This window comes from Macaca fascicularis, chromosome 12 (assembly GCF_037993035.2).
Source record: "Macaca fascicularis isolate 582-1 chromosome 12, T2T-MFA8v1.1".
Taxonomy (NCBI): Eukaryota; Metazoa; Chordata; class Mammalia; order Primates; family Cercopithecidae; genus Macaca; species Macaca fascicularis.
In genome coordinates, this window is record NC_088386.1 from 64,467,562 (window position 1) to 64,678,543 (window position 210,982).

Genomic DNA, 210,982 nt, shown 5'->3' on the forward strand with positions numbered 1-210,982 from the left:
TCCTCAAAGACCCAATGAAGTAGAGAGACACAGCCTATCTTAAATTAAAATGCAGCACTTTATGGGCTATTCTACATGCAATAATTATTTGCAAAGTCTTTTCAGCAAATATAGAAATTGCTAATGTCTGACTTTGGAGGAAATGAACTGTACAAAAAATTTCAAACAAACAAGATTCAACTGTTTAATTCAAAAGGGAGGTTGCATAAGAAATTCATTGTGTTTCTATCCGAATTTCCCCCTCAAATTGCCACAGATCAGCAGGTACTTCACTCTTTGCCACCAATTAAAATCATGAATAGATAAGCTTTTCAGCAGAGGAGGGCTGGTGTGCCCTCTCCACAGATGGTCAGCATCACATGTTGCAGTAATGGCTCAACATGCCACAAAGGCACGGTATAAAAACGGTGGGAATCAGAGCACTTCAGCTCCAAGTGCTCTATGTTTAGAATTGCCTCTTTTTCAAGATGGATTTCCTCACAGGAATGGAGTGCTCATAATTCAGCATTTGCAGAAGGACTACCGAGCTTACTACAATTTTCTAAATTTTATGTCCAATATTGGAGACCCCCAGAATATCTTTTTCATTTATTTTCCGCTTTGGTTTCAGCTTAATCAGACAGTTGGAACCAAGATGATATGGGTAGCAGTCATTGGGGATTGGTTCAATCTTATATTTAAATGGTAAGATTTCTGTTTTATTTCATTTTTCCTAAGATTTATCCTTATATTTGTGGCTTTGGCATAATGATCACATTTCAGATGTATATTGTTTCTCTTGCGAAATCTTTCAAACATACCAGTTAACTTGAAACACCAGATTCATAAGTAGAACTTTTAAAAAGCACAGAAATGTATACTTTTTTTGTTTTTTGTTTTGAGACGGAGTTTCACTCTTGTTGCTCAGGCTGGAGTGCAATGGCGCGATCTCAGCTCACCGCAACCTTTGCCTCCCAGGTTCAAGCAATTCTCCTGCCTCAGCCTCCTGAGTAGCTGAGATTACAGGCATGCGCCACCACATCAGGCTAATTTTGTCTTTTCAGTAGAGACAGGGTTTCTCCATGTTGGTCAGGCCGGTCTGTAACTCCCGACCTCAAGTAATCCACTGGCTTCGGCCTCCCAAAGTGCTGGGATTACAGGTGTGAGCCACTGCGCTGGGCCAGAAATGTATTCTTTAATGACTTATAAGTAATTCCCATGCCCCTGTAACACACATTCTGTTATTAAGAATTACTTACATGAGCAGCATGATAATGAACACATTGATAATTCCAGAGACCATTTTGATATCTCCAGTCTAAGTATCCAAAGCACCCATAAGACATTCCCTGCAAGGGAAAAAAGCCCCCATGTTAATGGGAAACCAGGGTGCCAAAATCCCAAATGACTACCACCTTTAATAATGTGTGAGAGACCAGGACCTAAGTATTTTCAAAGTCTCTTAATCATGAACTTTCACAATTAACCCTGTGCTTGAGTCATGTTTTATAGGAAAGAATTGCTAATCTCCAATTAAATAATAGCTGTGTATGTAAATATATATGCATGTTTATAATTCTTTAAATACAGGATATTATTTGGTCATCGACCTTACTGGTGGGTCCAAGAAACTCAGATTTACCCAAATCACTCAAGTCCATGCCTTGAACAGTTCCCTACTACATGTGAAACAGGTCCAGGTAAGCTATTACGGCAGCCTCCAGTTACTGAAGGTCTTCCAATAGAGAATCATTACACAGGGTTATCATCTAGTAACTGATATTATGTATGGTAGTAAAGAAAATCTCATGAGTGAGGATGCTAAAACTTCATAACAATCAAAATTACTAATGAGAAAGCAAAGCAAAAAAAAAAAAAAAAAAAAAGAGACACCTCAAATTCCATTTTGTTATTTATGAAAGGGTAGATTGGGAGAAAACTCCCCAAATGATTAAATATTTGGTGTTTACTTTTCAGAAGAATGTAATGGCTTGATACTAAAACAAGAAACAGTTAACTAGAACAAATTATCAAGGAACTAGACTAAGATCTTAGAAATGTTGGTTTATCTGCTGCTAAGCAACTTTCAAAGTTATTATAGGTCTTCTGAGAATCTCATGAATGAGGGAGGAATAGTCAAGTCTTTTGTAAGAAAGGTAAGGACTTCTCAATGTTACTATAGCCAGTAAAGACTATTTCTAACCCTAGAACAATCTCTTTAAAACGTATTTTTTTCTCTGTACACAAGTAGGCTTCTTGGGCCACTTCTTTTTTATTCTAATTAAGATTCTGTATGAGTATAAAGTCTTTATTGTGATAGTTGATTATAAGCCTGTTTTAAAAAGTTTTTTGAAACATATATTTAAAAAGTACATGTTTTAATTTATAGGAATGTGCTATATTGTACCTCATCATTTTACATAGCATAACATTCTTGCCAATTGACATCCTTCGAAACTAACTCTGAGTAGAGTTAAGGGTAGTAGAGAATGTGTAAATTCCTAATGAGTTTTCTGAATATGTCTTTTTTGTTCCCATAAAAGTATACATACATCTGTCATATCGCTTATTACACTAAATGATATAACTAATTATTTATATATCTGATCGCCTAGACTGGGCATTCCATCAGGGGAGGGATGATGCATATTTTATCTTTGTGAAACCGAAGTATGATAAATGGATGAATGGTTGGCTGGATAACATTTGAGACCACTGAAATGTTATCGTGGTCAATTCCAGCCCTTTCTGGCATGTGTTCCACCTTATAAGACATTTTCTGGAAAGAGAGAGAGAGGAAAGAAAGACTGCATCTCTCTGGGAGATGTCCAATTCATTTAGGCATAGTTTTTAAAAGGCTCTGAAATTTTCTGCAGATAAGAAATAGGTCTGTCTTTGTTTAACAAATAAGAGACAGATATTTAATTTGAGTGAACTACTAGGTGAAAAATCAGGGAGGACATTTAAGTAAAGTGATTAATAAAAAATTCAGTAGCATGGAAAAGACATTCTGGAAGTAGAAATGCTACTGTCTGCAGGCTTTTTCTGCTAGGATTAATGCCCTCTTTACAGCTTCTCCTCATCTTCTGTTTTAAAACAAAGATTCTCACTGCAGTGGCCACAAGATAGGCATAGAAGTAACTGCTAGTACACAGCAGTCATTTATAAATAAATCAGCAAATCACAGGCATAGCAATGATATCCTTTGGAGTTTGACTTCTCAGCCCAAGGAAAATAAGCCAATTGAAGATCGAATACAAGCATTAGGGTGGTGTAAAAGTAATTGTGGTTTTGCCATTACTTTCGATGGTAAAAACTGCAGTTACTTTCGCATTAACCTAATACTTTTTCTTGTCAATTAAAAAACAATTAAATATTGAAGAATTAGTAGGGCTGTGGCAGATTTGGGTGCAACAGACTGAGTTCTTAATGAGCCTTGAGTATATGATTTCTGGAATTGAATGAACCTGAAAATCTGGGAAAAAATTTTTTGAGACAGTGTTTCTCAGGCTCAATGTAACTCAATTTTTCTTATTTCTACCCACTTCTAAACATTATATTTAGCCTATGTCTTGTGATTTTTTTCTGAGTTACTCATAATTTTCATGGTGAATATGCTATTCTATTATTCATTTCTTATCTTGATAGTTAACCACTTTTCAAATGGACGGACATTTTGTTGTTGCAGGAAGTCCATCTGGCCATGCAATGGGTTCGTCCTGTGTCTGGTATGTCATGGTAACCGCTGCCCTGAGCCACACTGTCTGTGGGATGGATAAGTTCTCTATCACTCTGCACAGGTCAGCCTTGCTGCAGTTTCTGTAACACTGGAATACAACAGTTTTTAATACAGAAAGTCTCGTCTAAAAATTAATTTTAGTGCAGTTTTAGTCAATGAATAAAATGTGCTTATTCTATTCTTTCATAGACAAAATAACAAAATGAATAGAAAACTAATATTTTCCTTTAAGATAATAGCCTAATTAGCTCATAGCTATTTCCGCTTTTCAAGTTGGAAATGTTTAACTGATGAAAGACTTACTAAATGTGCCTCTGGGTTTCCAAAATGCAATAATTATCTTGATAACTCATAAATACGTCATCTAAAATTATACAGCGTGAGGAAACATTTTTGCATGCACATTCCCTTGCTTTAAAATTAACAGGAAGTTTTGAGAATCATCATTCTCCTTGACTGCATCAGTTTATTTAGTAAAATTATGCTTCCTTCTTTGAATAGCCAATGCTTTTGATTTCAGTAACATATATTCCAGCTTTAAAGAGTACACAAACTTTTTAATTAAAAACATTCTAGAAGCAAACTTAAATTTGAATGTTAGTAGATTTAATGTTAGTAGGTTTCTTAATGTTTAGAAAGGTCTAGAACTTGAAGGTTACTCACAGTTGTTTAGAAATTGGGTTGTTTCCTTCTCTTCTTTCCTGAAATACTTTGTCATTAAAACAATCGTGAGTACCAATTTAGCCATAAATTAGGCAACTTGAAATTAGATTTGCAAGTTAACCTTAAAAAAATACTATAACATATACCATGATTAAAAAGTTTTCTAAAATAAAAAAATTTCAAGATCTATCACATATTCCACTTTTTAGATTAGTATTGGATAATATAAAAAACAAACAACTAAAGGAATTTTGGTATCTTAAAAGTTTATTCTAATGAGACTGGGACCTGTATGCCTTAATGTATTTATTACCCAACCCAAAACAACAATAGTAAAAAGGTGTTATAATGTAAAAAAGTTAGCATTTTCTATTCACAGACAGTTTTCAAAGTAGGAATCTAGGTCAGTTTCACCTTTTATCTATACTGTATTCCTGCCTCCAATGACCAAACCTGAAAAAATATGTTTCTTCTAAGAAAAAAATTCTCATAACTCCTTTTTAATTTTTATAACTGCAGTATTTTCTTCATCTATAAAATTTTACTGAGTGTGTGCTTCTTACTTTTACATTGCCAAATTCTTATTTATTCTTCTTCCACACTGATATCCTGCTTACTTCTTTCAAAGCCTCATTTCTCTGTGTTCCTTAGCATTTATATAACCACATTTCAGTCTGATTATCAGGAACAAACCATTCAAGGATTCCTGGAACTCAATGCTGCTAACACTTTTTTTTTTTCAATACATGCATTGCTTGGATTTTAATATTTTTTATGTTTTTTGTGCATTGCTGTTTCTAATCCAAAGTATATAACCTATAGGTCAATTCCCCTGTTCTCTATTTTCTGTGTCTCAAAAACAAAACAAAACAAAACAAAACAACAAAAAACAAGAAACAAGGAGTTTTGAAAATCTGCGAAATTAAACCTCATGAAAATTGGCCTCAGATGGAATGCTCATGTGCTTTTCATCTGGATGGTAGCTGCTTTTCTACTGAGTTTTCCTCAAGCAAAGAAAGGTTGAGAGAGAAGGCATATAGGGCAGGGCATGAAAATATATATGGTTCATCCTTGATCAATCTGGATATTAGTAATTCCCCCAAACTTGAATTTCTCCTATTCCATTAAAACAATTATTCTTATTTCATAGAGGTCAAATTGACTTCCTTTTTAACATTTATTAAATCTCAGCATATAGCACTGGTTAAATTTAATGCATTGAGAAATGTAGAAATCTCTGTTAAAACTTTTCACATCCTATGGAGTATGTGGAAACAACGTTTTGAAAAAAAAATATTCTCAAATCATGATGCTATGTCACAGTTAGAAGATTCTTCTGAGAAGGATCATCTGATGTCATCCCCTCTAATTTTAGGAGTGATACAGTTTCTTTGCTTTTTACACTTGTATCTATTCTTCCATCGCAGACTGACCTGGTCATTTCTTTGGAGTGTTTTTTGGTTGATTCAAATCAGTGTCTGCATCTCCAGAGTATTCATAGCAACACATTTTCCTCATCAAGTTATTCCTGGAGTAATTGGTGGTAAATATGATCACTTACCCTTAGTTGTGTCCTTTGAAAGCTTTAGCTTCATTTGTTTAAGGGTATCAGATTCTCCCCGGTAATCAACTTTCCAATTTCAGAGGTTATTCTGTGAAGTCACTGATACTAAATGCTACCCTGGGAGCTGATGTGGTGCAACACACCTCTCATAGCCTCCATGTACAAAGTGGCACGGTCTCAGTGGCATAAATTCACAAATTGCTTCATGAGATGGGCTTTTCTGAAGTGAAATTAGAGCTAAGTCTAACTCCCAAACCATCACTTCAGACAGTGTGCTTGAGTCTTGCGTTGGGGAACTTAATGACTCTGAGACCTGCACACTGTGCTATTCTCTCTGAAACACGTGAAGTGACTATTACATGATTACGGATTTCATTTAGTAGCTGCTTTGTATTCCTGAAGCAGTGTTCACCACGACTCAGTTTCCACTGTTCAGCACCATGTTACCTTTCAAAGGCTAATTGGCTATGGCAATTGAAATGTTAATTGCAAGTACCTAGATCAGTGCTGTCTAAAAAGTGGGTTGTCAGTCAGTGCCACCAACTCCAGAACGATCCTTCTGGACTAGTATGAATAATGAAAACACCGTGGGCAAACCTGCATTTTTAGTTACTGCCTAAAAAAGGCTTTAGAAAATGAATAGAACCTCTGTGTCTAAAGTCCCTTGTCATTGAAAACGTGGCAAATTCTTTAATGCAGAGAGGAATGATCCTTGAGGGGCTCAAGGGCACACAGTCATCGTCAGTGTCTCTTTCCAATCCTCAGGCATGCTGGTGGCAGAGGCCTTTGAACACACTCCAGGCATCCAAACGGCCAGCCTGGGCACATACCTAAAGACCAATCTCTTCCTCTTCCTGTTTGCACTTGGTTTTTACCTGCTTCTTAGACTGCTCAACATTGACCTACTGTGGTCCGTGCCCATAGCCAAAAAGTGGTGTGCCAACCCCGACTGGATCCACATTGACACCACGCCTTTTGCTGGACTCGTGAGAAACCTCGGGGTCCTCTTCGGCTTGGGCTTTGCAGTCAACTCGGAGATGTTCCTCCTGAGCTGCCGAGGTGGATATAGCTACACACTGAGCTTCCGGTTGCTCTGTGCCTTGACCTCATTGACCACATTGCACCTCTACCATTTCCTCCAGATCCCGACTCAGGAAGTGCATTTATTTTATGTGCTGTCTTTTTGTAAAAGTGCATCCATTCCCCTAACTTTGGTTACTTTCATTCCCTACTATGTTCATATGTTAATGAAACAAAACGGAAAGAAGATTCAGTAGAGCGGTGCCTAGAGTTAGTGCTCAGTGTCACAGATCACCCTTCTCCATCCACCAGTAGAGCTACAGAGTAGGCACAGACCAGAAGCTTGTAGTCCGATGTCACAGAATAGCAGCAGAGGCCCCATTCCCCATAGAGATGTTTAGTTTGGCCTTTGCACTGGTCTTTTTTTTTTTTTTTTTTAGTTCTTCAGTTACCAATATTTAAAAACAAGAATATTTGACATAAAAATCAGAAGTTGTGTAGTTTTTTGAAAAATCTGATAGTATGACAACACAGAGCCTGCATTCCCAGCTGGAGACAACTGACCAAAGCTGCATACTAACAGTCCCCAGTAGGAGGCAAGGACTCTCCATTTTCTCACAGTCTTCAGCATCCCAGCAGGAACCCCAGTATGATTCCTTTATCTTCTTAAGGCCAGGCTGCATCTGATTCCTGTTGGCATTTTAGTGGGGAACACAGCCATATCCAATCTCAGTTTTCAGTTGAGGAAGTGGAAGCCTACTTAGGTAAAAGAACTTGCTGGAGTCACGTCACCTTCGGAGCAGGAATTAGAACCCAAGGCTTCTGACACATATCCCTATTGCACTGTGTGTTTGAGTGTGTGCACATGCACATGCTTTTTTTTGTTGTTGTTGTTGTTTTTCCTTTGTAGAGCCAGGGACTTGCTCTGTTGCCCAGGCTGGAGTGCAGTGGTGGATAATGGTTCACTGCAGCCTCACATTCCTAGCTCAAGTGATCCTCCCTCCTCAGCCTCCCAATTAGCTAAGACTACAGGTGTGCACCACCATGCCTGGCTAATTTTTGAGTATTTTTTTGAGAACCAGCGTCTAAATATTTGCCCAGCGTCCAAATATTTGCCCAGGCTGGTCTTGAACTCCTGGCCTCAAGTGATCTACCCATCTCAGCCTCCCACAATGCTGGGATTGCAGGCTTGAGCCATTGTATTAGTAGTTGGCCTACACTGTCTTTTGTTTCTTTATTTACAAAAGGTAAAAATCAGTAAGAATGAATGCTTTCATTTAGATTCTATGATGACTGCCATGTAAATCAGCTACCTTTTCAGAAATGACATTGAAAGACTGCATCCTCTTTGACTTATACCCCACACAGACATGCAGGGTCTAGGTGGGGCCAACGATGGCTGCAGATATATATACACATGGGTCCAGGGGTGATAGAACAGGCCAGGCTACTGTATGGATTTGAACCTCTACTTCACTTCTGGTCTCTGTTTTATAGTAGTGCTCACCAATACTTCAATAAATTCTGCTGAACTTACTCTAATAGAACATTATGCAACCCCCAAAGACTTAACTCTTCACTATGACATCTCCATACTTTATTTTTAGGAGCCAGTCTTTCAAAACCGGAGAAATTAGGTGCCTTCCTCAAAGTCGTGCTCCAACCCAGGCCAACTATTAAATGCTTGCATCTGTTAACTGGATTAGTCTGTATGTATCCTGAACTGTGATGAAAATCTATAGCTTTCTTTTAGAAAATTGTTATTGATGGACTATTAATATTATATTAACAATTTCTCAGTAAGGGTGTTTTTTCCTCATTGAATCTAGGAATGCTGGACTTTAAGTTGATAATTGTGTCATTTCAATCAAGTACAAGGATTTTGAGGCAGATTTTACTAGATATCTTAGTAATCCCCCACAATGTTTTATGTAACTCTTCTCAGAATATCAGTATATTAATTATTTTAGATGACATATTAAATATTCTATGAATATTAATGAAAATAAGACAGTTGAAGTGACTGTTGCTTAACAAGATAGTAGCTGAGTATAACAAACCTCAAAAAATCAAAGTATTAATTACCCCTTTCCAAGTATATGTATAGAGTATATGTCATTGCTTTTACAAAACACATTTAATAGCTTTCTTTATAAAAGGCAACTGAACTTTCTAAAAGGTAACTGAACTGAACTTGATATTAGTGGTTCAGTGATTCCAAAGCAAAAAGTTAAGGGATTAAGAAAGAATAGCTTAAGAATGAAATTTGTCTCATGTTGCTGGGACACTTGGGATGAAAGAAGTAGAGAAGAATGATTCTTCAGGTGATGACCCTTGTTCATTGGTTCAGTCCCACCCTATGCCCCACCATGTTGTGCCTTTAGATGCCTTCACGTTTCATGATGCATTTGTGTCATTACATCTTCCACACGTCAGAGATCTCATTCCTGTTTAAAAGCCCTTTGTCAAATTTCACATAAAATAATGTTAGTCTTGAAGGATTCTGGTACATCCCCTCCATCCTAGTACAATCTCAGCCTGCTTTCACCAAGGCCTGGGGAAACTGTGGCATTCATAGCCTGGGAATTCTGCTGCAATGATTGACTCTACCATAAATCCCTTCTGCATTTCCATGGAGAAGCTATCTTCAGCCACCCCACGGTGCTGTCCGTTGGGCAACACATTACCCTCAGAGGGGGCTGGGATGAGGTGTGGGCTTGTTTTCTATAATTAATCCCCAAGAACTCTGCCCCTAACTTCCATAAAGCCCCAGAGTCCCCATGTGAGTAGATTTCCCTCTTTATTCTAGTTGAAGTCTCCTGGAGGGATCCATATGGTGGTAAATTGCTTTTGCAATTGAAACTGCTTAGGCAGCAAGAGGAACCGTTTTTCATAGCCTTGGAGAAAATGCCTGCCCTTAATAATGATGGAAAAGGCACTTCTGTTTCCAATTTATTTGTCAGAAGTAAGCGGAATTGAGCTCATTAAACACTGTTGTTATAACCATATATTCAAAATGTCTACATATCTACATATTCAGGAGAAACATGTCAATACCATGAGCTTTTAGGATGAGAAAATCTAGACAAGTGATTCAAGAAACTGTCCAATCAAACCTACATTTGGAAAGAAATGCAAAATAATTTATTATTGCTGAAACTAGCTATCAGGAAGAATATTAGTGCCTTTCCTTTGACAACCTATTGATCGGACATCTGCCTAAAAAGGTTAAGTTGGTGCCTTCTTTAGACATATTTCATTACAAAACAGATGGTGATTAAAATAATTGTTATAAGATGTCCTTGATACTAAAAGTCATATCTCGAAATGCTTTACATTTTTTTAAATTTTTTAAATAAATTCAAGATCAAATTGGTACACACATACAAAAATCTTGGTGTAAGAGAAAGTCAAAAGACTTGGTTCTAAAAATGATATTCTTTTCTTAAGTATTTTAAAATTGTATATTCCAGCACTCTTCAGTTGAACTTTTTACAGTGCTGGAGATGTTCTCTGTGCTGTCCAATATAGTAGCCACTGGCCACAGATGTTTATTGAGCTCTTGAAATGTAGCTGATGCAACTGAGGAAATGCATTTTTTTTTTTTTGAGACGGAGTCTTGCTTTGTCGCCCAGGCTGGAGTTCAGTGGCTCAATCTCAGCTCACTGCAAGCTCCAACTCCTGGGTTCACGCCATTCTCCTGCCTCAGCCTCCCGAGTAGCTGGGACTACAGGCGCCTGCCACCACGCCCAGCTAAATTTTTTGTATTTTTAGTAGAGACGGGGTTTCTCCGTGTTTGCCAGGATAGTCTCGATCTCCTGACCTTGTGATCCACCCGCCTCGGCCTCCCAACGTGCTGGGATTACAGGTGTGAGCCACCGCAAAATGAAAAATGAAATGCATTTTTAACCTTCATTTACTTTTAATTAATTTACATTTAAGTGGCCATGTGTGTCTAGTGGCTACTGAATTGGACAGCACAAATCAAGTCTCACAGTGCTTTTCCTTGAAAATAAAACCCAAGTATTTTGCATATTGTCACTTGTGCCGTGTTCCTGTGAGACAACATGAATCAGCCTTAACGACTCTAAGAAGTTAACAGATATTGCTGCATTTTCCAAAGGGATCCTTTGCAGACCTGGATTCTCTCTCTGCAGCTTCCTTCTCTCTCACTCTGTTCTGTGAGCTCTAGCCGCCTTGGTGTCCCTGAACTCTCAGCTCTGCTGCCTGGAATCAGAGAGTCTGGGTTTGCCCTCCCTGAACCATGTTCCGGAAACCCTCTAAGGGCCACAATACTGGGGGGGAGCTTTACCCAGTCCATGACCACATTCTGGATGGCTGGATGGCTTTCTAACGAAGCCTCCCTGCTTTTCTGGGTCCAGCATACATGAATGCCCAACACCTGTACGTCTGTGGCTATTTAGAAACTCTTCCAAAAAGGACCACTTGTGTCCAGTTGCCCCTGAGGATTTTGCCCTCATTGATGGGCTGTCCTAGCCACTTTGGAAATGGCAAATAGCTTCTAGGATGAATTCCTAGATCTCAATATTACCAGGAAACTAAAATGGGAGTCTAGCTTTTCCCCTCCCCTTACTTCCAATGCTTTCAGATGGTGTTTCACTCTGAAGGTAATGTGGTGCCATTTGCCAATTGTTAAAAGTCTGTTTTTTTTAAAGTTAACAGTAGAAAAGATCTATAAGAAGCAACGACTCCAGAAACTTCTGCCAAATGACAGAAATTCATGAGAAGATTCTAAGACTTAGAAGTGCTTCCTTTTCAGCTCTGTAAAGTACAAATGCAGTTTATGTCCAATTTGAGCAGGTTTGGTGTGGAGTACTAATTACTGTCTGCTATCCTTTGAGGGAGAGCACAGTAATGACTCAGATGAAATCACTTCTCATTTCTTTTGGCAGCATAGAAGTAATTGCTCTAAAGGAGGGAAGAAGCTTCAAAGATTAAGGTTATAAAGGTTAGCATAAAACCGATTGTCTTCTGTTTTGAATTTTTTAATTTCTTAGAGTTTTTCTTTTTTCTAATGTTTTGCCGTTTGCTTTCTGAAGAGAATCTGTCCTCAGTTCAAAAACCATGGTATTTCCCCAAAGAACAATATGTTCTGAAGGAGCTGCCAGGACAGAGGCAGGTAAGGAGTGAAGGCAGCAGCTGCGGTCCCGCCGAGCGGGACTCCTGGCACACGCGGGAAGCGCGGGGAGGGAGGGAGGCGCTCGCAGCACAGCAGCCCATTTCCGGCGCTGGCCAAGTGGAAACTGAAGCGGCTTCCATGGGAGGATCTGGGTGCGCTGCAGGGGGAGCAGGTCATATGTGTGCCTGGAAAAGAAACCCAGCGCTACCAAGACAAAGAAGAGCTTCTCTCCTCTCGCACTCACCTAACCCTGTGCATCAACTAAGCCGATCACACTCTAATTCCTGTTCAAAGAGTTGGCTTTTTCCAGGATTCAGGCTTTGTCTGACGAACAGCATGGACCGGATTGTCCTCTGTGCTCATACATACATCCTGCTGTTAATGGAAGATGGGCATTATCTTCCACCCGCCCCCGCCCCTTGCCTCCAGGCTCAGTAATTCTGCATCAAAAACATTTCTATATAATCATTCCTTTCTTAACAGTTGTTCAAATAAAAAAAATGGTAGAGCTCTTGCAATATTTCTAGATGAAAACTGCATTGACTTAACAAAGGAAAAATAATGTTTCTGTCTGAGTTTTGGAGGGGTGTGTGTGTGTGTGTGTATGTGTGTATCTTATTCTCTTAGCTTTGGAATGCTGATGCCCTGCCCAACCTGGCCAAGCAAGAGGCTGCGCCACAGGTCCACATGTGGATCCCAGAGGAAGTCTGAATGCAGGTAGGCAGGTGCCAGGAAATTCAAAGGCAGATGGATGTACAAAGACCTGCGTGGAGTTTAGCAAGCAGCATCCTGGACTGGAATAATCAGAACTACATTCTAGTCTGGCCCTGCGTCTAACCACTAAAACTTCAGAAGGCCGTTTAGTGTTGGTGGCCTTAGTTTACCAAGTTCTCAACTGAGGAGTTTAGTATGGGGTTAAAATGGAAGGTTCATTCAGGGTGTGATATTCTGCAACTCTGAGGTTCTCATTCAGTCCAACATACTGTACTTTGGCTCTCCAACCAGCTCCTCTATTTTGTTTGCTTTTTGTGAAGCACTATTTCTGTGGAAGACTTTCAGATGTATTGTTAATTTTTCTGTGAAGTGGAGCAAGAAGGTGATAAAGAAGACCCTGGCTAATGTGTTTTGATACTGTTTTAATTTTAGTTACATGCAATGAACAAGGCTATAAACTCTACAAGGCACTCCATTTTGAAATGTGCTACTTTATTAAACAATTTTGGATTGATCAGTCTTTTAAACATTTGATTCCAATTATAATCTGAATTTTATAGCAATAAAAAAGTACATGGAGATATAATTTAACTGATGTTATGGGGCAAAATTATTAACATGAGAATAGCCATAGACTTCCTGCTATCCTGTCTTGCAAGAGACATCCCATAATTAAATTCCAACTCCAGTTCTCCTTTCTCAACATCCTAAAGAAGAAATTCTTGCTGGAAGAGATACTAAGCAGATCACATAATAATGGGCTGAGTGAGAAGAAAGGAAGGAGAGGGAAACTTGGCTTTGTGGGAGGTAAGGTTGGAGAGCTTACATGACTGAGCTGAGTGAGGAAAGTGACTAGAGTTTTGACATAGCATTTTAGTAAGTTTGTTGTGGAGTAATTACGGATCTCTCAAAGACATAAAGATCAAATTTACTTTTTAATTTTTTTATGGCTGTTGAAATGTGCTTCCTGAATGAAACGCAACTCTGACACCAAGTTATATGACGCCGAGCTTTTTGAGGATGACAAAATTAGAAATCCAGATCCAAAAAGCTTCTAAAATCTTCTCGGGCTTAACTAGGGCCCTTTCTGTCCATGCTTGTGTTTTTACTCGCCCACCCACCAGACCAGAATGTATTAAATGCCTTCAGCTGCTGGAGATGCAAGGGTGAGTTCAATATAGGCTCTTCCCTGGGGGAGGCCTCCATTGATTTTGGGCTCGCTTGCAACAGCTCTGGGTGAACTTGAGAGATACCTCTGGCCTGTGGGCTTGAAGAATTGGTTTGTGACTATTTCCAGCTATAAATTAACTGGTAACTTTACTCCCTATTTCTTCTAACCCATCCTTTTCCAAATTCATCCTCCTCTTGAACCACTTTTTTTCCCACCTCTGGCATATCCTGTCAATGGGGTCTAGATTGTTCCCAGTCTAACATCAATTTTATTCTGTGAAAGGATGAGAAAGCATACTCAAAAAACACTAAGTGCCTAAGTAAAAGCTTCCTTCATTTAAAGCAGGGCATGTGCAATGTTCCAGGAAAGAATGAGCTGCCAGGACACCCATCCAGTCATATCATCTTTCCATGGCAGTGATACCAGGTAAAAAAGACTGATTAATTCCTTCTTTCACTGAATATTTTTGGAATATCTCTAGATATAATGATCATATTTGAAGATCATTTAAGCATGTGTTAATACTTCAACACTGCATTATTTTCTTTATACTTACATTTCAGGATTTTTATTAATAAAGATCTAACTATCGACTAAGATTGTATTAATTTTTAATTAACAGCAACGACAACAACAAACACAATTACAAAAAACTACTTCAGTGGCTTAAACAAGTGAGAGGTGTCTTTTTCTCCTGTAACAAGATGTATGAAGGCAGGCAACCCAGGCTGGAGTAGCTGCACAAAGGATGTTCAGGAATCAGGCTGAGTATCTTCCTGCTCTGCCATCTGTGGTGTGTGGCTTTTGTTCAAGTGATCACAGCATGGCTGCTGTGCATTCAGGAAAGAAGAAAGGGGGATGAGATTCAGGTTTTATTTTACCCAGGCTTTATTCAGAAAGGGACAGCCTGCATAGGGCCTTGTGCCTATATTTCATTGACAAGACAATGTCACCTGGCCTTCATCTAGCTGCAAGGGAGTCTAGGAAGGTAACTATTTTGCTTTCCAGCCTCTGTAATAGAGGAAAGCAAAAGAAAAGGGTGTTGGATTGGGTGTCAAGAGAGACAACTCCTGCCATAGTGACTTATCACATACGTAACAATGAATGCAACACACAGCTGCATCTCTCCCTGCAGCCTGCCAAATTATTTTGCAGTAACATGCTAAAACCATGAAGGCAAAATGCTTTATGAACATTATCAGGAGATATATTTCAATGACTAAATTTTCTCCTTCCAAGAAATGTTATTGAAACACTGCTCATTTCTTACTTTGATTCTATTCTTGAGATATGAAAAAGAAACCAAATACCACAAAGGTTTTATCTTTTTTGGTAATCTTTTATAATAATCATAGGCACTTGTTCTCTGTCACCCTTAGCAAACATTTCCATTTCTATCTCCAGCTCTTCTGCTATCTCCAGCTCTTCTGTTCTCACATTTATTTTGTATTTGAGAGCAGGAGCTGTACCTGAATTACAGGAAGGAGGAAATTGCCAATTCACCAGCTGGCTCTGTATTTTTTCTTTTTATATAACACATTTTGTCCTAACTCCGATTTATTGGGTTGAGTAGTTGCATTCGGATAGCTGCATGCCAATCATGTGTATCCTGATTACTCATTATGAGCCTTAGGATGCCATACAACTCGCTAATGAGCACATTATAATGCTGGCCAGTGCTAATTAGATGATAATCATGTGCATTGCTTTATTTACAGTCTGCTATTTAAATTAATTGGGTATTTAATTGAACACAGTGTGAGAGAAATTGGAAATGGGTTTAGAGGTTCAGTGAAGTTACTTTCACCTGCCGTCTCATATGCAGGTGAGATTATTTACTTGATCTGTAAATTTAGAGCAAATCCAAGTGGACATAGTGCTCATTTTATGAGGGTACACATGCATATGTAAATTTCTCTCAAAGTGTGTTTGAAAACAACCAAATTCTTAATTTTGTATATCCTCTAACATCCTTTTGTGCCTTGATTAAAGGGAGATTTTGCATGCATAAGAAATATTTAATAAATCAAACCCTTAGTTGGAAATATGAGGTGGGATCCTAAACCAGCATGATGAAAATGTTCTGATATTTTCTTAGGATAGGAAACTTATATTTAATTATTGAATAAATATATGGCAAACTATTCCTAATTATAATCCTATGTATTTTACACTTTCAGGATATAGTATCAAAATATTCCAAGACCTACGTTTTAAAATGAGTGTATAATTGCCAAAAATTATAGGCTTGGGGGCAGCACCAAATTCAGAGCACCTTTTCATTGAAATAATTTCCTAAGGGCACAGGTAGAGTAGATCTAGAGTAACTACATAAAAAAGAGTTTTTGGACAAAAAAACTAGAGGCCAATTTTTCTACTTTTTTTTCTCAAACAGTAGCATTTCTAATATATGGGCATCTCATTCATGTGATTTTGAAATGGACCAAAATTCACTGAGAGTCTCTTTTCAAAATAAGTTGGAAAAATGTGCTGCTTCAACTTTTGCTAAGAATTGTTCATAGAAAAAAAAATCATAGATGGTTCTTATAGATCAACTGGAAGAAAACTTGTTTTGGGAAAAGGTCCTCAGGAAGCTTAGCTAATATGACCGTTTTTAATGTCATACTGTATTTTGTTACACTAAATCATCTTAGTTATTTCACTTTTGTCAACTCACATTGGTGAATCAAATAAAATGTATGATGTAAAGAATTTTAACCACTTCTGATACAGGCCAGTGTAGCTCTATGACTTCTGACATCAAAATGACTTGTTTGATTCCCCAAAGGTCTTTCTTTCATCCAAACTGACATCCTGCAAAACTGAAGTTTTGCAAAGTTTCTGAGTACAGTGTAAGGACACATTCCAATGGAGAAACTGGACTCATGTTTTTATAAGACTAGAATTACAGAGACAACTGAGATTCATTCAGACTAGAAAATTCGTGCACCTGATATTCTAATTCTGTGTTATCCAACATAGTAGCCACTAGTGGCTCTTGAGAACGGAAGTTGATAGAAGGTTGATTTGAGCTAAGATGTGCTGTAAATGTAAATGCACCTCAGATTCTGAATATTTAGTATGATAATGTAAAACTCTCAGGATATTTTTATTGATTATATGTTGTGAGAGCAATATTTTGGATATATTGGGTTGAATAAAATATACTATTAGCATAGATTTCACCTTTTTTTTTTATTTATGTGACTAGAAAATTTTAAATTTCCTATGTGGCTCACATTAGTGGCCCATATTATATTTCTGTTGAAAGGCACTGCTCTGACCCATGGAAAGAATGGGTGTTTCCCACTTTTATTCCTTATGTGGTAGCTGACAAGTTATAAGCTACCTGTGTGACTTTGAGAAGACTATTCAACATGATATATTGAGGTAGCGCTTTATGCCAAGTACCGAGTAAAGCACTGGGGACATTAAGATGAACTAGGAAGTCTCTGCCCTCAAAGACCATCAATAGACATTTTAGTATATGCAGGGAGCTCTGGTCACACAAAGGACAAATGGCTGGAAATAAAAGTTACCAAAATTTGGCAGAAATTCTTCCAGACATCTTTTTATACATACAAGTATGTACAAGCACATGCCAAACACACATAACAGATGTGTGTATGTATGAGTGTGTGTGCATAGATGATTAGATAGATAGATAGCATACCATCTTTGATGATCAGAAATCTTTTTTTTCTGCACAATATATCATGGGCATTGTTCCATAAAAAACAACAAATGTAAGTCAACATCATTATTTTGGCTTCATGATAAACGTCATTGTATATATGTACCAAAACTTATTTGACCTTTACCCCATTGTCTTATTTATAGATTTGAGATTTTTTTCCAAATGATTGTGAACAACGCAGGAAGAGAAAATTGCGCTCACTTTTTGTGATTAGAAGTTTAAAATAAACTCTGATAAATGGGCTCTCTGGTGAATCTATATCTGGACTCCCTTCTCTTCTGGTGATGTATCTTTCAAATCTATAATAGTTTCAGTATCTATTGTTCTAATTTTTGTGACTGTACTGCATTTCTATCCCCTTTTCATTTTAAACTTTAGTTTTTTCAATGAAAGATACACATGTACATAAGTCTTTTAGCAATTTCTTTCAGTATTCCCCTTCATCTTTTACAATAAGATGTTTTTATTGCTATTTGTTTAAATGTTTAACTGTTCAGTTTCCATTATGAAATATGAGGACCACAAGGATCCAGTTCTTTTTTTACCCATGTCCTATCCCATCCACAGCCTACCCCACACATTTTTCTTGTTCCTTTCATAGTCTATCCATAATTCTGGTTTAGATCAGTATTAAGCTTTTACATTGATGTGACTTTGTAAATAACATACTCAGTGTAATAAAATATATTTCCTTTTTGTGTAACTTTTCTTTCCCCCTAGAGCTAATAGCTAAAAATCTCCAATCTCACTCTGTCTTCTATTATGCATTGCTAATTTACCCTCAAACTCTAGCAGGGGGTTCTGTCTTCTCTCAGCGTTCAAACCCATCAGGCAGTCTAGCAGCTCCATGTTTTTCTGGGGGACATTCCTCTCAGAACCCATGTCCCTGCCTCAGTCTGGCTCCTTCCTATGGGAAAAGCACACCTGTAATCCTGTGAGCTCCTTCCTAATCCTCCTGGACATTCCCAGCACCTCATTCTCGAGTTAGGTCATCTGTTCTTACATCCCATATCTTCCTATTTCTTTGTCTGTGCCTGTATTTTTAAAAAGAGCCCCCTTTTGTGGCTTCCTGAGAAAAGATGGGGAGTAGAGGTGTTGAGACCTGCATGACTGAGAATGTCTTTAGACCTCTCTCATTCTTGAGAATAGCTTTGCTACATATAGAATGATTTCCCCTTAGAATTTTGAAGGCAAATCTTTATGAATTTTAGTTTCATTGTCAAAAGGTCCTATGTCATTAGAGCTCTTTTTTTGTTTGTTTTGTTTTGTTTTTTTGAGACAAGGTCTTGCTCTGTTGCCCAGGCTGGAGGGCAGTGGCGCGATGTTGGGTCACCAAAGCCTCAACCACCTGGACTCAAGCAATTGCCCCACCTCAGCTTCCCGAGTGGCTCATGCCACCATGCCTGGATAATTTTTGCTTTTCCTTTTTTGTTAGAAATGGGTTTTGCCAGGTTGCCCAGGCTGGTCTTGTACTCCTGGGCTCAAGCAATCCTCTTGCCTCAGCCTCCTAAAGTGCTGGGATTACAGGCATGAGCCACTGTGCCCGGTCACATCATTATAATTCTTTATCGATTATATGTCACACATTCCCCCTTCTCTCCTGGAAAATATTCTCCTTTTCCCTCGTTTTCTAAAATTTTATAATGTGCCCAAATAGGATTTTTATTTATTATATTCAGTGTTAGGTGAACTCTTTCAGCTTGGAAATTCATATTCTTCAATTATAGGAAATGTTCTTAGACTATTTTTAAAAATAATTTCTGCCCCTCAGTTTTCTCTGAACTCTCTGGAACTAGACTACTAATTATTGCACCACCTGAAAGGTTACCCTCAATTTTTTCTTTTCTTTTTTTCCCCCTACTTTTCATCTCTATCTTTCTGTTTTACTTTCAGAGAAATTTCCCCAACTTTATCTTCCAATCCGTCTATTTTTTTTTTCCTGTTAAGTTTTATTAACTGGGGTTATGAGGAGAGTCTGATTACAACACCAACACATTATGAAAACATTAGGAAATTACAGAAAGACTTGCAATAAGTTTAAACAGAACAAATTAAGCCAGCCCCTTGGTCTTCTGAGAAACAATGAGGTAAAATTGCAGAGACCAAATCTTTGTCAGCGATAGAGGATGCAGGTTAAAAATGTAGACATCATCGCCCCCTGGTGTTGTAAAATAACATGCAATGCTATCTATCTATTCATTTTTGAAGCTGTAATCTTCTACCTTGTCACTGAGCCTCAATTATTTCCTCAATTTCAAGCCCTCTTTAGTCAATCTTTTCCCTCATATAAATAACTTTCAAGTATCTTATTTGTAAATATAATTTGCCGGGCGCGGTGGCTCACGCCTGTAATCCTAGCACTTTGGGAGGCCGAGACGGGCGGATCACGAGCTCAGGAGATCCAGACCATCCTGGCTAACATGGTGAAACCCCGTCTCTACTAAAAGTACAAAAAAATTAGCCGGGTGTGGTGGTGGGCGCCTGTAGTCCCAGCTACTTGGGAGGCTGAGGCAGGAGAATGGCATAAACCCAGGAGGCAGAGCTTGCAGTGAGCCGAGATCGCGCCACTGCACTCCAGCCTGGGGGACAGAGCAAGACTCGTCTCAAAAAAAAAAAAAAAAAAAAAAAAAAAAAAAAAAATATATATATATATATATATATGTATATATATAATTTGTATTAATTCCTCTTTCAGACTCCATAAATTCCTTTCCAGGATACTGGCCACCTCCCAGCACAAGAGTCTATGCTCTTGCTCTTTTAAATGCAAGCCAAAACAATAGCTTTAGTCTTTTTAAATCAAAATTAGAGGATTAGCATGTATTTATTGCAAACTTTAATTTCCTCTAAAAGGCATCTTTACTCTGCAACTTGTCATTGCCATTTTTCATAACCAGAATGCATTCCTTCACCATCTGCCTCCTGACTTGGCAACCATCAAGAATTCTGGCCTGATCAGTTAACTTGCTAAACCATCTTTGCTGTTATATACCAGGAAACACTGGAAAAGAGACGTAAATAATAAACCTCCATATCCTAATGTCCCAGCTTTATTTATAGGCAGAATTTCATTTGTTGGCTAAGGGAAGAAAAACCATCTACGTAGAGTGAGCTTGGGAGGAAACTGGAGTAGGGAGAAAACATGATGGCAGGGTAGGTCTGTGGGAACCGTGGGTGCAGTGCTGCTCTCAAAGTTTTCATTTCTGTGACAAGAGCTCTTTTTCGTATGTTCATTTTTATTGATTCTTGTTTTTATTTAAATAGATGGAAATATCTTATCTTGACTCATTGAATACATTTATTACCACGTTTTGAGTGTTTTCCTAATCACTGCATTGGCTCTGTTAGTTCTACTTTCCTTTGTCCAGCTGTCCTATTGTTGCTTTTGCTTTATATGTTAAAATACTTCCTCAGTGTCTGGTGGTCCTTGGAAGTCAATTTCCATGCAAGAGGGAGACATTGAAAAGCCTGGGGAAGCTCTGATTGAGTGGGTGCTTGTTGACTGACAGGTGGGCTTCATAGGAGGGTAATATGGCTGGAAAATTTTCTTAGGATTCCAAGGATGGGGTCCTTGACTTCTTTTCTTTCTTTTTTTTTTTTTTTCGCTCTGTCGCCCAGGCTGGAGTGCAGTGACGTGATCTCGGCTCCCTGCAAGCTCTGATTCCTGGGTTCACGCCATTCTCCTGCTTCAGTCTCCCGAGTGGCTGGAACTACAGGCGCCTACCACTATGCCCGGCTAATTTTTTTATATTTTTAGTAGAGACGGGGTTTCACCGTATTAGCCAGGATGGTCTCGATCTCCTGACCTCGTGATCTGCCCGCCTCGGCCTCCCAAAGTGGTGGGATTACAGGCGTGAGCCACAGCACCTGGCCCAACCTCTTAGATTGGCCAGTTTCCCCAGAAAATCATTCTTCAATCTCCTGCCAGAGGAGAGGGGCTGGAAGTTCTTTTGTTCATACACAGCTTTACACTCAGTCCCCCTGTCTCTTGCATGTTAGCTGCCCCTTCAACTGCACCTTGTGTCTCAGTGCATACCTCCCTGTGAGCCTCCTCAGAGGGGGAGTATTCAGTCTCTTGCTGGAACTGGGGAAAGGCAGCCATCCTGCTGCAGGCAGGGCTCTGCAATTCTGTTTCCATACAGGCTTTTGGCCCATTCCTCTGTCTTCAGTCCCTCTGTGCCCTTGCCTCCTCCTTCCAGAAGGACCCAGTGTTTTTACATCTTGACCTTTCTAGGGGTCTGTGGTACAAAACAGGACGTTTCTAGGCTCCCCAACTAACAGGTTACATTTTTTTTTCTCTCATCTTGTAACTCTATTATCAGTTGTCCATTTGCTTTCTGGCTCCCAAGATTTTGCAGGTGGCATCACTGTGTTTTCTTCATTCTTCTAGATTCCTGCCACCTTTAGTTCTATGTCATTATGTGGTGTTTTGAGGGAGCAGGGGCAAACGAATGCTTTTCTGCCATATTTACTTGCTTTTTTGTATAACACCTTATGAAACTACAGTAAAGTAAAGTGCACTATTTTCATTTCATGAATAGAATTTTGCAGAAACTAAAAACAACGATCAGTATGCAGGGAGGTGCTGAGGAGTACAAGGCCTGGGAGAGAGTCCCCTGCTCCAGCCACACTGGCAGGTTCTCACAGTAATGGTAGCTTCGCCGCCCCTACACCCACTCTGAAGCTGAAGCATAAATCAACAGCCCTAACTGGAAGGCACATGCCAATGCTTTCCCTTTCTGCCTCCCTCAGCCTGAGAGCATCCACCCCTTCCCTATCCTCAGCCTTAGAGATAAAGGAAGCTGGTTTGACGTAAAAGACAACTTTAGTCAAGAAACACAGCTGGTCTTTAGTCCTTCTGTTCTTTTCAAATTTGACCTTGGTCAAGCTCAAGAAATGTTTGTTGAATGCCTGTTATAGACACGCCTCTGTGTACACTGAGGTTTCAAAAATGCAAGACAGTTCTCTGCCCTCGAGGAGTTCAAAGTCTCACTTACTCCCTGATGCCTCACTAAGTCCCACATATTAATCAGGACTGGCTCCTGCACAGAGAAGCACTGAGTGGTGGCTGAGCCGCCACTTGACATTGGGTTTTCCGTCACATGGACCCTAGTTTCTTTCATTTTCTGTATATACATCTAAAGCAGAATTATTATGGAAGGTCATTAGAAATTAGGTTGGATTCTGATGTATGACAATGACTGTAAAAGTAAAATATTAACATTCTTCTTTAAAGAAAAAACGATCCCAGCAGTCCCCTCCTGCTGGGATCGTTTTTTCTTTAAAAACAACCCCTGTAACTGGTGCGTCATGTGTGTCTGAGGTTCTTGCATTGGGTCAACTGATGGGGGATCCTGTGGTGACTAGTTTGTAGTAGGCTCCTTTTTGGGCCATCAGTTCTTCATGGGTTCCCTTTTCAATCACCACCCCCTGTGCCATGACAGCAATGATATCCGCGTTCTGGATGGTAGACAAGCGATGGGCAATGACAATGCAGGTCCGACCCTCTCTGGCTTTGTCTAGAGCAACCTGCACCGTCTGCAAAGAGAAGATGGAAAGTTGATGCAAAGATGCATGATTGCTCCCCAGCCCACCATCATGAGAGTTCAGTTAACATGACCTGAATAACAATTCTATACTTGAGGGCAAACCCGAAGGTTTGACATGAGAGAAGATTAAGTAAGTATTCTCTGAATGCAATGCATCAGTGATTTCAATGGCAGTGCACAGGCTGAAAAATTTCAGTGGAGCAAGAAGGAAGCAAACTATGAAGTCCTATGTAATTTTACGACATTTGATGGTCTAGCTTCCTGAAATGAAACCAAGAAAACAATGGAGGGTGGCAGTTAAGTGGCCGTTCCTGATACTGCTCTTCATTGAAGACATTTTAGCTCTCTCCAAAATGGAATCCCAATTGTTATGGCATTAATTATACATTTTAAATTTCATAATTGCGTTCTGCTCAATTGCATCTTCTTTCATGCAAACCACACATCAGATATTACCTCTTTCTTTGTGTTGTATGTGGCCTACCTTCTCTGTCACATACCTTTAGAACTATAAAATATTTATAACAGATCATCTAGATTATTTCACTTTATTCAAGAAAGGTGATCATTTGCCTTTGGAAAAAAATGTCACTTAGCCTAAAGAATCTTAAAAACAATTCTTATTTTAAAGGTAAAATATTTTATTTGAAGCAATCTTATAGTAAATCACTTGCTCTAGATAATTTTCTTTTGGTTCCATAAAGTATTGCCAAATTCTACTGTTAATAAATCAGAAAATTGAAAATAATGCCATTTTATAAGGACAAATTTTACAGCCAAAGACTCATTTGTAACGATATAAGACTTTAGAAAATCAGTACTTACCTTTTCACTTTCTGTGTCTAAGGCAGAAGTGGCTTCATCTAGTAGCAAGATTTTAGGGTCTCGTACAATGGCCCGAGCAATAGCAATGCGTTGTTTCTCCCCTCGAGAGAGTTGAGACCCCTGGGACCCAACGTTAGTTTCATATTTCTGAAAGAAGTATGGTAAGTTTGAGAAATAGGAACAGTTATTGCTCCTGTGCTGTACAGAACTCATGTCAAGTTCTCCTCTGTAATTTAAATTATTTATTTGTTGAACTAGGGAATAGTGAGTGAATCCTCCTATAGGATGAAGGATGTCAAATCCACTTAGGAATATAAGAAAAACATGGAATTTGTGACCTTTGATGTGGGAAGCAAGGGGACTTTATTCCTCATGTCTGCATTTCTTTTAGGTTTATATTTTCAATCTCCTCCCTGTGTCCAGGTAGAAGCCCATATATGAGATCCTCCTTGATTTGAGACTGTCTGATTCTACACTCTTATCTGGAAAAATCCTTCCAAGATGGACTAATCTCAAGAATGGAAATGTCTTTGTGATTTCTGTATTAGGGAGGTGACAACCTGGAACACAGGCCTTGGTTAGAAGCTCCACTCTGCTGCTTACTAGCTTGTGTTCATGAATAAATTATTTACATTTTTTTGAGCTGGCTAGTCATCTGAGGTGCAGTATTAACACTCACTTCACATATTTATTGTGAGTGTTAGATAAAATTAGGAAGAAAAATCACTCATGCCTGGGATGGCTACATAAAAATTAGTTAACATTCACAGTGCGTTTACCATAGAGGTATTGTGCTAACTATTCTAGCAAGGTTATCATTTAATACACACAGAAACCATACCCACCCTATTTTTTTTAGATTACAAAACTTAGGCACAGGGAGGTAAGAAAATGGTGTGAGGACAAGTAACAAGCAGTGAAAGTGAAATCTGAATCCAGGTGAAAGTGAATCTGTCTCTCCTTTGAGTCCCTTGACTACTGCTCTTCCTGCCTTCCACAACATGAGCTGTTTCCTTCCCCGGCTTCCCTTGCCTCCTGATGAAAGCTCCATCATGCCAGGTGAGACCCATGAAAATCTGCTTTGTCCTTGTGGAGACAAAGTGCTCAGAGAAGGGTACCATGGGGAAGTCTGTATGAGGACAATGTAGTAAACCAGCTCCATGCCAGCACCTCGCCCCAAATGAGTAGGTATTCAATAAGGGTTTGTGGGATAAATGAGTCTCCCAGGAGACACACAAGCTTTGCTTTTGAACTCTGGATTCAGCAAATAGTAATTTCCATGTGCTTATAGATTGGGCTAACAGGTAAGAACCGGGCCAAGAGCCTAACACTTAGGAGACTGTGAAAAGAGCAAACAAAAAGCCCTCCACAAACACCACAAAATTTATAAACATAATCACTTATAAAGAAAAATAATTTTCCCAGGGATATTTTTAAAAAGTAAGTAGAGAAGGTAAAAGGTAAAATTTGGCCCTACAATTTGGTTTCCATGTTTTAATTTTTCTTGTGATCCAAACTAAGAGGGACTTTTGGTGGATGGGAAAATGCAGAGACAATACTGTGTGAAATCTGGACTTGGCTCTGGCAAAGTAAGAGACACCAAGGCAGGTGCAACTTACCCACCACCCACGGTACACACTGCCAAGTAATGAAATAATGATGATGGCAGTAATACCAGCGGCAGCTTTCTTTGTGTACCTATTAAGTGTGTTTTCTTCATTTTAACGTTATTTTCTTGCACTTTGCAGATGGAATACACAATCTCAGAAAGGATAATTGTCCCAAAGCTATGAAGCTACTAAGTGGCAAAGCTTGGATGCAAGCCCAGGTCAGCTCCAAATCTCAGGCTTTTTCCCACTATGCTAAACTAAAGCTCAATGTGCAAAATAATTCTACAAAAATAGCATCCATTGCATTGGGCAATCCAATATTTTCCAAAATTAAAGAGTATGTTGATGAAGGATATTTCTTTTGCTTAAAAAACTAAGACAGTCCGGGGCCACTGTGAGATAAATTGTGTACCCTTTGACCTTCTAGAGCCACAATCATAATACAGATTGAATATTTCTTATCAGAAATGCTTGGAACCAGAAGTATTTCAGATTTTGGACTTTTTCAGATTTTGGAATATCTGCATATAATGAGATATCTTGGGGATAGGACTCAAGTCCAATCACAAAATTCATGTTTCTTATCTACTTTATACACATAGCCCAGAAGTAAATTCCTACAATATTTTTAATAATTTTGTGCATGAAACAAAGTTTTGACTGCATTTTGACTGTGGCCCATCATACGAGGTCAAGTATGAAATTTTCCACTTGTGGGATCATGTTGGCACTCAAACAGTTTTGAATTTTGGAAAATTTTGGATTTGGGATTTTCAGATTAGGGACGCTCAACCTGTACACTTTGGTCGTTCTACTTCTCCCCATCCTTGTCTCCCACAGGGAATGGCTCTGACTTCGTACTCACCTCTGGGAGTGACATGACAAAATCATGCAGCTGAGCCTGTTTTGCAGCTGCTATGACTCTTTCCACGGGAATTTCTTTGGTGTTGTCTCCATACTTGATATTGTCCATTATGCTACAGGCAAACAACACTGGTTCCTGGGAAACTATTCCAATGTTTGAGCGCAGGAACTGGATGTTTACTTTTTTGCTGTCATGCCCATCTATCATCTGCCAATAGAGGAGATGACAGGTCATTAAGTTTTCAGAATTTCAGCAGCGAGGGAAGTTCATATGTTAGCGTTAGGCGTTATGCAGGACATTTGGCTTGCTTAACAGACAGCAATCCCAAGGCTAAAATTACGGAATAAATTATGCTGCCTTTGACCTCTGTATGTAATGTCTATCAGGAGTGGCATCCATGTTAACACTAATCAGACTATAGTCCTATTTATTTCCTGAACTCTGGCTCTACAGGTGAAACAAATGAGAAAGATGCTCAGGTATTCAGGTAAGAAACAACTTCCCCTTACTTTGCTGCAGCACACTCTCTACAAATATACAGGGTTGCTCTATTTTGAGACTCATGAGTTACGGAAAGGATTTTTGTCTGGGAAGCTTTTGGTCAATATAAGGGTCAAACCTGTTTTCTTGATTTTACTAACGCCATTCTCTGAATAACTGAGGTAATAAAACCAAGTAAAAAAGGAATACATTTATTCACTTAGTCAATCAACAAACATATATTTGAATCACCTGCCACAAAGCACCATCCTAAGCAGTCTATGTCTGCTACGTAAAGAAAATATTATCTCTGTTTCCTTGGAACTCACAGTCTAGTTAGGCAGTGAAGTCCAGGTACTTGAATATCTACAACATGAGCTGGTTCACAAAAAAGTCCTAGAATATTAAAGGCACAGTATGCCTAACGTACTACTGTAAAGTATTTGGCCCTATTATTTCAGAAAAAATGGTGATAAATGGTATGAACAGATTATATTTAAGATAATTTCTAAGTAATGGAAAAAGCAAACACCATTAGAAAAAGTATAAAGCATTTCTCAACAACAATTAGCCCTGGCTTTGCTTTATGCAAGGAAATCTTTAGTTGCCTCTTTCAAGTTTTTCTCAGCATGTCTTTTCATAATGTTATCTGTCCTCATTACACTAAAGATTATACTATTCAGGGAAGTCAGAAAGGCCACTTTCAAAATATTAGCATTCAACAGTGAATCAAGTATGGAGCAAAATAAAACTTTTTCAGACCTATATCTATGAACGATTTCTTAGAAAATTGCTTGTGGATGAGCTCCAACAAAGGGGGGTGAAAACTATGAAAAGGGCATTTATGGGAACTATGAAATAATGGATCTAATCCAAGGAAATGTCACAGGGAACTCACAGGAAGACAACTATTCAACAGGCAAAGGTTGCAAGTGACAGAAATGAGGGAATAGATGGCCTGAGAGGGACATTGGAAGAACACAAAGGTTGTCATAAAGACAAAGAATACAAGGAAAAAAGAAACCTTTCAGAAAAACAATCAAGAAAAAATATAACACAAATGTAACTCACTATTTGACTAAGGGATGAACAATACTTACATAATCATTTAAAAAGCTGTCAATTGGTTTTCAACTTTTAGAATCAACTTAGAGTGAAAGCAGGAAAGATAATGTTGTAAACAGAATGTGCTCTGAATTCTTGATAATAGTGCAGTTAGAACTTAAGAGGTAAAAGAAGGGAGTAAGAGGTGAAAATAAAGGTAGGATTGCTAACATTTTTATTTTAGAAAGCGAGAATTCAAGAGGAACTATCTACAGGTGGTGGAAGAGCAACGGAAGCAGATCAGAAGTTTACAAATTTATAAATAGAAGGTCTAAAAAATGATATCACTACATTGGGAGGAGGTAGGAAAAAGAAGGGGGTGGTGAGGGTAAGTAGATTTTTATCTCTTGAGAATAAATCACAGAGAGTCTAAATTTGTTAAATCATGAAACAGCAGGAGCACATTATTTAAAGACATAAAAGTAATCATCGGCAGGTCAAAAAACATCAAGTGGTCAAAGATAGTTGCCTTTGGGCAGAGAAATGTGGAGTGGGAGTGTAAGCATAAAGCAGGGGGCGACTTTTCATTATAAATGTTTATTATTTGATTTTGTGACCTTCTGTATATATTACTTTTAAAGAAAGAAAAAAAGGACAGAAAAGAGAAAGAAATGTTATGAAAAATAAATAACAAAGCTATTCACCAAAATTTCAAATATCCTTGCCAAAGATTTACGGTACATGGCTCTCAATCTGAGTTCCTTGCCTTATTTAGATTTCAGCTTCTTGAACAAGGATTGTCTTAGATCTTTTCATGCTAAATCTCCTTTCTTGCTCATTTATCATTATTTCCCTTTTCACTCTACTTTTTTCATTCCTGGTCATTAGTTTCCTGATTAGTCTGCACTTTCTGCTCCATTTACGGGTAAATGAATGCTTCTATTAAATACACTCATCTCCAGGTTTGCAGTGTGCCCAGTTTTCTTTGCCTAACTGGTCAGCAGGCCATCTGGAACTGGGGAAAATCTGACATTAGAAATTGTGAGGGAGAATAAGGTGAAGCAGCAAATGACTGGGACTGGAAAATATGCATGGGGTAATGCCTAAGGCAAGCATTTTAAAGTGAGTCTGGCAAAGCAAAACCTTGAAGCCAAAAACTTGGAAATAGTCTGCAGAAGGCAAAATTCTCAAAAAGGTTGTGTGGCTTACCACTTTTCCTTGATCAGGATCATAGAAACGTTCCAACAGCTGAATGCTGGTGCTTTTGCCACATCCACTGCTCCCAACAAATGCCAGTGTCTGCCCTGGACTAATCGACACTGAGAGACCATTCAGAACTTGCGTGTCAGGTCGAGAAGGATATGTAAATTTACAATCAACAAAATCAATCTTCCCCTGGAAGTTGTTCTGTGGATGGGAGGATCAAAATTAGAGATGCTCTTACTGGAGCCTAGAATATTGAAAACACACCTAAATCTTGAGTTTAATCCCTACTTGAGATACCTTCAAACCACGCTGCCAAAATGCAAAGTATAGAGACAGTAACTTAATAAAAGGACATTCCATTTTCTATTCTGAAAGATGTAGTATAAAGAAAGGCTTGGGCAACACAATTAAAGACATTTGACTCCCCCATTCCCAGTCTAACCTAAGGGAATTTTCTTGCCATCCATTCCTGACATTCTGAATAGAAGAGAACAGCTGGAAGATATTATATCACAGAAGCCAGTAACTGTCCAAACCCTATAGCTTTGTTCCCCCAAAGACTAAAAATAATGTTACACTTAAAACGACCTAGAAAGAAAGTTACCTGAGGTCTGTACTGCAAAGGTGAATATTTTCTATTGTACTTTGGTGTGCTTAAAACTCTCTAGCCTATAAACTCTAGAAATGGATAGACATTTAACAAACACACAGAAACTTTACATTTACTGAACTGAAGGAGAAATTTTACAAATTTAGAAAGATAACGAATTTAGCTTAGCTTTACTAGTGTTTAGGTTTGCTTTGCTTTCTGGAACATACTAAAATTTTCAAAAATAGGTAGAGAAGATTTAAAAATACATATCTATCAATTAGAAGAAGATATTTTGTCAAGATTGAATTAATTTTCTGGACATCCACATAAGCTAAAACTTGAATCAAGATGAACATGAATTAAATCAACGTTATTGGACAGGAAGAATTGATTTTTCTACATTCCGTATCAGAACATCAATAGAAAACACAGTGGTTAGGTAGATCTCAGAGGACAACTGGCTTCATTCATTCAGGAACTAAGTGTATTTTATATTACACAGAATTTAGCATTCATTGAAAGTCATCGCCTTGTTCAAATGCCAGCTTTAGGAATAATTTTTGATGCTAATTTGCTTTATTCCTGTGTAGTTATAAATCTACTTTGTGTCCACTCCGAGTACGTATGAATGAACCCATACACAGCAGGAATTTAGAAGCCAAGTGGTATTGATGGCCATCCCTAATGGCTGTCCTGCACACACACACACACACACACACACACACACACGCACACGCACAACCTTACCCCTCATCAATACTTACACATTTTATTTATGTATTTTATTAGACTTTAACTTCTGGGGTAGATGTGCAGAATGTGCAGGTTTGTTACATAGGTATACATGTGCCATGGTGGTTTGCTGCACCCATCAACCTGTCATGTACATTAGGTATTTTTCCTAATGCTATCCCTCCCCTACCCCCAGCCATCCCCTGACAGGCCCCAGTGTGTGATGTTCCCTGCTCTGTGTCCATGTGTTCTCATTGTTCAACTCCCACTTATGAGTGAGAACATGCGGTGTTTGGTTTTCTGTTCTTGAGTTAGTTTGCTGAGAATTATGGTTTCCAGCTTCATCCCTATCCCTGCAAAGGACATGAACTTATCCCTTTTTATGGCTGCATAGTATTCCAACACTTACCCATTTTTCTCCTGCACTACTGTATACACTGATTGGGGGTTGTCGGTCCAGCAGTTCAAAAAAGCGTGCAGCTGATATTTTAGCTTTTGCATAACTTGGGGTGTAAGAGAAGGTTCTTCCAAGAGCTGTCGCACTCAGTACAACTGCAGAGATCACCCTGTAACCAGACAGACACACAGGCAGAGAGCAGGGAGGAGTAGTTGGTGTGGTGACCTGAGGGCAGAAGTTTGGGGATCTAGCCCTGGTTCTGCTAGGAAAGGACCAAATATCCTTAAGCAAGTCACTTTAGATTTGTCTGGGAATGAAGAGGGTGGTGTTTAAGAGATTAGCAGTTTTCAAACTGTGTTCTATGAAAAAGGGGTAAGAAGAGGACTGAACGAGCATGAAGGGGAGAGCTCAGACCTCCAAACCTTTATTTGACCACAATAGCTTCTTTTAAGAAAATTGTTGGAGGGGGAAAAAGACTTCTGAAGGTTTTTTTTTTTTTTTTTTTTTTTTTTTTTTTTTTTTTAAAGAAAAAGCAGGCTTGAAAGATCACCAGATTGAGTTGATTTTTCTAGAATTGTAACAGTTTTTTGAACCTATAATAGATATGTAAAAGATAATGATTGATGATGTAAGCTTCAATTCTGTACCAGGTATGTATATAATTTATGCTTCAGAGAGCAAGACAGATGAAATTGCCTGTCTCCTTCTTCTTGTGTTAGCCTCTAACTATATTCAACATGTACTTAATTAATGAGAGTGAGTGAATGAATGAATGAATGATAAATATAATGAGAGATAACTTTGTTGCTGTACAGACTGTGATGTGAGTAGTAGCCCCCAAAGCTGTTCACCTGCACTGTCATGCACAGAGGGTCTGCCTGGGATGGGGATAGGGATAAGGGATGTGTCTTTGTGTGTCACACTGCTCAGTTCATAAGCAGGAATTGTTTTAGGCCAGAATTGCAAATCCAAACATCTCCAGGAGCCCAATTTAAAGCCTAAGGGAATGAAAAGCACTTGAAATGAAATGGAAAATGGTGGAAGATGACCTTTCAATTTTTAAAGTGAAGCCTGAAATTCAGAGTTTTCCATAGTCCCAGAATTTTTTTTTTTTTTGAGATGGAGTCTCACCCTGTCACCCTGGCTGGAGTGCAGTGGCATGATCTCAGCTCACTGCAGCCTTCGCCTCCTGGGTTCAAGCGATTCTCCTGCCTCAGCCTCCCGAGTAGCTGGGATTACAGGTACACACCACGACACCCGGCTATTTTTTTGTATTTTTTGTAGAGACGGGATTTCGCCATGTTGGCCAGGCAAGTCTCAAACTCCTGACCTCAAGTGATCCACCCACCTTGGCCTCCCAAAGTGCTGAGATTACAGGCGTGAGCCACTGCGCCCAGCCTGTAGCCCCAGATTTTTACACGTTGGCAAAAAATTATTCTAAAACCTTAATATAAACTAAATAAAAATAAGCCAATGGTTTGCATTTTTTTCTAATTTAGATTAGTAGCTTTAAATATCAAAGATTTAGAAAAGAGAGACTTTCCTGGCTGGGTGGGTGTAGTGGAGCGGGAGAGAAGTGCTGAAAGAGAGACCATGTGAGAAGGCGGGACTCATGGCTAGAGAAGGAAACCCAAGAACAGATTCCTATAGGACCACTTTTCCTAATGCCCTCCAAACCTTTCTCAGACCATCTCCACCTTTATACCCGGCCCTCTCCGCCACCCATATACATGTGTACCTCATTCCCGAGTACCCTGACTCCCTTAGGCTTTCACCTCTGGAAGTGTGAGAAATTGCACTCAAAGCTAATCTGATTAGAAAAGCAGGCTTTGGCTATACGAATGGAACATCATCTACCTGTATGGCTTATGCTGTCTCTGCCTAGGAGGAGTCAGCTGGGAACATGCCCTCTTTGCAAGAGAGGAGTTCACATAAAACAGTACTTTATGAACCATCTTAGCCAAGGCCTCTAGATTTTCTCAGCATTAACATCTGTGGCAGATTGTTTATAAACAATGATCATATTAATTCACACTATCATGCATCCCTTTGCAACATGACTTTTTTACTCCTCTCATCAAAAAGTGGATTCTATTTTTTTCTATTCCTTAAACCTGGGCTTGATGGTATGACTTTCTTTGGCCAAACAGAAAATTAGAAAGTCTCTTTGCATGGAGAGACTTGAAAAGTACTTGCACAGTGGGGCTTGCCCTCTTTTGTGGCACTTGGAACTCTGAGGCCATAATATGAACAAAAGAAGCTCATCTGCTTGACAGGCCACGTGGAGACAGAAGAATACACAGAAGCCTGACTGAATCAGCCCAGGTCAGAAGAACCCCCCTGACGACCCACAGAATCTTGAAAAATAATTAATCCCACCTATTGTAAGACACCAAGCTTGGGATTGTTCGTTAAGCAGCAAAAAAGCTAACTGACAGAACCAGGCTATTCCTTCCTTGTGTGTTGATCTTTTCTCACCTTGGCTGGATATTCCTCACCTGAACACGTAGCTGAAATGGAGCCCCTCATTGGGGATTAAGTAACCTCCATATCTGTAGGAAGCAGAATTTGCAACAAACAGGATGCACTGGGAAAAGGCAAAGCAGAATCCATAAACGTTGGCTTTCTGAATGGCTGTCTTGAGGGGCTTCTCCAGCTCAGTCTCAAGTGTTTCAATGAACCGCCTCTCCTTTCCAATTCCAGCTACAGTGCGGATGTTACTGAGGGCTTCATTTGTAATCTGAAGATCGAGAAAGAGTCTTAGGAATACAAGGGCGGAAATAACTCCTTTCATGACATTTCAATGGCTGCGTGGATTAGATGGTGCAGATGGCAGAATGTGGTACAAATCAGAGAATGCATCATCTGGGAATACAAAGAAGTGGCTGGAGATCAACCCAACTGGACCACGAGACGATTTTTCAGTTAAATTCAAGTTTCCCTTAATTCTAACATGGCATGGCTTTGTTGCCTCCACTTGTGGTGGAAGAGAGAAGGAAAAATAAAGGTACACAGTTATCCTTGAAAGCTTTTTAGCTTCTTCGTTAATTCATTTGAAATGTATAAAATGGTATCTTTAAACATTTTCTGAGACAAAAGATTAAAAATATACATTTAAAATATTAGATTATATTTTCTTAAAAAATTAATCTGTCCAAATATTATATAACTTAAATTAGTTTTAGCAGTAAACAAAATTAATTAAATTTGTTTGCAAATGATGTTTTAGGAAAAATGAGTATTTATACCTCTAGTGGTAAAACAATACTTTTTTTCCATAGCATTAAAAAATGTTTAAGTTGTATATATTTAGGGGGTATGAGTGTAGATTTCTTGCAGGCATATATTGTATAGTGGTGATATCTGGGCTTTTAGTGTACCCATCACCTGAATAATTAATTTCATATACAATAGGTCATTTTTCAACCCTCACTCCCTCCCGCCCTCCCTCCTTTTGTGGTCTTTAATGTCCACATTAAAGATGTAGACATCTTCCACATCTTTATGTCCATCCATACCCACTAACATAACTTGAAATGAGTAGGAAATGTATCTTTTAGTCTATACTATGAATTTGTATTTGTTTTAACCCACACTCTAGGGCAAGTAATCACTGTTTCTGAATTAGGGTCTTACCCTAAAAAGGCAAAAAGGTAGGCCCCTTTGTTCCATCAACATATGAAGTCCTTTTGGCGTCTGCCTACTTGAGCAGAGTTCACGTTCCCTCTTTTAAAAGAGACAGAACCTAAGTTATTGTGAATTTGTTAAAAGAGTGTGTATATGTATGTGTGATTTCTTTCTTTTTTCTTTTCTTCCTTCTTCACTCCCTTCCTTCCTTCCTTCTTTCCTTTCCTTTTCTCTTTTTTCTTTCTTTTCTTTCTTTCTTTTGTTCTTTCGTTCTTTTGTTCTTTCCCTTCCTCCCTTCCTTCCTTTCTTTTTTTTTTTTTTTGATGGAGTTTTGTTCTTGTCACCTAGGCTGGAGTGCAGTGGCGTGATCTTGGCTCACTGCAGCCTGTGTCTCCTGGGTTCAAGTGATTCTCCTGCCTCAGCCTCCCGAGTAGCTGGGATTACAGGCACCTGCCACCATGCCCAGATAATTTTTGTCTTTTTAGTAGAGATGGGGTTTCACCTTGTGGGCCAGACTGGTCTTGAACACCTGACCTCAGGTGATCTGCCTACCTCGGCCTCCCAAAGTGTTGTAATTACAGGCGTAAGCCACTGGCCTCCCAAAGTGTTGGGATTATAGGCGTGAGCCACTGCCCCCGGCCTGTGTGATTTCTTATACTTGAGAAGTGTTTATGCCACCATCCCTCATTTACCCCCGAGGACAAGATATTAATTAGAACACACTTTAAAATGTGTAGCTAAAACCTAAGTGTATCCAAAACCTAAACTGCAGCTTGTAATTCTAGTTGGGAAAGACACTTGCCCCAAGCCTGGGGGACACTACAGTGTGAAGAGAAAAGGCATGTGCCATTAAAACCATCATAGCTCCTCTGTATATGGAAAGCATGGCTCAGGGAAACCATTAGATTGCAAAAGCCTCACAGCCAGAAAACTGAACTATCTACCCCTGCAAGTGAGAGTACACCAAATTGGAATGTGGAACGAATCACTATGCGAGAGGAAATTGAACAGGCAATCCTCTGTTCACCCCACTATTTCTCCACGCCGGCTCAAACTCAGAGCCTTGGAGCCTTATTGCCTCAGTCTTTGGGCCAAACATGCATGGAAAGGGTGGTGGAAGGTTCTTAAGTGTGCCTGTCTGTGGGCTGACAGCTTCCTTAAGTCTCTTCCTACTATTTGTTTTTAACAGTTTGTCTGATAGCCACTCAGCCATGAGGAATGGGAAAATTAGATGTGCAAGATTACCTGTCCCACCATCTCCAGGGCCCGCTTATCTCGAGAGGCAAAGCCTGTCAACATCCTGGTCTGTGTGGCTCCTGATAAAGCCAAGAAGGGGAAGAAGCACAAGATGACCAGGCTCAGCTTCCAGCTAAAGTAGAAGGCAATGATCATGGCCACAGTGACGTTAGTGAAGGAATTGACCATCATCCCAATCTGAGAGCCGGCAGCCTGCAAACCAAAAAGCAATCAACACATCTCAGACACACAGTCTCTTTTACCAACTACCATTATAAAAAAGGTCAGATCTTTTATAAAATTGCGATAAAATATACATAACAATATATATCATTTTAATCATTCTTAAGTGTACAATTCAGTGGCATTTCACAATGTTGTGTGACCATCACACATCTATACCTAAAGCTTTAAAAATCATGCCCAACAAAACTCTGTATCCATTAAACAATAACCTCCCTTTCTTCTCTCTCCCTCGCTCTTGGTGACTTCTATTCTAACTCTCTGTCTGTGTGAATTTGCCTACCCTAGGTACTTCTAGAAGTAGAATTATACAATATTTTTCCTTGTGTGTCTGGCTTATTTTGCTAAGCATAATGTTTTCAAGCTTCAGCCATGTTGTAGCAGGTATAAAAATTTCATTCCTTTTTATTTTTATTTTTTGTTTATTTTATTTATTTTGGGACAAGGTCTCTGTCACCCAGGCTGGAGGACAGTGTCATATTATGGCTCACTGTAGCCTTGACTTCCTGGGCTCAAGCACCCCTCCTGTCCCAGCATCCTAAGTAGCTGGGACCACAGATGCATGCCACTACACCTGCTAATTTTTTAATCTTAGTAGAGATGAGGTCTCACTATGTTGCCCAGGCTGGTCTTAAACTCCTAAGCTCAAGTGATCCTCCCACCTTCGCCTCCCATAGTGCTGGGATTGCAGGCATGAGCCACCACACCTAGCTTCATTCCCTTTTAAAACTGAATATTCCATTGTATGCATATATCACATTTTGTTTATCCATTCATCCATTGATGGACACTGGGGTTATTTCCAACTTTTGGCTATTGTGAATAATGCTGCTATGAACATTGGTGTATAAGCACCTTTCAAGTCCCTGCTTTCAATTCTTTTGGATATAGACCTAGGAGTGGAATTGCTGGGTCATATGGTAGTCCTCTGTTCAAAAAGTTTATTTCTTTTAAATGATTAAGTTCTTTTAAATGATGAGCTCCCATAATGTATCTGAAGGCTGAATTAATTAAAAGGTTCTTTATTCATAGCTTATCCAAAGTTCATTATTGACTAATCTCATTTTATGAGTGTCAGTGCAAGAGCAGTTTGTCTGAGATTAATGCAGCCCTAAACACGGGCTACACATGTGTCAGGTACTGATGCATTTGGCTTGTTTGACGATATCCAGTCATTGGGCTTGAGGTAGTATTACTTATTCAATGAAGATTAATGCTTGCTCTATAATTATGTTTTTGAAGTTGATACAAGACTGTTGCAAGATACCACTTTGATTCTCATTGAACTTAGCCTGCTCATTGGTACAAAGTTACATGCTGCTGTAATACACAGCTATGTAGTCAATGCAGATGGACAAAATGGATTCAGTCCCAATGTAGATGGATAATGGACCACTGTGGTAATTATATCTTACTAATCAGAGTATCCAGTGGTTCCAAATCTTCGTTTCAGTTGCAGCTAGGCAGGTATGACCAAAGTTTGGTACACTCTGCAGAAAATACTAGGGTGAGGACAATTACATCACTTCTTTTTAAAATTGTAGAAACACATTATTATTTAAGACAAAAAAATGTAAAACAACCACAGGTAAGGTTTTAGTCACCATTAGATGCTAAGGCAGTGTTATTCAGGAATAATTTGCATCTTTATATTGAATTGAAGACACAAATGGAATATAAAATTGTGTCCCAAAGCATTCTCATGTGTTAGTGCTAACTTCCTTGGAGACTAACAGGCTAAATCAAGAATTTCTCATTTGTACACCTATGTTCATAGCAGCACTATTCACAATAGCCGAACAACCTGAATGTCCACTGACAGATGAATGAATAAAGAAAACATGATATATCCATAAAATAAACATCCATAAAAATGTAGCTCTGATACATACTATCGCATAAACTTCGAAAACATCATGTTACATGAAATAAACCAGACATAAAAGGATAAATTCATATGATTCCACTTAGATGAGGTACATAGAGTAGTCAGATTCATAGACACAGAAAGTAGAATGGTGGTTGCCAGGGCTGAGGGGAGGGAGAGCAGGATGGGGAGTTACTGCTTCAAGGGTACAGAATTTCTGTTTGGAACGGTAAAACATTTCTAGAGATGAATAGTGGTGATGCTTGCACAACAATGTAAATGTACTTAATGCCACTCAGCTGTACACTTAAAGATGGTTAAAGTAGTAAATTTTATGTTACAAATGTTTTACTGCAATTTTTTTTAAAAAAGAATTTTTGGTTGGCAAGGACTGTCAGGCATTACAGAGTACTTGAAAAGCAACTTTGCAGTTCTTTGGGATGTCCTTGCTTCCTTTTACATTTTATTCAATTGGTATTTTTTTAAAAATTAAAAATAATACAGCCTAAGACACAAACAAAACATACATATTTAACAATATATGCATATATATTTATTTTTTTCTTTACAAAAAGGACTCATACTTTACATATTACTTTGTACTTTGACTTTTTTTCACTTATCAATGTTACTTAACTATCCTTCCAGATCAATATACTGGAACACTTTAAAAAATAGCTGTGTAATATTCCTCAGTATAAATGTATCCTAATTGATTCAGCTATTTTCCTGTTGCTGGATATTTGGGTAGTTTCCAGGGAATTTTATTAATTTTTTGGTTAATATAAAAATGATAAATATCCTTGAACACACATTCTTACACAACAGGAGGGAATTCACTCATGAGAATTCTGGTCAAAGAGTATATAATTAAAAAAAAAAAAGAATTTCTGGTTGGCAAGGACTGTCAGGCATTACAGAATACTTGAAAAGCAACTCTAAAGTTTTGGGGGGGATATCAACATTTACTATTATTCTCCAAAACATTTGCTTACTATTATTTACTATTACTCTCCAAAAAACATTGAAAAAGTTTGTACATTTTATGAGAGTGTCAGTTATTCCCCATTCTCACGAGTATCATTCATGATGGTTTTAGGAACACTACACATAATATGGTTATATGAGGGATATTACTATTCATTATAAATGTTTTTCTAGTTTATCATTTGTTTATATACAACTTTTGAGTTTATGAAGTCCAACATGTCTACTTTGTAGTTTTGAGTTTTTGTCTTGCTTGAGAGAATCCCCTCTACTACCACTCTTATTTCTCAATGAGCTCTAGCTAATATAATAAGAAAATAAAATAATATGAGTATAAACATGAAAAAAGAAAAAAGAGATAAAATGATCTTTTTTGCATTTTTTGCTTTGTGGTTATTGTGACTTTTACTAATTGAAGGCTTGTGGCAACCCTGCATATGCAGAGCAATTCTATTGGTGCCGTTTTTCCAATGGTATGTGCTCACTTTATGTTTCTGCATCACATTTTGGTAATTCTCACAATATTCAAACTTTTTCATTATCATATCTGTTATGGTGACCTGTAATCAGTGACCTTTGGCATTATCGTTGTATTTGTTTTAGAGCACCACGAACCACGCCCAAATAAGGCTGAAAACTTATTCAATAAATGTGTTTGTTCTGACTGCTCCACTGACTGGCCATTCTCTGTCTCTCTCTCTCTCTCTCCTCAGACCTCCCTATTATCTGAGACACAATAATATTGAAATTAGGCCAATTAATAACACTACCTTGGCCTCTAAATGTTCAAGTGAAATAAAGAGTCACACGTCTCTCACTTTAAATCAAAAGCTCAGTGAGGAAGGTGTGTCGAAGGCTGAGACGGGCAAAAAGTTAGGCCTCATGCACTGAACAGGTAGTCAAGCTGTGAATGCAAAAAAAAAAAAAAGTTCTTGAAGGAAATTAAAAGTGCTATTCCTATTCCAGTGAACACACAAATAATGAGCAAGTGAAGTGAACCAGATTTATTGCTGATATGAAGAAAGTTTGAGTGGTTTGGAGACAAGATCAAACCCACTACAACATTCCCTTAAGCCAAACCTAATTCAGAACAAGGTCATAACTCTCTTCAATTTTAGTAAGGCTGAGAGAAGTGAGGAACCTTCGGGACAAAAGTTGGTTCATGAGGTTTAAGGAAAAAAGCATTTCTACGATGTAAAAGTGCAAGGTGAAGCAGCAGTGCTAATGTAGAAGCTGCCACAAGTTCTCCAGAAGATCTAGCTAAGGTCATTGATGAAGGTGGCAATACCAAATAACAGATTTTCCATGTTGACAAAACAGCTTTCTATTGGAGGAAGATGCCATCTAGGACATTCATATCTAGAAAGGAAAAGTCAATGCCTGACTTCAAACTTACAAAAAACAGGCTGACTCTCTTGTTAGGGGTTAATGCAGATGATGACTTTAAGCTGAAACTTACCATTCCAAAAATTCTAGGCCCCTAAGAGGTATGCTAAATCTACTCTGCCTATGCTTTATAAATAGAATAATAAAGGCTGGATGACAGCACATCTGTTGAAAACACAGTTTTTTGAATATTTTAAGCCATTGTTGACAACTACTGCTCAGGAAAATATATAGCTTTCAAAAATATTAGTGCTCATTGACAATGCACGCAGTCACCCAAGTGCTCTGATGGAGATGTACAAGGAGATGAATGTTGTTATGCCTGTTAACCCAACATGAATTCTGCAGCCCATGGGTCAGTGAGTCATTTTCACTTTGAAGACTTTTTATTTAAGAAGTAACATTTTACAAGGCTACATCTGCCATAGTGATTTCTCTGAGGGAACTGGGCAAAGTAAATTGAAAACCTTCTAGAAAGGATTCACCATTCTAGATGCCATTAAACACATTTGTGATTCATGGGAGGAGGTCAGAATATCCACATAAATAGGTGCTTGAAAGAAGTTGATTCCAACCCTCACGGATGACTTTGAGGGTTCAAGACTTCAGAGGGAGTAACTGCAGATGTCATGAAAATAACAAGATAACTAGAATTAGAAGCGGGGTCTGAAGATGTGCTGCATTAAATTGCTGCAATCTCATGATAAAATTTGAATGGATAAGCAGTTGCTTCTTATGGATGAGCAAAGTGGTTTCTTGAGATGAAATCCACTCCTGGTGAAAATGCTATGAACATTATTGAAATGATTATAAAGGAGTTAGACTATTACATAAACTTAGTTGATAAAGTAGCAGCAGGGTTTAAGAGAACTCAATCCAATTTTGAAAGACATTCTACTGTGGGTAAAATACTATCAGTCAGCATTACATGCTACAAATAAATCTTTCATGAAAGGAAGAGTCAATTGATGAGGCGAACTTCACAGTTGTCTTATAAGATATTGCCACTGTAACCTTCAGCAACCACCACCATGATCAGTCAGTTGCTGTTAATAAATTAAGATCTGTACATTGTTTATTTTTATTTTTAGACATAATGCTATTGCATAGTTAGAAGAATACAGTATAGTGTAAAACACAACTTTTATATGCACTAGGAAGCCAAAAAATTAGTGTGACATGCTTTATTGCAATATTCTCTTTATTGTGGTGGTCTGAAACCAAACCTGTAATATCTCAGAACTATATCTGGCATTTTATTATATATCTAGAAAACCCAGTAGACTATATTAAATTTCTAAAATTAAAACTTACAAGAGAGCATGGAAAGTCCTTAAGATAAGTATACAAAAACTAACAGCTTTCATCTCAACTAATTTACAGATATAATTGAGAAAAACGTCTCATTCAAAATAGTGGAAAAAATACATGAGAAAAAGTGAGCAAGATAGTGGGACATATTAATGTAACTATGAATCTTGGTAAAAACTAAAGTCTTATTTGTATGTCTCTCAGGAAAATTTACTCCCACAATAGCAATCCTACTGTGTATGTATGTGTGTATATGAATGTGACCATAATAAAAACAAATTTTTAAGAAGAAATTAAAATGAGTGTAAAGTACATTAAAATAATTAACATCCAGGAATAGATAAGAGAATTTTGAAGAGGAAAAATTAGTGTGCAGGGATTTGCCTTACCAGATACTAAAATGTATCAAGTTATAAGAATTAAAACAATGAGTACAAAAAAAAGAAATAATGAATAAGACATACTATTTGATAGCACAATAGAATGACTATAGTAAATAACTTAATTATACATTTAAAAATAACTAAGAGTGTAATTGGATTGTTTGTAACACAAAGGATAAGTGCTTGAGGGAATGGATACCCCATTCTTCATAATCACTTGTTTCATGTTGCATGCTTGTATCAAAACCTCTCAGGTACCCCATAAATATATACACCTACTTGGTATCTATCTACAAAAATTCAAAAAAATTATGAATTAAAACAATAAGTTTTTAAATAGAATAAGTCAAATTGATCAATTCAGACTAGAGTATCTCCAAATAGTTCTAAGTATATATGGAAAGTTAATATTCACAATTGGAGGAAACATTTCAAACCAGTGGAAAACGTAATCTATATTTAAAAAATATTTTTGGAATATTTTCTATTCAGCTTCAAGAAAACAAAGCCAAATCTACCTCACACCAATCTTAAGATAAATTTGACCTGGGCTAGCAATCTTATTTTTTAAAAAACAACAAAAGTATTAGAAAAATTCTGAGAAAATCCTCTTTTTAAAAAGATAAGTGTTTGTAAGATAATTAGATGCTACTCTCTGAATTCTAGTGATAGTAAATAACCTTCAAAAGTTCCTTGCAGATTGAAGGACACAAAAATAGAAGAGATAAGATTATGACTTATTTATTTAGCCTAAATTTAAGAGTAAGGGGAGTAGACTACAATACTCCAATGATGAGAGTGAAATTGGAACGAACCTTCTTTAAGCAGTTATGCAATACATATCAAAATCTTCCAAAATGATTATACATCGATTCAGTGATTATATTTTGAGAACTAAGACAATAATCAAGGATGTGGCAAGCTCAATGTAAAATGATATAAATTGCTTATAAGGAGGAAAAAACCTGGGGGAAAAACGTAACTAGAGAATCCTTTAAGACATGACAGTAGATGAAAATGAAGTATTGTGCATTAATTAAAATCTATTGTAGAAGAATAATGACAAAAATATGTTCACCTTAGATTATTTTACGGGAAGAAAGAAAGACTGCAACACATATGTAGAGTGCAACCCTAAGTCTATGGGAAACACATGTGCTTACAGAAAAAGCCTAGATGAATTGAAAGTGAACTATTTATAGGGATTTCCCCCTGAATAAAAGGATTCCACGATCCACTGAAATTGTCCCATATAATTTTTGGTATTTTTGGTTAAACTGTCTAGGAGTTGAGACATGCTACAGTACTATCAATCCAGTGAGTTTTTTTCTTCCAAGAGCCTCACAGACCATAGTTCAGTTTTAAAATTGTACTTAAAAACTTTTTTCCTTTGTTTTTGTTTTTTAAAAAATTTATTAACATATTATTTCTTTTTTAAAAATAATTTTAAGTTCCGGGTTTAAAAAAAAAATTCATAGAAAGTGGGTGGAGATGTTGGAAGGGAAATTTGGCTCTCTTCACTTTAATCCAAACACCTGGTTTTATAAAAGTCTAGCCTCATCATGTGTGTAAGCCCTTTGAACAAGGCTGTGGGTTTTGGGGTTTACACACCACAGCTCTGCCTACCTTAATCAGAAAGTCAGCTCTTTGATACCTTCAAGATTCTAGATAAAAATCATTTCTTTCCCTCAGTTTCCTGACTGGGCTCCTGCTGAGGCTGCCCAGGACAGCTTCTCTGTTCATAAGGCTAAACCACACTCTGGGGTCCTGTGTGAGTAAGGAGACTTTTGCCCTGTTTCCCCACCCTCTGGGGGGTGGTGTTGAATCTTGTTGAAGCTGAGCCTCTGGGCCTGAAAACAATCTCAGAAATGAGTCTCAGGAAAGCTAGACTCAGAGGAAATCCAAAACCCTGACAGATTTTGGTGCATGCCACACACTGATTCTGGGCACTGCCTGGGAGACACTGTGCTTTAGCTGCTGTTTGTCAGTGGTAGGAGCAGTGGAAAATGTGGCTTTAGGATATCCCCATCCCACTAGTCCCTATTCCATAGGAAACATGCAGGTGATGTCAGAATGCTCTAACGAAAGAATGCCAATGCAGTTAATACATTTCTACTTCCCCTCCCATAGCTTACCCCTTGAACTTGGGAAGCATCTGTAGCAAGTCTTGTTGTCAATGCTCCAGGGCTATTTCTGAGGTCATCAAACCAGCCAATGTCTTGCCCCAACATTGCCCTGAAACCGAATTTACGTAGCCTTTTTGTTAGGAGCTCCCCGGATTTAGCAAAGGCATATCCCTAAAACATGAAGAAAGAGACTTTAGAGACATTTTAATGAGAAAAAAGGATATATAACTAAATCACTTACTGAAAAATAACATTTCTTACCTGTAGAAATTGGGTGAAAAGAGATACACAGCCCATTGCTACGAAAAGTAGGCACACACCATTGATCTGTGACCTTTGTTCATCTTTATCAGGAAGTGCAAAAGTCTTGGAAAGATAGTAAGCAAGGTAACTTTGTTATTATAAACAATAGAAAAATAAATATATTTATATGTTTAAAATGAATTTTTCTTACCATGTCATTATAATCTGTCCAAATTCATAAAATATACAACACCAAGAGTGAACCCTAATATAAGCTGTGGATCTGTGATAATGATGTGTCAATGTATGCTCATTAATTGTAGCAAACGTATCATTCTGGTGGGAGATGTTGATAATGGGGGAGGTTATGCATGTAGAGGGGTAGGGGGTATATGGGAAATCTCTGCATCTTCCTCTAATTTTGCTGTAAACCTAAAAGTGCTCTAAAAAATAAAGTCTTTTAAATCATGGTTCCACTTTAAACATGCTAGTAATTAAACGAAAGTTAGCTATGAATATGATGACAATGTACTACAGTCCTCTGTGGAATGGAAAACCTGGTGAATGAAAACCAATGGTGATGACTTACAGAATTGTTGTCTTGTTATTTTGCCTTTTTAGGCAATCGTGTTGGTTTTTCATTGACACAGATGAAAAGGATGATGAAATGACTTAAATCATTTAAGTAATAAAGCTGAGAAAGAAGGAAGAAAGGAGGGAAGGAAAGGAAGGAGAGACAGAAGAAGGAAGAGAGGAAGGAAGGGAAGAAGGAGGAAAGGAAGCAAACAGGGAGGGAATGAGAGAGGTAGTCATGAAGGAAAAAGGGAAAGAAGAAAGGAAGGAAGGAAGGAAGGAAGGAAGGAAGGGAGGGAGGGAGGGAGGGAGGGAGGGAATTGAGATCTGGAAATGTTATCTGTGACAAAACTCAAAGCAGTATTAATATTTTGACCCATGTCTTTCTCAATTACTAAATGAAACAAAATATGACTTTCACTCAGGTAATTTGCCGGTTAATTAGTTTTATAGAATATACATCATTAAAAAAGAAACTATCAAAGCATTGACTGGAATTACCTTAAGAGAGAAAAAAATTTCATTCATCTGATATTGAGGTTGTTGCCTCTAACTCACCAGAACCTGAAACATTTCCCCCACCCCCTAAAAAGCTATGGCCATTGTGAGGGGGAGTTTTTAGTGTATAATGCTTAGTAAACTACGCTCAAACATATTCTGAATTTACAGACATTTGTTCAAGTAACTGAGGATCTTGTTGCAATAAGAAAAATGAAAGAACACAATCCAACGACATTGCCTTGTTGTGAAATGGATTTTGTGCATAACAGAACTTTTTAAATTCAGGCCAGGTGAAGGAACTGGGAAGGTCAGAATAAGTATGCATTAGAGAGCTATACAATAGATCTTTATTCATTTTCCTGAATTAATTTGAGTCATTAAAACAGTTTCAACAAACAGTTGCTCAAAGGAAACCATTTATTCAAAAATATTACTAAGTACCTACTATTTGCCAAATAAATCTCCTTGCGAACAATATGTACTACTCCATTAACAAATCCTTTTTTTGTAAAGCAAAAGTAACCCATTCAAATTATGGCAAATTACAAAGTGGGTAGGAGGGGTTCTAAATTAATGAAATTTTACTGTTTGTAGGATAAAGTTTCTAGGGTCTTCGTGGTGCTCAATACTGGTAAAAGCGGGTTCAGAAAATAGCACAGTAATTCTTCCCAGCATAGCATGACTCATAAGTTTACAGAGTCTAAAATGTCAAGAATTTGAAGATAAAGATTTTTAAAATCACTACCCTGAAACCCCAAACTGCAATGCCACAATTCCCATTCCTCCTTAAAGTCACCTTTTATAATGATAATCTATAAAACCACAGATTTTCCCATTTAACTCTTACAGATGGAAAATAAAGCCCCAAACATCAAGTTGTTTGTTCAAGTTCATTAAGTTAGTGGTTATTACTGGATAAGGAGATGCCTGTTTTTTGGCTGCTGGTGCAGTGGTTTTCTTCTGGGTATGCTCTTTTAGCTTTTTGCATTTCTTACCTTCTCAGTGTTTAAAAAAAGAGCATTTAGCTAATGTTAAAATTCATACAACTGTCCAATTCAAGATTGGACATCTCTCTATCCATAATCTTTTTTCACAAAATTCTGCTCCACAATTTCTTTGTATGTTCTTGTTGTTGAAATGCAACTCCATAGGGCTATCCATCCGTAGATTCCTCTGTTCCTTGACTAGCTGTAGTTTGGGCACCCATCTTTGCTATTTTTGTAATGGTTAAGTTTGGTTAAGGAGAAAACTAACATTCATCAACCTTTTGCTATGTACCACATGTCAAATGTGTGGATTAACGTGCTCTAACTTAAATTAGGAATTATGATTCTCAAAACAACCCAGTGAGGTAGATTTTCTTGCTCCTTATACAGATGAGGAAATTAATCAAGGATAAATCACTCACCCAAATATATACAGATAGTACAGAGTAGAGACCTGCTACAAATCCAGAGCTGGCTGACTCTCACGTCTATTCTTTTTTTCCCTAGCATGCTACATCCCAATTGCTGTGCTTGGAACATTGGCACATTTTCCAAGTCAAATAGACACAGGGAAAGTGAAGCAGATAAATTACGCCTTACGTGTATATTGAGGCTTAGCTAGATTGGCAACTGGGCTCCTAATAAGGCCCAATCATTCCCACAGTGTGGTCTCAATACACCAAATGTGCATCTTGTACCCTTTAGGTATGTCAGAAGGAAAGTAGAGCAATTATAAACAGACTCACAATTATACGCTGTGAGTTTACTAATGAACACATGATAATTATGCAAAGAGACAACCTACTTTACCAGGGAGGAAAAATAGTGGTTTGTTCAGCATCGTTCTCTTAGCAAATATAACCCTGTGAGAACAAGAACGACGAGCAGACTTTGGATTTCATCAGCTAGATGCTGCCTACTCTGGTCCTATAGCCCTCAAGTCTCTAAGTCCATCTTAAGGTTTCTGGTTGTCACCAGAAGAAACACAGAGAACATTGTCACCACCAATGACCAAGCAGGTGCTCAAGAAGGACAGCAATTATAGTTGAATCTTCTTTTTTTTTTTTTAACTTAGCCATTTCATGGACCACTGGAGCTGGAAGATATCTTAGAGATCATCTTTGTAAATCCTTCATTTTACAGGAAATGGAGACCGGGAGAAGAGGTATGACATGATCCCAGGGCACACAGGATGTGGTAAGTAACTAGAAGAGCCAGTTTCAGAAGAAACATCTCCTGACAGGACAGTCAGAACTCTCCACAGGAGCTCATATGCACAGTTTGGGTGGAGTTGGGTGAGTATATTCTTTGCTCTGCTTTTATAAGAGAGAAAGAAATAATCAGCAAAGAAGCTGACATTTTGGATTTCTTTTAAAAAACAGACATCCAGGACATAGGCTTGGATTCTTTCCAATCCAATCCTATTCCCTACACCTTCTACACTCACATCGTTGCTCAATCCCTACACCTTTCTGATCCAACCCCATTCCCTACACCTTCTACACTAACATTATTGCCCAGTGAAATGCATTTCCCCAGCCTCTCCCTACTAGAATGCCAGCTTTGTGCAAGCAACACACAAACACACAATGATTTTCTTGTCCTCCACTCTATGCCCAACATTAGATACAATGCCTGGAAAACTATAGGTGGTAAATATTTGCTGAATGATGGGTGGGGTTTTTTTTGTTGTTGAATATTGTCTTCCCTACAGACTGAAAACTCCACTAGGGAAAGCATCATAACTGATATGCATTCCCCAGTCCCCAGCACCGTATCTGGGGAAGACAATACAGATCTGTTGAGGGAATAAAAGATGATTCATTTTATATTTGGATATTGCACCTACTAGGAAATCAAAAAATATAAATTATTTCAAAGATTTTCAACATAAAAGGTTATGGCACCATATAACTAGAAATTCAGTTAACCACAGTTGGGTGTTTCCGATTCTCTACCTTTCTGAAATTAATGTGATGTCTTCTCTTACCACAAGGGGGCAATGTGAAATCCACAGTGGTGGCTGGGGCCCTCCTTACCCAATGGACTTGATTTTGTTTGTGGATTTATCCAGGATTTTCTGTACAACTCATGCTTGGGGCGGGGAGGGGGGTCATTTTTATGGTCAGGAGAGGTGATGTGAGAGAAAGAAACGGAGGAGGGAACTAAAATGTAAGCTTTTATCATGTACTAAGCTCTGACAATGTGATATGTTGGCAAATTCTATAGACTAGGATTCGGTAAACCTGGACTCTAGTCCTGGCCCCATCACCTAATGGCAGTGTCATCTTGAACAAGTTAACAGTTCTAGGTTTCCTTCCTTGTGGACCTCAAAGGCTTTATGTGTGTATGTGTGTGTGAATTTCAGCTAAGAAAACGTGATCACATTTTTAAAAACTGCTTCTTTTATCTTTTAAACATTTTTGTATATTTAGGGGGTACAAGCACAGATTTCTTACATGCATATTGAAGTCTGGGTTTTTAGTACACCCATCACCTGAATAGTGAACATTGTATCCAATAGGTAATTTTTCAACCTTCATCTCCCTCTCATCCTCCCACCTTTTGGAGTCTTTAGTGTCTATTATTCCACCCTGTATGTCCATGTTTACCCATTGTTTAGCTCTCACTTATAAGTGAGAACATGTGGCATTTCATTTTCTGTTTCTGAATTATTTCACTTAGGGTAATGTCCTCCAGTTCTGTCCGTGTTGCTGCAAAAGACATGATTTTATCCTTTTTATGGCTGACTAGTATTCCATGGTATACCATATTTTCTTTATCCAATCCTCTTTTGATAAAAATTTAGATTGATTCTGTGTCTTTGCTATTGTGAATAGTGTGACAATAAACATATGAGTGCAGGTATATTTTTGAAATAATGACTTCTTTTCCTCTGTATATGCCTATGTGATGGTTAATACTGAGTGACAACTTGATTGAAGAATACGAAGTATTGATCCCCTGGGTGTGTCTGTGAGGGTGTTGGCAAAGGAGATTAACATTTGAATCAGTAGACTGGAGAAGGCAGACCTACCCTTAATCTGGTGGGCACAATTTAATCAGCTCTCAGCGAATATAAAGCAAGCAGAAAAAAAAAAATGTAAAGGAGGAGACTGGCCTAGGCTCCCAGCCTACATCTTTCTCTCCTGCTGGATTCTTCCTGCTCTCAAACATCGAACTCCCAAGTTCTTCAGTTTTGAGACTCAGACTGGCTCTCCTTGTTCCTCAAGCTTGCAGACAGCCTATTATGGGACCTTGTGATGATATAAGTTAATACTTAATAAACTCCTATATATATATATATATAAAATGATATATATCCTATTACTCCTATATATGTAAAAAATAGGATACATATCCTATAAACGCCTGTATAGCTAAACTCCTATATATGTATATATGTATGTATGTGTGTACATACATATATATATATAATAGGATATATATACTGTTAGATCTGTCCCTCTAGAGAACGCTGTCCCTAATACAGCCCCGTAGTGGGATTACTGGATGAAATGGTAGTTCTATTTTTAGTTCTTTGAGAAATCTCCATTCTGCTTCCACAAAGGTTGTACTAATTTACATTCTTGCCAGCAGTGTATAAGCATTCTTTTTTCTCCACATCTTTGCTAACATCTGTTGTTTTTATACTTTTTAATGATAGCTGTTCTGACTGGTGTAAAATGGTATCTCTTTGTGGTTTTAATTTACATGTCTATGATGATTAGTGATGTAGAGCATTTTTTCATGTTTGTTGGCTGCTTGTATGTCTTCTTTTGAAAAATATCTGCTCATATCCTTCACCCACCTTTTAATGAAATTATTTGGTTGTTGCTTGAGTTCCTTATAGATTCTGAATATTAGCTGTGTGCTGGATATAATGTTTGTAAATATTTTCTCCAATTGTATAAGTTGTTTATTCTGTTGACTGCTTCTTTTGCTGTGCAAAAGCTTTTTGGTTTAATTTAGTCCCATTTGTCTGTTTCTGTTTTAGTTGTGTTTGCTTTTGAGGACTTTGTCATAAATTCTTTGCAAATGTCCAGAAGAGTTTTTCCTAGGTTTTCTTCTAGTATTTTTATAGTTTCAGGTCTATGTTTAGGTGTTCTATCTATCTTGTGTTAAATTTGTAAATGGTGAGAGGTATGGGTCTAGTTTCTTTCTTCTGCATGCTGCTGTCCAATTTTTCCAGCACCTTTTATTGAGTAGGGTGTCACTTCTCCAAAGAATATTTTTGTTGACTTTTTCAAAGATAACTTGGTTTTAGGTATGTGGCTTTGTTTCTGGGTTCTCTATTCTGTTCCATTGATCTATGTGTCTATTTGCAAAGCTTGGTAGTATAATTTAGTCAGTCAAATAATATGATACCTTTAGCTTTGTTCTTTTTGCTTAGGATTGCTTTGGCTATTAGGGCTCTTTTTTTTGTTCCATGTGAATTTTAAAATTGTTTTTTTGTAATTCTGTGAAAAATGACATTAGTAATTCGATAGGGATTGCATTGAATCAGTCATTGCTTTGGGAAGTATGGTCATTTTAATATTATTAATTCTTCCAATCCATGAGCATGGGATATTCTTCCATTTGTTTGTGGCATCTATGATTTCTTTTATCAGTGTTTTGTGGTTCTCCTTAGAGAGATCTTTCACCTTCTTGATTAAATATATTCCTAAGTATTTTTTTGTAGCTATTGTAAATGGGATTACCTTCATGATTTGGTCCTCAACTACATCAATATTGGTGTATAGAAACACTACTGATTTCTGTAAATTAATTTTGTATCCTGAAAGTTTACTGAATTCACCTACTAAATTTAAGAGTTTTTGGTGAAGTCTTTAGGGTATTCTAGAAATAATATATCATCGGTAAACAGGGATAATTTCGCTTCCTCTTTTCTAATTTGCATGCCTTTTTTTTTTTTTTTTATCTTGCCTGATTGCTCTGTCAAGGACTTCCAGTACTATGTTAAATAACAGAGGTGAAAATTGGCATCCTTGTCTTGTCCCAGTTCTTGGAATTCTTTCAACTTTTCCCCATTATGTATGATGCTTGCTGTTGGTTTTTATGACTTTTATTATGTCAAAGTAAGTTCCTTCTATGCCTAGTTTATTGAGAATATTTATTAAGATGGGATGATGAATTTTGTTGAATGTTTTTTCTACATCTATCAAAATGATCGTTTTTTTCCCTTAATATTGTTTATGTGATATATCATGTTTATTGCTTTGCATATGTTGAACCATCCTTGCAGGCATGGTATAAATCCCACCTGACCATGGTGTGTTATCTTTTCGATGTGCTCTTGGATTCAGTTATTTTGTTAAGGATTTTTACATCTATGTTCATCAGAGATATTGGTCTGTAGTTTTCTGTTTTTGTGATGTCCTAGTCTGGTTTTGGTATCAGGTGATACTGGCCTTGCAGAATGAGTTAGGGAGAATTCCCTCCTCTTTGATTTCTAAAATAGTTTCAGGAGGATTGGTATTAGCTCTCTGCATGCTTGGTAGAATTCAGCTGTGAATTCTTCTGGTCCTGCGCTTTTATTTTTTGTTAGGAAATTTTTTATTACTGACTCAGTCTTGCTATTCGTTATTAATCTGTTCAGGTTTTCTATTTCTTCCTGATTTAATCTTGGTAGGTTGCATGTTTCCAGGAATTTATCTATTTCCTCTAAGTTTACCAGCGTAGTGTTCATAATAGTCTGTGATAATCTGTTGTATTTCTGTGGTATCTGTTATAACGTCTTCTTTTTCATTTTTGATTGTGTTTATTTGGATTTTCTCTATTCTTGATTAGTCTAGCTAGCAGTTTATCAGTTTTATCTTTTCAAAGAAACAATTTTTTGTTTCATTGGTCCTTTGTATTTTTTTGTTTCTATTTTGATTAGTTCTGCTTTGGTCTTTGTTATTTCTTTTATTAACTTTGGGTTTGATTTGTTCTTTTTCTAGTGTCTTGAAGTGCAGTGCTAGATTGTTAATTTGTGACCTTTCTACTTTTTTATGCAGGCATTTAATGCTATCAAGTTCCCTCTTAGCACTGTTTTTGCTGTATCCCACAGGTTTTGGTATGTTTTGTTTTCATTTTCATTCATTTCAAAACAATTTTCTAATTTCCATCTTAATTTCTTCATTGACCCAGTGATTGTTCAAGAGCGTGCTGTTTAGTTTACATGTATTTGCATAGTTTCCAAAGTTCTTCTTGGTATTGATTTCTAGTTTTATTTCACTGTGGCCTGAGAAGATACTTGATATGGCTTCAGTTTTTAAAAAATTCATTAAGACTTGTTTTGTGGCCTAATATCTGATCTATCTTGCAAAATGTTCCATATGCTGATGAAAAGAATGTACATTCTGTAGTTGTTGGGTAGAATGTTCTGTAAATGTCTGTTAAGTTTGGTATAAGGTCCAGTTTATGTTCAATGTTTGTTTGCTAATTTTCTGACATGATGATCTGTCTAGTGTGTATTTTCTAACATGATGATCTGTCTAGTGTGTGAGTGGGGTGTTCAGTTCCCCCAGTATTATTATATTGCCCTATCTTTCTTTAGTTTTGCTTATATTTGTTTTGTGAATTTGGGTGCTCTGATGTTGGGTTCATATATATTCAAAATTGTTACAATGTTTTGTTGAATTTTCATTATATAATTACCTTGTCTTTTTTTTTTTTTTTTTTTTTTTGCTATTTTTGATTTAAAGTCTGTTTTATCTGAGATAAGTATGGTTACTTTTGCTCAACTTTGGTTTCCATTTGCATGTGTCTTTTTATGTTCCATTATTCTCAGTCTATATGTGTCTTTGTGGGTAAGGTGAGTTTCTTATAGTCAGCATTTAGTTGGGTTATATTTTTTTATCCATTCTTCCAACATGTATTTAAAAGTGGACATTTAATCCATTTACATTTGTAGAAGGCAAATATGGGCCCCCAAAATCACTAAGCTAAAGAGAAAAGTCAAGCCGGGAACTGCTTAGGGCAAACCTGCCTCCCCATTCTATTCAAAGTCACCCCTCTGCTCACTGAGATAAATGGATACATGATTGCCTCCTTTGGAGAGGCTAATCAGAAGCTCAAAAGAATGCAACCATTTGCCTCTTATCTACCTATGACCTGGAAGACCCCTCCCTGCTTTGGCTTGTCCTGCCTTTCCAGAACAAACCAATGTTCACCTTACATATGTTGATTGATGTCTCATGTCTCCCTAAAATATATACAACCAAATTGTGCTCTGACTGCCTTGGGCACATGTCGTCGGGACCTTCAGAGACTGTGTCATGGGTGCACATCTTCAACCTTGGCAAAATAAACTTTCTAAATTAACTGGGACCTGTCTCAGATTTTCTGGAGTCACGCATTCAAGGTTAATATTGATATGTGAGGCTTTGTTCCTGTCATATTGCTGATTGTTTTCAAGTTGTTTTATAAATTATTTGTTTCTCTCTTTTTCTGCTTTTTTTTTTTTTTGTCTTTGTGGTTTGATGAAATTCTGTTATGCCATTTTATTTTTTTCTCTTTTTCCTTGTGTGATTATTTTATATGAACTGTGAGTTTTATATTTCAATGTGTTGTTGTGATGGTGAATAACGACCTTTTGTTTCCACGTTTAAGACCCCTTTGAGCATTTCCAGTAGGTCCACTCTAGTGGTGATAATTTTTCTAAGTGTTTGCTTATCTGGAAAGAGCTTTATCTCTCTTTCACTTATGAAGCCTATTCCGGCAGGATACAAAATTCTTGGCTGACAGTTTTTTGTTTTTTTTCTTTTCTTTTCAGCACTTTGAAAATGCCATCTCATTCTCTTCTGGCTTTTAAGGTTTCTGCCAAAAAGTCTGCTATTAGTCTGATGGGGTTTCCTTTATACATGAGTAGATGCTTTACTCTTGCTAATTTAAAAATTCTTTCTTTTACTTTGACTTTAGACATTCTGAACATAATATATAATGGTGAATTCCTTTTTATAATGTGTTTGCCTGGGGAATCAATGGACTTCCTGAACTGGGTGTCTAACAGTCTTGACAGACGTGGGAGGTTGTTACTGATAATTTCTTTAAATATGTTTTCTAAACTTTTTGATCTCTCTTCTCTTTCAGAAATACTGATAATTGATAAGTTCAGTTGCTTTATTTAGTCCAAGTTCAGTCACTTTACTTAGTCCAAGACATCTCAAAGGCTTTGTTCGATCTTTTTATTCTTTTTTCCTTATTTTTGTCTGACTGGATTATTTCAAAAGACATGTGTTCAAGTTCTGAAATTCTTATCTCTGCTTGGTCTAGTATATGATTTAAGCTTTAAAGTGTATTTTGTATTTCCTTCAATGAAATTTTTAGTTCCAGAATTTCTGCTTATTTTTTAAAAATGATATTTAGCTCCCTGGTAAATTTTTCATTCATATCCTGAATTGATTTTCTGATTTCTTTGTATTGGTTTTCAGATTTTCTTGCATTTTATTATCTTTAAAAATCAAGATTTTTAATTATTTACCAGGCATTTCAAGAAATTTTTTTGATTGGTTCTATATTAAACTGTTCTCACACTGTTATTCCTGAGACTGGGTAATTTATGAAGAAAAGAGGTTTAATTGACTCACAGTTCCACATGCCTGGGGAGATCTCGAAAAACTTACAATCATGGTGGAAAGAAAAGAGGAAGCAAGCACATCCTCATATGGCCAAAGCAGGAGGAAGAAAGCGTGAAGGGTAAGTGCTACACACTTTTATTAAAATTTGTGAGAACTTACTCACTATGATGAGAACAGCAAGGGGGAAGTCTCCTCCATGATCTAGTCACCTTCCACCAGTTCCCTTCTTCAACATGTGGGGATTACAATTTGACATGAGATTTGGGTGGGGACACAGAGCCAAACTATATCATTCTGCCCCTACCTCTCCAATAGCTCATGTCCTTCTTACATTTCAAAACACAATCATGCCTTCTCAATAGTCCCCCAAGTTTTAACTCATTTAAGCATTAACTCAAAAGTCTAAGTCAAAGTCTCATATGAGACAAGGCAAGTCCCTTACACCTATGAGCCTGTAAAATCAAAAATAAGTTTGTTACTTCCAAGATACTATGGGAGTACAAGCATTGGGTAAATGTTTCTGTTCCAAAAGGGAGAAATTGGCCAAAACAAAGGTATTCCAGGCCTCACCAGGTCCAAAACCCAGCATGGCAGTCATCAAATCTTAAAGCTCCAAAATAATATTTTTTGACTCCATATCTCACATCCAGGCCATGCTGATGCTGAGAGTGAGTAATTTATGAAGAAAAGAGGTTTAATGGGTTCACAGTTCCACATGGCTGAGGAGGTCTCAGGAAACTTACAATCAGGGCAGAAGGTGAAGGGGAAGCAAGGCATGTTTTCATATGGCCAAATCAGGAGGAAGAGAGAGCGAACGGGGAAGACTACAAAGTTTTAAACACCAGATCTCATGAGAACTCACTCACTATCACGAGAACAGCAAGGGGGAAATCCACCCACCCATGATCCAATTACCTCCCACCAGGTTCCTCCTTCAACATGTGGGGATTACAATTTGGCATGAGATTTGGGTGGGGACATAAAGCCAAACCATTATCGGTTGCTGGACACTTGTTGTGGTCCTTTGGTGGTGTCATATTTCCAGGCTTTTTCATGTTTCCTATGTCCTTCCATTGATATCTGTGTATCTGATGTATCAGTTGCTTGTTCCAATTTTTGAATTTGCTTTTGTAGGGGAGATTTTTAAAAAATACTTTGGCTTTGATTTTGGGTTAATGCCATAGTGTGATCTTTGTATGATACTACTCTGAGTCTGTTTATGACTCAGTCTCAACAGTAGACCACAGCAGGCTGGCAGGGATCCTCCCAGAGGTGATGGGAGTATCTAGTCTCCTCTCTCTCTCCTTGGAGCAGTGCAGAGGCAGTGCGTGTTTGTATATTCCTGGTATCTAGGCCCTCAGAATGATGCCTGACTGAGGCTGCTCCAGGATTGGATGCCTGTGTGATTCCGTGTGGGTTTCCCTTTTGGAGCAACATCTCTGTGGAATCTTTAGGCAGTTCTTCATGTCAGGGAAAAGGCCCTAGTGAGTCAAGAATTTATCCCATAGCCAAGATTGTAAAAGCCCATTTTGGAACCCAGGGGGGTTTGTCTCTTACTGTTTGCCCATATCCAAAAGCCTCTTGTGGCTCTCAGGCAGTCCCTAACTGGGTAAGCTGCCTCAGATCCTCTCCTTTCTTATTCCTGGTGCTTCCCCATCCCTTGTTTGGTGAATCCTAATGTTCTAGCCCTGGTAATCTGTTCTAAATGTAAGTATCTACTTATTATTCTGATTCCTCTTCATGGTGAAGGCACATACTACCTGCATCTAGTCAGCCATCTTTCAGTACTGTTTAAATGATCAAATTTTGATAACTAATCTTGCAATGACAAGATTTTACTAGAACCTGGCTCTACAGTTACACTGGCTGGATTTGAATGCCCACTCCACCACTTGCTAGCCTAAGCTCTCTGTGCCTTGGTTTGCTCCTTTGTAAAACAGAAATAATAAGAATACCTACCTTAGATGGTTGTTATTTATTTATTTATTTATTTATTTATTTATTTATTTTTTGGAGACGGAGTCTTGCTCTGTCGCCCAGGCTAGAGTGCAGTGGCCCAATCTCAGTTCACTGCAAGCTCCGCCTCCCGGGTTTACGCCATTCTCCTGCCTCAGCTGCCCGAGTAGCTGGGACTACAGGCGCCCGCCACCTCGCCTGGCTGGTTTTTTTTTTTTTTTTTTTGTATTTTTTAGTAGAGACAGGGTTTCACCGTGTTAGCCAGGATGGTCTTGATCTCCTGACCTCGTGATCCACCCGTCTCGGCCTCCCAAAGTGCTGGGATTACAGGCTTGAGCCACCGCGCCCAGCCAGATGGTTGTTAGTAAACTTAAATGAATTATTGTACATAAAGTGCTTATATATTGCCTAATACATGTTCATAGTTATTATTATAATGATTACAGCAATAAAGTCAGATAGAGAATAAAAGAAATTCTAGGAAGTAAAAAATTGGAATAAACTTAGTTTTCAACCATGCCTTATTTTACTTCTTTCTTTTTCTGCTTCCTATCCACATTCCTATTTCAATAGTGCAATCAATGGAAAATTATACATCAAACACTAACACCTGCTATATAAGTCAAACTTTGTACCTCTTCTGTTCAGCAAGATCAAAATTTCCCTAAAATCCTTTTGTATTATTCAGTGAATCCACTTTGCATTTTGATTAGGCTTGATATATATTACTAGAAAAATTGCCCTCTTCTAACACAAAATTTTCAGTGGCAGTACCATATATATATATATATATATATAGGCACAATGACTCTGTGAGTGTCCTGCCAGCCCAAATGAGAGTTCTCAGCTTTGCCTTCTTAGCTTCTGTGTGATGGAGGCTCAGGAAATTTTTCATTCTTTAGACATGAGAAAAATGAACTAACAGAAAAGAGCTAAATACATGAAAACAAAGAGCGGACTTATCAAAATAATAAAATAAAAGGTATGAGAAGAAAGCTAGTCCAGCTGTATACTTACCCCAAGAATCTGGCTGAATAAAAAGGCATACAAGGGTGTGACTGTCCCATTCACAGCTGCACCCACAGACCCTGCCAGCATGTAGGGCCATTCTGGAGCATTGAATTTCAGAATCCTCCTAACTGGGGCAGGTTCAACTTCTTCCCGCACAGGAATGTCCTTGTCCTTGAGCAGAGAGAGGGTTATATTAATCATCTAAATGTACTCACGACATTTTGCATGTGCTCAAGACATTTTGCAGCAGATCCTTTGGCATTCACAGATTTAAGGGTCATAGTTCGATTAGTTATGAGTGACCTCAAATGTCTATGAGATGTGGCGGTTTGTTATTTTTTGAGGAATAGTTTTGAACAAAACTGTTGCTGTGGCTGAATAAAAACTGAATTGAGCGAATACTCATTTGAAGGTGAGTTTATAGTTCTCATTTCATTATTACATGTGTATTAACTCTCAGAGAGTAATAAATATGTTGGATCTTGGAGAAAAATAACTCCCATTAAAAAAAGAAAACCTTTGCTATAGTTCTATTTATACCTGTGAGGACTTGTGAAATTTTCAATTTTTTAAAATAAATGTCAAGGTTCTATAATGTAGTAACTGGTTAAAGCTCTAAGGCAGGTCAGTATATCTGAAGTAAGAAAGACAAAATAATTTTAAAAATATATTAAGTGGTGTCAACAGTTATCATTGAGATGTTTTCAGTAAGGTTTTCCTTAATTAGTACCCAGAGGTAAGTAGTACTCCATTTGGATTTCTAAATTGCACATTTCTTCACACAGAGTGAACATTAATCAGCATTTCTCTTTAGTTACCATTGAAGTCAGAGCTAGCAAATTTTTATCTTCTCGAAGGCAAATATTATACATGGACCTCCGTTGTCTTTTTTGGCCATAATTTTTCTTTACTATGGATACTACTCATGTTTTGTCTTAAGGGTAATTAATTCATTAATTTGATAAATTTATTACCCACTTTGAAAAAGGATTTTAGGTAGCTTATATAGATTTGCATTGATTTTTAAAGGCTTTTCTATTAACATTTACTAAAAATATCTATAGCAAATTGACTATAAAGCTTAATTAGTGCTCTCTTTCATTAACACAGTAATTTATCTTTTAGGGAGCTGAATGGCAGGGATAGACAACAGCAAGGATCCTCAAAAATTTTCCCTTTGCTTACAAAGTCAAAGACCACATTCAATTTAAATGAAAGTCTGGTGTCATGTCCATTTCATTACAGTTGCAAGTCAAATAAAATGAGGGGAGGCAACTTGGGCTGTTGATGAATTTGGTACTGCCTCCACTTCAAGTTCTCTCTTGGCCTGCTCTCACCATTTGTACTTTGTCATTACTGCTCACTCATGCAACAGGTCCTTCTGTTCAATTATTTCACCTGTGACAGCTTACTAGCTCTAGGCAACCTATGCCAGAAAGGAAGAAGGGTACCTGGGAAAGTGTGAATGTAATAGGCATAGAAAAAATGGAGCTCTTGGACAAGCCCCATGTGGCCACCAGTAAAGTATATCACCAAGTGCTCTAGCTCTCTGGACCTCAGTTATTTCATCCTTAAAACGAGAGACCTGGACTAAGTTATTCTGGGGAAACAATCTCTCCGAGTCTCCCATGTTTTTGCACATCTTGTGAACAGAGGCATTGATTGCCTTCATTCACATTATTTTTTCAAGGGTATTTGTATAGCAAACAGTTTTGGAGGACAAAGAAGGCGTCTTCATCCTAAGTGCAGTGCAAACCTTACTGTCCCCATCTGCCCATTATGAAAGATTCAAGCTCCTCAAGCCCGGGATTCCTCTCGTTTAAAACACTCACTTCATTTGTTGGTATCATCTGGCCCTCTTTGCATTGCCTTGTGGGAACTAGGGGTTGGGTTGGGGAGCCAGTGCAAATGCTGAACACTGGCTACTGCTATTGCTATGAGTAATAAAGTCCTTTGTCTCTGGTTCAGGCTGCTTGTGTGACAGAGCAAGACTGCATCTCCAAAAAAAAGAATATGAACACTGTGATTCAGGATGCTCGTGTATACTGCCAGCATCATGAAACTGTGAGACTAATTGAATAGCTTGCAATTGAGCAAAATATTTCAACCCTTCACTGTTTTAGACAGTGGTTGGTATCCAGATCTGGATGCTCTCAGATTCATGTGGTTTGGTGATTAAAAAACCAGATTCCTGTATCCTGTCACCAGAATTCCAATTTAGTAGGCCTAACTGTGAATCTCTGTCTTTAAAAATACTCATCGGGTAATTCTGGTAACCAAAGTTCAGTTTGTGAGAACTCCAAGCCTCCTCTTACCACTAAATGGCAAGGATTCAATAATGTATGTTTGAGATGTGTCAGCTGTGCTGTATGTACCATCAAAGGGTACGCTTTGGAACTGGTGAAGACTGCTAGCACTCACTAAATTCTGCCAGCTTCCTTGTGACATTAAATACCAGCATTTCCTGGAACCACTGCCTCACAGGATGGTCCACCCACAGTTGGACATGATAGAAATTTTCCCAACTTTCTGATACCTGAAGGTATCCTTATCCCTAAACAACAACACTCAGGACATGTCAAAGCAATATAAAGTAATTCCTGTCTAGTGGTTTTCATTCCAAGAGACACTAACAAGAAACACAAATTAATTAATTTGAATACTTTTCTTTGGTTCCTCGATACTAAAAGTTTGACTTTAAAGTTTGACCCCCCACCCCGCTGAAAAAATGCAGCTGTCCAGCTTGAATGCTGCAAAAACTAGAAAATCTGTCCCTAAATATTGGATTTTTGATTGCATTTTATTTGCTATCTCTACTAAAAGAACAGGAGAGGAACAAAAGAAAACAATACAAAATATAATTAAAGTCGTTCTGTAAAGAAATATTTTTCTCTCTGATTTTGCAAAATTAAACATACAGAGGAGATTAATACATTAACAACAAATTGTAACTCACAGGCAAAATTATAAAATTTATATGTGTTTCCTTGTACCTCAATTGTAGCAGTGGCAGGTTGCATAGCACTTTTAAAAAATTACATACAGCCGGGTGCAGTGGCTCACGCCTGTAATCCCAGCACTTTGGGAGGCCGAGGTGGGCGGATCACAAGGTCAGGAGATTGAGACCACCGTGAAACCCCGTCTCTACTAAAAATACAAAAAATTAGCCGGGCGCGGTGGCGGGCGCCTGTAGTCCCATCTAGTCGGGAGGCTGAGGCAGGAGAGTGGCGTGAACCCGGTAGGCGGAGCTTGCAGTGAGTGGAGATCGCGCCACTGCACTCCAGCCTGGGGGACAGAGCGAGACTCCGTCTCAAAAAAAAAAAAAAAAAAAAAAATTATATATAAAGAAGTGCCTGTCAGCAGCTGCATAGCAGGGAGAGAAACAAAGCTCTTATTCATCTTTGCATCCCCAGTGGGATACCTGGCACTTCATAGTGTACAATCAATGTTTATGGGATAAAAGAATGAATGAAATTTTTATGTCCATGCTGCATACATGCAACAAGAGATTTATTTTAAATTGCTCATCTACTATGATGGATTCATAGTTCAATGCTAGACACTGGGCTTTTCTCAGTTTCCTTTCTTACATCTTCTGTGTAGGTCAGAGGAAAAAATAACCTCTGACTTAAATCTTAGGTCCTGCTTTCTATACTTTGTTACACTAATTTCTGCAATCCATTCAATAGAGGTCTCCTGCCCTAATAATAACTTTAAGATTTGATGATAAAAAGTGGTAACTATGACAAAGGAGCAGAGATTTTTCAAATGAACTAATACTGATAGCCATTTTTATGGGTCCCATCTCTGTCTTATCTTAACCAATGCCCAAATCCTATCTTATAAGTTATCTGTGATGCAGTTATGGGTGTCTAATATTTGATCCTGACTTGATCTCATACATATTCTGCCTTGTGTTTTAGTTTCACTGAAAGAGATGCCTAAATATTAGAGACTAAAACCTTTAGCCTGTGGTTTTCCCTAATCCTAAACTTAATGTTGTCAACATCGTAACTAACATCTGACCTCATTTACAGCTAAGAGTACTGCTTGGAGAGCAAGGATAAATGGGTATAGTCTCATCTCTGTCACCAACTAACCATGAGACCTTGGGTGAAAGCACAGACTTCTCAGGAAACGATTCTAAGTTTTAGAGTCAATACTCCACAAGACCACAAGGTGGAGATAACTCCTTTGTGTAAATTGACCTTTAACACCATAAGAGAGTATTTTCCAATCTATAGAAGGTAAGGTTAGGTCTTTTCCATCAACATGAGAAACAGAAAGGATTTCACCAATGCTTGGGCTTGTGGAATTTAGTTAAGTATTAAAATACTTTAAAATACCAAAACAGAGCAACATTTTACCCTATAATGTTACTTGAGATTAGAAATTTCATGTCACATTTTATTAACCCCTTTCCATTATATTCTTTTCAAAAATCATTAATTTTTTAAACCTGAAGTACTAATAAAATTATTGTACAAACCAGTGGTATTAATATGAGACCTTTTCCCATTGGAGCTTTAGTATAATCACACTGGCTCCCCTATCATTTTTCTCTCTCTTCTTCCTTTCTATCTCCCTTAACTAGAGAGAAAATAAAGTCACATCTTTTAAAACGTATGCTGGTCTACATATAATTGAGTTTAATTGTTCTATTCTAAATATATAATGCTGACTAGTAGAACATAATATGAAACATTTTAATCACTGTAAAACTAGCCCATATATTTGATTTAGATTTCCTTTTAGTTAAATAATTCCCTCCTGAATTGTTCCTGCATCAAGAGAACTCTATGGGAATCTGATCTCCAGATGTCCAGGGAATCTGATGATCCCCTACACCTATGCTAGGTCCTCTACCAGCTTGAAAAACAACAATGAAAAAGTCAGATTTTCCTTCCCTCCCTCCCTTCTTTCCATCCTTTTACTTTTACTTTTATTGTCAAGTATTTACCCAGAAACTAGAAAAAATTAAAAGGCAAAAATTAAATATGATTGGTATTGCTGTGGTTCAATAGAAATGTCAACGTAGTGTTTGGTTCTTTCTCCCCTGAAGCTCTATTAAACTCCTGTTCTTATATAATACATCTTATAGTTATTTGGGGCAGCACCATGGACTCAATGAAGTAGCTATTTCTAGAACTAGAAGAGCAGTTGAGTCTTTAGTGGCAGGATGCAGTAAGAAACTATGCTTGCTAAATGTGTGTTCTCTCACTGTGATTCATCCTGCTGCTCCTGAAAAAACGTGTTCTATGGAATTTATTTAAAGCGTCTGTTAGAAATTGAGACCCCTGTTCATTCAATATTAATACATTGAAAACAAAAGAGAACCTCATCACTCCCTTGTCATTTTCATAAGGTCATAAAGAGTATGCTACTTTATTCCAAATTTGTCCATTGTGAACCAATGTTTGTAATTACTGCCTAGCGGATTCATGTGTTGGAATTTTATTTAAGACAATTTGAAATTACATCATGCATAATGGATGTGCTTGTAATTTAAAAATTCTCTGACTTATTTGCTTTGATAAGTCTTGCAGTTGGGGTTTTATTTTACTGTGGACAATTTTTCATTCTAGTTTTTAAAATCTCCTGATGCCTTACTAAGTGCAAGGCACTGGGTTAGGTGACCAAGTTGATTCAGACACAAATAAGATGTATCACTAACTTTAAGAGGCTTATAATTTAGAAAGGGGATAAGTCAACATGACTTTGATTAAGGCTCAATAAGAAAATTGCCATGAAAATTTTCTAATGAAGGGTGGTAGGGGAATGAATGTGAGAGTATCAGGGCTGAAACATAATGTGCAGTAATGAAGAAAGGCTTGGAGGAGAATAGGTGGGCTCTTTATGTGAAAATTAGACAATGTCTACAAGAGCAGAACACTTGTATCCTTAGGAAGAAATTGTATATTGCTATACATGTTGTTTCCCCTCCTAGATCTTTAATTTTATGGTACTTTGAATTATGTTAAAATTGATAGCATTAATTTAAATGTATCTTAAAACCATTATAAAATTGTATGAAATCAACAAATGTCTGTGAAACCTAATTGGCCTCCATTAATTCAAATATTTTGATAACTTGTAATAAGGGCTAGCCTATTCAAATACCTTTGTTGATCAAGATAGTTTTGCCAAAATTATTGTAATTTAAGAAAGAAATTTTAAAATTTGAGAAAAAAAAGTTTTCAGGTATTCTTAACTTTTATAAAAGAATTTCTACATATGAGCAAATAATTTGCTAAGTACCTATAATTCACACATTCTGTGTTTGTTAGAATAGTTTGTCTAAGACTCTTAATTAACCCTTAGAAGTCCGTTTTCATTACCTTGTATTCTTAAAAGTAATCAATTAACTAATCTCCACTAAAAATATTGTCTAAAATTTGGAGTTTTCATTAGGTCTTAATGTTCCGTCTTTTCGTCTGACTTGAAACACTGCTAGGTATATACCTAGAAAATTCATATTCTCAGGCTTAAAGGGCATCCAACAGTCCCCAGGAGAGACTTTTTCCATTTCCCCCCAGGAGCAGTTGGTGCCTGACCTTTCTGTCTTCTTCATAAGTAGACTTATGATCTACAACAGCTAATGGAGGTTCGTGCACCAGGTAAGAAAGCTGAGACTTGGAGCGTTGCCGGATGGAAGCTCTGTAAACAAACAGAAAGATGAAACAGTGTAGACTGTGGCCAGATTGGAGCAGGATCAACTGGTGTCCAAGTTTACATCTCATATGTCAAATAAATAGAAATGTTTGGTAGGTCACATGGTAACCAGGAAAGGGAGCCTGCAGGTTAGGTTTGACAGAGCTGTTCTTATGGTAGAGCTAATCAGGTTGATTGCTCTGGGCCCTAATATCTTGCAAGCATTGGACCCAGATTCAGAGTGCAGGCAGGGAGGGAGAAAGAGAAACGGAGCAAAGTTGTCTTACCAGTTCATCAAAAAACCACCTAAAGCTCAAATACTTTCTAAACCCTGGTTCTGCTAATTGCTGCCTTTGCAACAGTCCATTTCCTTTACCTTCCTTCTGGCTTAGATTGTGGTCTTGATCTCTCTCTCTCTCATACCTGATGTGTTCACTTTAGCATGGTTACAAATGATATGAGGAAATAGGGCCTCTGAAGAGATTTTCTCCAGGCTATATACTACCCCTAGAGATGCATGAATGAGTATCTTGTTGAAATATAATTTAGCTCAATGTGTTCATTCATATATTCATTAATTCAACAGAAGCTTATTGGGCATCTACAACACACAAACCAAGGCCAGGTGATGTTGGAGACACAAAGACTAGCCAATGACAGATTTCTCCTTCAAAAAGTTTAAATCTTATAGAAGAGGGCTGTACCACACCCTGATGTAAAGAAGAATGTAGTAAGTGCTATTAGGCAGGTTTGAATAAAGAGTATGGAAAGTCAAATGAAAAAGAAATGTATGGCAGGTGTTACCAAGGCAAGATTCATGGATGAGATGGCTCAGGTAGGATTTGGTGATTTGTAGACTATAGAAAAGAGCATTTCTGATTGAGAGAACAGTACAAACAGAATCATGGAGACAGGGGAGGACAGACTTGCTTGCTGAATATACTGAGTACATGATAAGCATGGGAAGTGATTGGTTCAGGCTCCACCCTTCTCTTCCCTCCCCCAGACTCCTGGGAAGGAGGCCCCCCTTCTCCTCTAGGTTAACCGTAAAGTATTCAATGCTGGGAGTTGTTGACAATTATGTTGAGACCTTCAAAAAAAGAAGTTTCCTGAAAAATGAAGCCAGTGGTGAAATAGTAGAGCTGAGAAAGAAAGAGAGAGAAACTGCTATCTATCTTGGACATATCACTGAAGCTCTAGCCTTGCCTGAAGCCAAAGCATCTTTGGAATATTTAGTTATGTGAGCTGATTCTTTCTCTCTAAAGGTAAAGCCAGGTTGGGTTAGGTTTTCAGTCATTTGTAAACAGTCTTAATGGCTAAGAGGCAATGCTGAAGACTGTGTTTTAGAAAGAATCACCTGAAGTAAATGGTGTAAAGAGAGAGATGTGAGTGATAAGGAGACCTGCATCAACTGTTTTAGTGCCATGTAGATGAATCCATTCACATATCTTCCTCTAGCATTTTGTATCCAAGTGATATTAGACCAAAACAAATACCAAGGTGGTGCCTGCCTACTATATGCTCACCCAGCCTTCTAGAGAAGGCAGTAATACATCAACTGAGTTACTCCAATTTGTTCCCATTTTATGTTAACAGCACTGCCATCCTCTTAGTCACCCAGGTTCAACACCATGCAATTACCTCAAGCCCTCCCTCTTCCTTGCTCTTGCACATTCAGACTCTTGCCAAGTCTCATTATGACCAGGCATTAAACACTCCTCAACGCTACTTCCTGCCACCAAACTGGCTTCTGGGACACCTCCAGAGACTCCCTCCCACCTAGCCTGAAACTCCACAGCAATGAAGTTATTTGTCCCAGTTAGGTAGCAGAGGTCAGGATGTCTTCCTCAGAAGGTATGCAGCATAGGCTTACGTCAGCAGGTGAGAACAAGGTGCATGATAGGAGGAGACTTAAGGTCAAGGTCCTAAAAAGCAAACGCACAGCAATGGACTCCAAGGTAGGAGTTTGTGGAGGAGGAGAGGCCATCAACATATGACTGACTACCTTCCAGTTCTGAGTATGGGAAGACCTATATCCTTTACCCCTTGGATATCTACTTTATATTTCTTAAGTCTCTCTCTTTCACCATTCTCCAGATCATTCGTGCTGTCTAGCCTAGGCTGTCATGAGGCCATGGGCAGTGCATGTGCTAGGCAGGTTTACCTCTCTCATCTACCAGAAACACCATCCCTTTTGAGAAACTGACAACATCTGTCCCTCCCCTTCTCTGAAGCTGTGTACCACTTCTCACTGCAAATAAAAACAACTAACTTGGGGGAATACTCTTTCTCAACATTATTATTTAGGAAATTTGTGGCTGTTTTCTATTAAATTGTTCTTGAATCTAAAATATATTGCTGAAAAGGAACTTAGCCATCAGATAAAACTGGAACCAAAGAAACAAGATACATATTAGCACTTCATTTAGTCATCTTTTAACGACGACAAAAGAAATCTGTCAGCATATACAAGGAGATATTTTAACAGACTTTCATACTCAAATATACAAATCTTTCTCTGCAGAAGGTTAATAGCTACTTTCTGTGTGTACATTGTATTTCTGGATTTCTCATCCTAATCACCAAAATGTAGCATTTGTGAGAAATTATAGTCAAATTAATGTTCATATTTAAATGGTTATCTAGTCCTAATAATAAACTGCAAATAAACTACTTAGCATGGGTAGAATTTTGTTCATCTGAAGAGTTAAGAAAATATTTATTTTCTTGTTGGCCTGATCATAAGAAACATCTCCACTTTGCAACCTTTAACCTACCGACCGAAAGAGATGCCTTGTCATTCTCTGTGTTTAAGAAGTCAGTTGATATTTTCGGATTGTGATTATAATGACTTCAATTATTTAAATTTAGTATTCCAATCAGAAAAGCGTGACTAAACTTACTATCAGGTGCCTATAACATTGTTTTATACCTTTTACGTGACAGAGTAATGTGAAGCTATTGCTTTGTTGTTTGCCAAATTCAATAAATTCAATCAAACTAACATTTCTTAAAATTTGTTTGAATAAACTTGTTCTCAACAAGAAAGGAAAACCCAAGTCTGAAAATTCAAATTGATAAGGAAAAGATATACTAGGGCCTGAAGTATTTATCTACATCTGAAAATAAATACACTACTTTTTGTGAGCTATTCTTTGAATATTTAAATGAATAAATCTGTGTTTGAACTACTTGGAATTGTTAGCTGAATGTTTTATTTTAAGGCTTTTTAATGATTTTTTCAATAAATAATTATCCATCTTGAATGTGCAAGTCCTATCTCTGAGACTTTGCACAGCCTTGCATTAAATGTCCTAGAAATGGAAAGGGCAATTGTAGAGAGATTGCTGCCATCTCATTGCCTATTAAAAATCTTCTGACTTAAGAAAAAAAAAAAACAAAAAAAAAAAACCTTGAGTAACGGTTATAAATATAGACAAACACTCCTGGGCAGAATTCTTCTTAATACAGACTTTTAACATTAGAGGAACAGTTTTATTGAAACTCTTAAACCAGGATGAAAGGCTAAGGTGTATAGCCTCACTAATAGCATACTCCAAAAATATATTTTGAAAGTAAACAGCTTTATATTGATCCAGAGAAAAATAAATAGCTCTTATTTAGGAAAATTCTTTTTAAATGCTAAAAAATTACATTTCTTATTTCATCTTGTTAAGGAATGATTTGACTTCAGATGGGTTACTCTGGGAGCAGAAGTGTTTGTAATTCAATTGTCCCTCAGTAGATTAAAGAATGGAGTTAAAGGTATGAATTTGACCTTCATATAAGACAGTGTTTCATACCACAGTTAGCTTGGAGCTGAGAAACACTAAACACCGATTTTTTTTAAAAAAAAAGAAGTCCCCTTTCTAAGCTCAATACACAACATTTTAACCATAAAGCATCTCCATTGTAACCTTTATCCCCAATAAGATGAGAAGTTAAACAGAAAAAACCATGAATTGGTGACAGAAATGTCAACAGAGCAACCAAGGATCATTTGCATGTTTATATTTGACAAGACCTGGCAATCTACTCAGAGTTTCCTTGTTGTACCTGAGATATTCTCTGAGGATTATGACTACAGAGGACTCCTAAGAATATTTGGAAACCTTGAAATCTGCCCTGTGACTTGAACTTACCTTAAACTATCCTGGTAGCTCCCTCTGCTAAAGGTCCCCGCAAGCATGTCATCTTCAGTTGCATCTTTTCCTACTCAACACAGCATGAGCAATTCTTTAGTACATATAATGAACAGAACCATACCTAAGTAGAATTCTTTACTATGTTTGCTTAGAATATAATTACTATGTCTAATGCCAAAACATTCTGTTAACTTTTTGGCAATAAATAAAACTCGGGACTTGTCCTGCAGATTCTAACATAAAATTTCAAAATACTCAGCAAGACTGAGTCATTTAAACCATACAATAGCTTGTTACCTCTACAGAAATAGGTATTTTTTAGCATAAATCATAAAAAGTTTAAGAGAAGTTCATCAGAAGTAGCAAAAAAAAAATGATAGAAACACTGAACTTTTCAAAAGTCTGTTCAGAATAATCCTCATATGTTAAATGTATATAGTAGTTACACCTAATGGAGTGAAATGGTAGAGAAAGTTTAGAGTGGTTGGTTAATTTAGACTGCGGTAACCACCAAGTCTGAAAATTCAGACTGATAAAAAAGAACATGCACTAGAACCTGAAGTATCTATCTACATTTGAAAATAAGTATTACACTTTCTTGTCATTGATTAATTCACTCAGCCAATAAGCATGAAGCTTCTACTGTGTGCGGAACACACTCTAGGAAGCCTCTTCCATTTGCACAGGCTAAACAACAAAAAAAGAGGGGATAAAATTGAAAGTTAGAAGACCTTGGTTTTAGTGCTATAACTTGATTAGATAGCTTAGCTTCCTGAGCTTCAGTTGTTTCCTTTGCCATCTATATAATGCCTGCCAGGGTTGTTGGGAGAACAGTGTGCATTGAAATACATAGAAAACCATAAAGCACTATAGACATTAACTATTTAATATAACGTACAAGTATAGGGAAAAAGCACTTGCCCTTTATGTCCTCTTCATTAAGGGCTTGATTTCCCTGACTTTGCAAAGTCACTAGAGTGAAGTAAACACCTTTCCTTTCCAATAATTCTTCATGGGTGCCTCTTTCCACTGCAGCGCCATGTTCAAAACCAATGATAGTATCTGCAGCTTTGACCGTAGACAAGCGATGAGCCACTGAAATAATTGTGTGCCCATGCTGAATCTGTAAGAATGTGCAGTGCACCATTAAACAAAACTGTAAGACAGAGCTGACACTGACCTTCGGATCATTTCAGAATCCATAGGAAAGGTACATCCTTGGTTCCTGGGAATATTCTTAAACAGGCTGTGCAGACGTTAGAAAAGGCCAGCACATTTTCTTGCAGCCATAAACCCCAACACACACTGGCCCTGTTGCTGCCATTAATCAACAGCTAAAAATTTTTTTTTAGGTAATTTAAAAAATATCATAAGCTAATCTTCACAAGATTTAAACTTTTACATGTGTAGCTTTTGGAAACAAATTATGACTTTCTTCTGTTCAACTGTGAGGAAGATTGTAGTCAGCTAATATTTTCTAAACAATCAGACTAGATGCATGAACCCATGTAGTATCAACTACTCCCATCCCTCCCACCCCACAAGGAGCTGCCTTTCCTGCAGCAGCACAAGCATTTCCACATGGGCCTGTCAAATGGACTGAGACTTCCACAAACCTTACTCAGTGCTTCTTGCACCATGGCTTCACTCTCATTGTCCAGAGCTGAGGTGGCCATGTCCAATAGCAGAATCTTGGGATTTCGGATGAGGGCTCTGGCGATGGCTACCCTTTGTTTCTGGCCGCCACTCATCTGGCCTCCTCCTTCTCCAACAAGGGTGTCAAATTGCTAGGTGGAAGGTGACACCAGTCATGAAGGGAAAAGAATTTGATGGCTTCTGACAGTGATCCACTACAATGTCCTTTCTATTATAGCTTTCTTCTCAAGCACGAATTTTCACTGCTGCGACTTCCACTGAAAGAAATTTCCCTTTCCCAGACAGGTTATTGTCTAATCAATATTTATGTGTGAAATAAAAAAATTGATTTATGCTTTTATTCCAGGGTTTACTGGGCTATGTAAATGTTCCTCTTTAGTTCAACTTCAAATAAGATTTTTCAACCAAAATAAAAATTGGTCACGGTCCTAAATATCTATCTTAGAGGATTAAAGCACAGAGCAAATCCTTGTCTCTTTTCTCTTGCTAGACGACACAGCAAAACATAATGCAAAGGCTGTTTTTGTATTATGAATAAAAGGTCAAACTAGCTTTATAAGGATTATCATTGACAGAAGATGGTTACTGATTATCTCACAGGTCTAGCACAACATTGGAATCTAATAATTAGGTATTAACGGACAGACACTTATCTTGCTTATTACTAACCAACACGAGTTGAGCTCCTACCGTGAATAAAGCATGGTGCTGAGCTTTTTACACATAACATCTCTTTTAGTTCTCATAGATACCTTATGAGGCAGGTGCTGCTATTTGCAACTGATGAATAAGGAAACACTGGGCCCAAAGAATTAAAGTAACTTGAGAAAGTTCATGAAGTCTATAAATAGAGAAGCTGGGATTTGTATCAAGGCAGTCTGATTCTAAAGCTTTATACTCTTCAACTACTAGGCTGTATCATAGCCACAGCTGCAATCCTATTCATAAAGAGAATTTAGAAGGCTGAAAGGGAAGTGTTCAAGATCACTGACTCTGAAGGCAGACCACCTCAGTATGAACCTTGTCTTTCCACTTACATGCTGTGTAATCTTGAGCAAGCTCTTTGACCTCTTAGAACCTCAGTTTTCCATCTGTAGATGGAGATAATAATATTAGCTGCTTAACAGGGCTGTTGTGAGGATTTAATGAGTTAATAGATGTGAAGTGCTTAGAACAGTGCCTGGTGTGTAGTAAGAACCGTACACATGTTAACTCTTTACAATAACTCTTCTTTGACTTAGCAGACCATCGGTGGCGAAATCCATTTAAGTATAATGCTGAAGAGTTGGCTTTTGCAGTTGTTGTTGCTTAGAATGGAGATAGACAAAGAATAATTTTTGACACAATATTAGCTGCCTAAGCACAAGAAAATGATAAGAGTAGACATCATAAGATTATTGTGCAAGTTATTGCCACATGACGTTTAGCATCTGCTTAGACAAATGCTTAATAAAAGGAATAAGGACACTGTATCTATGTCAAAGGAGTTTTAAAAAAGATAGTTCCCCATTTTGGTAGATGTTTAATATATTACCAACAAAGGGAGCTTTTCAAAAGAAAACTTCCTTTTTTGATAGATTTGAACATATAAACAGTGTATTTTCAGATGAAAGGAAAAACTCATGGTACTTTTTCAGACATGAAGCTAAAACATGGCTTAAGAATTTAATTACTTGGGAATCATATGAAAAGAAATGTGTATAATTGTGCTACTTTTTTTCCTTCTATGACATCTTGGTTTCTCCCAGGAATGTACGGCTAGGGTACCTGTGGCAGGTCCATGATGAAGTTGTAGGCATTGGCCTCCTTGGCAGCTTGGACTATGTCTTCCATTGTTGCATCTTCTCTGCCGTAGCGAATATTTTCTGCAATGGTGGTAGAAAACAGAACTGGCTCTTGCTCCACGATCCCAATCTGATCTCTAAGCCACTGAATGTTAAGAGAGCGAATGTCATGGCCATCCACGGTCACCTAGAGAGCATGGGCACAACATCACAACTTTTGGAACCTTTCAGGGTTCTGAATCATAATATTATGTCATACTTGACCAATGGGCAGAAAAAATAGAGGCCAATAAGATTCTAATGGAAACAATTCCTCTTGAAATGTGGTTCTTTATGTAAGGATGATAATATATAATTGAAATCAAGTATAGCTGCAGAACAATTCATTGTAGAAACATAAATGATGTAAATAAAGGTCAGTTAATTTAACACGACTGGCCCAGGAATGGACACATTTTTAATTCCAGTAAAGGGTAGAGTCAGTTATTCACTATATTTTAAATATTTTTATATCTTTTGAGTTTTGATGAAAATGGACTCAAAAGATACAGTAAAAATAAACAGTGATCCCTATCTTGTATATATGGATTATAGTAAGTCTTATTTCTGGCCAGATTCATCAAATAACCGTTTGCTGTTAAAAAGCAAGTGAAACTATCAGTGGGAGCAAATAAAAATCACTATTAGTAAAAATGTAAAAATCTTACATCAAGAAACTATGATTTCTATATATTCAGAGTGCAGTTATGGTAGTATGTAGTGAAGACTACTCAATCAGAGATGAGATGTCTGTGAAAAACGAAAACTCTGTCATATTTGCCATGCCTGTGTAATATTATATGCATGATAGAGAACTCATTTTGTTGAAGCCATTAAATACACAGTTAAACGATTCCGTCTCAAGGCATCAAGGAGATGCTGACAAGAATGATTTTGAGACAGAATGAAAAGAGCATGGGCTTTGGAACCAAACACACCTGGATTCAATCCTGACTTGGTCATTTACATGCTGAATGACCCTAGACAAGTCTCCATCTCTCTGACTCTCTGCTTCCTTGTTTGTCAAATGGGCCTATGTACCTTTGGGGGTCATTGTGACAATAAGTAATTATTTTAATAAAGTATCTGACACATAATATGTGATAAATAAATGGCAATTACTAATACTCATTTTTCTTAGTTTCTTAGGACGGCTATCTCTTAATTTCAAGTCCTGTTATTGTTCCTATATTTAGTGTTTGGAGAACTTAAGGACACAATAACATTTTTGTTATAATACAAAGAAAAAAGTGGAATAGATAGTTCACTGAAGAGGCATCAATAGCATTTTAAATGTACAGTTATTTATAGTCAAGCGATGGGGATACATTCTGAGAAATGAGTCCTCAGGCGGTTTCATCATTGGCGAACATCACAGTGTAGTTACACAAATTTAGATGGTGTATATATATATATTTCCAAATGTCCTAGCACCATTACTAAAATCAATCATTTCTCTTAACTTGATCTGCAATGCCATGAAGTGACATATGTCAGATTTCCATATATGGTCCATCATAATCTTATGGAACCACCATCATATATGAAATCCATCACTGATTGAAATGTTGTTATGCCACACCTGACTGTATCTGCACATTCAGTTACATTACACAGTGAATGGAATTGACTGGTTATTCATTGAACACTGGTACCATGTAGGGAGCGTGTCCCATCAATTCAGTAACAAATCATTAACTATGCACGCCAGCACAGTCTCAATGTATGCCACGCCCTTCTGTTTGATCAATATGCTGCCATTTGCCCTTTACTGTCCCATGTATTGAGGAGTTTCTGGAAGACACTCACCATTCCTTCACAGGGATCATAGAGTCGCTGAATGAGCTGCAGTGCTGTACTTTTTCCAGCTCCACTGGGTCCTACCAGAGCTGTCATTTCCCCTGGTTTAATGACCATGTTGAGGTTATTTAGAATCTGGAGAAGAAAGAAAAGAGCAAAGTTCAGATTGTCACTGTTTACCAAATCAAACATTTGGGCTACAAGTGCAGATGCTTTTTGTGGATACTCGGTGTCTGTGTGTGTGTTTACGTACGCCCCCAAAGCAATGTCCACTGATATCCATCAATAACCAGCAAAAGAAAACATTGGCAAGGGTGAGGTTTTGGCATTTAGCACATTACTTAATTATTTCACTGAGAGCCATGACCAAGAAAAGAAATGATGTACATTAACACAGGTGAAGTAAATAAGACATGTTAACTTTCAAAATTATGTTCCAAAATCTAATTTAAAATATTCCTGACATACTAGGATAAGGAGACTATGCCAATTAGTTAAAGAAAAAAACCCATTAAGTTAGAAATATAGTACTAATTTACTGATCATGGATTAACAGTAAGATAATTTGCAGATTTTAAGCTACCCTTCCTGTGTATGGTGTATGAACATACCATTTGAATAAACTTACTTAATAAATAGTCATAGTGTGTTTGCTAGGTAGAGACTGAATGCTGGCTAGTAGGTCTTGCGAGGAAAGAATGAGAAGCTAATTCATAACTATCCATCAAATATTTTCACCAATTAAGAGGTGATTTTTGTACTGATTATGGAAAGTGTGGCTTGGGGTCCTCTGTGTCACAAAATCTCACACCTTTCATTTCACACTAGGAGTCAAACTTGCAAATACATTTTCACTTATTAGTCTGTATTGGACTGTAAGCTTCCAGGGCAAGCAGGCATCAAATGTGGTTGTTTATTATTACAGGCCAGTACAATCTGGCACACAGAGGGTTAAAAACATACTTGTACTATGAATAAATACATATAGGTTTAAGTAAGGAGATTTTATTTTGCTATTAAAAGTAATGGCAAAAACCATAATTACTTTCCACCAACTTAATATAAGTTTTAGCTATCCATTCAAAAATATTTACTGAGTGTGTACTACTTTGTAATTTATAGCTTACAAAGCACCTTACACACATTATAACATTTGATGTTTAGGTAGATATGTAATAGATAATAAAAATATACTTTAAGTATGGAATCAGAATATATATTTACTTATGTTTTATATATTTACGTATATAATGTAGGTAAATAGAGATATACACCTATATTTGTACATTTGTCATATATATTTATAGATATATTTATATTTACCTACATACCGATAATGTAGGTATGTATATATAAATATAAAACATAGGTAAATATATATTTACATATCATATATTTATGTATTATATACTATAAATATTATATAAATATTGACCTGCATTTTATGTATATGTTTACCTTCTTTCTGTATATATTCATATATTAAAAGAGAGAATTATATATATATATATATGATAGGTATGTAGTGTCAGAGTGAAGTTATGCTAACAAAATGGGATTTAGTTCTGTGCAGATAACAGAAATATTATTAAGAGAGAGTAGCTAGAGATACTCTGTTGAAAATGAGGAATAAGTCTAATTTCAAAGCCAATTTATTCAGGGGTAGTAGATCCTAATTTTCCTGTAGAGTAAATTGCCTTTGAAGATAATTTAAAGGTAGGAAATTAATTTTTTTTCACCATGTGCCCTGAACAAGACACGAGAGCATAATATCACAAGGATACCTTCCTATAAAGGCTGATGCAGTGGCCCTAGTGAATTTACAGATGGGAAGTAAAAACCTACATAATGGCAGCTTTCCTTTCCCTCTTCACACCGTATACTCAGTGTCCTCCACTTTCTGCAGTCTCTATGAAGGTTGGGAGGAACCTGTGCTTCTTGATTGTTCTAACTGCCTTGTCATTTATCTAGCACATGCATAGAAAGACAGGACCTGCCACTCATTTCAACAGAGTGTCCTATGGTTCTTTTAGCCTGAATGTGCTGCCAGACTGTGTCCCAACCAGGGGATTTGCACATTATGGTTATCACAAAGGAATGTGGTGTGTTGCCTGAGATGAGCCAACACTGGAGGATACTTCCAGAGAAATACACCTCTATTCCCTATTCCTAGGAACTGAGTCAGGCTTCAGAAAATGAGCAATTTGTGGTTATGCAAATAAATCATCAAAGAAGAAAACATCTATTGTTCTGGGGAAAAGACCAGCACTCACCTTGACCTCTGGTCTGGAAGGATAGTGGAAGGTCACATTATGGAATTCAATTTCACCCTTGATTCGATCCAACTTGTAACCATCTTCTGACATGCAGTCAATGATGGGTTTCTGGAGTGAAATACAAAAAGGACACAGTGTAAATTCAAACTAAGATGTACAACTCAATTCAAATTGTAAATTCAAACTAAGAAACATCTTTGGCATATCTCTGCAATGTTTTATCTGGTTGTTGCTCTGCTTTATGAGTAAATTCCAATGAAGATGTATATATTTATTGTGCCTCTTAGTTTGCATGTATCTTAATTTGAATTTACTTAGAGCAACAACCAGATAAAACATTGCAGAGATATGCCAAAGATATTTATACATTAAACATTTATTAATAATAGTGAGAATAATCACTACTTATTGAGATATTATATATTAACATAATACATATTTAATTAATTTATTTAATTGCTATTATTTATTGACTTATTACTGAGATATTATATGTGTACTATTATATAATAATACATATTATATTGTATTAATGTTGTATTAATATTATAAATGTATATGTTAACAATATTATAATATATTTTATATTACTATATTATTAAGATAATACAGGAGGCAATGTACAAGATGTTTTCATACTTTTATTTACATAATTGTCACCATGACCAAACTAGACAGGTGATATGCCCATTTTTCAGTTGAAGAAGCAGAGAAATTGAAGAGAGATTAAGTTTCTAGGACCATGCAACTAATCAACCAATCTGGGGTCCAAGGGTATTCTTTTGAGTATCCATGGTAGATGATGATCAAAACTGAGTGTTCCTAAATGATGTCTTCAAATGCTACCAACTTTCAATTCTTGTCCTGAATTTCACCTCTGTTGCTAAGCAACAAGCCCAATCTAGAATTTAACCACTCTGGTTAATCAGAGCAAAGTGAGGGCCTCCTCCTGCTACCAGAACACTCCAGCATCATCTTCTTCCCTTGTCCATAACTAGTGATGGAAATTCATCACTGTATTAGTCCATTTTCACACCGCTGTAAAGAATACCTGAGACTGGGTAATTTAGAAAGAAAAGAGTTTTAATTGATTCACAGTTCCAAATGGCTGGGGAGGCCTCAGGAAACTTACAACCACAGTTGAAGGCAAAGGGGAAGCAAAGCACGTATTACATGGTGGCAGGAGACAAAGCACGTAGGGGAAACTGCCACTTTTAAACCGTCAGATCTCATGAGAACTCCCTCACTATCACAAGAACAGCGTGGGGGAAAATGCTCTTATGATCCAATGACTTCCCACCAGGTCTGTCCCTCGACACATGGGGATTACAGTTCCAGAGAAGATTCGGGTGGGGACATAAAGCCAAACCATATCAGTCACTTTAGCTCTATTTAGGAGTATAATGTAATCTGCCTTCTTATTGGGTTGCTAATAAAGATAACAATTTTTAAATGCCTTAATTTTTTAGTTTCAGGGCACTTTTAGAGTCATCATCTTATTTGAGCATATAACAACCTTAAGAAAGAGGTAGAATTTGAATACATTGACATCAACTTTTTTTCTTTTTCAGAGACAGGGTTTCATTCTGTCACCCAGGCCAGAATGCAGTGGTGTGATCATAGCTCACTGCATCTTCAAATTCCTGGGCTTAGGCCATCCTGCCATGTCAACCTCCTGACTAGTTGGGACTATAGGCATGTGCCATGACACCCAGCTACTTTTAAAATTTTTTGTAGAGACAGGGTTGCCCAGGCTTGTCTCAAACTCCTGGACTCAAGCCATCCTCCTGACTTGGCCTCCCAAAGTGCTGGGATTACAGGTGTGAGCCACCATGAACATTTTTATGTGGTTTTCAACAATCTCTTTGTATATGAAACCCCAAATTATAAAAACAGATAAAGCAATGAGTCAGTTCCTTAGTAGGTTACAACTTCACTGTTTGGCGAAAAAGTATCAAACAGGGGACAGGGAACCAAACAGGTTCAGTGAACCCACAAATCACCTCTGGATTTCCAGGGCTTGCTTTGGACTCAGCTCAGGGCTTTTTTTTTTTTTTTTTTTTTTTTTTTTAAGAGAGAAAGAACAACAAATTACCAACTTCCCCTTCTGTTCTTGGCTTTCTGTTTGTTTGTTTTTTGAGACAGGTTCTCACTCTGTTGCCCAGGCTGGAGTGCAGTGGCGCAATCATGGCTCACTGTAGCCTCAGCCACCCTGGGCTCAGGTAATCCTCCCACCTTAACCTCTTAAATAGCTGGGACTACAGGCACATGCCACTGTGGCTGGCTAATTTTTGTGTTCTTAGTAGAGACAGGTTTTCACCATGTTTCCCAGGCTGGTCTTGAACTCCTGGGCTCAGGCGACCCGCAAACCTTGGCCTCCCAAAGTATTGGGATTACAGGCAAGAGCCACAATGCCTGGCGCGTTCTTGGATTTTGACTCCCTAGCTTGGCCTCCAGTGTGCTTCTATAGACTAACCAATAAAATAAATCCCTTTTTGCCAGATAAGCGAATTTTATGGACATGGCCTTGAAGTCCTGCATGGTATGGCCCTTCCCATGCCTCCAGCCTCTGCCCCTTGTTCACTCTATTCAGTTGCACTGGGCTTGTTTCAGCTTCTTTAAATCAGCAACCTTTCCCAACCTGGGGGCCTCTCTTCCATGAATGCCCTCCCTGTTCTTACTTCCCGTACCCCACCCCCTCGAATCCCCCTTTGCATGGCTGACTCTTCAGTTCTCTGCTCAAATGCTGCCTCCTCAGAGATAGCATTGGCTGTCACCACCAACCAATTTAAAGACTCCTTCTCCCACCCCAATCGCTGTCACATTGCCCTATTTCATTTCCTTCCTTTACTTACCACTCTCTGCTATTGTCTTATCTTTGAATGTGCATACTTCTTTACTGCCTGTCCTCTCCCAGCATGAGTAAAGAACAGGGTTCTTACTTGTTCTCTTGTTGCATTCACTCCCTTGAGGCAGGAGAATCGCTTGAACCCAGGAGGCGGAGGTTGCAGTGAGCGGAGATTGTGCCACTGCACTCCAGCCTGGGCAACAAGAGCGAAATTCCATCTCAAAAAAAAAAAAAAGAATTGGCACCAGCACATGATAGCATTTAATGTAATAAGTGTTGCTGAATTAAGGGCCTTGTGATAGCTTCTATTTTTAACATTAAGGTAAATTCTTAATGGGTGCTCTCTCCCCAGCCCCCAACCGTTAATGGACTTCACTTTTGGCTTTTACATACCCTGTCTATTGTCTCAAAAATGCTGGTGGCTGCTGCACGTCCAGTTGCAAAGGCTTCCAAACAAGGCGAGGCATTGCCAAGATTTAAAGCTCCTACTATGACACTGAGGAAAATCTGAAATGAAGAGAGAGAGAGATTTTTCATGTGTTTTTGTTAATGTATAAATAGTAATTACTATCATTTGGGTCACCCATGTTAACTCAGAGAGTTATCAGAAATTCTCTTCTGTGGGTTCGAAAGCTAGCTCTTTGGCTGTTTGGAAATACCCAAAATAGTTTTTGTTCTGTAAAGCATCTCCAATTTTTCCACTGTTATGATTTAGAAGACCACTTTATTTTTTACTGAATATTACTCTTCTGCAAAGTAGAACTGTTTTGAAATGAGTAAGAAGTCTAAGCAAGGTAGCATGTAGACCCAAAGTGGACTTGAATAGTGATTTGATCATTGAATTCATTATATAATCAACCTTATAGTGATTTTCTGGTTAAAGGGTTGCCAAAAACAATACAGACACTAAGATCAGCCTGACTATTCTAGAGGCTGGTACATGCAAAACCAACCTGCTACTGCTGTTACCGCTATACTAATGCTGCTATTATAGCAGTCACTGGGGTAACTACTGCAACCACTGTGAATAACAGCAATAATAACAATAATAACAGGTATGTTTCTAAGTGTTCTATCTGTATGATTTCATTTTATCCTTACAACAGAAGAGTGAACAGACAGGTACGGAGGCTCCTAATTTGCATTAGGTTACAACACGTCATAAGTAGTAGAGCAGAATTTGAATCCAGGCTTTTGACTACCATTCTACCTAGCTCCCAGACTCACCTGTTGCTGGCTACATGCAGGAGGAGTGATCAGGTTCCTGTGCAGACTTGGGGCAGCTGTTCTTTGACTTACCAATGCAGTCATCTCATTACCTTAGGGGAAGGCTACCTGATCATGCCCAGATGTTCCTACCAAATAGCACTCTGTTTTATTTATATCAGCACTGTTTATAAAGGTGAGGAAGAGGCAATGAGGCAAATCCTCAAGTTGGCCTCCAGAAGGAATACCAGTCTCCTCTCTACCCTGTCAGCCAAAGAATGGTCCTATTCTTGTGACTCGCATAGAGGATGTTTCATTGGCTACAGTCTGCTGCCAAGCCAAAGAGTGGCCCTGCATGAATGTAGTCTTTTTCAGGTAATCAAATGATCCTGGTCTGTGATGGTTTCCATAGGCCAGACCCCTCTCATTTGTTCTATCACACTGGGGCAAATTGCCCGAGTCTCTCCTGCTTCTCTTTCTTCCTTGTGGCTGGAGTGGCTGAACCATGGAAAGTCTCAGAGCCTCTCAGCCATGTCTCTCCCTCTTCAGTAACCTCTTCATTCACACATTAGGATGATTAACAGGGCCAGGGTTGCCCTGCGTGGGTGGTGGGTTAGCCCACTCACGCTTTCTCCCTAGAGTCCTAGCCTATGCATAGGCACAAAAATTATCTCTTCATCTCCTTTTCCTCAATTATGGCATGTGATTCCTCCCATAGGCAGATAATGTAATCTTTCAAGCCCCCATTTCTTCATCTGCAACACAGGGATAATGATAGCATATATTTCATAGGATTATTACAAGGATCAAATGAGATAATGTGTGTAAGGATGATTAATCCAGTGCTAGTCACTTCAATGGTAGTAACGATGTTGGTGATGATGATGCTGACAGTGAAGAAAGTATTGAGGTCCCACACTTAGGAGGTGGTAAAGGGACAGAGAGAACACTTCTTATGGTCTAATTTAGTTTAAGACCACACGCATCAGAGGTTTTCCTACCTCAGCAAAGAAACCTTCCATTTGCCCTAGATCCAGGGCCAGCAAACATTTTCTGCAAAAGGGCCAAATAAGTGTTTTAGGCTTTTCAGGTCATATGGGCTCTGAAGTAATTACTCAACTCTGCCATGTAGTATAAAAGCAGCCACAGACATATGTAAATAAATGACTGTGGCTCTGTCCCAGTAAAATGTTATTTATAAAAACAGGCGGTGAGCTGGATTTGGCCTGTTAGCCATAGTTTGCTGACTCCTGGCTGACTGGAGGCCTAAATTGAAGTTTGGGGTCCAAGTCTTTGAATGGCTCTCTGGAGGGGGAGGAGTGAGTGAGACGGGACAAAAGCACATTCCCAAACCATCACAGTAGCTAGCAACATCCCAATAAGCCATCACCTGTCACTCTGAACATCATATTCTTTAGCCCTGTGAACAGCAGAAGTAGTGTAGACAGAGAGATGGGAAGAGAGACTGCTGTGGAACAATCAAGCTATGGGTGTGCTGGAGAAAAACGGGTCCGTGGCCCCTGGGAAGACAGAGTCAGAGGCAGGAAAAAGTGGTTAATAGGTAGGCGCCAAAGTCAGGGAGACCTGAGTTCAAATCCCTCTTAACGTCACTTGGCACATATTTCTTGACCTCATGGCCTCAATTTCATTTTTAAGTGGTAGTATAATGACACCAATTACAGAATGAGATTGAGAGCATTTCATGCAGTAATTTTGTTACATAATACATCACTCAGTGCTTGACACTTTATATATACTGAATGAATGTCACTCTCCATTATGTGATTATTTTTATTAATGAATTCTAAAACTCAAGAGGGTCATGAAAGAACAACCTTCTGCACCATTCAGGTCCTCTTTGTCTTTCCCTACCAGACTACAGAGTGTATTTTTTCTCTGTGTACAAGTGATACTAATTATAGTCACTTATGTGAACTACTTACTATTTATGCCCAATTACCATGCAGCCAGTGATGATTTTGTGCATCACAAAATGTACTAGATTAATCAAATCGTTAATTAGTTTTGTGGATTAAAACACTCAACTCAGCCCATGCACACTCAGCCTTCATAGTTTGCTGCTCAGAAGTTTGGCCAAGACCTCACTGAAAGAGAGAGAGAGAGAGAGAGAGAGAGAGAGAGAGAGAGAGAGACACACACACAGAGAGAGAGAGAGAGAGAGAGAGAACAAGGAGTATAGTGTTAAAGAATGCATTTCATCTTCCCAAAGGAAATTTTCTCTTAAGATATAAGCAGACGCTTACAGAAAGATGTTGGGAGTAACAGGTTAATAATTAGTGATTAAAATGTTAGAGACCCATAGTATGCCATGCCTGCACATAGCAAGGACTCAAGAAATATCAGTTGAAAGAATAAATTATTTACAAAAGTTAAAGTAGCTCACTGTACAATGGGCAGAAAATTTAAAGATGAGAGCCATAAAATTGGATTCCTACTACAGACGGTTACCAAAGGGCTTTTTATTCAAGTGCTTCCAGTTGGAATTGTGTATTATTTGATTTTCAATTTACCAATTCACTTTTCCCTCTGAACCATTATTATTGTGTACCTCTATCCTCTCCTTGTAGGCATGGAAAAAGGGAAAAATAAGCATTCTCAATGCTTGTCTTCTTGCATAGTAACTATATATAAGCAGCTAGGACTAAGGCCAACTACTGATATCTCTAGTTTGGTAAATGTCAAAGTTCTTAGGAGGAATTGGATTAATAAAGACAAGGGACTATAGTTAAAATTTGGACCTGCAATACTTCATTGGCTTTTCCAATCTGCAAAAAATGTACCTAAGTTGTTAAGAAGTGATTAAATTATAAAATTGGTAACACTTCCCATCCATACTATCTCTTTAAACTTTACAAAACACATGAACCTGTATTATCATATTTATTTCCTTTAACAAAGTTCAAAAAATGTCAGCCATTCATGTTGCAAAGATAAACTGAATTGAAAAGGTTGTTCTTTGTGTATTATCATGTTTAATGAAATAAAGTCCGTGGCTTGGAATGATTATGGTTTGACCTCTGATAATCACTTCCATTTGCAAATCAAAATCCTACTCAATTTTCCCAGGCAATGTATTTATCCTAAAGCAGTAGATTATGAATTTTAAGCTTTCAACTAGCAAATTTCTGGTTTACAAGGTTTTGATATTTTTCATTGTTTGCTCTACCCAGAATCTGGAGCTAAAAAATTTTACTTAAGAATTTGATATAAAACTACTCATCAACTACTTGCAGGCCAAATGAAACAAATATTTCATTTTTTGTTTCCCTGACCTCATAGATCTTACTGTCTGAGGGTGGAAAGGGATGGGCACAAGTGTAAATAAATGCAAATATTCAATGTCACACAAGTGCTTTGAAAAAAAAGTACAGCAAATCACAAAAGAGAATAAAAAATGGGTGAGCGTAAAAGGCCTGACTGGGAAAGTGACATTTAGCTGAGAATTCAAACAATGATCAGAGTCCAACTGCAACAAGAGAGAACCATAAGCTAAGGAGGAAAGGCCTTGGGAGAGGGAGCAGGATAAGAAGGCTTCCTTGACCCCAGTCACACCTGGTTATCCTGCTATTCACTGTCAAGGTTCTCTGTCCTCTGTAGCACGTCTCTATTTGTCTGTATTCATTTACATGGTTACTTATTTACTGCTTGTCTTCTCCATTAAACTGTAAATTCCATCAAGGCAAAAAAGAAAACCCCACATTTCTGTTGCTCACTGTTGAATCCCCTGCATTTTCTAAGTGTCTGGCACATAGTAGATGCTGAATAATTACTTATTGAATGAATAACTGGAAGGACAATGAAAATTAAAGGCATTAGCTACTTTAGCACAAGTGAGCAATAAAGTACATTTGTAATACCTGTTCAGTTAAGGATGTTATTGACCTGGCATTTTAGTAACTCATTATGTTTCACAAATACCTTTATTAGTACATATCTTGGACTGTCATAAAGCTCAGTTATATGAGCTGTTAATTTTTAGCTGAGAGATCACTGACTTTCCATTTTCATGGTATATTTGCTTTTGGACTCAGAAAATCATTTCATAGCTATAAAGTCTTCAGTTAATCTGAAATTATTAAATTGTGGGTTTCATCAATTCAAATGTTTAGCATCTCTTTACTATAAAATGTATAAGTATTACTTGTTTCTCTATAAAATTTCTAGAAGATAACATTGGAAAAACCCTTCTAGACTTTGGCTTAGGCAAAGATTTCATGACCAAGAACCCAAAAGCAAATGCAATAAAACAAAGATAAATAGGTGAGACTTAAACTAAAGAGCTTTTTCACAGCATAAAGAACAGTCAGCGAGTAAACACACAACCCACATGATGCGAGAAAATCTTCACAATCTACACATCTGACAAAGGACTAATATCCAGAATCTACAACAAACTCAAAAAGTGGGCTAAGGACATGAATAGACAATTCTCAGAAGAAGATATACAACTGGCTAACAAACATATGAAAAAAATGCTCAACATTACTAATGATCAGGGAAATGCAAATCAAAACCACAATGTCTCTTGCAAGAATGGCTATACTAAAAATATCAAAACATAATAGATGTTGGCATGGATGCGGTGAAAAGGAACACCTCTACACTGCTGGTGGGAATGTAAACTAGTACAACAACTATGGAAAACAGTATGGAAATTCCTTAAATAACTGAATATAGAACTACCATTTGATCCAGCAATCCCACTCCTGGGTATCTACCCAGAGGAATAGAAGTCATTATATAAAAGAGATACTTGCACACACATGTTTATAGCAGCACAATTTACAATTGCAAAACTGTGGAACTAGCCCAAATGCCCATCAATCAACAAGTGGATAAAGAAACTGTGAGATGTGTATATATGATAGAATACTACTCGGCCAGAAAAGGAATGAATTAATGGCATTCACAGCAACCTGGATGGGATTGGAGACTGTTATTCTAAGTGAAGTAACTCAGGAATGGAAAACCAAACAGTGTATGTTCTCACTCATAAGTGGAAGCTAAGCTATGAGGATGCAAAGGCATAAGAATGATACAATAAACTCTGGGGACTCAGGGGAAAAGGATAGGAAGGCAGTGAAGGATAAAAGACTACAACTTGGGTTCAGTGTATACTGCTTGGGCGATGGGAGAACCAAAATCTCACAATCACCACTAAAGGACTTACTCATGTAACCAAATACCACCTGTTTCCCAAAAAACTTACGGAAATAAAAAAAAAAATTTGTTAAGGTATTACTAGTTTCCGCAGACAGACTCCATAAAATCATTGATGCTTTTTTCCTGAGGACACCAAAATAATAAACAAAACATCTAATCCATGGACTTTTCTGAGATACCAGAAGGAAATGTTATGTCTTGGTCAATAAGTCAAGGTACCTGGACGAGGGTTCCTGGTGTATATTCTCCTTCATCCAGGACAAGTGTGGAGCCATACCAGAAGGCCAGTGCATAACACAGAAAGATGAGACACCACACGAATCCCGTAAAGAATCCCATCACTATCCCTTTTCTAATTCCCCAACGCTGGGCAAACACAAGATTTTTCTCATACCTGTGAAGAGAAAACATTTGAGCCAATTTCAGCAGAAACAGCTCAAGTTATAATGTTTAAGACAGGCCATGATGCAGTGGTTTTACAAAATGATCATAAAATCATCCCAAACACAGCAACTTTAGGAAGAAAAATCTCCAACAACCTTTGTGTAGTTTTTTCAAGTTTGTTTTAACCTGACAATGAAACATGTTGAAAGGACGATACTTAACAAAGCTGCCTGATTGCTGCTTGGATTGCATAGTGAGGTAAGCTTGGCCCCAAGAGAAAAAGAATTTTCAACATAAATGTATGAACAAGAGAGATCTAGTATTACTTGTGTCTGAAGTGTTTCCTTGAGTCACATGACATGTCCCTATCAGAAAATAATGCAACGGGTTCCAAATAAGCAGACCAGACTATTTTGTTTCCAGCTCCCCAGGCTTGGAACTAGTGTTTGCACCAACTCATCTACAACTCACCCATCTTCCCTGTGGCTGAGATGCTGTGTTGTGACATACGGGTCAGGTTCACAGCCATGAGACATGGATAACTGAAACTATGTGGAAGTCCAATGCAAGGAATAGGTTTCAGTAATTCTATGATCTAGCCATTAACAATGGGCATTGTCTCATATATAGCTCAGGCATTCTGAAACCACCTTCCTACATCTCAAGAATTGAATTCATGGAGAACTTTTAACCTTTTGCAGGACACAAACTGAAGGTCTATCCTATGTTTTGACCATTTTTAAAACACTACACTGCCTCTTTTATTGACAATAAAAGATAATGTCTTTCATGGTGGAAGAAATATGCTACTGAAATTTTTTACAAGAAATAAAGAACCTCACTCCACAAACCAAAAGAAGTGGGGAAAAGAGGATAATAAGAGGTTGTAAATCCTATTAATCTTTTTTACTTGGTGGATTTGGTAGCAACTGAGAATAACACCATCTTACCAAATCTACAACACATAAAGTAAGATTTACTATTCAGTTGGTAGTTATTTTATAAAAATCAAAGCATGGCACATAGTAAGTACTCAATAAATACCAGATAAATTAAAGAACAAACAAAATTACATTTTAGACAACAGTATTATTTTGGCCATTTGGGTTTTTCTTTTCATTGAGAGTTAACCTCTAGAATAGTGATCTATAATTTATCAACACTAATTTGTTTTTTGAGACAGGGTCTCACTCTGTCATCCAGGCTGGAGTGCAGTAGCATGATCACAGCTCACTGCAACCTCAACCTCCCCAGAATCAGGTGATCCTCCCACCTCAGCCTCCAGAGTTGCTGCGACTACAGGTGCACACCACCATGTCTGGTTAATTTTTGTATTTTTTTGTAGAGATGAGGTTTCGCCATGTTGCCCATGCTGGTCTCAAACTCCTGGCCTCAAGCAACCCACCTGCCTTGGCCTTCCAAAGTGCTGGGATTACAGGTGTGAGCCACCGTGCCCAGTCTGTTTGACTAAATTGAAATCTTATCAGACTTTATAAAGAACATGTAGCATGGTACCTGAATAAAACGTGTTTAATTAAAAAGGTGTTCAATAAAAATGTGTGAAATAGCATTTTGAATCATGCTGGCATTTCGTTATTATTTTTTAATTGACAAAAGTTACATATATTTATGGTATACAACATGATGGTTTGAAGTATGTATAAATTGTGGAATGGCTAAATCAAGATAATTAACAAATGCATTACCGCACATACTTATATTGTGTGTGTGTGTATGTGGTGAGAACACTTACCTCTCACCTGCCCCCTTCCCCTCAAGGCCCGTGGTACTGTTCTGCTCTCTGCTTCTGTGAGTTCAACTCTGTCAGTGATATCATGGGGTATTTTTCTGTGTCTGGATTATTTCACTTAACGTAATGTCCTCCAGGTTCATCATGTTGCTGCAAATAACAGTATTTTCTTCTTTTTCAAGGCTGAATAGTATTTTATTGAACGTGGCATGTAAATTTACACACACCATATTTTCTTCATTCACTTGTCTGTTGATGGGTGCTTAGGCTGATTCCATATCTTGGCTATTACGAATAATGTTGCAGTGAACATAAGAGAACAGCTATCTCTTGACATACTGATTTCATTTCCTTTGGACATATACCCAATAGTGGGGATGCTGGATCATATGGTAGTTCTATTTTCCATTTTTTGAGGAATCTCCATACTCTTTGGCTGTGCTGATTTACTTTCTCACCAAAAGCGATCTGTGTAACAGGGTTTCATTTTCCCCATATACTTGCCAACACTTGATATCTTTCTTCTTTTTATAATGGCCATTCTTACAGATATAAGATGATATCCCATTGTGGTTTTGACTTTTGTTTCCTTGATGATTAGTGATGTGTGACATCTTTTCACATACCTGTTGTATGTTTCTTTTTGTATATTTCTATTTGTATTTTTTTTTTTTTTTGAGAAATGGCTATTCAGGTCTTTTGACCATTTTTAATCAGGGTGTTTTCTTGTCATTGAGTTGTTTGTGTTTCTTGTATGTATTGGATATTAATCCCTTATCAGATGTATGGTTTACCAATATTTTCTCTCATTCTGTAAATTGCCTCTTCACTCTGTTGATTGTTTCCTTTCTGAAGCTTTTTAGTTTGATGTAATCCCATCTGTCTATTTTTGCTTTTGTTACCTGCCCTTTTGTGGTTGTGCCAAAAAATCATTGCCTAGACCAATGTCATAGAGCTTCTTCCCTATGCTTTCTTTTAGTAGTTTTTCAGTTTTACATCCTACATTGAAGACTTTAATCCATTTTGAGTTGATGTTTGCATATAGTGTGAGATAAGGATCAAATTTCATTCTTCTGCATGTGGATATCCAGTTTCCCTAGCATCGTTTATTGAAGAGACTGCCCTTTCCTCATGGTGTGTTATTGGCCTCTTTATTGAAAATCAATTGACTATAAATGCATGGACTTCTTTCTGGGCTCTCTATTCTTTTTCACTGGTCTATGTGTCTGTTTCTGTGATAGTCCATGCTGTTTTGATTGCTATAGTAATCAAATAATCAAATAATCTAATAATAATCTACTACTTTCTAGTAGATTTTGAGATCAGGTAACATGATGCCGCCAGCTTTGTTCTTCTTGTTCAGAATTGCTTTTGCTATTCAATGTCTTTTGTGGTTGCATAAGAAATGGCAAGAATGGGTATTTTTGTCTTGTTCTTATCTTAGTAGGAAAAGCTTTCAAATTCTCACCCTTGAGTATGATTTAGCTGTGGGCTTGTCATGTGTGACCTTTATTGTATTGAGGTACATTCTTTTTATACCTAATTTGTTGAGTGTTTCTGTCAGGAAAGGATGTTGAATTTTGTTAAATGCTTTTTCAGCATCTATTGAGATAACCATATGGTTTTTGTCTTTCATTCTGTTAATGTGGTATATTACATTTATTGACATGCCTATGTTGAACCATCCTTACATCCTAGGGATAAATCCTAGGATCATGGTGAATGATACTTTTCATGTGCTATTCAATTTGGTTTACTAGTATTTTTGTTGAGCATTTTCACATCCATGTTTATCATGGATATTGGCCTTTGATTGTCTTGTAGTATCCTTTTCTGGCTTTGGTATCAAGGTAATATTGGCCTTGTAAAATGAGTGTGAAGTATTCCCTCCTCTTCAATTTTGTGGAAGAATTTGAGGAGGACTGGTACTAGTTTTTCTTTAAATGTCTGGTAAAATTCAGCAGTGAAGCTATCAGGTTCTGGGCTTTTCTTTCATGGAAGACTTTTTATTACTGATGCAATCTCCTTACTCATTATTGGTATGTTCAGATTTATTTCTCTTTATTTTTCCATGATTCAACCTTGGTAGGTTGTATTTTTCTAGGGATTTATCCATTTCTTCTAGGTCATCCAATTTGTTGGCGTTTGTTTTTAGTAGTCTCTTATGATCCTTTGTACTTCTGTGGTATCAGTTGTAATGTCTCATGTAGGCTTTTCTTTAATGACAGCAAACAGCATTATAGACTGATATGAGGTATAATATGTGTACATAAATACCATCAGATTTTGAAATAAATATCTACTCTAAGTTGGCTTTCTAAAAATTGCCAAGTGCAACATCTTTAAAAACATACTGCTAAAGGCTTGGGACTTCTTATAGTGCTTTGACCAACCTAAATTACTCTGCTTAGCTCCCTCTTGAACAAGTACTTCCTCTGGAGGCCGTAGACCAAGGTTGGTCTGCCACTTTGCACAGACTGAGAGATTCAGGGTACTACACTGATTGATTAAATTAGGGAAACAATCAGATCCCAATTAACCAACCTTTCAACCTCTCTTTTCTCACCACCAAAAGCAGCCACCGTTCTCATTGATGAAATGACTTCATCAGCCACCACCCCTGCTTTGGCATAGGCCTTCAGTTCATAGTCCGTAAACTTGGACACACTCTAAAAATCAAAAAGAAGGAAAGAAAATGTGAAGTCCAAGAAATTAGGTAAGTCAGTCTGTCATTTAGATTCATTTAGCATGTGGCATGGTTTAATACAATATCAGATTCTCACTGTAACATCACTGACAGGAGGAAGAAATCTGGTCCAGATTTGGTCTATGGTAAGCTTCATCCAGGGTTGTTTGTTGATATATCAAAATGACCCTACTAAAAGTAAGAACCTCCTCACAGAATAAATTCCAAATAGGACATTCTGTGAGACTAAAGTGTTTCCGTCATTATACTAATAAAGTGTTAAGTTAGACCATGTCATAGTTCATTGCTATTAGCCAATGGCCATTGCATAATTTATAGACAAACACCAGAGACACATGCAGATATCATGACTGGGTATAATATATGGCATATAACATATAGAGTATAGGCATGATGTTGAGAGATGATTCCAGATGATTCCAGAAAAGAAAGTTCATTTTCACTCAGTTGGAGACGCTCAACTATGCAGTTTTCATTTCTATAAAAGGAAATGAAAAGACATCTGTACTTAACAGTAGACACATTACTTTTTCTAAAATTGACTTGGATTGAGTCCTAGTCAAAACGAACCCCCAGAGAAATGCCTGGCACAGATAAATAAATAAGAAGAGGAAAAAACACATATTGCAGAAGATCAACTAGTTCAGAAATATAAAAAAATATATAACACCCAGATTAAGGGAGTTTATCTTCCAGTAGTTTTTCCAAACTTTTAGCAGCAAAACTCTTATCAAAATCTTAGATGGAATTCTAAGATGTAAGTTAAGTAAGTATTCATAGTAGTTTTAAAAAACAACATATTTATTTCATCAATGTACATTTGATAAAACATGTGAATTAAAAATGTAACAGTAAGGAAAGTGAGGCTCTTTTTTTTTTTTTTTTTTTTTTTAAAGAGCCAGGTTCTTGTTCTGTTGCCCAGGCTGGAGTGCAGCAGCACGATGCTAGCTCACTGCAGCCTCAAACGCCTGGACTCAAGCATTTCACTGGCCTCAGCCTCCTGGGTATCTGAGACTATAGGCACATGCCACCATGCCTGGCTATTTAGAAAGTTTTTTTTGTTGTTGTTGATATGGGATCTCACTGTGTTACCAAGACTTGAGGCTGTTTTTATTAACATTAAAGTTTACATTTGAGCCTAGTGAAGTTGCTCATATAGTTTGCTTTATAGTTGCTTGTAGAAGTTTGTTGTATAAGAACAAGCATACAGAGACTTGAAAGCAAGACAAGACATGTGCAGACCTACAACATTCCAAATCAGTGACATGTTTATGAGAAGCTGGAAATGGGTACTGAGATGACTAGAGAAGCTAAGCCTTAGATCTGTTTAAAACCAAGTGAACTGGGCTATGTTTTAACCTCCAACATGTTGAAATGTGGCCTATGATCCATGTGAGTGTGTATATTACTTTATCACAGGTTTGAAGAAAGAGATTAGTCTATTTGGAAAAAAAATGAACAAAATGTTTGCAAAACCCCTGAAGCTCTTCTGTGGAAGTTGAGGGTTCCCTGGAGTATAGCTGGGAAGTGGTTAGTAGGAAAGACTGCTTAAAGCTTGAATGATATAGTGGATTGAAAAACATATACATCTGTCTTTAGCAATTGATTCTGTGCCTGACACTGCTTAAATGCATATCGTGGATTATTCCCTGAATCATCATAATGTTTTTGGGAGGTATTATCCCTATTTTAAAGACAAAGAAACTGAGGTTTTCATGGGTTAAATGGATTTTTCCTGAGTCACATAACCTGTGATGACCTAGTGAAATGGAGTGAGCTCTTTGCTATTGTCACTTTAAACCATTTTCTATATTATCTGGCAAATGTCTGAGTTATTTAGTCAGTGGACTGTGAGAATGTTTTGCTATTGAGCAATAGGAAATTGGTACCTATTGCTCAATGATGTGTGAGTATGTATGCAGTTTTTCAGTTAAATTCTATTCTAATTTATAGCAAATTTTTAGTATGCCTGATCCCATAATGTGCTATCTAATGTGACTGATCTAATAATAATTTCTCAGTCCTTGGGAGTGTTTTTAGCTGATGTGCTCCAAAATTCCTATTCCTATATGTTGTCCAGGCCTCAATACCTGGGGAACCAAGACAGTGACTGGGATAACTCTTGGAATGGGTCAAATCACTTCTCTCTGAAAGAGGTTATCTGAAAGATAAGATGAAATGGAGAACACAGTTATGATTGCAGAAATCCTTCTTATGTGCTTGTTAATGCTCTGAGTCTGTTGTGCCATTTCAGGGAAGTGCCTGAGCTTGGCAGTACACGGGGAACAATAGGCATATTGGAGAGTGAGTGGGGTTTGGAGTCAGAACCCCTTAGACTTGAATCCTGCTCTGCCAGCGGTGAGTCCCAGACAAATCCCCTTACCTCTCTGAGCCTAGTTTCTTATATTTAAAATGATGCTAGTGCTCACTTTATAAGATTGTTGTAAGGATTAGAGATAATGACTATTAAGCTCCTAATAGTGCCTAGAGAAACAGTGAATGCTCAATAAATGTACTTGCTGTTAATAAAACAATACTTACCTTATTAAAACATCATTAATCCCTATTTGATGAAATGTCATTTGACATTGGGGAGTAATCTAACAAACTACATGAAAATAGTGATAATTATGTTGCTAACTATACTCAGGAAAATGGACTCAAGCTTCACATTTTTGGTTGTTTATGAGGGCAAATGTCTTCCCATGGAGAGATGCAAAAAGACATTCTTACCAGACCAATGGTGGCTGCTCCAATCCCAATGAGAGGGCTGACAGAAATAATAACCAAGGTCAATTTCCAACCCCTGAAAAATCCCAACAGGAACCCACAGATGGTCGAGGTCATGCGCTGAATGAAAAGGGCCATTTGGTCAGCTATGGCATCATTGATTTTATTAATATCACTAGAAACCAGAAAGATTTTGGTCACTAAAGCTGAATTTGATCATTCAAATGTCTTGCTGAAAGTCTCAGTCTTTCTCTTTTAAACATTCCCATCTCTCCATCCCCATCACCCTTGGGTAGCATTAACAGCCTCTCAAATCTTGGAAAATTTGCTGCACCTTGGGATGTTATCAAGCCTCTTTCCTCATTGCCAACCAACTTTGTCCTTAATCTAGGTCTCACAATGGGTACTAATTGCTGATAAAGGCTTTTGGCAACCATCTTATTTGCCTTTTTCTTTTACATGGCTAATATCCTTGCTCTGTCTTGAAAAGCCTTTCTTCATGTCTGCTGAATCCTTTCAGCCTCAAGGTTCTAGTCACATACCTCCTCGTTCATCAATCTTGTATAATCCCCCAAGAAGTTACACCTTTCTCCCTGTGTTCCCATAACACTGTAATTAATGCCTGTGCATGTGTATGTGTGTAGAATTACTGCATTCTGCTTAGAGGCAGTATAGAGTAGCGGTGAAGAGTACAGATTCTGGAGCCAGACTAAGAATTTGAATACAAACTCTTGTTGGGCAAGTTACTTAACCTTTTCTATGGCTCAATTTTCCTGTCTGTAAAATGAGAACAATAATAGAACCTACCCCAGTGGGTAGTAATGAGGATTGAAGTAGTGAATGTATGTAAAGCCTATAGAACAGCGCCTGTCATATAATAAACCATATATGCTAGTTCTGATTATTTGCTTGCACTTCTTATTTCCCCTACTAGGCTGTAAGTGCCTTAAGAGCACAAGTACAAGGTAATTGCTACAGAATATTGATTGAATATAATTATATTAAATTCATATTCCTGAGAACATTTCCTTAACCTCTTGTCCAGATGGAGTGAATAGAGCTTGGAACTAAATAGCAAGAAAGAACCTAAGACATCACCCAGATATTAGGCCATTGTTTCCAGCAAGGTTAGATAACTGTTCAAGGTCACAGTAAGGAGCAGAGTAAGTGCTGGATGAGCAGAGTAAGTGCTGGAAGCTAGGGGTCCTGACTTTCAGTATGCATTATCTACACTGTAGAGTGACTGTCTTTCAGGGGACCTCAAAATTCAGTTCAGTAGGGTTCAACCAATTCTAATTCCTCTCATTTAGAATTCCTGGGTGGCTGTTAATGACCTAAACCAGGTGTAAACTGGATTTAAATCCAGTTTACACCTGGACAGCTAAATAACCTTTTTAACTGTCTTCTATAATACTTCATTTCTAATATTTTAATTGAGGTCTACACACCAAATTGCAGTACCTTGGCTTTCAATTTTTAATGTCCATACTTGACAGTGTATTACCTATGAAAAAGTCATGCCACCTAGGAAAGCCCAATTTAAGAGATGAAACAGGAAAACTGAAAAATACTTTTAAATTGTTATTTAATTTAGAAAGAAGAGTTTTATTATCCAAAATCACACACTAACATACTGTTTTACAAGCTGCTTACTCAGAGAATCTTGTATTCAGCTCCCCCACTGAATTGCAGTCAAACCATCCTATTTCCATTCTCATTATTCTCCTAAAGTAAAATTTTCTCATTTTCTGTGTCTGACGAGCTGCGGCAATGACCCAAAAGCATATCTGGAAATGGACAAAGGAAGGTTTAACATTACAGTGTCTAAAATTTTGTTAATTTCTTCTTTTTTTCAGAAGAAAGTACTTTCAATACAACAGTTGAGAAAAGGGGGAAAATAATTCAGAAAATGCCTCTTCTTGGGAGCTAAGGTGTGAGCTCTGTCATCTGCCTGCTAAAAGTGGAGGTAAATAGAACTTTGGGCAGGGTAGCCTGAGATTTGGGTTTGAATCCAGCTCTGACCCTTAAGCAGGTCCGTGTCTTCTGGACTTTACCCTACAGAGCTTCACTTTCCTCATGTGTAAAAGAAGGCTCACAGAACCAAAAATAAGGCATTATTGTTCTTAAATAACTTTTTTTCCATGCTATTTCTGAGTGAATTTCCCTCCTGAAAGACCTGCCTGGAAGCATTCATGCATAGTTTTCAGGCAATAATTTTCAAGAAATGTAAGACAAAAATTATGACATCAGCATAAATCTAATCTGCTGATAGATTTTCCCAAACTATTTTTTTAAAAAGCCTGTTATTAAAATTCCCAATGCCTAAATGGGAAAAATTGATTCATTTCTCTTTACAAACACCACTGCCTGGAATTCTTGAATGAATGGGAAGGAATTCATTATTTTTCTACAAAAGAAAGCAAAAGATAAAATATTTTTCTTCTTAACAAGGGTTAAGTACCTCCAAGCCCTTCCATCACTTATCTAAAATATGCTCTAGATTCAGCTTTTCAGAATTTGGGTTGGAATGCAGTTTGGTGAGACTTTAGCAATGCGAGAAAAAGAAAGTAAATTTTGTTTTCCTCTATCTCTCCCTCCCCTACTTTCTTCAAGCTACTCAACTGCCCCCTACAAACACACCTGCAAATGTCCATTTCTGGATATAGAAGAGAGGATGAAGTAGGGAAAGGCAGGGGACGACAGGACATTACAACTACGAGTCTATTATTCATCTCTCTGGACAACCACTTGCATCCTCCTAAGTTGTACACCTGAGAGAAGAATCCCTACCCATTCTCTCATGTCCTCTGGAAACAGACTGTAGTTCTTAGGGCTTCTGATTAGCCTAAAGGGTGGCAACACGTTGCATCTCATTGTAATGTCTTTGAGGTCAGATATTGATCTATAAATTATATGGAGGAGATACTAACTTGAATATATCCTGTGATAAGTACTGCGACAGCAATTCCAGCATAGTAACTGGCAAATCTGATCATTTCACTCTCAATGTTCAGCAACCTTCAAAAGAGGGAAAAGAATGTTCATACTTGCAAGTAGGATCAAGCTAAGAGAGATTACATTTGTGGATATAGAGGGATTTAAAAAAATATATATTTTTTAAAATATATATTATATACTTTAAATATATATAATATGTAATATATAATAGATATACTGTATATAGTATATTTCTATTAAACATAATAAGACATTTTATCTATGCAAAATTATAATAAATCCAACCAAATTTCTAAATAGTACCAATCACAGAAAATATGCATATCCCCTTCATTTTTATAGGCAAAGATGCTGGGACCATGAAATAATTAATTAGCAGTGGTTGGAAGCCAGGATGCCCTAAATGGCAGCCCAGGGCTTGGTCCACTTTAGTCTCTTTCATGCATACTCATCATGCAGTGATACAGCAATCATAGGTAAGAAAGATTTTCAAAAGCCAGATAGGCTGTCTGAAAAGAAACTGATAGAATGATATGTGCTGTAAATCAGGAGGCTTACTATTACCTCTTCTAGGAATGCAAGCCAGCTTTTCAACTTCTCTATCTCAGAGTGACACTGAAAAATGTGCCTGTTATCTTCCCATGGGAGAGAAAAGTGTTTTATTAGCCCTGTCTTTTGCTGACTACAGCCTAATCTTCATTCACCAGGACAATTTCTAAGGTTGAAGCCAGACACTTGTGGGAAATAGCAAGAAGAAAAGTAGCAAAGAAAAATACTTCGGCATTTTTCCCAGCAGCACTACCATGTTGCTGCACAGGGCTTGGGATTGGCAGTGCCAGGGAGGGGAGGAAAAAATTCTGAAGTTGCTTTCAGGAATGAAGGCATTCCATAATTAGAAAATTAACATATTGGTTGATGACAGTTATGATCCTCAGGGACAAGTTACATGGTATAGAGTCTACTTTAGAAAATCAGAAAGCAGCCTGTTTAGCATGGGTTCTTCATCCCACACCCTTTTTGCTCTCTGTCAGGCCTTCATTTTGTGGCTTGAGCTTGAATTTTTTTCTCTCTCTATTGAACTCAGATCAAGCATTGCAATAGAATTCATTTAAAACAGAATAAACTGCACTATTAGTCAATATCTTTATTGACTATATTTATATTGAGTACATTTATGCTTGTCTTGCTAATAGATTGCAAGCTACTCAAGGTCAAGGGCTGGGCTTATACTGCTTGTTCACTCTTCCTGAAATCAATAAATGTTTCTGGATTTTGTTTTGACTTTCAAAATATGAATTAGGAAGGGAAATAACTGTTGTGGTCAACCCTTCTGACAACCTCAAAAGCAGCTAAGGTCTCTTGTGCTCACCACATTCCCAGTCTTTCATGATGACTAAGAAGAATGCTGAGATGAACAAGAACTAGAAAATCATAAACTTATCTATGAGGATCTACAATCAGAGGCTCTTATAAAAGCTAAATATCTCTGAATAGAGAGTATACTATACTATTATAAGTAAAAGCTTTCTAATGTATACATGAGTCAATTCTCTTCATTTTCAGTTTGTTTTGGGGTGTCTAAAACCAGAAAACTATAAGTATTTGTCCAAACATTTTACTTAGAGAATAGTAGTTAACAGAGGCTGGGAAGAGCAGTGGAGGGGGACGGATGGGGAGAGGTTGGTCAACAGGTACAAAGTTACTGTTCAGGAATAAGTTCTGGTACTACATTGCATAGTAGGTGACTATAGTTAACAATAATACATTGACTATTTCAAGAGAGCTAGAAGAGAGGATTTTGAATGTTCCTACCACAATGGCATGATAAATGTCTTAGGTGATGGAAATGGTAATTATTTGATTTGATCATTACACATTGTATACATGCATCAAAACATCACATTGTATCCCATAAATATGTATAGTTGTGTGGCAATTAAAATTATAAATAATAAATAACTTTACTTAAATTTCCTGTGGAGTCTTTATTCTATAAGCACTTTAAGCAGAAGTGATGAAGTGACTGTCATTAAAAATGCCAGTTTACAAACATATGTGGATTAAGGGTGTTGGGCACTGGCCCAGCTCTGGGATTTTCTGGTACAAAATTCAGGAGAATTCTATCACTGCTGGATGGTGCAGATAAAGATATTGCAGTTTATCACGCTTTTCAGCCCTGTCACTGAAATGAGTGGTTAACTCATTTTTATTTTATTCTGGGAAGAAGAGGTGATTAAGGCATTAGAGAACTTGATAATATTTCTGGAACAACAGAACAAACCTATCGGAAAAACTGACAGGAAGGAAAAGAGCAGGCCTGGCTTTGCTCCCTTGACTACACACCAAGGTATTTATTGTCTGAATGGTGGGAACACTTGTCATCATAAAACCCCAGGAAGGATTCTATAAAGTATGCAGGTGATTTGGACCACAGAATGGCATTTTTTTTAACAGCAAAAACTGACATGAATCTAATTGAACGAATTAAGATTCCCCATTTGTTGAATAACAAAGACTCATTTGTTGAATAGCAAAGAAGGGAGAGAGATGACAATTAGAGGAAAGGATAAGAGATGTTTTACAAATTATTATGATATGAGGACTTATTTTGCTTTTTTTTTTTTCTTTTTACCTTGTTTTGGAAACTTTTTATCTTTTCTTTTGTTTTACCTTGTTTTGTCATTCAATTTACACATCAAGCTTACAGATTAACTAAAGCCGTATCTTGCAAATACCTTGTAAAACTGTAGGACAATATCACACCCAAGATATTGACACTGATACAATCAAGATCAGGACGTTCTCATCATCTCAAGGCCCCCTCATATTGTCCTTTTACACCTCCACATGCTTCTCTCCAATCCCCACATCCTCCTTAGCCCCAGCTACAACCAATCTGTTCTCCTTTGCTGTAATTTTGTCATTTCAAGAATGTTATATAAATGGAATCATACAATGTAGAACCTTTTGGGGTTGGCTTTTTTCCACTCAGCATAATTCTTTCAAGTTTCATCATTAACAGCTCATTCCCATTTATTAAGGAGGATTCCATATAATATAGATGTCTCACAGTTTGTTTAACCACTCATCCTTTGGAGGATATCTGGGCTGTTTCCAATTTTTATCTATTAGAAATTAAGCAGCTATAAACATTTGTGTATAGGTTTTTATGTGAGCATAAGTTTTCATTTCTCTGGAATAAATCCCCAAGAGTAGAAATGCTGGGTCATATGGTAGTTGAGTGTTTAGATTTTTTTTTTAATTACCAAACTGTTTTCCAGGATAGCTATGACATGGTTTGAATGGCATGAGTGATTGTATGAGTGATCCAGTTCTTCCACATCCTCATCAACATTTAGGGTTATCACTATTTTTAATTTTAGCCATTCCGATAAATCTATGGTAATAGCTTATTTTGATTTAATTTGCATTTCTCTATTGATGCTGTTTAACAGATTTCATGTGCTCATTTGCTGTCTTATATCCTTACTTTTGGCTTTTTCCCATCTTTGAACTGAAATTTGCTATTATTTTAACACTGAGTTTTGAGAACTCTTTTTTTAAATTGTTTAATTCCTACAACTTTTATTTTTTCACAATTTGAAAAAGATTCACTTTTTCTTTCTATTTTATATGGCATGCATAAAACAATGAGTAATGTTCATATAATGCCTTAGAGCACCCTTCCCCACAGGTCCCAAGCCAACTAGGAAGGCCCAAAACAAATTCGTAAACTTTCTTTTTTTTTTTTAATTATACTTTAAGTTCTAGGGTACATGTGCACAATGTGCAGGTTTGTCACATATGTCTACATGTGCCATGTTGGTGTGCTGCACCCATTAACTCGTCATTTACATTAGGTATATCTCCTAATGCTATACTTCCCCTGTCCTCTCACTCCACAACAGGTCCCGGTGTGTGATGTTCCCCTTCCTGTGTCCAAGTGATCTCATTGTTCAGTTCCCACCTATGAGTGAGAACATGCAGTGTTTGGTTTTCTGTTCTTGTGATAGTTCCCTGAGAATGATGGTTTCCAGCTGCATCCATGTCCCTACAAAGGACACGAACTCATCCTTTTTTATGGCTGCATGGTATTCCATAGTGTATATGTGCCACATTTTCTTAATCCAGTCTGTCATTGATGGACATTTGGGTTGGTTCCGAGTCTTTGCTATTGTGAATAGTGCCGCAATAAACATACGTGTGCATGTGTCTTTGTAGCAGCATTTGTAATCCTTTGGGTATATACCCAGTAATGGGATGGCTAGGTCAAATGGTATTTCTAGTTCAAGATCCTTGAGGAATTGCCACACTGTCTTCCACAATGGTTGAACTAGTTTACAGTCCCACCAACAGTGTAAAAGTGTTCCTATTTCTCCACATCCTCTCTAGCACCTGTTGTTTCCTAACTTTTTAATGATTGCCATTCTAACTGGTGTGAGATAGTATCTCATTGTGGTTTTGATTTGCATTTCTCTGATGGCCAGTGATGATGAGCGTTTTTTCATATGCCTGCTGGTTGCATAACAGAATTCTTTAAATATTCTGGATCCCAGTCCTTTTTTGGATACATAAGTTGCAAATATGTTCTCCCAGTCAGTAGCTTGTCTTTTCTTTCTCTTAACAGGATCTTTTACAAAGTTTTTTAATTTTTTTGAAGTCTAATTTATCACATTTTCCCTTTATGAATTGTGCTTTTGGTGTAATTTACATGCTCTGTCCAACCCTAGAACAAGAAAATGGTCTCTTCCATATTTTTCTAAAAGTTTAGTTTTATTTGTTACATATAAGCCCATGATTCATTTGAGCTAACTTTTGTGTAATTTCATTTTTTTTTTTTTTTTTGCCTACGGATGTCCAATTGCTCCACAAACATTTGATTAAAAGCTTATCTTTCCCCCACTGAATTGTTTTTCCACTTTTGTCAAAAAATCAATTGGACATATTTGTGTGGGTCTGTTTCTGGGTTCTCCATTGTGTTCCATTGATCTATATATCTAACCTCTGTCAATGCCACACAGCCTTGACTGCATTAGCTATATAATATGTCTTGAAATTGGGTAGATTGATTCTTCTCACTTTATTATTCTTTTTCAAATTTGTTTTAGCTATTCCAGTTTTTTTTTACATTTTCATAAACATTTTAAGGTAATCTTTTCCATATCTACAAAAAAGTCTTCCTTAGGTTTTGATATATTAGGGCTTAAATATGTCATTTTATTTCTTGTTTTCTATTTGTTCTCTCTGTTATTTCCGTGTTTGTTTTCTCTTACCTTCTGATGGGCTGCTTGAGCATTTTCTTAGAATTCAATTTTGATTTATCTATAGTGTTTTTAAGTGTCTCTCTTTGTAAAGCTTTTTTAGTGGTTGCTCTAGGAGATACATTATAGATACATCACTTTTCACCGTCTACTAATGTTGTCATTTTACCAATTCAAGTGAAATATATAAAGATTACCTCCCATTACATACCTCTACTCTTCTTTGTTAATAATATAAGTGTCTTAACTATTTCCAGATTAAACACACATCAGACAGTGTCATAATAGGATCATATCAGTGTTAGAGTTTCTACCATAAAACATAATTTAGAAAGCTCAAGAGAAGGAAGGTCTATTGCATGTATTCATAGTTTTGTTACTACGCACTTCCTTCCTGATGTCTAGGACTTCTTTTATTTTTTCCTTTCTACTTAAAGAACTTTTCTTAGCCATTTTTTTGGGGTAAGTCAGCTGGCAACAAATTCTCTTGATTTATGTCATCTGAAAATGTCTTGATTTCCCCTTCCATGAGGGTAGTGGTAATGTTTTGACTCTGTCACCCCAACCCCAGCAGGTAAGAGGAGAGGTGCCTTATTATAGTGGGGATGATTCAGGCCTCCCACATATTCTCTATGGACACTGTGGGGGTGGGTGAGGGGGTGGCACAAGAGGGGCTCATTACCACCTAGCAAGTGTGGAAAAGTCTATGCTCCCAACTCAACATTTGCTGGCATGGGTGAGAGTGAGGCCACCATTTTCTTCTGTGGTGTTTGTCTGGAGTAGAGCAATTATTGCTTAAAAGTTTTCTACTAGGCTTTCTCTTTCTGACCCACTATCTAGAAAAAGCAGGATTTTGTTGGGTCTTTTTGGTCTGCACTCATTGGGGTTTCCAGTTTGCCAGCTTTTCCAACACTCAATCTAGTACACATTAGGCATAAGATACCCAGGGAACTAATCAACATGTTATTACTTGGTTCCTGAAGCTCTAGCCAGTTGACCTTTTTTCCTCCACTTTTCAGAATGTTATGTTTGTTTTATATGTAATGGATTAAACAATACAATCAAAAGACAGAGATTGTCAGATTGCATAAAAAAACAAGATCCAACTATGTGCTGTCTACAGGAGACACACTTTAGATCCAAAGATACTAACAGGTTGAAACAAAAAGATAGAAAGAAAAATCATTTCAAAAAGTAACCATAAGAAACCAAGAGTGGCTATACTAATATCAGACAAAATAGACTTTAAAAACTTGTTACTAGAGATACAAATCATTTTATAAAGATAAAAGGGTCAATCCATCATGAAAGATAACATTTATGAAGATATATGTACCAGAAAAAGAGCCCCCAAAACACATGAAGCAAAGTCTGACATTTGAAGGAAGATACAGATATTTCAGCAATAATAGTCAGAAATTTCAATTACACACTTTTAAATATTGGAGAGAACAAATAGGCAGAATATCAAGAGGAAGAGAAGACTTGAAATCAGTATAAACCAACTAGACCCAACAGAGATCTTTGGAATACTCCATCCAGTAGCAGCAGAATACACATTCCTCTCAAGTGCATATGAAACATTTTCCAAGGCAGACACATGCTAGGTCATAAAATAAACTTCAATAAGTTTAAAAGAATTAAAATCATATAAAATATATTCTCTGGCTATGATGGAGTGAAACTTGAAATTAATAATGAAAATACTTGGGAATTTCACAAACATATGGAATCAAAATAATACACTCAGAAATAACCAATGGGTCAAAAAAATCACAAGAGAAACTACAAAATACTTTGAGATAAATGAAAATGAAAACGCAACATTAAAATACTTACAGGATGCAGCTAAAGCAATTCTTAGAAGGAAATTTGTAGTTTTAATGGTCTGTGTTAAACAAAATCTTAAATCAATAACTCAACATCTCACTTTAAGACACTGGAGATAAAAGGACAAACTAAGACTAAAATAAGCAGAAGGAAAGAAATAGTAAAGATTAGAGTGGAAATAAATGAAGTAGAGATTAGAAAAACAATAGAGAAAATACAGAACAATAGAAAAACAATAGAGAAAATAAAAAGGACCAAATCTGGTTCTTCAAAAAGATAAACAAAAACAACAAATCTTTAGCTAGACTGACCAAAAAGAGAGTAGACTCAAATAACTAAAATCAGAAATGAAAAGAAACATTGCTATTGACCTTACAGTAATAAAAAAATAAACAAATACTTTGGACATTTATATGCCCATCTATTAGATAACTGAGATGAAATGGACAAATTTCTAAAAAGTACAAACTACTGAAACCAACTAAAAAAAAGAAATAGGAAAAAAATGGGCAAAAGACCTAAATAGAAATTTCTCAAAAGAAGACATACAAATGGCCAACAGGTATTTTAAAAGATGCTAAACACCACTGATTATCAGGGAAATGCAAATCAAAACCATGAGATATCTCCTCACACCTATTAGAATGGCTATTATGAAAAAAGAAGGACAATATCAAGTGCTGGCAAGAATGTGGAAAAAAGGGAACCCTTGTACACTGTTGGTGGGAATGTAAATTAGTACAGCCATTATGCAAAAATGTATGTAGCTTCCTCAAAAAGTTAGAAATAGAACTGCTATATAACCTAGCAATCCTATACTGGGTATATATCCAAGGAAAATGAAACCAATATATCAAAAAGATATCTACACTCCCATGCACACTGCAGCATTATTCACAATAGCCACCTATGGGTCCGTCAACAAATGAATTAAGAAAATGTGGTACATATAGACAATGGAATATTATTCAGCCTTTTAAAAAAATCCTGTCTTTTGCAACAGCACAGATGCACCTCGAGTATATCATGTTAACTGAAGTAAGCCAGGCACAGAAAGACAAATACAATGTAATCTCACTTAAATGTGACATCTGAAAAATTTGAATTCATAGAAGTAGAGAGTAATATGGTAGTTACCAAGGGCTAAAGGTGGGGAGATTGGGGAGATGGTTAAAAAATACAAAATTTCAATTAGGAGGAATAAGTTCAAGAAATCTACTGGGCTGACTATAGTTAGTAACAACGTTTTGTATGCTTGAAAATTACTGAAAGAGTAGATTTTTATTATTTTTTTATTTTATAATGTATTTTTTATTATTTTTAAAAATTTTTAATTTTTATTTCAGTAGGTTTTTTAGGAACAGGTGGTGTTGGGTTACATGAATAAGTTCTTTGGTGATGATTTCTGAGATTTTAGAATGATGCACCCATCATCCAAGCAGTGTACACTGCACCCAATGTGTAGTCTTTTATTCCTGTCCACCCACCCTTTCCTCCAAGTCCCCAAAGTCCAGTGTAACATTCTCATGCCTTTGTGTCCTCACAGCTTAGCTCCTGCATATGAGTGAGAACATACATCGTTTAGTTTTCCATTTCTGAGTTACTTCACTTAGAATAATACTCTCGGCCAGGCACGGTGGCTCACACCGGTAATCCCAACACTTTGGGAGGCCGAGGCGGGTGGATCACAAGGTCAGGAGATCGAGACCATCCTGGCTAACACGGTGAAACCCTGTCTCTACTAAAAATACAAAAAATTAGCTGAGTGTGGTGGCATGTGCCTGTAGTCCCAGCTACTTGGGAGGCTGAGGCAGGAGGATGGCATGAATCTGGGAGGCAGAGCTTGCAGTGAGCCGAAATCGTGCCACTGAGTTCCAGCCTGGGCAACAGAGCAAGACTCTATCTCAAAAAAAAAAAAAAAGAATAATAGTTTCCGATTCCATCCAGGCTGCTGTGAATGCCATTATTGCATTCCTTTTTATGGCTGAGTAGTATTCCATGGTGTGTGTATATAAATATATACGCATATATATGTGTGTGTGTATATGTGTGTGTGTGTGTATATATATGTGTGTATATGTGTGTGTGTGTGTGTATATATATATAAAACATTTTCCTTATCCATTCGTTGATTGATGGGCATTTGGTTGTACTACTTTACATTCCCACCGATGGTGTAAAAGTGTTCCTTTTTCACCACATCCATGCCAACATCTATTCTTTTTTGATTTTTTGATTGTAGCCATTGTTACAGGAGTGAGATGATAACACATTGTGGTTTTGATTTGCATTTCCCTGATTTGCTTGGTAGTGGCAAATTCCCTCAGCATTTGTTTGTCTGGAAAAGACTATATCTTTCCTTCATTTATGAAGTTAAGTTTCACTGGATACAAAATTCTTGGCTGATAACTATTTTGTTTAATGAGGCTAAAAATAGCACCCCAATCCCTTCTAGCTTGTAGGGTTTCTGCAGAGAAATCTGTCGTTATTCTGATAGGTTTTCCTTTATAGGTTACCTGGTGCTTTTGCCTCACAGCTCTTAAGATTCTTTCCTTCATCTTGACTTTAGATACTCTGATGACTACATGCCTAGGCAACGATCTTTTTGCAGTGAATTTCCCAGGTGTTCTTTGAGCTTCTTATATTTGGATGTCTACATCTCTAGACAAGAGATCTTCCTCCAGCAAGGCCAGGGAAGTTTTCCTTGATTATTCCTTCAGACATATTTTCCAAACTTTTAGATTTCTCTTCTTCCTCGACAACACCAATTATTCTTAGGTTTGGTCATTTAACACAGTCCCAAACTTCTTGGAAGCTTTGTTCATTGTTTAAATTCTTTTTTCTTTGTCTTTGATGGATTGAGATAATTTGAAACCTGTGTCTTCAAACTCTGAAGTTCTTTCTTCTGTTTATTCGATTCTATTGCTGAGACCTTCCAGTACATTTTGCATTTCTCTAAGTGTGTCCTTGACTTCCAGAAGTTGTGGTTGTTTTTTATTTATGCTATCTATTTAACTGAAGAATTTTCCTTTCATATCCTGTATCATGTTTTTTATTTCCTTCAGTTGGACTTAACTTTTCTCTGGTGCCTCCTTGATTAGCTTAATAATCAACCTTCTAAATTCTTTTTCTGGCAATTCAGAGATTTCATCTTGGTTTAGATCCATTGCTGGTAAGCTGGTATGATCTTTCGGGGGTGTTACAGAACCTTGTTTTGTCATATTACCAAAATTGCTTTTCTGGTTCTTTCTCATTTGGTTAGACTATGTCAGAGGGAAGATCTGGGATTCATAGGCTCTGTTCAGATTCCTTCATCTCATGGCGTGCTCCCTTGATGTGGTGTTCTCTCTCTTCCCCTATGAATGGGGCTTCCAGTGAGCCAAACTGTAGCGATTGTTTCTGCTCTTCTGGGTCTAGTCACCTAGCAGAGTTACCAGGCTCTGGGCTGGTACTGGCGAGTATCTGCAAAGAGTCCTGTGATGTGATCTGTCTTCAGTTCTTGGAGCTGTGGATACCAGCACCTGCTCCTGGTGGAGGCAGCAGGGGAGTGAAGTGGGCTCCGTGAGGGTCCTCTGTTGTGTTTTTGTTTAGTGCGTTGGTTTTGTGTTGGTTGGCCTCTAGCTAGGAGGTGGCACTTTCAAGAGTGCATCAGCTATAGTCCTATAGGGAGAATGCAAACTTGCCCTCAGGACACCTGGTTAAGTATTCAGGTTTCCCAAGCAGTGGGCAGGGCCACAGAGTTCCCAAGAGAATTGGGCCTTTGTCTTTGGCTACCAGGGCAGGTAGAGAAAGACCACTAGGTAGGGGCAGGGATAGGCGCGTCTGAGCTCAGCCCCTCCTTGGGCGGGGCTTGCTGCAGCTGCTGTGGGGAATGGGGGTGTGGTTCCCAGTTCAATGGAGTTATGTTCCCAGGAGGATTATGGCTGCCTCTGCTAAGTCATAGAGGTCACCAGGGAAGTGGGGGAAAGCTGGCAGTCACAGGCCTTACCCTGCTCCCACTCAGCCCACAGTACTAGAGGCTAGTCTCACACCCACCGTGCCCCCAACAACAGCACTGAATCTATTTCCAGGCAACCGGTGACCAGGGCTGAAAATTTGCCCCAGACCACAAGCCTTCCCATTGAGAAAGCAAGCAGACTCACAGTTTTTTTTGGCATCCCAGGAAGCCTAAAGCCAAGAGTAGATTTTTAGCGTCCTTGCAACAAAAAAAGATAAGTGTGTGAGGTAGTGAATATGTTAAATAGCTCAATTTAGCCACTCCACAATGTATACATATTTCAAAACATCATGCGGCACACCATAAATATATATAATTTTTATTTGCCAAATTAAAAAAAATTTAAAGAAATAGAAAATCTGAGTGGACCTATAACAACTAAAGAGATTGAATCAGCAATCAAAAACTTTCAACAACAAAAAGTCTAAGATGAGATGACTTCACTGAAGAATTCTACAAAACATTTAGAGAACTAATACCAATTCTTCACAAACTCTTCAAAAAATAGAATGGAAGGGAATACTGCCAAACTATCAGGTCAGAATTATCTGATACCAAAAGTAGACAAAGACATTATAAGAAAAGAAAACTGTTATATATTATATCTTTTATTAATATAGACACAAAAATCTTCACTAAATACAAACAAGTTGAATCCTGCAGCACAGTAAAATGATTACTCATTATTACCCGGTGGGATTTATTCAAGGAGTGCAAAGGTAATTCAACATATGAAAATACATTGATGTAACATACCGTATCAGTATTATAATGGGCAAAACTGCATGATCATCTTAATAGATGTAGATGAAGCACATGACTAAATTCATGACTTAATGGTTAGAACGTTCTACAAACTAGGATTAGAAGGGAACTTCCTCAACATAATAAAGGACGCTTACGAAAAAGTCATAGCTAATGTCATACTTAATGGTGAAAGACTAAACGCTTACCCCCTAAGATAGGAATAAGACAGGCATGTGTTCTCTCACCACTTGTACTCAACATTGTACTGGAGGTTTGGGCCAAAACAATTAGGCAATAAAATAAAATAAAAAAGGCAGCTAGATTGGAAAGGAAAATGTATAGTTATTTTTATTTGCAGATGATACGGTCTTGTATAAAAAATCCTAAAGAACCCACTAAAACCTATTGAACTCATAAGTAGTTCAGCTAGGTTTAGGATAAAAGATCAATATACAAAAAAAAAAAAAATTGTATTTTGCTATAGTAGCAATGGGCAAACTGAAAAGAAAATTAAGAAAAAAATTCCATTAATGATAACATCAAAAATAATAAAATACCTAGCAATCAGTTTAACAGAAAATTGCAAAATATTCTGAAAACTATAAAACCTTGCTGAAATAAATTAAAACAGACTCAAATAAGTGGATCATGAATCAGAAGACTTAATATTGTTAAGACGGAAATATTCCTTAAATTGATCTACAGATTCAATGTAATTCCTAGCATTCTAGCTGACTTCTTTGCAGAAGTTAAACAATTTATATGAAAATCCAAGAGACCCAGAATAGAGAATCCCTAGTAGCAGACTTACACTTCTTGATTTCAAAACTTACTATAAAGCTACAGTAATCAAAACAGTGTGTTACTGGCATGTGGATGTGTAGGTCAATGGAATAGCATTAAGAGTTCACAAATAAACCCTCTTAATTACAGTAAATTGATTTTGATAAGGATTCTGAGATTATTCAATAGGGAAAAAATAGTTTTTCCAACAAATGGTGCTGGAACAACTGGCTATTCATGCAGATAGGAATCAATTTGGACCCCTAATTCACCCTAATTTACTCAAAGTAGATCATAGACTAACCATAAGAGTGTATGAGTTTACTCTCACGCTGCTATAAAGAAATACTTCTGACTGGGTAACTTATAAAGAAAAGAGGTTTAATTGGGTCATAATTCTGCAGGCTGTACAGGAAGCATTAGAGCATCTGCTCAGTTTCTGGGAAGGCCTTAGGAATCTCACACTTATGGTGGAAGATGAAGGGGAAACTGGCACTTCGCATGGTCAGAGCCATTAAAAGAAAACAAGTGTAATGTTCATGACCTTGGCTTTGGCAATGGTTTCTTAGATATGACATCAATTCAGAAGCAACAAAAGAATAAACTAGACATCACCATAATTAAACACTTTAGTGGTTCAAAGATAATTATCAAGACTTTGGATTTGGCAATGGTTTCTTAGATATGACACCAATTCAGAAGCAACAAAAGAACAAACTAGACATCACCAAAATTAAACACCTTAGTGTTTCAAAGATAATTATCAAGAAGTTAGAAAGACACCCAAAGAATGAGAAAAATTGTTTGCAAATTGTATCTCTGATAAGGAACTTACATCTATAATATATAAAGAATTCCTACAACTCAATAATCAATAGACATATATCCCAGTTTTAAAAGGGGCTGAATACATATTTTGTTATATTATTTATTTCCAAATAAAAGATCTGAATAGATATTTTTCTGAAGAAGATGTGCAAATGGCCAAAAAGCACCTAAAAAGAAGCCAACATCACTAGTCCTCAGAGAAATGCAAATCAAAACCACAAAGAGATTCCACTTTGTGTTCCCTAGGATGGCTATTGTATTGGTTTCCTATGACTGCTGTAACAATTATCACAATTAAAACAAGAGAAATGGATCCCCTCACATGCCCAAAATCAGCTTCGCTGGGTGGAAATCAAGGTGCTGACTAGGCTGTGTTCCCTCCTAAGGCTCTAAGGGAGAAATTTCTCCTTGCTTCTTCCAGCTCTTGACAGCTGCTGGCACTCATCGGCTGTGGCAATGTCATTTCATTCTTTTTTTCTGTAGTCACCTTGCCTCTACTCTTCTCTCTACAGGCAAATCCCCCTCTGCCTTCTTCTTAGCAACTGTCCCTTTTAAGAACACACATGACTGCATTTAGGGCCCACCTGGATAATCCAGGATAGTCTCCCCCATCTCGATATCCTTTACTGAATCACATCTGCATAGACCCTTTTCCCATACAAGGTAACATTCACAGATTCTAGGGATAAGGACCGGGATATCTTTGGGGGTCATTATTCTGTCTAGGAGTGATATCATGGATACTAAATAACAAATGCTGTTGAGGATGTGGAGAAATTAGAACCCTCATACACTGTTAGCAGAAATGTAAATGGTGCAGTCACTGTGGAAAATAGTCTGGTAGTTCCTAGAATAGTTAAACATAGAGTTACCATGTGATACAACAATTCCACTCTTAGGCACGTACCCAAGAGAAATGGAAACATGTTCACACAAAAATCTGTATACAAATGTTCACAGCAGAATTATTTGTAATAGCTCAAAAGTGGGAACAATCCAAATGTCCATCAACTGATGAACAGATACATAACATGGATTATATCCATGTAATTAAATATTATTTAGCAATAAAAAGAAAATATTGATTCATGCTACAAGTGGATGAACTGCAAAAAACATATGCTTAAGTTAAAGAAGCCAATCTCAAAGGATCACATATTATATGATATTATTAATATACATGTCCAGAATAGGCAAATCTACAGTCAGAAAGCAGATTAGTGGTTGCCTAGGGATAGGGAGGAGGATGAGGTACTAGAAAGTGATGGCCGAGGGGCAAGGGGTTTCTTTTTTTAGTAATGAAAATGTTCTGAAATTGACAGTGGCAGTGAATGCACAACTCTGTAAATATAAATATACTAAAAAACATCTAATTGTACACTTCAAGTGGGTGAATTTTATGGTATGTGAATTGTATCTCAATAAAGCTGTTATAAAATTATATAGCCTAAACTGTCTAGCTTGAAAATAGTGCTTGCTTATACAAACTGAATATACATTTCAGTCTATATTCTTAGACTGAAATCCAAGTGAAAGGACAGGCCTAGATTTCTGCATTGATTTATCTGTATGAAAGGAAGCGAAAACTTGAGCTCCCCAATGCCCACAGTAGTAATCAGCCTCCAAAGGGCCCCTAAAATTCTCATCTCTCAGCATTCACACTTGTTTAGACTCCTCCCAAACTATACCAGGGTTGGTTTCTGTGACTCATAGAATATGGCAGAAATTATGGTATGTCTCTTTCATAATTAAGTTACATGAGACTTTGTGGCTTCCATTTGAGTGTTTAAACTTTAATTGGATAAACGAAAATAAAACGAAATTGCAATTGTGGTATTTTAACTTCCTATTCCTTCATCTGCTTTCATTTTTTTTATCTTATTATTTAACTGTTCTGACCAGAAATTCTGATAAGTTAATCAAGAGACCTGACGCTCTGTAATCCTTATCAGTGTAATTCACTGACAACCATCTGGAAGGCTTTAACTTAAAAATTCCATCCAATAGATTACAATTGACACATGGAAACCAATATAATAAAAGAGTAAAACCAGCTCCTGTCACTACACATACATGCTTTTGTTGCTAAAATTATTGGGTTGTCTTGTATATTCTAAGACTAATATATCTATTATAATAAAAGGAGAAACTGTACCTTTAATGATACACTTTTTCCATGAAAAAAACTTGCAAATAGTTTGGGTGACTTTGGAGGTATATAAACTACTTACAAGTAGGAAAATGTCCTCTCTCTTCTCCTCTGCCCCACCCAAGTCCATATTCACAGTGATCTTACCACATAACAGCTAAACAAACATGTTATTCAGAAGACAAATAGTATTCATGTCAATGATCATAATAACTCACAATGAAAGTATTTAACTCATCAAGGAGTTCCTAGTAAAGACATGCCTAGAAAGGTATAGTCCATACAATTTCAGCTATCTGTATGAATTTTTTTAAAAAAAGAAAAGGACAAATGTCCATTCACATTTGGTATCATGTGAATTCAGCCAAAGCCAATGGACTTCGGAAAGCTTCAGTTCATATTCTTTGCTGGCCTTCGGGTATGTGATCCAGTAACAATGAAGACAGTGAGTAATGAGTGGCCACTAGAGAATTCCTTTTTAATAGATGGCCAGGATGCAAATGTTGAAAGTAGATTCATTCTTTAATTCATTAGACAAATATTCATAAGCACCTAGTATCATGTATATGCCTCAAATTTTGACCCCTCCAACATTTATTTCCAAATTTTAAGGCATAATAAGATATACTTGAGGACTTTTTCCTCAAAACTTATCTTCATAAGTTTGGGTCAATTTACATCACACATAGGTCTGAATGCAGTTTTTTTCTCAAAGGGGAGAATGATTAATTTTATGTTTTGCGGTCAAACCCCTCTGTAAAAAGCAGTTCACTTCTGTCCTCCAACATAAATGAAGGATTTCAAAGACTTTCGTTGAACTCAGTCTCTCTTTTATACAAATTGCTCTGAGTTTTTCAAATGAAAAGAAACTTCCAATTTTAGAAAAGAAACGTACATATTTAGACATTAGGGAACTTATATAGAATGAGTAGACTTGTTGTTTATAAAGAATAATTCACATTGTATATTATCCTGTGTTTTCTATCAGGTACCTCCAAGTCTGTCACTACATATTTTTTAAATGATCATTAACTGAATGATGGCTTACTAGGCTTAAGCTTCACAAAGATAGGGATCATGACTCCTGGTTTTTCTGAGATGGGATCTCATTCTGTCACCCACGCGATCACAGGCAACTGCAGCCACAAACACCCAGGCCCAAATGATCTTCCCATCTCAGCTTCTCAAGTAGCTGGGATGACAGGTGCATACCACAAAGCCAAGCTATTTTTAAAAACTTTTTTTGTAGAGACAGGGTCTCACTATGTTGCCCAGGCTTGTCTCGAACTTCTGGGCTCAAACGATCCTCCTGTCTCACCCTCCCAAAGTGTCACAATTATAGGCATGAGCCACCATGCCTGGCTGGGACCATACTCTTAAGACAACTGTGTCCTTGATGCTTTCATGAGTTCCTGGTATGCAGTTGATGTTTAAAAAATTTTTGGTTGAATGAGTAAATGAATGAAAGACTCTAAGAGAGATAATATTATGGAAGAGTGTCAATGATTTTGAAGGACTCATTCATAGTCTGGAATCAAACCTATAGAAAATTTCAAAAATGAAGGTGAAAACTATAAATTCCTTTGAGGGAGCCATTCCTAGTGTCTTTCTAGCCAAGATGTGCCCCACCCTTCATTCTTGAACCTGAATATGTGGGTTCGTACGTGCAAATAAGCTTGTTCTGAACTTGAGGCAGCATGAGGCACACTGCAAAGTCCATGCTATGACAATGAGTCAGTCCTGAGTACATGATGGATTCACTGATTACAAGGTGGCCTGTCAGGCTTATCACAAAGAGAACAGTAGCATAGTGACTGTGTCTGTGTGAGTTCTGGCTACTTCTGCATGGTTGCCTCTGATCACAGCACTGCACCAGTTTTCTCACGCCTGTAATCTCAGCACTTTGGGAAGCCGAGGCAGGCAGATCACCTGAAGAGACTGAGACCAGCCTGGCCAAAATGGTGAAACCCCGTCTCTACTAAAAATACAAAACTTAGCTGGGCGTAGTGGCAAATGCCTGTAATACCAGCTACTCAGGAGGCTGAGACATGAGAATCGCTTGAACCCAGGAGGCGGAGGCTGCAGTGAGCCAAGATCACACTACTGTACTCCAGCCTGGGTGAAAGAGGAGACTCCATCAAAAAAAAAAAAAAAAAAAAAGAAGAAGAAGAAGAAGAAAACACACTCAACTATTGGTTAGACTAGTATCCCCTACTCCAAGTAATGCAGTATGTTCATGAAATTCCCATTACAAATGGAAGGGTTAGGATCAAGTGGATCACCAGCCACAGCCACAGCCACAAAGCTAAGGGGCAGAGGGGAGTTAGTGGGGCAGTAAAAAAAGAACTCTTAGAGATGATACTCAAGTAAAATTCATGGGTCACCTCCCTAGTGGCGTTAAGTATTGGTGTTATCAAGCTCAAGCCTATACTCAATGAAGTGGTTACAATTTACCGATGTATTTGATGAGTGACTTTCAATCCTGTTTCTGTTAAGATTTTAAAACATAGTAAGATAGAAGGAAACTTGAGGCAGTGTAATTTCTGGAAATATGGGTAAACTCATGTTTCTATTCTCTTTGTGTTAGATACCACTCCAGTTCAGTCAGTAAAATCCCCTCTATATATCTTGAATTACAATTTAAGATATGAGCAAAAAAAAGTGAAAAATAAAGAAAAAACAACCTACCCACAACGTGTTCCATTTGTCATGGTCTGGTTGAGGGAGCTGTTAGTCCATACGATGGTGTTATTCACACATGCTTTTCCTGGAATCTGGAGTTCTTGTAATTCAATGTCATAGTCAATAAAAACATCTGTCATTGTGCCAAAAATGAGCAGCACGCCTGGCTGGGCTATTCCATGGAGAAACGCACACAAACTTCCCACAAACATCAGCCAAATGTCAGTTGATGAAGAAAACCGAAACTTGAAAAACAAAGGGTTCAGAGATCATCTATGGGTGAAAAGCGGAAGAGGTAGGAGGACTATTTAATTTTAGTTACTAGATTCCGATGAATAGTACTCAACACCAAATTTCATGGGAATCATCTTAATTGAGCAGCAGGTTCGTACTAATTATATTGAAATAAATGGCATGGTACATCAATTATCTAAAACATTAGACTCTTAATTGTTAGATCATGTTATAAATTTCCTGGTCTCTGAATTCATTCTGTTTATTTCAGGAGCTGACTTTAGTTTTTAGCTACTCATCTACAACTCAAGGGGAAAATAATCACTATCAGTGATGCCACTGACAAGTAGATAAACTGTGTGGGGCATTCAGCAACAGTATAAATTGTTTTGTACAACTGATAGTGACAATGAAGAGTGCCGGTTTAAGCCTAGAAATGCCTCCATCCTGAGCAAATTTGGGGTAAATACCTATACTATGAAATTTCTAAAGATTTGTCATAAGAATAAATATATATAATGTGATTGTTGTGATGACTTTCCTTACAAATATGATAACCATGGGCTGAGTGATAATTTTCCAAGACATTTTTCTGATCTATTGGACAGGATTTGTATGTTTTATGAGCAACATATTTCTAATAGTTATTCAGCATGTTATCACATCGGCAAAGCCTATGACTGAAAAAGTGATCACTGAAGTTAAAAACCTACCAATATGACTAAAGATTTAACACTTCTTTCATGATCTAAACAATTTATAGTTGCACAGTCACTGCCATAAATCAACACAGTTTTATTACCAATTGAAAGAAGCCAACTCGAATGCCATCACCTTTCTTCTCATCTTGTAACCTGAGGAGAAAAACATAGGGATTTAAAGACCATCCTTTCCAACACAATGGGAAATTATCCCTAGGTGGTGATTTTATGAGTTATTCTTTAGTAAGAAAGAAAATCCTCACTGGCTGGGAAATTCTGGCCAAGCCTGATATCTTAAACACAAGCTTTATTCTTCTAGATTTACCTCTTCTAGAGATTTCAGTATAGCTCAATCTCAGGTTTACTAGCGATTCACAGAGAGGAACACCTGAGAGGTATGGAGAGAAAGTAAAAAGTCCTCTATACTCCCAGTTATACCAACAAATAACTTTTTGCCCTCAGTCATGACCCTCAATCTATTTGTGACTGCATTTCCTCATGGGGAAGCTGAAGTTGTTGGATTAGCTAATTTTAAAGTTTCCTCACACTCAAAAAGTTTACAACTACCTTAAATAATGTTGATATGATGAAAAATTCAAGAACATGCCCATACTTTTCATAGAATCATATTTCCTTAATATTTCTCATTCATTTCATTTCCCATAAGGCCATGTTTAACCTGTATTTGACCTCTTCAACTTCGGGGATCTTGACTTAACCTGAGTCACCCAGTCCATGAATACACCCTGGACCTTGCTGTCACCAGGAACTACTGTCTGACATGTGTAACTCCTTGGCATTCTGTGACTGCCCATGTATTTCATTTTCTCACTTCTTTCCTCCTTCCACACCTATTCATCAACCTCACTTGAGCCGTGCAGTCCCTTAAATCCTTCATTTCCTTCCATTGCTAAACCCCATTAAGATTTTTCTTCCTTCCCCATGCAGCCAAGGTCCCTCTGCCAGGCATTTGAACCACACTCTCACCATCATCGTCAATTATTATCTCTACATCATCCTTGTAAACTTCATCCTGCATCCATCCAGCTGTTTGCCCTCTTCTGCTTAAGCCAGGCTGCTGGGCCTGCTGAACACAACCTTACCACCTTGTGAATGGATACCAAGACAGGCAGAGTCTAGTACTCAGCTGCCCTAAGCTTCCCTTCTGGCCCAGAAAAGAATCCCAATTTTTTTCTGAGACTCCCCACGGTCTGGCCCTTAGCTCTCTGACCTCATCTCCTCCAACTATATTCTAGTTCTCAACACCCCACTCTCCTGGCCTCTTGCTGACCTTTGTCCATGCCCAGCTGTTCCCACCTCTGGGTGCGGGCACCTGCTAGTCCCTCTCCCCAGATGCATTTTCTTTAGGTAACCATAGGGACAGCTCCACTACCCCCGCTAGACCTTCCTTCAAAAGTCACCTACTCAACAGAGTCTTCCCTGGCCAAAGTCTTTAAAATTTCAACCCCACCCCCCACATACCATTTCATAGCTCCATTTCCATGTTTATTTTTCCTTCTCAGAAAGAAAGTGATAGATTATCACTAGCTACCATGCTATACATTTGATTTATTTACAGTGTTTATTATATCTCCCTCACTAAAAGGTAAACTCCTCAAGGGCAGACACTTTTGCCTATTTTGTTCTTTTCTGTACCTTCTGTACCCTCAGCACCTACAATAGTGTCTGATACCAAATAGACACTCAATTAATATTTGCAAAATGAATGAATTAATGGAGTGAATGTGTGCTCTCCAGCTCAACATGCAATGCACACTTCATTCCTCTACAGATCGCTCCCGTTCCTCTCAGCAGCTCTGGCAAACTTTTGCTGTGTTCTTCTCATTCCACGCTCACCTCCTCTAAAAACAAAACAACTCATTCAACTTCCTACTCATCCTCTCCTTGCCATTCATCTACATCCACACCCATTTTTAAAATTTCCCACCCAATAAGAAATATGTGGTTCTCAGAGGCCCAGGCTGACCTGACCACTACCAGCCCAAAGCTAATCTTACCACTCCCACTCCCTCCCTCTGCTGTGAATTACTTAAAATTTCTAAAATACCTTTAACCCTTCCCTTTCCACCACCTCCACTTCAGGAACTTACCTGATGTCTCACTTCTGTCTTCTAAATTAGACCTCATCTAATCCTGCCTTCATACCAGACTGTGATTAGCTTATATTTGTTCTATATGAGAATTCAAAATCTTTAGCTAAAGAGAAATATGCAATAATAACACTTTAGGTTTCTACTCTTTGCCTGTGGCAAGAATTTGGGGTTTAGGGACCTCCCCAATGCCCATGAAATTATACTTGTTGTTCAACTTTTCTTCTTCCCTCTTAGGTCAGGAGTTCTGTGCCATTCCTGAATACACGAGGGAGATTTGGACTCAATCCAGAAGCGATTTTCCAAAAGGTTTTAAAAATCAAGTTATAGTAATGTTTTAAAGAGAAAAAGAATGGATTATATATATAATTTTATATGAAGTGCAATGTGCATGAAAATATTCTCTGCTTTGTGCCGTTGATATGAATATTATGGAGTTATTCTAGAAAAGATGCTGCAGTCACTTACCTTGATTTCTTATCATTATTATCTGTCAGAAAAAAAATCAGTGCAAAAAAGCAGTTAATAATAATGACAAAATGCAATACAGTCATTAAGAAATTTGCTCTGGAAAAATATTCCTATAAATTACCTTTATTCATGGAATATTACCAAATGATTATTGGCCTTTTCTTTTTTCCTGCTCACGTTCTCTCTCTCTCTCTCTCTCTACATGCACACACACGCACACACACACGAAGACACTCATTAGGGTCCAGGAGTGCTGCTACGTTTACTCATTTACAGACTTTTCTTCAGGACATGAAATATTTGCACCATCTGAATATCAAACAGACAGCAACATTTCTAAATTAGCTGAAGAAGATCTGACTTTTTGAACTACAAAATAAAATTGATATTTATTTATTGTTTTATTGTTTGGTTCTTTAAAAGCGTCAGAATTTATCTGTTTAAAATATAGACCACAAATTAACAATAAGATGTTAATAACAAGATGTCATTGACACTTCTACACCAGTAGAAACCATAGGATTGAGACACATACTGTTTTCCCCAGTGTAGGTCAGAACAGATGCAGGGCAGGAGGTGAAAGTCGGGGGTTATAGCGAGGGGTGTAAGGAAGCCACTCGGGAGTTTTGTCATCCAACACTATCATGCCTCTTTACTCTTATTAAAGTAAAGAGGCATGATAATGTTGACAGATGGCAATATCCTGGGCTTGGTAATCAAACACAACAGTTTGATTAGAATTATGGTTCCATTAATTTTACTCATGTGACCCTTGCCAAGTTTCAAAAACATATCCGAGTCTCAATTTTGTCATCTGTAAAATATAAAATCATAGGGTTAGAAAACAACAGCTTAGAACCATCTGAGCCCAAGACATCCCAGGTGCTAGTGCTACAGGCCCCTCCACATGATCTCATTCTGGTCTGCAGAGTCTGGGCACAGCTCTTCCTAAGGAAGAGCACTTACTAAATTATGATTAATAATAACAATACAGGAATAAAGTTAGTCATAACAGCCACTGCTGGAACAACCTTACTCTACCTAGGAAAGGGGTTGGTGAGGGATGCTTTCATTTACCCACACTTGGTGTGTTCTTACCTAGTGCTTTCAGATAGTACGTTATGTGGCTTCTAGGGAGAGCCACAGAGTTGTGTGTAAGGATCACACCCAATGATAGTTCTACCTACTGTTGCTGAATATTTTCTGCTCCTTGAGACTTCACCAACTTGTCCCACCTTTGTTCTCGCCTCTCCTTGTACAAGATGCAGTGAGAGAAAAAAGTCACTTACATGATTTATCTGACTCAAAACCACCATTCTCCTCTCCAAATTTCTTTACACTTCGAAGAATTACTGGGTCAGACATGGTAATTGCAATCTGCAGGCAACAAACCTATAAAATAAAAGAATCATTGCAATTATTATCTTTTCTTTCTTCTTTAACCAAAGTAGCCAAATGAAAAAAACAATTTGGTTCAAGAAATAATCTTCACTAATCAATCTCAGACAAAAGCAGGTTTTTAAATTGGTTAATAACTCCCTGAAAGAACCTGATTATCAGGAAAGATAAGCTACAGCCATTGATGAAGGTTTTCTCTAGTTATTACATGGATGGTTGTTTTCTATAGCTTAATTATAGGAAAGATAAACCAAAACCATTGATCAATTTTCCTCTCGTTGTTGGATGGGTGGTTATACTTTATGCTTATCTGTGCTTTATTTATTTTTAATGAGAAAACGTGAAAACTATGAGAAAGGCAAACCAACTGGTGATATTCTTGAGTTGCTGTAGTTGATGAATAACACCCACATACTGTTGGGTAACCTTCAGTGTTCTTTTGTAAATGCAACCTCAAGATAAGGTGAGTCGAGCTTGGCTCAAAGGAACAGAAAGGAGACATTGTCTAAATAAAATGTAAATGTCAACAGAGTCATGGTTAGTCTTATTCACAGTGGAAAAATCAGTTTATAGAGGGCACAGGCAGAGAATTCCAGGATATAGACGCTAGATTCAGCATGAAGTTTATGCTTCACTAACTTTCTCTGCTTCAAATATATAGCAATGATGGATAACATGTTTTTAAAGAGATACAGTTGGACTCAAGCAAATAAAAATAAACATCTTCAGGAACCAGAAATGGCAGAGAAGCACCAAAGAGTAAACAGAGCACAGAAGCAGCTGGTATTTCCCCCTCAGGGTCTGGATGCAGACGAGTGTGAGAGTTTAGCTCCTGAGAGGACTGTAAGTGCCCCAAATCAAACAGGGAGCTAGAGACCATCTCTTTGCTTGGAGCCAGAGGAGCTAATGTGGGTCTCTTGCACTGCTGAGAAGACCCTGAGGAAACTCCTGCCCAGCATTGAAGCAGCTATTCCTTATGATGAAATGCAGACCCATGGAGGTTACAGGAGGAGACAGTGATATATATTATATACATATATACACACATGTACAAATAAGAGAGAGGAAGGGGGAATTGTGAAAAACTGAACTCACCTAATTGGAATCCCAGAAGCAGAGAGTGGAGAATGACAGAAGTGTAACAATTAAAGAGATAATTACTAAGAATTTTCCAGAAGCAATAACCTGATTCTTCAAATTAACAGTAGGCTCCAATAATTGATTGGAATAAACATCAGTCAAAACTTAAATACATTATCTAGAAATGTCCCTCAGTATATGCAGGAGATTGGTTCTAGCACTCTCACATATACCAAAATCTGCATATACCAAAATCCAGGTATACACGAGTCCCGCAGTTGGCTTGCAGAACTTGAGCACAGGAAAAGTTGGCTCTCCATATCCACTGGTTTTGCATCCTGAGAATACTGTATTTTTCACTGAGATTGGTTGGAAACAATCCCCATATAAGTGGACCTGCACAGTTCAAACCTGTGTTGTTCAAGAATCAAACTGTAGTAAAGCATCAAGAATAAACAAAATCCATCCTAAACACTGTAAAAGGGGAAAATGCATTATCCAAATATAAAGAACAGACTGACAGAAGTTTTCTCATCAGCAATAGAGGCTAGAAAACAGTGGAGTAAAGTCTTCAAAGTGATGAGGGAAAAAGTAATCTTTATCCTAGAATTTTATACTGAGCCAAAAAATCATTCAGCATCTTTCCAAACATTCAAAGTCAAGAGAGTTGCCACTTACGGACCTGCATAAAACAACAACTAGAGGATGTGCCTTAGCCAGAAGGAGTATCCAGAAGGGAGCCGTGAAAGAGAGAAACAAGGGTGAGCACAAGAGTTAACAAAATATGTCAGGACGGCCAATCAAATATTGATACCAAGTATAACCTTTTATATTTCAAAAGAGCATAATTAAAACTCTACACAATAGTGTAGATACGAGTGTATCTTGAACACAAGATAAGGTGTTCAATATGCAGATAAAGTATGTTAGGTTCATTGTCATGACAATCTAAGGACATTGTTTTACAATTATAATTGAATATATATTTATACTATTATAATTAAATATATATTTATACTATTATAATTAAATATATATTTGATTAAATGAAATGAAATTGCCAATATTTAACCATTTTTTAATTACAAGGTTCAACTAATATCTGAACAAAGTTCAACCAATATCTGCAAATTTTAAGAAAAAGCAATGAAAAAGTACCAGTAAAATCCATAGCTTCTAAATAAGCACGGATTGAAAACTGAGTATGTAGAAAACTTCATCAATCCAACAAAAGTTAAAAAAAACTAAAGAAACTTTAAAAAGCATAACAAACAGAAAATATAAACGAAGGTTATTGAAAATAGTACAAATGGTTCAGTAATTATGGTAAATGTATGTAGATTGAAGTACTGATACATACTACACAGATGAACCTCAAAATCATGCTACATGAAAGAAGACAGTCTCAAAAGATCACATACTGTATGATTCTATTTACATGAAATGTCCAAGATAGGCATATCTGTAGAGACAGAAAATAAATAAGTAGTTGCCTAATACGGGGGTAGGGGTAGGGGTGGGAGGGGAATGAGGAGTGACTGGTAACAGATTTCTTTTGGGGATGAAGAAAATGTTCTAAAGTTAGAATATGGTGATGGTCGCACAACTCTGTTAATATACTGAAAACCATTGAATACTTTAAATAAGTGAACTCTATGATATGTAAATTATACCCTCAAAAAGTTGTTTTTTTAAAAAAAGACAGGTCAGTTTATGGAATTTTTTAAAGTCCAAACATATACTTTTTTTTTTTCTTTTTGAAACGGAGTGTTGCTCTGTTGCCCAGGCTGGAGTACAGTGGCATGATCTCGGCTCACTGCAACCTCCACCTCCTGGGTTCATGTGATTCTCCTGCCTCAGCCTCCCAAGTAGCTGGGATTACAGGTGTGCACCACCATGCCTGGATAATTTTTGTATTTTTAGTAGAGATGGGGTTTCACCATATCGGCCAGGCTGGTCTCAAACTCCTGGCCTCAGATGATCCATCTGCCTCAGCCTCCCAAAATGCTGAGATTACAGGCGTGAGACATCACACCCAGCCAATCCAGACACATACTTATTATAAAAGAAATAATTTATAAAATCATAAAAATGGTCAAAAATTAAAGGATGAAAAGGATATGTCATACAAATACTGATTTCTCAAAGCTGTTATGTTAATGTCAGAAAAATAGAATTCATGCTCAAAACAATAATGGATATAATAAAGGACATGTAATAATTAAAAGTACAATCCAGCTAGAAGACAAATCAATTATTGGACTGTATATACCCAGCAACCTAACACAACATAACCTGCAATTGTAATGAAAAATTTAAACATACCTTTATTAGAAACTGATAAACAGACAAAAAATTAGAAAACATAAAAGCTTTTAAAATAAAAAATAAGTAATTTTATATAATTTACTATATAAAATCTGTTTTTCTTAAAATTTGGTTGGACATTGTTCACATATTAGTTGAACTTTCTAAGTAAAAAAAGATTAAATATTGGCAATTTCATTTGATTTAACAAAATATATATTTAATTATAATCGTAACACAATGTCCATAGATTTTCATGACAAATTTCATTACTATGGAACCTGTAACCAAGACATTTTTCAATTACATTTGGCACTTTTTAAAAACTTACCCATTAATAAGCCATCAAAAATGTCAACAAATAAAAAACTATGTATTTCTTTATAGTGTTGTTATTCTTAAGAGTGTATATTCTGACAATGCAATTAAATAAATACTAAAAAATTAAACACTAGTAAAACACACATATAATCAGTCAAATTGTGTGTGTGTTACAAACTTTAAAATACATATTCATATAACTATGGGTTAAGGATGAAATCACGACAGAAATAGAAAATATTTAAAACATAGTGATAAAAATATATAAAATCTTGTGGGCTACAGCTAAAGAGATACTTCAAGATTTATTTATAAAGATAAATGCATTTTGTTTTTTAAGAGATTAATAAATGAATTTGTTCTAATCAAGAACCCGTAAAAATGCAAGATTTATAAGATAGAAAACAATATAAAATGAAAAACAGTGGAAAGGATATATCAATTCAAAAGTTGTTTTTTGAAATAACTAAAAACACGCAAGTCAATAAGACTGTTGAAGAAAAGAGATATAAATCACAAATACTAATAGAAAATGGGAAAGATAAAATAAATAAAGTTTTAAATCATAAGCAAATACTATGAGTAATTTTATGGTAGTAAATTTGAAAACCAGGTTAAGATTAATTTTCTAGAAAAATATGAGTTATCAAAATTTGTTGACAAAGGAATAGAAAACTTAAAAAGTAATGGCTATTAAAATATTGGTTCAATATTCAAAAGTCTCCCACCTCAACAAACAACAGGGCTAGATAATGTTACAGGCAAATTTTACTACAACTTCAAACAGTAGATAATTCTAATCTTATGCAAATGGTTTTGGTGAAAATAAAAACAGGAAAAGCTATCCAAATCATTTTATAAAGCAAGTATAATCTTGACATCAAAACAAAAAGGGATAAAAATAGGCTTATAATTACTTCTGAAAACAGATTTTAAAATGATAAATAAAATATGTTAAATGTAATTCAGCAGTTTATGAAAAAAAATGAAATAATGTTGATCCCAGGAATGCAATGACTATTTAAGGTTAAAAAATAATCATTTTCATAGATGCAAAAAGTATTCAGTAAAAAATCATTATCCATTCCCGAGTTTTGAAAATCCATAAAATTTAAAAAATCATTATTTTGCAACCCTAATGAATAAATTTGGGTTAACGATCAGCAGTGAATACTAAAACTGTTCATTGAAATATTGGCAAAGATGAAATATCCAGTAGTACCAAGTGTTGTGAAGATGTGGAGGACGGAGTCCTTTCATGCACAGCTAATAAGAATAGAAATTGACTGAATGACTTTGGATAGCAATTTGGAAATATCTAGCAAGGCTAAAAATGTTAATACCCCAGGTCCCAGAATATCCTTCTCTGGTATTTTCCTTAATAATTTAAAAAACAGTTAACACTAATATGGCATTTAATACGTGCCAGGCACTGTTCTAAATGCTTGATACATGCTATGCCATAAAACCTCCCAACAGCCTCCTGAGATGGGTACTAGGACTATCCCCAATTTTCAGATAAGGGCACTAAAGTATGAAGGACTAAGTTATAAGCTCAAGAGGACAAGTTAGTAAGTGATACAGCCAAGGTTGAAACTCAGAAAATACATGCAGAGATATATGTAAGCTTGTTTATTGCAGTATTTCTTTGGAAACAAAAAGCTTGGAGAAAATATAAATGAACAAGGGATTGGATTCAATAATTTATAGAATTATTAATTATTCTATACACAATGGAATATCTAGCCATTAAAATCAGTGAATTCGCATGGATAAAGCTCAAGCAACGTAAGTTTAAACAAACAAGACAGAAAGTTTCAGAATGATACTGTATGATGTCATTTATGTAAAATGTGTTACCTGCAAATCGCTATTTGTAATGTTCATAGATATATAGACACTCAGTAGAAATATAAAGACTTGCCTGAAACTAATAAGCACTGAATTAATGATAGTGGTTACCTCTGAGGAAAAGAAGTGGAATGAGACTGGGGAGGGGCTCAGAGGGCCCCTGCGATAAAACAGGGTATCCGCATGTTTTAATTTCTTAAAACAAAAAAAGTTTCAGCAAGTATGGCATAATGTTTAAGATATGATAAAGTTGGAATGAGGTAACTTGGTGTTCATTAAATTTTTCTCTCTCTCTTTTTTTTTTTTCCTGTGGCTTTAAAATATTTCATGATACGGACACAGAGAGCACACGGAGGGGAACAACACACACTGGGGCCTATTGGGGGAGGGCAGTGGGGAGAGCATTAGGAAGAATAGCTAATAGATGCCGGGCTCAACACCTAGGTGATGGATTGATAGGTGCAGCAAACCACCGTGGCACACGTTTACCTAAGTAACAAACCTGCACATCCTGCACATGTACCCTGGAACTTAAAATAAAATAAAATAAAATTTAAAAAAGAACAAATGGAAAGCTGGATAATGCCACAAAAGGGTTAATGTTAGCAAGCTTGGGAGGGTAACATCATCATGTATTTTTCCATCTTAAGTAGCATAGCACTCCTAAATAAAACAAAATCATTTTGTAGAAAATAAAATACTTCATGATAGAAAATAATTTTTTTTCCTAACTCTGGGGAATCCCTTTAATTAAACAAATTTGAGCAGCTTTGATTTTATAGAAAAATTGTGAAGATGATACAAAATTCCCATGTACCCCACACCCAGTTATTAATGTCTTCCATTAGTATTAATGTACCAATGTACACTGTAAATATCTTACATTAGTATTAATGAACCAATATTGATACATTATTTTTAGCTAGGGTGCATAATTTATTCAAATTCCCTTATTTTTCACCTAATTGCTTTTTTGTTCCAGGGTTCCCTCTAGGATACCAAATTTACCATGTTACATTAAGTTGTCATATCTTGTTAAGCAACTCTTGGCTATGACAATTTCTCACACTTTCCTTGTTTTTGATGACCTTGGCAGTTTTGAGGAGCACTCATCACTTATTTTGTAGAATATCCCTTAATAGAATATTAAGAAGTAGAGTGAGAAATGTTATTTAATTAAGTAGTTTCTGAGGCTGCTTTAAAAAATACTAAAAGAACCAGATTCAAAATTCTTTTATTCAAGAACAAAATTTGTTCACTATAGCAGTATTACATTCAGAGACTGTAACATTTGCTGGTTAACAATATTTGAAGTTTTAACCAAAAACTTTTTTTCAAAAAACAAAGACACTCTTTAATAATGAGAAACTAATAAACAACATTTAACCACAGATGTACTATTGCATTTCCTAATTTTAAAATACAATATTAAAAAAATTTAGTCTCCAATTATTTTTTCCTCTGGCTTAGCTCTTCATTTAAAAAGGTTTCTTTCCACTGGTGTGCAAATACTTCACAGTGTTTAGAGGACAGTGGTCTAGTGTCTTGCCCACGAAATTTGGAGTCTCTCAGATCCTGATACTACCTGTTGCTTCACTCTACGTAGTTGGATTTATTTTTAAATCTCTCTTCACATCCTTATTTCTCCACCTTTCATGTCAGGAAGTGGTGGTGATGGTGGTAAAATCCACCTCGCAGGACCGGTGGGAAGATGAAATGAAACTGTATCTGTACAGCAGCTAGCATGAAGGGAGATAGCCGCTGAAGTTCCCTTTGCCCTTCAAGCTTAAAGACTGAGTCCCCCCTACCTGATCCTCCACCCCACCTGCCCTTCCAGGGTCATTTGTAGTAATCTGTCCTCCATTAAGCACAGGAATACTAATCCACCAACCTATTCTCTTTACTTTCCTTCTGTGTCCCCTTGTCAATTCCATACATTAGGTTTCAATTGCTTACATTTTGCTTCTTTCTGAATACCCCTACAAATCGTTTTTGTGGTTTCTAATTTACCTTTAAAAGTAACATTCTAGGCCGGGGGCGGTGGCTCAAGCCTGTAATCCCAGCACTTTGGGAGGCTGAGACGGGCAGATCACGAGGTCAGGAGATCGAGACCATCCTGGCTAACATTGTGAAACCCCGTCTCTACTAAAAAATACAAAAAAAAAAAAAAAACTAGCCAGGCGCGGTGGTGGGCGCCTGTAGTCCCAGCTACTCAGGAGGCTGAGGCAAGAGAATGGTGTAAACCCCGGAGGCAGAGCTTGCAGTGAGTTGAGATCCGGCCACTGCACTCCAGCCCGGGCGACAGAGCGAGACTCCGTCTCAAAAAAAAAAAAAAAAAAAAAAGTAACATTCTAAAAGGCAAAAATTCATCCAAGCATGGATCTCTATGCCCACAGCATTGTCAATGCCCCTCAGTCAGTGAGCACCAAGAACACACCTGTAGTGAAACAAGCTGTGTTTGCTACTCATTGCACCGAGGGTGAGCACACTGTCAGGGGCTGTGGGTACCTCAGTAAAACGGTGTTGAAAGAACCTATTATAGAACTTGGGCTTTAATCAGGTGATTTGGGGAAGGATCTAACGTAGTGGGTATTTGTTCTAGATTGGATGCTGTTAAAAAGCTGGGACTATGTATGACTAGATAAAGAAATAGCAGTCATTCATTTAGCAAGATGTTCGGTATTTTGTGAGTTGGACAGCGACCTTGATTTTGCCTTTGCTGAGAACAAAGTACGAACTGACCTTGCATTGACTCAGGGTGACTTTGCGGTTGGTATTCTGTGAGATTGTTTATGTCTAATAAGAGAATAACGTGACTTAAGTGTGAGTACCAGGCCAGCTACAAAATGGAACAGGGTGTTCTTTTGTTTGTTTATTTTTCTCAGCATCAGTGCATCACTCTGAACTTTGGTAGTCCACTGTTCTTTTCTGACATGCCAAGGAGCTATACTTCAAAAGATGTGTACTCTGTAGGGCTGAAGGCATGCACTGGTTGTTCAGTCAGAAATGGAAGCTAGTCCCTTTACCTTTGGGCAGCTTAGAAATGGCAGTGAAGACTTTTGAAGGCCATTGTGCTGAAAATCTTAATTATTTGCAAGTACCTACAAAAACACTGGGAATTTTATAACAGTAAGTTTGGGAAAGTACACTGAAAAACCAAAATTACTAGAAAGAATAAATGAAAGCCTTGCCTGTGATATTTGCCACAAAAGACAATGTTTTCAGAATTGAATATTAGACAAATTGCCTTGTATCATTATGAATGTAGAATAATATATACCTCGCATATATTATTAGACCATGTTTTCTCCCACTGGCGAATTCTTTTTTTTTTTTTTTTTAATTAGATGAGATGGTGGGAAACTCGTACAGCAGATGCTGGAGGACATGGCTGCCAGTCTCGGAAACTCTGGAAATGCAGTGGGAATCTGGTTTTTGGTGATAAACACATTTGTTTTGCAGGTTCTTGAGAGCGTAGCTCCTCCTCATTTGGTACTTTCTATGATTTAAGAGTACCATAGTATTTTGCCACATTATTTTTCCTCACTGATTACAAGCAGATATAATGTCATCTAAATCTACTCTCTCAGCCATTAGCTGCAACACTTTTTTAGCACCTAACCTAATAACTTGATTTGAGTTTCATACATTGCAGGAGGCTTTAATTAGTGTTTCTTAACAAATTTTCAATAATGAAATTTTACTTAAACTAACACAAGAAAACTCATAGTTGAAAATAAGATTCAATGTTATTTCATTTTTGCTGTGCAATTTAATATATTAAATTATTTTAACCTCCCCAAAATCTCTTCAGAAACAGACTGAGAATTTTCAAGGCATTCCAGAAAAATGTATCTTCCAATAAACTTAAGGGAATCTAGGAGTAAAAAGTAGCAAATCGAGATGTCTAAGCACTAGTTGGCAGACTTTGGCCACCTAATCATAGAATCCCCCAATAATTCTTAATTGTTCACACCAACTCCAGTGTTCCTCTCTGCTAAGTCTATAACCTTCACACTACATGTGCTTCTGTTTAACTATTCAGGGTTGAAGTTTTCTCTTGATAAAATATGTAATCTTATCAACACAGATACACACATTAGAGGACAGTCTCCTGACCATTGCTGGTAAAAATATATCAAAGATTTTTCTACCTTAGACTCTAACAACAGCATTCTGAAAGACCTCACTGCTGGAGAGGAGTGGATGGGGAAGAGAAACCATCAGCTAGATGGTCATTTGAGAGAACCTAGTACTTTGACCTTAAAAATGGGCCCGACAACCTACAGGATGGGAGAAAATTTTTACAATCTACTCATCTGACAAAGGGTTAATATCCAGAATCTACAAAGAACTCAAACAAATTTACAAGAAAAAAACAACCGCATCAAAAAGTAGGCGAAGAATATGAACAGACACTTCTCAAAAGAAGACATTTATGCAGCCAACAGACACATGAAAAAATGCTCATCATCACTGGCCATCAGAGAAATGCAAATCAAAACCACAGTGAGATACCATCTCACACCAGTTAGAATGGCAATCATTAAAAAGTCAGGAAACAGCAGGTGCTGGAGAGGATGTGGAGAAATAGGAACACTTTAACACTGTTGGTGGGACTGTAAACTAGTTCAACCATTGTGGAAGACAGTGTGGCGATTCCTCAAGGATCTAGAACTAGAAATATCATTTGACCTAGCCATCCCATTACTGGGTATATACCCAAAGGATTACAAATGCTGCTGCTATAAAGACACATGCACACGTATGTTTATTGCGGCACTATTCACAATAGCAAAGACTTGGAACCAACCCAAATGTCCATCAATGACAGACTAGATTAAGAAAGTGTGGCACATATACACCATAGAATACTATGCAGCTGTAAAAAAGGATGAGTTCATGTCCTTTGTAGGGACATGGATGAAGCTGGAAACCATCATTCTCAGCAAACTATTGCAAGGACAAAAAAACCCAACACCACATGTTCTCACTCATAGGTGGAAACTGAACAATGAGAACACTTGGACACAGGAAGGGGAACATCACACACTGGGGCCTGTTGTGGGGTGGCGGGGGGGAAGGGATAGCATTAGGAGATATACCTAATGTAAATGTCGAGTTAATGGGTGCAGCACACCAACATGGCAAATGTATATATGTAACAAACCTGCACGTTGTGCACATGTAGTCTATAACTTAAGGTACAATAAAAAATAAATAAATAAATAAAAATGGGCCCAAATGAGCAGTACCACAAAGGTCCTGAGGCTGCCAAAATTGGAGGAGATACAGGGTTCTACAAGCCATGCCAGGAAGAAATCAAAGATCCTGAGAGCGTAAAATATCAGTGCCCACTACTGGCCACTACAGCAAGGCTGCTAGTGTGAACTGGTGGGGATGTCAGCCTGGAGCAACAGATGGACAGGCTGACGTTCACCAGTGGCTGGGATCAATGCTAGCAACTGGCTATTGTTATTGTAGAAGTTTTGAAAAAAAAAAGGGGGGGTCAGGGCTGAGAAAAGGTGTCTCCAGAGCTGAATTCTTCTGGGCTGAAAGATACTATTACCATCCTATTTTGTAAATACAGTTTTATGGGAATACAGTCACACCCATTCATTTTCTATCGTCTTTGGCTGCTTCTGTGCTCCAATGACAGACTGTATGACCCTTTCTGTCTCCCGTACCTAAAATATTCACTATATAGCTCTTTGCAGAAAATGTCAACCCTGTACTGTGAGATCAGTTCAGGGCAGCCTGAGGCTCAGGAAGAAATCTCTGAGGTCCTGATTTACCTACCCTAAAAATTGTGTGAGGCACCAGCCCTCCAACCAGCCCTACCCTCATGGAACTTACAATGTGGCAGGGAAGACAGACAATATCTGGGAAATTAGGCATCAAGCAGGATGGCAGTGAGGAAAGGGGAAATACAGGCATCTCCTGGGTCCTCGTGCAGAAGAGCTGCCTTGTCTAGAGAGCTATAGAAGGCTCTGGAGCAAGTGCTTAGCATGAGACATTGAAGATGAGAGCAAGTTTGCCATGGGAAGAGGAGAGGGAAGAGCAGTCCAGGCAGGGAAGGACACATGCAAAGGCCCAGATGCAAGAGACAGGGCAGCCGGGTCCAAGGCTGAAGGAGCCCAGTGAATCTTGGGGAGGCGGATGGGCAACTCGGGAGGATGTGGCTGGTTGATCCTTCGGGGCCTCATGATCCTTACCACTGAGAACTTGGGACCTTATCCAAAAGGCCATGGGAAGCTAATGAAGTCTTTAGGTAAGAAAAGATTATGATCAAACTTATATTTTAAAAAAGTTCCCCTGATAAGGCTTGGGACTTGGAGCCCACACCCAGAGAGGTTAGGAAATTGGTTTGAGAAGAATAGAAATCCCACCAGACCAAGAGGCAGAGGTGGCTCTGTCTGTGTTCTAGGGTTTTTCATTTTCTCTGCAGAGATTTGTTCCACTTTCCATTTAATTTTCACCCAAATGCTATTTTTTGAAACATGTTTACCTTTTCTAGGCTTAATTAAGGAGGAAGAGTTTTTTTCACATTCAGGTCAAGATGGTAGGAAGAATCTGAATGCCCTCAAAGCCATCGAGGAGCTGAGGACAGTGAGGGGAACCAGGCCAGGCCCGGGAGTGGAGAGCACCTCCCCCCACCATGCCCCACATCACACTAAATATTCTGATCATGCGAGGGTCCCTCTGTGGCTTTTCTCTTGTGAAGCCTTGCCCTCTGTAAAGCCTTTCAAGACTCCAGCCCCACAAACCCTCCCTTCACAGAGCTGCTCTGAGAGAACAGAATTGCCCCTGCTCCTCTTCAATTTGGATGTCTTTTCTAAGCTACAGTTTTCTTTTCTTTTTTTTTTTAAACCCTTAAAACATCTTTCACTGCTGACATTTAAAAATGTAGGTAGGACACCTTTGTTATTATCAGCTCAGCAAACGATTTCTTTATCTGAAAGATCATTAGAGGAGGAAAGAAACATTAATATATGCTAAGAAACAAGGAAAATAGAAAAGCATTATTTTCCAGATAAGCTCACTGTGGGTTAATGCTGTGTGTCAACACTGTGGGACACCCTGTCTGGGGATAGACTAAAATGAGGCCCTTCCAGCCCTGAGGGCTATGGCTGATAGAGAAGGGAAATAAATACACGTGATCCCATTGGCCACATAAGTCCTTTTTTCAGAAGCACCACTGAGGTAGAGGACTAAAGAATTGCTTAGGAAAAAAATAGATGTAACAACAAAGTTAACTGCCACAGCGATTCTTTGTCTCTAAATGTACAGTTCTTTCCTCTTGACCAAGCAAAACATAACTCCAGTATTTTATTTCTGCAATGAAACTTGGGCATTTTATGGCAATTGTAGCATTTCAAAACCACAAAATGGGCATTTTTCCCCCTAAATAGCTTCTTAATCAATTTTTGGGAGTCATCCACTAATATTTGTCACCATTATTCTTGGTACTAGGAAACGAAAATTATTCAAGGGGCTTGCAATCTAGAGTGGGGAGGAGTGTAAACAGAAGCTCCTAGACAGGGAAACAGAGGCTTCAATCAGAGGCAATCACAGTGTTCCAGAGCACAGCAGGGAGAACCAAGGTGAGGGGGTAAGCAGTGAGGGGACGTGGTTGCCCATAGAAAAGAACTTCTGTTAAACAAGAGCTCGTAAATAAGTTATCACTTCAAATATTTAATAATAACCACTACTAGATCAGAATATTAAAGTTTTAGGTTATAACCACTATAATTTGTCTCTAATATCTCTAAAAAGCTATTCCCCCTCAAAAATGTTGACAAATACTGTCTTTTATTCTGAGTGTGAAGTGTAAATAATATTTGATCTCTGTGCTCAAGTCATTAGCGATATGTGATTCCCACTGGCTTGGGTAACCTAAAAACTGAAATTAAGTCCTAGAAACCAACTTTCTCCCCTCTAAACATGCATCCACAGCTAATTTTTTTTTAGTGTTTATATTTTTGAAAACCGGGAGAATGAAGAAATGAGTACGGTGTTGGAGAAAAGATAAAGTCGGTGTCGTTCTGTATCAAACCAGCTTTCAAGGGTAGAATTTGTGATCATTGAATTTGTGATTATTAGAGCAAACAGAATTGTGCTTTCATAACGCCAAGTTAAAAAAGAAGCCCACTGGTATTTTTACTTTGAGCAGATTATTCAATCTATTTGGTCATTTGTACCACACACCCATGTACACCACACACACACTCTCTCTCACACACACACACACTCTCTCTCTCTCTCAAGAGATTGATGCATGAACTAGCATTACTATAAAGAATACAGCAACCAAGAGTCCTCTGTATTGTGTACAATGTTATGAAATAATTAATGCATCCTGAAAGTTTCTATCCAAGTATTGTAGCGTTATTTACACAGGACGAGAGACCAATCTTTAATAAATCAGAAACACTACACCCCACAAAGTGAGAGTTAAAGGGAAGAGGGAATGAATTTGCAGAGACAAGTATAAGTTACTTACCTGTGAACGTGAATTGGAGGAAGCCAGAGGAAATAATGGACTCCACTGTGGAGAGTCAAAAGGTTTCACAACCTTTTCCAACCTCAGTTTTCATCATTCTAAAGCACTGAACAGAATTCAAGCCTTTTCGAGAACATTATCTATTTGCCTAAGGGTCAATGTCCCTGAGGGCAGCCTAAGCACAGTTCAGTGACATATGAGAAACATACTCAGAGCAATAACCCCAAACACAGAGTGTGCTTGGGAAACCCTCTGAGGGTGTCAACAGACCTTGGAAAGTGCTGATTCACCTTTGAAGGAGAGGCAAATTGAGCAGAGTGGGCCCAGCAAGAAGCCTGGAATTCGGGCTATCCCAACCCTTATTTTTTACAGGCCTGTAGTTGTGAAAACTTACTTAAAAACATAACAAGACAAAAAAAAAATACCTTTAAACTTTCCCCCTCAATATAAAAGATTATTCTTGGAAAAATCCCTGGTTGCAGGCTCCAGATGCTCCTGGCCCAGCCATAGAGTTTTGTGGAGACAAATACCCTAAAAGAACATCTGAAACAGCCTTGCACAAAAGTCTGAGTGCATAGACAACTCTTGCACCCTGGCATGAACGGTCATTAACCTCACGCTTGGCACACCAGACGAAGCTCTGTATAAGCAAAGATGAACGATTTTTTAAAGGTTCAAATGAACAGAATCTCAAGTCAAATAAGCACATGGAGCTCCTCCAATATATTTGTGCTGCCTCTTCCTCTCCCTTCTTGTGACTCTTTCCATTTTTCCTACAATGTTCTTATTTTTTCTCCTTTGCCTGAACCTACTCTTTCCTAAATGTATCTCACTCCAGCCTTCAGCAATGAATAATAATAGGCAACATTGGTCAAGACTCTTGGTTGGGTGCCTGGCCCACTTCAAAAATGTTATTTGTATCACCTCACTTGGGTAGCCCTAGGAGTTGGGTGCTATCATGTCATTTCTATTTTATAGTTGCACAGAGAGGTTAAATAATCCACCCAAGGTGTAATAACTAGTAGATGTGAAGCCACAAGCCAGTCTGTGCTAACCTTCTTCCACTCTGTGCTCTGAAATGCAACTGATGGACCAGTGCTTCTCAATTAGCAGAAATTAAACTGTAAGATCAAATTTTCTCAATTTTAGATTTCTCTGTCATAAATTTTTCATTAAAATTCAGCATCCACCATTTTTTTCTCTACTGGAATTTATGTATAAGACGGTTTATGACTTAGCCCATAAACCTGCATGGTTTATGACTTAGCCCACAAAACCCAAAATTATGACATATAATTTTATATGTTATTATATTTATATGTTCAAATCTCAATATATCAAGGTCAGCAAAGAGAAGCAAGATTTCTAGATGTTTCCTCTATCCAAACTGGATGGGTTGCCTTCTGAGGTGACGCAAATGTAGTAATACAGGATTTGGCACCAATTAGGACCCAGGAAAAAGAATTTTGCTTCACACAAACCCAAAAAGGCAAGACAGCTATGTGGCTGTAGCTTTGATTGGGAAAAGATTCATGATATAGTTTTGCTACCTTTGCTGTGCTGAAGTTATTGACAACAGTCAAAGGGTAAAAATGCCAACAAGAGAAAACTGTCAACTCAGGACCAGAGCTGATCTGCTCACAGGTCCGAGGGTCCTAAGACTTTCCTTCTGGTGGCATGAAGATCCAAGGGAAGACAAAAGCAGAGAGTTTTAGAGCTAGAAACAACATTGTATATATTGCTATATCATCCAACAACCTCATCTTCTAGATGAGAAAAGTGAAGACAGAGTGGCCATCTGTCCAGGGCCCTGGAGAGTTTAGGGTGTCTTCCTCTGCACCCTCATGCTGGCCCCTAGACACATCTGGGCAGTGTGAGTACTGAGCTGATCGTGCTTAATTCACTTCAGCTGTAGGCTTGTCTTCTTTATGCTTCATGGTCTGAAAATAGGTAGGGTTGTGGTCCCTACAGTCATCCAATTAAAATACCAGCTCTTTTTGAATGTTTATGTGCCAAACACGGTTCTCAGTTCTGGGATTCAGGAATGAATGAAACAGACGAGAATCCCTGCCTTAGGAATCTTATATTCTGGGGGCGGGGAGGGGGCAGTATAGACAGGAGACAAAGAAGTAACACACACAATACATCAGATAGTGTAAATGGTATGGAGAAAAGCATTGCAGGAAAGGGATATGATAGGGAGTGTGTGTGTGTGTGTGTGTGTGTGAAAGAGAGAGAGAGAGAGAGTGTGTGTGTGTATATGTATATGTGTCAGTAAGAGTGTGAGGGGAGAAGGATGTTGCCATTTTTAACTGGGTGTTATGGAGGCCCACTGAGATGGTGACATATGAGGAATGACCTGAGGGCAGTAAAGGAACAAGTACGTGGGTATCTGGGGAAACCGCATGGGCAAAGCTCTATGCAGGAGCATGCCTGGTGTGTGTAAGGAAGCTGAACCTGGAGTGGAGTAAGCAAGACTGAAGTCAGTTGGGGATTATGTCAGAGTGGTGGGAATCAGGGAGTGCCATGAGCTCACAGGGCAGTGGCTCTGAAAGCGTGACAACTGGCCCAGCAGCAGCCTCCTCATTACCCAGTAGGAATGTATGTTCTTGGTCCTTTCCTGAGACCTACTGAATCAGAAACTCTGGGAGTGGGGCCCGATGAGCTGAAGCTTGAGAACCACTCCTGTAGAGCCTTGGAGGTCACTATGGACCAATTTGGAACCTGCTTCAAAACCATAGCAAAAATGTCTCAGAGAAAGCTCTAAACCACAATGGTAGAATTCAGCCAATAGCTGTTTAAAAAATATATTGAGGATTGCACTATGGAAGAGATAAAAGAAGTTGCCATCACTTTACTCCTTGAATCATTCAAAAACTAATGATTGAGGATCTTCTTTTTATAAGACACTATGTCAAATGTTATGCTGGCTACCAAGTTGTACACATTACAGCTAGTGTCCTTGAGAAAGTTTAAACCTTAAAAGGATAATAAAGCTTAGCATATAAAACAAGTAAGAATAAAAAAGAACAACAGCAACTGTTATAATGTTTGATGCAGACCTTAAGTATTTAAAAAGTGACCCATCAATATGGATTCTCAAAGAAAGAAGGACTTGAGTTATATCTCAAAGTATGAGAGGCACCAGGTCATAAATACAGCATGAGTGCACACAGGCAACATTGAAAGGACCAAGATGGCTGCTGAGAGAAGAGGCGAACAGTGGCTTGTAAATTTGATTAAGTAGGTGAAGACAGACAAAGAAGGGCTTTCAATGCCAGTAGGATGAGTCGCATGCAGTCTAAGATAAGAACTTCTGTTCACGGCCAGTCAGGGCCAGTGTTTACAAAGCTGAGCCACAAGAAGGATTGGTTAGGCAGGAAGTCTTGCACACCAATCACAGAAGCTGGTTATTACCACCCTGAAAATCAATATAAATTGTGTAAAGTCAGCATGAGTCAGTTAACAATATAATTGGCTATTTTTTTGTGTGTGTGTGGCATAGAGACTAGCAGAGAGAAAAATGTCTAGATTAGAGCTTTCTTAGGTAGTTTATGTGTTTTTAAAGCAAGCTGTGTGGAAGAACACAATTTCTGTAGTTTAGTTGACTGCAGAGGGAGGCAGAATGGTATAGTGAAAAGAGCACAGGCTTATGAAGTCACAAAGCACTGGTTTTAGATCCTGGTTTTGCCACTTGCTTGTTGGGTGATTTGGTTAAGGTAGTGATACTTGCTAATTATGTCTCCTCATGTGAAGTCCAGTAGGCCTTGAATAAGGAGAAATTGGTGTTGAGCAAAGGTGCTCTGCTCCATGCAGTCATTCAGAGACCCAGGCTGACAGAAGCTCTACCATCCTCAACATGTGGCTTTTAAGGTCTCCTTGGACATGGACATCTATCCATCACACAGGGAAGAGAAAATATGGAGCATTTTGTATGGACAGTTCCTATGGGCCAATCCTGGAAGTGGCATCCGTTACTTCTACTCAGATTCCATTGGAGAGGACAGTGCCACATAGCCATACCTAACTGCAAGACAGACTGGAAGATAAGGTCAGGCTGTGTGTCTAGGAGGATTAGTTAAAAGTTAACCAATCTTAAGAGATGGTCTTTGAAATCACAAAGGTTTGTGTTCACTTATTAGCTATCTAACTTTGGACAAGTTACTTAATTTCCACTAGCCTCAGTTTCTTCATCTGTAAAATGGGAGTGAGAATACCACCTGCACAGGGTGATGAGGACTGCCTGAACTTCCCTGTGCCATAGATTCCGGGCAAGTATGCTGCTGGTGGAAAAGCGTTTTAGAAGTGGAGGCAATGCAGATTCTCCTCCAGCATGAATGCCACCGACTGGTTGATCTGACTCCCAGGGATTATGCTGTAAGATTAGAATATTTTAGTTTTGATTCTGAGATTTCAGTCTATCTGGAAGGCATGTGGATGTGCATCCCAGACCTAACATCCCCCCAAACACAGATTAGGCCCTCCTTAATCACATCCCACAGTCATGAGTCTGGCTGAATCTGCCCTGAAAATAGAAACATGTTTAAGATTTGTAAAATAAACTTTCTCAATCTCATTCTTTAGGTCAAGGAGTCCCCATGATGCTGGATAAGGCATCAATAGTCCTGAAGTAGAAGCCTATCCCAATAAGTCAATCATATTCCAAAAAAATATTTAGTTCATGGTTGTGCAGGGATGTTCTATATTAGTGTAGTAGGATAACACTGTGAACCAATTACCCACGCATTTTTCCTCTTCTACTTTCTTTTATCCTGGGGCTCCTCCCCCAAGTAGCCATGTAATTGAATTGTGCACATTTTTTTACCTACCAAAATCAGTATATTCCTAATTTTGTCATGTAGACATGTAAAAAAGGACTGGAAGAAGTACAATATAAAAGTGATTATCTGTAGGTTATGCAAATGTGAACGACGGTGGTTTTCATTTTCTTCCTCATGCTTTTCTGCATCTTTTAAATTATATACAATAAGGGTAAACTATTTTTTAAATATATGTTATTAAATAAAAATAATGAATATGACAAAGGAAATAATGACACATAATAAAATTTTATTAATGATTTTTAAAAATACATAGAGAGTCTAGCTATGTGGGTGTCCTCCAAATATTAGTTGTAGTTCAGTCATTGCTTTTTTTCTGGGAAAACTCTGACTTCTGCAGAAGGGATGGCGCCCTCATCTGGACATCACAAGCAAAGTTTCTGTGGATTCAAAGCCCATTAAGAACTTGGTTTATCCTAACACAGACCAGCCCCGTGTCGTGGTACCTGAAGCTCCTGTTCAGTGGTGTGCCCTGAATGTCCTGAACCTGGAGGTAGATCTACCCTATCCCAGCTCTCTGCCTCATTTGGCTCTCCCAAAAGCTGGCTCTCACTGATCGCCTTTGGCTCAGTGCCTAGTCTGCCCCACCTCCACATCAAGTCTGGGTGGGGCTCCTGGAATTCCTTCAGGCCTCACTTGTGGGCTATTTAGAGTAAAATACTGGGCACATACAACACTTCATTATGGTCTTCAAACCATGCTTCCTTTAAGATGATCTTAAGGACAAAAGTCAGAAATAGTGAGTTGAGTAAGTCCAATGTATTAGTAGATGTTTTATGCTCCCTCTGTAGAATTAATAACACCACATAAGACTAATTACAATCCTAGCATGTTGTCATTTACAGTTATCTAAATGAAATACATTGATCTCCACAGCACTCAGTACTTGGTTAGAATTTATATTTTTGTTTCTCGCTCTAATGAGGAAAACCAGCACAAAAATATGGACTTCATTCATAAGCAAATCTTTTCTGATGTTTTTGAGTGTGGTAGTTCTTGTCTTTCCCTGAAGGCTCATTATTGTGCATAAAGTTATAAAAATTATAAGGGTACATTTGTAATGGCCGAATGAAAAGAAATAGGTGAAATAAACAAAGAGGAGGAATCAGAGAGAATTCTGCTACAGAACAAAAGTCAATTATAAGTAATTGTGCCTGCAGTGTTGAATATTCATTTGAACTGTAGAATTTATCACTGGCAAGGGGCAAGTCTGCCTGGGGATATGGGTACCTTGGGTTTTCATGTCTTGGCTTATCCAGGACACCTCCCTTCTTAAAGTCATGTCTCAGTCTTGGAAGCTATTCCTTTGTTGAGGTGGAAGAGGAGGTGATAAGAAGTGGGTGCTTGTTAATAGTCAAGCATAGATCACAGTGATCTATGCCAAGTGGTTATAAATAAGCTGTGGGTGGTGCCTACTACTCCCTAGCTTAAAGCAAGGCAATTCATACTCAATGCAACATGCTTAGGTAATAAGAAACTAGTTTTACCAAATTAGTCAACACATCTTTGGACAGCAATCCAGTTGCCTCATGAAATCAAGATTCAGTTCTCTATATTAGCTTTTCAATCTAGAAAAATGTTGTTATAAACATTGTTAAACTAATATTTTTATCTTTGAAGGGGAAAAAAGGAAGGCAGACATATTATTTTTATTGTTATGTTTCATATGGCTGTTCAGAGCTTTCCAGTTCCACCCTTACTGACCCTGGGTGACTCCTTACGACTCCAGGAAACTTAGGTTGTGAAATGCTGCTCTGAAGCCATAAGCTATCTAGAACTGAGTCACTAATTCATTGCTTCTCACTGACTAGACACACATTTGGGGGTCACAATTTTAAAAAGCAATAATTAAGAGCAGTTAACTACAAGGACCCTGAGCTTGGGCACCAAACCTCAAACTGAAGTAGGACAAAATGAAGGACTTGCATCCAAGTCTAACCTGCATCTAACTGCTGGAAAGGTTGACGTGGCTGCCATAACACTAGGGACCCTCTCCCAATTCAGCCCAGGGGTTTCAGCAGACCCTGTGTCAGAGTCCACACTTACCTCTCCCAGGATGCAGCCAGGCATCTTTACCTTTAGACCACAGCCCTCTCCACAGTAGTTAATTTGCCACATACTCTCAGGACTCTTTATTGGATGTGGAAGGGTGGTTGCCTGCATTCTCAGGCATTCATTTCAGCACCCCGCATGTGACTTAGGAACACGTGCTAATGGCAGTCACTAGATTATTTTTCTTCTTGAGTGTTGTACATGTCTTTATTTTGAGTATGCCTCATAGTAGTGTGTGTGTGGATTATAGGTATAGATATAGATAGATATGCCAAGAAAAAGCAAAACTCACAATGTTATCATATTCTAAGTACTAGTAGTTTCCTTCAAGTCAGATCTCAAGGAATTTTATCTGAAGCCATGAGCTATCTAGACCTGGGTCACTAATTCATTGCTTGTCACTGACACTTGTTTAGGCAAACATTTGGGGGTCACAATTTTAAAAAACAATGATTAAGAGCAGTTAACTACAGGGACCTTGAGCTTGAGCACCAAACCTCAAACTGACATAGGACAAAATGGCTCTAGGTTAGTGCTTTATACATAGTAACTTATTTATTCTCTTCAAGATAATAACTCATCTCTCCAGTTAATGAGAAAACTGAGATTCAGAGGTTAAATAATTTACTTGTCCAAAGATGCACGTGTGATAAGTAGGATTTAAGCCCAAGTCCACAGGGCTCCAAACATATACCAAGTTGTTTGGAGTTGCCAAGTTGCTCCTTAAAGACCTTTGCCAATTGCCTAACTCTATCTTGTCTTGCAGTCACTATTTGATGTTAGTACTTTCTTCCTTACTAACAAAACCCTAAGTTTGGAAAGAAACACATTCAGGGAAGGTGAGCTCCAGGCCTAGCCCCAGCTCCAAAGTCTAAATCAGTCATGGTCATTCTATTTCCCTACTCCTTTGATAGAATGGAGTTAGACATGTGACCCAGTTCTGTTCAGTGAAATATAAGGAGAAAATCTGCTAAGGGCTTTCTGGGAAATTTTTTTTCTGACGAAAAGATGGGAGTTTTAACAAGAGAAGTTATTTTGCCCTTAGATTTTTTTTTTTCTGTTTTCAACACTCATGTATGAAAATGTGATATCAAGAGATGCAGCAGTCATTTGGTGACCATGAAGTGATGTACCAATAATGAAGAGCCACATGCTGAGAATGGAAGGATGGAGAGAAAGAACCTGAGCCTTGGTGGTATGACTGAACCACTGAACAAACCCTCTAACCAAAGACCTCCAGGTTTTATGTAATGCAAAATCATTAAGTCATCATTACTGAGATGCTCTTTTATATGCCAATTGATATCTCTTACATTTCTAGATAGCTTCAGAAATTAAATTGCATCATTACTTTGCAAAGAGTTATAGGCAAACACACATATACACACAATTTCATATATTCTGAAGATTTTATTATAGGGAATTGAGAAAATGACACAAGAAAGAAAAAAAAAGGAAGTACTGCTAAGAAAACTGAGAAAACGAAAGAAGAGTACAACTAAGTGATTCTTCAATGACTCATCTCAAATCTTCATTCCAATGACTTCTCAAGGCTTCTCTGAGTGATCCCTCACCCAAGTGATTATTGACTTCCCACTCCTCCCTCACCCCGGATTTCTCATGTGTCACTGCCAACTCAAATTCATGGCTAAAGCACTAATCTCTTTCCACACCTCTGCTTCCTGGAACCCTTTGTTATTATCAGCCTTATATCTATGCCCAATTCAGCCAGCCATTGGAGTGATGAACTTTCCATCCTAGAACCACAGTCCAATTTGCCTGTCACCTCACTGAAAAGGCTCTGGTGCTCTGGCAAACACTGCTGTGAGTTTCCTGAAACCTACTTTGTTTTTTTTTTTTAATTTTTATTTTAGGCTCAGGAGTACATGTGCAGGCTTGTTATATAGGTAAACTCCTGGCACAAGGGTTTGATTTACAGATTATTTCATGACCCAGGTACTAAGCCTAGTAACTCAGTTAATTTTTCTGCTCCTCTCCCTCCTCCCATCCTCTACCCTCCAATAGGCCCCCAGTGTCTGTTGTTCCCCTCTTTGTGTACATGCATTCTCATAATTTAGTTCACACTTATTGGAAACCTCCTTTGGCCACACTTTGACACTGTCAGGATAGGTGGGATCCTCCAATTCCTGCTGAGATCACTCCAGATACTTAGAGCCCAAATAAGATAATCAATAGTGCTTTCAATAGCTTATAGTTTAAAAAGCTGTGCTGAATGTTTTGCAGGCCACTGAGGTGTGGACATGTTTTATATCAGTGAGATCACAGGTGAGCAAGCTGTTATTGGCTATACTGTTCGAAAATCAGCCTTTAACATCTGATTATATTTGGTTTCTTATTTGAGTGTCCTTGGACCATGTGTGACCAGACTGCTATGGGAGTAAAATACGATAATGTATAATTTTTCTATACCTTCTTCATGCATAAAATCCCATTAGCATTGCTGATTTTTCCCACTATACCCGAAATCCCCAAACATTCAACTTTAAATTTTTGACTTTAAAATACTGGTAAAATTCACAGCAATAGAAGTTTCACATCCTTCCTCATAATTTCCAAAGCTGCTTCTTTTTTTCTTTTCTTTTCTTTTTTTTTTTTTTGTTTTTGAGACAAGAGTCTCACTCTGTCACCCAGGCTGGAGTGCAGTGGCCCAATCTCTGCTCACTGCAGCCTTGACCTCCAAGGCTCAACCGATCCTCCCACCTCAGTCTCCCAGGTAGCTGGGACTACAGGCATGCACCACCACACCTGGCTAATTTTTATATTTTTTTGTAGAGATGGGGTTTTGCCATGTTGCCCAGGCTAGCCTCAAACTCCTGGGCTCAAGCAATCCACCCACCCTGGCCTTCCAAAGAACTGGGATTACAGGAGTGAGCCACTGTGTCTGACGCAATGTTGGTTCTTAATTATCATCTTTTAAGTCTCTAAGCCCCTAAACTCCTTACAGCTTTCAACTCTTGAGACTCACTTCCTCTTTTCTTTCACACTTCCACTGTCTTGACATTTTTTATTTCTACTTGCAAGGGCCTGCAGCTGTGTTTTTTAATTTTTTTTTAAATCAGTAAGTCTGGTGATAATGAGGAATGGGGAATCAAGGATGACCCCAAAATTCCCACAGAAGCACTGGATGGGTAGAAGTGTTATTTAGTAAGATAGGAAAGAACTAAGAAAAAAAATTGCAAAAGTAAAACTAAGTGTTCAGTTTTAAAATTTGTTTATTTTAAGATAGTATGAGATATCTAAGCAGAAATGTAGTATAGCAATTGGGTCTGGAACTCAACAAGTAACAGTAGACTGGGGATATCAATTTTGGAGTCATTGGGGTATCTACAGTATTTATAGGCTTAGAATATAATATCTCCTAGGAGAGTATAGAATGAGAATAAATTCTATAATTGATCCCTGAAGGACTCCACCATTTAGGACTGGGCCAAAGAAGGGGGAATCAGTAAAAAAGATTAAAAAATGGGCTTATAGAAAAGTAGAATAAAAACCAGAAGAGCTTCTAGTAATTAATTCTGGAAGATAAGTTTTTCAGATAGTTCATCTTTTCAGCATATCTGAGAGCCAGACATTGAGCCAGAAAAAAAACCTCACCATTATTCTCTACAATCATCAAAGAAGAAACTATACTAGAAGAAATTAAACTAAATTAGTAGTTTTGGATCGATCTGGTATCCAATTGAAGACACAGAAAAGGGATTCAAACATCACTGAAGTGGCTTGGTAACATCATGAAGATGGCAGAGTAGGGACCTTAAGGGGCCTGTGCCTCCCCAGAAAAACAAAAATACAGGAAAAACTGTCAAGATCATCCTTATTGTAACTGTGGAAGATAGGAAAAAGGTTTACAGCAACCAAGAGAACGTGTAACCAAAGAAAGGCCACTAAGACATAGTAAGAGAGCTTTGTGGCATTTTAACTTACCCTTTCCCCACCCACCTCCTTGGCCTGATGGTAATCTTGAAGATGGCAGCCTGAATCCCCAGTATAAATATCTGGTCCTGGAGGAAGTAGAGAAAACCTTTTTTCCCAAGAAATCACATTTGTTTTGATCCAACTTTGGGTTTCCTGAAGAACTGACACAATGGACCTGCCTTTGTATTGCCTAACTTGGAACTCTCTCAGAGTGGAGGACATTCCTCAAAAACACTGAAAGATAAATGAACAAGCAGCTACCACCTGAGACAAAAATCAAGCATTGAGGCAAACAATAGATATGACTAAAGCTGGGTAGGAAAAGCTGGGGAGTGAGACTCTTTGGGGAACAAGGGATTTGAAATGCTTCTTTGAGCACTAGGCAATCTAGAAAGTCACATGTATACCCAAGGCAGGATGAATGCACAGAAAAGACCATAAGTTTTCACTTCTAGCTGATCTTGTGGTTTAGCATAAGCAAGAAATAAACACTAACTCATAGTTGTAAATAGCCTGGCTAAGTATTCAGGACTGTCCAACACAGCCAATCAGGAAAAATCTGCAGATTAATTTCTTTTTTTTTTTTTTTTTGGCTCCAAGCATCTAGGTAAATCTTGGTCAAACAGCTGGCTGACTATTAAGCTGAGAAAAAAACAGAGACTTCAGAGATCAACAAAGAAGACACCGGCAAAATAGCTTAGGAAAGTCACTAAACAGAAAAAACTACTACCCTCAACAAGAAAGACAAAAAATTTCTACACTGAGAAGACAGTATAATTTTCAAAGTTATCAAATTATAATGTTTAAAGTATCCAATTTTCAACTAAAAACTACAAAGTATGCATGTAATAAGAAAATATGATCCAGTCTAAGGAAAAAAGAAATTAACAGAATCTGTCCTTGAGGAAACCCAGACATTGGGTTTACTAGATAAAATCTTTAAATCAACTGTCTGTAAAGTGCTTAAGAGCTAAAGAAAGCCATAAACAAAAAAATAGAAGGAAACCAAAAGAACAACATCTCAGCAAATGATATCAATTAAAAGAAGAAATTATAAAAACAAACCAAATAGAAATTTTGGAACTGAAAAGCTTAAATAACAGAAATAAAAAGTCATCATGACAGTATATTTGAGCTCTCAGAAGAATCAGCAAACTTGAACATAAGTCAAATTGAAATTATTTACTTAGGCCAGGTGCATTAGCTCACACCTGCAATCCCAGCACTTTGGGAGGTTGGGGTGGGAGAATTACTTGAAGCCAAGAGTTAAAGACCAGCATGGACAACATAGCAAGACCCTGTCTTTATAGAAAAAGAAAAAGAAAAAAATACACTTTCAGGAGCATTAAAAAAGGGTGAATAGAAATGAACAGAGTCTAAGAGACATGTGAGACACCATCAAATATACCAATATGCACATAAAGGGAGTTTCAGGAGAAAAGAAAAAGGGGCAGAAAGAATATTTGAAAATATAATGGCTGAAAACTTTCCAATTTTGAAGAACAATGTGAATCTACACATCCAAGAAGCTCAACCAACTCTTAGAAAAATAAATGTAAAGAGGTTCCAAACCAAGACACACTATAATCATACAAGCGTTGGAAGACAAAGACGAAGACAGAATCTTGGAAGTACCAAGAGAGATATGATTCATTGCATACAAGGAATCTCAATCAGATTAACAGCTGACTTCTCAGCAGAAACCATGAAGGCCAGAACGTAGCGAAATGACATTTAAAGTGCTGATAAAAAAAAAAAAAAAAAAAAAAACAACCAAAAAACTATGAACAAAGAATGCTATACCTAGCAAAACTATCATTCAAAAATGAAGACAAAATTAAGATATGCCATGAGAAATGAAAGCTGATCAAGTTTGTTGCTAGAAGAATTGTCCTACATAAATGCCCAGGACTAAATGGCTTCACTGGTGAATGCTATTAAACATTTAAAGAATTAATAACAATCTTTCTCAGTTTCTTTCTGAAAAGGAAAAGAGAGAAGAGTACTCCCTAATTCATTCTATGAGGTCAGTATTGCCCTGATACCAAAGCCACTTTCCTTAGGAAGATGAAAGCAAAAATTTTCAATAAAAGACAAAAAACTGAAATCAGCAGCATGTTAAAAGGCTTAAATATCACGATTAACAGAGTTTTATCCCAGGAATGCAAAAGTGGTTCAATATACAAAAATCAATCAATGTAGTTGATATGGTTTGGCTGTGTCCCCACACAAATCTAAAATTGAATTGTATCTCCCAGAATTCCCACATGTTGTGGGGGGAACCCAGGAGGAGGTAATTGAAACATGGGGCCTACTCTTTCCCATGCTATTCTCATGATAGTGAATAAGTCTCATGAGATCTGATGGGTTTATCAAGGGTTTCCACTTTTGCTTCTTCGTCATTTTTTCTCTTGCAGCCACCATGTAAGAAGTGCCTTTTGCCTCCCACCATGATTCTGAGGCCTCCCCAGCCATGTGGAACTGTAAGTCAAATTAAATCTCTTTTTTTTCCCAGTCTCAGGTATGTCTTTATCAGCAGCATGAAAACAGACCAATACAGCAAATTCATACCAAGAGTGGGTGTTGCTGAAAAGATACCCAAAAATGTGGAAGCAACTTTGGAATTGGGTAACAGGCAGTGGTTGTAATGGTTTGGAAGGCTCAGAAGAAGACAGGAAAATGTGGGAAAGTTTGGAACTTCGTAGAGACTTGTCGAATGGCTTTTCCCAAAATGGTGACAGTCATATGAACAATAAGGTCCAGGCTGAGGTGATCTCAGATGGAGATGAGGAACTTGTTGGGAACTGGAGCAAAGGTGACTCTTGTTATGTTTTAGCAAAGAGTCTGGTGGCATTTACCCCTGCCCTAGAGATTTGTGGAACTTTGAACTTGAGAGAGATGATTTAGGGTAGCTGGAAGAAGAAATTTCTAAGCAGCAAAGCATTCAATAGGTGACTTGGATGTTGTTAAAGGCATTCAGTTTTATAAGAGAAGCAGAGCATCAAAGTTTGGAAAATTTGCATCCTGACTATGCGATAGAAAAGAAAAAACCCATTTTCTGAGGAGAAATTCAAGCCAGCTGCAGAAATTTGCATAAGTAGCAAGGAGGCTAATGTTAATCCCCAAGACCAGGGGGAAAATGTTTCCAGGCCATGTCAGAGACCTTCACAGCAGCCCCTCCTATTACAGGCCCAAAGGCCCAAAAGGAAAAAGTGGTTTTGTGGGCCAGGCTCAGGTTCCCCATGCTGTATGCAGCCTAGGAACTCTGTGCCCTGTGTCCCAGCTGCTCCAGCTGTGGCTGAAAGGGGCCAATGTACAGCTCAGGCTGTGGCTTCAGAGGGTGGAAACCCCAAGTCTTGGAAGCCTTCATGTGGTGTTGAGCCTGTGGGTGCACAGAAGCCAAGAACTGAGGTTTGGAAACCTCTGTTTAGATTTCAGAAGATATATGGAAATGCCTGGATGCCCAGGCAAAAGTTTGCTGCAGGGGTGGGGCCCTCATGGAGAACATCTGCTAGGTCCATGTAGAAGAGAAATGTGGGGTTGGAGCCCCCACACAGAGTCCCTACTGGGGCACTGCCTAGTGGAGCTGTGAGTAGAGGGCCACCATCCTCCAGACCTCAGAATGGCAGGTCCACTGACAGTTTGCACCATGCACCTAAAAATGCCACAGACACTCAACACCAGCCCATGAAAGCAGCCGGGAGGGAGGCTGTACCCTGCAAAGCCGTAGGAGTGGAGCTGCTCAAGACCATGTGAACCCACCTCTTGCATCAGCATGACCTGGATGTGAGACCTGGAGTCAAAGGAGATCATTTTGGAGCTTTCAAATTTGGCTGCCCAGCTGGATTTTGGACTTTCATGGGCCCTGCAACCCCTTTGTTTTAGACAGTTTCTCCCATTTGGAATAGGTGTATTTAGCCAATATCTGTACCCTCATTGTATCTAGGAATTAACTAACTTGCTTTTGATTTTACAGACTCATAGACAAAAGAGACTTGCCTTGTCTCAGATGAAATTTTGGACTGTGGACTTTTGGGTTAATGTTAGAATGAGTTAAGACTTTAGGGGGCTGTTGGGAAAGAATGACTGGTTTTGAAGTGTGAGGACGTGAGATTTGGAGTGGCCAGGAGTGAAATTATATGGTTTGGCTGTGTCCCCACCCAAATCTTAAATTGAACTGTATCTCCCAGAATTCCCACGTGTTGTGGGAGGGACCCAGGAGGAGGTAACTGAATCATGGGGACCAGTCTTTCCCTTGCTATTCTCATGATAGTGAATAAGTCTCACAAGATCTGATGGGTTTATCAAGGATTTCCACTTTTGCTTCTTCATCATTTTTTCTCTTGCTGCTGCCATGTAAAAAGTGCCTTTGTCCTCCCACCATGATTCTGAGGCCTCCCCAGCCATGTGGAACTGTAAGTCCAATTAAACCTCTTTTTCTTTCCAGTCTCAGGTATGTCTTTATCAGCAGCACAAAAACAGAGGAATACAGTAGTATACCAGATTAATAAAATGAAGGAGAAAAAAACACACAATCATTTCAATTGATGCAGAAAAAAGCATTTCACAAACTCCAACATCTTTTGATGATTTTTAAAAACACAACAAAATAGGAAAAGAAAAGAGCCTCCTCAACATGATAAAGGGCATTTATAAAAACCCCACAGCTAACACTACACTCAATGGTGAAAGTTTTTCCCTGTGATCAGGAACACGACAAGCATGCTGTCGTTTGCTACTTCTATTCGACATTGTACTAGAAATTCTAGGGCAATTAGACAAGAAAAATAAATAAAATACATCCAAATTGGAAATGAAGAGGTAAAAATATATTTATTTATAGATCTCACGGACTTATATAGAAAATCCAAAGTCACCCATAAAAAAATTGTTATAGTTAAGAAACAAGTTTTGCAAAATTGCAGAATACAAAAGTAACATGCAAAAACAAAAAACAGTTGTATTTCTATACACTAACAATGATCAATCCAAAATGAAAACTTAAAAACAATTCTATTTATAACAGCATCAAAAAGAAAACACTTAAGAATAAATTTAACATAGGAAGTATAAGACTTGTACACTGAAAACTACAAATAATTGCTGTAAGAAATTAAATAAGACACAAATAAATGGAAAGACATTCTGTGTTCATAGACTGTAAAACTTAATATTATTAAGATGAAAATACCCCTCAAAGGGATCCCCAGATTCAATGCAATCCCTATCAAAATCTCAACAGCCACTTTTTTTCACAAATAGAAAAAGCTGAGCCTAAAATTTATATGAAATCTCAAGGTTCCCAGAATAACCAAAGCAATCTTGAAAAAGAATAAAGTTTGAAGACTCACACTTTCTGATTTTAAAACTTCCTACAGAGCTATGACAATCAAAACAGTGCGTTACTGGCACAAGTATGGATATATAGATCAATGGAATAAAATTGAGAGTTCAGAGATAAACTCAGGGCAGACAGCAGAGAAAGATGGCCAAATAGAAGACTCCACTGATCATCCTTCCTGCAGGGAACACCAAATTGAACAACTATCCACACACACACACACAAAAAAAACTTGATAAAAACTGAAAATCAGGTGAGTGATCACAGCGCCAGGTTTTAACTTCATATCACTGAAAGATGCACTGAAGAAAGTAGGAAAGAGAGACTTGAATTACCAATTCCACCCCTCCCCCATCATCTTGGGAGCAGCTGCATGGCACAGAGAGAATCTGAGAATCTGTATGCTTGGGAGAGGGAGAGCACAGTGACTGTGGGACTTTGCATTGAAACTCAGTGCTTCCCTGTCACAGTGGAAAGCAACACTGGGAAAAACTCAGTTTGTGTCCATGGAGAGAGCAGTTAGAGCAGACCTAGAGGGGAATCACCCATCCCAGAGGTCAGAACCTGAATTCCAAAAAGCCTTGCCACTTACAGGCTAAAGTGCTCTAGGGTCCTGTCCAAACTTAAAAGGCAATATAGGCCACAAGGACTGAAATTCCTGGGCAAGTCCTGGTGCTATGCTGGGCTCAGAGCCAGTAGACTTGGAGGGGAGGGGGCACGTGACCCAGTGAGATGACATTTCTAGACACACCCTGGGCCAGAAGGGAACCTGCTTCCTTAAAGGGAAGGACCGAGTCCTGGCAGGATTTATCATCTGATGACTAAAGTGCCCTTGGGACCTGAATAATCAGGAGTGATACCCAGGTAGTACTCACCACGGGCCTTTGGTGAGACTCAGGGATGTGCTGGCTTCGGTTGTGACCCAGCACATTCCCAGTTGTGATGGCTATGTACAGAGACTCTTTGTGCTTGATAAAAGGGGATAGAAGAGTTAAGGGGACTTTGCTTGCACCTTAGGTACCAGTTCAGCCACCGTGAGGTAGAGCACCAAGTGAGCTCTTGGAGTCCCCAGTTCCAGGACTTGGCTCTTGGACATTTCTGGACTGGCCTTGGGTTAGCGAGGAGCCCACTGCTCTGAAGGGAGAGTCCCAGGCCTTATAGCATTCACTACAAGCTGACTTAAGAGCCCTTGGGCTTTGGATGAACACTGGTGGTAGCCAGGCAGTACTCAGCAAGGGCATAGGGTGGTGATGACCATGGGGGAGACTGTTCTGTTTGTGGAAAAGGGAAGGAAGAATGGGAAGGACTTTGTCTTGTGGCTTGCATGACAGCTCAGCTGCAGAATACACCACTAGGCAGATTCCTAAGGTTTCTGACTCCAGGCCCTGGCTCCCAGATGGCATCTCTGGACTCACTCAGGATCAGAGGAACTCTCTGCTCTGAAGGAAATAACACAATCTGGCTGGTTTCACCACCTGCTGATTGTATAGCCCTAGGTCCTTGCGAAAACATAGGCCGTAGCCTGACAGTGGTTAACAAGGGCCTTGGAGACCCAGTGCTATGCTGGCTTCAGGTCTGACTCAATGCAGTCCCAGTGGTGGTAGCCTCAGGGGTGCTTGTGTCACCCTTCTTCCAGCTCCGGGTGGCTCAGCACAGAGAGAGGACTCTAGGAGAAAGTAAGGGAAGAGAACAAGAGTCTCTGCCTCGCAATCCAGAAAATTCTTCTGGATCTTATCCAAGACCACCAAGATGGCACTTCTATGAGCCTACAAGAAACACAGTATTACTGAGCTTGGGGTGCCCCCTAATGCAGTTACAGCTGCAGGGACCAGAAGCTTAGGTCACAACACTCAGTACCTGGAAAGCCTTCCCAAGAAGGGCAGGTACAAACAAGCCCAGACTGTGAAGACTACAATAAATACCTAACTCTTTAATGCCCAGACACCAACAAATATCCACAAGCATCAAGACCACCTAGAAAAACGTGACCTCAACAAGTTAACTATGTAAGGCACCAGGGACCAATCATGGAGAAACAGGGTTATGTGACCTTTAAGACAGAGAATTCAAAATAGCTGTTAAGTGGAAACTCAATGAAATTTAAGATAACGCAGAGAAGGAATTCAGAATCCTATCAGATAAATTCAACAAAGAGACTGAAATAATTAAAAAGAATCAAGCAGAAATCCTGGAAATGCAATTCACACACTGAAGAATGTGTCAGTCTCTTACCAGCAGAATTGATTAAGCAGAATTAGTAAGCTTGAAGAAAGGCTATTTAAAAATACGCAGTAGAGGAGACAAAAGAAAAAATAATAAAAAGGAATGAAGCATGTCCACAAGATCTACAAGATCTAGAAATAACCTCAAAAGGGCAAATCTAAGAGTTATTGGCTTTTGTGGGGTAGAGAGAGAAAGAGATGGGGTAGCAAGTTTATTCAAAACAGAACTTTCCAAACCTAGAAAAAGATACCAATATTCAAGTACAGGAAAGTTAGAGAACACTAAGCAGATTTAACCCAAAGAAGACTACCTCAAGGCATTTATTAATCAAGTTCCCAAAGGTCATGGATAAAGAAAAAATCCAAAAAGCAGCAAGAGAAAAGAACAAATAACATAAAATGGAGCTCCAATACGTCTGTCAGCAGACTTTTCAGGGGTTACTTTACAGGCCAGGAGAGTGGCAAGACTTACTTCATGTGCGGAGGCAAGGAACTGTTTATCCTAGAATAGTATATCCTGTGAAAATATCCTTCAAACATGAAGGAGAAGCAAAGACTTTCCCAGACAAACAAAAGGTGAGGGATTTCATCTACATCAGACCTGTCTCATAAGAAATGCTAAAAGGAGTTCTTCAGTCTGAAAGAAAAGGACATTAATGAACAATAAGAAATCATCTGAAGTTGTAAAACTCACCAACAATGAGTACACAGAAAAACACAGAATATTATAACACTGTAATTGTGGGATGTAAAATACTCATATCTTGAGTAGAAAGAAAGATGAACGGATCAAAAATAATAACTACAACTTTCCAAGACAGCACAATAAGTATAAATAGAAACAACAAAAAGTTTAAAAGCAGAGGGATGAAGTTAAAATGTAGAATTTGTATTATTTTTCTCTTTGCTTGTTTGTTTATGCAATCACTGTTAAGTTGTCGTCAGTTTAAAATAATGGGTTGTAAGATATCATTTGCAAGTTTCATGGTAACCTAAAATCAAAAAAAATACAACAGACACACACAAAAAACAAAAAAGCAAGAAATTAAAACATACCACCAGAGAAAATTAGCTTCACTAAAAGGAAGACAGGAAAGAAGGAAGAGAAGACTATAAATCAACCAGAAAACAGAAAGAAACTCAGACATTTATGGCCAACTGATTTTTGACAAAAGTGCCAAGATCATTCAACAGGGAAATAATAGACTTTCCAACAAAATGGTGCTGGGACAAGTGGTTATCCACAAGTCAAAAAAATGAACTTGGACCCCCCTATCTCACACTATATACAAAAATTAACTCAAAAGAGATCAAAGACCTAAATGTAAGAGCTAAAGTGATAAAACTCAGAAGAAAATATATGGGCAAATCTTTATGACCTCAGTTTGGCAGTGGTTCTTAAATAAGACACCAAAAGCACAAGCAACAAAAGAAGGAAGATAAAAATTGGACTTCATCAAAATTTGAAACTTTTTTGCAACAAAGGATACTATCAAGAGAGTAAAAACCAACCTATAGAATAGAAGAAAATACTTGCAAATCAAATATCTGAGAAGGCTCTGGTGTCCAGAACATATAAACAGGGTGTTCAGCATTAGGGAAGTGCAAATCAAAACCACAGTGAGATATCACTTTATACCCACTAGGATGGCCAAAGTTAAAAATATATATAAGTAATAACAAGGGTTGACAAGGATGTGGAGAAATTGAAACCTTCATGCATTGCTGGTGGGAATTTAAAATGGTACAGCTGTCTGTTATGAAAAACAGTTTGACAGTTCTCCAGTAAGTTAAACATATAATTACCACATGACCCAGCAATTTCACTCCTAGAGGATATAACCAAAAGAATTGAAAATAGACATTCAAACAAAAATGAGTACGTGGATCTTCATGGCAACTGTATTCATAATAGTCAAAAGCAAACCAAATGCTCATCAGCGACTGAGGAGTTAACCAAAATGTGGCACACAATGGAACATTATTCAGCTATAAAAGAAATTAAGTACTGATATATGCTACAACATAAATAAACCTTAAAATCATTATGTTAAGTGAAAAAAGCTAGACAGAAGAGGCCACATATTGCATGGCTCCATTTTTAAATGAAATATCCTGAATGGCATATCCATAGGGAAAGAAGAGATTATTGTTTGCCAGAGATGCAGGGGAGAAGAGAATAGAGAGTGACTGCTTAATGGATGGAGGGTTTTCGTTTGGGATGAAGAAAAATTTCTGGAACTAGATAGTGGTAATGGTTGTATAATATTGTGAACACACTTAATATCTTTAAATCATGCACCTTAAAATTTTAAATGGTAAATTTTATGTTATGTGTATTTTGCCACACAAAACAAAGAACAGAAACAACTATTCAAATGAACAAAAAGCACTTTCAAGGTAAACTTACATGCTTTATCTAATTGTAAACATTATTTCTGGACTCATCACTTCTACTCATGCAAAGATGACTAAGCAGGAATAAAACAAAAAAACATGATGCATACACACAATGATTAATGACAAAAAGGGAATGTCGTACTTACACTTGAGGTACTGTTGTGGGTTAAATTGTCCTCTCCAACCCCAATTCCTATCTAGAAGCTTCAGGATGTGATTGTATTTGGAGATAGTTCCTTTAAAGGCAGTGATTAAGTTAAAATGAGGCTGTTAGAGTAGGCCTTAATCCAATTTGACTGGTATCCTTGTAAGAAGAGGCATCCTGGCTCACAAAAGACAGTAGGGATGTGCGTGCACAGAGGAAAGACCATGTGAGGACACAGTGAGAAGGCAGTCATCTACAAGGCAAGGTGAGGCCTCAGAAGAAACTACACCAGCCACCACTCTGGTCTTGGACCTCCAGCCTCCAGAATGGTGAGAAAATAAATTTGTGTTGTTTAAGCTATCCTGTCTATAGTCTTTTATCAAGGCAGACCTAACACACTAATAACAAGTACACAGCCCTAAAAGTGACTAAAATTGACACCAGAAAAAAATAAAATTTAGAAAACTGTTTTGCAAACCAAATATGAAGCAGGGGCATATAAAATAAATGAAATAGGAGTAAAAGACAGGAGAAGAGAAAACAATTATGTGAAAAGATAATAGAAGGAAATAAGGAAGGGGAACAGAAAACTAAAAATGCATTACTATAACAGAATTGAAATCTTCATTATAAACAGTAAACCACAAGCAAACATAAGAAATGGAATCTGTGACATGATATATAAATGTGAGAATTCTTCCAAACTGTAGAAGAACATAAAAATTACAAAATGATGAAGTAGAGGTTATCAATTTAAATTACAGAAAACAGAGACCTACAGGAAGTGTGAAGCTTCCTGAAGAAGTAACAAAGCCAATAAAATTGAAGCAATAATCATTTTAAAAATTAACTTTCTGAGTAGAAAAATTTCAAAGTATAAAGATTAAAGGTCAATATAAACAAAACCACCCTTGCTTAGTTTCTGGTAAAAATTTCAAATCATAAAAATAGAGAAAAAAGTTCTGAAAATATTTAAGACAAAAAATGTTCACCTTTGAAATGATCACTTACCATGTCTGACAGTTGTTTAAAAAATTACTGGTGCTGTTCTGTTAAAAACTTGATAGTCCTGATTAAATAATTTTTCAATTTTTTGTAAATGTAGAACACTGTCTTTGCCTAGGGAATCACTAAACGTTTGCTTTTTTATTATTTAAACAAATAAACAGTTGCTTGCTGCAGAAGAAATGAGGGTTTTTAACACCAAGGAAATTGAGAAATGATATTTTGTATCTTTAGAATCCACATTAAATGACCTGTTAATTACAAAAGACTAATAAAACATCCACTGGCAGATATAGTCAGTTACTAAGCACTCTTAGCGTCATTTTTCAACTTGGAATTGCAAATGACCCCAAAATAACTACGTATAAACATAAGAATTTGCTATATAAGCTTGTATCAGTTAGCTTTTGCTGTGTAACACAGTACCCTAAAGCTTCACTGCTTAAAACGACAACCATTTTACTTGCTGATGTAGAGGAGAAGCAATATCTTTTCCTCACCCATCACGAACTTGTATGCCTTTCTCTTGTTAACCTGTCTCTTGTTATACAGGAGACCCAAAGAGAGAAAACCTAAAGACCCAGAGAAAACTGTATTGTTATGGGCAGTGGCGCAGAAGTGTGACTGCAGGACAAAAGGGTGTGATCTAATGGTAATAAGCTAGGGGAACATGACAAGGCCTGTTCAGATTTTTCTTGCACTTCAGGTATAGAACAGGACCCCTCGGAATGAGGGTCTTATAACCTACTTTCAGGGAATGTAGTTCAGAGAATTATTTTATGACCTGCTTCAAGAGAGAAAGGTTGGAGAAGGACAGAGAGTAACCTGCCTGATTGTGCAGTTTTCTCAGTTTTCTCCAACTTAACATACTCAGTATGCCAAGGTGCCATATTTTGGGTACCATGCTCTGAGCCACAACACTGACAATTATGCAGGCTAAGAATTTAAGTGACCTAGGCAGGGTGTGGTGACACACCTGTAATCCTAGCACTTTGGGAGGCCAAGGAGGGTGGATTGCCTGAGCTCAGGAGTTCAAGACCTCCCTGGGTGACACGGCAAAATCCCGTTTCTACTAAAAATACAAAAACTTAGCTGGGCATAGTGGAGTGTGCCTGTAATCCCAGCTACTCAGGATGCTGAAAGCTTGAACCCAGGAGGTGGAGGTTGCAGTGAGCCGAAATCATGCCACTGCACTCCAGCCTGGGTGACAGAGGGAGACTCCATCTCCAAAAACAAACAAACAGAAAAAGAATTGAAGTGACCTCAAATGGAAGTCTTACCAAGTACCATATATGTGTCTGCAATCATTGGGCAGCTCAACTGGGCTGAATGGTCTGAAGTGGTTTGGTGTTGGTGTTTGAAGCCACAGGTCTCCAGCAAGCCAGTCCAGACTTCTTTATATGGTGGCAGCATTCCAAGAGGACAAGCCCTATTGTGCTTTCTTAAGCCTGTGCTTACATCTCATATGCTGATATCCCATTGTCCAAAACAAGTAACATGGCCAAACACAGAGCCAATGTGGGAATGAACTACAGATAAGGGCAAGGATATAGAGATTTGTGCATTGCAAAAACAATCTACTACAAACTGCATCCATATAAACATGCTTAAATGGTACAAATTTTAGGAATTCATCCTCAGGAAACAATTATACATAAACAAAATGTTCATTCAAAGATATTCTTCAAAGTATTATTCATAATGATGACAAATTAGAAACAATCTAAATGCCCAGTTATAGGAGGTTAGCCAAGCAAGCTCATATGATTAACTATGATACAACCATTTTTTAAAAACCACTGCATAAAAACTGGAAGCATTCCCTTTGAAAACTGGCACAAGACAGGGATGCCCTCTCTCACCACTCCTATTCAACATAGTGTTGGAAGTTCTGGCTAGGGCAATCAGGCAAGAGAAAGAAATCAAGGGTATTCAGTTAGGAAAAGAAGAAGTCAAATTGTCCCTGTTTGCAGATGACATGATTGTATATTTAGAAAACCCCATCACCTTAGCCCAAAATCTCCTTAAGCTGATAAGCAACTTCAGCAAAGTCTCAGGATACAAAATTAATGTGCAAAAATCACAAGCATTCTTATACACCAGTAACAGACAAACAGAGAGCCAAATCAGGAATGAACTTCCATTCACAATTGCTTCAAAGAGAATCAAATACCTAGGAATCCAACTTACAAGGGATGTAAAGGACCTCTTCAAGGAGAACTACAAACCACTGCTCAGTGAAATAAAAGAGGACACAAACAAATGGAAGAACATACCATGCTCATGGATAGGAAGAATCAATATCGTGAAAATGGCCATACTGCCCAAGGTAATTTATAGATTCAATGCCATCCCCATCAAGCTACCAGTGAGTTTCTTCACAGAATTGGAAAAAACTGCTTTAAAGTTCATATGGAACCAAAAAAGAGCCCACATTGCCAAGACAATCCTAAGTCAAAGGAACAAAGCTGGAGGCATCACGCTACCTGACTTCAAACTATACTACAAGGCTACAGTAACCAAAACAGCATGGTACTGGTACCAAAACAGAGATATAGACCAATGGAACAGAACAGAGTCCTCAGAAATAATACCACACATCTACAGCCATCTGATCTTTGACAAACCTGAGAAAAACAAGAAATGGGGAAAGGATTCCCTATTTAATAAATGGTGCTGGGAAAATTGGCTAGCCATAAGTAGAAAGCTGAAACTGGATCCTTTCCTTACTCCTTATACAAAAATTAATTCAAGATGGATTAGAGACTTAAATGTTAGACCTAATACCATAAAAGCCCTAGAAGAAAACCTAGGTAATACCATTTAGGACATAGGCATGGACAAGGACTTCATGTCTAAAACACCAAAAGCAATGGCAACAAAAGCCAAAATTGACAAATGGGATCTAATTAAACTAAAGAGCTTCTGCACAGCAAAAGAAACTACCATCAGAGTGAACAGGCAACCTATAGAATGGGAGAAAATGTTTGCAATCTACTCATCTGACAAAGGGCTAATATCCAGAACCTATAAAGAACTCAAACAAATTTACAAGAAAAAAACAAACAACCCCATCAAAAAGTGGGCAAGGGATATGAACAGACATTTCTCAAAAGAAGACATGCATACAGCCAACAGACACATGAAAAAATGCTCGTCATCACTGGCCATCAGAGAAATGCAAATCAAAACCACAATGAGATACCGTCTCACACCAGTTAGAATGGCAATCATTAAAAAGTCAGGAAACAACAGGTGCTGGAGAGGATGTGGAGAAATAGGAACACTTTTACACTATTGGTGGGATTGTAAACTAGTTCAACCATTATCGAAAACAGTATGGTGATTCCTCACGGATCTAGAACTTGAAGTACCATATGACCCAGCCATCCTATTACTGGGTATATACCCAAAGGATTATAAATCATGCTGCTATAAAGACACATGCACACGTATGTTCATTGCGGCACTATTCACAATAGCAAAGACTTAGAATCAACCCAAATGTCCATCAGTGACAGACTGGATTAAGAAAATGTGGCACATATACACCATGGAATACTGTGCAGCCATAAAAAAAGGATGAGTCTGTGTCCTTTGTAGGGACACGGATGAAGCTGGAAACCATCGTCAGCAAACTATCACAAGAACAGAAAACCAAACACCGCATGTTCTCACTCATAGGTGGGAACTGAACAATGAGATCACTTGGACTTGGGAAGGGGAACATCACACACCGGGGCCTATTATGGGGAGGGTGTAGGGGGGAGGGATTGCATTGGGAGTTATACCTGATGTAAAGGACTAGTTGATGGGTGCTGACAAGTTGATGGGTGCAGGACACCAACATGGCACAAGTATACATATGTAACAAACCTGCACATTATGCACATGTACCCTAGAACTTAAAGTATAATAAAAAAATAATAATAATAATTAAAAAATTTTTTTAAAGTAATAAAAACAAAAACAAACAAACAAAAAACCACTGCATAAAGGTATATGTATTGATACAAGAAAGTGTTTGGGATAAGCTTATGAACATTTTTAAATTTTTATTTATCTTTTTTTAACTTTTATTTATTTATTATTATTTTATTTTTGAGATGGAGTCTCACTGTCTCATCCAAGCTGGAGTGCAGTGGCACAGTCTCAGCTCACTGCAACCTCTGTCTTCTAGGTTCAAGTGATTCTCCTGCCTCAATCTCCCAAGTAGCTCGGATTACAGGTGCACACCACCATGCCCAGCTAATTTTTGTATTTTTAGAAGAGACGGGGTTCCACCATGTTAGCCAGGCTGGTCTTAAACTCCTGACCTCAGGTGATCCATCCACCTTGGCCTCCCAAAGTGCTGAGATTACAGGTGTGAGCCACTACATCCAGCCTCTATTTTTTTTTTAAAGAAATGAGCCTACAATATATACAATATTTTTCTAAAAAGAAAATATGTTAAGGGCAGCTAAAGACAAAGGCCAGGTCACCTACAAAGGGAAGCCTATCAGACTAACAGCAGACTTCTCAGCAGATCTCTTAGTGGAAACCCTACAAGCCAGAAGAGATTGGGGACCAATATTCGACATTCTTAAACAAAAGATATTCCAAACCAGAATTTCATATCCGGCTAAAGTAAGCTTTGTAAGTGAAGGAGAAATAAGATCCCTTTCAAACAAGCAAATGCTGAGGGAATTTGTTACTACCAGACCTGTCTTATAAGAACTCCTGAAGAAAGCACTAAACATGGAAAGGAAAGAGCATTACCAGCACTACAAAAACAGTAAGTACACAGACCAGTGACACTATAAAGCAACCACATAAATAAAGTCTGCAAAATAACTAGCTAACATCATGATAACAGGATCAAATCCACACATAACAATCCTAGCCTTAAACCTTTAGTCAATGAGCTAAATTCCCCAGTTAAAGGACACAGAGTAGCAATCTAGATTTAAAAAAAAAGAAGACGACCCATTAGTATGCTGTTTTCAAGAGACCTACCTCACGTGCGATGACAAACATAGGCTCAAAATAAAGGGATGGAGGAAAACTTACCAAGCAAAAAGCAGGGGTTGCAATCCTAGTTTCTGACAAAACAGACTTTAAACCAGTGAAGATCAAAAAAGACAAAGAAAGGCATTACACAGTGGTAAAGAGTTCAATTCAACAAGAAGAACTAACTATCCTAAATATATATGCACCCAACATAGGAGCACCCAGATTCATAAAGCAAGTTCTTAGAGACCTTCAAAAAAAAACTTAGACTCCCACACAATAATAGTAGGAGACTTTAACACTCCATTGACAATATTAGACAGATCATCAAGATGGAAAATAAACAAAGATATTCAGGACCTGAACTCAGCTCTGGATCAAATGAACCTGATAGATATCTACAGAACTCTTCACCCCAAAACAACAGCATATGTATTCTTCTCCTTGCCACATGGCACTTACTCTAAGATCTATCACATAATCTGAAGTAAAACACTCCTCAGCAAAGGCAAAATAACTGAAATCATAACAAACCATCTCTCAGACCAAGGCACAATCAAATTAGAACTGAAGATTCACTCAGAAACCATACAACTACATGGAAATTGAACAACCTGCCTCTGAATTACTCCTGGGTAAATAATGAAATTAAGGCAAAAATCAAGAAGTTATTTAAAACCAATGAGAACAAACAGACAGTGCACTAGAATCTCTGGGATGCAGCTAAAGCAGTGTTAAGAGGGAAATTTATAGCACTGAATGCCCACATCAAAAAGATAGAAAGATCTCAAATTGACACCCTAACATTACAACTAAAAGAACTAGAGAATCAAGAGCTAACAAGTCCAAAAGGTAGCAGAAAAGAAATAACCAAGATTAGAGTGGAACAGAAAGAGATAGAGACACAAAAAATACCCTCAAAAAATCAATGAATCTAGGGGCTGTTTTTTGAAAAAATTAATAAGATAGATAGACCACTAGCTAGATAAATAAAAAAGAAAAGAGAGATGAATTAAATAGACACAATAAAAATGATAAAGGGGATATCACCACTGACCCCACAGAAATACAAACAACCATCAGAGAATACTATGAACACTTCTATGCAAATAAACTAGAAAATCTAGAAGAAATGGATAAATTCCTGGACACATTCACCTTCCCAAGACTAAACCAGGAAGAAGCTGAATCCCTGAATAGACCAATAACAAGTTCTGAAATTGAAGGAGTAATGTATAGACTACCAACCAAAAAGAGCCCAGAACCAGACAGCTGATGTCTACCAGAGGTACAGAGTGGGGCTGGTACCATTTCTTCTAAAACTATTCCAAACAATTGAAAAGGAGGGATTTCTCCCTAACTCATTTTACAAGGGCAGCATCATCCTGACACCAAAGCCTGGCAGACATACACACACACAAAAATACTTAAGGCCAATATCCCTGATGAACATTGATGCAGAAATCCTCAATAAAATACTGGCAAACCAAATCCAGCAGCACATGAAAAAGCTTATCCACCATAATCAAGTAGGTTTCATCCCTAGGATGTAAGGCTGGTTCAATGTATGCAAATCAATAAACATAATTCATCACATAAACAGAACCAAAGACAAAAACCACATGATCATCTCAATAGACACAGAAAAGGCCTTTGATAAAATTCAACATCCCTTCACGTTAAAAACTCTCAATAAACTAGGTATTGATGGAACATATCTCAAAATAATAAGAGTCTTTTATGACAACCCACAGCCAGTATCATACAGAGTGGGCAAAAGCTGGAAGCATTCCCCTTGAAAACCAGCACAAGACAAGAATGTCCTCTCTCACTATGCCTATTCACTATAGTGTTGGAAGTTCTGGCCAGGGCAATCAGGCAGGAGAAAGAAATAAAGCATATTCAAATAGGAAGAGAAAAAGTCAAACTATTTGCAAATGACACAATCCTATATCTAGAAAACCCCATCATCTCAGCCCCCAAAAGCTCCTTAAGCTGATAAGCAAATTCAGCAAAGTCTCAGGGTACAAAATCAATGTGCAAAAATCACAAGCATTCCTATACACCAACAATTGGCAAGCAGAGAGCCAAATCACAAATGGCCTCTCATTCATAATTGTTACAAAGAGAATGAAATACCTAGGAATACAGCTAGGGAAGTGAAGAACCTCTTCAAGGAGAACTACAAATCACAGCTCATGGATATAAGAAAGGACAGAAACAAATAGAAAAATATTCCTTGCTCATGGATAGGAAGAATCAATATCATAAAAATGGCCATACTGTCCAAAGTAATTTATAGATTCAATGTTATTCCCATTAAATTACTATTGATATTCTTCACAGGATTAGAAAAACAATACTTTAAAATTCATATGGAATCCAGGAAGAGCCCGTACAGCCAAGACAATCCTAAGCAAAAAGAACAAAGCTGGCGGCATCACGTTACAGGGCTTCAAACTATACTATAAAGCTACAGTAAACAAAACAGTATGGTACTGGCACAAAAACAGACACGTAGACCAATGGAACAGAATAGAGATCTCAGAAATAAGACTGCACATCTACAACTGTCTGATCTTCAACAACCCAGACAAAAACAAGCAATGAGAAAAGGATTATCTATTTAATAAGTGGTGCTAGGAAAACTGGCTAGCTGTACGCAGAAAATTGAAACTGGACCCCTTCCTTACACCTTATACAAAAATTAACTCAAGAGGGATAAAAGACTTAAGTGTAAAACCCAAAACTGAAAACCCTAGAAGAAAATCAAGGTAATACCATTCAGGACATGGGCACACACAAAGATTTCATGATGAAAAATGTCAAAAGCAATTGCAGCAAAAGCAAAAATTGACAAATGGGATTTAAACTAAAGAGCTTCTGCACAGCAAAAGAAACTATCATCAGAGCAAACAGGCAACCTACAGAATGGGAGAAAAATTTTGCAATCTATCCATCTGACAAAGGTCTAATATCCAGAATCTACAAGGAACTTAAACTTATTTACAAGAAAACAACAAAACAACCCCATTAAAAAGTGGACAAAGGACATGAGCAGACACTTCTCAAAAGAAGACATTTATGCAGCCAACCAACATATGAAAAGAAGCTAAACGTCACTGATAATTAGAGAAACACAAATCAAAACACAATGAGAGGCCATCTCACACCAGTCAGAAGGGTGATTATTACAAAGCCAAGAAACAACAGATGCTGGTGAGGCTGTGGAGAAACAAGGGTGCTTTTACACTGTCGGTGGGAATGTAAATTAATTCAACCATTGTGGAAGACAGTGTGGCAATTCTTCAAAGACCTATAATACCATTTGACCCAGCAATCCCATTACTGGGTATATACCCAAAGGAATATAAATCATTCTATTATAAAGATACATGCATGCGTATGTTCATTGCAGCACTATTTACAATAGCAAAGATAGAGAATCAATAGAAATGTCCATCAATGATAGAGTGGATACAGAAAATTTGGTAAATATACACCATGAAATACTATGCAGCCATAAAAAGGAATGAGATAATGTCCTTTGCAGGGACATGGATGGAGCTGGAAGCCGTTATCCTCAGCAAACTATCACAGGGACAGAAAACCAAACATCACACGTTCTCAGTTATAAGTGGGAGTTGAACAATGCAAACAGATGGACCCAGGGAAGGGAACAACACACAATGTGGCCTGTTGGAAGGTTGCAGGGAGGGAAAGCATCAGGAAAAATAACTAATGCATGCAGGGTTTAATACCTAGTTGAAGGGCTGACAGGTGCAGCAAACCACCATGGCACATGTTTACCAGTGTAACAAACCTGCACATCCTGCGCATGTATCCTGGAACTTAAAATTAAACTTAATTTAATTTAAAAAAAAAGGAAGAAAACTAGCACAAGACAAGGATGCCCTCTCCCATCATGCCTATTCAACATAGTATTGGAAGTTCTGGCCAAGGCAAATAGGCAAGAGAAAGAAATCAAAGGCATTTAAATAGGAAGAGAGAAAACCAAACTATCCCTGTTTGCAGATTACATGATTCTATATCTAGAAAACTCCATTGTCTCAGCCCAAAAGCTTCTTAAGCTGATAGCAACTTCAGCAAAGTCTCAGAATACAAAATCAATGTGCAAAATTTGTTAGAATTTCTATACAACCACAACACTCAAGCCAAGAGCCAAATTACAAGTGAACTCCCATTTACAATTGCCACAAATGGAATAAAATACCTAGGAATACAGCTAACTAGGGAGGTGAAAGATGTCTATAAAGAGAACTACAAACCACTGCTCAAAGAAATAAGAGATGACAGAGACAAATGGAAAAACATTCCATGCTCATGGATAGGAAGCATCAATATCATGAAAATGGCCATATTGCCCAAAGCAATTTATAGATTCAATGCTACTCCCATTAAACTACCATTAACATGCTTCATAGAACTAGAAAAAACTATTTTAAAATTCAGATGGAACCAAAAAAGAACCCAAGTAGCCCAGGCAATCCTAAGTACAAGGAACAAAGCTAGAGGCATCACACTACCTGACCTCAAACTATACCACAGGGCTACAGTAACCAAAACAGCATGGTACTGGTACAAGAACAGACACATAGACCAATGGAACAGAATAGGAACCAAGAAATAAAACCGCACACCTACAACTATCTGATCTTCTACAACCCTGACCAAAAAAAAAAAAAATCAATGAGGAAAGGATTCCCTATTCAATAAATAGTGTTGGGATAACTGGCTAGCCATATGCAGAAGATTGAAACCCCTTCCTTACCCTATATACAAAAATTAACTCATGATGAACTAAAGACTTAAATGTAAAACCCAAAACTATAAAAACCCTGGAAGACAACCTAGACACGACCATTCAGGACATAGGCACGGGCAAAGATTTCATGACAAAGACACCAAAAGCAATTACAACAACAAAAAAAATTGACAAATGGGATCTAAGTAAACTAAAGAGCTTCTGCACAACAAAAGAAACTATCAACGGAGTAAACAGACAACCTACAGAATGGGAGAAATTTTTTGCAAACTATACATCTGACAAAGGTCTAATATCTAACATCTACAAGGAATTTAGACATATTTAAGTGGGCAAAGGACATGAACAGACACTTCTCAAAAGAAGACATACATGTGACCAACAAACATATGAAAAAAAGCTCAACATCACTGATCATAAAAGGAATGCAAATCAAACCACAATGAGATGCCATTTCACATCAGTCAGAATGTCTACTATTAAAAAGTCAAAAATATTAATAACAGATGGTGGTGAGGTTGTGGAGAAAAAGGAATGCTTATACAATGTTGGTGGGAGTGTAAAATAGTTCAACCATTGTGGAATACAGTGTGGCAATTCCTCAAAGACCTAGAGACAGAAATACCATTTGACCCAGCAATCCCATTACTGGTTTTATTCCCAAAGGAATATAAGTCATTCTGTTATAAAGATACATGCACGCATATGTTCATTGCAGCACCATTCACAATAGTAAAGACATGGAATCAACCTAAATACCCATCACTGATAGACTGGATAAAGAAAATATGGTATATATTCACCACAGAGTACTGTGCAGCCATAAAAAGAACGAGATCATGCCCTTTGCAGGAACATGGATAGAGCTGGAGGCCATTATCCTTAGCAAACTAATGCAGAAACAGAAAACCAAATACCACATGTTCTCACTTATAAGTGGGAGCTAAATGATGAGAACACATGAACACATAGAGGGGAACAACACACACTGGGGCCTATCATAGGGTGGAGGATGGGAGGAGGGAGAGAATCAGGAAAAATAACTAATGAATACTAGGCTTAATACCAGGATGACAAAATAATCTGTAAACAAATCCACATGACACAAGTTTATCTATATAACAAAACTGCACACGTACCCTTGAACTTAAAATTAATGTATATTTAAAAAGGAAGGTCATGGTTCCCTTATGACAGAAAAAAAACCCATATATATATATATATATATATATAGAGAGAGAGAGAGAGAGAGAGAGAGAGAAACAAATATCATAGAGAATAAAAGATTAAATGGATGTATTCTAAATTGTAATAGTGATTGATTGTAACAATGTGGATTCTGAAGTAAGACAGATCTAAGTCTGAATAAGTTAATTTGATCAGTTATTTAACCCTCCTGAGTCTGTTTTCTCTACTATAAATTGGAGCCGAAACAACAGCATGGGGTTGTTGTGCTAATTAAATAAGATAATACTTGCAGAGTAGTACTTGGCACAAAAAATTAAAGATTGTTAGTATTACTCTGATTTGATAAATAAGGAGTACTTTTTCTTCTTTTTGCTTATCTCCTATTTTTGTTAGATGAGACTGAATCATTTCACTTAATTAAAAAAACTAACTAAGAAGAACAGTACAGAACATTTCCTGGGATTATTGGCCCTGGGGATTTTGTTTAAATAAGCCTCCATACAGATGGACAGAGCCAAAACCACAGTGCTAGAGCTGTGATTCAACAAGGAAAGGCTCTCCTTCCTTTGAGAGGAGTTGGAAAAACAGGTCCCCCTGCACAGGGAAAACTCAGCAGAAACACAGAGTGCCACTGATAGCTGGAAAATTAACCTGTGTTAGGCCAGATCTACTTCACTACAGGCCATTTTCTATAGCCAACCAACTTCAACAGGGTAGTTATAACGATATGTCCTTTATTTTTGGAAGTTTCATGAACATTACCATTCCCAGGATATGATGTGTAAGGGAAGAAAAATTTCTTTCCTCACTCTTTGTCAGGTTCATGGCTAAAGCCCCATGACAACAAACAAATTAACAAGAGAAAAACATACAAATTTATTTAATAAATGTTTTACATGACACAGGAGCCTTCATAAATAAAGATCTGGAGATCCAGGTAAACCTGTGTGTTTTTATGCAAGGAAGAGTGAATAGTTGTGCAGCTAGAGGGGCTATGAGCTAATGGTAATAAACGGGGAGATTTAGCAAGGCTTATTTGTTCAGATTCTTCTGTCTTCGTGTCTTCAGAGACAGGCGCACTTCTTTCCCCCAGATACAGGGAGGGCACCTCTGGAATGAGGGTTTTATGACCTACTTCAGGGGAAGGTCAGCTACATTTTATGACCTGCTTCAAGAAAGAAGGGGCAAGGGTGAACGTGACATACTGCTTCTGCCATTTCCTCAAATGCTAAGATTCCATATTTTAGGGTAACGTGTCCCAAACCCCATCAATTTTGCACTCGAATTAGTTTATAGGCAGTTTGCCTTCAAACTAATAATTTACATTTTAAAATAAACAACTACCATAAAGTCAAGTTTATGTTCTTGTAGTCGAGCAGGACAGTAACACGATATTCAGAAAAGCACAAAGGGGGATAGTCTTTCACAAATTTCAGTAAACATAATAGTGTCAATGAACCTTGCAAACTAAATGAATCCAGTGTATCTAGAGGATAAAGATATTTAGGTGTAAAACCACCAACTATTCCAGATATTGCAAGCTTTTTGAGGGTCAAGTTAGTGTCCTATATTATTTGTATTTCCAAAAACACTTGGCAAAGTATTTTGCACAAGACATACTTGGGACCCGATTGTCCTGTATTATTTGTATTTCCAAAAACACCGGGCAAAGTATTTTGCACAAGACATACCTGGGACCTGATTGGTTTTGTTGATTACTATCCAAAATACTTGTATTGACATTTGTGAGGCAGTACTGCCTTGCAGGTACAGGCTCAACCTCATAACCACAGGGAAAGCATTTGATGCATTTTAAAAAATAGCAATGAGGTATCTACTTTTCTGACACCATATGGCAAAGGAACAGTGAACATTTGAACGGGTATTCAGAAAGTGTAAAATTCTGACAGCAAAACTATAACTTCCATTGTGTTGGCAGCCCATTCTTAAGATGATACTCATCCTGGGCACAGGTATCGGACCTGAAATTAATCTCAGTGTATCCCCCTCCTCCTCTAAAATCTAGTTTTTAACTCTAACTCAGGAGTATGTTTAAGTCAGGAGAATTTTTAAAAATATCAAAATCAGTCTTTAATTTCTTTTAAAAATATGTGCATATTTGTAAAATATTCTGTATAAATAAAGTGTGGTCATGTTATTTTTTTAAATTTTATTTTATTTTTTCTGGAGACAGAGTCTCACTCTGTCACCCAGGCTGGAATGCAGTAGCGCGATCTCGGCTCACTGCAAGCTCCATCTCCCAGATTCACGCCATTCTCCTGCCTCAGCCTCCCAAGTAGCTGGGACTACGGGTAACCGCCACCATGTCTGGCTAATTTTTTGTATTTTTAGTAGAGATGGGGTTTCACTGGGTTAGCCAGGATGGTCTCGATCTCCTGACTTGGTGATCTGCCTGCCTCGGCCTCCCAAAGTGCTGGGATTACAGGCATGAGCCACCGCGCCTGGTCTGGTCATGTATTTTAAGCTTTTTATAATTGAATACTTAAAACATACATAAAAGTAGACAGAATAGTATCATGAATGCCCATGTACATATCACCAGCCCCACCAACAACCCATGGGTCATCCTGCCCTGTCCACCACCTTTATCCATTCCTTACAGTCCTGCATTATTTTGAAATAAATCCCAGATATTATATATATTTCATTCATTAATATTTAGGTTAAATAGGTAAGTAATTGACCTAAAAGATAAAAACTCTTTTATAAATAACCGTATTATTGTCATATCTGAAAAATTAATATTCCTTAATTATCAATTATCCATTATTTACATTTATAATTGTGTCATAAACATTGTCATAAATAGATTTGTTGTTTTAAAGCTTGTTCCTTCATTTTCTCTGATTGTTTTGTTTTAGATAAATGTTGTCATAAATAGATTTGTTGTTTTAAAGCTTGCTCCTTCATTTTCCCTGATTATTTTGTTTTAGATTCAGGGGTTACTTATGCTTGTTTGTTACACAGGTATTACATGTGTAAGGGGGGATATTGGGCTTCTAGTGTACTCATCACCCAAATACTTAACATTGTACTCAAAAGGTAATTTTTCAACCCTCATCCTCCTCCAACCTCTCCGCTTTTGCAGTCCCCACTGTCTATTATGTCCACCTGTGTCCATGTGTACCCATGGCTTAGCTGTCACTTATAGGTGACAGCATGCCGTATTCCTTCTCCATTTTGTGTGTGTGATTTATTTCTGTTGAATAAAACAATTTGTTTGTATTTCAGATTCCCCTGCTGGTTTGATGATTAGAGAATAGTTGCACTTGTTTCCTTTATTCTCTGTTTTTCCTGTGAATAGGTCATTGGATGTAAAGGCCCCATTCAATTCAGGTTTTTCCGTTTTGGGGTTTTTTGGTGTTGGGAAGACTTTTTTCTTGCTTTCATTGTGTCAGATCCTATCATTTTCAGTGAAGTTTTTAAAAGCTAACTTTTCTTTTTTTCTCTTACCTCATCCTTGCCTTTGTTTTGCCCACACCTTCTATCTGCAAGTAACCCATATTAAAAATAGAGTGCATACCCTTTCATATTTTTCTCCATATTCACATAGGTATCTTTACACCTGCACACACAGAGTTTGCTTTCCAAAAATGAGGTCACAGAAAGCCTTCCAAGTCAAATAGTAGAGCTCAAGTTTGTTCTATTTAGTGGCTGCAAAATAATATTCCACTGTGCATACGCACCACAATTTATTCAGTTATCTCACTATTAGTGGGCACTTGCTTTGCTCCCAGTTCTTTTTGCCCCATCCTGTTCATATACATTTATATACATTTATACAGGATAGAATCCTAGGAGTAGGATTTTTGTCTCAAATAGTAGCTTTTTATTTTAACAGATGTTTTTTCTGGACAGCTTTCAAAAAAGGCTGTAGCAATTTACATATCCATCAGCAAAGGATGAGATCACCCTTTCCCCCACAATCTTAAATAGCCTCAAGGAGCCAGCAAGGATCAGCAGTTCTTCAAGGAGAGGGGAAACTCTATGAGATTCCCTACTCAGCAATAAATGAGCTAACAGTGAATTATTCCTCAATAGAAAGGCCTCTTTCTGGCATCTTTGGATCTCTTTAGCCAAGTAGGCCTCACACAGAACCAAAGTCCAGGACACCCCAAAACAGGGTCTGAAGACAGTTGTCTCTAACTCACTCCTCCCCACCTCGTGAATCCCTGTGAGTTCTTTCCTACTGGATAGTACTTGCATATTACACAATCAGCTGCATCTAGCATCTGCTCTTAATTTCATTTGATATTTTAATCATCTCAGTTAAGATTCTGGGAAAAAGAAGTTGCCTGGGATTGAAAGAAACTAGGAAACTTAGCGAGATCATTCTTAAGCCAGGTAAAAAAAATTTTAATGCTCACATATGCATATGTGATGGTCACACCAAAAGGAGCACCCACCTCCCTCCCTGTGTGATAGATACATTTTCTTAGCCTCCACCTTTCCTTCTTTCAAGTCTCCCTGTTGCTGAAAATCCGGTGATTCTGTTCATTTGTTACTTTCATTCTCAACCATCTTCCCTCTTGCTCCATCTACCAGAACAATAACCCCCAATATAATACTTCTCACCTCACTTTTCAACGCAGGACCTCTTGTTGGGTAAGCTAAAAGGATATGTGTTCTGTAAATAAGGAAAGTCTTTGTTCAAAGAATCTATCAAATGTTCCCATGACTCCATCCCTAACTATTTGTATATCTAAAGATCATATAGTAGAGAGAAACAAAAGATTAGCCCTGCTTCATCTTACAGCTGGGAGAGTCATGAAAGGCCAAATGGGTAACAAAGCTCCTAGTTTTGACCAAGCCTAGCTACAAAGAAGCTACTTAAATGTCAAAGGCATTGTTTGTATAAAAAGGGAACCATGTACAGGTTCCCTTTATAGTAGAAATAAGAGAACTGCCTGTTGACAAAGGGAGGAGGAAGAAAATACAAAGTACATTTTTAAAACATGAAGGCTTCATAGCAGTTCATAGTCGTTCAGAGAAACATGTTCCACTGAGAGTGACCTGGGAGAGAGGATTACATTATTATGCCAGAAGGAAGAGGCCACTGTGCATGCCCCATCACCAGCCTCACCCTCCTGGTCAGCCTTACAAGAATGACACTAGATATACTCCAGGAGTTGGACCCACCACAGCCTGCACACTGGAGTAAGTGCTTTCCTCCAGTCAAAGCTCATCTTAGAATTATCTGGGACTTAGACCATCCCCAGAACGGTGCAGTTGCAGGAAGCCTGATGTATGTCACCTGAGACAGCCTTGGATCTGAGTTTCCTCCTTACGTTTTGGTATTTGGAAGTGGGTGGAGAAGACACTCTTGGGTAGAAGTATGAGAGGCATGCAAATTTAGAAGAAAAAGGATGACTCTATCTTTAGTGTGTTGTCTATGGCAGTATCTAGCCTTCCCACTGTATACTTACATTCCACCTACAAACATTAAAATAAAATCCACAGTGCACTCCTTTGTTTTAAAGAGGAACAAAGAAAAAAACTCAAATTGTCAATTTGGTTCCGGATTTTTTTTTTTAATGGGATCTTTGATCGGAAGTCAATATAGGAAGAGCTCTGAACAAAGTAGCACTTTCAAAGGTTGCATATTAAAAAGGCGAAATGAAAGACAACTTAGCACTTGAGATGTGAATTTGAATGTGTAATATGGTTACAGTCTGGATAAGACACTGTTAACAAATGATTTCATTAACTCATCGCCTATGTGCGACCACTGGACAAGGGGAAGGGGTGTTCCAGCTGTGGTGCCATATACTGAAACTGAACCCATGAATTAGGCCCACTGGAATTGAGGGACAAGCCAGATAGATGGCAAGAATTCTGATTTCCAGTATGCAAATCAGTCTAAACATTTGACTTTTTAAAAGTCTATTTGGAAAGGTTTTGAAACAGGGCTGCACTAGGCAAGATCATTAAGTAAGCAAAACTTTAACTATTGTTATAACCATGTCTTTGCCCGGGTGCATGAGGCTCTCTTCTTCTCTTAGTGACAATAACATGCTCACAGGAAGGGTTCAATATGAATTATTTACACCTTACTTCATGTGGATTTAAGTCAATATATTATCTATGAAGTTTTATATTTAAGCCATACTTGTGAAACGTTGAAGAGGAAAAAGTATATTTAGCACATTTGGGGCACCCTAAATGTGTACCTGAGTAAATTTCAGTTTTTTGAGTTGTTTGTTTGTCTTTGTTTGTTTGTTTCTTTTTTGAGACGGAGTCTCGCTCTGCCCCCAGGCTGGAGTACAGTGGTGCGATCTCGGCTCACTGCAAGCTCCGCCTCCCGGGATCATGCCATTCTCCTGCCTCAGCCTCCTGAGTAGCTGGGACTACAGGCGCCCGCCACTGCGCCCGGCTAATTTTTTTGTATTTTTAGTAGAGACGGGGTTTCACCGTGTTAGCCAGGATGGTCTCGATCTCCTGACCTTGTGATCCACCCGCCTCGGCCTCCCAAAGTGCTGGGATTACAGGCGTGAGCCACTGCGCCCGGCCTGTTTGTTTTGAGACAGAGTCTCACTCTGTTGCCCAGGCTGGAGTGCAGTGGTACAATCTCAGCTCACTGCAAACTTTGCCTCCCAGATTCAAGCAATTCTCCTGCCTTAGCTTCCCGAGTTGCTAGGATTACAGGTACCTGCCACCACGCCCAGCTAATTTTTGTATTTTTAGTAGAGATGGGGTTTCACCATGTTGGCCAGGCTGGTCTCGAACTTCTGACCTCATGTGATCCACCTGCCTCGGCCTCCCAAAGTGGGTTTGTTGTTCTTTTAAAGAAAAAAGATCCCTACTTATTTTAAAGGGTGATAGCAGTGTCCTGACTCTACCTAGACAGATCTGTTCATTCATATGTTCATTCCAGCTGAACCACAATAACTGCAATTTTCAAAGAAGGAATACAGAGCCTGGGAAATCGGAAGAGTATGGCAACAAACTGGTATACAAGGAAACTGAAAATGAAAAATCAGCAAAGTGGCATTTGTACCTGCCTGAGTGGCTACAGCAGTGAAGGTGAAAGGTGGAAGGCTAGATGGGGGATATTAGCACCATCTCTTCCTCTCCTCACCTGCAGCCTCAATACTTTCCATTGTGGTCCCAGGATACGCCAGGTCAACCGTGATCAACTCTGAAACAGGCAAACTCTGGGAGGGGAGGAGGCATCCTTTCCTATTCTCAATGGTCTCAGCTCCGGAGACCACTTTAGTAAGCTCTCCTTGTCATACCTTAAAACATATATTAAAACCCATAAGCAATTCCAAAACCTCATTTTATTATGTTGTTTTTATCTCCTTGCTCACCAATCTTAAAAAAATGTGGTAACACAAATCTCAGAGACTGATTTCTCCTACTTTCTTAGGAGGGAAGGAGTGTTAAATAAGCAAAGGCATGCTAACAGGAAGGAAAAAAATGGAGATTATGAATAATAATCATAATTTGAAAATTATTAAAATGATGCACCTGGCAGTTTACAAAATATTTCTTTGTTACATTATTTCTGCTGCTGAATTTGATCAAGAGATTGTACTCATCATAAAATGAATATTATTGATCATTTTAAAGTCTCTTCTAAAAGTGGCTAAATTTATACTGCTGATTCCTTTTGAAATGTGACCTACAGCTTCTTGGCTTTTATGAGCTATTCAAGAGAGATTTAGTCATCACGTTGTGTCACAATGGGAGTGACTCACAGAGCAAGGAGAGAACCTGAGGATTCCTCACACATGTAGTACTCAGAGCTCTACAGAAACCCGGGCACCTCAACCTCAAGAGGATCAGCCTGGCCAGGGTGGCACAACTCTTCCTTCCCCGTGCACAGCAGGAAAGCTGCCGTCAGCTGAGCAAGTCCACCAACAGTTTCTGTGTCCCACTTCGTCTTTAATAAGGTAACTGATGACAGTTTTGTCATTTATTCTTTTATTTATCACGTCAATCTAAACTTTCTTTGATTTTCCTCACTCTTGCAGAATGAATCAGTGGTCTTTCAAGCTGTGGTCAACTGTCACTACTTCTTTTAATGTAACACATTAGAATGCAGTGATGGGAGCTGGGTCCATCTCACCATAGAAAAGACCTCAGTGTGACCTGGGATCTTGCCTTAAACTCCTCCAGGACACTCTTTGAATGTCCTTTAGCACCCTAGTGTCCCAATTCAATTCATATTTTGTTATTTTCTCTGGGCCTTCTTGACACCCTCTGTGAATATATGATTAATTGGAAACTGGAGGGGGAAGTCTCCAAAAAGCACAGGATTCTTAGATGAGTTTCTTACTGAAGCAACAGATTCACTGTCAACTGCAGGTCTGATCTGCTTGTCTGTCTGCTTTATCAATATTATCAGATGTGAGTTTGCATGAATACACACACGTATACACTAAACCGAGGGAGAAAATGCCTTGTAGGTCATGAAAAGCAGGGAAATTCCCAACAGTTCACATTTGATCCCTGGATCCTGGGGTGGCAGCAATAAGCCTGCTTCAGATATTTGCTCCTCATTTTATGATGCGATAGTTTGGTTTTTCAAATGATGATACGGCTCCTTTCTCAATGATTTGATGTTTAGGAGGTGTACTTCAATAATTACATTTTAAAATAAACAATCAAGTTAGAGTTGTACAAATGGCTCTGAAATGTCCCGCTACACTATTAGACCAAGGGCACAGATTGTGCTTCTGTACTATTTATCCCAGTACCCTCGGCATATATTAACTGCTCTAAAAATGTCCTTGGCTACACGCTGCATCAAATGAAAGTTAAATGTTAGACCACATTTCTATTCTATTTTTAATATTCAAAGAGGGTGCTCAGATTTTAGAACAAATCTCAATGCTTAAGTACACACAAAAAAATCATTAACTCATACATTTCAAGGGTAGGAAATGGGAACTGGTATTAAAACTCTTATAACAAATGTCACTGTCTTAAGGGACAGTGTTTAAAAACTCAGACCTTTCCTTCTGCTGAAAGATCACTGTGGCTGAAATGTGCTGAAGTTTTAAACACACTTTTGGAATCTACACATATGTTCTATGCTCTAAGCTTTCCTTAAAGCCTTGTGACTACAAATGATAATTGTACACAACATATAATCTTTCCCAGCTAGCAATTTTTACGCAGTGACCATAAATAAAGTAATCATAGCTTTAACAATAATTCTTAACCTGCTAATACTGTCAGGAAACACTGTCAAAATAATAAATCTAGGAGGGACTTGGGATAATTAATGAATAGTTATGGATGTGATGATGAATTATAATTTAAAAGTTTTGAAGGAAGGCAAAAGAAAATCAGAGATGCTTTTATCCTTAGAACTAAAAATGCAAAATGTAAATCCAGCAGATATTCCCTACATGAGGCAGTTGGTACACCTCTGCTAGGAGGGAGGGAAGCTACGTCCCGAGGAGGCTGTCTGAGTGAACCAGTAGTGGAAGTACACACAAACCCCAAGCCTCGTTGTCCCACTACCCAAAGCACAGTCTGACTGCCAAGGATTACCTCCCGTCCTCAGGGAAGCAGGAATCAAGGGCACTGTAACTAACCAGAGGAGGAGCTTCTTCATCCATTGAGTAAGGGAACTTACCCTCCCATGATGGTAAATACCAACTCAATTATATCATCAGCAGCATAATAATTATTATAATTATTATTTCAGTCAGACTCTCAAAAACGCATTTGTTGCTTAATGCAAGCACATTTAATGTAGGGTCCCTTAGCTCTATTAAAAAAATGTTTTTTCAGATTTCTGGGTAGACCATTTGAACACATTTTTCACAGAAATATAATTTTTTAGTTTATGTCAGTAGGTTCCAGTGTTCATTTTTTTAAGTGTGGAAGAAATCTCTAAAAGCCACTTGGGTTTTTTAAAAAACAAAGCAAAACAAAAACCAGTTTTTTTTTTTTTTTACTTCAATGAAAAAGAAAAAATGAAAAAGGAATGTTGTGTAAGTTAACCAGGTTTACAATATTCAAATATACAAGGGGCATGCATGTTTAGTGGCTTTCAGTATTTAGAAAGTCATACAAGAGAACTCCAAAAAGAGAATACTTTAGAAAATCATTGCTCAATGCTTTCTATTTGATGTATTTTGGTAAACAACATAGTTGTTGATTCAACTTGGACCACAATTGCAACACATTGGAAGTAAATAAAGATTCTACAAACTCCTGACAGTGTAGTTGACTAGCTTTGGTATCGCTTTCTAAAAGGAAACACTTCATGAAGTTATGTGGAAATAAAATCAACTGGTCTGGGCGGAACTATCTAGAAAGAACTCTACATTGCTTATAAAAAGTATACTTTACAATAATATTGAGATATTTTCTGTTCTTTTTTTTTTTAACTGTGTCATTTATTTTTAAGGAACAGAGGAAGGTGAATAAGAGAAGTGAAATTAATCCTATTTTTAACTTTTTTACTAGGAAAAGAAACTCAGAAAGAAAAAGTTAAGAAAAGCAGAAGTGATCAAGGAGAGCACTCGAGTTGCAATATTTTCCTTTGGCTGCTGACAGGCAGTTACTATAAAGCATTGAGCATGGGGTATGAAAGACAGAACTAGTTCTCCTTTCTTGGTTTCTTTTGAATCTTTGTGGTATGGTAGAGAACTTTTGATAAAGTGTTCTTGTGCCTGCTGTCGACTGATAATATGTTCATCTCTGCAGGTTTTCCTTCTCTTTTCACACAGTTTAGAGTTCAGAGATCGAAGTTTTAGTTCTGGTCACTCTCTGGCAAGTGACCATAGTTATGACCTCTACTCTACACCAGAAATATCTTGACAATTACATGAGATAAATATTACATAAACACTTCCCAAAACTTTGTAATGTTATTGAAATTGGAAGTGTGAATATTATATATTATTATAATTTCTATTATCCTTTTGCCCCAGCGATTCCGAGGTCTCAAAGATTAATCCAATTATCACTAGAACTCTGGAGCTAGAGTGGAGACTTCTTTCTTTCCTTCCTCTTTTCCTTTTTTGCTGTACAACATTTACTAAATGTCAACATAATGCCAAGTATCATGCAAGGAACTGCTAATGTAGAGAGGTGTACGCATAGCCCAGAGTTGAGTGGGAATACAGACTGAAGTGGTATAACAGAATGGTCTGGGTATCAGTCCTGAAATCGCCACTACAACCGTAGCTGGAGTCAATTAAACAGAGTTTCTGGATGTGTTTCCTGCTCTATACAGTGGAGATAATTTTATTGTAAGGTGTAAATAAGATAAACATTTATAGATCCTAGAAAAGGGCCTACAACATGTTAGGCACTCAATGAACCATAGCATTATTATCATTCCTCCCTGACTTGGTCAACCAGGAACTTGAGAACCATAAATTTGCTAGGAGGATATTTTGAATTCTGTAGTGTCAGTTGGCCACCTACCAAATGGTACCCCCAGAGGAGCTGGGGGTCAACAGCATGGGGTAAACCTTGAGGGAGGGAACAGATGGGAGGTGATTAGATGAAAAGATTTGGGTGAAGACACAGAGCCAAACCATATCAGCCTCCTATCGTCCTGATGACAAAAAGACATTTTAAAATATTTATATAGAGAGAAATTAATGCTTGCAGCAGCAGGATCTGAGTAATTTTTATAAGTAACCCAACTTTTCCACTGAGGCCATTAAAAAAAGAAACTCCTCAATGTGACACTACCAAGGAGCCAATGACTAAGTTTCCAGAAAAGTAGTTCTAGTGCTATGATGTTCTGGACTCCCAAAACTAGGAAGTTCTAGAACAGTAGTTCTCAGCTGGGGGATATTTTGTCCCCAGGGGACATTTGGCATTATCTGGAGACATTTTTGGTTGTCACAACTTGGGGAGGGGTGCTACTGCTCACTAGAGAGTAGAGGCCAGGGATGCCACTAAACATGCTACAATGCACAGGACTAACCCCACAACAAATAATTACCTGGCCCAAAATATCAAAAGTACTCAGGTAGAGGAACCAGTGCCTAAATATGAGCAATACATAGAGCAGACTGCCTCATAAAGTGAAAGCGATTCATCCTGCCATGAAGATAACATGGTTCTTACTGTAATGGCAGACATTAGGTCATTTTACTTCACCCAGTACTCTCCAAGGCAGATGTTGTATATCTATTTTACAGGTAGGAAAATGGAGGCTAAGAAAAGTTAATTTGTCCAAGGGCCCTCTGATGATAGTGAAACTGGGATGGAACCTCTGCCTGCTTGCTTCTGAGGTCTGGGCTACTCACTACTGCCTCCTGCCTCGAGCCAAGAGATTTATACCCTATTAAGCAATTTGTTGTGCGATAAATTGGAAGACACAGCAGATAAGCAAACAACTCAAGCAAGTAGGTCAGTTCCTGGAGTTTCTGAATTGTTGGGACCAAGGGGCCATGCAGAGGTAACCACAGCTGGCATAGTGTGGTTGAGGTGGCCCTATTAGCCTTTCAGTTGCTGTTACTCATTTATTTCTCAGTGGTCAATGAACCGATTGCCTATCAACCAGCTTTGTGTATAGGTCACGTTCCCATGGCTCTGACCCAGGTTACTGCTCAGAGGTGGCATCATGGCTAAAATATTGCTAGAGATCAAAGCTATGTGTGTGTTTGTGGTAGATTTAATCGAGTGGTCTAGAGGAATGTGAACCTTAGAGACTGAAGAAGAACCAGCATTTTTGGACAATAATACTTGGGGTAAGGAGAGTGTTAGCAAAACTCTAGGTTAGCATGGGCAGTCCCTGGGATTCAGACTGTAGGCCTGAATGACCCTCAGTCCAGAGCTGTACCTAATAAGGACAACACATTTTAATGTGAGTCCATTCTTAACAGCAAAAAAGTTCCTCTTTGCTTGTCACCAGGGAAAAATGGGTTTGCAAAGAGAAGGTGCAGATTGAGAGGGAAGCAGAATGGATGAGAATTAAAGAGGGAATCCAACTACTTTGGTTTGAGCTTTTGTTCTTCTTTGGTACTTGTAGAGGTGAGCTTACCAAAGCGTAGATGACAGGCAATGTGGTATACAAGTTACTATACTCCAAAATTCTGGGGTTCTTACTTATTTTGTGCATGACATCCAAAGCAGCCCAATAAAACCTTTTCACAGAAAAAAAAAAAAAAAGTTGTACTCTCTTTTGCCAAATGTTTAACTTTTTTATTCAGAAATAATTTCAGAATTATTGAAAAATTTAGAGGCTAGGACAACCCAGATTGCTCAAATATTAACATTTTACCACATCTGCCTTCTCATTCCTCTTTATATACACAGGTGCATGTATGGTTTTAATATGTTTATTTATATACATATCATTATTATTTTCTTAACTGTTTGAGAGTAAGTTGAAGACATGATGCTCCTTACTTTAAATACTTCAGTGTGTATTTCCTAAAAAGCAGGCCATGTTCTACATCATCATAGTATAATTATCAAAATTGGGAAATTAATATTAATGCAATACTATTTATCAAATTTTAAGATCTTATTCAAATTTCACTTGCTGGCCTAATAATGTTCTTTCTGAAAAAAGAAAAAAAAATTTTGATCCAGGATCACATGTTGCATTTGGTTGTTGTATCTCGATGGTCTCCTTCGATCTGAAATGGTCCTCAGTCTTTCTTTTCCGTCATGACTTTGATGTTTTTGAAGAGTACAGCCATATATTTAGTAGCACTGGAAGACGTTTCCCCATGCATAATTAGCTTTGGATGCTCCACAGAAGAGCTGTTGTGTCCCTCCCTGTGTGCCATATCAGAGGGCATGGGACGCTGGTTTGTTCCATAACTAGTGATGTGAATCCTTATCACTTGGTTAAGGTGGTATCTATCAGATTTCTCCACTATAAAATTACCATTATTCTCTCTTTAATTTGAAAGCATATGACAAGGAGATTGAGATTCTATAATTACTGCCTGTCATCCGAATTTGACCCACTAGTTTTAGCATCCATTGATCATTCCTGCCTGAAACCATTGTTGCTATGTCAGTTGCCAAATGGTGATATTCTAATTCCAATTCCATCATTCCTCTGACACTTATTAGATGGCATATTAATTCTAAGGAAAACTTCTCCCTTTACCCTTATTTATTGATTGATTTACTGCAGAATGGATTCATGAATTCGTATCTTATTCAATGAGTTATTATCCATTATCACTATTGGCTTTGATGTTCAAATTGTCTCATACTTTGCCAGTGGGAGCCCCTTCCAGCTGACACCTATGTACTAGTGATGTATCTCCAGCATTCATTGAGCACTTACTTACTTGTAGCATAAGATGCTCCAGGCTTATTTTGTACATTCCCATCCAAGCTCAGCCCTGTTGTCAGCTTTTCCAAAGAACATGAACACAATGTTTAGAAATTGGTATCTGAGCCCCTGGTATGTTCATTGCTATTGGAGTGTCATTATTTCTAGCTCATCAGGTAGATCTAGAAAGTTACCTATCCATTTCTATATTTACTCACTCATATTTAAAACCAGGTGTTCATGCTGATTCTTCCAACTATAATCCCACTCCACAGGGTTCATTCCAGTCTCTCCCTTTTCATATTTGCTACTCCTCTTTCTGACAGTATGAAGCCTGGCTTCCATCATCCACAACTTAGTTACAGTAGACCCTTAAACAACACAGAGATGAGGGGCGCCAGTGCCCCATTCAGTTGAAAATTCATGTATAACTTTTGACTCCCTCAAAACTTAAGTCACAGTCTACTGTTGACCAGAAGCCTTACCAAAAACATAGTCAATTAACACATATTTTGTATATGTATTATATACTGTACTCTTATAATAAACTAGAGAAAAGAAAATATTATTAAGAAAAGCATAAGGAAGATAAAATATACTTACTATTTTTAAAGTGGAAGTGGATCATCATAATGGTCTTCATCCTTACCGTTTTCATGTTGAGTAGGCTGAAGAGGAAAAAAGAAGAGAGGTTGGTCTTGTTGTTTCAGGGGTAGCAGAGGCTGAAGAAAATAAGCACATACGTGGATCCAGGCAGTCTGGATCCAATATGGGATCCAAACAACCCATATTGTTCAGATGTCAGCTGTGCTTATTTTCTCAATCAAATAATTGGAAATATTAGGGTTGTCTGTTTTCTAGTTCTGGTGGAGGCATGGATTTTATGTTATTCTATTTGTCCTTCTCTTTGAATTGTACATAGTTTTTGGAGTATATCCTAGGAAATTTAGATTGACATGACTGTCACTACTACAGCTACCTCAGAAGTGAGAATACTTTTTTAACACTTGAAGTGAAATACATAGTATTACAAAAGAAACCTACGGTATTGAAATACACCCAAATATTTACAAGCTTATTGTATTAACATGGTGGCAGGAACAATAACCACTACAATTTTGAAGTAGTAATCAGCATTAATCATGTTTTGAGATAACTCCAACAAATGCAATGTAACATGAAAATATTTGTTATTTCTATAGGTAACAAAATCACAGACAATAAAATACTACTGTGGCTTGTTGTTTCTTTCATAATTGAAGATTGTGCTAAACTTCAGTTACAGTTTAGAAAAAAAAAAAAAAAAAGATGGGATCTTTTTCCCATCCAAATGGAGAAACCCCTGAATTCTATCCACAGACTCTCTCAGAGCTCTAATGGCACCTCTTTGCCTAAGAAGCTTTCACAGATGCCCAAATCATCTATCCAACTGAATTCAATCCCTTTGGGGCTGGTAACCCAGTTTCATGCACAGGAACAGAACATACCCTCCTTGTGGTTTCCCTTCTCCCATTCCCTCATCTACTTTCCCCTCTGGGACCTTGTGTCAGTTATTATACTATAACAGAGGAGGCTATGAGGGGAGATGACCCTCTAGCCACCACTATTTCAGACGTCAGATGTTGCTTTTGGCCAGTGGACTTTTATCCCTTCCTCTCAGCAAGCATGGGCAAGGTGTGAAGTGTTGACTTTATCAACTCAGCTTGTCAGCCTGGACACTTCTCAGCCCAGCCCAGAGTGGAGTGCTCCAGTCCCCAGAGCCCCTCATCTGTCTCCTACAGTGGAAGGGCACAGCACTCTAGTCCCAGTGACCTTGGCAAATCGCTTTGTTGCTTTGAGCTGGTTTCTGAGGCAAATAATATGCCCTCTCTAACTCAAAACGCTGTTGAGAGAACAAAATGAGACCTTTGTGTGAAAGCACAGCGTAGAGTGCCTTACTAATGTATGACATTCTTTTACTGTGACTCCCTCATGCATACCCCTGGTAAAAATGACAACACAAAAACTTCCAACTCCCTGCTCCAGAGAACATAAAACCCCACAAATATTGTCTTCTTCAAATAATACCCCTGGGAGTTTAGATTGCAATGAAAGCTACAGAATCCATTCAGAAGATGTATTAAACATTTAGCCATTCGGTGATTATTTACTGAAGCGATTTGAGCAAAACACTATACTAGTTGAATTTATAAATATAAAATTTCCTTAAAAGGTTTAACTATGTAATTTTGCAAGAGTTAGTTATACCACTTCCCTTCCCATAACTACACATTTGTAATATATTTGAGAAGGGGAAATCCTGCTACGTGGACATTGATTTGCAACAAATTATAACTGCTACACAGAAAAGAGTTGGAAAAACTATACCAAATTATTAAGCCATGGTAATCTACTACTTTAGAAATAGTCGTAGTTATACCACAAGAATCAAGTAGGTTCTCCAAACTTAACATATTTTAATACTCCTCTGACTTAATTTTTATCAATTGACAATTCTTTTTTTTTTTTTTTTTTTTTTTGTTGAGACAGAGTCTTGCACCGTTGCCACGGCTGGAGTGCAATGGCGCAATCTTGGCTCACTGCAACCTCTACCTCCTGGGTTCACGATTTTCCTGCCTGATTCTCTAGCCTTAGCCTCCCGAGTAGCTGGGATTACAGGCACCCACCACCACACCTGGCTAATTTTTTGTATTTTTGGTAGAGATGGGGTTTCACTATGTTGACCAGACTGGTCTCAAACTCCAGACCTCGTGATCTGCCCGCCTCTACCTCCCAAAGTGCTGGGATTACAGGTGTGAGCCACCAGGCCCAGCTGAAATGATAATTCTTTTATCCCCCTTTTTTTTTTCTTTAGCTATAGATCTTCTGGGAGAAGAAAGATAAAAGCAGAGCCCAAAATTTTCTTGAGAAGTGAAGAAGATATTACATTGATTTTTTAAAAAATCTGAAATAGTCTGTTTCTCAAACAGCAGTAAAATTAAAGTGTGTGTGTGGTGTTTAAAATTCTGTGTGCATGTTTATATTTCTTGATATAGAAAGAAAACTTTACATATACAGAAAAAAATGGGGAAAATGCACTAAAATATTGAATTAAGTGTTATAATCATTACTATCTTCTTTTTATCTATGTTTTTTCTCGAGGATAAATTACTTTTATAAGCAGAAAAAAAGTATATGATTTTTGAAAAGGATTCAAAGGAAAAATCAGGAAATAATATTAAGAAAATAAAGTCCAGGCTGGGCGCGGTGGCTCACACCTGTAATCCCAGCACTTTGGGAGGCCGAGGCAGGCAGATCACCTGAGGTCAGGAGTTCGAGACAAGCCTGGCTAACGTGGAGAAACCCCGCCTCTACTAAAAATAGAAAAATTAGCCAAGCATGGCGGTGGATGCTTGTAATCCCAGCTACTCGGGAGATTGAGGCAGGAAAATCGCTTGAACCCGGGAGGCAGAGGTTGCAGTGAGCTGAGATTGTGCCACTGTACTCCAGCCTGGGTGACAAGAGTGAAATAAGAAAAAAAAAAAAAAACAGGACAAAAGGGGAGGAGGGGAGGGGAGGGGAGCGGAGGGAGGAAAGAAGGAAAGAAGGAAAAGGAAAGAAGGAAGGAAGGAAGGAAGGAAAGGAAAGGAAAGGAAAGGAAAGGAAAGGAAAGGAAAGGAAAGGAAAGGAAAGGAAAGGAAAGGAAAGGAAAGGAAAGGAAGAAGGAAGGAAGGAAAGAAAGAAACAAACAAACAAACAAGCAAAGAGAAGAAAGAAAGAAAGAAAAGAAAGAAAGGAAAGAAAGAAAGAAAAAGAAAGAAAGAAAGGAAGGAAGGAAGGAAGGAAGGAAGGAAGGAAGGAAAAGAAAAGAAAGAAAGAAAGAAAAAGAAAATAAAGTTCAAAGTCTATAAACTCTCTTGGCCTCTCAGTTCCTTTTTGAACTCAGTGTCCAGGAACAGCCATGATTCCAAAAGCATCCGCAAGTTCTGAACTTCAACTCAGGGCCTACTGATTGTCCTCTGTGAGGTATTTAAAGCCCCTCTTGAGTCTAAGGTGGGTCAAGATTGAGGGCAAAGATATTGTGTGGACACTGGAGGAAGCTTTTTGGGTCACAGAGGAAGAAAATAAGGTCTTTCCCACATGTGGTGCTCTCTTTAGCCCCTCTCCCTTCCACAGGCTAGGAGAGCTAATACAGATCTGCTCCTCTGTGGGGAGGGAGCTGATGATCTCATTCTCTTGGGCTGCCCCATGGCTATGAGTGCGGAGGGCTGGGCCCATGGTACTCGGACCTGAGGCAGCCAGCCATACAGCCTCGGTACCCAGGCATAACCCTCAGGTTCTTGTTCACTTCCTCTTTCTGGATGGCTTGCTTTTCCCTGGCACCAATACCCCATGGTAAGAGTGATATATACGGAGGGGAAACGCAGATGCAGGCTTCTGAGGAAAAGGGAAAGAAAGCCCTTTACCTGCCTGACTTTAGGCCCTAGGCTACCTCTAGCCCTGACAAAATTAATTTTCCAAGTAGTTCTGCTGCACGTATGGTCAAAGCTTCAGCTTTACAGCATGCATTTGCTTTACTTTATCCTCTGTCCATGTGATTTTTTCTCACAGGAGGCTGGTGTTCACAGAAGACAGAATTTGGGGATGTGGGAGTCTGGTTTGGAATATGGTGCATTGGCCAGCATTTCTCTCTCAATCGCTTCCCATTTATCTTGCTCTTTCTTGGTGAACTCACTTGTTGCCTCCCACTTTAATACTCCTCTGCACTGGGGTGTAATGATCTCAGAGTTGGGCTGAAGATTGACATTAACCCATTTAAAATAAGAAAATGGAAGCCAAGTTGGGAATATCTTCTTAGTGGCAACACCAAAATGCCCTTCTTCTTCTGACAGTTTGAAGATAATTGGGAATCTGACAGAACAATTAAAATTGAATTATTGTTTCTAATAGATTTTAAGCCCATTCTGCAGTGGAATTTCATGAACTAGCAAGAGGTAAGATTTTACTGTGAGAATCTGTCTTCCTGATGGACGAGTTCACTCCTGAGATTAATACCATCACTCCACACAGCTCCAGCTGGCCATGTCAACTCAACGGCTTGTGTCGATTTTGCCATGGCTCCCACCTCCCTCTCTTCCATTTAATTTCTCTGAATACTACTGGGTTAGTTTTTGCATTATTTTAGAGGAGCAATTTATCATTTAAATGGCCATCTTCCCAACAACCAACCAAGTAAGAGTTGTTGTTTCTTTTTCTGTTTATCCACACAAATGCATTAAAATATCGTCAGTCCTGGGTTACAATGCCTTGGTGGTTCTAATTTGAATTTTCTTTTTCACTTTGAACACTCAGGACACCATCTTCTTTTATTATACAAGAAAGGAGTGTACCTATCACACACAGGGGGAAAATGCTCTTTTGGGTGCTAGGCCTCCTAATCCTCTGTGGTTTTCTGTGGACTCGCAAAGGAAAACTAAAGATTGCAGACATCACTGATAAGTACATTTTTATCACTGGATGTGACTCGGGCTTTGGAAACTTGGCAGCCAGAACTTTTGATAAAAAGGGATTTCATGTAATCGCTGCCTGTCTGACTGAATCAGGATCAACCGCTTTAAAGGCAGAAACCTCAGAGAGACTTCGTACTGTGCTTCTGGATGTGACTGACCCAGAGAATGTCAAGAGGACTGCCCAGTGGGTGAAGAACCAAGTTGGGGAAAAAGGTGAGGGACATGAAAGTGGGGAGGATGGGACAGGGATAGGGGACAGGGAAGTAACTGAAGCTAAATAAAATGTGCTCAAGTTTTAAATGGCCGTTCGAGAAAATGTCTCCTAAATACCGGCTGTATACTTCTCTAATCTTAGGATAGCTTCTGAGTAGTTCCAAGTACAGGCTATCTGTGTGCATGAGAAACACGGCCCAGAAGACCCTTGGGCCTAAGCCTCAGTGGGTGAATTTGGGGCTGAGATGAAAAGATTGACTTTCCAAGGTCTTCTCCTGTGAAGCGCTATTCCCCCCTGTCCCATATACAGCAAAGGAATTTAGACTAAAATGTACAGGAGAATATGGGGACAATTCCCAAATTGCCATCTGAATACCTGGGACCCACTTCTCACTACAAAATGATTCTAGAGCTCACATATTTTCAATGGGCAAGGTTGAAAATGGCCTGAGAATTTGAGTGTGAGTGTCTTACATAGTTAAGGTAGAGTAGTGAGCCATTGGATGTTCATTCTGCAATAGATTCTGCTGTGGTGACTGCATTCTGAACTAGAAGAAATTTTATTGGCTTTGAATGAAGAGTGAAACATTCTCAAGGATTAAGATGTTGGGATTCACAAAGAAAAAACAAATGTTTGTGATTTTTTTTCTAGTACATCTTGATCGTATAGCTGAGACTCTGAAGCTCAAAAGAATGATTTGATAAGGCTTCAGTTTTTAACACTTGAATTCCAACACCTTTAACAATACTAAATGTTTCCCATTTTAAACAAGCCAAGTGAATATCTCAATTCTTAACCAAAAATAAATGTGAAATAGATTGATATCACTCTTTGTCCATACAGAACATTATATAAATATTCTCTGGCCTTACCATCTAGCAAGGGAGGAAAAATAGATCAATTTACTCCACATCTGAGATTAAAAAGCAGGAAGACTCGCTCACAGAGTTTCAGTATTTGACATTCAGAACCAGAATCAGAGTAACAGTGAGAACTTCAACTACTTCAATTTAGCCTCCCACCCTCTCTGCTATCACTTCCCAAAACTGCAAAGTATTTCAGAGTAGGAAAATGACTTCAAGGAGGAAATGGCACCATTGTGCAAAGCAGAGGCTGTATTTTCATCAAAGGTGGCAAATAAGTACTCTCTTACCACACCTCTTTTCTTCCCTCTCTGTTCTAGGTCTCTGGGGTCTGATCAATAATGCTGGTATTCCCGGTGTGCTGGCTCCCACTGACTGGCTGACACTAGAGGACTACAGAGAACCTATTGAAGTGAATCTGTTTGGACTCATCAGTGTGACACTAAATATGCTTCCCTTGGTCAAGAAAGCTCAAGGGAGAGTTATTAATGTCTCCAGTGTTGGAGGTCGCCTTGCAATCGTTGGAGGGGGCTATACTCCATCCAAATATGCAGTGGAAGGTTTCAATGACAGCTTAAGGTAAATCAAATTAATTGACTTATTAGGAAACAATAGCTGCAAACATTTACTGAATGCTTATGTACAAGACATCCTATTTAGTACTTTTCAAAAAGCCTACCATATTTATCTCTAATTTTTGTGGGTACACAGTAGGCATATATATTTATGGTTATATGAGATATTTTGATACAAGCATACAATGCATAGTAATTACATCAAGGTAAGTGGAGTATCCATCACCTCAAGCATTTATCCTTTCTTTGTGTTACAAACAATCCAATTATACTCTTTTAGTTATTTAAAAAACCATGATAAATTGACTGTAGTCACCCTGTTGCACTATCAAATACTAGATCTTATTCATTCTATATAGCTATATTTCTATATTTCTGTACCCCTTAATCATTCCCCCTCACCCCCACTACCCTCTCAAGCCTCTAGTAACTAGTTCTCTACTTTCTGTCTCTATAGTTTGTTTTAATTTTTAGCTCTCACAAATAAGTGAGAACATGTGAACTTTGTTTCTCTGTGCCTGGCTTACTTTACTTAACATAATGACCTCCGGTTCCATCCACGTTGTTGCAAATGACAGGATCTCATTCTTTTTTATGGCTCAATAGTAGTACTCCATTATATATATGTACTACGTTTTCCTTATTCATTTTTCTGCTGATGGACATTTAGGTTGCTTCCGAATTTTGGCTGTTGTGAACAGTGCTACAACAAACATGGTAGTGTGGATATCTCTTTGATATATTTATTTCCTTTCTTTTGGGTATATACCCAACAGTGGTATTGCTGGATCATATGGTAGCTCAATTTTTAGTTTTTTGAGGAACCTCCAAACTGTTTTCCATAGTGGTTTTACTAATTTACATTCCCACCAACAGTGTTACGAGGATTCCCTTTTCTCACGTCATCACCAGCATTTGTTATTACCTGTCTTTTGTATACATGTTATTTTAACTGGGGTAAGATAATATTTCATTGTACTTTTGATGTGCATTTTTCTGATGATCAAGGATGTTGAGCACCTTTCATATACCTATTTTCCACTTGTATGTCTTTTCAGAAATATCTACTCAGATCTTTTGCCCATTTTAAGTTGGATTATTAGACTTTTCCCCATAGAGTTGTTTGAGTTCCTTATATATTCCAATTTTTTAATTCCTTGTCAGAAGGGTAGCTTTCAAATATTTTCTCCCATTCTATGGGTTGTCTTTTCACTTTTTTGATTGTTTCCTTTGCTGTGCAGAAGCTTTTCAAATTGATGTGATCCCGTTTGTCCATTTTTGCCTTAGTTGCCTGTGCTTGTGGCATATTGCTCAAGAAGTCTTTGCCCAGCTAATTGTCCTGGAGAGTTTCTCCAATGTTTTCTTGTAGTAGTTTCATAGTCTGAGGTCTTAGATTTAAGTCTTTAATCCATTTTGATATGATTTTTGTATGTGGTAAGAGATAAGGGTGTAGTTTCATTCTTCTGCATGTGGACATCTAGTTTTCCCAGCACCATTTATTGAAAAGACTGTCCTTTCCCCAATATATGTTCTTGACATCTTTGTCAAAAATGAATTCACTGTAGATGTATGGATTTGTTTCTGGGTTCTCTGTCCTGTTCCATTGGTGTATGTGTCCATTTGTATGCCAGTACCATGCTGTTTTATTTGCTATAGCTTTATAGAAAATTTGAAGTCATGTAATGTAATTCCTCCAGTTTTGTTGTTTTTGTCCAGGGTGGCTTTGGCTACTCTGGGTCTTTTGTGTTTCTATATAAATTTTAGGATTGTTTTTTCTATTTCTGTAAAGAATGTCATTGGTATTTTGATAAGAATTGCATTGAATCTGAAGACTGCTTTAGGTATTATACACATTTTAATAATACTGATTCTTCCAATCCATGAACATGGAATATCTTTCTGTTTTTTGTGTCCTCTATAGCTTTTACTGCAGAGATCTCTCATTTCTTTAAGTTAACTCCTAGGCATTTTATTTTTAGCTATTGTAAATGGAATTACTTCTGTGATTTCTTTTTTGGATTGTTTGCTGTTGGCATATAGAAATTGTTTGCTGTTGGCAACAGAAATCTTTTTTGGATTGTTTGCTGTTGGCTACTGATTTTTGTATGTTGATTTTGTATCCTGCAACTGTACTGAATTTATTTGTTCTAATAGTTTTTATGTGTGTGGAGTCTTTAGGTTTTTCCAAATATAAGATCATATCACCTGCAAACAAGGATAATTTGACTTCTTCCTTTCCAAATTGGGTTGGAGTTCCATTTTATGTTATTTGTTTTTGAGGAATCTCCAAACAAATCTTGCTGCTTTTAAGATCCTTTCTTTATAATTGACCTTTGGGAACTTGATTAATAAATGCCTTGAGGTAGTCTTCTTTGGGTTAAATCTGCTTAGTGTTCTATAACTTTCTTATACTTGAATATTGATATCTTCCTCTAGGTTTGGAAAGTTCTCTGTTGAATAAACTTTCTACCCCATCTCTCTCTCTCTCTACCTCGTCTATAAAGCCAGTAACTCTTAGATTTGCCCTTTTGAGGCTATTTCTTAGATTCTGTAGTTATGCTTCATTCTTTTTTATTTCTTTTTCTTTTGTCTCCTCTGACTGTGTGTTTTCAAATAGCCTGTCTTCAAGTTTACTAATTTTTTTATTTTGCTTGATCAATTATGCTGGTAAAAGACTGACACATTCTTGATTATGTGAATTGCATTTTTCAACTCTGGGATTCCTGCTTGATTCTTTTTAATTATTTCAGTCTCTTTGTCAAATTTATCTGATAGGATTCTGAATTCCTTCTTTGTGTTATCTTGAATTTCACTGAGTTTCCTCAAAGGAGCTATTTTGGATTCTCTGTCTGAAAGGTCTCATGTCTCTGTCTCTCCAGGATTGGTCTCTTGCGTCTTATTTAGTTCATTTGGTGAGGTCATGTTTTTCTCCGTGGTCTTGATGCTTGTGGATTTTTTTTTTTTTTTTTTTTTTTATGTCTGTGCATTGAAAAGTTAGGTATTTATTGCAGTCTTCACAGTCTGGGCTTGTTTGTACCCATCCTTCTGGGGAAGTCTTCCTAGGTATTTGAAGGGACTTGGGTGTTGTGATCTAACTTTTTGGTTCCTGCAGCCATATCTTCATTAGGGGGCACCCCAAGCCCAGTAAGACTGCCTCTTATAGGCTCACAGAGGTACCACCTTGATGGTCTTGGATAAGATCCAGAAGAATTATCTGGTTTACCAGGAAGAAACTCTTGTTCTCTTCCCTTACTTTCTCCCAAACAAGTGGAGCTTCTCTCTATATACTGAGCTGCCTAGAGCTGGTGGAAGAGTGACACAAGCACTCCTGACCACTATCATTGGGACTGCACTGAGTCAGACCCAAGGCCTTCTGTAAAATTGCCTGGCTACTGCCTGTGTTTACTCAAAGCCCTGAGGCTCTACAATTAGCAGGTGGTGAAGCCAGCCAATAAGACTTATGTCCTTCCGTTCAGGGTGGCAAGGTCTCCCTACCCCTGGGTGGGGTGTCCAGAGATGCCATCTGGAAGCCAGGGACTGGAGTCAGAAACCTTAGGAATCTACCTCCTACTCTATTCTACTGTGGTTAAGCCAGCATCCAAACTACAATACAAAGTCCTTCCCACTTTTCCCTCCCCTTTTCACAAGCAGAGAAATCTCTCACCATAGCTACCACCATCTCAGGCCTGCAGCAAGTACTGCCTGGCTATGACCAATGTTTACTCAAAGCCCAAGAGCTCTTCAATCAGCTTGTGGTGAATGTTGTTAGGCTTGAGACTCTCATTTCAGGGCACTGGGCTCCCCTCTGGCCCAGGATAGGTCAAGAAATGCCATCTAAGACCCAAGGCCTGAAATTGGAGACGCTAAGTACCCACTTGGTGCTCTACCCCATTGCGGTCAAACCAAGCTGGCACCTAAGCTGCAAGACAACATCTCCTTTACTCTTCCCTCTCCTTTTCTGAAGCACAAGGAGTCTCCCCCTGTAGCCATCACAGCTGGGAATGTCCTAGGTCACACTGAGGCCAGCATGTCTCTGAGTCTCACCCAAGGCCCATGGTGAGTACCTTGGGTATTGCTCCTGATTTTTCAGGGCCCAAGGGCTCTTAAGTCAGCAGGTAACGAATTTTGCTAGGACTAGTTTCTTCCCTTCAAGGCAGAGGGTTTCCTTGTGGCTCAGGACAAGTCTAGAAATGTCGTCCAGGAGGTAGGGCCTGGAATAGGGGCCTCAGGACTCTACCTGGTTCCCTATCCTACTGTGGCTAAGCTGGTATCCAAGTCACAAGACAAAGTCCTCTTTATTCTCCCCTTACCTCTCCTCAAACAGAGGGAAGGAGTCTCTCCCAGAGCTGTGGACTGTGCTGCCTGGGGCTGGGGGAGGGGTGGCACAAGCACCCTCTTGGCTGCCCAAGCTGGCATCTTACTAGGTTGCTTGCCCCCCAAGTCTACTGTCTCTGAGCTCAGCACAGCACCAGGACTTGCCCAGGAATTGCAATCCTTGTGACCTGGACTGCCTTTCAAGTTTATTTAGAACCCCAGAGCACATGAGCCCACACTGTTGAGGCTTGCTGGCCCTCAGGTTCTAACTACGGAAATGGGAAAGTCCTCCTCTGGCTAGGGCTGGTCTGAATGCTCCCTCTATGGGTGCTGGCTGAGTTCTGCCTGGTATTGCTTTCCACTGTGACAGGACAGCACTGAGTTCCAATGCAAATCCCACAATCACTGTGCTCTCCCTCCCACCTCAAGTACTCAGATTCTGTCTCCATGCCTCATAGTTGCTGCTGGTCTATGGAGGAGGAGTAGCATCAACCATTCAAGACTGTCTTTCCTACCCTCTTCAGAGCCTCTTTCAGTGATATGAAGCTAAAGTTAGGGACTGTGATCACTCATCTGATTTTTGGTTGTCTGAAGGTTTTTTGCGTGAAGGTTGTTTAATTTGGTGTTTCTGTGGGGAGGATGATCAGTGAAGGCTTCTATTTGGCCATCCTGCTCCACCTCTACCCTATTTAGTACTATAAGTTATTCCCAGTGTATAGATGATGCCACTAAAACTAACAGAGGTTAATTCATTTGTACAAGGTCATCCAGCTGGTAAGTGGTAGAACTGAGATTCGAACCCAAGTTTAACTCCTTTTCACTTTTTGCCTTAATACATGATGCTTAGAGTGGCAGCGAATTTATATTCAACTGGTCAGTTTGTCAAATAGTTAGGGAATCATATAGAGAGGCTAGATCAGAATAGGCTTCTCATTGGTTTACTGTCAGTTGCAGACACAACAGTACCATCCTATTTAAACCTTCGGTAGAAAACCATTAGTTCTTAAATAGCTCCATGCATGCTGTCCAAGCTTTATAGCTTCATTCCGTGGGAGAGACTGGGGGAAGTGTGCTTAATCCATCTTACCTGGAACCAGAACTTATCACCATCAGTTCAAATCCCCTAAAGTACAAGTGGTTCTTTCAGTCAAGATTCTGGCAGGAAATGGTGGCACATTAAAACTCGGTAAAAGGCAGAGCACGCTTAAAGGACTTATAAACGTGTGAGGTATCTACTGAAATCTCAAAGGATAGAATCTATGGGCTAATGACAGCAGGGGTATTTCTCTTCAGAGGACTGAAGGGACAAGGAGACAGGGCAGTTTCCAGAACCTGGAGACACAGAGGCTGTTGTCTTCAGTTAAGGGATAAAAATAACCAGTGTTGACACCACAGGAGGATAACTAATCTGGCCCCCTCACCTCTTTCCTGATTTCCTACTGGCACTTTCAATAGACTGAACTCAACAGAAGCCAGAGAATACTTAGTGCAGGTAAGACTCCCAGAATATGGTACAGACAGAGGGCGGAGGAAAGGACTAGAGAAGCAAGTGGAAGATAATTCAGCTGAGTGGTGCCGCAATAAGCAAGCGAGAAGACAAAGTTAGATATAGTTTTTCCTTCGATTCACCCATTTATTTGTTTGACTATTATTTGTTGAAGGCATATGCTAGAGTTTATTATCTACACCATGGACCTAGGTTTAGTTTACTAATAAAAGATTAAAATTATTCCACTGAAATTAATAAAGATAGAGCAACTTCATTTTACCATTTGATCAGGTTGCCAAGTTTGATTCCCCTAGGAAATAAACACAAAAATATTGGAACAATTCTTCCAAAAAACTAATGTTCATTTGAATCACCTGGGGATCTTTTTAAAATGCAGATTTTGATAAAGTGATCTGGAGAGGGGCCTGAGACCATGCATTTCTAACAAGCTCCAGGTGCTGCCCATGGTTCAGGGATCACACTTTGAGTAGCAAGGCCATAAAGAACCTCCACTGGTCTCTTTGGTTTACCTTTGGTTCCACTCTACAACCAGCAGTATCATAATAAAATTTTAGTATATGTACTTAGAGATTTACTCACGTTTAAAAAAGATTTCAACTGAAGGGTTTGTGAGCTTTGCCATGCAGCTATGCTATGCCTAAAAGTAATCAATAAAGAGTATTTTTCTTAAATGAATCATGAAACTAGTATTTTAAATGGTGTTACGTAGGTACTCCACAATCCAGTGTCAGCTCCACAATTTCTATATATAGGAAGGTTTAGGGGCAGCAGTCCATCTCAGAGAGGGTCGGGGCTCCTTAAAGTTGTATTTTTCCAGTATGCATACTGATTTAACATGATTTTTACTTACCTGGTAAGCTTGGTTGGAGGACTTAAAGCCACTTGTCCCTAGTATGTTATTTTTATGAGTGGGTGGGAAGGAAAGTCTTCCCAAATAGCCTCTTGGCACTGCTACATCCACGATCTAGAGGAAATCAGGCAACAGATGAATACAACAAAAGTAAGTTGGGAAAAATTTTAGTACAAGTCACATACCTTTCGGAATGTCTCAAGGTCAAGCTAACTAGCATTTTTAGGAAAATATATTTCAAACTTTACAATAGTAACATTGCTAAAACGCAGAACCTAAGAAAAAATAAATTACATTTTAAATTCACTAATAGAGCTTTTTAAAAATCTTATGGTGAAGAGTTCTATAAAATGAATAAATACTTCCTTATATTATATATTCCTGGTAGGAATATAAATCAAATTTAGGAAATGATTATTCATATACTGGTTTGCCATACAGGTGGTCCCTGACTTAAATGTTAAACATGACTTTTCAACTTTCGTTTAGATGCATGCATTATAAACTTTTCTTAGAATTTGGAATTTTGATCTTCTACCAGCAACAATATGGACAGTACTCTCTCGCGATGCTGTGCAGTGCAGTGAACCTCAGCTCCCAGTCAGCCATTGCAATCATAGGGTAAAGAACTGCTATCCTGCAGGGCTCTGTGTGGCCAGATGATTTCCCCCCACTGTGGGCCAATGTCAGTGTTCTGAGGATGTTTAACGTAGGCTAGGCTAAGCCATGATGTTCGGCAGGTTAGGTATATTAAATGCATTTTTTGACATAGGATATTTTCAACTTACAATGAGTTTATGAGGATGTGACCCCATCTGAAGTCGAGGAGCATCTGTATATTGGTTTGCTTTAAAGAAAGGGGCACCATGATTCCTGTAAAACCTAGATGCCTAGGGAATGAGTAGGCTTTTGGTTTTCTGCTGCAGCATGATAAAAAAAAAAAAGAAAGAAAGAAAGAAAAAAGAAAAAGAAAAAAGCATGCTCAACAGAATAGGGAGCAGGTTAGTCACATCAGGGATTATTGTATTGTGTCCTTCAGCACAGCTTCATTTGTGCTGCAGTCTCCTTATGTTGCTAGAATGGAGGTGAACTTGTCCGTCCAGACTATCATTAGTTCATTTCACCATAAGTACTGATAAGAAACCTGTTCATAACCTGAATGTCCACTAAGTCAATGATGAGAGCGTGAAGAACACTCTAGGAAGAACAACAGTGGACTGTGGGTGGTGTCCACCCAGATCCCTTTCCTATCCTGCTGTTAACTAGTCCTCACTTCACCACTCTAAACCTCAGTTTCCTCACTTGTAAAATGAAAGGGAGAAAGAATAAGGTATTTCTTTCAAATGTACCCAAATCTGTGATTCCATGAAAAGATTTATGAGAAAATAGTCACTCAAATAGCAAATATTTTCTAAACAAACCTGAATTAAACATCTTCAATGGGTTCTTTTCACAGACGGGACATGAAAGCTTTTGGTGTGCACGTCTCATGTATTGAACCAGGATTGTTCAAAACAAACTTGGCAGATCCAGTAAAGGCAACTGAAAAAAAACTCGCCATTTGGGAGCAGCTGTCTCCAGACATCAAACAACAATATGGAGAAGGTTACATTGAAAAAAGTGAGTTTCTGGGCGGTGCCACTGTCCTCTGGAATTCTTTGTCCTGAACAGCATGAAGGAGATTCAAACACAGATGAAATAACAAGGTTCTGAGTAATACCCCAATAAGGATCTTAACCATGGATCAGGGATCACCTATTAATTTCAGTGTCATCTCTTGCTTCTGTTTATAAACATTTACTGAGCAATTACAAACTGCCAAGCTATCTGCTAAGTGTCTTATGAATTATATCATTTACTCCTCAAAAACTATTAGAGTAATGAGCAGAGGCTTGGGAAAGTGAAATGTCCTGCCCAAGATTACACAACACCTCCTAGTCATGCCTGGACCTGAGCCCAGGCAGGTGACTCCAGCCCACGGTCTTCACCTTTGCCATACCTCCTCTTTTCGTCAAGCACCAGCTGTACACTTAGCATTGTTTAAGGATTTATGGTGGTTACAAAAGATACAGAAGGTTCAGCCTCTGACCTTTAACTAGTTTACAATCTAGTTGACAACAAGAAGTAACCAAGTGAGAATGTAAAACAATGAAACAATGTAGCACACAATAAAATTGATCGTTTACTTCTTAGGTGTAATCTAACAGCCCAGAAATGGTGCTAGATGGTGTGGTTTCTAATTCCCCAGGGAATTCAGACCAGGAAAAGAGCATTGCTGGTTAAGAAACCCTAATGGGGCAGGTCAGGTTTGAATGAGACCCAAAGGACAGGAAATAATTACTTGGGTGTAAACTGTCTGGAGCAGGAACACATGGAGGAGGAGACGGAAGACACCAGGAGCCTTCCTGGTCAAGAGATTGAGTCAGAGATGAGAGAATAAGTCAGAGATTGAGTCAGTGATGGGACAATAATAATAAAGATGGCATAATGATGGCTAACAAATAGTAAATATTTACTATGTATTTGTCACCATTCTAAGTGCTTTACATGGACACTCATTTAAAATCCCCCCAAAAACTCTATTATCATCTTCATTTTATAGAAATAGAGGCATAGAGAAGTAACTTACCAAAATTGTACCACAAGTAAGTGGAAGAGCTAGATTTGGACCCAGGCAGCCTGACCCTGCCATTTATGCTTGGCTGTAGCACTATAATGTGAACAAGGCATTAAGGACTTTGGTCACACTCCTGTTATCAGGCCTTCCCTTCCACCACAAACTTCTTGGGTCGGTTAAAGTTTACTTGATATTCCTCAAATACTTACTGAGCTCCTGCTTTGAGTTGAGCAGGGTTCCACCTAACTATGTGTAGATGTGTAGTTCTATTCCTCCAAACTGTGCCCATGCCTCTTGATTAGTGGACTTGGTAAGACAGTCAACTGTGGCAAGGTTCATGGTCAGCAGTTTTCAAGGCAGAACCAAAAGCCAAGTCAGACCCCCCTGGAGAGGTTTTTAAAATGTCTAACTCCTCCAACCACCACTACCCCAGACACACACACACACACACACACACATACACACACACGCACACACACACAGAGGTACACACATTATCTATATATCAACTGAAATGTCTGGTCTTAAAGCGTCTTAGTGCTGACATGTCACTATAGGTTTAGAACCACTGCCATCAAATGCTCTACTTTTCAGTTCCTGACTCTGAAGGTTCTATGTAGGTTCCATCTAAGACTGAACTTAATACTTCATAAACAAAACCCCTCATTTAAAAGAGCTTTCTCTGTTTAATATTGACACCAATACTTTTTAAATGCCTTTAAATATATCACTGACTTCCATCTCCACTTATTTTTGGCTTTGTTCCTGGTTCTTGTGTTCTGTCTCAGAAATACCAAAAGCCACTGAGCTCAGTTTCAGACTGGTTGTTCTTATTAGAGTTTTCAAGTCAGGACTTGGAGATGAGCCAAAGGCACAGTTCCAAAGTAGATCACAAATTCAAGGTCATCTTTTCTTAATTTCCCGAGTTGGGATAGTAGGAGTTTAAAATAGCCACTAAGACTTATTAGGTGCTTTGAACAACTTGTGGCCAGTGGGACCTGAAGTTGAAAGAAAGATCTAACTTCATAGACTTTCCCTTGAGAAGACACAACTCAGGTATGTTTTAAAAGTATGTGAGAATCGTATACACAACTCAGGTATGTTTTAAAAGTATGTGAGAATCGTATGATAGCTCTGCTTTGAATTTGAGGGGGAAATCTCTGTGCCATTTTCCATAATGGCTGTACTAATTTACATTCTCACCAACAGTATACAAGAGTTCTTTTTTCTCCATGCCCTTGTCAATGCTTGTATCTTTTGTCTTTTGATAACAGCCATTCTAACAAATGTGAGGTGATATTTCATGTGGTTTTAATTTGCATTTCCGTGATGATTAGTGATGACAAACATTTTTTTCTTATACCTGTTGGCCATTTGTATCTTCTTTTGAGAAAAGTCTATTCAGATTCTCTTCCCATTTTTTAATCAGATTATTTCTTTTCTTGCTGTTGAGTTATTTGAGTTTCTTATATATTTTGCATATTAACTGTGTATAAGATATAAAGTTTGCAAATATTTTTTCCCATTCTATATGTTGTCTCTTAACTCTTTTAACTGTTTCCTTTGCTGTGCAGAATTTTTTAGTTGGATATAATCCCACTTATCTAGTTTTGCTTTTGTTTAGTTTTGTGCTTTGGGGGTCATGTCCAAAGAAATCATTGCCCAGACTAATGTCAAAAAGTATTTCCTTTATGTTTTCTTCTAGTAGTTTTTGTTTGTTTGTTTGTTTGTTTTCAGTAGAGATGAGGTCTCACTATGGTGCCCAGGATGGTCTTGAACTCCCTGGGATCAGGTGATCTTCCCACCTCAGCCTCCAAAACTGCTGTAATTACAGGTGTGAGCCACCATGCCAGGCCTCTTTTAGCAGTTTTATAATTTCAGGTCTTATGTTTAAGTCTTCAATCCATTTTGAGTTGATTTTTTTTATATGGTGTAATATTCAGTTTCATGCTTCTGCATGTAGATATACTGTTTTCCCAATACCATGTATTCAAAAGACTAGGGTTCTAAACCACCACTAATCCCTTGGAAAAAACCTGCCTCTCTAAAGGTACCTTCGCTCATTATTCAAACATTTCATTTGCATGAGAACTGGGATCCTTGTAGCTTTCTGAGTCAGTACATTCGGGATGATTCACTCTTTATTTACAGATTATAGAAGCCTGTGGTATACAAGTGCGCACTCACATCCACACATGCATGCACATACATGCACAAGCACATGTGCAACCCACATTTTCTCTAGACACATAATCCCCTAAAATAAATTAGAAATCAAACATACAACTTTCTAGGCTTAGGGGCCTCGTGGGCTTTATGAAGTATCATTTGCTCATTGCTCTAAAGCACTGGCTCTCAAAGTTTGATCCCTGGACCAGCAGCATCAGCATCATCTTGAAATTTGTTAGAAATGCACATTCTTGGGCCCCACCTCATACCTCAGTCAGAAACTCTGGAGGTGGAACCCAGAAACCTGAGTTTTACTGAGCTCTCTAGAAGATTCTGCTGCCCACCCAATCTCGAGAGCCGCCGGTCTAAAGAAAGCACTGTAGTATCCTTTTCTGAGGAATAGATAGTAAATCCTCAAAATGAGCTTCCATTATAACAGACAATTCAGAAAAAATCCCCTTGTATCCATCCTCCCCTTTGCACCCTAGACTTCCACTCTGCTTTCCCCTTCTTCCAAAGAGTAAATGTGCTTTTGTCTCTTTTTAGGTCTAGACAAACTGAAAGGCAATAAATCCTATGCGAACATGGACCTCTCTCCGGTGGTAGAGTGCATGGACCACGCTCTAACAAGTCTCTTCCCTAAGACTCATTATGCTGCTGGAAAAGATGCCAAAATTTTCTGGATACCTCTGTCTCACATGCCAGCAGTTTTGCAAGACTTTTTGTTGTTGAAACGGAAAACAGAGCTGGCTAATCCCAAGGCAGTGTGACTCAGCCAACCACGGGTGCCTGCTCCAGGCTATGAGATTGGCCGATTTCAAGAGCACGTCTCCTTTTCAACCCCATTCTTTATCTGCTCCAACCTGGACTCATTTAGATCCTACTTATTTGGATTACAAAAGGGAGTCCCACCATTGTTGGTGGTATCCTAGGGTCCCTGCTCAAGTTTTCTTTGAAAAGGAGGGCTGGAATGGTACATCACACAGGCAGGTCCTGCCCTGTGTTTAGGCTTTGCCTGCTTGGTATGATGTAAGGGAAATTGAAAGACTTGCCCATTCCAAATGATCTTCACCGTGTCCTACCCTGTGCTTATGGTCCCCAGCATTTAGAATAACTTGTGAATGTTAAGTATCGTCTCTTATCTAAATATTAAAAGATAAATCATACATTTTCATGAGTGGATAGACATGTTTTGTTACCTTGCTGAGGATGACTCTGAAGGACTGAAGCTCAGTTCTGATAAGCTTTGAAAAGGACAGGAAAAGGAAGAGGGATCAAGCATTGTGTGACAGTGGTATAAGCTAAGAGCAGCAGTAAAACATGAGATAGAACTGCAAATAGAAGGAAAGAAAAAGATAGGAAAAGGAATAAGAGGACTGCAAAAAAGAATACATACCTAAATATGTATATATGAAGAGAGACTCCCCAACACTCAGACGAGCCTTCCCAGAGAGAGCTATGGAGGATGAACATCCTATTCAAGGCCACTAAGAACATTGATGCACACAGTTTTCTGGTGGAAAGATGTAATGACATAGTAACTAATCATTCCAAAAGAAGAAAAATGTCACATTTTTCTTCTGGTTAGTTTATTCTGATGATTGTAAAAGTAACAAGACCCAGACCAGGTGGCACAACTTACACCTGAGATGGCTGGAAATCCTGTATTTGAGGTGTCTTTGAAGCCCCATGAAGAAATAGAGCTAAATAAAAAGACTCTCTTTAGCCTACAGTTACAGTGGGATTAGATCTGCGTCTTGTTTGTATTCATGTTTCTACACTGAATTGACCCTGGGCCCACACCCCATCCAAAAGAAAGAGTTCTCTAAACAGACGTTTCCCGATTCCAGCAGCCAATACTGCTCGCAAACGTTTGTAGAATATTTATAAGAAGTCTTCAGTGGCAGAATGCAACATTTTTTGCATAATAATACAGTGTAAAGAGTCAGAGAAATTAGCTAATGTACATGTGCAAGTGTGCACATGTGCGCGCACACACACACATGCATATACACACACGCTTAACATATTGCGAAGAAAGTCCACCTATAATCCCAGCAGGTCAAGGCAGAAGGATCGCTTGAGCCCAGGAGTTCAAAACCAGCTTGGGCAATATAGTGAGATCTTGTCTCTACAAAAACTAAAACGTTAGCTTGGCATGGTAGCATACATCCGTAGTCCCAGTTACTTGGGAGGCTGAGGCAGGAGGATCACTTGAGCCAGGAGGTTGAGGCTGCATTGAGCTGTGATCATGCCACTGCACTCTAGTCTGGAAGACAGAGCAAGACCTTGTCTCAAAAAGAAAGAAAAAAGAAAAAATATTTAATATCTGCTGCTTGAAACCATGTCCATTTGAAGGTATTAGTAATTCTACTCGTTTTTAATCACCTTTCTAGAAATATCTGCTTATCAGGTAATTTTCTGCTTTCAAGTTTACAACATATTGGTGACTGAAAAATCAAATTACAAATGGTGTCAATCCACTTGTATATACATTTTGTAATTTTGAAGAAGTATATACTCACCCTTTTTGCATCAAAATGAAAAAAAAAATCACAGCAAGAATGAGATGGAAGAATTCTGGGGCAAAGTTAGCTAACCTGCCTGCCTGTGAGGTCATCCCCATCTTGGACCTAGCCCCAGAGACAGCTCACTTGTAGATCTCTGGTTTCTCCTTGTTACAGTTAACCACCCCACAGTCCATCCTTGGAGGTAAAGTTCACCAATGTTGTTTACTGGGAACCCCCTTGCCTTGAATTCACACCTTGGCTTCATTTCACTGCTTTAGAATTCTTTTTTTTTTTTTTTTTTTGAGACGGAGTCTCGCTGTGTCGCCCAGGCTGGAGTGCAGTGGCCGGATCTCAGCTCACTGCAAGCTCTGCCTCCCGGGTTTTTACGCCATTCTCCTGCCTCAGCCTCCCGAGTAGCCGGGACTACAGGCGCCCGCCACCTCGCCCGGCTAGTTTTTTGTATTTTTTAGTAGAGACGGGGTTTCACCGTGTTAGCCAGGATGGTCTCGAACTCCTGACCTCGCGATCCGCCCGTCTCGGCCTCCCAAAGTGCTGGGATTACAGGCTTGAGCCACCGCGCCCGGCCTAGAATTCTTGACAAGCTGCTCCCTGACTTTCCAGACCTCCCAGGGCTGCCAAGATACTTTGAATCTGAAGGAACTTTCTTTGCCAAACTTCTAACAATTTCAGTCATATTCCTGGGCCTACCTAACTGTGTTCTTTCTTTTGTTTTGCCTAGACCTGAGTTCTTTGTTCATTCCTTCTAGTAGCTACAATTTGATAACTCCCTGTTTCATCCAACCAAAAAAGTCTCTCCTTAAATGTCATCAGGCGTGATATTATTCCAAAATAATACCAAATATATTCACCTAAGCAATTTTTAAAGGTGTTTAAAATACACGAGAAGGTGGGGTGTTGGGGGCATAGAGGCGTAAGTCTCTATAGAGGCACAAGACCCGTGTGGTAGGGAGCAATGGAGGGATGAGGATATCAGACGGTCACTATGTCAGGCATCTTGGGCATGGAGTTCCTAGACTTCTCTCCGTCTTACCATAATCACTTCTAATTCTCTGTTCTTTTGGGGGAAATACCTATCAAAGTTTTATCTGTAAATATTTGGGGAAACATATTTTGACGATGATGGACATTCTTCTAAGTACTGGCCTGTAATAAGGAACATGATGGATGTGAGGCCTTCCTCCATAGAGCCTTTTGGAAATAATCCAAGGCTAAGGCCAATACTCAGGAAGCCTTAGAGGACCTTCTCCAGGAATGCACGGCCAAGATGAACAGAGATGTTGTCCTCCACCACATCTAGCTTGAAGGATTCTTCCTCACTTAGTTTGGAGAGACCAAGAGAACCTCCCAAACCCTTCCTCTGATCTGATCCAAAAATCCAGCTGTGTCCTTCATCTGGGCAGCCACAATATATTCAAATCTGGAGTTTCATCTTCCCCACCCCACAGACATTTTCCCAGTCCAGCACCAACTACTGTCAATTTAATCTCCATAGGGATCTGGAGTCTGAATACCTCTCTTCATCTCCAGTGCGATCACCTGTTCAAGCTACCGTCTCTTGTTTCTACTACAGCATATCCACCTTGTGCACCATCAGTGATTTCTCCTCATTGCAGTCAGAATTGCTCAAAATTAATATCTAATCATTCTGCTCCTTCTGTTGTTGCTTTCTTAAAATCTTCAACGTGTTCTCGTTGCACTTTGGCTAAAGACTAAAATGCTTTTGTGAACCCTGCTGCCCCCATACTCCTCATTAGCCTCATTTTATAGCACTATTCTCTACACCTGGCTACCTCAGCACCTTTCCCATGCTTCTCCCTGGAAAGTTCCATCTTACCTGGTTTTCTAGTTTCTTTGTCCTACAGATCTCAACCACGTCCTCAGGGAAGCCCACACAATTTCAAATTCTGACCACTACCTCTTTATTCAGTTAGGTTCCCATCTTGTACACTCTCACTGTGCCCTGTAATTTTCTTCAGGAATCTCATCACAGTCTGTAATTGTATATGCATATGGTTAGTTAATACAGGTCTCTTGTATCATATCATAAGCTCATGAAATCAGGAATAATGATGCTTTGCTTAATAAAGATGCTTTGCTTAATAAGTATCCCCTTACCTCGGACATCGCTGGCATACAGATCAATGTTCAATAAATATTTGTTGAATGAACACAAAAATTAGTCTATATTAGCCTTTCTAACTAAGGGTCAATTTAGTACTCAAGATCAAGCTGGTCAGGTGCAGTGGCTCACAACTATAATCCCAATACTTTGGGCGGGGGGCCAGTACGGGAGGATCATTTCCAGAGCAGCCTGGACAACAAAAGGAGGCCCCATCTCTACAAAAACAAATTTAAAAACTAAAAATTAGTCAGGCATGTTGGCATGTGCCTGTAGTCCTAGCTACTCGGGAGTCTGAGGCAAGAGGATGGCTTGAGCCCAGGAGTTTGAGTCTGCAATGAGCTATGATTGCACCACTATAGTCCAACCTGGGCAACAAAGCAAAACTCTGTCTCTAAAACAATTAAAAATAAGTAAGTTTTCACAAAAAGATCAAGCCTGCTGATCCCATTAGTTGTGCTGTCAGTGTGTCAGTTCAGTCAAAGTCTCATAACTTCCTTGAGCCTTTCAGGTCTTCCTGAAGGCTCCCAGCTCTGGCTCTGCTCTCAGCCTCCCCTGATACTGAGCAGTGTTACTGTAGTAATTTCCCACCACCTATTGCAAAGGAGCCCGCCTCCATGCCAAGCCATCCTGGGCCCAGTAGGCACAGAGCAAAAAGATCATCAGGGATCATTGAGTCCATTTCTCTGCTTACAGGCAGGACATGTCTAAGCCATCCAGCCTGAAGAGAATCTCTTCTAGTTAAAATCTCTCCAGAAACTCTATAACTTCTGTTATCTTAGGGTAGACCGATACTTAATGACCAGCATTTCACCCTGACCAATAGTTAATGAGAAAAATTTCCAGGAAACTTATTTAACAAATGATTAATTTTGGCTGTTTTGCACATTATTAGTCCCAGTAGTTCTCAAGAACACAAGAGATCACAGTCCCATCAATGTGGAGGAAATAGCTAAACATTCTCAAAATGAAAAACATTTTTAAATTCATGACAACTCAATCTAAGCCACAGTTTATAAGGACATAGCTGACCAGGAGTTTTGTGAGTCTTTGCAGGTTGAAATGTAAGATAATTTGATGTTCCTAATGCTAAAATTCTTCCTCAACTCTGCAATTTATTTTTTAAAAAGAAAATATGAGTAATTTCCATCCTAGTAGATGAGGTACTAATACAGACAGAGCTTTAGTACAGATTCTGGTTTAGTAGCGTTTCCAAGCATCTTTCTTTTTTCTCCTTCTGTTTTCTTTCTTGCATATAACACCTGCTCAAGCAGGAACAAGATCATTGTTCTTGCCTGATTAGTCCCTAGAAATAGCAATCCAGCCTAGAATGGTTCAGGTGAGGGCAATAGAGCGTTCTGTCTTTCTACAACCAACAACTCTCCTGAAGTGTTCCATTTTACTTCCTTTTGAGAAACTGGAAACAGAAAGGATTCTGCTATGAATACATAGTGTATGTTCTGGGCAAAAACCATCTATCCCCAAATGTAGGTAAAATATTTACTTACAGTGTTCTGGGTCTGCTTTTTCCTCCTAGGTATGGCAACCGTAACTTGAGTATAATGCCACCCAATTAATGTTGATGCCTGAATTATGAACCAGGTAATCCAAACAACCTGGCTTGCCATGGGCATAATAGGATAAATAGTCATAATGATTGCTTAATACTTAAGTATAGGTCATATTTTTAATACACTTTACTGTCTATTACATGAATGATTTCACGTAACCCTAATCATATCTCACTTATGTGTGTTTGTTAGAGATGGAGAAGTGAAATCACAGAGAGACGAGCAACTTGCTCAAGGTTACACTGCTAGTGAATGTGGGCCAGGGTTCAAGCCCAGGCAGCTTGATCTTGGAGCCTGTGCTCAGAACCACCATGATATATTATTAAAAAGGATTTGAGGCCAGGCACGGTGGCTTACGCCTGTAATCCCAGCACTTTGGGAAGCCGGGGCAGGTGGATCACCTGAGGTCAGGAGTTTGAGGCCAGCCTGGCCAACATGGCAAACTCTGTCCTTACCAAAAGTACAAAAATTAGCCAGGCATGGTGGCAGGCATCTAAAAAAAGAATTTGAGTCTTAGACAGTATTTCCCTAAACTTTGATTCTGGTTCAACAAAAACCAAGACTTATTAAATCAATCTAGCATTAGTCTTACCTGGCCAATAATCAATTATGCATAAAGAGTGATGCATAATTTTGGGCAATATACGAAGATATACCCTTTTTAGTTTTCCTATATTCTATTTTCAAAATTTTCCCACTCATTTTATGAAATAATAAAGGCACTTAAACATCATTCCCTAGATCCTTAAAGTTTTCTAACTAGATATCTGGATTTTCTTTCTTTCTTTTTTTCTTTTTTGATCTTCTTTCTCTTTTTGTTGTTATGGATTTTGTCCATTTGTTGTTGTTGTTAGTTGTTTCAGGAATTTATGTGCAATCACTTTTTGCTAATTTCAATAAAAGCCTTACTTAGACCAACTGTTCTGACCCAAGGTCAACACTTCCCATCTTCCAGTTTTCAGGATGAGACAAAAGAAAAAGAGCAGAAGTCTGGGGTCCCACAAACACTATGTTGCCAGATGGCTGTATTTCTTTCAACAAATAGTGGGACAAACTATGCTGGTCCTTGTGGCTAGGGCCAGCCCTGGGAACACTAATGAGAGAAATGAGGGGACCTTAGCTGGAATGAGGTCAGGACCTCCTGGCACTACCACACTGCAATTAAAAAAAAAAAAAATTCCAGTAAGTGGCTGGACTTTCTCATTTGGCTGGAAGAGGTCATATAGCTCATAATCTGTCTCACAGAGACACTTCCACTAAGAACACTCGCAAGATGACAAGTTTCTGCTCCAATACCACGAAAGAATGGGAGGTCACCACCTTCTAATTACCCTGTTGATTATTAGCTTTAGTTACTAGAACATTCTTTATAATTTTTCACCCAAAATTTCTCAGTGTGGATGAGGGGAGAAATGGCTATTGTTTCTGCTGTCATCATGATGATAATGATTCAGATTCACTGAGCCTTTAAAATGAGCCAGAATCTACCCAGAATGCTATCTATGCACTTTCTCATGAAGTCTTTACAACTTTTACACAACAGGTGCATTTATTGTCCCATTTTACAAATGAAGATTCTAAAATTCAAGATTATTTCATCTCTAGTAATCTAAGATTTCTAAATTCCCTCTTGATAAAATGCTCGTTCCCAAAAATAAATATACAAGAAAGCACAATTAGACAATGGATTTTAAAAGCCAAAATTATTCATTAAAGTTCTTTCTGAACTCTGGAGCCACTGTAAATGAGAAACTCTAAAGCTCTGGATGCTAAAAGCAAAAGTCAAGCCTCCTGGCCAGTCGTTCCCAAGCACTTTCCCCATGCCTTCTTCAGACCTTGAGAGAAATGATGGACAGTGTGTGCAGGCTCTTCCCATGTTCCTTCCACTCTCTCCAACCCCTGCTGCAAACACCCTTTTAAGAAACTAGGCTTTTTTCATGAACAGAAATACATACAGTTACCTTCATGCTTTTCAAATGTCAATGCTCATTCTGAATGAAATAAACAAGTGTTCTGGTCAGAAAACCCTCCAAGCACTCAAATGTTCTTTGGACCCCCTCCCAGTTGGCCATTCTTTCACCTCCAAGGTGGAATGGAATCTGATCTCAGTTCTGTCCCTGCAAGGAGAATTTTTATCACTGATTTAGATGAAAACAAAGGCAAGGTTTTGTTTATTTACCAGGGGAATACATGAGAGGACAGAATCTGGGTCTAAAATGCTGCTGTGAGTTCTAACCAGGGGCTAACAGGATGAAATGATACAGGGAAAGGTGCAAGGCTCTGTTTTGCTTCCAAAAAAGCAAACATGGGATTCAAAACCACATTGTGAAAATAATTGAGATATTTTATGTAAAAATCAGTTCAAAATGAATCAATGATGTGATATGACGATGTGACATAACTACTCCCCCCTTACCTCCAAAAGGAAAAAAAGGAAATCATGCTTTGATGTCTTCTTAAGTTTTAAATTTACAACATATAGAGTAAGGTTGGTAATGGCTATGTCTACACCCAGCTGCTCAGGGCTCTGGTAAAACTTGCCTTCACTGTTGGGAACCCTACACTTACAGAGCAACAGACACTTTGGAGTGGGCAGCAGGGGAGCAGATTATCTGAAGTCCAGGTTAGCTGAAGGAGATGGGGGGCTTGTTTGCTTGGAAGAGACTGAGGGAAGACAGTACAGCCCACTTAAAGGGGACTCCCTGAAAACAGGAATTAAACACATATCAGAGAGCACAGAGTGGCAGAGCCAGGGTCATGGGTGGAAGTTACATAGAGTCAAGTTCAGCACCATAGAGGGGATTTTTGTACCACTAGGAGTTTGATCGAAGGGCAGCTGCCATTGGCAGGCAAGCGCAGGAAGGACCACTCTTGGAATGGGGATGCCGGAGAAGGGAATCAAGCAATATGGGGTTGCACTTGCTGACTCGGATGACATTTGAGGATTCTGTGACTGGACAAGGGCTTTGTCCAAATATGGTACATACCAGCATAAAGAGGCCTAAGCCTTTCTAATCACTAAAACCTTGGGATGCAACAAGCCAAATGTCTCTTGCCCCAGTTTTCATGAGGCCTGAAATTTCATTTCTTCAAGACTTGAAAGAAGCGCCTTAGCTTCTGATGAGGAGAAAGGAGGCGGCTGCTGAAAGGAGAGGGAATATACATCAAGATGAACTAAAGCTAAATTTCAGATCTTGCCCAGAAGTAGCCCCCAAGATTAGCACAGGGAAAAGGAGGCTGGAAGCATTCTTGGGGCAACCTGCAACCTGGGCATCCATAGCTAGTTTAGTTGTGTGTGTATGCAGTTGTCAGAAACATGTGCTGACTTCTTAAAACAGGTGTTATCAATGGATCCAGTATAAATTGAACAAACAAAACTACGGAAAGAATATACAGTGAAATCTTAGTCTTCCTCTTCCCAGGCCTCTGGTCCCTAGCTAGTACTTTCTCCTGTGTCCTTCCTGAGACGTGTATATATAGGCAATGTATATATAACCTTTTCACATACTTTTTATACAAATGGTAGCAGAGCTAGACTCCACATTTTCTCTACCTTGCTCTATAATGTTCACATTTTAATGAACAAAAGACTAGGAATCCTAAAAAATAATGTTCACAGTCATCATTTTCAAATCTTGCCCTCCTTAGGCAATAGACGGCTATGACTCCATCAGTTTTACTTCTTCAGTGCCTGACTTAACCAACATATTGTCAACTGAGTAACAAACACAGAGGCTCTCTAAAAGAAAATGATGTTTATTTGGGAGTAGGGCATTGCAATGGGAATGCATGTGCCATAGTAAACTATGAGTGCATTCAGGGAGGTAAAAAAAAAAAAAAAAAAAAAAAAAAAAGACAAAGAGTTTTAAAAGAAAAAATAAGGATACATAATTATTTTGAAATGATTACCCTTGGCTACAAAGATCAATAACAAGGGTGGTGCCAGTCTGAGGTTGGGCAGACAGTTCCTGGGCAGTGTCCTTGCAGAAGTACTTTTTGTGTAAGGTCGTGATGGCCTTTGTGCAAGGTTGTGGTTTTTGCAGAATCTTTTATGATAGACTTTTTCAAAATCAGGTCATGCAAACATGAGAACTCTCTCTTCACAGCCTTCATAGCTCACTTGTGAGGGGTTTTTTGTTTGTTTGTTTGTTTTTTAACACAAGTGACTCCATTTTGGTCGTGACAACTTCACAACATGAAGTCATTAAATATCGATGCTGTTATTCCTTCATTAATGACATCTTGAAGTTAATATTCCCTATACTCTTGTTTCCTAGTTTATTGCAGCAATTACATTTACCCTGGATAAAATAAGAAAGAAGATAATTGTATTGACTGTAAGCAATTCTTAAGAGTGTAATGCCATTTATCAACAATAGCATTTACGAGTGGAATCACCAATCCATTAATAAGTCATTCTGAAGGTAAGTTACTCCTCTAAGTGAAGTTAATTGATTTCAGGCAACTAGTTAGAAAATATGACCTTCCCTTTCGTGATCTAATTCCTGAAGAGTGTTTGATTCACTAAGAGTCAGTTCCATGACACTAACAGTCAAGGCTTCGAAAAGTAACACATTGATTGAAACTTTCCTTTTATTTATTTCTTAAGCCTGTTCTTTCTGTTCTTTAAATGAGTACCAGAGATCCACTTACTTGACTATTGGCAAAAAGTAGCAAGTGAGGCACTAACAAAGTTGCCCTGTCTGATTCTAAAACCTAAGCCTCCTTGACAGTTCGCTGTTAAGTAAACCACTTCCCTGCTGTGGGGAAATGGAGTCATCACACTGATTATTACCTTGAAATGACAGGGGAGCTGTTATGGGTTGAAATATATCCCCCCAGCAAAAAAATATATGTTGGAGTCCTAACCCCCACTACCTCAGAATGTGACCTTATTTGGAGACAGGGTCTTTACAGAGATAATCAAGTTAAAATGAGGTCATTAGTGTGGACCCTAATCCAATATGACAGACGCCCCTATAAAAAGGGAAATTTGGACGCAGACACATAGGGGGAAGATAATGTGAAGAGACGCATGAGAAGACAGCCATCCACAAGCCAAGGACAGAGGCCTGGAACAGATCCTCCCCTCACAGCCCTCAAAGGAACCAACCCTGCCAACACCTTGATTTCTGACTTCTAGCTTCCAGGAGTGTGAGACAACATATTTCTGTTGCTTGAGCCCCACAGTGTGTGGTCCTTCATTATGGAGCCATGCAATGATGTGGCTGCGGCATTGGCTTGGCAGCATCATGGAGTAAAACACTCCTCAGGAGTTCATCTAGCCCATCTTCTTGTCTCTGAGTATCTTTCCTGGATGAGTACCTTTAAAAAGTGGTGAGAAATCTGTCTAGAAGCGTTTCATAGGTGGTCAAGAACAGAGACTCTTGGGTGAAGCTCCTGGACCCATCTCTACTCTTAGCATTGGCTTGACCATTGGCAGACTACTTAATTTCTCTTAGTTTTCTCATCTGTATAATAGGGGTAGGTGTACCTTGGACAGTCACAAGAATTAAACAGGTAAATGCATGTCAAATATAGCATAGTGCTTTTAATGTGTTGTAGCTATTAGTATTATTCATTTGGTTGGCACTTTTTCAAATTAGCTTAGGTTCATGGCAGAGCCTAGCTATAAGTTGGCCCCCACTTTG

At 38.2% G+C, this 210,982-nt stretch overlaps 3 protein-coding genes and 2 long non-coding RNA genes across 20 annotated transcripts; 4 read left to right on the forward strand and 1 right to left on the reverse strand.

Annotated features, from left to right (window-relative positions):
- The first annotated feature begins 212 nt into the window (after positions 1-212).
- On the forward strand, positions 213-9,168 carry G6PC2 (glucose-6-phosphatase catalytic subunit 2). 2 transcript variants are annotated; one of them, XM_005573395.3, is made up of 5 exons: positions 213-684; positions 1,570-1,679; positions 3,668-3,779; positions 5,809-5,924; positions 6,711-9,168. In XM_005573395.3, the coding sequence occupies exons 1-5, from the start codon at positions 371-373 to the stop codon at positions 7,220-7,222; spliced, it is 1,164 nt and encodes a 387-aa protein (XP_005573452.3). In that variant the 5' UTR covers positions 213-370; the 3' UTR covers positions 7,223-9,168. The 2 variants fall into 2 exon arrangements, with proteins under 2 accessions (XP_005573452.3, XP_005573453.3); XM_005573396.3 differs by lacking the exon at positions 5,809-5,924.
- Positions 9,169-20,724: 11,556 nt separating this feature from the next.
- ABCB11 (ATP binding cassette subfamily B member 11) lies at positions 20,725-133,462 on the reverse strand. 9 transcript variants are annotated; one of them, XM_015432329.4, is made up of 28 exons: positions 133,363-133,462; positions 119,192-119,294; positions 117,900-117,921; positions 115,422-115,473; positions 114,392-114,630; positions 96,081-96,168; positions 94,804-94,937; positions 93,154-93,325; positions 90,258-90,382; positions 85,799-85,973; positions 79,583-79,696; positions 76,339-76,449; positions 74,075-74,200; positions 72,210-72,413; positions 70,403-70,573; positions 69,708-69,909; positions 68,784-68,853; positions 64,545-64,647; positions 57,997-58,161; positions 44,415-44,519; positions 44,163-44,324; positions 35,860-36,063; positions 33,486-33,727; positions 31,000-31,156; positions 29,270-29,467; positions 26,537-26,743; positions 24,062-24,208; positions 20,725-23,225 (listed from the first exon to the last, which is right to left on the reverse strand). In XM_015432329.4, exons 2-28 carry the CDS (start codon positions 119,265-119,267, stop codon positions 23,025-23,027), a joined length of 3,972 nt encoding a protein of 1,323 aa, XP_015287815.2. In that variant the 5' UTR covers positions 119,268-119,294; positions 133,363-133,462; the 3' UTR covers positions 20,725-23,024. The 9 variants fall into 9 exon arrangements, with proteins under 9 accessions (XP_015287815.2, XP_073865489.1, XP_045223138.1 ...); XM_074009388.1 differs by having other exon boundaries at positions 114,392-114,658; XM_045367203.3 differs by having other exon boundaries at positions 118,024-119,294.
- On the forward strand, positions 47,339-91,884 carry LOC135966544 (uncharacterized). 6 transcript variants are annotated; one of them, XR_010579908.1, is made up of 3 exons: positions 47,339-47,751; positions 54,877-55,141; positions 90,289-91,884. It is a non-coding gene; the product is annotated as an uncharacterized lncRNA (long non-coding RNA). The 6 variants fall into 6 exon arrangements; XR_012421196.1 differs by having other exon boundaries at positions 90,292-91,884; XR_010579907.1 differs by lacking the exon at positions 54,877-55,141 and having other exon boundaries at positions 47,339-47,475; positions 47,600-47,751.
- On the forward strand, positions 114,693-117,784 carry LOC135966545 (uncharacterized). The gene is made up of 2 exons (XR_010579909.1): positions 114,693-115,081; positions 117,669-117,784. It is a non-coding gene; the product is annotated as an uncharacterized lncRNA (long non-coding RNA).
- Positions 133,463-174,021: 40,559 nt separating the features above from the next.
- DHRS9 (dehydrogenase/reductase 9) lies at positions 174,022-200,278 on the forward strand. 2 transcript variants are annotated; one of them, XM_005573400.5, is made up of 5 exons: positions 174,022-174,183; positions 185,841-186,211; positions 187,396-187,654; positions 195,781-195,944; positions 199,657-200,278. In XM_005573400.5, the coding sequence occupies exons 2-5, from the start codon at positions 185,899-185,901 to the stop codon at positions 199,878-199,880; spliced, it is 960 nt and encodes a 319-aa protein (XP_005573457.3). In that variant the 5' UTR covers positions 174,022-174,183; positions 185,841-185,898; the 3' UTR covers positions 199,881-200,278. The 2 variants fall into 2 exon arrangements, with proteins under 2 accessions (XP_005573457.3, XP_073864703.1); XM_074008602.1 differs by lacking the exon at positions 185,841-186,211.
- The last annotated feature ends 10,704 nt before the right edge of the window (positions 200,279-210,982 follow it).

What these genes read in the sequence shown, in the direction of transcription:
- G6PC2 (XM_005573395.3), top strand. Translation starts at nt 371, where the DNA reads ATGGCTCAACATGCCACAAAGGCACGGTATAAAAACGGTGGGAATCAG. An exon ending in TACATGTGAAACAGGTCCAG is followed by an intron (nt 1,680 to 3,667) that starts GTAAGCTATTAC and finishes TTGTTGTTGCAG; the next exon opens with GAAGTCCATCTGGCCATGCA. An exon ending in TTCTCTATCACTCTGCACAG is followed by an intron (nt 3,780 to 5,808) that starts GTCAGCCTTGCT and finishes CTTCCATCGCAG; the next exon opens with ACTGACCTGGTCATTTCTTT.
- ABCB11 (XM_015432329.4), bottom strand. Translation starts at nt 119,267, where the DNA reads ATGTCTGACCCAGTAATTCTTCGAAGTGTAAAGAAATTTGGAGAGGAG. An exon ending in TTTTGAGTCAGATAAATCAT is followed by an intron (nt 117,922 to 119,191) that starts GTAAGTGACTTT and finishes TTTTTCTGACAG; the next exon opens with ATAATAATGATAAGAAATCA. An exon ending in ATGCTTCCCAAGTTCAAGGG is followed by an intron (nt 36,064 to 44,162) that starts GTAAGCTATGGG and finishes TTTGGTTTGCAG; the next exon opens with GCTGCCGGCTCTCAGATTGG.
- DHRS9 (XM_005573400.5), top strand. Translation starts at nt 185,899, where the DNA reads ATGCTCTTTTGGGTGCTAGGCCTCCTAATCCTCTGTGGTTTTCTGTGG. An exon ending in GAACCAAGTTGGGGAAAAAG is followed by an intron (nt 186,212 to 187,395) that starts GTGAGGGACATG and finishes TCTCTGTTCTAG; the next exon opens with GTCTCTGGGGTCTGATCAAT. An exon ending in AGAAGGTTACATTGAAAAAA is followed by an intron (nt 195,945 to 199,656) that starts GTGAGTTTCTGG and finishes GTCTCTTTTTAG; the next exon opens with GTCTAGACAAACTGAAAGGC.